Consider the following 240,766-nt stretch of genomic DNA (forward strand, 5'->3'; position numbering starts at 1 on the left):
TTTTAGTGACACATAAGGTAACAATAATGGGAGCATGATCAGAAGTCAATTCCTGTTTAACTTCGAGTGTCATAGAGGTCTTCAGATTGAAAATGCAGCATGAAGGGTCTAGGGAGAATTCATCGTCTCTGTGTGCGGAGATCTTGAGCAAGGCAGCACCGACATCTGTCAAAAGGTAACGCAGGTGTCCTAAGTCGAGCTCAGCGAGGACAGAAACCTCTCGTAGAGTAAAAGGGCAAAAGCTGGCTTGATCTTGATTTTCAGTACGAATACAGACCGCGAAAGCGGGGCCTATCGATCCTTTTGATTTTACAAGTTTTATGCAAGAGGTGTCAACAACTGAAATAGATGCTGATTGAGGAATGGGCACACTTACCTCATGATCTGTTGGACAATCTGGGGCTGAGTATGGAGAGACGGTGCGAAGCAAGCATTGCAGTAAGGGAAGGGCATATCCCATACTAAGGAACATGTGCTTGTTGGTCTTCCTCTTGTACAGACAATCATGTGTAACAACACCTACGAGTCCAATAAAGCCTGTTTTTGTCTGATTTCATGCTGTATGCATTGTATTCATTTTTGCAGAAACTGTGCTTTCGTCATCGCTTAAACACAAAATGCTATTTCTCATTTCTTAAGTTTTGCACCTCCGAAATGAGAGATCAGCAGCTGCTTCACACTAACAGCAATGTACGGAGGAGCGCCATCTTGCATGAATATCGCGCGATCCACACACTGACGTTCCTGAAGTACCGGAAGGGCATGGTTATGCAAAAGTACATCATACCGCTTGCCAATAACGGCACAGGTAACGGGACCTGCAGGTGTGATCTACTCGAAGAGCGGACGGACAACAAACGCTGCCATTATTCCGCACTACACAGTGATCCTTTCAGATTGAATAGGTAATGGCTGTAGCCAGAACGGATTCTTTCTGCAATTTTGCGTATTTACAGAACCTTGCAAATGTTTTCCATTCTTGGCACACAGAAAGGGGCGCAAATTCTTAAGTTGTCCCCAGGCGCTGGAAACTCTAGCTACACCCCTGTATATTAGAAAAGGTTATAAATAAAATGTTTATTAAATATTTATTGTGTATAAAACGTTTGTGTGGTTTAAGCTACGCACCTGCGCGCACAAACGAACTTTTACATAGTTTAACATTTAATGTTTATACAACGACAATCATTTTAACTATAAAACCTATTATATAGTTTAAGTTTCAACAGAGAAGTTACATTTTATAACCTATAACCTTTTCTAATATATCAAAAATATTTCTTGAAAACACCTGGCATGTAGGAGGATGGGTCGCACGTTATATGGGCTGTCTATATGCTTACGCCAAAATTAAAATGCACAGACATATATGCAATTGTGGTTCCAACAGGAGTATCTAGAGTCAATGTATATTATGCAGCTCACCTTGCCTTTCCTTAATTTCATCTGCAATGTGCCCAGTTATTGCGATGATACTCTACCATGTATGGTATTTTTTTGCAGTGGTTCTTAGAGACACCTTCATAATGGCACCCAGATATGAAGGTGAACACACCGTATAAAGATCGATCGCTGTTCGAAAAAATAAAATTCTTCATAAGGGTGCCTTTGCATAAAGGCATGCGAACCTTACAAAAATCAGTCTCTAATTTTAAAAAATGAAACCTCTGTAAGAATACGGACACTTTAAGCCAGGACGCTTTATGCGAATGTGGTTTTCATTTGTATTGCATATTAATTAATGATGTAAGGGATGGAATTAATTTTCGGCACTTTTGTGAAAAACAAGATCTTTCTACGGAAACACGCGTCACACATTTCTGCAAAGGGTACATTTATACTAAGTCCAGTGAAGTGAATTTGCATAAAGGTGCCGAAGATTAATTTGATCTCCCGCTTAATTAATTAATCAGTAATGAAAACAAAAATTGAACTTACATAACGATGCACTTTTATGAAGAGTGCTTTTCTGAAGTTAGAAAATGTTACACATCAGGGACGTTCGTCTTCAAGGAGACGCATTCCTAACAAGGTTTCTTCAGGTAACCCAGGATCATCAGACAGCCACCGATTTGCACATGTGCGCAAGTATCTTTATGATGCAGGGCCGTTCCTAGTGAGGGTGGAGAGCGTAAAAGTGCGCGGGCTTCGAAAATCAGGGACGGCCCGTCTTCCGCGATATCTAAATATTTCAAATTCATTGTACATACTTGTCATATGTCAGTACTTGTTATACAATTTGTCATACATAAGTATTTAGTATGAAATATAAATTTTAGTAATCATTGAGCATTTTTTTTTAAACATTTTCGGGCGGCAATCTTATAAAAGTACTCGGGCATCCAATGGCCTAGGAACGGCCCTGTTATGATGTACTCCTTATCAAACCATCTTGATTCAAGGCAAACTAGATATCTAGTTGGCTTGCTTGATTCTTTTATCAGAGCATTTGTGATCTAGAATTTCGAAGCTGTATTTATGGATGAAGTGTCCATTCTTATAAAGAGGTCTTCGAGATCTCAGCGCAGACTATGGGTCCAGAAGAACTCACTGCTACTCAGTCACATGTTGCTTAACACCGCTTCGCCTTTTTTTTTAATATGTAAGTGGATGACTGTTTACTGAGCCTATACCTACTACTACCCAAAATGGGAGTGTAAGATTTTTGCAGGCCAGATTTCGCATGATTTCTGAAGATAATCCCATGACTCTGAGCCCCTGTTTATGTTTCCAATCCAAGTGGCTCCAGCCCATTACGTCATTCATGCATGCGAGTATTAAGTGGCATTTTGTTGGTTGGAACATGGTGAACCTGTGTCGAAGCTCTCATATTCACCTGAATTATTTAGCATGAATTTCTTTCTGGGGAAGACACAAAGCTGTATTTAGACTTGATAAAGCCTAAGATATTTGAAATATGGAGCACTTTATAAGTCTGTTATACTATATTTTAATATTAGAGGGGCGAAGAAATTTGACTGCCCTAAGCTATAGCTTGTGTAGCTTATACATAAATCCTGTACTTGGAAGACACTTGAGACCAATGTGCATTAAATGGTTGTTGTTTCTGATGTAGGGCTTGCTGCAATAACTGCAAAAGTGGCTAATACTAAGCTACGAAATCGAAGGTGCCTTCGAATATATTTGGCAATCCATGTGGAGTTAATGACGGGGATGCATTACTGAAAATTCGCTGAAATGTCAAACATTGCTTTTAAACCCTATTATGTGACTATAAGTTTTCTTAGCTGGTCTTCTTACATTTATTCAATCGGGCCAAGACTCTATTTATATTGTTATTAATGTTTGATAAGCCAGTGATAATATTTTATTCACTGTGATAATACTGATAAGTAAACTGGAACCATTCAAGCTAATAAATGAAGCTGTAAAAAAAGTTACATTTTCATTAAAAAAATGTTTCGAAATTAATTTTTTTTCCAAAAATGTTATTAAGAATTGCAAATAGGCAGACAGAAGAGCATTATGGATGATTAATAACTGTTCGGCGCTAAATTTTCAAATGCGAAAGGTACCTATCAGAGTCGTAGCTAGGGTTTTTAGCGCCCAGGGACAACTGAAGATTTCGCGCCCCCTACTGCTTGCCAAGGATGGAAAACATTTAATTCTAAAATGTCGTAACATCAGTTTGGCGCCCCTTGGATTCTGCGCCCGGGGACAGATGCCCCCCTCTAGCTACGCCCCTTGTACCTATCTACCTAACTATTAGTGCGCATTATGCGAAGTGCCCTGCGAAGTGAATATTATAATGCTACTGGGACACTTCACATAAGTAGAACCCAATGGGAAAGAGTACATTTAGTATAATTGTTTGCAGCGAAATAACCTATACCATATATTCTGTTTGAAATACTTTACTTCATTTTATTTTAATCAAATTAGAAAGCATTATTATTAATTATAAATTCTGAACTGTAAAAACAAGACTTTAAATATAATCAAATGTAGATTGTGAATAAATATAAGAGTATGAATATAAGAAAAATTATACCATATAACAATTTTATATTTGTTTATTGGCAATAAATAGCAGTTCTAATTTCAATAATTCTATTCACAAAAGCTTGCATGAACTTCTTAATAAATATCGGCCATAATAAATATCGATCTGAGTTCATCATTCACTGCAACCGTAACCGGTAACAGCAACTTTCGGCGCGTGTAATTATTATTTAATATATATTATGATAGAAATTAACGGTAAGGATATTTCACAAGTGCACATCAGCATAGCCACTGAGGGAGGGGTTTCGAAAATGAACCAATGACTCTTTTGTGACTCTAAATCTTCGTGCATGTGAGCGTATGTTGTTTACATTTTAATTTGCATTTGTTCCACAGTTATAAATATATGGGGTAATAGTAGAAAAATTTGTAGTGGTTTCGGTTTCTGAGTTTGATTAATCGCTGACATTTCACTTTCGCGATTTTCATCACGCATTAATATTAGGATTGATGTTCACGGCATATTATGTGGATTAAGACAATTCAAGTGTATATTTTTTTAAATTCAGCTGAGAATGACTGAAAGTGAAACACAAGATTCACTGTAGTGAATCTTGTGTTTTCTTATTTCAGTGCTTGCGTTCTTTAGATTTTAAAGTGTAATTCAGAATACATATGATCTGATTATATCCATTGTTAACATTAAAAATTATATGTGAATAAATTGAATATACTCTTTGTGAATACGATAAATTCACTTTGTTTGATGAGTATTTCTTGTGAGACACTACATTTAAAGAGTGAGCAGTTATTAAATGCGAAATTTAACACACTAAATGCATACGAATGCAATTAGTAAAGTTCACTTTGAATAAAATTGTGCAAAGGTTATTATTATAGAATATCCTTTTCATATAGACTGAAATAAAAAATGCGGACTTCTATATACATATATAATTGGTGTAAATATTTTGGCTAATCTTTGGAATATGTTAACAGGTAGTTTGGCAACATTTTGGTAAGGCGATAAAGGTTACTAGCTAGGACTTTAGCAGTGTACATGGATAAAGTCAAGAGTGTGCACAATGCCATTTTTATGCAATTCTGGGATGTTTTTTTAAGTGAAAATAGGTCGACGTGTACATGGATGATACCGTGTATGTGCAATTCTTAAAAACGTGGCAAGCAGTGGGCAATTCTGCACTTTCTCCCAATTTCGCACTTAATCTTCGTCATGATTAAGCACTTTTGTTTCATAAAAGTTCTAGCATAAGCGTACTTCGGCTAGCAAATTATTGGAAAAAATGTTGTGTTAAAAAAAAAAAAAATGAAACATACCTTTACTTCGTAAAAATAAAATGGCGTCAAAAAAAAAAAATAAAAAATAAATAAACCCAACTAGCAGGTTGCTGTAGCAGGATTGGTCGCCAAAAATCGCCAAGTTACCATAATCCAAAGATTAACCCAACATTTTTTTTCCAACAATCTGCTAGCCGAATTACGCGTATGTTAGAACCTTTATGGAACAAAAGTGCTTAATCATGACGAAGATTAGGTGCGAAATCGGGAGAAAGTGCAGAATCGCTCACTGCTTGCCGCGTTTTTAAGAATTGCACATACACGGTATAATCCATGTACACGTCGACCTATTTTCACTTAAAAAAACATCCCAGAATTGCACAAAAATGGCATTGCGCACACTCTTGACTTTATCCATGTACACTGCTAAAGTCCTAACTAGTAACCTTTATCGCCTTACCAAAATGTCGCCAAATTACCTGTTACCATATTCCAAAGATTAGCCAAATGTTGAGTTAAAAAAAATGCCTTTACTTCGTGAAAACAAAATGGCGTCCAAAAAAAAAAATAGCAGGTTGCTGTAGCAGAGTTGGTCGCCAAAAAATCGCCAAGTTACCATAATCCATAATAGATTAAACCAAGTTAAAATTTTTAGATTAGAGGTGTATTTATATATTAAAATATGGTGAAATCTAGGCTCATGAACTTAATTTGTTCCTGAATGTCGTTTGTCATCTAAAACGTTTAAGAAACAAAACTTTTTCCTTTCCACAACAATTAATCTGAATTGATCCGTTAATTTTGCAGTAGTACTTAGTGTACAAAGTTCTAACAGAAAATCGATACAAATAATTAAATTTAAGGCAAGAAAATGTAAACATAATGCTGACCCTTAAAAGATGGGTGAAATTATAATTTATATTTCACTCTTATGAATAAGAATGAGTAAAAGAGATGAAGATATGTTATTGTTTGGACAAGCAATCCCCTTCCATAACTATTTTTCAGGGCATTTGTCTCTTAGTACTACTTAACTTTGCTTGAAAGTCATTGGGTCTCCATTGTACTGAATGTATGTGAATTAATGAAAGAAAAAAGTGATTGGTTGTCTACTTTTAAAATTTTTAAATGAAATGTGGAATTGTCACTTAAAATACTTATGCTTTAGTATTCATAAGCATTTTCAGTGACTGGCTGGTGAAATTACTTTGTCAGGGTGAGAGCATTACAGTCAAAAGTCGTTAATCCAGACTCTTCGGGACTTCGGCGATTCCGGATTATCGATTTTTCCGGATTATAGATCATCAGTTTAAATCTCGTAAGATGGCATGCAGAAATTCTAAAATTAAAAATATGAAACCGTAATTTATGAAATAAAGAACAATTATGATCTAAAGGGTATCAAAATTAACAAAAAAAAAAAAAAAAAGCTTAATATTTATTTGTTTACTTTATTAAACATTTCTTTCAATGTAAGTTGTTTAAGTTGCTTCGTTTTATGTGATAATACTTTCTCTTTAATTCTATAAACAGACATAATTCCCTGTTCAGTTACAAAGTTCCGCTGTTCAAGCCCCGTAATTGCTGTGCCGAGAATACCGACTAACTTGTCAATCGAAATTTTTTCGTTTTCACTAACCTTTCTGACACATTCTTCATGTCTTTATCCATTTTTTGCAGCAATTCCACTTTTTGTTTGATGGACATCGAAACATACTTTCGTTTTGTACGTTCCTTTGGGAGCTCCAGAATCGGAAATTCTATTTGACATAATCGAAAGTTCAAGTTTACTTTTATAAAATTGCTCTTACAGTCTGCAAAAAATAATAAGCCGGGTCCAATTCGAAGATTAAGGAACAACGCAATCATCAACATTAATTGAAATAGATAATTAGATAATTTTAGCTTATACCGTCCGTTATATGTAAAACGCGCACGCGAAAACGTATACTGCGTTTGCGCACACGCAAAAATCTTACGCGCACACTTAAACGCCTATGCGCATGTGTCAACGCGGCGCATGCGCAGAAAGTTTTTAGCTTTGAGGTCCGGATAATAGATCATTCCGGATTATGGGTGTCCGAATTAACGACTTTTGACTGTATATGAAATTTTGTACTTTATCTCTCTTAATTCCTGAACTAAATTAATTTCTTCCTTGAAAGTTGTTGCTTCTGAACTTCTATTCTAGTTCTTTCTTATTAGTTTATTTTTAAAAATCATATATCATTCGTTCATGTCTGCATTGTTATATTTGAAGCCCATGGTTTTGCTTAGATTTGATATCATAGATAGCAAAAAGATTCTCTCTCTGCCTTCTACATAGTCTGACCATGATTTCCTGCAAGCTGAATTCATAGTGTTGTAAGTCAGTTCTTGCCTAGTTAGGTGTAAAAGAGAGCATGATTTGTATTTGTAGCAACTTGGAGGCATAGAGTTTGTTTTAATTTAAAAAAAGAAAAAAAAATCAGCACATTTGAAAGTTATCAGACCTGTATGTTTTCTTTAATCTGATTTAAGCCTTTAGATAAAATCTTTTTGTATAATATTAATATGTTGTAGGTTTCTTATCATAATTTGAAGATCCTGCGAATAAATGCAAAATTTCCTGGCTGTGTTCACGACGCATTCATTTGGAGACAGAGTGCAGTTCTTAGATTCTTGACACTGCACGGAGGGTCAAACTATGGGCTTATAGATATGTATCCAAAATCTATATAGGTATGTATCCAAAATCTTACAATAAAATCATTTTGTCAAACATATTACTATTTTGAAAAATTAAATGAAGAACAAATGAGCATTTTTCAGAACGGAAAGAAACTGAATGTCAGTTATCAATACTTATAATCATAAAATAAAATTATTCAGTGCTCTTCTGTTATCGAGACCAGATTCAGAATTGTATGTAAATATGCATGTATGTGTTCATGTATATGTGTGTACACATATATGTACATACATATAATTCCTTAATCCAGTCCTGATAGCAGAAGAGTACCGATTTTTCAATCTATTAATTAATCTAAACTATAGCAAGTTTTGATTAATTTAGTCTGAATTTAGAATGTATTTGATATTGTTATGATATTTTTCTTTCAAAATATTGATTATGGATGGATTATTTATTCTTATAGAAGTAATAAATAAATACAATTTTTTGTGTGCTAGTATTTTTATACAGAATAGTATACGAAGTCTTTGATTATCAGTATCTACATGTTAGTGATACATAACAAAGATTTTATATTTGTTATTATTTAAAGTATGATGGTAATTTTAGTTCTTTAATAGTTTATTATTTTACCCATATCCTCGTTTTTCAGTAAGTAATAATTAAAACATTATTGGAATGCGATAGAAATAGCTTTCTAAATTCTATTAAATATGTAATATATTTAACTTTATATGCGTTTGGATAAATATGCAAGTTCAGAAATTGTGTATTCTTTATAAATGCAGACAATAATTTCATAGATTAGTGAATTATCTTCCATGCATCAAATTGCTGTACTTAACAGTTATGCATTTTTTCCTTGGGATTTATGAGTTTAAAATGATTTTGCATTGTAATGAGTGATATATTTTTTCTTCTTGAGATTTGATATTAGATTTCCCCACCTATATCTGGAATTTTTGTTTTCATTTATTTAATCTTTATTATTTCAGGTGATAAAGGTTATCCATTGGAACCTTGGCTTTTAACGCCATTCATGAATCCCTCTTCACACATAGAGGAAAATTATAATAAAAAACATGCACTAATGAGGAACTGTGTGGAGAGATGTAATGGTGTCCTGAAGTCAAGGTTTTGATGCCTATACTAGCACAAAGTATTGACATGCAGCCCAACACGGGCACTGCACATCATCAATGCATGTGCAGTGCTTCATATTATGTGCATTGAAAAGGGAATTCCATGTGAAACTGATGAGTTTTGCAATGATGATGATCAGGAGGAGGATATTGTAACAACTTCTACTACTCTAGCAGGTTCTCGTGCACTAAGAAACAGAGTTGCCTCACCAATGATTTAATTTCTTGTTCTTCCCTTTTTTGAATAAATATTTTTTGCTTTTACAATTTGTTTTTATGTGGTTGATATCATTATAAGATTACTTGTTAAATGTTAAAATTGTATTGTTTATTAATCATTTAACAAAATTCTCAGCTTTTGCTTTAATAATACCAAACTTCCATGGTTGATGGTAAAATATGTTAGTACATATTTCTCTAGTACTCTTATAAAACATTAGAATAAATTAAATATTCAAGTTGTATTAAGTTTTTAAAAACTACATAACAGCCTTTTTAATTCAAATTTACCGTTCAATATAAAAGGGGAAAAAAGTCTCAGTTGTTCCAACCTATTAATTTATCATACACCCGTAGAAAACTATAACCATAATAATTAATTACAGTCATGAATTAAAAGAATAAGTATAATGAATTATAAAAAATATATACAGTCAAAAGTCGTTAATCCGGACTCGTCGGGACTTCGGCGATTCCGGATTATCGATTTTTCCGGATTATGGATCATCAGTTTAAATCTGGTAAAATGGCATGCAGAAATTATAAAATTTAAAATATGAAACCGTAATTTTCGAAATAAAGAACAATTATGATCTAAAGGGTATCAAAATTTACAAAAAAAAAGCTTAATATTTATTTGTTTACTGTATTAAACATTTCTTTCAATGTAAGTTGTTTAAGTTGCTTCGTTTTTTATGTGATAATACATTCTCTTTAATTCTATAAACAGACATAATTTCTTGTTCAGTTACAAAGTTCCGCTGTTCAAGCCCCGTAATTGCTGTGCCGAGAATACCGACTAACTTGTCAATCGAAATTTTTTCGTTTTCAATAACCTCTGTCACTTTCTTCGCTATCCGAAGCGAATTATAATGACGAGGCATTTGATTTAAATCATATCAAAGAGGTAGTACATCGAGATGAAATACTACATTGAGTAAGCAATTATAAGCCAAATAAAATAAAAACATCTGCCCTTAAGATAAGGATAGTGCTGACAGATCAACTTCCAATTCATTGCACGCCGCCGCGGCGTTAAAGATAAACAAAGTTTAGATAAACAAACGTTAAAGTTTAGATAAACAAATGTTAAAGTTTAGATAAACAAAGGATATGCCTTTATCCAATTTTTGCAGCAATTCCACTTTTTGTTTAATGGACTAAAGATACTTTCGTATATGTAAAGGATATACAAACTTTCGCTTTGTATATCCTTTACATACTTTCGCTTTGTATATCCTTTACATATTAGTAAATATATATCGGAAATTCTATTTGACATAATCGAAAGTTCAAGCTTACTTTTATAAAATTGCTCTAACAGTCTGCAAAAAATAATAATCCGGATCCAATTCGAAGATTAAGGAGCAGCGCAATCTGCAACATTAACTGAAATAGATAATTAGATAATTTTAGCTTAGCTTATCCTGTCCGTTATACATTAAACGCTCATTCGTAAACGTATTTTGCTCACGCGCACACGCAAGTTCGCAGCGGTAAAGGTCTTACGCGAATGCGTCAGCGCGACGCATGCGCAGAAAGTTTGTAGCTGTGAGATCTGGATTATAGATCATTCCGGATTATAGGTGTCCGAATTAACGACTTTTGACTGTACATAAAAAAGATGAAAATTAAAATCATTTTTGTAAATGTTGTAATATGTTATTCAGTATTTGTGTTTGTTTCTTGGTCTCTTTGCTTTGTTTGTCCACAGCAATGACCAAGAGTTTTTTTGTTTAGTTGCTCTTGAAATAAAGATTAAATGTCTTCTAAACTTGTCATCTGGGATCTTTTTCTTTTCCCTAGTAGAAGTTAGAATATTAGAAATTAAATAATGTAATATAGCATACCAAATACAAAACATTATAAGCAACAAATTATGAGAAAATTTGAATTAATTGTATGCCAACAGTTAGACCACAAAGTAATATTTAGTTGATAGTAGGTAATGATATTTTTCAAAGTTGAATTTATGTATTCCGCCAAAGTAGCATAAGCACATAATGATAACCTTTTAATTATTATAATTTAATGTTGTTTCAAAATTCATTCTTTTTAAACTACTACAGCCAAGAAGACTGAATGCATTAAATTCTGCTAATTTAAAAAGCAGTTTGTGGCTTGAAAATTTTAGATGAAAAGTTGATTCTAAAGCAAACACGTTGGTTACCCCTTTTGAGGTGAAATAATTAATTTTGTAATATGGTAGATTAAGTTACAATTTGAAACCTGAAGAAGTTTGTTTCGGTGTATCAGTCTGGGAACTAATGAAACTACTGTCTCCATCCTCTAAAATTGTCTCAGGACCATGAATCTGTGGTGGAATACAGGTAACTGAATTCGTTAGTTGTACTTCATCCATAGGAATCAATTCAGTCCCCTGTAAAACAAACAGAAAAATGTCACATCCTTTGTTAATTGATACATAAACCATTTAGCATCAAAGCTATTTCAATATAATCAGGAACATATATAGTAATATTTTTATTCATAAATATGAACCAAAAACATAATACGAAAATACTTAAAAGGGGGAATTAATGAAATACTTATAGTGCAAAGTCCTTCCAAGTGTTAACTTCAGATGTTGTTAATTGTGTGTAAGAGAGCACTCACAACTATGGAAATTACATTAGTTTAAGATCGTAAAAATAAACTATGGTAAAATTATCGCATTCATGAAAAGTTTTTTTCATGGGGAAAAAAAATAATAATAATTTGCACAGTATTTGACTTAAAGCACTTTTGTTAAATATGTAATACTGTCACTTGTAATGCTAAACTAATCACAGTTTTCATTTTATTATGTGTAAGGTTTTTGTTATAGTACATCACTTGGTATAATGAAAGAATATTGTTGTGAATCAATATCTCTCATCAATCACTTTAAGTGAAAATACAGTTTCAAGGAAGTAGCATATTTTTTACTTCAAGGAGGATGGCATTATTATCTGAAAAAAAGATATGTAACTAATTTTCTCTTAAATGCATATTTGTGATGTACCTTTTGATATGAATGTCTGATAATAGTCTTATGTATACTGTGAAAATCACAACTGTATACTAATAATAAAAAGAAACTACTTTAGGGGGTTTCTTCAACTTTTTCATATTTAAGTTAGAATTTATTTAATACAAATTACTTAAGCACGTAGGGTAAACATTTCTAAATCGAAACTTACGGGAGCGTTTTACCGCGTACTTCATAACATCAAGTCCAGAGTAGGGATCTTAAAGATGGGTGGTAGCCATCTTAAAGAAAGTTATTATGGTTCTTAATGAACAGATACTTTTGCAAAATATTTTCATAATTGAAGTATAATGAAAATAGCAATGCATATTCATGCACTTATAATTACTTCATTAGGTATTTAAATAAAAATTGTTTCAAGAAGTTTCTGATAAATTACTGTGTCAGGAAAGCCACCTTCAAGAATACCATCGTCACCTGTTACAGTGATCCATTCCTGCCACATTTAACAAACACTCTCTCTTGCAATTTCGTAAGCTTTTCATATTTTGGAGACCTCTACCTATTATCTTCCTATCTCTATTGATAGCTGCTGCTTTGCTTCGAATGTTGCATTTCTGGTCATTCCAGCACTTTGAAAGAAATTAAATACATACGGTAAAAAGTTATAATCAGAGGGTATAAAATATTAGTAATTTCTCCTAACAAGTTGGTGAGTGATTTAAAACAATAAAAATCTATGCAACTGTTTAATTTATTTTACTTCTGCACATTGAAATCTCATATTTGTAATTTAATGTTAAGGAATATTTTTTTAAGCTCTCGCATGCTTTTATAAAAGACATATTTTCTAATAGTTCTTATAAACATATTTCTTAGTGTCACCAGGAAAGGATCGCTCGCCATAGTCAAAGCTGTAGAACATTTCCATCACTATCTATACGACAGAAAATTCCTGCTCCGCACCGATCATGCATCATTGACCCGGCTTTTAAATTTCAAGAATCCTGAGGGTCAAATAGCCAGGTTGATAGAGAGACTCCAGGAATGTGACATCACTATCCGTTATCGTAAGGGATCATCACACGGAAACGCCGACGCCCTGTCTAGAAGACCTTGCTAAGAAAGGTGCCGATATTGTTCCAGGGTCGAAACGAAATACGAGCTGCTGAGTCCGGTCGGACAACAAATTACGACATCAACATCGGCTGATCCAGACCCGTGGAGTGATGATGAAGTCAGGAAAGACCAGCTGGAAGACCGTGACATTAAACCCATAATTGATTTGATAGAGTCATCAAACAGAAAACCTACATGGCAGGACATTTCTATCTATAGTCCTACAAAAAAAAAAAAAAAAAAAAAATTCTGGGCACTCTGGGATTCACTGCACATTCGAAACGGCGTCTTATACCGGAAATTCGAATCGGATGGCAACTGATACTTCCAAGATCCCGGATTCCCGATGTCCTTAAAGAACTACATAACAGCCCTACAGGAGGTCACTTTGGAATAAGGAAGACCTCGCAGGGAGTTCGTGAGCGCTTTTACTGGAATAATGCAAAGGATACGTGCAAAAGTGGTGCCGATCTTGCGATGCCTGTGCAGGTCGGAAAGGACAGAAGCAAGCTGCAACGTTGCAACGTAGGGGGCTCTGTTTGAACGTGTCGCCTTTGACATCATAGGACCTCTGCCACAAACTGCTGATGGCAACAAATACATACATCGTTGTCATTGATTACTTCACCAAGTGGCCTGAAGCGTACCCTATTCCTGATCAAGAGGCTGTGACAATAGCTGAGGTGATGGTACAGCACTGGCTTTCCTGGTTCTGAGTGCTTCTTCAGTTACATTCCGATCAGGGAAGGAATTTTACGTCGGCAGTAATCAAAGAACTCTGCAAACTACTCGGCATTGACAAAACTCAAACGACGCCATTGCATCCCCAGTCGGATGGCATGGTAGAGAGGTTCAATCGAACCATCCTTAATAACCTCTCATTAGTGGTTTCCAGAAACCAACAGGACTGGGACAAGAAATTACCACTCTTTTTACTGGCTTACCGCAGTGCTGTCCACGAGACTACCGGCTATTCTCCATCACGGATGCTCTTCGGTCGTGACCTTCATCTGCCTTGTGATCTATTGTTTGGCCGCCCTCCGGATGCTCCTTCATCGTCTGAGGAATATATTCAAGATCTCCATGCCCGGTTTGAAGTGATGCACAACTTTGCACGAGAGCGAGTCAACTTGGTGACGGAGAAGACGAAGACCCGATACGACACAAGAGCTACTGAACATCAATTCCTCGAAGGAGACAAGGTGTGGTTGTGGAATCCGACTCGACGGAAAGGACTTTGTCTGAAATTATAGTCGCCTTGGGATGGTCCGTACACAGTCCTAAACAGGCTGAATGACGTCGTGGTTCGGATTCGTAAGTCTTCGAACTCTAAACCTAAAGTCGTTCATTACGACAGGTTAGCTCATTACTATGGCCATAGTACGTAATGTAAAATAATTGTAAATAGTATAAGACCATGGTCCTTTTTGTTTTTAAATGTGTATTTAGTATTTGATTTGTATTTGATATGTTTTATTTATTGCATTTATTATTCATGTTGTTTATTATTCTACTGTAATGCTTAATATTGCATTTATGCCACAGTTATAAGTTTGGCTTCCTGTCCAGGGATTGTACTGCCCGGGACGTGCAGTCCTTGGGAAGGGGGCAGTGTTACGGATTTGGTATTTAAATGACTTATGTTAGTTGAATTGTAAATTAAATGGTTTTATTTCCCGCGCAGTGCAGCGCGTGACGAATATTAAAAGAAAGCTAAGCCGGAAAATTGAAAATACAAGAGCGCGTGCATGTAACATTTAATAAATATCTTGTTTTGATTTCGAGAAAGTACTAGAAAATTCTCGCGCGCGATTTTAAAATCTTATAAAAGAAGGAAAACCTCTCAGTTCGTAGTTGTTAGTTAGTTTGTTGTTGTTTAAGAGTGTGTTTAGAAGACTGCTCTTGTTGACTGTAGCGAATTCGCGGATTAGCTTTCTTTTAGCTGTTTTGAATTAAGTTTTTTTTTAACGTTTGAGTAGCTAAAAGATAACTACTGTGAGATATTGTAATACTGCGTGAATATTTTAGGAAATTTAAGCATATTTGTTGTGATAATAATAAATTTTTGTTCATTTTTCATCGGACTTGTGCATTCATCTCGTAACGAACCCGTACGCACGCAACAATACATTAATACAATTAATTACTATGTATACATTTTTCTTGCCTTGGATGAAGCAAATTTATGAATTACTTTATGAAAGTCTATTATTTCAAATTTTTCTCTTTCCACATTTAAAAATTCTAGATGACTTAGGGGATCTTGCCCCATCGTTGACTGTAAATATGTCGAAATTTATTTTAATTTGCTGAACGAACGTTCATAGCTAGCATTTGATAATGAAATAGTATCTTTTATTTATTAGTATTAGGAGTATTTGAAGTACTACTCTTTGGTTTGGAAAAACATTTTCTTCATAGATCTGTAATGGAGTTTTAGATTCAGTTTCTTTTCTACTGCGGAATAACATCTTGCAGATATTCACTGCTCAAAACAATTAGGGGACATAGAGAGTTCAGTATTAAATAACCATATAATCGACAACTTTTTTAACAAAAGGAAATAGAAAAGATTATAAAGGAAAATTATAACGTTTACAAAGTTGGGAAAAGGCAAATTTAGTCTGTGACGTCTGCGTTTTAGATAAGGAGTAAGGAGCGACCTGAAGCATTCCTTTTTAGTAGGAGACTAAAAACAACTGATACGCATTTAATGTTTTGTAGCAGTGAATATACGATGTCTCAGCAAGATGGCTTAGTTGAATCGGTAGCCAGGAAGGCCATCAGTGGTTTACAGGAGGGTCAAACGCAATCCATCGTAGCGGAAGGGTTAGGAATTTCCCAAAATGTCATTTTCAGACTATGGAATCGGTTTTCGGAAACTGGATGTGTTTGAGAAATTCGGGACAAGTTCGTGTTATCGTTTTAAAATAAAAAACGGGAGTTATACGTGCATTTCGTAAAAAATAAAACTATATCTCCGTTTTAGAAAAATAAAGCGGTCGGAAAGAACGTTTTGTATGCGGAGATATTTGGTTGATGTACTGCAAACATTTTATTACACATTTTTTCAGACAAATCAAGAAAATAAGTAATTAATTATATTACAGTAATTATTAATTTTAAATATATTTTCCAGAAATCGATCGAAATAAAAACGGAAATTTTCTGGAAAATCATGTTTGGAGACCATTTGGCGCCCCTCTGCGAGCGGTGCCCGGGGCATCATACACCCCTTGCCCCCCTTCGCTACGCCACTGTTCATGTACCACGTTCTGGATGTAAACAAAAGTGCTACACTACTTTGGACTATCAAATTATTTTTAAGAATTGCGTTTCTTGCTTGTCAATAGCTGAATTTGGTACTCAGTTGTAGGGATGTATACAGTCAAAAGTCGTTAATTCGGACACCTATAATCCGGACCTCAAAGCTAAAAACTTTCTGCGCATGCACCGCGTTGATACATGCGCATAGGCGTTTACGCGTGCGCGTAAGACCTTTACGACTGCGCATATGCGTGTGCGCAAGTGCAGAATTCGTTTTCGCGTGCGCGTTTAATGTATAACGGACGGTATAAGCTAAAATTATCTAATTATCTATTTCAGTTAATGTTGATGATTGCGTTGTTCCTTAATCTTCGAACTGGATCCGGCTTATTACTTTTTTCAGATTGTAAGAGCAATTTTATAAAAGTAAACTTGAACTTTCGATTATGTCAAATAGAATTTCCAATGCTGGATCTCCCAAAGGATCTGCAAAACGAAAGTATGTTTCGATGTCCATCAAACAAAAAGTGGAATTGCTGCAAAAAATGGTGCTACTTTGGTAGAAGGTTGCACGGATTTTTGGCGATTTACGTTGGCGCAATTGTTGGCGCGATTTCTACAAACGTCAGCCATCTTGAAAAACGCTGTTTTTACGCATAGTAAAGTATTCAAAACTTAAAAAAAAAATAAATATCGTTAGAAATAATGGATTAATTTCTTTGTTGAAAATGTCGTTTTTTAAGATGGCAGGAAAGTGTAAATAAATACATTTACTATGAGTATAAAATACTAAAGTAAGGTTATTATTACTTTCATATAGCAAAGAAGAGAATAAAAACACCGCTATAAAAACGTGCCTTCGTTTAATTAGATTAAAATATTACTGAAATTGAATATCGAAATAAGAAACATCATCCAACATTTAAAAGAATTAGAATATTATTAATTTTAAATACTTTAAAATACGTTATATAGAATATAATATATATATATATATATATATATTATATAGAATAAATACATTTACTACGAGTATAAAATACTAAAGAAAGGTTAAATTATTACTTTCATATAGCATAGAAATAGAATAAAAATACCACTATAAAAACATTGCGCCAACGTTTAATTGGATTAAAATATTACGTAAATTGAATATCGAATTAAAAACCATCATACCAACGTTTAAAAGAATTAAAATATTACTTAAATTAAATACTTTAAAATAAGTAAATAAGAACGCTTCGTATACTAGAGCTAAAATGACAGCAATTAGTTTATTGTCGGTAAAAAAGGAGGAATGTCTTGTAATTTTCTTACCGTTACAGCGGTTATTTCTTCCAACATGACCACACGGACAACTTCCAACACGGCCGTCTCAGAATCGGCTCTTCTAACGGTCTTCATCTGTGATCTACATTTTCGCACTTCATTGAAGAAACAATTAGCGACGTTTCCTCCAAAAATTTAAAATAAATTTCCTCTGACCCTTGTAAGAATTTTTAAATAAATCTTTGATTAGGAAATCCAGGCTGGCGAAAATAAGGTCTCAAAGGACAATTTTTTGATTCCGAAACCAAAAATTCTTGGTACTTATCAAAAACAACATTCATCTTTGAAGGAGACATTTTTGAAGGAATTCGAAGATATGAATTAAATTTTAAAATGGCGCGGTAATGCACAAATTTTCAGCAACCTATCAGGGAGTTGATTACAGCTCATTAATGCACAAATATTCTATAACCAATCAGAGAGCTGATTACATCACGCCTAGAATTAAAATTATTTAAATAATCATACATAATAAAATCATTTTAAAAACGAAATGCAAAATTAAATTGTATTTTAATATTTAACAGCCGTAAATAATGTTTAAAACATTAGATTAAATTTATAGATATTAAAACCAATTACTTTTAAAGTAAGGTGACGTCACTGATTACATCATCCACAGCATAAAATTTCATAAAATATGATAAAGAATAAAATTTTTATTTCAAATAAAAATGCAAAATTAAATTGATTTTTAATATTTAGAAGCCATAAATAATATTTAAAACACGGAATTTATGCATAATAACACGCATTATTTTTTAAATAAAATGTCAACAAAGTATCGGTTACCATAAATAACTTATCCAGCAATGGGTTTACCATAAGTCGTATTACTCGCCAAAAGAAAAATTGCCAAAAACTCGCCAAAATCCGTGCAACCGTCTACCAAAGTAGCACCCAAAAAATGGATAAAGACATGAAGAAGGTGACAGAGAGGTTAGTGAAAACGAAAAAATTTTGATTGACAAGTTAGTCGGTATTCTCGGCACAGCAATTACGTGACTTGAACAGCGGAACTTTGTAACTAAACAAGAAATTATGTCTGTTTATAGAATTAAAGAGAAAGAATTATCACATAAAACGAAGCAACTTAAACAACTTGCATTGAAAGAAATGTTTAATAAAGTAAACAAATAAATATTAAGCTTTTTTTTTTTTTTTAAATTTTGATACCCTTTAGATCATAATTGTTCTTTATTTCATAAATTACGGTTTCACATTTTTAATTTTAGAATTTCTGCATGCCATCTTACGAGATTTAAACTGATGATCTATAATCCGGAAAAATCGATAATCCGGAATCGCCGAAGTCCCGACGAGTACGAATTAACGACTTTTGACTGTATTTATTTTAACTAATAATTTAAAGTTTTGTTTGAAACTTTCCTATAAGTTTTCATTCCCTTAATTGTCAGTGCCATAATAGTTAAATGTTGTAGCGCGCGTGAATGAATGCAAATTTTCTTTTTGGCTCTAGCTGCCGTCTCTGCCACAGGGTACGTTTGTTTATTGCTGGTTCAAGTGGCTGAATTGCATTGCTTTGCTGCCACTAGTTTAGAAGGGGGTTGAAATTAAGGGATCTCGCTCAGCCATGTAGGCTAGTTTATCACTTGGTTAATATTTCACCTTTTAATTTCAATTATCTGACTTTCAGTTACCGCCCAAGTAGAGGGAAAATTTGTTAGGATCGAGTTGGCGCATTGTAAATTTTAAAGAGTTAATAAAGGGTACGTGAATCCATCTCCTTGTAGTTTCCTGTCATTCCAGTATACAGATAGAAGTAACCCACCTAGACTCTACACTGTAACAGAAAGATTAAGCATGAAAGTTTAATATCTTACACTTATTGAATGGCAGCGTACTGGTGCGTCGGAACAACAAGTATTCTATTTGAGGCGGTGGTAACAAATTACTTTCGAATAGCCGAATTTGTGGATTAGAATAGAAAGATTTTACACTTTTCGAATGGCGACAGTCTGGCACGCTGGAGATAAAAATATTTTTTTTTTCATTGTCTCACTTTCTGATTGTTGAGTTTGTTAAGCAAAAATTCATTAAATTTGTAAAAAATAGATTCGTTAAATTTGTAAATCAAAAACAGATTCAGAATTCAAAATTTCGGGCTTCGAAATGATTATGTTAGAGGGGAGGATTACGTGTATTAAAAATTCGTTTTTTCACTGTGGGAGGAACATAAATGCATAGATATATACAAATATTTCACTATTTATTTAAAAAAAAAAGTAATACATCGTGATAACATTTGCTGGCAACAATTTGAAAAGCGATTTGGAAAAAAAGTGCGTTTCGAGATCAATAGCACCTCTGGTGCTAAAACAATTCTAGCCTCATAGCTGCTTTTAGATAGAGCATTCAGACGCTATGCAGTTTGGGATCACTTCCTTAGCAAATACCGTATTTATGAAAGTAAAGGCCTCTTATTAGACCTCAGACTTCATAATGAGTGCCATTCGATCTCATCTCCGCCATTTGATTAGATTCGTGGCCGTTTTCTAAGTTTTTCTAATTGTTTCATGCGATTTTTAAAAGGTCGTTACGAATAAAATAAAGTAAAAAAAAAAAACTTGAACTATAGGAATTGTTTCAGTTCAGTTCTGTGATCTCTTCTTTAACAGAATCAGCCTCGTTTTGCTATCATAAGTCTAGAGCTAAGTTTTAACTTCTTTCCAAGCTTCGACGATGAAGTTATAGTTTTAAAAATTTTTAATTCCTTCCCCAAAATCTCTGCTCTCTTTTTTTTAAAGTCTAAAGGGATTTTGTCCCTGAAGGATTATTGTTTTCGTTTCGCGATTTTGTGTCGGAACACTATAAACGACGTATCACTTTTCCGATCGTTGCAACCAAATACTATCGCCCTGTGTTATAGTTGAAGAAATTAAATAATGAAGAATCTGCATAAATGTATGTATGTTTATCTCACTGGGATAAAACAATGGTACCTAGAGCTATCCAATTTTGAATGACGTAATCCTACTGCGAATATGGGTCTCTGAAAGCCCAAATTTGAAATTCGGAATTTGTTTTATTATCGATTTTGTATTTTGAAAACCTTTAACGATTTTTTGATTAATAAACTCAACGACTTAAAAGCGAGCAATGGCAACACTCCACGGGAGGGGAACTTTTCATTTCCAGGGCGCGGAACTGTGTATCGGAAATTTTAAAGATATGATTCTAAAGATTCATTTTAAAATTATTTTGCGACATTGTTGTTGAACTGAATTTTATGGTTAAGTGCAAAGAACATGATGTTTAATAAATAAATGTAACACACAAAACGTTAAAAAAACGCCCTTTTGGACGTAATTTAAAATTTGAAACCTTTCAGATTTTTTTATTGTATTTTTATGTTTCCTGACTACCCACTCAGAAGAAACCTATAACTTTGGCTTAAGAAAAAGTTCTACATAGCTTTTTTACTCTTTTGAATTGTTTATTTTACGAACAATTTCTCACGCAGTTTTTTGCATTTTACACGCAAAAAAAAGTTAATTTTCAACAAGTCAAAATTTTCTTTAATTATCTATTAAATAAAAGCAGAAAACCATATATTATTGCTATTATTATTATTATTTTTTTTTTATTTTCCGCAAATACGGGTACAGAAGTTTTGGCTGAATTTTTATAATGCAGCATATTTTACAATGACAAAGCACACTAGAATTTAAAAGGCATAGAAAGATTATGATAGTACCTACAGTGTTCACAATTTCCTATAATCCTATATGCAGATAATAATATTAAATTACAATTTATGAGTGATGTTTTCTTATTACAGAAACAGGTCAAAAATATGTAAACATGTAACAGAATTCACCTTCCTACTATATATTTAATAGCGTTAGCAAGTGAATACACTTTTACTTGATACGTTCTCTTTAACCTAATGAGCATCTGTTCAGAACTTAAATACGATATCTAATAAGTAAATATTTTTACTCCAGGATACCATAGCTTGTTCAGTTTACAAATGTTCTTAATATATCCCCCCCCATATTGCTAGTTGATGTGTATGCATATAATGTGTTACGTTTTTTGGGAGAACGATTACTACTACCTCATAACATCCTAGCTCAATGGTGGCGAATCTTTTTGGGGCCCCGTGCCCATAATCGTTTTTTTTTGGAGGGGGAGGGATGCCGCCTGCCCAAAATCTCTTTGATTAAATCCCCATCGGAGAGCGGTTTACCATGTTTTGCCAAGCACAGTGAAATTTGAAAGCGCTGGCCGTTGTTAGATGGTTTGTTTTAGAAAGATAATTGCAAAAACCAACTTCTGGTAATTATAATTCCTCAATTTCGTGAAAACGTTTACGGTTCAGCTTCACCAAGTTCGGCAACAATCTTGTGGTTGGTGTTAAAGTGCCGTCTGACACTAGATGTGCGACACACAACACTTTCCTCGCACAGAATGCTTTCCTATTGTGTTCAATAACTCCAAGTGATTATGTCCAGGTCTCTTGAAATTATCTTCCACTATCAATATTTAATTTTGCCTTTTTTGCTGAGTCATTTGTGAAAGTTCAAGACCTGAAGTCTAGAAAAGCACAAAATATAAAAATGAAGCAGTAAATATAAATCGATCATATACTAAAAACGGGTTGCTAAATTTCTAACTTTATATTTTATATGTTCCTTTTCGATTTTATTGGGCTTATTTTGGCTGAGCGCATGTGAATAAACTTGCTTTCCCTACTGAGCTTTCGTGTTTTGCCATATTATCAAATTGCATGATTTTACATTACATTTGTACATTCCGTTTAAGATATTAAATTAGAATTATTCATAAGTTACCTTAAAATGCTTAGATCTGAAAATTTAACAACGAAATTAGTAACAATGAAAGTATTAAAACTTACCTCGTTTAGCAAACATTGGCTGCTTCAACTTTGGCATATTCTTTGCCATGTAATAGTAATATGATTGGCCCAAACAATTGAAGCCTCATAAATTGGGAAAATAAATATGCATATCATTTCTATGGCGATATATGATAATCTTATATCTAGGCTTGGCCCCTATGCCAGTGGCATTATGCGATAAGTAAGTAAGTAAAACGTCCAAGAACAGACTGAAACATATTTGATACTGCGATATACTGTATTGTACTGGGTTTCTATTGCCGGAGCAATACTTCCCCGTCATGCAAGGAGTTCCATGAGGAATCTGGTATTAGAAAATTCCTGATTGAGTTTCCTCTGAGGGAAGAAATAACAAGGAGAAAAGGGGATTACGGCAGAATTTTTCGCCTGGGCTCAGGAGCTGACGCGAGCTATTTGCAACACTGGTGCAACCAAGAACAAGTAATTACTCCAAAGTCCGTAAGATGCTCGTAGCCTGCTGGCACTTCACTGTGATTGGTCGGAATCCTGATTGGAATCATTGTCAGAAGACGTGATGTGGAAAGATGCACACGGAGCGTCAGCACGGAGTACTGACGAGTAACACTTATTTATTGGCTTGCCTAATTGAGTGTGCAGCATAAGGTCGGATGAGCAAATCGTCCGGGATGATTTCATTGCTCAGAATATACTCAAAGTTAGCTGTACTGTTGGTCTTTGCTTTCCTGAAAAAGTTTCCATTTATCTTGGATAAGTAGTCTTTGATATAATAAATATGAAGGTTGCGATGTAAATCTTCATTTCTAATATAGTATGGGGCGTTCGTTATGGTTCTCAGGATCTTATTTTGCAGAACTTGCAGCCGGTGAATTTCACTTGCCTTAGCACTTGCCCAGGCCGAGGATGCATATGTGATAACAGGCCTGACAATTGCAGTGTAAAACCTTCTTTTGCGTACAAGCTTTAATCCAGAGTCCTTAGAAAGTAGTGGGTAAAGCTTTTTCACAATGCCGTATGCTTTTCCACACACACTGTTTAGGTGTGCATTCCAGGTAAACGATCGATTTAAAATGACTCCTAGGTATTTTGCCGTACTTACAGTAGGAACTGTTTTCCCGAAGAGCGTAGCATTACAGGTGAGGGGTCTGTGGTCTTGAATTTTCTGATAACTAAAACTTTTGACTTCTCCGGGTTGATCTCAATTTTCCATCTTTGACACCATGCTTCAATAGAAACATATTTAAATTGCATAGTATCATTTTATTGTGATTATTGATTAGGGGAAGTAATATTTTAGTCGCGTGCCGACTGTGGCACGCGTGCCATAGTTTCGCCATCACTGTCAAAGCCTAAAATCTTAGCCAATGCCATCTTAGCCAAAGATTCGCCATTAAAGGGCTCAGCGCATGCGCAAGAATTCTACAGGCAAAACCCAAGGAGGTTCTTTGCCAGTCGATTTTTCCGTGACGTCAAAATTTAAAAATATTGGGTTTGGAAATACGCAATACCGACTCTACCTAGACCAACTAACTACGACTATACTACGACATCTAAGTCAAAGAATCTCTAAGGTCTCCTTAACAGACTTTTTGTCTAAGTAGAGCTGGTGCATACGGAGAAGTAAGACAAGAGCATATTACTTCGGGCATAGAAGAAATACTATGATAAAAGCAGTTCCAAATAATTTTAGAAAATTCTTTCTCGAATAACTGGAAAATTTAGAGTTGAATTAATATTCCCTTTTATAACTCATTGAAATTATTAATGTATTCAATTAAGAAAAGATCTGAAGTTTTTGCTTATTTTGAGACTGGCAACCGTCGTTTTGGGTTATTACATGTGTTTTGGTTGCAATAAGTGATAATTATTTATCTCTCTTTTTTTTTTTTTTTAAAATATATAACATAAAAATGTCTTTTCTGATGCGCAAAAGAGTCTTTTTAAATCTGCACAAATGTAGAATTTTTATGAAAAATTTTAGGAATGAAAATTCATATCTTTTAAATCGCTGTTGTAGGAGAAATGTGGTTGTCTCTCAACAATTGTAATTTTTTTTTCCTTTTCCAGATGAATTTTATATATGTTTTCAGGAGAAAAGTTTTACTATGATATTATTTTATTAATTCCACGAGTTTAAAATATTTATTTTTTGTAATATGACAGGTGTTTAGCTACAGTTGCCCATCAGCATAAATTAAACGAAGATTTGCCGGCAATCAAAAGCGGGAATATCAACGATGCTTCTATTATAAAAGAAATTGATAAAGATCTATCAAATATAGATTGGACTATCAGACGTTCAGGTCGTATAAATAGAAGGACGGTAGAATCAGTGTTTTTAAAGATGAAAAATGCCGGTAAGATAAAGACATTTTTTTAAAGTTTTAATGTTGCTTTTTAAGAGTACAATATAGAACTGCATTTTGATACTCCTGATTTATGTATTTACGTTACTTGATGAAATAATTTCTTTGTATTAGTAAAATCCGAATTTTAGTTAGAAAATTTAATAAAGGTTGGAGCAGATATTTGATTATGCTTAAGCATTCAAGATCCTCAGGAAGAATAATTTTATTTAGAATTTTCTGAAGAAGTTTGGGCTTTCTGAAGAAGGCTCTAGTTTGGGGAAACTACATGAAACCATCATGTGTTAAGTGTTTATTTAATTATTAGGAATAGAACTCTGGGTGATATCTGCAGTTCCAGCTATTTATGTAAGATGGTTCTAAACCTGCTTATCATGTGCATGCAAACATATAAATTTTAAATATCCATTAGTGACAGTATTTACTTAGTGAATTAAACATGAAATTAATCATTTTAATGCATTTCGTGTGTCTGAAGTGATTTCATAAATACAACAAACGAGACAAATATATCCTTAAGGGTAGATTAGATTATTTAAATGCGTCAAAGCTCATGGGAATAATTAATTAATAATAACAGGAATTTTCAAAACCTTCATTTGCGTATATACACAATTTGCTTAAAAGAGCTCAATGACTTCTGTGAATTTGTTGAAATCAGTTATCAAAAACTTTCCCCCGGTAGGATGACTAGCTTTGGGTAACTTTATTTCCAGCAGTTGAAGAAGTTATTATATTATTTCCTGCTCTGAAGACTCATTTCTGTGTCGACCTACAAAATCAAAATTTGTTTCTATTTTGTTAAGATTATTTGTTTTGCTAACGAAGTGTCAAAACTATAGGTAGCTTCTCATTTTAACAAGCATGTTTGACATAATAAAATTTGTGCCACAGCTGGAAAAAATTCTATTTTAAAAGTCAGTAGCCTGCTAGTTTCAGCACTGAACTCTCTGAAAACCATTTAGGGATTAAAATTTTGGCCCTATAACATTCAGTAGAAAAAAGGAAGAAATCACTTGATTTTTGATTAACAAACTCAATGATTTAAAAGCAAGCAATGGCAACACTGTATGGGGGAAAAGAAAAATGGGTAAAAGTAATATTTTAAAGTACCCCTTAGCGATTTTTGGCGGTGCATGGATATCAAGTTTGTGCAATTCTTTGACTTGTTATTTTGGTTTGCGTAGGCACCAAAAATCGCCGCTACACAAAGCCAAAATAACAAGACAAAGAATTGCACAAACTTGGTATCCATATACACATCGACCTATTTTCACTTAAAAAAATCCTAGAATTGCAGAAAAAGGGAATTTTGCACTGCCTTGACTTTATCCATGTACACATCAACCTATTTTCACTTAAAAAAACGTCAGAGAATTGCAGAAACTAGGCTTTGCGCACTCCCTTGACTTTGTTCATGTACACATCAAACTATATTCATTTAAAAGGTCAAAGGAGCAGCCAACAAAAAATATATAATTTAAATAAACTACATTTTAAATCAAAGAATGAAATAGCATAAAAAAGGAAATTCATCTTAGCACTACACAAAGGAAATATCCACTTACCTTATTTATGAATTTACACATCTTCAGTCAAATAAAATTTCTTAACAGCATCCCAACACTTCCTAAAATTATTTGAACTAAATCTGTATACTGGTGTCACCACATAAATTCACAAAAATAATAGTAAAAAATATTCCCGTGTGAAAATTTCCGATATTCAACCATATGCATTTCCTTCCTCCAAACAGGATACTTAATAATGGCTACTAAGTAAACCTTAATTTACACACCAGTCAATTAATGCCTTTTTTCCCTTTCGTTGCAAATCCTACAGAAACTTCAAATTAATCTTATCACATTCAGCCAATTTATCATGTAAACCACAAATAACAACGTACTTATCTAACATACACAAGCCCTTACCCAAAATCCGACACGCACTTCCAAAATTTTTTCCCATGATTCAAATTCACCGTAACCAATTATGTTATGATGGGGTTTCCATAGCATTCAACTACTTAGGTTGTCGTAAATGAGACAACAATTTGGCGATAAATGAAACAACTTCCCAATAATACAAGGTGTACCCTAAAGTCAACTCTAACCAAACATTTTTATCTCCAGCGTGAGACTGTATATTGGAAATTCTAAAGATATGCTCATTTAAAAATTATTTTGTGATATTGCTGTTGAACTGAATTTTATGGTTTAACTGCGAAGAACATGATATTTAATAAATAAAGGTATCACACAAAATGTTAAAAAAAGCCCCTTTGGGCATAATGTAAAATCTGAAAGCTTTTAGATTTTTATAGTTATTTTTTATTATTTATTTTATTTATTTTCCTGTTTCTTCATGACTGCCTTCCACAGGGCACCGGCACTTCTGATTTTAGAAATTAAGCCCTGATTATAATGAGATATAATATGAAACGGTTGATCTTTACATTATGGTAACTTGGCGATTTTTTGGCGAAAATTTGCTGACCAACTCTCCTACAGCAACCCTCATTTTTTTTTCCCCGCCGCCATTTTGTCTTCACGAAATAAACACATGTTTCTTTTCTTTTTATCTCCTGAACACTTCTTCCAACAATCTATTAGCCGAATTACACTTATGCTAGAAATTTTATCAAACAAAACTGCTTAATCATGACAAATATTCACTGCAAATTTAGGAAAAACTGCACAATACCATTCTGCTTACACATTTTTCAAAATAACACATACACATAAACCATGTACACGCCGACTTATTTTTACTTAAAAAAACATCCCAGAATTGCACAAAAATGGCATTGCGCACACTCTTCACTATATCCATGTACACTGCTTTTTTCTCATAAATTACAAAAATTTCACGAAAATACATGACAATTTTCTCAATCTTTAAACCCGGTAAAAAGAACATATATGAAATTACCTGATCGCGAAAAAGTATTTACCCTTTACAAATATGAACATTTCCACATATAAAATAAATAAAATATCCAAAAACTTTTACCTCTAAATCATCTATTACATTATACACGTCACCAACGAATTCATACCGCAAGCATTACAAATACTTAGTATCAAATATTTAAATTATTTCCATGCACGTTTATTTCAACTTAAACGTATACCAAATTCCTACAAGCATAAAATTCACAAAATAACTATCATTTCATTAAAATATCACTAAACCATGTACACGTCGACTTATTTTTACTTAAAAAAACATCCCAGAATTGCACAAAAATGGCATTGCGCACACTCTTCACTATATCCATGTACACTGCTTTTTTCTCATAAATTAAAAAAATTTCACGAAAATACATGACAATTTTCTCAAGCTTTAAACCCGGTAAAAAGAACATATATGAAATTACATGATCGCGAAAAAGTATTTACCCTTTACAAATATCAACATTTCCACATATAAAATAAATAGAATATCCAAAAAGTTTTACCTCTAAATCATCTATTACATTATACACGTCACCAACGAATTCATACCTCAAGCATTACAAATACTTAATATCAAATATTTAAATTATTTCCATGCACGTTTATTTCAACTTAAACGTATACCAAATTCCTACAAACATAAAATTCACAAAATAACTATCATTTCATTATCATAATGAAATTCAAAAACACTACTTAAAATATAAATGAGCACATACATTAAATTAATAAAAATTACCTTACAATCCTAATTACTTTAAACTAAATCATTGCTAATAACAATTTTCCCAATAATACCAAATTCCTTTCCACCTTACATTTACAACAATGCATAAAAATAATATCCTCAAATAATTAAAAATACTAACTTACCTAATCTTCTTCAGAATCTTGATTACGTGGCGGATACACTTTTCTTACTTCTGTTTCAGAATCTTTAAAATCATACTTATCTTTCAAAGCAAGATACCAGGTAAAATAAATAACATAATAAAACATCTTTATTTCTCTCTCGCACAACCTTAAAAAACATTTATTACTATCCTTTTCAATACCACTAAATACCCATTTCGAATTCACTTTAGTTACGGCCATGGGATCCAAAAATTCACAAACACTATTTCACACAACACAGAATAAAGCCAAATACAAAATTGCCAGATTTTTTCCCGATTAAAGAACAGTAATTCGACCATTAATATCTCATAACATATCCCATGATCTCTCATTTCCCTCACACAAAATAATGCGTAATCAGAACTGAATACTACTCACATTCTTAACAAAGTCTAACTAACCTAATCTTCTTCCGAATCTTCCTTACATGGTGGATACACTTTTATTATGGATTCAATAAAATTACTGAACGATTTTTTTTCCGAATTTGATAGAATTTAATAAAAAAAAATTTCTCTTTATCACATCTACAATTCACTTTAGACAGCACCATACAATCCCAAAATTATTCAACCCTACTTCACACAACACACAATGAAGCTTAATACAAAATAATATACATCCACAGATACTTGTCCAAATTCCCCCCCTTTTCCGATTAAAAAACCATAATTCGTCCATTAATATCACATGACATATCCCATGATCTCTCATTTCCCCCACACAAAATAATGCGTAATCGGAACTGAGTACTGCTCACATTATTACCAAAGTCCCAGGTAGTAACCTTTATCGCCTCCAAAATGTCGCCAAACTACCAGTTACCATATTGTAAAGATCAACCTATGAAACATATAACAAGTGAAGAATTTTAGAAATAGTCGTTGCAGAAACATAATGCTGTTTTTCTGTAAGGAATTGTTGCTACTATAAACAAGTATCATTCTTCCAGTCTAGTAAAAAACATGCATTCATCACTAGCCCAATTATAACTTAGCTGTTTTAAAAATTCAATAGTAAATAGGGTCTTTCTTTTTTATGAAAAGAAGAATCAATCTTCATCACTAGCTCAATTGTAATGTAAGCTATTTTAAAAATTTAAAAGTAAATAGGGTCTTTCTTTTTTATGAAAAGTCCATTTGAAAGACTGTTTTGTGCTTTATCTGCCTAAGGGAAAAAATGCTTGGTGAAAGCATTGGTAAAAGTAATTTATGGGTACCTCTTGGTGAAACTTAGCGATTTTTAGCAGTACATGGATACCGAGTTTGTGCAATACTTTGCTTTATTATTTTGGCTTGTGTAGCGGCGATTTCTGTGGCAAAAATCGCTGCTACACAAAGCCAAAATAACAAGACAAAGAATTGCACAAACTCGGTATCCATGTACACATTAACCTATTTTCACTTAAAAAAAATCTGAGAATTGCACAAAAATGGCATTGGGCATTCTCTTGACTATGGACCTATTTTCAGTTAAAAAAACATCAGAGAATTGCACAAAACCCTTGGTCTTTGCACACTCCCTTGACTTTGTCCATGTACACATTAAACTGTATATACTTAAAAAGTCAAAGGAGCTGCCAACAAAAAAATATATAATCTGAATAAACTACATTTTAAATGAAACAATGAAATAACAAAAAAGAAAGTTCATCTTTGCACTACACAAAGGAAATATCCACTTACTTTATTTACGAATTAACACGTCTTGAGTCAAAGAAAATTCCTTAACATCATCCAAAAACTTCCTAAAATTGTCTGAACAAGAATCTGTATACTGGCGTCGCCACATAAATTCACAAAATAAGAGTAAAAAATATTCTCCGTAACGTCATTTCAACCATATGCATTTCCTTCCTACAAACAGGACACCTAATAATGGCTATTAAGTAAACCTCCATTTACACACCAGTCAAGTAATGCTCTTTTCCCTTTTCTTTCCAAATCCTACAGAAACTTCAAATTTATCTTATCACATTTGGCCATTTTACTGTCTAAACCACAAAACAAGCAATATACTTCCTAACCAACTAGGCGATAAATAAAACAACAACTTCGTGATAATATAAGGGGTACCCTTCTCTCTAATCTAACCAAATGCTTTTGTGGATTATTTTCTAAGGTAAATTAGATCATATTCACATTACACATGGGGAAAATATGAGAACTAATCATGCAGTCGTGTCAGTTTATTTGTACTGAAGTCCAGATGTAATTACCAATATTCATCAATCTTAAAAGCTCACCAACTGGTGAGGCATATCTGTGAAGGAATCATTGCAGCTTGGAACAGGACCTGCATTAGGAATTTTGTTGCTCATTGCAATCTCAGTGAGTCCTAAAATTCTGCTGCCTTGGTAAATTCTAAAAATTTTGCCATTCCTAAGTTATGTTGTTTGCTGCTTCACTAAAATTCTGAAAATTTGCCGCTTTAAACTTCTGCCACCTGTTACAGCTCAAATGTTTCCTTAATGCACTAATGTATCTTTAATAGATTTTATATGCTACATTAATAGCTATATTAAATTGTAAATAACCACAGAAGTATACAAAGGTGGGAGTTCGTTCCAAGGTCCCTTTCCAGAAGATACTGTTTTGATCACTTGTAAAAATAGAGAACAAAATGGAAATTATTATGAAGCAGGATACAGTAAAATCTTGACGAATATCGACTTGTGGAACAAGATTTTGTGTATATGTATTATCTTAATTGTCTCCATTTAATTTGTGTATCACGAGATCCTCAATTATATGAGATATGCTGCTGAACATCGCCCTCATTGTGATGATTCTCTTTTAATGACTGGTTTCAAAATTAATTCTGTAACTCTCTAATCATGATGGACATAAAGTTATATGTGGAAGGATGGTTTTTCAATTCATTACACATGAAAATTTTTGCCAGATTCTAATGCATCCAATTTTCAATTGGATGTGTGTTGGAAGAAAAAGAGTCAAGGTACGAAGTTAAAGGGATGATTTTAAATTATAATCAAGAAAATACTATTTATTCATGACATTTTGGGAAACTTTGAAACTTCTGAGATAACTCATAATTCTGAAAGGGTCAAAGAAATCAGATAATGTTTAGAACAGCAAAACCTGAGCTTTAAAGTTGTCCTAATTCTCCAGGATATGGAGCTAAGTCCTCACAACTTTGCATTCAAATGTAGAGTTTTTACTACTTCTACTGAACATCACTTTCTTAATCCAACCAGTGGATCAAAGAATGAAAAATATTCCAAATTTGTTATGTCAGAATATTTACATCTCTACGAAAAAAGTGCTAGATGAAGGAAAGTACATCATACTAATAACATTTTGGAAGCAATTCAACGTAAGACACTGCTTGCAAATGATTAAATTTGTGTGGGAATAGTGAATTCATCAACAATAAATACTTGCTGGCATCAGCTCTGGTCAGAAGCTGTCAACTATTTTAAAGGATTTCAATTGATTGAAAATAAAGCCACTTAAATCATACAAATTGCAAAAGCAATAGGCTGTGAAAGATTTCCAGGTGTGGAAGCAGTGGAGTAGTGAGCATAACTGACGCTCGGGGGGCAAAATACCTTTTTGGTGCCCCCCTTCACCAAAAAAAGAAACACAGTTATATGATGAAAATCTTGTTTAGAAAACATTTGGCACCCCTCTGCGACAAAACATTAGCATATGGTGAATGCAGCAATTGTGAAGAAGATGAAGATCCTTTAACATACAAGGAGTTTAACAAATTATTAAAAAAAAGGTACAGGAACTGACTGATTTTGTAATGGAGATTGACCTCAATAAAAAAAGAAGAGGACACTTTTTGAGATGCATTCAAAAGTTTGAACTCCTTACTGAAAAACGTTAATGAGTTGCATCATACATTCTCTCAAGCAAACGTCACCAGCTCTTTAAAAATAATCTTATTATGTACCTATTTATTAAGCAGTAATAGAAATCCTTTTCAGTAACATTTGTTGTATTTTTGCCTTTAATTACAATAATATTTAGATTTGATAAATTATACATGCTTTCTTAATTATACCTACCCCTTTTTCCATAGAGAATTAATTGTGTGGAACATGATTTTACCTTATGCGCAATGTGTTAATGACGTAACCCCTGTGTTAGCTAAGGTTTAGAGCAGTGATTCTCAACCTTTTTTTTGTCGTGGCACACTTTTAACGATTTCAAAATTTGGCAGCACACAAAGTAAAAGATAAGTTGTTTACTTTCCTATAATACACTGTGTAAAATAGTTTATGATAGTAATTTTGAATATAAAATAAAATAATATGCACTACAAAAACAGCAGTATGTTTATTAAGGGATCAATTACAAGTTAACAATAATAATACTTTTAATGAGAAATTTGAGCTTGATGTTTTTGATAATTTCATTTTTATTTGGTCATAAAAATGACAATGCTACTTTCATATCATTTTTTACATTTAACAGTCTTGACCTTTTTTTCATTTTTGTGTTGGTTAATATTAAAAATCCGAATTCCCACAAATAAGGTGTAGAAAACTAATAATATTTTTAAAGCTGTTTTGGTCATCATGGGATAATCGCATCTAATGTTGATCCAAAATGAATTAATTTATTCTACCGAATATTTTAAAATTAAATCTTGATTATTATAAAGCGAAATTAGTTCTTCCTCTTCGTTCAAAGTTAATTTAAATGCAGAAGTCGTCGACCCCAAAATCGGCTTGGATACCACAACTGGCACGCTTATTGATGTCTTAAAAAACGAATTTCACCAATCCTCATGTGTACCATATACTAGGATTAAACCCATTATAATTTTTACACTATACATTTCTAAAATTTGACGGCACACTTTAAGAATTTGGCGGTACACAAAAGTGCTACGGCACAGTGGTTGAGAATCACTGGTTTAGTGTATATAACTTTTAAAAGCAAAGCGAAAACAAGTGATGAAACTAGCTGTGGAGCAAAGAGGCAAATCACAGCAAAAATGTTCAGGTGCACTTGCTTTTCTTTAATTCCTTCGAAGATAAAGCATAATAGCTTGTCTATATAATTTCAGTAAAAGTGCAGTTTTTGAAAAATTTTTAATTTATGATTTTATAATTTGTCATTTACGTATCTTTAAACGTATTCCATATAAGAATGGCAAAATAAAAAGATATGAATTCCATTACATTTAGAAAATCCTGCATAGAGACATTCTTGGTCCTAAAGAATGCATGTGGTCTGTTTCTTTAAAATAGGGTTTTCAAAATTGTAATGACTTTCCTCTCATTTATGATTGTAACATGCTATCATCACGCAAAAGGGGTTGAGAGATTTTAGCAAATTAGAGGGCTTGACGGTCTTGTGCAGTAGTTGTTACTATAGTTACGAGGCAAATCAGAGAGATAAATTATCTTGAAATGCTTATTCTAAATAGTATGCTTTGTCACACACACATGTAATTTCAAATTAGATTCATTAATTTTTGGGTCTGTTTGCCGTATAAAGTGCACCCTTCTTTTTACGAAGAAACCTGAAAAATACATGTGTGATGCACTTATCTTTTGATGTCATTCATTCGAAGATTTTTTTCAGGCTTTCGAACAATGGTATACTGAATTGGCAAGCGATAAAGGAAACAACAGTGTAAGGGGAAATGTTTGAGGAAGAAAATAATTCTGCAAAGGGGTTGAGTTGTATTCAGTGAGGTGTACACAAGAATGTTATTCTAGGGTTTTGAGAAAAGGGAGTCAAATTTGGGGTAAGAATACTCTTCTGACCTAAATAAATTTGTGGAATTAGAAGTCAGATATCTTTCTGTAGTCATTTGAAGCCATGATTTTGAAGTGAAAGACCTTAAGGTAAAAGTATATTTTAGGGTACCCCTTGGCTAACCTTGGCAATTTTTGGCGGTACATGGGATGCCGAGTTTATGCAATTCTTTGACTTGTTAGTTTGGCCTGCGTAGTGGCGATTTTTGGCACAAAAATTGCCGCTATGCAAGGCAAAATAAGTCAAAAAAATACACAAACTCGGTATCCATGTACACATCTACTTATTTTCACTTAAAAAAATTCCCCGAATTGCACAAAAATGGTATTGTGCACTCCCTTGATTTTATCCATGTACACATCGACCTATTTTCGCTTAAAAAACATCAGAGAATTGCACAAACTATGCTTTATGCACTCCCTTGAGTTTGTCCATGTACACACTATTTTCACTTAAAAAGTCAAAGGAGCACCCCATTCTACAGTAGAGGCAAACAAAAAATACATAATCTCAATAAGTTACATTTTAAACCAAACAATAAAATAACACAAAAAAAGGAAAAAACTGTTATGTATTTTAGCACTACACAAAGCAAATATTCCCTTATCTTATTTAGAAATTCGTTCGTCTTCAGTCTTTGGCAAACAAAATTCCTTAACAGCATCCAAAAACTTGGATGCTGAACTACAATCCGTATATTGGTGTCGCCACAGAAATTCACAAAAATAAGACTAAAAAATATACTACGTAGTTCCAGACTGTGTCTACTAAGTAAATCTTTATTTACACACCAGTCAATTAATGCACTTTTCCCCTTTCATTCCATATCGTACAGAAACTTAAAATTAATCCCACTACATTCAGCCATTGTACCATCTAAGCTGTGAAACAAGCAATGTACTTCCTAAGCAACACACCACAAAAGCCCTTGCAAAACATCCCATGATTGAAAATTTCCCAGAATAATGCAAACGATTACATCATAATAGGGTTTCCGTAACATTCAACTACTCAGGTTACCATAAATGATACAACAACTTGACGGTAAATGAAACGGCAACTTGGCGATAATACAAGGGGTACCTTAAAGTCAACTATAACCGGCCTCATTAAATTGAATTTGCTTTAGTTGAAATACAGTTGATCTAGTGTTCCTTTGAGGAGTAAATATGGCTCTTGCCAAACGAAACAACACGGTACTGCTTTCAAAGGCAAAGTTAATTAGTTTGCGAAAAAAAAAGGAAATCAGGCTGTAGCGGATGTTTAGTGTTGGTGAAAGATGAAAGATATTATAATTATTTGTTTATGAATCAAAGTAAAAATGATAGTAATGGTGAAAAAGAATTTGATGATATGCATGAAGATATAACAGAAGACAAATGTGACGAACTTTTTATGTTATCCGATAATGAAAGTATTTAAGTTCATAAGGTATGTCATTTCTTGTACAGTCAAAAGTCGTTAATCCGGACTCGTCGGGACTTCGGCGATTCCGGATTATCGATTTTTCCGGATTATAGATCATCAGTTTAAATCTCGTAAGATGGCATGCAGAAATTCTAAAATTAAAAATATGAAACCGTAATTAATGAAATAAAGAACAATTATGATTTAAAGGGTATCAAAATTTACAAAAAAAAAAAAAAAAAAAAAAAAAGCTTAATATTTATTTGTTTACTTTATTAAACATTTCTTTCAATGTAAGTTGTTTAAGTTGCTTCATTTTATGTGATAATACTTTGTCTTTAATTCTATAAACAGACATAATTTCTTGTTCAGTTACAAAGTCCCGCAGTTCAAGTCCCGTTAATTGCTGTGCCGAGAATACCGACTAACTTGTCAATCGAAATTTTTTCGTTTTCACTAACCTCTCTGTCACATTCTTCATGTCTTTATCCATTTTTTGCAGCAATTCTACTTTTTGTTTGTTGGACATCGAAACATACTTTCGTTTTGTAGATCCTTTGGAAGTTCCAGCATCGGAAATTCTATTTGACATAATCGAAAGTTCAAGTTTACTTTTATAAAATTGCTCTTACAGTCTGCAAAAAATAATCAGCGGGATCCAATTCGAAGATTAAGGAACAACGCAATCATTAACATTAACTGAAATAGATAATTAGATAATTTTAGCTTACACCTTCCGTTATACATTAAACGCGCAGGCGAAAACGTATTCTGCACTTGCGCACACGCATATGCGCAGTAGTCAAGGTCTTACACGCACGCGTAAAATACCTGTGCGCATGTGCCAACGCGGCGCATGCGCAGAAAGTTTTTAGCTTTGAGGTCCGGATTATAGATCATTCCGGATTATGGGTGTCCGAATTAACGACTTTTGACTGTATATAAACAGCATTTAGGTACGTGTAAAAAATCTAATTTTTTGCTTATTTGTAATGTATAATTTTTATATCTGGCATATGATGAGCACCCATAAATTTCTATCTTATTTTTTGTGCTAGGTCGGATTATAGATCATTTCGGATAATGGACATCCAGATTACAGACTTTGTACTGTACAATAGTAAATAACTACTTAAGATTGATGTTTTAATTTAGATGTGAAAGGTTAATTTCATATAATACTTTCTTCTTATTATAATTTATATAATAAAGGCTAAACAGGACTGAATGGAAGCATAGGATTAAATAACTATTTTAAATCAATATTATAATTTATATAAAAATTGCGGTAAAAGTATAGTTTAGGGTAGCCCTTGGCGAAACTTGGCGGTAAAACCCAAATTGCAAAAAAATGGTAATGCGCACTCCTTTGACTTTATCCATGTACACGTTGACCTATTTTCAATTAAAAAAAATCCCCGAATTGCACAAAAATGGCATTGCGCACTCTTTTAACTGTATCCATTTACATGCGGACCTATTTTCACTTAAAAAAAAAAATCCCAGAATTGCACAAACTTGCATTGCGCAGTCCCTTTACTTTGTCCATGTACACATCGATATATTTTCACTTAAAAAGTCAAAGGAGCATCAAATTCTACAATATAGGTAAACAAAAAATACATAATCTCAATAAAATACATTTTAAACTAAACAATAGAATAACATAAAAAAGGAAAAACATGTTATACATTTAAGCATTACCAAAAGCAAATATTCACTTACCATGATTTTCGAGTTCACTTCTTACACCCAGAGCCACGTAAAAATCAAAATATCATTCATACTCAAATGACTTTTTTCAAACCATGACTAGATGCATATCCTTCCTACATACAAGACACTTATAATGACTACTAAGTAAACCTTCATTTACACACCAGTCAATTAAAGCTCTTTTCCCCTTTCGCTCCAAATCGTACAGAAACTTCAAATTAATCTTACTACATTTGGCCATTCTATCGTCTAAAGAACCAACACACACCACAAAAACGCTTACAAAACATCCCATGATACAAAATTTCCCAGAATCATGCACCTGATTATGTCACAATGGGGTTTTCATAACATTCAACTACTCAGGCTACCATAAATGAAACTACAACTTGGCGATAAATCAAACAACAACTTTGCCATAATACAAGGGGTACCTTAAAGTCTACTCTACTCAAAATTGCTAAACATAACTGAATGGATGCCTGAATTGCTATTTCGCTACCGAGTTCGCTAAACATAATTTCATCTTGTTGATTGATCAAACATAATTTTCTATAATGAATGATGCCTTTTCTTTCAAAAAAAATTCTCAGGAAAGTACAGAATCGTCCACTTATTTGTTTGCCGCTTTTTACAAGGGTAAAAACAATTGGATTTTTGTCAATTTTCTTTTACTCTTTAAGTGAAAATAGGTCGATGTGTATGTAGATGGTCAAGGGTGTGTGCAGTGCAATTTTTGTGCAAGTCAATGTGTACATGGATATTGAGTACGTGCAATTCTTGAAAACGCGTCAAGCAGTGGATGATTCTGCACTTTACCCAATATTCTATTACAGGTTTTTCATCATGGGCAATTCCCAAATTGTTTAATCTGTAGGATATCAAAAAAGGATTTAAAAATTAAACTAATATTTCAATGACATCGTAAGAAATATAGAACTATATAAACTTACGCAATCTGAAATCAGCACATATGCTAGATTTGGTGCTCTGTTAAATGGGCGCGTTTGCCAGATTTGGCACATTTGCGCATACATTTTCGATGCAATTTTTTTATGGTCTTCAAAGCGGAATAGTACTGCATTTTTTTATGATAAATTGATACAAAAAAAAAAAAAAAAAAGATATTAGTAGCAATAATGACGTCAATCTCCTTGAAAAAGCTTATAGAAAATAAAGGCGCCATGCCGTGAATGATTAAAGTGAAGTAATGCAAGATGACACATATGAAGTGAGGAATGAGAATGCATTACAGCTTGATATAATCAAGATCTGTATAAGCTTTTTATAACCATCTCTTCATCCTCATAGGAAAATATTATAAAAATGTTATAAAGGATTTTTGGTACTCTTCAGTTATAGAAACCGGATACAGAAATGTATGTATCAATGTAACATATGTATCTGAATCCGGTCCCGATAGCAGAAGGGTACTGGATTTTTTTTGCAACAAAATGATTGCTTTAACGAATAATTGTTACAATGAGTATTAATAATGCAATTAAACCTTGCTTAATGTTCGAAAACTACAAAAACATGATCATAGATGGATTAATTTTTAATGTAAGAACAAATAAATATTTTAACTTGTATTTTACTAATGAGTTGGAGATTTCATTTAGGCTGTAGACCATAGTTTTCCCACCTTTTTTTTAATCTCATTGTTCCTTTTCTGAGATTTATTTTGCTCATCATCTCCCTGCCTTTGCGATATCTTTTAGGGCCAGCATCAGAGCTGGTTCTGGTGTATTTTAAAACTGTATTTTGTACCTGCCGTGTAGCCTTAAACAAACGTTCTATTGTTCCTGTTCTATTGCTGTAATTTATTTATAAAAATATGTCTTTTAGAATTATCGTCTCATTCTGCAACACATGGTCTGTATCTTCTAAGATGTTGTGGACGGATTCTTGAAGAAGCACCTTCAAAAAGAATTGAATTAGCTAATGAAATATGGAATACTTTGATAAAATTAGGTAAGAAAATAAATTTTTTTTGCGATGGAAAAGTATGTTGCATGATAATATTTTTTCAAAGGAAGATTTACACGTTTGCCTAAGTAAGATTTACATATTTGTGTGTGTGATTTTTAAAAATTCAAAATAGTAGTCATAATAAACTTATATTTTAAATCTTGCTGTCACTGTTTTTTGAAAATGTTAAAAGATGTAATTATTTTAAGTGGCATTCAAATTTACCTTTGGGATAGAAGTGTTTTGATGTTTTATCTTTGGTTGAGGTGAAATTGAGAACTTTTTGACAAAAATTAGGCAATTGACTATATCTCACCAAAAAATTCTTTTATTCCATGTTGTTATTTCATAATATTTCAACTGAAAATTTGAAAAAGTTACATTCAAAAAATATTTTTTCATGTAAATTGCTAAAATATAAGCCTAGAAAACATCCAAACAGAAGTGCTTTTTTTATGTTTTCAATATGTACACATCAGTAAGAGTTTATAAACTTAATATTGATTGATTTTTAATAGATAAGAGCTACATTCAGCTGTTAACAGTTCGACAGATAGCCTGTAAGATAGAGCTACGTTCAGCTGTTGACAGTTCGACAGATTATGCTTAGCTTAATGTGTGGGCTGTGGTGCTTCATTGCAAATCTGAGCTTGTCATTATATTTTATGTACATAACATTTTAAATCAAAGGTAAAATTTATTGAAATATGTTGTAGCAAAAATTAGAAGAGGTAAACAGTTACTGATTAATGGTGAACTATCCACAAAATAAAATACTTTAGAATATCCTATAACAGGTAGTAAACAAAGTGCTAATTGTTAAAAAAAGTCAAACCTAACTAATTTTCCTTTGAAAAGTATTCTCATTGTTTGAAAAGTATTGTGAAGTATTGTCATTCAAACATCCTTATATGATCTTTTCTTGTACATCATTTCATACCCTTCTCGATTTCAGATGTTTTTACATTTTAAACCAGACTGTTTAATTACCAGATGGATATTCATGGATAAAATAAATTGATAAAATATTGTTATCAGCTGTCATACTCAAGGTAGTAGACTGAAAAAGTTCCCCCCCCTTGCAAATTCAAAAGTTATCCTTTTGTTTTTCATCAAAAATTCTACTTAGAATTAAGAAGGTTGAATTGTCCATAAATATCTCGCAAGAAATGAAACAACCAGTCCTCATAACATGTTTAAATGATAAATTTTAACTGTCTTCAAAATTCATATTTATTGGTCATCATTGTGAATAAACTAGCATTAAATCTAAAAAATTAGTTCATGAAATTAGGAGTAGCCAGTATTTTTGTTCTTTTTGTATTTAGGTTAAAAATTATGTTATTTATTTTTTACCTTATGTTATTGTGTTTAGTAGAAAATTATTATGGGCAACAGGATCCTAATATCGAGTTACGTTTAGTGCAAGAGTGCTGTTGTGTGCGTGGAAGCAGTATTGAGCCTAATTTGTGATGAATAAGTAATTCCAGCAGAAAGACCTATGTGTAGTACTGAAAATATTAGAGATATAGCTATTTTGTCCGTTTTTCTATTTAAAACACTTTTGTGCTAATTTTATTTTGCAATTTAGACAGGAAAGCATTTTTAAGTGTAATTTATTTGTTAATCAAAAGTCTTTAAAATGGCAAAAATTGCATGAAAATATTAATGAGCTGGCACCGTATCATGATTTTCACCACTGTGTATTTTAATACAGAGGGTGTTCACAGATTTTTTTAATGCTTTCGATAAAGGATTAAAAAAAAAGACCAGTGTGTTATTGGAATAAAAATTTCTGGCAGCAGCTTGTTGTTTGAAGTGAGAAATTTTGTCAGTTACTTTTAAATTAATTCTTCTTTCAAAATATTATATATAAACAAGCTGGGGTTGAAGGATATGTTTTTTATGCTTTCCAAAGAAAAATATTCCTATTCCATAATTTAAAATTCTTGTGAAATGTATGGTATTAAAATTTCTAAGGGCAAAATGAGCAGCATTTATAAATCCAGAAGGGGGAAACTGTCTATCATTACTATTTTAAATACTGTCTATCATTACTATTTTTACTATTAAACTGTCTATTCTACATGGAAAGAAAACTCTAAACAAATATCCGAAAAAAAATACGTACTGGTTCTAATGTTTTTAAATTAAAACTTTTGGTAATAAGAGAAAATTCTGCTGGTATAGAAATCAGTTGCAAAGTCTTTAAATACATATGTCGCAACAATGAATAACATAACAAACTAAGGTTTACGATTTAAAAAATCTAAAAAACATAATGTTCACCTACTTTTTGGTAAGGCTCAATGCAGAACAGTTAGTAGAGCCCTCTATGAAAACTATGAAAATTTGTAGAACCCTGTATGAAAACCATAGAAGTACATTGTGACCTTGATGAAGCATGGGTGTAACTAAATAACTAACAAATAAAGATCTATTTTTTATTGAAAACGAAGAGAAAAAATGTACAAACCTGGTTCCATACAAAGAAAGTTTGTGTCAGGAGTTAAAGATTATCTTACAGTGGAAAAATGAAAAATAAAATGAGTGGAGGAAAAAGTTAAATTCAAATCAAAATACTATCAACAGAAAGTTTTATAACTGATATTTAAAGAAATTCCATTTCTTTATTTCAAAGGCTCTCTGTATAATCCACAAGTTAGTCAGTTAAAAGTTATAAAATATGAAAAATGATGATTTTTCTTCATTTTTTAAGGGCATAAAATTAGGTAATATACTCAAAGTTGAATGCGTTGCAAAAATGCAGTCACATATTTCATGTTACATATATTCACAATAAAATGGTAGCTGAAGGAATTTAAATTTCAAGAAATGTTAGTATTTGCATTTTTTAAATAGACTGGTGACTGGATCATATAAATGATCTTTAAACATGGTTATAAGGGTCTTTAAACATGGTATAATGGTCTTTAAACATGGGTAGACTTTAATTGAAGAATTGTTGAAGCAAGTGTGGAATGAGAATGGAAGAAGGAGGGGGAAAAAAAAAAAGAATTAAAAAATTCTCAAAGCTTTTTTATTCTTGTGACATTTCTTGAAATTCCTGCATAATGCTTTTACTTAAGCTAAATTGTTTTGGATATGCGTCCAAGGTCTGTGTACTTTAGATTACAGAGATAATTTTTTTTTTCTTTTTTAGCCTTCTGGATTGTAATTCATAAAGTGTATTTTTCAAGTAAATTCTGTTTTGCAATAATAACAAACTAAGTAAAAATTTTAAAGGAAAACATTTTTCTAAATTTACATTCCATTTTTCTATTTTTTTACGTACCGTATTTGATGGCATATAAGATGAACTTATTTTCCTAAATTTGTTCTCAAAAAAGTTACCTGCGTCTTATATGTGAAGGACACAGGTGAACTTTCAATACTGATTGCTATTTTTAGCCCGGATAAAGGTCTAAACACACATAACATTTTCTACATCTGCCATAATTATTTTGTGCATGCGTGAAATATCTGTCGCCAAAAAGCGCCAAAGCTGGAAGCTGATGTCGAAGCTCGAACAGGTTTGACGGTCACATTACGTCTATGGAGCCTTTTCTTCTTTACATAGACTTTCTTTGACTCCGCCGACACATGTGTCAGTATTGGTGCTTAAAAACTATTTGTTTAAAAAGAATACCCTGGAAAATATGACTACAGGAAACAAGAAATTAAGCTATACAATTCAGTATAAACTGAGAGTGTTAAACTATGCCGAAGTGCATGGAAACAGAACAGCAGCAAAGCATTTCAGTCCACCACCTACCGAAAAAATGATACGTACTTGGCAACTGCAGGAAGATCAACTGAAGACTGCTAAGAAACAAAAACATAACCTTCGATGCCCAGCTCCATCTTGGCCTGAACTTGAAAATGCCGTAAAAATGTGGGTGATAGGTAAGAGGAAATCTGGGATAAGTGTTTCAACCAAAATGATAATCAATAAGGCCAAAAGATATGCAGAAAAACATGAGAATCAGAACTTTTCAGGGTATGAGGGCTGGTGGTACAGGTTCATGAAAAGGCAAGGCTTATCAATGCGCACAAAAACAACTATTGCACTGAAAATGCCAGCAGATTATGAAGAAAAAATACTAGCATTTCATAGGTTTGTTATAAATGCACGCAAGAAAACTTCTTTTGAGCTCGGTCAAATAGGAAATATGAATGAAATTCCACTCACATTTGATGTACCATCCAACAAGACTGTGAGTATTAAAGGGTCTAAATCAATAACCATAAAAACGAAGGGTCATGAAAAAACCCGATATACGGTAGTTCTAACATGTTGTGCTGATGGCACAAAACTACCGCCGTTTTTCATATTCAAAAGAAAAACTCATCCGAAAGAAAAACTTCCAACGGGTGTAATTGTTCATGTTCATCCGAAAGGCTGGATGAACGAAGCTGGAATGAAACTGTGGTTACAGAACGTATGGGCAAGGTGACCTGGTGGACTCTTAAAAAAACTCTCTCTTTTGGTTTTGGATCAGTTTAGGGCCTATAGAACTGAAATCATAAAGAATAAAGCGAGAGAATTAAAAACCCAGATAGCTGTCATTCCTGGTGGACTGACTAGCCAATTACAGCCTTTATGTGTATCGGTGAATAAGCCATTTAAGGAAAAAGTGCGAGAACAATGGAACAAATGGATAGGAGAGCCACATCACTCCCTCACACCCTCAGGTAGAATGAAGTGGCCCTCTATTTCACAAGTGTGCGAGTGGGTAAAAAGATCTTATGAGAACGTAAAGGCTGAAGTAATTGTTAAGTCCTTTAAGAAGTGCGGAATTAGCAATGCTCTTGACGGAACAGAAGAAGAAGGTGATACTAGCGATGATGGAAACACTAGTGATGACGATATTCTCATTTTTGATGATGATGATAGTGAAAAGGATTTTTACGGTTTTGAAAGTGATTAAATTCTAATTTCATGATAGGCAACGCTTCCCTTAAATCTGCGTTTTTTGTTGTTTCTGCTTTATTTTGTATTATGCTTGACTGCTTGCCGTTCATTCATTTATTCGTTATTGAAATTTACATATGTTCAAAATAGCTTGCCGTTTGTTAATTTTCCTTAATAAAAATATGTTTGGTAATTGAATTCAATGATTGTTTATTTGGCTTTTACGAAACGTGAGAACTAAAAGAAACCACATTTTAAGTTATTGTGGTACTGCGCTGTAGCGCGGACTATTGAAACTTTTTTTTCCTTGTGTGTGGTTTTTCTAAATAAGGGTGCGTCTTATATGCTGTCAAATATGGTAATTTCTTTTGGCAATTTAACCATTTATCTCAATGAACATTGAGTTTGTAGATACTCTTTTCACGCAGTTCTGCTGATGATGATAACCTCTTTCATTTCTCTATCATGTGTAAATTTGAACAACTTGCAAATCTCTTTATTTGTGGGAATGTGGGTCTGTACTGCCTGCATCAAACTGTCAGTAATTGCAGACAGCTGACCAGAGTTCAGTTCACCATAGATTTTTTGCAAACCTTGTTCGAAGAATGTTACCTAGTTTTGTACTTTGTTTTTACTATTATTACATTTTTACTGTATACTTCACATATCTGGCAATGAATATCTGCTGCTTTCATGTTTCTTGATATTAAGAAATAAATGATTGGTTCCATTTCACAGTCGGCAGAATGCTTAATTATCTTAAAGATTTTTAACCTCACACTATGAAACATATTGATTTAACATTGAGTACAAGTGATATTAGATTTTATGGGAAATGCTGAGTGCACTCATTTTCAGCATGCTTGAAACATCAAATGGTATTCACATATGGACCTCATTTAAAAAATAAAATTTGGTATAAATATTTTCGTTTCTAGTATATTCTTTTTTTAAAATGAGTTCTTGATTTTTAATGATGATCTTTGCACTGATTGTAATTTTTATTTCATAAATAGGTTGTTCTTTTGACATAAGACATTATAATTCTCTTTTGAGAATTTACTTAGACAACAATCATCATTTTTCTCCTACTGACTTTTTATCAAAGTTGGATGCAGATCAAATTCAGCCTGATAAGGTAATTTTTATGTTCTCAGTATTTTTCTATCCTCAGTAATTCCAATAACAGAAATTTTAATTATTTAGTTTTTAAAACCAATTTATAATAGATAAACGTAATTTAATTTTTTAATGTATAATGCAAGCACTTATTTTATTTCATTTGGGATTGAATAAGAGTATTGGCATCTTGCCTTGACATTTTCAGCTGACCAATGGAGAGATTCAGCTCTTCATTCATTAGAATTGTAGGCAGGTCATCCAGTTAGCATCAGCTTGGAAGAACTACCTCTTAAATATTTTTAATTTAGTGATCCTGTTATAAAAATTGAATTGTTCTAGTCATTTGGGCAGTTTATTGCAAAAACTGGATATTTTCTGCCACAGTGCAGCATACGGCAAAGAATTTTGTTTAGAAAAATATATATACCAACTTGATACTTCCAATGATAATGTCATCACCTCAAATAAATTGATGTAAAAATTTTCTAAACACAAGCAATATACTTTCTCTTAGGTTAGTTATTTCAGTGAACAAAAAATGAAATAGAATTACGTACTTGAAAAATTGGTACTATTCGGTTTTGAGGGCAGTAAAAAAATTGAAGTGAAAATGTAAGCGCCAAATCTAGCAAACGCGCCCATTTAACAGCGCGCCAAATCTACCATACGCAGTGATTTCAGATTGCGTAAGTTTATATAGTTCTATATTTCTTAAGACGCCATTGAAATACTAGTTTAATTTTTAAATCCTTTTTTTGATTTTAAATCCTTTTTTGATATCCTATGGATTTAACAATTTGGAAATTACCCATGACGAAAAGTCTGCAATAGAATTTTGGGTAAAGTGCAGAATCACCTATTGCTTGATGCGTTTTTAAGAATTGCACATATTCGGTGTCATGTACACATCGACCTATTTTCACTTAAAAAAAATCGCAGAATTGCAGAAAAATGGCACTGCGCACACCCTTGCTTTTATCTATGTACACATCGACCTATTTTCACTTAAAAAGTAAATGAAAATTGACAAAAATCCAATTTTTTTTTTTTACCCTTGTAAAAAGCGGCAAACAAATAAGTGGGCATTTTTGCACTTTACCGATAATTTTTTCAAAGAAAAGCCATCATTCATTATAGAAAATTATGTTTGAGCCACCAACGAGATGAAATTATGCTTTAGTGATAACTCGGTAGCGAAATAATAGCGATGCAGGAATCCATTCAGTTATGTTTAGCCTTTTTTTTAATATAAATTATAATAAAGGTCTGAAATAGTTATTTACTCTTATGCTTCCATTCAGTCATGTTTAATATTTTTATATAAATTATAATAATAAAAAAGTGTTACATGAAATTAACCTTTCATCTAAATTAAAACATCAATCTTAGATAGTTATTTACTATTATACTTCCTTTCTTGCGTTAGGGTTGCTGCAATTATTTTTGGCAGCGCTGGCATCAACAATAGTTTGGCGATTTTTTACGACCCTCAAAACCGAATAGTACTGAAAAATTTTTATTGACGAATCATACTTTGTAAACAAGAAGATTGTAAGAAATAAGAACTACACATTTAATTAAATGATGGGCAATAAGTAACACTGGGCATATATCTTTCTGTTGAAAATTATTTGGTACATGTTGTTCTTGGAAATATACAATGAATGCCTAAAAAAAGATGCTGAAAGCAGCTGGTTGGATAAAACTGTCAATATCTTTTAGAGTTTGGTTCTGGCAAAAGAAAATTGAAAAAGACTGTCCATTAAAGACCGTGTACTTTATCATATGTCAGACTTTATCAACTCACTGTTTTCAGACTTTATCACTCAACTTTTAGTTTTATAATTTATCAGACTTTATCAACTCAGATAACTGATAAAACTAGAATTTTTTCATGATACTCTTATTATTTACCAGATAGTAAGTGGAAAAAAAAAAGGATGGCATTGAAAATCTATTTATATTACATAACACTTTATGTAGGAAACGGTAAAAAATGTTATTATATTTAATATTCCTATTGCTGTTCAAAAAATCTGATGTGTACACCACATTTTCCGAGACGAGAAAATATGTATGTATAGTACTGTAGTGTATTTTTCTGTATCGTAAACAAAGGTCGTCCATCAATAAAATGAAATGTTTAAAATTGATTGATGAATTTTTCAATGTTTTTATTCAATGTTTTTATTCTGAAAACATCAGTCTGTTCCATAGGTAAACAAGGCATTCTTGTAATTTCAAAAATAAAAGTTCTGACATTGCGTAGAATAATGAATATTTTTATTAATGGCAATTTGTTAGGCAGCATGGATGATCGATGTAGTTGTTCTGTAAAGCAAAACGAAGCGAAAAATGTAAAAACTTGCTGACAACAGTTTCAAATACGGCATTTGTTGCATTTATATATTACTGTACATATTTCATGCTTATCTTAAACGGACGATGCATACAATATAAACAAAAAAATCTGATGTGTACACCACATGACTTCCTTGTACGGAATATTAAATTATACGCATTTTTTCTTGCATTTCATTTAAACTTATTGGACTGAATTAAATCTACTTCCCCGACAGCGTATAAACCACAATAGAATAAATGCATTCTTTAAAATTCACTCTATTTGTTTACCATAGCGACACTCTGGCGCTAGGTTCACTTAACAGTATTATATTTTGTTCATATTATAACTCAGAATGCATAAAATTTATATCATTTAAAGAATTATCTAATCGTTTCCACATGTTCTATTCAAATACTATAATAAAGCTAGAACAATGTATAAAAGAAATTAAGCAAACAAAACAAAAAAGAAACAGTTTTTCACAGACGAGTGAGTATTTCTCATTCAATTAATTCAGTTTTGACTTCACGACAAGGCAAAAATACATAAAAACTCAAAATATCTGTATTAAAAGTTACGAAATAAATCTTAAACACTTATTTCCTCGAAAAAATTCTAGAAAGGATCAAGCATGATTTAATTCGCAATAATAAATGAAGGCATTATCTTTGTTGTTGCGAAGCTAAGTTTCTCTAGATTGGCAACAAATCCGCTATTCTGCTGTTTCAAATGTAAACAAGCAATGGCCACCATCAAAAAAATTATTAGGCTTAGTGGCACTTAAACAACTTTAAAATTGTTGATAATTCTAAAAATCTTGCATACAGATTTACTAAAGGCATAAAAACCTTAACCGGAAGATAAGAACAACATAATTCAATTGTTTTTAAAGCAAAAAATGTACAATTTGCAAACATATGAGAGTAAAGAAACTGAGATCACTGAGCCGGGTAACAGAGTGGATATATATATAAATATATTTATATATGTTTGGTGCGGCCGATTGCAACCAAAATACGAGGTGCAGATCTACATGTTATAGATGTCCTATATACAAAATTTCAACATTTTGAGGCTACTCGTTTTTGAGTTATGCGAGGTATGTGCGTATGTACATACGTTCGTACAGACGCCACGGAAAATTTTCTTCAGAATTCATTGTAAAGCAGTTTTATAATTTTTTTGGAGGAAAAGAGTCTTTTAATCTGTTCTTACGTACAGATATCACGTAAAAACATCGTTAAATTGTATTTGATAGCGGTCAAAATGGATATTTTCGTTGACATATACTGCCTGAAACTTTTCGTGATTACAATACTTCCTTTTTACTTTGTACAAGGAAGTAATAAAAAATATAAAATAAAATATATCGGATATTTTATTTAAATAATAACTTTTTTTTATTTTAACTAACCTCTCTGAAAATTTGCATTAAACCCCAGGGTTCCATTGAACATAATTTGAAGACAGCTGCAGTAAAACATTTAGTATGACTTTTGTAATTATATTGAATATCTTCCAAAACTTTTGTAATTGCAATGCATATTTCCCAAGGTACATGTATGTGAAAACTACTGCAAGATCTAGTATATTAATTTATATATATGCATATAAATTAATTATATATATATATATATATATATATATATATATGTAATGTTGTATGATCTTAAATCCATTTAGTGCGAATAGTCCCCTTTCAAACATTATTAACATTTTGCTTTCAAATTACTTCAAAACATCTTTCAAAATATAACTTACCAGTATGGATGCACACTTTTAAAATAATTCTACTTTAATTAAACTTAGGAGATAATATAATCAATTAATCAATACTGTTTAGGAAATAAATTATATATATATATATATATTATTTAATACTTAGTCACTAATGATTTGAACTAATTGTTAAAATAGCCTATTTGATTTTTAATTCCAGTGGTCTGCAAAGTAATGCTATTTTTTGTTGTTTTGTTAGCTAGGTTTTCAGAATATTATTTAAATTTCCACATTATTAAAACTTCATCTGTGGCACTTTTGAAGCTGAGCACATTACTGACCTTTTTGCACATTTTTTTTTTTTTTTTCCATAACTTTGCTAAGAGCTTAGCCGTCTTGCTTTTTCCACATTTATGATAAAAACAGACAATTTGAATTTCCTGACCCATGCTTTAATGAATTCAGTATTGTAGTGCATAATAACATCATGTGAACTGTTTACAAAAATTTATTAATTACACTGTATAAGATTGTACTTGAATATGTTTGTTGTTAAGCTCTACCAGTGGCTGAATGATTAGGACTGTTGAATGTTGGTAAATCAACCTGTTTGGATACAAATGTAGGCAAATGGCTGATTGCATAGTTGCTTTTCACGTTTTTTTTTCTATGTGTACCATGAATTGCTGTTTCCGTCAGAAAGTCCTCCATGAAGACATCCCCCTTCCCAATAGGCACATAATCCTTGTAGGTTTGCCATATTCAATTAACCTAACCAGTATTTTGTTAAATGTTTCCTTTATTCTAGCCTGAAAATAAATTTGATATTTCTAAGTATTTTACAGTTATATGCATTCTTCAAAGTAAAATATTCTTTTCTATAAATTCAGAAATTTATTTAAAGTTTATGTGTTTATAAAATTCATTAAGGCTTATCTGTACAATACTATGATTATTGCTGTTTCATAGGTGACATATTTGTATCTTATGGAGAAGTACTGCAATGATGGAAATCTTACTGGGGCAAGGTAACTAATATATTGCTTACAGTTAAATTACTTAATTTTTTTTATGTGAGTATTAGTTTGTTAATATTATTTTGCATAATGATGGTGTAAGGAATATATCATGAGCAGTCACAAATCTGAATATGCTCTATAACTGAGGGTATAGGATTTATCTAATGTATGTTTTTAATTTCAGTATTTATCTGAAACTCATAAAACTTTTATTACACTTTTATAAAAAATTTTTGGTACTTGAAATGCTTTTATGATTTATTTCAGAGAAATATTTTTTAAATCTCTAAGCGGCAAGGCCGTATATATATGGCCTAGAATATCTTTTGTGATATTTGTAAGAATGTATGTATACGTGCATATTAAAATATGTCGAAGAAATTAAAGCAATATATAAAAAGAAAACAAATTCAGGTAGTATGAAATACCAGAAGAGTTTTTACATTAAAAATCAAAAAAATAATTTGTTCTCATAGTAGTTTTGGGAAATTTGTGCTTTCTTAGCGAAAACAGTGGCCACTCAGAGGGTTAAGTATTTGAGTAATGTCAGTAAAAACAAAAGTAATTGTTCTTGCTATAATTGTAAATTTACTGTAGACTACAATACCACTTGTTTGTTCTTTTTGCTCTTATGTATACTTGTTTACATTTCTGTTTAGCTATTTGTAAGTAAAAAATGTTTGAGTCATGCAAAATACACATCTTACTAATGACATACTTATTTTGCTCCTCCATATAGTTTTTATATTTATTTAGTTATGTAACCAATCCCTTAACATAAACTCTTGGACTAACTGTAACAACAAGGCTGCCCTCTGGTGAGTAGCCAGAGAAGTACTTCAGTAAAAGCCAAGGCTCCCACTTAATAGGTTGTACCAAACTTTTGCTCTGTAATTTTTCTTGAAGTTAAATGTAATGTGCATGTGTAACTTAAACCTGTTAATAAATACTTGTTACACTATACAGGACTCTTCTGTGATCCTATTTAAAATGACCCCTTCACAAAGTGGCGCCCAACGTTAATGTTTAGCTTTAAGAATTTTCCGTGGCTTTGTCTCACTTTCTTTTTCAGAAACTGTACTTGCAGCCACACCCGCTGGATCTAACTCCTAATATTAAGGATTAATTAGTAATTAGTAATATTACTTGTTACACTATACAGGACTCTTCTATGACCCTATCTAAAACGACCCCTTCACAGTTGTTCATAAGTAAACATGTTTTCTCTTGAGTAATGCAAAACACCTTATAAGGAGAAGAAAGATATATTAATGTCTATCTACAGCATTTTAATTTCAGTAGTTTTTGCTGCCCAAAAATATGTTGAAAGTGTCTTACAGAAAATTTGTATTTATTATTGTGCATCTGATTGCAGTATATGCCGTACAGTTTATTGAGCATGGATTGAGATATCGTAATTGATACTTTGGCAGATCTCTTTGTCATGCAGTAAGAATTCCTGTAAGATAAATGTTTGTATAGGGTTTAATTTACAAACATATAGGATGCTAGAACAACCTTCTTACAGCTATTATCTTCATTCTTTAATTTCTACATACTATTTGATGTCTTTGATTGTCCTCCTTTGATTGTCATATACAGTGGCGTAACTAGAACTATAGGGCCCCTATGCAAAAAAATTTTCGAGCTACCTATTAAATTTACAGTACTCTCCCCCCCCCACAAAAATGATGATTCCAGGAGCCAAAATTTTAATGATGATTTTGATGATGATCAGAAAATAATTAAAAAATCTTATATGGACACCACATAACTTAAATCAAATTATACACATTTTCTACTGCGCTTCATTGAAACTTACTTCCTTGAATGAAGGTAATTTAATGAACTGATCTCTGAAGGCAAGAAGAAAATGACATGAAAAATTTTAAATTTTGAACTAAATATCCCAGTCAGTTTCTGTTGCACAGAAGTCAAACTTCTTGTAATTTTTTTTTTTTTTCCATGAGTGTAACATTTTCCCAAATATTAGACCTGAGGAAAATTTAAATTTGGTTATATGTCGACAATTATGTTTCTTTTCTTTCTTTTCTTTTCTTTTTTTTTTTAATTCGACATTGCCAAAACATTTTTCTCCCTGGGAGACTTCTGAATGGAAAGCTATGGCTACGACCAATGACTGCGAAAATAAAGGTCGGGTAAGAGGGTGAAAACATATTCTGCCAACTGCAATAAAAAGTGAAATGCACAACTAGCTATTATAGCACTCCCATATACGAAATTTCAACACTCTACGGCTAATCGTCTTTGAGTTATGCGAGATATATATATCTATCTCTCTGTATACTCGTGACGTATGTACGTATATGCGAACGTACAGATGTCATGAGGAAAATCCCTTTTGAATCCATTTTAAACCTATTTTATAATCCTTTTCTTTTTTTAAAGGAAGAGCCCTTTATTTTATCCATATGTACAGACGTCACGAAAAAAGACCGTTCAAATGGATTTGGGAACGGTCAAAATGGATATTTCCGTTGAAATATGATACCCGACATTTTGGTATGTGTCGGGTATGAATTCAACTTTTATGGGGGTACCTTGCCCTTGGTCTTAGTATTTATAAAAGAATGCATCTTCTTTTAAGTTTAATCATGTGAATGTAGTTCAGCAGAACATTCAAGGCCCCCTAAGCCTTCGGGCCCCTATGCGACGGCATTCTTTGTATACCCTTATTTACACCACTGGTCATATACTATTTGATGTCCAATTTTCTGAGTATCTTTAAGAAGCTATAATAACTTCTGTATGGATCAGATACTCACATATCCCTGATTATCCTCAATCATCCTGATTGATGACACACACATATCCCATATTATTTTCTGTATGGATCAGATACTTACACATCCCTGATTTTATAAATAAATTGTTTGAATTATGAATGTAAATATTTGCTTATCGTCATGCCATGATCTTATTTATTGGCATAAAAGAAATGTTGTCTTTAGCACCTGTTCTTGGAGGATGCTTATACTCCGGTTTCGGACTTGCCTACAAACTAGAGTTCCTTAGTTTGATCTAACAGACAGAAACTACAGGGTTTTCATTTTTCATTGGCAGTTCATGCTACTATTGCAACAACCATGAAAATGTACACAGTAATCACTTCAGTTTTGTGGCATCAGTTGTAATGCAAATTACTGCTGTGAAGCTACTCTTTCTGTAAATGTTTCAATACACGACTTATTAATATGTTCATCAGTGCTTGAGACTTATGACAGCTTGCACATAGGCAAAAAATGCGCAGGCTGTCAGTGTTATTATCTTGTCTCTCAATGCAATAGACTGATTGGTATACAGCTGCACTTTCAAAATGTAATGCTGCACATTGAGGGGGAAGGGAAGTAGCAGTTTTATTTGCTGGAAGAAAAGATACAGTATTTTTAGTCTCATACTCAGAGCAGGCTTTTAGTCCGGTTGCTAAGGTGTGCTTGAATTAAAAGGTCTATCATTCAATGCTATTAATTGTAACTATGGTGCTTCCATCTTTCATCCAATTAATGGTACCCTGTAAATATCATGAAAATATAAGTAACAAATGTTTTAATCATGTTGCCTTTTTGGTCTGCTGTCATGTTAACAATTGTTATAATCATACATGTAGTCAGATAATGCATTTATAATTGATAAATATTACATATTGGCATTTTATGTTGGTTCACTATAAAAGTCTGGATCACTTTTCAAATTGTTGCCACCAAATATTAGAGCCCTGCATTATATTTAAAGAAATTAAATAATGAAGAGTCTCCATTAATGTATTTATGTAATGTTTGTCATATTGTGAAAAAACAATGGCACCTAGGGACATCAGATTTTAAATAATGTGGTCCTTCCACTCGAATTTGGGCATCTGGAAGCCCAAATTTGGAATCTGAAATTTGTTTTATTATTCGTTTAATATTTTTTAAAACTTGAGAACGAATTTTTGATTAACAAATTCAATGATTTCAAAGTATTTCATTGACATTAACATCGCATGCATCTTATTTTATGCACGTGATTTCTTTTTCATGATATTGTTGTTAAATTGAATTTTATGGTTTAAGTGCGAAGAACATGATATTTAATAAAAAAAAAAGGTAACACAAAAAACGTTAAAAAAGGTAGCTTTCAGATTTTTTTTATTATTATTTAATTGGAATTTTTTAATTTTTTTTATTGTCTTTAATTTTGATTTTTTTGTCTTTAATTAATTAATAGAAAAATTATTCTGTGTATTAGAAACATTATTCAGTTACAGTAGAAGAAAAGATTGTAATATCATCACAAAGATCTCAAAATCAATTAGCCAATTAGTAAAATTGCATGTTTTAATGTACTCAGATGTGTATTTTTAACTTGCCAACCCTCTTGGATGCATATGAGTACTTTGGGAAAGTCTCAATGAGGTTTCATTATACGTGATTAGACAATAGCATTTTGCTTAGATTATAAATCATATTTTAATTAGTTGTTTAAATTGAATTGTAGTTTGTAAGTATTGTTTTAAAATGATTAGCACAATTTTTATGTCGTCTTATACAACATGAACATATTTATATCTTCTTATACATCTGGATTCTGAAAATCACTTGAAATTTTTAAATTTATTTTGTACAGTACAAAGTCTGAGATCTGGAATTATCAGGACTTTGGCAATTCCAGATTTTGGAAATTTTCAAATTTTAGATCGATTTAAATCTAGTTAGGTTACATGAAAGCATCATAAACCTAAAAATATGGAAGCTTATCAGTGAAATAATAAAGCATTTGTGATTTTTTTAAAAATTTTACTCCCTTCAAAAAAAAAAAAAAAAAAAAAAAAAAAACTTAATATTAATATTTGTTTTGCTTCATTAAGTTTTGTTTTCCAATGTTAAGTTAATAACTCATGAAACTATTAATACTTTCTCTTTAATTTTATAGAAAGATATTTTTTTGTTTAGTTATAAAATTTCATAGTTTAAGTGACCATAATTGTTTAATTCAAGTGCTGATAATTAATGCCCATTATGTGTTGAGTCAAGAATTCCCATTAAATAATCAGTTGACATCTTTTCACTCTGAATAACCTCTTTACCACTTTCTTCACAACTGGTCGTAATATTTTCTGGATTTAAAACCATATTACAATAGAGTCTTGCAAATTTAACCTAAGTAGACTGAAAATGTTATGAATTAGTGAAAATGTTGCATTACATGGAAGAAATGGAGTTACTTACACCTCATAATATTTCATCTAACACCTAAATCCATGCCAATTTCATTAATATTTTCTTTTTCAAAGGCATGCATTTTCATGCCATTAAGGGCATCATTTACTAAAATGTATAATAATTTAGTAACTTTTTTTGAAGAGGGAACAGTTAAAAAATTGGATATTTAAGTTAAACTCACTTCATTGAAAAGAATAAAAACTAATTTAAGTGAAATTGATGAGTGAATTTTCGAATCTTTGCTAGCCGATGAAACAAAAAGTGATGCATAATAATGAGTATGAAACAGTTGAACAGTGTAATGAAAAATATGATGATGCAAGAGTATGTGCAAATTCTGTTTTACAAAATGTAATTTCTTATCAGGAATCTGTAATTTCAAATGTTGAGAAACTGAAACTCAAACTTTCCAAGACTGATGAAATTTGGCGGAGATGTTAAAGATTGGTTGTCCTTCTGAAGCCAATTCAGCTGAATTTACAAGGATAAATATATTTAGTCGGAGGATAAATTCCAATATTTGATTCAGTGTATGGAACAAGGGCCAAAGAAATAATTGATAGTTATCCCCCACTGCCGAGAATTATTTTAAAGCAGTAGAGAGTTTGCAGAACAGATTCATTGGTGAAGAACTGTTAATAGAGTTTTATGTTATAGAGTTATTGGGATTAGTAGTAAATAACACTATTAATATAAGTTTCTTTTCCTTCTTTTCTTCTCATTTGACATTTTTTTACTTGCACAGACAACACAATCCAGCAATTGTAAGCATGGAAATAAACTAAAAATCTCTGAACTGAGAATCAGACTCAGCTGAGAGTTTAGATTATAATAGGGTCTATCCATAAACCTTTAGACAAGCGTGCTGATGGCTAGAAATGAGTGGTAATCAATAGTGGCTACTTGGTTTTCTTCAGCCACTTTATTAATGACAGGAAGAATGCGGTAAATTGGAATTTCCATTAAAGGAACAAAACTTGTCATCAAATTCATTATGCAGGTTGCAAGAAACAGTACCACAATGAGAAAGAGACAAACATTGTAAATTTGAATACCATTAAAAGTCTTTGAACAGAACTAGAAAATATGTTAATGTTCATTTGCATAAATGTGTATTGTAATAAGAATGTTACAGTAATTAAATGTACTTATAATGTTAATGAAAATGCACTTAATTTGTTTGCATCACATAAGCAATGTTAGAAACTATTACATTCTATTAATATAACATCACATTATTTCAAAGATAATCTGCTTGACCAACAGAAATCATTTAATAATTAAACAAGAAAAGAGTTATACAAAATGTCATATAATTGGGAGTCGGACATTGCCAAGACAGCCTTCTTCCCTGCTACGTCATCAGAACTGAATCAGTATGTACAACATTCCATTCCGAGCAAACATTGGTCTTTGGAGTTCACTTATTGTGTACAGAAATCCTACCCCCAGCAATACATTCTAGAATTGAAAATTAAAATCTGTTTTACTAGCCGGCATGTGTTTGAAACTGAAACAATATGCAGGATGATTCAAAAGGGGATAATTAAAAAAAAAAAAAAATATGAGAGGTCCAGATAGTAGATCATTTTGGTTATTGGAGGCCTTTGTACTATATGGTCACATTTGTATATAATTATATCACTGTATATTTATAATAAGTGTGCAATATCTTGTGTATGAATTTTCTATTTAATCAGATTAAATACAGTCAGCTTCCAATTTACTGGGAGTGGATTAACAAGGTTGTGGCTTAACTAGGGCCCAACTAAAAAAAAAAAAAAAAAAAAAAAAAAAAAAAAAAAAAAAAAAAAGGTGCTCTAGTGGAAATATTGCAAGAATCGCCAGTAGATACACCAGTGAGAGAGAGCAGACACCACAATGAGAAATAGTACTAGTATATAATAGTGTATGAGACTAGTTGATGATTTTTCATGCTTATTCCTTCTTCTGCCTATCTGCTTTCCAATACGTTTTTAACAAAATGACTGCAGTTACAAATCCCTTCTTATGTCTTGTCCCCCTCCTTACTTAGCTCTCCTTACAGCTGATAATAGATGCACACTTAACTTGGTGATACAGTTATTGAAGAAGTTCTGTTAGTGACTAGTTTTTGTACTTTCGCTGTAACAGAAATTCCTATTATTAGAACTCGCTCAGACGCTTCCAGGAAAAGCTTAGATTTTACTTTTTCATTGACAAGTGGTTGTGAATTATTGTAATCAGTATTGCTTGCAAAATGCCAGAAAGAAAATGGAAGTGTGTTGAATAGTCAGAATTATAAAGTATTTTTTTGCATATTTTACTGTGCTGTAATTTTTGTTTGTTGATGAAATTGATTTGGAACTTTATTAAACTACAGTTCCTGAAAATACTGTACAGGGAAATTGCCTTGTAGCATTTTTCTTAGCACTATAATATATACAAATAGTTTAGTTTGTCATTTTTTTACTGGCTCTGGATTAACTGTGATTTTGAGTTAACCATGCGTATCCTCCACCGTATTACCCTGGCAAAACAGGAGTTGACTTTAATATTAACCAAGAACAATTTTGTATGAATCATTGTTATGCAAATGCCATAAATTGTATTTATATACCAACTAATCTGAATTTACTTATTAGTAGTATATTTTTCTAGTGAAATATTGGAGTTCATGAAAGAAAAGAAGCTTCCAGTAAATGAAGCAGTATTTAATTCACTTATAAAGGGCCATGTAAAAACGCAGTAAGCATTATCTTATATTTTGTCTTAACACTATTAATCTAAAAATCTGTATTTAAAAAAATACATATCGGTGGGCTTTTATTTAATTGTATGTGAATTACATTTGCATGAGTATAAACGAGTGTGTCTATTAAAATATTCTATCGAATGTTTTTGATGATATTGAATGTATGTTTATTGTAGTATATGTTTACCACCTTGGTAATTTGAATTGTGCTTGAAATAATAATGCTTTTATATTTTTGTTGTCATTTTTGTGTATGCGCAGCAAATTTAAAAGAACCTAGTAGATTTATATATATTGTTTGGAATGAGTAACCTTAGTTATATCCTTAATATAAAAACAGAATAATCTTATTTGAAACTGACAATACAGGAAATATTTAATCAAATAAAAAATAGTCATGCTGAATACTTTACATACTGCAGCATTTTTTAAGTATTTTTTCGCATGATTGTTGACATTTTTAAAATTTAAAAAGTACCATAACATGAATATTTGTGGCATTTAAAATATTTTTTAACTTAATCTATGCAGCCAGTGACAGTGAAATAAATGCTGTATATGACATGCTGTATAAATAATTCAGCTTTGATTAAATAGTAGGTATTACCTTAGGATTCTTTTGTTTATTCTTTTTATATCCTTTGTTATTATTATAATGCTTTGTTCAATATCATTTTTTTATTTATACAATCATTTTACAATGTAGTATAGATTTAATTTTCTCTTCTGAGCAAGTTTATACTGAAATCATATCCTTAATATAAAAGCAGAATAATCTTAGTTGAAACTGACAATACAGGAAATATTTAATCAAATAAAAAATTAGTCATGCTGAATATTTTACTTACTGCAGCACTTTTAAAGTATTTTTTGACATAATTGTTGACATTTTTCAGGGACTTTTCTGGAGCCATGAATATTCTTGATGTCATGAGGTATTATGTACTTAAATTTTTTTCTCATTTGTATAAAAACTTGCGCAAAAGTGTATTCAGAATATAATTGAACTCGATTATCCTAGACAGCATGAACTCATATTACCTTTGATAACTGAAAATTTGGATAAAATGATAGAGTGCAGCCATTTTTAATTAAGAATAATGGACAGAAAGCCAAAAATGTTTGCAAAAATCCTAAATTTTGCAATTAAATATCTTGACATATACAGAAGACATGGTTTTTGTGTTTTATTTTTTATTATATAAATATACTATCTGACTAAATATAAGGATCAGAAGACTAAAAAAAAAAATGCATTTCAGAATTTTTACAAATTAAATTTTTGAAATTTAAAAATACCATAACATGAATATTTGTGGCATTTAAAACATTTTTGTTACATAATGTATGCAACCAATGACAGTGAAATGAATGCTGTATAAATAATTCAGCTTTGATTAAATAGGTATTACCTTAGGATCCTTTTGTTTATTCTATTTATATCCTTTGTTATTATACTGCATTGTTCAATTTCATTTTTTATTTATCTGATCATTTTGCAATGTAGTATAGATGTAATTTTCTCTTCTGAACAAGTTTATACTGAAATTGTTTTAATTTTACAACACATGTACACATGCATAATTATAAATAATTTTTATTTCAGAGCTTCAAATTTATCACCTACAGCAGACTCGTATACTGCCATAGCTTGTGGGTATGCTAGTAAAGGAGATATCGATGAAATGAAATCAGTATTAATAAGGGCTAAGAATAATGGAGTAACAATTTCACAAAGGCACTATTTTCAGTTGATTAATGCTGCTGCAACAGGCGATCATGTTCATGAGGTAGAAAGATATTTCATATTTTTTATTTGTATTTGAATTTTTCTATTTTACAGCTGTTATTATTTGTTCAGTTTGTTGCATTTTCTTTGAGTGAAACATGACACTAGAGTACATTAGCTGATTTTAATTTGGCTTATTTTCAGAAATTAAATTACTCACATAATGTTTCTCCTATCAGTTTTTGTATGATAAAATCAGTATAAAATGAGACAAAGTGTGTGAGTAAATGCAATATATATATATATATATAATAATTATAACATTATTACAAGGGGAAAGTGAATGGAGAGGAAAGGGATGAATGATAGGGAAGTTTTCTGAAAAAGTGAAAATCTTGTGTTTTAAAAACGCTTCAAAAGTATTGCAGGTAATGAAACTGCCATTGAAATTAGTCTCAAGGTAAATTTTATGCTCTTACAAAAGCTTAATCAATAAGGTTTTTCCTTAACCTTCCAGCATGCATGTATGCGCAAAATTTACGACAGATTCAGTTTTGCATTGCGTTTTCATCTCACTAACATAAGAACTGTAAAATAACGGATGTCGTAAAAAATACGATGCGCACGTGCTCATGTAAAATTGCCAAGCGTGCATGCTGGAAGGTTAAATTGAATCCTGTGCGTGTACAATCCTGTATATTCTGGGCATGTGCACTTGGATTAAAACATTATGAGCAATCATCAAAATATATGTTAGAGTCTGCAAAATCTGCATCAAAATTTTAGGTATTGAGTTGATTGGTGGCTTTGTTGATACCATTGGGCAGCAGTGTGAGAAAAGAGATTGATACTGGATTAAATTAATAAATTGCTGGATCAAATTACCAACCTTAACTGGTTTGGAGTAACTTTATGTAGAATTAGTATTTTGTTTTGCACCATCATAAACTGTAAACTGAATGTAATGAGTGCTGACAAGCAATTAAAGGAATGCTGTGTAAAACTCTTGCTACCTTCTGATTGGTAAATACATAAAGTAGTACAGTCAAAAGTCTTTAATCCAGACTCATCGGAACTTCGGCGATTCCAGATTATCGGTTTTTCCAGATTATAGGTCATGAGTTTAAATCTGTTAAGATGGCATGCAGAAATTATAAAATTAAAAATATGAAACCATAATTTATGAAATAAAGAGCAGTTATGATCTAAAGGATATCAAAATTTACAAAAAAAAAAGCTTAATATTTATCTGTTTACTTTATTAAACATTTCTTTCAGTGAGCGCTTGCGTAAAGCATACATTACACATAGTCGAAATTAGAAAATTACAACCAGAAAACTATTTGATGTGTATTCGTGAAATTTATAATGGTGAGAAATTTGATTTAAATCATATCAAAGAGGAGTACATTGGGATGAAATACTACATTTAGTAAGGAATTATAAGCCGAATAAAATAAAAACATCTGCCTTGAAGATAAGGATAGTGCTGACAGATGAACTTTGCGCGCCGCGACGTCCCCTTCCCCGCAGAGCATTGTGAAACTGATAAACAGATTTCAGAATGGTTAAAGAAACAAATCACGTCTCTGTCACTTTCTTCATGCCTTTATCCATTTTTTTCAGCAAATTTAATTTTTGTTTAATGGACATTGAAACATGCTTTCGCTTTGTAGATCCTTTAGCAGCTCCAGAATTAGAAATTCTTTGTGACATAATCGAAAGTTCAAGCTTACTTCTATAAAATTGCTCTAACAGTTTGCAAAAAATAATAAGCCAGATCCAATTAGAAGATTAAGGAACAATGCAATCTGTAACATTAACTGAAATAGATAATTAGATAATTTTAGCTTAGCTTATACCATCCATTGTACATTAAACGTGCATGTGTAAGCGCATATGCGCATGTATAAGCGCATTATGCGTAACGCATGCGCAGAAAGTTTGTAGCTTTGAGGTCCGGATTATAGATCATTCCGGATTATGGACGTGCGGATTAAAGACTTTTGACTGTATCATACAGTGATGCTTTGATTTTGAGATACTGAAAATGATCACACAAAGCTAGCTAACAAAATACAAGCAGGAGTTGTGGTTAAAAATGCTTGAATGCTGAGAGCCTGATGTCAAAAGGCAATATCATGAATGCTGACGGTTTGATGATGATAAATGATGATTTGAAAATGAAATCCACTTCTCTCTTTGGTGTTTTGCCTACTTTAGCTAATGCAACGTAATAATTGGGCATTCACGTTAAGATCCATATTTAAAGAAATACTGTATGTTGCCCTTTTCTTTTTAAATGCCATATATATATAGCCTTAGTTATGATTTATCAGGAAAAAATGTCTTTAGATAATTTATAACAAATCTTGAGGATCCAATACTTTTCTTGCAAATGAGACATCACCATAGAAGTACCAGCATGCAGCAGCTTATTATGTGAATTCATTATCAGTAATTTCACTACTGCATGATCACATGGCAAAATGACGGGAAACTTAAAGTCATCAGTATCATAGCGATAAGAAATGTTGGTTTTAGCTCTGATCAAACCATCACGATCAACTATAGATCTGACGTCTTTATTTTTGTCATTGTACACACCCTTAAATGATTCTCTTGGAATCAATAACATACAAGTTATCTCAGTTCTTTCAATTTTCGAAACTGACAAAATTTTGGAGGTTTCGTTTGTAACTCTTCGTAATTAAAAGTAAAACCTAAGAATCCAACCTAACATGCGTACAATTTTCTTTATGGATGGAAAGTACCTGCAATACCAGTTGTCAGGGTTAGAATCTTTGTTAAGAGTTGTCAATACTGATTTATGCTTTTGTGAAATTTATGAACTCTTCATCTGGCAAATCGGTGCCTCCCACCATTTCGAGAGCAAAAACTGTTTAACTGAACAGCCTCTAGAAGGTAGATTGGCTGCATTCAGCTTCAAAGAGATGTGATGCCAATCTTCTATTTTTGAATGTGTTCTGTTTCTTGGGCACGATTCCAAACGAAAGTTCCCCATCATACATCTCGCTGTATCCAGCACAAAGCAGTTGTTGAGTCAGTCCGGAAGAATGTTCTTAAATTTGGCATTGTAGATGTAGATTGTAGATGTCAAGTCTGCAAAGACCACATGTCCCAAGTGGGCTCTGATTAAGCAGGATAATAATTCCAAACAAGGGGTGAATGTACTCTTTAAAGGCGCAACTCTAGTGCATGCTTGCACAAAACTTAGATAAACCTTATTTTCGGTCTTCACTCTTAAGAAAATACAGGTAGCATATGCATGCTTGCTGGCGTCAGTGAAAATATGAAGACTCACAGCTTCATTAATAGATCTGTCAATATTAAGCTATCTAGGAATTTTGACATCTGACAGCAGTTCCAGTTCTTTTACCCATTTCATGGACTTCTTTTCTAAATGTTCAGGCAATTTTTTATCCCAGTTTAATCGTAATTTCCATCACTCTTGCAATATCAACTTTGGGAACAGGGTAACGGGAAAAAGGAAGCCTATTGGGTCAAATAACTTAAGTGCGCAAGAAAGGAGTGTTCGTTTACTCATGAAAATCTCTTCTTTATTTAGTGTTCCAGTTTTACAGGAAAGAGCATCATCCTTCAAATCCCAATTTAACCCTAAAACGCAAACGGATATATCTAATTATTTAGGTTTCACAATTTGACTGCCATCCTCTAAGATTAAACTTTGCCAGTGACAATAACATTCTCGATTCTAGTACAAATCTATTCAATTCTTCAACATTCTTAAAACCAGTCAGGCAATTATCAACATAGAAGGACTCTTTCAAAATATTGGCTTTAGCTGCGAACTGATCTGAGGAATGATTTAAATGATAGTTCAACATAGCGGCTAACAAAAACAGACTACAGTTAAGCCCAAAAACCACACGACAATGTCTGTAAATTTTCGTATTCTTTCCTTCGGCACCTTTCCACAAGAAACATAAATAATCTGTATCTTCTTTTTTATACCAGTCTGCAAAAGACTTTCTCAATGTCTGAAATTACTGCAATAGGATATTTCCGAAAACGATTCAACAGTGTTGGAATTATTTCTATTAGGTTGGGACCTTTCTCAAGACAGTCATTTAAAGACGGTTCTCCTTTGGCGTGTGCCAAAGCATCAAAAATCGGCCTTACTCGCGTAGTTTCGCTAGATTCTTTAAAAACAGGCCTATGAGGCAAATAGTGCTCTCTATCTACTTTGCATTCTGTTACCTCTTCAATAATTCGTTCCTTCAACCAAGTATCTATCAAATACTTCCTGATAAACTTTAATTTGGTTCGAATCTAATAATTTCCTTCACATGTTAGTCAGGTGTTTTTCTGCCAACGTTTTATTACTAGACAATCGAGAGGGGTCCGGTACCCAAGGTAATGCAATTTCATATCTCTCATCTGAATCCAAATTCAAATTTTCCTCAAAATACTGCATGGTCTCCTCATACATGTCAGCTTTCTTTTTAAACTCAACTGGGTCACTTATACCAATAACATCTAACTTCCACAAGGTTTTTGCTGATCTTTTGTTTAGCAATAAAGAAGCACATGCAAGAGAATCATTTATACCCGAAGATTCTTTCGACATTAAAATCCATCCCAAACATGTTTCCATAGCGACCGGACCACTTTGTAAACATTTCATATTTCCGATAAATAATTTTCCAGCAATATCAGAACCTATCAACAATTTAATGTCACTTTCGTTTTCGAGAGTATTACCCTCTATGTCTGACACCTGAATATTTAATTTACAAAGTTTTTTTAACCAAGGACCTTTAGGTATTTTCTTTACATCAGAACAGATAACAGATTCACTTAAACAATGCACACTACATACATATTTATTATCAAGGCTACTCAAATGAACTAGATATTTAGAATGCAATTTTTCTTTTGTTTCTACACCTCCAAATAATTTGAACTAATTTCACTTCACCAAGACTGTTACATTTCAAAGAATCTGTAATATCTTTTGTTAAAAAACTCCTCTCGCAACCCATGTCTATAATCCCTCTCACTTTCCCTGGTGCCATTTTTTACTCTTACGATTTTAGAGTTTGTAATAACACATCAGAGCTCGCGGATCTGCTAGCCAGCCAAAACATTGACCTCATTTTTCGCCATGAGCTCTATTTGTTTAGTCTTTTTCAGTTGAGAAGGAACTTGCTGACACATTATTGTCAAATGCCTTTTCTGGCAGATTAAACACTTAACCTTAGACTTACAGTTACGAGAAATGTGATTTTTCTTCAAACATAATAAACATGCACGATTCTTAAATGTTAAATCTTTTTTATCCTGATATGTAAGCATGCTAGCTTTAAAACATTTTGCTATTAAGTGTGGTTTATCGCAAAATCAACAAGATTCCCCGACTTTCTTAATAGGAGCATTTTCTTTAAATTTGTCTCCTGTATACAAATCATTACAAGTAGGAATATTAGACTCATCATTAATGCAACTTTTAGATTTTCTACTTTTATCAAAAGAAAACCGTGCTGATTTAATTCTCTCTTCAGATATCACTTCACTTTTTTTTTCAAAAACAGAAGAATACATTCAAGATCGCTCTTACCTTGTTGTGACGAGCTCTCCTGTTCCCTCTCCCACACACATAACATATCGGGGGGGGGGGGGGGAGGCAAGATTCAACTAACGAAAAAATAACACTAGTGTATTTATCCTCAGTCACACCAAGGGATTCCAGAGCATGAAGTTTGGTTTCCAAACTGTCGTACAACAATGATAGAGTGAAGTCTTTTTTTTTTTTTTCCCACTATTAGCTATCAACACAAGATTGAATAAATTCCGAAAGTACACTTGTATAAGAATATCTTCACGTCCAAAACGATTCTTTAAATGTTCGATGACTTTTAGATAATTTTCTTTAGTTGTCGGGAAGCTCTGTACTATTTCTCGTACTTTCAATTTGGCACCAATAGCCTGGATCAGATATACGGATTTCAAATGATCATCTAGAACTGGATCATCGTGTATCCTACTAAAAGTATTCCAGAAATTCAACCATTGTCATGGATCACCTGTAAATTCAATCAAATTTATTTTCAGAAGCTTTAAATTCATTGCCGTTGGTCTTGAATCAATAGTTCTGGTTTCATTTACAGATGCACGGGTCCGCAAATTTTTCTCTTATTTTCACAGTGACTTGCTTCACTTTCATCCTGACTGCTATTAATTTCTCCTTGTAAGTCTCACATGACTCAAATTCTTTTGTATATTCTTCTTGCGAGACTTCTTTCGATTTCTATAGGAGATTCGATATTTCTTCATCCAACTGTTGTAGTCGAATTCTTTTATCTTCCAGAATTTCCAGGGTTGATGACTTAGCATCACCTTTCAATTCTGACTCATTCAAATGTTCATGTAAGCTATTATATGCTTTCGTAAAGGCTGCACGCAGTGGTATTCTTCTTATTTTCAAGGCTTCCATTTCTGCTGTTAAACCATCAAAAGTGCCCTTTACCTAACTAATGCGTCCTGTCAGAACGGATGCCACTTTTTATTGTGGTGATCCACGTTTTGAAAATGGATTTTGAATCATTTGAGATTCGTGCCCTAACCTAGCGTTTCACATTAGACAGTAAAGAACATCTGTGCTACAAAAATATACTTTTATTTACACAGCAACTTTCTGAATAAAAAGCTCGTTCTCTTCTAAAACATACTTTCTTCTACACTCAGGTTGCACATGCGCATTGACAATTACCAGAGTAACTTGGCAGATACTGCCATCTGTTGGATAAACTATTTGTCACAAGTGTTCTGAATAACTTCTCTGAGTAACATTATGTTTAAATTAAAAATTTTTATATGTCCTTGTTGAAGGTGTGTTGGGCATATCATTTGAGAAGCATTGATAAAATGCTACACATAAATTAATTTGAATTAAACATTTTAATTTTCTTTTTCAGGTCATGGACATGATGGAAAACTTAAAAGGATATACGCAAGATTGTATCAACTTAGCCTTGAATCTAATTCACAGAGGTATTGATGATGTAGCATATCGATTAATTGTGAAGTCCTCTGATCCTCAGCTTAACTTTGGAACTAACATTTTTACTAAACAGTTAATTAAAGCTGGTGTGGTATGTATAATATTACTATGACCTTTATTTAAATGTAGACTTTTAGACATTTTCACTCAGTCTCCTGTTTTATATTCTGTTGCGAAATTTTTTGAACTGTAGAGCTATCTAAAAAGAAATGTTTTTAAGGCTTTAGAAGTATTTAAAATATATACAAATAATTAATTCCGTGTACGTGTGTAGAGTTCAAATTAAAGTGATGATACCAAAATAATGCTTTTTCTCTAAAAAAACAGTTTCTGTGACCTCAGCTACTGATTTTGAATTATTGACACATTTCTTACTCTTCCCAATGCAAACTGACAATCCATATTGAGAAAAAATATAATGTGAAGTTTATTCAGAGATACTATGTGTAAAGACTATCACGGGTGTTTTTGAAGCAACTATACATACATGATGCTCCTGAAGGGCTAAATTGCTATCCTAGGAAATTAAAACTATACAGCATTTAACCCTTTGTGGATGAGAAAAACATTCTGGTACCTAATGTATTGTCATGTCGACAAGCAGTACGATGTAATGCCAGTTATGAAGAACCGTTGCAGAACAACACACTTATGACATCTGCTCTTTCGTTTGATGTAACCTCGTTTAATTCTTGATAAGTCAACTTGTATTTATGAACAAGGATATAGATGAACTGGTACTGTTTAATTTTTTTTTCCTTGCATGTTGAAAAATAAAATAAAATTCCGTCTGCCTTCTGCAGAAAAACAAGCAGTTCATTATTTTCAAAGTTATATGATTCCATCATAAAAAAAAAAAAAAAGAAAAAATTATTAATTGAAGCAATATAGTCATCTGAATATGGTGACACAATAACAGTGGATTGGAACAATGGTCTGCAGAGTTTCCAATGGATATTCCAAGTGGAAGGGACTAACAAAGCAGTAGAAATTGATGAAAGTCTTTTTAAAATGCAAAAACAAAGTATGTTGAATAGTAATTGGGAGTTAAAGAGGGATCAGTTTTTTTCAGAATTCTGTAGGAATGACTGGTGCGATGCCAGTTTTCATGATTTGATGATAACCAACATTCATGTTTGGGTGGATAATACATAATTATTGAAGTTCCATTTCTATGAGGACTATTGGGTATGGTCTGCTGTGTATATGTGGTGTGTATAACTGCTGTGTATAACTACAATAGTGTTTCCAGTTCTTGTTATAGTTTCAAACTCATTTCTATATTTATTTGCTTTTTATGGCTTAGGCATTGCCTCACATTATTCCCCTGTAACATCATACAAGTTTCTTCCAGCCCAGTAATTCACTACTGCAAAAGAAGTGAATTTTGCCTTGTGTCAGAATGTAGTAAACTATGACAGTTGACAGTGTTTGGAGACATGTTCCTGGCAAGAAAAAGTGAGATAGAACAGTCAGCAACATTGAATAAGTTGAAAGCACATTTCTCATGTGGGCAAGCTGCCTTGTTAATGAAGAGAAGAAAATAAATAAATACAGCAGTAATAATAATAATAATTAAAAAAAAAAGCAACTCCAGCTGAAAAATAATCAATATTGCATATTTAGTTATTTTGGCAAATAATCTTAATTTTGACTCTTTTAAATTCTACTTTTTTTGAAATAATGTATTCCATATTTAGAAAAGTTACATCGTCAAAGCTTGTTAAATTCTTAAATTTGAAAAACAAAAATTTTAAGGAATTTCAGTTCTGTTTCTATAATGTATGCTTTAGAAGATCTATGCTGATAATCATTAAGAAGGTAAAAAATAAATTTTATTAATAATTATAAATTAACTTGGGAATACGAGTGGAATCTGATCTGATCATCTTATCTGATGAAACTGTTAATTATTTCTATACTTAATATTTCTTCAATGATTATAAAATTTTTTAGTTTCTTTTTAATGGAAGTTAGCCTTTATTTTATTTTGATAAAAGTCTTGAAATTATCATTTAAATTATTTTACACAAGCAGGCAGGTCAACATTTGGTGCTTGTTTGTTGGAGTTTTCAGCACTCTGCACTTCTTAGATTTTCTTGATGAAGTTGTATAGGTTTCTGTAGTGAATACATTGTGTGTTAAAATACATCTGAATGTAAATGTGTTCTGAAGTATGATTTGTTTTTGATTAAAGCATGTATCTAAAAAGAATTAACATTAAAAATTAGAATTTGCCATTATAAATGTTTTTTAAATCTTAAACTTGCTCAAAGTCTTGAGCATTTGTTTCTCAGGCATTCAAAAAATTTAATAAATTTCAATGTATATTATGCAGTTATATGATTCTTCTTCTTCCCTTCCCCCACCCCCCAATAATTAAAACATTTTCCTTTCACATGTGTGTTTAGTTCCTTTATAATATGTTTTTTGTTTGTTTATTTCCAGGAGACTGACAAAATTATCCATTATTGTAATAATATTTTTGAACAAGGCTTGAATCACATGATATATCTTAATACTGCAAAGGCAGCAGCCGATTGTGAAAACTTTGGTAAGTTTAAAATGTATATAAAAATATTTAAAAGAATAAATTAAAAAATTGCTATTGTTTTTAAAAGCTGAATTATTCTAGTAAATTTTGCACATCAGTTCATCAATTTGTTATAGTACTTCTTGATATTTAATGTGTGTTGTTTGTATCGCAAAGTTAAAAAATCTGATGTGTACACCACGACTTCCTTGTACGGAATATTAAATTATATGCATTTTTTCTTGCATTTCATTTAACTTATTGAACTGAATTAAATCTACTTCGTTGATAGTGCATAAACCATAATAGAATAAATACGCTCTTTAAAATTCACTATATTTATTTACCATAGCAGCATTCTGGCGTTAGGTTCATTTAACAGCATTATATCTCATTCATTTTATAAGTCAGAATGCAAAAAAGTTTCATCATATAAAGAATTATACAATTGTTGCCACATGTTCTATTCAAATACTATAATAATCTAAAATGATGTAGAGGACAGACTGGTGACAGTATTTGTCACTAATATAAAGCACTTATTTCCTCGAATTTCATTAGAGATATATTTCTCATTCAGTTAATTCAGTTCTCACTTCGTGGCAAGGCAAAAATGCATAAAAACTCAAAGAATTTTCATTAAAAATTTAAAGATATAGAAAAACATAAAACCCAAGTACATTTAAAACAATTAAAAACAGTTTTTACAATTAAAATTGCAATTTCTGTGCAAAAATGAGCAATTCGGCCAGCAAGCAAAATAACAGATTTTTTGGTGCACAAAACTGACAGTTTATTTCTGGTCTCACTTGGCAAAAGGACACTGAAAGCATAGAAACTGACTTAATTTATTGTGGACACTATGCTGAGTCAATATATAGGATAATTTCATGACTTAAATGATAATCCTAGAATGGATTAAGTATGATTTAATTCGCAGTAATAAAAGAAGGCATTATCTTTCTTGTTGCAAAGCTCAATTTCTCTAGATTGGCCACAAATCCACTACTTTGTTAAGTTTCAAATGTAAGAAACTATGAGAGGTATGGTAAAAATAATTAGGCTTAGCCGTACTTAAACAACTTTTAAATTGTTGATTATTCTACAAATATTGCATGCAGATTTACTAAAGGCATAAAAACCTTAACTGGAAGGTAAGAACAACATAATTCAATCATTTTTAAAGTAAAAAATGGCCAAATTACCAACATATGAGAATAAAAATACTGAGCTCACTGAGCCAAGTAACATTGTGGGTGTATATATATATATAACCAACATATGAGAATAAAAATACTGAGCTCACTGAGCCAAGTAACATTGTGGGTGTATATATATATATATATATATACTTTTGGTGCAGCTGATGGCAACCAAAATAGGAGGTGCACATCTACATGTTATAGCAGTCCTATATACAAAATTTCAACATTCTGTGGCTACTCGTTTTTGAGTTATTCAAGATACGTACATACATACAACATGAAAGAAACCTCTTCTGAATCCATTTTAAATCAGTTATAATTTGTTTGGGGAAATAGAGTCCTTTATTCTGCCCTGACATACAGATGTCATGCAAAAACGTCATTAAATTGCATTGGATAGCGGTTAAAATGGATGTTTTCTTTGAAATATGGTACCCAGAATTTTTCGTGATTACAATACTTTGTTTACTGTGTACAAGGAAGTAAAAACATGATAAAATATTCTAGGTTGATACACAGAAACCATGTTAAAACATAAATGATAGTAGAACTTTCGTATACGATTCTTCAGCTGCATCTGGAATTAATGGATTTTATTGCTTTCTGCAGGTTTTCTGTACTCAACATTGATGTCCATGTATATGGAAGATTCAAAGGAAATGTCCATGTATATGGAACAACATTGATGTCTATGTATATGGAAGATTAAAAAAAAATTCATTCCAACACAGATTGGTAGTAACTTCAAGCATTATTTAATTTTGAAATTGGTCTTATGCCAGGGTTTGGTAATGGTTTTTGGCCTTGTCGCATCCAGTTAAAGGTAGTTGGAGGAGTATTTAATCAAAGACGTGCTGTTTTCATTGATGACTTAGCTGCCAGAGAGTTTATAGATATCTTTTTATGCTTAGCAGTTTTTAGTGGTAGTTTTTCCAGGTGTTGAACCAATATATCAGATTCCTGTATTTTTATCTTTATTGCAGATCAGGTTAGCATATAGCGCAGGCTTTGTCAAGTGCTTACTTCGCAAGTACTGGGTGCATTAAAAAATGTCCTTTTATAGGACATCGACTGATGTTAGTGAGGATGAGATGGGTGAGAAGGACTTGCTAAACTCTTCTATCTCAACAAAATCGCATCCACTTCCATATCGAAAAGATTTCCTAGCTATGGAGGCTGCAAAGAATCCAGTGAAGAAAAAGGCTAAGCAAGTTCTGGATCCTGTACTGCTAAAAAAGGACCTGCTACTTCTACTCAGAAAATTTTACGAAGGAACAACTGCGAGTGCTGTTATCTAAAATGGAGCCAAATAGATTCAAAGAACTTTTTGGAGTAAATTTGCCCGTTTAAAAGCAGAATCAGATTGACCGGCGAGGTGCGGAGCTTCCTGAAAATGGTGGCGATGAGAAGAAAAAGCTGAAGCCTGATGGAGAACCTACAAATGAAACCTGGTAACTTTGACATGGAATGGAAGCAGCCCAAAATTCCAGCCAAGCAGCCTGAAATTCCTGAACCCATGGAAGTAACGCAATCAAACATATTTGATACGTTAGTAGCAGGAGTTCCCGAAAGCGGCGTAGGAGGAGCAAGTGCAGTAGAAACGCCCCCTCCCCTAGTTTTTCTAAGCGAAGTGACTGATTGTCTGCTACTAGATGAGCTGCTGCAGAAGTGCTGTACAGAGGCATACGATTCCAGTGTTAAGAACAGGAGCATTCATGTCCATGTAAACAACTTGACAGATTACAAGAATGCTTTGAAAGTGTTATGTGTCAAATCCATACCCTTTCACACATACCTACTCCAGAGCGAAAGGAACATTCATCCAATTTTAAAGAACTTACCGTCCTGTGTGAAGGAAGAGGCAATCCACAGTGATCTTGTGGGCAGGAAATTTCCTGTTGTTAAGGTGAAACAGTTTGTTAGGTCCAGAAGAGTGGTGCAGGAGAAGCTGCCCATTTTCTTTCTTAAATTGAAGAGAAACGCAGAAAGTAATCAGATATGTCACGTGAATGATATATTTAATTTCGAAGAACGCGTGGAAAAATACAATCCCAAGAAATAACCATTGCAATGTTTTCATTGCCAGGCGTATAGACACTTTTAACACCTGTGTAATAATTCAGAAAGATGTGTCAAGTGTGGTGGTCCGCATCCCAGTAATGCATGTTCAAAGAAACTAGAAGATATCCCCCACTGCAATTTTTGCAGTGGGGAACATGTTAGTAGCTTTCGTGGTTTTTGCAGTTTGCAAAGTGAGATAAGAGTAGAAGAGGCAGAAGGCGCAGCGACATTAGATTCCTGAAAAATCAATTGCTAATTTCCCAGAACTTGTAAAGGTGGACGATCAGCCGGCGCAGAATTCAGGAAGAGCCCGCTACAGTGATAGCGCTAAGGGTAAGCCCAGAGCCACCACCAGTGCCTTAGAGGAGATAATTTCATGAATCTTCGGTTCTAAATTTCAGGAACTTTTCAAAACTCTGTTAAAAATTTTCAGGTTTTTTCAGAGCACCAACTTTCTTAAAAAAGTGAGTTCCAGCCTACAAGCTGTCCAGAAACTTATGGATTCTGCCGCAAGATATTAAACTCCGGAGGTAATGACAGTTAATTTCATCACTCACCAGCTCCACGGCATTCAGGTTAACAGCTTTTCGTTCTTCTAATAACCCTACTATTCAGAATTTTTCTCTTTAACATTAAAGCTGCTACTAATCTCCCTTAAAATTGTTCCTAAAGTCAAAATTCACTGAGTTATTTAAAACATATTGTTAAAGATGTCAGCAAGTTACTTTGTTTTTATAATTCGCAATAGCAAATTTTTGTTCTACACAGGGTAGTGCATACAGCACAGGCACCCGGGTGTCTTAAACACCGTTTCACTGAAGATAGCATACATACCTGAAATATCTGTAGTGTTAATGTCCAATTTATAGGATCTTAACAACAGTTTCCAGATGGGTGGGGCTGAGGTAGTGGCAAGTTTACAACCAAATCTTTTGAAAAAGCAGGACTGATGATATGGTATTAAGAAAATATTCAAATTTACTGTAAATTTAATGTTATTTGATTCTTGCCTCAATAACAACTTTGCTTTTTGAGAAATAACTGCAGAAGCTTGTCTTCTTTTGTGGGGGGCTGTCATAAAATTAGGAGGATATCTATTGTTTTCTGGGATTTATTTGTAGTAGACATTTATATTCATTTTTCTTAAGTTTGTGTAGAACAGAAATCTTATCCTTATTTTAAGTAAAAATAAAAAGTAGCTGTTTTATACAGATGGAACGGAAAGTAGTTATACAAACTTATTGCTGGGTTGCCAATTGATTCGTGATAGATTGTAGTCTGAAGAATATCTCCATTTCACAAAATTAAGAACTGAAATTAAATGCTATTGTTGACTACTCTTTTAATTGTAAAATGCAGGTTGAGGAAGTTTTCTAAAATAAATTAAAACAGAGCTTTAACTTCATTTTCTGAATGTTTCCATAGGGCAAATATACTATTCACACATACCTCTTTCAAAAAGTAGACTTTTGAAGAACAAAATTTTGCACATGTTGCATATAAATTTCAGACAACATAAGTGACATCGATGCTCCAATAAAGAGGCCTTTTTATTGTTTGCAGGTGAGCCCTCTTCTTCTAAATAGTGTAAAAGTATGACTGAAATGAAAGGGTTAATTTCATAGATGTTGGTAATGAATTTAGATGTGATTAGTTTTTTAATCAAGTTTTACATAAAGTCATATGGGATTCAAATAAAGGGATGATTGGAAACAAGGATTTGGTGTCGATAATCAATAGTAATGTTGAAACTCATTACTTTTGAATTTGTGCATGAAATTCGTTTGTAAAATGTACACAAATTCATTACCAACATACACGAATATTTACATTTCATCCATAATTGTATACTGTTTAGAGGCAGTGTGTAAACCTGTAAACGGTAAAATCTCTAAGGAGCATCAGTGTCACCTATGTTGGCTGAAATTTATAGCTTTTTTCATGCACATGAAAGGAGAAGCCATTGTAAATTTGTCTTAACCCTTTAACTGTCAAGTTATTTTGATGATTTGGGTACACAAATTGTCATATTTTTTTATTGAAAAAATCAAATGTTTAGTGCAAAATAAAATATACTTAAGTAGTTGAAAATTGATATTTTGAAGTACATGGGTAAAATTTTTAAAGACTTGTAGCCACTGCATATTTGCTTGAGGTGGCTGCCACTCAACATGGCAGTTGTAAAATTCGCTTCTAGTGGAGCATTTTTTTCTAAAAATGAAAGAAATTAACTATTTTCTAAAAAATAAATAAATGAAAAAAAAAATAAATAAATAAAAGTGAATACCTATTACTAGTTCAGTAATTCAATCTTGTGTGGTACAACTGGAAACACTTTTCCAAGCACAAACCAACTCCACAATCACTACACCAGAATCATGTTTCCTTCCTTATCTTTTTCCAATTTTTATCCTTTTTCGAACAACACACTTTGTACTGTCTTGCAGGCTCACGTTTCGCTAGAATAGGAGGAATATGGGAAATAAAATGTCGTTCAGTAAGACAGGCAGGGTTATCTATTGTAGGTGGTCTGCTAACATTCTTTTGTCCAGAAGCTGCATCATCATATTTATGTAAAAGCTCTTCTACAACTTGGATTAAAAATTCTAAAAATGTAATACGTTTCCCAACTACATTTTTATAGAGCAAATATGAGTTCCAGAGTACCTTGTCTAGTAAATGTAAAAATATCTTTTTATAATATTTTTTCTGACGTTTTCGGATTGTTAGATGAAAGGATATTTCCTGATGACAGTGATCTGCACCACCCATAGTTAGACTGTAGTCAGAAACAATCTTCCGCTTGAGTATATCTCCATTTTTTTTTTTTTTATTTTTGAGGCTGACCATAGAAGTATCATGAATACTGCTCATCAAACACACATCCTTCATCTTCGGTTGAAGAATCTAAATCATCTATATAACGTTTCAAAGAACTGGACGCCATTTTACAACAAAAAGATCCCGTGCACATTGAACTAAAGAACTTATAACTTCTAACCTTTGAAATCTTCAGTAAAGTGCTGTCATCTATTGAATTGAGCGCACATTAACTTTTCCCGAGATACATTTGGGTTTGACAAAGAGATGAAGTCAAAATAAACGTCTCCCGATATATATTTGGGTATAACAATACGATGCACTCAAAAAAAAATTTTCTTGAGTAATACTCGGGCGTGACATTTTCAAACATCAGTGCCGTGCCCGATATATATTTGGGTATAACAATACGATGCACTCAAAAAAAAATTTCCTTGAGTAATACTCGGGCGTGACATTTTCAAACATCAGTGCCGTGCCCGAGATTATCTGGGGCATGACAGTTAAAAGGTTAATAATCATATATTATTTTGCATGTATATTTGAAAAGTAATGTAAGTGTCTATATTCCTCATTTTCATTAATTTTGCATAACAAAATATGTGAGTAAAAATAATACAAGACCACTGAGTTCGTGAAGAGGAAATTTTTTATGGGACAGGAGCATAAAATTAAATTTCAGACTAAAATTTGAAAATTCACATGTAAGACATATTTTTTAATTAACCTACAAGGTATTTTCTCCCTCTTTCAAACATGGCTTCTTGGTGTAACAGTTAGCACACTCGATGCACATTTGAAGATCCAGGTTTGAGTCCCAGGAAGGGCATTGCACCTTTTTCATCTACTCCTGCTTTAAAAAAATGACTCTACAGTGGCACCCAAACTAAGAAAAGATGGTGGATGATGACTTTTTGCCACCAGGATTTAGCCATTCGGTTCCCTAATTACCAGTAGCCCTTTAAAAGGTACATATTTAGCCATTGGTTTCCCTAATTACCAGTAGCCCTTTAAAAGGAATATACAAGGTATTTTCTTTCTTTCTGCATGCCTATGGGGTATAACAGTAGTGCACTTGGCACATATTCGAAAGGTCTGGGTTCGAGTGCTGGCAAGGATATTGCTCATTCTTTGTCTCCAGCATCAAAATAACCTAATGACTGTACAGAGGTGCCCGAGCTAAAAGGTGGTGGATGATGATTTTGCACCCCCAGGATTTGGCAGTTGGGTCCCCTAATCCCTTTAGAAGGGGGAGTATATAAGGTATTTTCTCCCTCTTTCAAGCATGCCTTCGTGGTGTAATGGTTAGCACACTCGGCACATATTTGAGAGGTCCAGGTTTGAGTCCCGGCAAGGGCATTGCACATTTGTCATCGTGTCATGCTGTAAAAAACGTAATAACTCTACAAATCATTTATTAATTTTTAAGTAACATTTTTTTTTTTTTTTTTTTTTTTTAATTTCTTTGGGTTTTACAGTACAATTTATTTATGCTTTTGAGAAAACACATGCCGTTTACAGTCCACTGTGCACAACTAAGAAGTCTTTGTTGCATACAATGTAATGAGTTTGATTTACAGAAATTTCAGATGTTTTAATGCATGAAAATTCTGTAAAATATGAATCTTTTAATTTCTGGTTTGTAATTTTAGCTTCTTAGTATAAGGCAGCATAATTCACAAAAAAAACTTCCAGCTGAATCACAATTTACAAGATACTTGTGCTACATTCTCACTGTAATCTAAGCGAATGAAGCCAAAGCAAGGTAATGAAGTCCGTCACTGCAGAGAACTAGATTGCTGAGATTAATGATCAGAGTTTACTGATTTGCGATTGGCTACTCTTCAAAACCAGCAATGCATTCAACACGTGATGCAGGTAATGGAAGATGGGGACATCAGTACTTTGATCATATTAAACAGTTAGACAGGTGGAGTCCCATGTTTCCCACTGTGGTTTGGCAAGGAATGCAAAGGAGTTTTAGTATGAGTAATGTTAGAAAAAAAAAAAAAAAACTGCACATTGCTATAGGGAAGTACTGTGCAACTGTGAAAACATGATGTCACGAACATTCAGCCAGTCACCAGATGAATTAGTTGATGATTCCATCATGCATACTATTTTCCCCGCCCTCTTTCTGTGAAATCTGTAGTTTTTTCCATATTTTCTATATCTCATAGATTTATAAGAATTTCCATAGAAATTACAGAGAAAACATCATGATATCTGATTGACCATAATCTCACATTTTTACATAAGGCAGTAATTAATTTTTATAATTATAAGATATACCTTTTCCTATATAAATATCTTCACAAAATATATGTTTCTTATAATCTGTAACATTGTATGATTTAAGAAAAACTGTATTTTGAAATGCTCATTTGATTCTAAGCAATCATTTTAACACTATGTGATTTAATTATGAAATAAGAAACATATGGTATTGTTTATTGCTCTTCTTTATTATTTGAATGAAATTTCAGTATTCTTTGAATAATGTGGTAATGCTTTTTAAAGCAATTAATGTAATGCTTTTTAAAGCATTACATTAATTGTAATTATTCTGAATAAAATTGTAGGCTGTGCTTCTGCTATTTTTCAAGCAATGGTGAAGAAGGTAAATTATTCAAAATAATTCTCTCTTTTATGCTAGTATTTTAATTTTTATGCATGCAGTTATGTCAAGTTTTTTTTTTTTTTCTTGTTTTACTTTTGTAAGTAAGAATATTTAATGTGTTTTAAACGATTCTGCCTCTTAACTATCTGCTATAAATTCTAACTTTTCACATGTAAATAATTTCTTTTCTGTAGTTCATTTTTATTCTTATAAATACTCTTTACAGAGATATCCTTTTTGCATTTAATATTAAATAAAAATTTTCATTATTTATTGAGAATTTTGGATTTTTTTTTTTTTTTTTTACATGTTTTTAAAGAAATTGGTTTTAATGTTCACACTCAGTTATTACCATGTGGTTTTTATTTCAAAGGGAGTTCCTGTTCGACTTCATTATTTTTTACCTATACTTTACTACTACTGTGAAAAAAAATCTGTTGCAGGTAAATGGAATTTTTTTTGTGTTTGAAATCAGCTTTAGTATTATATTTCTCATTATACTTATTTTTAAAGGATGAGTTTGATTAAATTCTTGGTTGAACAAAATTTTAAACATTGACATCTACTTAGACTCATGCTATCAATCATGAGACATCTACTTAGAAATATTAAATATTTTAATGGAATTACACTAGCTGAATTCATTAAAATCATGCTAACTGTTTCAGACAGTTGGCCACACTAGTGATTGCTATTTTAAAGAAATAATATAGCGAATATAAAAAAAAAAAAAAAAAAAAAATTCCACTCTTAATACTCTTATCTGGTATTCTAATAATATGCTGCTTTTAAAAAATTTGTATATTTACTGTTGAATTTTATTTGGCATAAGTGCAAAGAATGTTTAATAATAAAGACAACAAAAGTTTGTTAGAGCAAGAACAAATTCGTAAACTGCAAACTAGGAGAGAGCATAAAAAAACTTTAACAAACCCTCTGGTGTGAAGTTAAAATTTGAATCGTTTTAGATTCTCTTTCCCCATGAGTATGTGTGTGTGTCGCAGAACAGAATGGTATTAAAGCTGCTTAAAGATAAATCTAGATTTTGAATCAAATCATTTTTTAATCATATTTTATAAGAATCAAAATATTTTGATTGAATGATTGAAGTAATGTGAACCTGCCATATGGTTTTTGTTACTTTTAGAATTCATGGAATGATCTAAAAATTTATTGTGATTATAGCTAAGAATTTACGTTAAATAAAAAATGGGATTGTTTCTCCAATTCACATCTGTAAAAATATGAATGTTCATTCAGAGATAAAAAGAGAAAGTAAATTTTGAACCTTTTTAATCCCAAATTTTTTAACTTTTCTGAATGAAAAGTAAGGAATTTAGCAAAAATTTTTGTTGGTTATGTTTGTGTAAATAATTATGAATTTTGTATGCAAATACAAAATTTCTTTGGATAATACCCATGCAGTGGAGAAAAATTCCTAGAAACTCTTCACCATGGATTGTCAACTGGATTCTTTTCTTATTAATTTTCAGCTGTGAAAGAAGTCTGTTTGGATATAAATGCAGTTCTTTTTGTTAAAAAAATTCTTAACTAAGAGTCTCTTTTTTTTTTTTTTTTTTTTTTTGGACATGTACAAATAAAAGTGAATCAGATTTGTATCTTCAAATCTTTGAATTAGATTTATATCTCATTGTAAATTAATTAGCTCAATCTTACAGGTTTTCTGTAATAATATTCATTTTTAATGGTAATAAAAATAATGTTAACTCGAACTTCAAATGGCTGGAATCTTGAAGGCTTCAAATGACTGGAATCTTCATAACACGGTATTTTCAACAAATAAATAATTGAAATGTGTTTGCGAAAAATTGCTTTGGAGGAAGCATGTAGCTTGCAGGCCACCAGTTTGAGACTGCTGTTATGTATCATTGTTGTTCTGTATAATTCATAATGGCTATAAATGTTATATATATGCTACTTAATATGCTATACATAAATTTTGTATAATAGATTTCTGGTATATTTTTAAGACTAAAAATGACGAAATAAAATATTTGTCTGCAATCGCGTATTCATAAATATATTATAATTTTCCTCCTTTCATTTCTTTCTTCCCTTTTTCCTCCCCTTCAAGTAAAGCCTTCTGGGGTTTATCTGTAAGTTTTCCAGATTTTTACAAATTTAACCTCAAAATAAAAAAAAGCATATAAATGGAGTGCCACAGTTCAAATATATTGCTCAAGGATCAATTCCATTTAATATTGGAAATTTGTTTTCATTTTATTTGAACAGAGTTGAAAAATAATATTCTGAAGATCAGTGCTTATGTGCACATGGGATAGAGATTACGTGTAGAAGTCTTAGACACACTGAATGTGATGATTTTCCTTCTGTGTGTGTGTTCCATTATTTTGGTTATGTAGTTTCTGTATTGCAGATATTTCTTGTGCGTAGTTACCCAAGATGCCTTAAAAGTCAATACTGAATGAAATTTCTTATAGGAATAGTTGAAAATTCCAATAAGAGTTCCAGCAATGATGGATGGTTGAGTGCTCAGTAACTAATTCTTACAACCAATAGGGTTACAGTTATGCCTTACCTCTCCTCTGCGGCCATGGACTCCCATGGAAGGTCTAAAGTTACAAATCTCCCATTTTTGTATTTACTTATTCATTCTATAATTCTTAATACATCCTTGATAAACTCATAAAAAAAATCAAATCTGAGTTTATCTTTGCCTATATGATAGAAAATTATTCTGTTCACATATAATACCTATCTATTCGCATAGCTATCATCTGTGATAATACATAACATATGTCCTGTGATATATATGTAACATATGACATATGTTCTTGATAATAGATGTGGGCATATTTTTAACAATCTAATGTTATAGGTATTTATGTATTAATAGTATTTGATATTATTAGCTTTGTGTTACTTTTTGTTCATAGCTATAGTTGTTGTTTATTATCAAATTTGTTTAGTTATCAAACTTCTTAAAATTTTGGAATTTTTATTTTATTTTAACTGCAGTCTTTAAATCAAAATATTTTTTATTATTGCATGCATCTATATAGTAATAATAATTTTGTGTATATATTGTGTTTTAGGTATTTACTGGGTACTAAAGAATATGTTTAAAGTTGGTGTTTGTGCAGATTTTTTGCTATATGCTCGATATGTTGTCCCGTGTGTTGGAGTGTCACATCATCCAGATGATATAATTTCTAGTATTCAGGTAATTTTAGTAAAAACATGAAGCTACAGAGGGTGTTCACACATTTTTAGAATAATTTTGGGGCCATTTAATTAATGTTTAAAATCTAAAGAATATTTTTTTAACTGTTCAGTCTGATAGCTTTTTTCCCCTCTATTCTATAAATCTGCTTTATGATTTTTATGATAGAAGGGCATTTCATAAAATTTTCAGAGGTATTATTTCTATTCGTTTTCCACTACTTTTCAGAGTTTATTAATCGTAGTGGGTTTGCACTTAAGAATAGCTCTTTTCAAGAGACTAAAGGCACAATAGTCCATAATTCCCTTTAGGGACTGTTAGGAGACCTTGTAGGGGAATTTTTAGGAGCCTTTCTAGGAAGATGTTGAAAAGGTATATATGCAATACTTGTACCATTCTTAATTTTTTTAAGGAAATGAGTGGTACTTTTTTGACGTATGACTTGTATCTTTGTCTTGATGAAGTTCTACTCTGTAAAAGTCATTGGGTTTAAAAAAAAAAAAAAAAAAAATTCTTCTGTAAACATGAGTTGTAAAACTTTCTCTTGATAGTATTTTTAGTTAATTTTAAGACTTTTTTCCCCCCCCATTCTTCCTATTTTCAATTTTTCTAGGTAACGAAATCCTGTGACAACCATAAACCCCTTACTGAAACTTTCTTTGCTTTGTTGGAATCATGTTCGTAAATTTTTTGTTCATTTTCAACGATAAATTGACCATTTTTTGTTGCAGTCATTTAGGTAAACCCATGCTTCATCAAAGGTCACAATGTATTTCCATTTATTCTGTGCTAAATAATTTTCATACAGGGTTCTATATATTGCTGTGCATATTAAGTCACATGCTTTGGAAAAAGCTGATGAATATTATGTTTTTTTTTTTTTTTTTTTTTTTTTATTATTATTTTTTATTTTTTAAGTTGTAAATTTTAGTTTATTATTCTATTTATTGTTGCTACAGATGAATTTAAAGACTTTGCAATTGATTTCTGCATCAGTGAAATTTCTCTTGTTGCCAATGATTTAACTTTAGAAACATTAGAAAGAGAATGTACTTTTTTCAGGTATTCGTTTGGGATCTTGTTTCGATATAGAAATAATGATTGATGGTTTTTCCCTTTTTGATTAATAATGTTGCTTATTTGCTTTGCTTATGTACTTCGAAAATTGTAATACCATGCATTTCACAATGTTGTCGAATTTTGGAATACGAATATTTCTCTTCACATATTGCAAAAACATATCCATAGCTTGTTTATGTGCAGCATTTTGAAAGAATAAAAGTAGCAGATGTTATTTCTCATTTCAGGTAATAAGCTATTGCCAATTTTTTTTTTTTTTTTTTTTTTTTAAATCTTTCTCAGAACAGTTCTAAAAATGTGTAAACACTGTCAGTATTTGTAGTACTCTTATTGCATTGAAATCTATCAAATATCTTTGTTTATTGAAAAAAATTAGTACTTAGGTATTAAACACATGTGCTCACATATAATCAACAGTATTTTGACATCATTTTAGGGGTGAAATATATTTTCTGAATCAGCAGATTGATTAAACAGTTTTTTTTTTAATTATTTTTTTTATTTTATTTCCAGTGAATATTATTTGGCAGTTGCATTTAAAATCACATCAAACAGACTTTTTATTCTGCATAATTTGTTTTTCTTTTAATATAACAAATAAACTTTGCAAATTAAAATGAAAGTGACTTCCCTTGAATCAGTTCATGGATCTTATGCTAAGACTTTATGTGATAGTTGTTGCCTTTATGTGTTATATTTCCATCATACTGTCCCTGTTATGCATAATTTCATTTTGTGAGAATTTGAACATTCACAATTTTTTTGGTAAAATATCCTATGCTTGGTACAGTATATTACTTCTGCTTCATTTCTCAGCAGATCTAGTAAATGCATGATCCAAAATACTGTAAATTTGTGAGATGAAGGAACACTCTTCTGAGAAACTTTCATAGGAAAAGGTTAACCATTAAAAGATGAAATATGGTCAGCACTTGCTCTAGTTTGTCTGAAATTGGGATTGAAATTAAAAAATAAGCTACCCCCATCATCCATAGTGAATGAGGAGAGCAGCTAAATATTCTTTGCTTGTATGTTTTATTTTCATTCCTATTTTTGCTATTGGGAGAAAAACTACTTTGAGCAAATATGAATGTAACAAGTTGAAGAGCAGCTATGGTAACAAAATGAAGAGCAACTGATTCGAAGAACCAATTCACTTTATTTATGAATTTATTCTCATACCAGGAAGTGGTGTTGTAACCTTTTTTTACAGTTCAGGAAAGCTTTTGTTGGAAGCATGCCAGGAATAGAGATTGTTATTCATTCACAAACTGAGTTATTTGCATGAAAGCATGCCAGTAAAGTTTGATTTCCATTTTAGGGAGAAAAGAATGTTTATCATACCATGTTAAAAATGAGTTTAATTTTAATCATTTCCCAAGATTTTGAAAATTTTATATTCTAGAATTTTATTGTTAGTTCTGTGTAGAAAGGAGATTTTAGGGAATCTCAGAACTACAGTTGGAAGAAATCAGTTCAGAGAGATTAGCATTTGATTGAGTCAACTTTAATAAAATGTCTCAATCATTTCTTTTCACTCTACATTCCAGCCTTGCTAACTAGCCCTCTTCCCGCTACTTATTCTTTCCACTCTTCGCTCTATCCTTGCTTTGTATTCATTATTCCAGATTTTTTTTTTATCAAGGGTATTGTTAATAAGCAGTGAGTCATTAAAAAGAACTGACTGATTTCAATGAGTGAGCCATTCTGATCCATTCCCATAAAAGAGTAGTTTTGCCCTGCTCTAGAAAATAAGTGTAATAATTTGAAATTTCCTATGTCATACTGTTGGGTATTTTCTCAAAATTTTTATTATGTAGCCAGTATTCATGCTTTAATTTTATTGACTGGCTACTTGCGTGGTCAGTACCTGAAATAGTTGTAATATATTAATGAGTCCAGGTAGTGGGATTTCATAAAGCTATTTAATAATTATAATAATAAACTACAAGTAGTACTTTTTTATTACACTAATTTAACTAATCATTCCTATCCAAATAATTCTAAATTTTAGGTACAGTTGAGATTATATAATTAGCGGTGCTGAATGCTATATGATTTGTGTTACTACTATTTTAAAATTTAGTTCATTTCGAGTCAAGTATGAAGTTATTACTAACAAGAAATCCAAAATTTGTTTTACTCTAATTAAAAAAAATATGCATATTTTTAAATTTTTCTTAATTTTTGCTAATTATAGTTTTATTTCAAAAATAATAAATATTATTTGCTATCTGACTAGACTGTGAATAAGTAGATGGATTAAAAAGTTTTTTTTTTTTAAATTTCAGGAGACTGGACAGCCAGTGTCGACTGCTGTTGACGCCTTATTTGAGTTTTACTGCTATCAGGGAAAATTGGATTATGCTGTACATCTAAGTAATATTTAAATATATGTAGATTTTTATTTTTAATTGCATTATATTTGCTAACATAATTATAGACTTTGTAGCAGCTCAGTTTGATTTAGAATTTAAAAAAAATTGATTAATTTTATTTTTGATGTTAATGATATTAATTTTTTTTCATTTATCAAATCCGTACATAACAAAGCATAATTGCATTCCTTTCTTTTTTTTTTTTTTTTGGTGGCAGATATGTTTAGCATTATGTGGATATGTTTTAGCAGTAGTTTTTTTATAATTGTGCAACTAATAGATTCCCCCCATATGTTTTTCTTGATTGTTCAGGTAATCTAGATTTTTGCTTTTATTCAAGAAAAATAGTTTTCATTTGGAAACTCCTTTAATTGAATCATGAGATGAAATAGTGAGAATCTTGTTGGGATCATTTGGGCAGTCAACTTAATAGTGCATATTATTTGAATTATCAGCTAATGTAGAAAATTCAATAAAATATTTATGAAAATGTCTTGTAGCAGATAATTTTTATTATTATTTATTGGTCAGATCACCTTGTAACTAATGCCATCTTTTTATATGGGACTTGTTAAACACATTCTAATGTATTTAAACAAGTGATTTTCACAGAAGCGTTTTCTAATTATAAGGACTTATTTGAAGTATTGCTCTCATTTTAGCCCCTATATGGGGCTATCTGAGGTTTGTAGAATGTATAGCAAAAGCTGTGAAATGCTTGCATAAAAACAGTTGCATTAAAGTTTCATTCATATAAATTCTGCCTTGCAAGTATCCTGATACTAATTTATTTCTTTAACACCTCTTCATGAAAATGGCAGTGATAGAAAAACTCATTAGACACATCATGCTTCAAGTATAAAATGCAATAATGCAAACAAATTTTGTAAAATGTATGGAGAAAGTAATAACACTACTTACAAAATAATTTGATATTTATTAGCTTATTATGTCTTCACTAGCATAAAAATATCTTTTTTATTTCTCCTTAAAATTTTTTTCTTCACTGCTCTATTCTAAATATAAGACATTATTTTCCTTAAATTTTTTTTTCTGTAGTCTATCTGACATGTAAAGTTTAATTCTTAGAAACATTTGATCATTATACCCTTTCTGTAGCTGTTATATTTACCCTTTTACTATAGCTTTTTATATTTAAGACATATTTACTGATTTTAGCTTAATTTTACTTATACAAACATATTTTCTGCAACTTTATTTTTTCAATTTAAAGTGGGATAGATGTAAAATTACTTCAAAGGTTGCATGTTGTCATTTGAAACTCCTTTCTTATGATAAATTATATCTTGTTTCATTGTATGCACTTCAAACTGACTAAAATTTTAAATCCAAATTTCAGAAGCAGAAAAATAACTTTTCTCCCTTATTTGTTTCTTCATACAAACTTTGTTGGGGATAAGTAAACAAAGAAATGTGTAATTGAATGTTATAGCTGAACACTATTTTTACTATCATTCATTCATATTAGATATTGCAACAATGTATTTTCATTATTTTATTGGATATAGTTTAAAAACTTCACAGAGAAATTATTTTTTAAAAAACAATTACTGCATATTGACACAAATCATGCATCACTTTACAGAGTCTTCTTTCTGAATCATTTTGTGTTGCCTTCAGAGTATTATACAAAAATTTCAGGTTTTGGACATTTATCCGTTTTTTAAATTTGGGAAATTTCTTTTTAGTATGACTGATCAGGGTGTCTTAGTTTTGCCAGTTCATAAATTGAACATTTTTTTCTGAAATGGTATTGCTCAGTATTGCATGACATAAGTGATAAACATGCTTTTCTCCATGCTAAATGTGTTATTAATATGCATCTAAAAACTACATTTATAGAATCTATGGTTTATAAGTCACTTTATGAATTGTAATAATAATAAAAAAAAAAAATACAATTTGAAATGACTGCTTGTGAGAAATGTTTAGAAAGAGAAATATGTGATGGAAATCGGGGAAAATTTATGTCATTTTATTTAAAATAATTTAGGGTAGAATTTAATCGTTTAAAAAGGCCAATATAATGTTTGTGTCTTTTCCAGTTATTTGAAAAATCTGTAAAACCCAGCCAATGTTAAATTTACTTCCCAATCTTAATTGTGTTATTTATCATGAGTTTTTTTGTTGATCTAAATAGTTGCTCTATTTAAATAATCTTCAATTGATCTGACTGAGAAAATGCCATCCTATAAAGATGTGAAATCACTGTCATGCAAATTGCTAGTGCATGCAGATATGCCAATTATTGAAATTTCCAGCTAATCAAATGTACCATGTGAGTGCTATAATTAGAAGTGTCATAATGCTATAAGCAGACAACTACTATTCAAGACATTATCACAGTTTCCAAAAGGGCAGGATTTGTTATCACTGTATTTAGAGAATGAGTACAGAGTGTTGATGCCTTTAAGACTGGAGTTTCATCAAACAATTATGCTGACTAAAGATTTCAACTCAGGTCTTCTTACCATTGTTTGATTCTTGTACCTTATTGTGGAAGAAAAGAAATAATGATGCTGCAGGTATTATATAAATCTGAAGACAGTAATCCCAGGAAGGAAATTGGCACCATCATAATGAAAAGCAGTTTCCAAGAATAAACATTCAAAACACATTAAATTTATCAAATAATAACAATAATAAAATGAAAATAACAAAAATATAAGTTTAATATTATATAATAAAAAGAGTCAAAGCAAAGTAACCTGTATTTTTTTTTTATAATTACACATCGAATTATTCTTGAATCTAACCATACATATTATTATAAATCATTTTGGCGGCCAAAAATCTTGACAGCTTTAAAGTGCAAACAAACAAGTCAGTGCACTCTCTGCAACATAAATTCGTTTAAATATGAATTCAAGTGTTTTTGGGTAGTTTCATGGTGTTTTTTGTTTCTCCATTTTGCCAAACCCTACAATCATTCTATATTTTGTGTATGTGCACCAGTTTCAGGATCCAAAAAATTATATCGGTGATTCACTTTAAAGTGTTGGAATCCCACTGCTTCCAGTTCGTCAGTTTTGTAACTTTTCCATGAGTCTGAGAAACCTGTAGTTTCTTCTGCAATGTTGCTCCTAATTATAGCCATTAGAGTTATTTTCGATTACATTCTGATTGGGAACCTTTACGACGAAACATCTCCAGAGTCCCCCAAATATCCATTGTTCTGGAAGAATACAACCGATTTGGTTTTTGCACTTTGTAAAAAAGCTCTCATCTATCTCTACAATTTTGTTCGGACCTTCTATTTGTTTTGAATCATGTTGTAGAAGGCTGTGAGTGCACACTTGCCTCATATAGTTGTTCCAATCAACAACTGTCTTTCTTGTTAAATCCAGATCTTTTTCTTCACATTCAATTGATACTTATTCTTGTGACCAGCAGTAAATAAACCGAAGGGCAGTCAGAAATGGGAGTTTTGAGCCCTCCAACTACGTGCCTCTTTGAATAGCTACTCTTTTATCACACCCCTTTACGTTGCACCACCATTGCTTATCAGTTTTGATATATAATGCAATATCATGGCCATTAATGCACATTTTCTTAATAGAAATGATTCCATGCTCTTGAAAATATGCCACTGCACTCTTTTCGGTGCTAGGCAAATCCCAAATTCAAATCATTTTGCAGTATAGTAAAGAAAGCAGTATATTTCAACAAGCTAAAGAAAACTAACTCACATTGTCAAGGATTACACAGTTATTTGCGGTTATTGGTGCAGAAGCTACTTTTTAACAATAATATTGTGTTTGGTGAAAAGAATTGATGGGATAATCCCAAAGTACCAAGTGAGTTCTGATTCTTTTTAAATAGCAATATGGAGATAACGTGAAACTTTATTTCACCCAAAAAACATCATGGAAAGACATCATTTTCCTTGAAAGGGAGTCGGTCATGATGCGAGTAGTGAAAATGCTGAATGGCCACACAGACCTCCACATTGACACATAATACATTTACATCTAAAAGATACAAAGATGAAGTCCTTGAGCCTTATGTTCACCTGTTTCGAGGTGCTGTTGGTTCTGGATTCATATTCACTTGCACTCCTTGTCACTGTGCAATCCTGTTCGACAACTTCCTTGAAAATGAAATTATCCAACACATGCAGTGGTTCGCTCACTCTCCTGATCTTAATCCCATTAAGCATGTGTATGATGTGCTCAGGAGACAAACTACAGGCCTTTCGTGCCCACCAAATTCCGTTCCAGAACTGAAAAGAGCTCTCCTTAATGCTTGGAACTATTCCAGACCACAACTCTTCCACATTCTCATAGCACATATGAGCAATCATTGTGCAGCATGTGTGCCTACCAGAGGTGACCACACACCTTATTAAACTGCTGAATAACCTTTTTGTTTAAACTTTTTTTACTAAAGTATAAATTATTTGTTTGTGCTGTTTTCTATCAAACTGTTTCTTTGGATAATAAAAGTAATTAATATCTTTCTTTTGCATTGTTTTCTTACGTTGTAACTGCATTACACTCGCATGTCATATTTCCTGCCTTTCTGACCTAGATTTCCTTAAATATTCACATAAACATCAATTATGCTTAACTTTTGGACATCAGTGTAGATGCACAATTTTTTTTAATAACATCAGAATTTTTAATTATATTTGGAAAGATGTATAGAAAATGCTTGAAGAAAAAATTAATTACATAAAGCAAAGGAAATTTTTCTTCACATGGATGTTTATGGAACTATTAACAAATTAACTGTGCAGCATTATATTTGCATTCAAAATTGCAAATACAATGCTGATTTTTGTTTTTTGATGTCTAAATTAAATTCACAGTGGTTCAAAAACTAGTGAGAACATTGATTCGTTTGTTGGAGTAAATGAACCTAGAAAAATAAATAGAGGCAAGGAAACAAATAAGCACAAATATCCAGAAAATTTTAAGTTAAAATTTCATAAATATTTTGTAATTTTATAAATATGTTGAATCTTTTAATATACAGTTATTCTCATATCTTTTTAAAACCTACGTAATAAATTATACATGAAATTGTCTGTTACTCTAAACTACAAATGCTATTTGATTGAGATTTCAGTAGTGATGTTTTTAACAAATATTTTTTGATTTTGTAACTAAGAAACTAAAATTTGCTCAAGATCTTTATTTTGTCATACTTGATATATCTTCAAAATACAAAGTAGCCTATATCTGCAAAAAATAATTATAAACATTATAAATATAATGTAAAGTGAAGTAGGAAGAGTTGGTATTACAACTTCAGGTATAAGTGGGAAGAAAAAAAATTATTCATAAGTTGTCTGGTATGGTCACTCTTAAAAATGAACAGCTACTTTCTTTGCTTACTTTCTTAACTTCTTTTCATTACAGCTACTTTCTTTGCTGTGTGTTAGCTTATCCATTAGTTCTTGTGGTAACAAAATTATTGAACTATGCCTTGAAATTCCAAGAGAATGCTAGATGTAGGCTGCAGTAATGCAAGTCGGCATCCTAGTGTTATATATGTTCCTAGTGCATAGTGTTATATATGTTCCTAGTGCATATATGTTTTGTCAGGTTTAAATCTGGAGAATATACAGGGTGCTCCATCTACTGGATTCCTTTGCTGTCATGCTAGTTGATCTTTTGTGCAACATGATTTGCATGAGTATTATCATTCATTAGGAGGAAATCATTATTGATTATACCTCTGAACAATTTGAGATAAGGACCATGAATCTCGTGTTTGTATATTTTAACATTAACTGGCACTGCTAAAAATGTGTAGGCCAATGTGACTATTCAGAATGGTACCTGGTTACACCATGATTCCACCGCTTTTGTATTTATGCTTTTTGCAATTGTTTACAGGCTTATTACGTGTATTCTACTGCCTTCATATTCTAACATGTCTGCAATCACGTTTCAAACAGAAATGAGAGTCATCTGTAAACAGACTTCGGCTCCAGTCACAATGATCTCTGCACCACTGCAACTGGCATGTTTTACAGCATGCTTTAGTGGTACATCGGTTATAAATTTTTTGCATACAGTCCTCTTTTCCACAACTTGTCACTCTTGTTTTATTTGTTAATAGAGTTTCTATAGCTGCACTGAACTGTCTTGCTATCTGGGTTGATGTCATCTGTGTATTTCATTATGAATCGATGCCAAATAATTTTCTTAAGCGGCCAGCCTGTAGTGGCACATTTTTTGGCCCTGACCTGTTTGTTTGCATACATCACCACAGTTTTAAACAATTTTCGAATTTCTGATATGATGCTTTTCGCTACTTCAAGTCCATACAGAGCTGTGCCAGTTTCTGTCATTCTTCCATATGTGTCATACTCTCTCAATCGTATGCATAACCTCACAGTTCATCAGATACTTTCTCATTGATTTTCTTAACATGAAAATTTTTCCCATCTACCTTAACTTTTTGTGAAATTAGAATCTGAAGTATCTCCTTGAAATTCTTTATACACGTACTGAAAGAACAGGTGCAAAACCTTTCCCTATTTCAGTGTAATGAAGGTGAATCCCGCTATTGATCTTGAGGTACAACCAACCACTTTTCATTACATTTCATGTAATATAATTAACATAAACTTTTTTTAATAGCTCCTTTAATTTTCCCCACCTGCTTTATTGATAAGGATAAAATATAAATGTTTCAAAAATGTGTGTTTCTAATTTAATGTTAACTACTTGAAAATTTTTAGGGAGTTGATTTTATACTTAAACTTGTTTTTATTAAATCTGTTTTAAGTTAAATATTAGATTGTGTTTAATAATTATGATGCATAGTACATAGTTATGTTTTATTCTTAAAATAATATTGCAAGGGAGTTGCATAGATATTTGTTTTAATTTATTCAGTTCTATTTGGTGATAAAACACTTCCCTTTTTTTTCACACATTTAAATTTTTATTTAAAATTCAATCAAACAGAAATTTGCTTAAATTTTTCCCTTTAAAAGTTCTTAATTTCCAATTAAAGAAATGTATATGAATCTGCATATCACATTAATGTGTTGAAAATGCAAATTTTCAAAAAGTTAATGCCCAGCCACATACAACTCATATCAGCTGAAATGCTTCTCAAGGGTGTACAGATGCTTTTCTGGTCAGCCAGACCACTTGATCTCTCATTAATCAAGAATTAGTGGACATGATTGGCCATTAGTTGAATATCCTCCCATCCTCTTTATATGGAACTCAACAACATGGTTCATGACATTCCAAGAAATTATATGGCCATTTAATGAACTAATGCTGTGTCAATTATATTGATGAATGTATTTTAATCTTAAGCAAAAAATCTATATGGTTCTATAATTAAATGGGTGTAGTAATTCTGTGTGAAATATTATGAAGCATAATGTCATTTATAATTTAACCTTTCAGACAACCATGCAATATATCTTCTGGGGAGGGGAATTAAAGAATAAGGATTTTTTTCTTTGTTCTTTAAAATTTGATTTTTTATTATGTTTTAGACAATTTTGTGTATTTTGTAGTTGAAAAGCACTCTATTGGTATTAGGACCACCTTCAGTATCCGGCAGTATTTATCACACTTCAACGATCTTAGAGAAAAACAATATTCTCAGTACTTTCAGGTATGCTTTTTAGATTATTTTCAAATTTCAAATTTCTTCTTAGAAACTTCTTTTTTTTTATAACATTTGTAGCATAAATTTTAAGATAAGAGAAATATTTTAGAATGTCTGCAGTTTTTTAACTTCATGCGAAAACAGAAGATTAATCTTTCAAAACATGGTGACTCCTTGTTTTGTATATATTAAATTGCATTATTTTTCATAATGCCTGTCTACCTTCAGTAGCTTATTTTTAAATTGCATTATTTTTCATAATGCCTGTCTACCTTCAGTAGCTTATTTTTTATTTTAGTAAAACACACATCATAGAATTATAAATATATCACAGTTTTTAACATTTTATTGATTCCAAAGAGTTTCACAACTGAAATCTTGCGAAAGAAGAATGCCATCAGTGTCATAAGAGCATAATTTTGATGCGAAGCCTGATTGGCAGAAATATATCTGAAGTATTTTTTACAATATTGTTATGAATTTTGTATTTATGTAAATAATTTTAGTCAAACTATTAGTAAAATTGTAGTATCTTTTGTACAACATTAACATGAAATGCTTCAAGAGACGAAGCTCTGCCAAAAAATAAGATTACAGGGGCAAGTCTATTTAACATTGAAGTAAATGGCTATTTATCTAAATTAACAAGATCTTGCCAAGCTGGCGATGGTTTTGGTGACTAATTCTTGTCAGCAAATTTATCGAAAAATTGCTAAAAGTCGCCAGACTTGGTGACATTTTGTCCAGTCCCTGTATAACTGTAATTAGTACTGTAGTTGGATAACTGTAATTGATCCCTTAAGGTTGCCCTTATATGTAATTTCTGGTATCTTGTATAACTGCACTTATTGTAATTTCTGGTTTCAGTATCTGGTCCTTATATGCAATTATAGGCCCTTATAATCATGTATGTCTTCCAGTAATTTTGAAAAATAGAAAGTACTCGAAATTTCCCAGTGGCCAAGGGAAAACTGTGTAAGACTGAAGAGAACTTCAATTCTCAATTTTTCAGTTTGGAGTATTGAGAGATCTCTGTGTGAGCTTTGCTCTTGGGATGTTCTTTGCATTGCATTGTGTTTAATGTTCTTAATTATTTGCAGTGTTAATTACTGACCGTTTGTACATTAAGAATAGTGTACAAATATTTATATTGAAAGTTTCAGAACAGTAAATTGTTTCTTTTGGAAAAATAAATTTTATCAAGCTATTATGGGTTTTGTGTGCATTCAATCCATTACAAACCCATTCACTATTAATGTTTGATATTTTTATGACAACCTCAAAAGATTCTGAAAAATGAATAGTCATTTGTCCCGCATGTAATAAACCAGCAGTATTCAAACTATGGGTCGTGATCGGGTTGAAAGGTGGATAAAAGTCCCCATAAGCTTAGCTGATGATGTATAACTAAAGTTGACACTTGGGTCACGAAATGTTTTTGGATTTGCACTGCCTTTGAACATCATAGAATTTGCTGCTGATTTTGCTGTGTTTGATTAGATGAAATATTTCACTTCTCATGTAATACCGTTTTTCTTTGATTGTGTATTTGTTTTCAAGAATTAAACAAAAATTTTGCGATACCAAACGTAATAGTGAGATCAAAGATGTAAACATCACTTTTATATTTGACTATTCTTTTTTTAAATCTTTATCATAATTCTGGTCATTTTTGTTTTTCTTATGCTGGTGTCATTATTCTTCTTTGGTCCATGGTGTTTCATTTAATTATTTATATATATGTATACATATGCATGTGCAAAAAGTGCTGAAAACACGATGAAATTAAAGAGATATCACTGTGAATTTGAGCAGAGATGTGCATGGAACAAAAGCTATATAGCAGTTCACTCTTATTCGCTGATATTCCTAGTTTGTCATCTCACATAGTTTGTGCATAGACTAATACAAAATTTAATGTGTCTAACTTTGCAGTAATATTATCTTTTAATTTTGTCCTGTCTCGGTTACTGCATGACTGTGCGGTCCAGCTAGCATTTAGAAGTTCCGGAGTTCAAGTTCTAGTGAGAGCAATGCAGATACTTTATATTTCCTATCCTAGAAATTTTAATGACTGCAACCATGTATATATAGTTCACCTATCAAGTGACCTTCTTTTGTGTTTTGTGGTATAGTTTTGCTATTAGCTTAAGTGTTCATTGCCCAAGATGTCATTTCTCACCCAAAATGTTTTTTATTTCGTAAGTTTGTTTGTGAATCAATTTGTTCATGATGAGAAACATTTGAAGCATGAGATTCCACTTCATTTTTATTCTCAGAATTCATGATTTCATATGTGTATTCTGGTTGGGGATTTTTGAATTTTTTCTCATTTTACAAATTTTTCAACACTATCTGCATATATCTAAGCTATCTGCAGTAGCTACACATGAACCGTACTATCTTTACATCTATGTAACTTTAATAAAGATAAATGTTCTTGCTTTTTTTTAAAATTATTGAATTCCTTGTTTTAAAATAGATAATACTGAAATAAATAAAATATATAATATTAAGTTTTAGCTGAAAATTGCAGATGCATAATAAATTTGAAATGTGAAGCTGTGTAAAATGTTTATTACTAATTGCATGTGTTAAAAAAGCAAAAATTAGAGAGATATTTTATGTGAAATAAGCTTATTACTCATACTTACATATGTGCAAAAAGCCAGCATTACAACTGTAATTGTAATTTTTATCTGTCTTTATATATTATTTCTTGTTGCGTGTGTATGGGTTCATAATAGATTGAATGCACAAGTGCAATAAAAGGTTAAAATTTATTCTTAGCAAAAGAAATATAATAGAACAGTGGACTTTTTCTCAGAAATATTTGTACAAATGTTCACAATATCATGCAGCAATAATCAGTAGTTATACTTTAAATTACTAAAAACATTAAATAGAATGCAAAGGGCAGCACAGAGAAAGCTAATCTGATAAACATTAGCAGCAGCTAACTAAACAACTGGGCTGAGATGTCTCTCTCTGACTTTTTAAAGCTTTCAATTGGTTGCGAGAGAGTTCTAGTAATTTCTGCTGGAAAGCAATAAGAGGATGTAATTACAGTTACAGCTAACACAGTGTTCAATGACATTTATTCAGTTTAAGTATAAATTACCAAGATAAATTTTTAAAGAAATTTTCTCATTTTAGAAATTTTTCAACACTATCTGCATATATCTAAGCTATCTGCAGTAGCTACACATGAACGTACTATCTTTACATCTATGTAACTTTAATAAAGATAAATGTTCTTGCTTTTTTTAAAATTATTGAATTCCTTGGTTTAAAATAGATAATACTGAAATAAATAAAATATATAATATTAAGTTTTAGCTAAAAATTTGTTATGTTAAATGCACATGCTCTTGCATTTTTACTTTTTTGGCAGAGCTTTCTCTTAAATTTCGTCTCGCGCTGCATTGCATGGGGAAATACAATTTCAATTATAATTCTGCTAAAAATATCTAACAAAAAACAAAATTTGTAATGATATTGTTACGGATTTGGTATTTAAATAGCTAATGTTAGTTGAATTGTAAATGAAATGGTTTTATTTCCCGTGCAGTGCAGCGCGTGACGAATATTAAAAGAAAGCTAAGCCGGAAAATTCAAAATAGAAGAGCACGTGCATGTAACATTAATAAATATCTCTTTTTGATTTCGAGAAATTTCCACAAAGTTCTCGCGCGTGATTTAAAAAATCTTATAAAAAAGTGGAAAACCTCTCAATTCAGTTAGTCAGTGATTATTAGTTAGTTTGTTGTTGTTTTAAGAAAACTGCTCTTGTTGACTGTAGCGAATTCACAGATTAGCTTTCTTTAGCTGTTTTAAGTTCTCTTAAACGTTTGAGTAGTTAGAAGATAACTACTATGATATATTGTGATACTGCACTATTATTTGAGGACATTTAATCATGTTTGTTGTGATAATAATAAATTTTCTTCATTTTTCATCAGACTTGTGCATTCATTTCGTAACGAACCCGTACGCACGCAATAATTTTGGATGTCAGGAGTGGGGGTTTTAATGCCAATTACAAGAGCGATGGAAGAACAATTCAGGCAAATTATGACTGCATTTGCTGCTTTCCAAGAAAAGATGGAAGAGGCTGTCAACTCCGTTAAAGAAGAAATGAAACTACTCAGGAAAAGATTGAAGCAGGACAACAAAAGATTAAAGTAGGACAACAAAAGATTGAAACAGGTCAAGAAGAAATAAAAAGAGAAATTACCTTCATAATAGAAAATAAATTTGAAGCTATGGAAGGCAGAATTGACACAGTTGAAAATAAAGTTGGGCAAATTGAAGAAAACGTTTCTTCCGTAAAAGATCAAATTGAAGAAAGAGTTCCTTCAGTGAAAGAAGAAATAGAAAAAAGCATTTCTTCTGTAACAGAACATATAGAAAGGAGAGTTTCTGCTGTGGAAGAACGAATTGAAGGAAGAGTTTGTGCCATCCAACACCAAATCGAACAACAAATTGATGATAGGGTTTCTGCAGTAGCAAAAAAAGTGGATATTTTAAAGAAATTCGTAGCGACGGCAGGGAACAATAGTGATGGTTTTAAATTTTTGCCCATGCCTGCTCGTCCCTCTCTGAAGTTATCTACATATGATGGGAAGACTTCTTAGCAAGTGTATAAAACACAATTTTCTATAGTGGCGGAAGCGAATGGATGGGATTCCCAAGCTAAGGCCTGTCACCTCGCCGCTTCTTTGAAAACAGACACAGTGAATATCCTTTAGACTCTTCCCTAAAACAAAAGGTTAGATTTCGAAGCTCTGTCCGGCGCGTTGGAGCTGCGCTTTAGGGAGAAGTGTTTAAAAGACTACAGCAGGCTTCAGTTAAAATCCCGCCAACAGAAAAACACGGAAACACTCCAGGAATATGACATCACTATCCGTCATCGTAAGTGATCATCACACAGAAACACCGACGCCCTGTCTAGAAGACCTTGCCAAGAAAGCTGCCGATATTGTTCCAGGGTCGAAGGGAAATACGAGCTGCTGAGTCCGGTAGCTCGCCAAATTACAACATCAACATCGGCTGATCCAGACCCGTGAAGTGATAATGAAGTCAGGAAAGACCAGCTGGAAGACCGTGACATTAAACCCATAATTGATTTGATGGAGTCATCAAACAGAAAACCTACATGGCAGGACATCTCTATCTATAGTCCTAAAAAAAAAAAAAAAAATACTGGGCGCTCTGGAATTCACTTCACATTCGAAACGGCGTCTTATACCGAAAATTCGAATCGAATGATGGGAAGACATTCCAATGGCAACTGATACTTCTAAGATCCCAGTTTCCTGATGTCCTTAAAGAACTACATAACAGCCCTACAGGAGGTCACTTTGGAATAATGAAGACCTTCCAGAGAGTTCGTGAGCGCTTTTACTGGAATAATGCAAAGGATGGCATGCAAAAGTGGTGCCAATCTTGCGATGCCTGTGCAGGTCGGAAAGAACTGAAGAGACGCAGCCGAGGCAAGCTGCAACGTTGCAACGTAGGGGCACCTTTTGAACGTATCGCCTTCGACATCTTGGGATCTCTGCCACGAACTGCTGATTGCAACAAATACACACTCATTGTCATTGATTACTTCACCAAGTGGCCCGAAGCGTACCCTATTCCTGATCAAGAGGCTGTCACAATAGCTGAGGTGATGGTACAGCACTGGATTTCCAGGTTCGGAGTGCCTCTTTAGTTACAATCCGATCAGGGAAGGAATTTTATGTCGGCGGTAATCAAAGATTTCTGCAAACTACTCAGCATTGACAAAACTCAAACGATGCCATTACATCCCCAGTCGGATGGCATGGTAGAGAGGTTCAATCGAACCATCCTTAATAACCTCTCATTAATGGTTTCCAGAAACCAACAGGATTGGGACAAGAAATTACCACTGGTTTTACTGGCTTACCGCAGTGCTGTCCACGAGACTACCGGCTATTCCCCATCACAGATGCTCTTCGGTCGTGACCTTCGTCTGCCTTGTGATCTCTTGTTTGATCGCCCTCTAGGTGCTCCTTCATGGCCTGAGGAATATATTTAAGATCTCCAGGTCCGGTTTGAAGGGATGCACAACTTTGCACGAGAGCGAGTCAATTTGGCGACGGAGAAGATGAAGACCGGCTACGCACGAGAGCTACTGAACATTAATTCCACGAAGGAGACAAGGTGTGGTTATGGAATCCGACTCAACGGAACGGACTTTGTCCGGAATTGCAGTCACCTTGGGATGGTCCGTACACGGTCCTAAACAGGCTGAATGACATTGTGGTTCGGATCCGTAAGTCTTCAAACTCTAAGCCTAAAGTCGTTCATTACGACAGGTCAGCTCATTACTATGGCCATAGTACGTAATGTAAATAATTGTAAATAGTGTAAGACCATGGTCCTTTTTGTTTCTAAATGTATATTTAGTATTTGATTTGTATTTGATAGCATTTGATTTGTTTTATTTATTGCATTTATTGTTCATGTTGTTTATTATTGTAATGTAATGCTTATTATTGCATTTATGCCACAGTTGTAAGTTTGGCTTCCGTTTGAGTAGTTAGAAGATAACTACTGTGATATATTGTGATACTGCACGATTATTTGAGGACATTTAATCATTTATTGTGATAATAATAAATTTTCTTCATTTTTCATCGGACTTGTGCATTCATTTCGTAACGAACCCGTGCGCACACAACAATATATATATACGTGTGTGTAAGCTAGAAAATGTGTGAATCTCAAAATTCTAATTTATATCAGCAACAGTCATTAATTTTGCCCTTTGTTCTAAAAATAATAATAACTTTTCTGGACTGCATTATTTCTAGATCAATCTCTGACATTCTAATGACATAGATTGTCATGATCAACCTTGCGTAACACTGACGATGTCGTTTATTTAGAACCTGAACTCAAAATTTTGAGAACTGAAACCTTTTTTTTTTTCAATAAGCTACCATATTAGATAATTGTGCACTTCTATGGATCTTCCCGTTAAGATACTACAGTCAAAAGTCTTTAATCCGGACTCGTTGAAACTTCGGCAATTCCAGATTATCGCTTTTTCCGGATTATAGATCATCAGCTTAAATCTGGTAAGATGGCATGCAAAAATTATAAAATTAAAAATATGAAACCGTAATTTATGAAATAAAGAGCAATTATGATCTAAAGGGTATCAAAATTTACAAAAAAAAAAAAAAAAAAAAGCTTAATATTTATTTATTTACTTTATTAAACATTTCTTTCAACGCGTGCAAGCGTAAAGCATACATTACGCATAGTCGAAATTAAAAAATTGCAAGGAGGAAACTAATGTCTATTTGTGATATTTATAATGACGAGGAATTTGATTTAAATCATATCAAAGACGGAGTACTTCGAGATGAAATACTACATTTAGTAAGGAATTATAAGCCGAATAAAATAAAAACATCTGCCCTGAAGGTAAGGATAGTGTTGACAGATCAACTTCCAGTTTATTGCATGCTGCGTATCCCCCGCTTGCAGAGAAGCGTGAAATTGATAAACATATTTCGGAATAGTTAGAGAATCAAAGGTTATGCCTTTATCCATTTTTTGCAGCAGTTCTACTTTTTTTTTTTTCCACTTTTTGTTGAACAAAGCGAAAGCATGTTTCGCTTTGTTTTGATACAAAGCCAAACATTATTTTGCTTCCTTTGGTAGCTCCAGAATCAGAAATTCTTTGTGACGTAATCGAAAGTTCAAGCTTACTTTTATAAAATTGCTCTAACAGTCTGCAAAAAGTAATAAGCCAGATTCAATTAGAAGATTAAGGAACAACGCAATCTGCAACATTACTGAAATAGATAATTTTAGCTTAGCTTATACCGTCCGTTATACATTAAACGCACCTGCGTAAACGTATTATGTGCATCTGTAGATGCATATGAGCATGCGTAAAGATATTATGCGTTGACGCACGCGCACAAAGTTTGTAGCTTTGAGGTCCGGATTATGGACGTCCGACTTTTGACTGTATTTCACTTTACTTTCTTCCTATTGCAGCTGTGTCAAAAATGTAAATGTTCTTGAATAGGTATGATTAGAAAATTGTAGCTGCGAATGTCAATTGAAATTAAGTTGAATATTTAATCTTATTTTTCTGAATATTTAATCTTACTTTAGTGCCAAGTTTACTCTTCGGTATGGATCTAGATTCTATGCCATCAACATTAATACATCATTTTCTATTACATACACTCACGTATAAAATTTATTTTTGATATAATTTCTTCTAAATATATATCACGTATATAATTTCTTCTAAAAATGCAGTTTTCTGTCATATTTTCTGAGAAAAGAATAGCCAATCTCAGGCTGGTTTTCTAAAATCCATAGAGTTGAGAAATGGTTTTAAAAAAATGAGGAGGAGTAGAGATTCTTATTGATTTTATAAATTAAAAAGAAAAAAATGCGACATTATGCTATATATTCATGCTGTATTTATTGGAATTAAATTCAGATGGGAAAAATTGCTTAAAATGGGGCTGTTTGAATCATGGTAGATGAAAATCGGCCATGCAAAAACAGAATTACCCTCTCCTCCACCCCAAACTTTGTTAAATTAGAATTGTATGGAAAAGAAGTATTTTCATAAAAAGAAGGTTAAGTATATTTATCAAAAGTTTTCAGCTAACATTTGACAAAACTACTGAGTTTTTCTTTTATTTAAAACAAATATATAAAAGTATAATGAAATTTGTACTGTAGATTGTGCTAAATGAAATAAAGTTGTTATATGTTATGTCTTACTTCATTATTTCTTTTTTTAATAGGTTTTAAATTATATTATGAAAAATGTTGGATTAACTGAAAAAGATTCTAAAGGTTTTGTATGATTTTTTTTAATCTTTCATCAGAGTTCTTTTTTGGTTGTGTTTGTCATGGTCTTTCAATTTTGTATATTTTTCAACAAGTATTTTCTGATATCTTGATATTTAGTTATTGTGATAAGCATAAGATCTTTAGATGCATTATGGTGTTTGAATATGTATCATTAACAAATAGGACGTTAACAAAATATAACATTGCCAAAATTTAACAAGGTACCAATATGCAAAAACATGCATGATCAAAAAATTGTTGTTAGTCATTTTTTTTTTTGGCCCCAGTTTTCATGAAATTTTGAAATGCAAGAATGTGAATACTGATGATTAGATAACTGATTTATAAGCAATTACAGATCAGTCTTCAGTATATGCAAACCATAAATAATAAGAAACAATATAAACTATATAAATTAGTAAATTTTGTTCTTTAGTGACACATTAAATGCCAAGTCAGTTTCTCTTGATGAAGTCAGTTTTCCATTTTTGCACACTATAACTGAAGATCATCAGTAGAAAATCTACGAAGTATTATTTTGATATTAAAATTTCATTTTAAAAACTGCTGTGTCGAAATTAAATTAAAATTATGAAGAAAGAAGTATTGTTGAAGTTTTCTACTCTCATTTTTATCTTTTTTTTTAATATAATATATTCTAATAACATTGAATCATTTTAATGGAATTAGTTAGTATATGCCTAGGAGAGGTTAAGATTTTTACTACAATTATTATAAAATGTTATTGCTTTTATACCAGGTTTTACTCTGTTGGCTGCCAGTCATTTTGAATTATGTCTTTAGCATTAATTGCTAAAATGTTTGACCAGAGACATTTTCCTTAAAATTTTTGTTTATATTTTTTGACATTTATATTATCAATATAACCCTCTGTTCATTTTGCCATTGTATAAATTGAACAACTAGTTATTTTCAAAATGCTTAACAGTTTTACATAAAATTTGTCATCTATAGTATTATCGTATCACCTTGTAATGTGTGTCATTAACAGAAAAATTAGTAATGTAATTAAGCACTTAAAGCATTTGTTGGTGCTTCAGTTTTTAATATAGAATGTGAATAAGGTGAATGAAAATGTTTATACTTTGAACTGAAAAATCAAATATTGCTGCCTGCTGCCACTAAGATTTGGGAAAATTTTGGAATTCTCTCAAAATTTGAGAGTGAAATTATGCATGCCCCTTTTTTCATGCTTTTTCTTTCTGACTGTTTCAGCAATTTTTTTTTTTTTTTTTTTTTTTTTTAATGTAGCATAAAATAAATCTTGTAAAAACAAATTTTATGTTTTAAAATATACAGTACAAAGTTCAAGATGTTGACTTGTCGGGACTTCAGCTATTCCAGATTTTAGATCATCAGTTTAAATCAAAGAAGATAACAACCAAAAAAAAAAAAAAAAAAAAAAAAAAAAAAAAAAAAAAAAACAAAAAAAAAAAACCACAAAACTAACAATGTGAAATAGTCGTTTATGAAGTAATGAAACATTTATAACCTCAAGAAAGTCAAAATTTCACAAAAAATCTGAATATTTATTTGTTTGTTTTATTAACAAATTTCTCTTAATGTAGCTGTTTAAGCTTCTTCATTTTATTTTTTTTTTTGGGGGGGGGGCTAATACTTTCCTTTCATTCCCTTTAATTTTATACATAATTTCACATACATAATTTTATACATAATACATAATTTTATACATAGACATAATTTCTTGTTTAATTCCAAAGTTCCACTGTTCAAGTACTGAAACTGTCATGTCTATAATTCCTATTAAATTTAAATTGAAGCTTTTTCTTCTCAATAACCTCTTTGTCACTCTCGGTAGTGATATTTCCTGGAGTTAAAACCATACAACGTATTTCTCTGTATGTTAGTTGATTGTTGATTTGGGCATTATCATCCCAGTGGAAAACTTCAGATATTAATATATAGTGGATAACTATATATGGTGGATATATAGTGTATAACTTCAAAACTTCTTTAATTATTATCAATTCTCCACATTTTTTCACTAATTCCAGTAATTGGGAAATTTTGCCAACGAAAAGGTTATTGTTTTGCCTAGTTTTGAAATCTCACTTTCTTTAGCCCAAATTTCTTCAAGGCTTCTTCAAGCAAGTACTGAATATGCATTTGTTTATCAGATCCTGCTACAATTTCAACATTAGAAACTCTTTTCGATGTATTCGAACTTTAATTTTGGTAAGATAGCTGTGGTAATTATAGCCTGTAAAAAGAAAAAAACTTGATCATAAGTCGAGGAAAAGCACAATTTGCTATGTGAACTGAAGTTGTGTTCTTTGGAATGTAATTTCTTTTCCCTACTAGTCTGCCAAAAAAAGAAAACCTGTATAAGTTACACCCATCTTCATACAAATATGTTTTGGTACATGCTGTTTAGCTTGAAATGATTGAGATCACTTATGCAGGCACCTGGGCTGGAAAGGCATATCGTGTGTGGAATGGCATGAAACAACTAACATAGCATTAATATATGACAAAGTCCATGGCAGGGAATTACAATTCCCGGTGATGAAAACAATGCAAAAGAGGCAACTTTGTAGGTGCGATGTGAAGATGCATGGAGAGTGATCAGCAGCTATTGATTGGCTGGAGAAAGCAGGAGAATAGATATTGACAAATATATTTACAATGCGCAAAAAAGAAAAAAGGCACAGTTCTATATCTCCCAATCTACTGGGCCACTTGACGAAATTCAAATTGCATTTTTCTTGTCTCAAAAGTGCGACTTAAGATGTGCATTAGATTTATATATGTAGCACTGTTCTAATATAGGTATTTTGACACAAAATCGGACTTTTTCTGAATTTTTTCCCATATTTCGATTCTATGATTCAAATTATGCCTAAATATTAAGTTTTGTAAAATTTGGTGTGAAATGCATGGAGAAATTAAAAAATTTATCTTGGTGCAATTTTTTTCAGTTTAATTTTTTGTAGGTATACTTAGAAATACATCTACTTTAAGATGATGGTAAAAATTTTATAGTTTGTAATTCCAAATTTTTTCAAAAAATTTTAAAATTTATTTTAAAATACAAATTTTAAAAATAAATCATAAAAAACAGGTGAATTTTATTTGGAATGAACCAAAATTTCGAATTCTGGAAGAAGGAATCAAGTAAGTGTAATAAATAATGAATTATTAATAAATATATCAAATTCAATTAGCATTGAGGAGCTAAAATTTGTAAGGCTAATTGTTTTAAAACTACTCATGCAATTTTTACAAAACTTGGCAGTTTGGCATAATTTGAGTCGTAGAATTGAAATATGAAAAAAATTTGGCATGTCATTTCAGAAAAGTCCGATTCTGTGTCAAAATACTTATATTAGAAAGTGCTATACATAAATCTAATACATATTCCAAGTCACACTTTTGAGACATGAAAAATGCAAGTTGAATTTCGTCAACTGGCCCAGTAGAACGGGAGACATAGACCTTCCCACTTTTTCTTTGTGCCATAAACTGTGTTTACTTATGTAATAGTCGCCTTCGCATAATAGTTGCACCCCTGTTTGTAAGCAGAAAAAATCATCAAAAGTGTACAATAATATGTAGCAGATTTCCATGCATAATAGTCACACCTAGATTTTCACAATGAAAAGTTGGCCAAAAAAGTGCAACTATTACGGGAGTAAACATAATATGTATACACAGTACAAAGTCTGAAATTCGGAGATCGTCAGGACTTGGGCGATTCAGGATTTGGGGTTTTTCCGTTATTAGAATATCAGTTTAAATCTAGTAAGATGGCAAGTAGAAATTATAAAAATAAAAATATGAAATCGTGATTTATGAAATAATGAAGTATTTATGATCTAAATGGTATCAAAATTTACAAAAAAAAAGCTTAATATTTATTTGTTTAACTTATTATACATTTCTTTCAATGTAAGTTGCATCGTTTTTTGTGTTAATACTTTCTCTTTAATTTTGTAGACAGACATAATCTCTTGTTCAATTACATTGTTGAAGTCCTGTAACTGTGTCGAGAATTCCAACTAACTTGTCAATCGAAATCTTTTCATTTTCAGTAACTTCTCTGTGACTTTCTTCCTATCGGTAGCGGTATTTCCTAGATCTAGAACCATACTACAGATTTCACCATTCATTCATTGATTGGTGATTGAGAAGCATTATCATCACAATCATTGACTGATGATTGAGAAGCATTATCATCACAATCATTGACTGATGATTGAGAAGCATTGTCATCGCAATAAAAAACTTCTTTTATATCATCTTCATTTATTACCGCTTCTCCACATTTCTTTACAAAATCTGTTAATTGGAAAATTTCACCTTTGTTTTGTGATATCCGAAAACCTTTAAAAATCACGTCTATCAACATCAAATTTAGCTAACCTTCACTCTACATATTTGGGTATTCATCATGAGCTTGGTGAGTAACAAGTTGTTCCCTTAAATTTTATCTCGCTTCTATCGTGCACTTAGACAATTAAACCTGAATTGTATTAGTTATTTATTATACTTGCACATGCTCTATTTCTTGCACATGCTTAAGGCTTATCAGAGTTCTGAATAAATAAATTCCCACATATGCTTAAGCCTAATTGAGGGCAGGCACTAGATATCTTACCGTCTGATTGCAGTCTCTGTGGGTCCTAAATTCTTAATCCGGTGCGGCCATATGAGCCCTGGAGCTGGTTCTGGTTTTATGTAAATAACAAATCAGTTATTCTTAATTCAAATTGCCCTAAATGTAATCTTTGGGTCTATGAGTATCATCAACAAATCTATTTTTTACATATGGAAATAAATTTTTGTTAAATTTTTCATCGTGAAAATTTTTTAGCGAATTTAATTTAAATCTGTACGCCAAGTGTAATGTCAACATAAAAGGTTACCATACTCCTTTATTATTCAATTACTAACATAAAAAAATATGTTTAGCTATCACTACTTGAGCCATTACTCAAGTTGTCATGTGTTGATAAACATGCAGTGATAAAAGGAAAGTATAATAAATAATGATTCGCCGTGTTGGCGTCAGATCAACTATGTATCTGTGTGGAATGTTTTGGTTTGAGATGTGTGTCAAGCAGATATGCAGCAACAGAGCCAAATTACTGATCATATAAATTTATGCTAAAATGATTGTTTCTTCAATAATAAGGTATTTTATTTAGTGTTGAAGTGAAATAAAAAATCGGGACTCTCCAGATGTTTTATTATGCATGGAGGGGGGCATCAAATGCGATGCGTAAAGCCTATGCGAAAAACGTTGGTGGTTTTGAGGTCTGGATTTTAGATTATTCCGGATATTGGACGTCCGGATTTTGGATTTTGTACTGTATATATATAAACAGGAATCTGTTCACAGCCATAATCATAGATGGAAAACTACTTGGCTAGTAGAACTAAAAGTGATATATGAAAAATAGGTTAATTAGTGGTCTGTTCAAGCAGGTTGTATATCATAATGAAGTTTTTAGTATTGCTACTTGTGTTTTTGTTTGGGTTATGTTTTTTGTTGATCAAGTTGAGAAATTTGGAAATGCTAATATCAGTGAAAATTTTGAAGTTAATTTTTTAATGGCTGATGCATAACTTTTGTTGGATCTAACAGTAGAGCTGCATGCAAATTTGCAGTATTTTTTAAACTGTAGAAATCCATGATAAGAGCTTTGCGTGATTACCTGGATGGTTTTCAGATTTTGTGACAAAGTTTAACAGGATCGTAACTGAATTGTAACTTCATTGATGTTCTGAGCTGTCAGCACATGAACTTTTAAGGTAAGAAGCAGAGTTTTATTTTTGAAATGTCTGAGTAGTGGAACTTTAAGAACTTTGAAATTTAAAGGAGTTAATTAAGAGGAAATTTCCTCAACTGAGCAACTAACTGGGAGTCTTTTAATGACAACTTTGGTGAGTCTATCTGATTTATGCTTAACCGTGTAATATTCTGTAGAATTTCTGTCTAAATAATTAGTGATGATGTTGGAGTCGTTCTTCATTTCTGGAATCACTGTAAGGGCTTCTGCATGAGATTTTCCTGTGAAGTTAACTGTTGTGTTAATGCCCAAGTTACTAAGGATGTTATGATGTTCAGCTGCAGTTTCGATTAAGGTGTGTAGCATAGTATTAGACTTATTGTCACTAGGGTTAACAGAGCCATATTTTTTACTGTTGTCATGAGTTTGGTCAAGGTTTTCAACATCATCTATAGTAGTTAATCTATTGCTAATAAGTATTTGCAGAGGATTTTAAGGTTTTGGTCATTTAGCAGCTCTCTTACTGGAGGTAAACTCTTCCAAAGAAAGAACAAGTCACATTTTCAGAGATATTATGGAGCAAGTTTTCTCGCAGAGAATTTCTAAGAGTCAAAACGAAATGTTTATGATTAAACATGGATGTTCAAGAGCACAAGACCTACTTCACTACATGCACAAGGTTGAATGTCCCTTGTTTAGGCCAGAAACAAAAATGTTCCCCATCCTCTCCACAATCACTCGAGCTAGAAGTGCAGTCATGGCTGACTTCTGTCATATTGTTATTCCTAAGGAAGCCAAAATGAAAGCTACTGAATAAGTGGCATTATCTAATGACTTTGTGTATTGAAAGTAAACGAGTAATTATTTTAATACTGGATTTACTAAGTTGGACTCAACATCTTACTGTCTCACATGTTTTCCTCAATCTGTGCTGCTGCTTACTATACAGAGCATTGACCATTGTAGACCATTGATCATGATGGGTTGATCAAGCATATAACCATTGTAGTTTTAAAATGTAGATGAAAATGGTCTTGTCTATTAACAGTTAAGCACATCATGTTGCCAATAAAAGGTGAGAGATCTAAAGGCTTTTGGTTGCTTCCTGAAATCATATACCCATTGCTGTTTTTACAATGCAGGGAGGTGAAAATGCCTCTTTTTTTCTTTTACAGATTATCTTAGAAGACTACCCTTGAGGAATTTTTAATCTGTTATGCCCCCTTCACAGGATCAACTGAGACAACTGAAAAGAGCCACTAAGAATTAGCAGCTAAGAATATGAGTTTTAATTCATGTATCTGCCAATCAATGCAGTGCCTTTAAAGTGACATATAGGAATCTCAGCGAGTCAGGAGAAGAATAGCTTTTATTGCAACCCCCCTTTTTTTACTATTATCATTTCTTAGATTTTTAGTTTTTTTAGATTAGATTTTTTTCTTAGATTTCTTAGATTTTGTTAAAAAAAAAATTCTGGTTGTCAAAAGTCTGGATATTAGATCATTCCAGATATTGGATGTTTGGATTTCGGACTTTGTACTGTATGTATTTTTTTTTTTTTTAAAATAGAACATTAAGGAAATTATTTCATTTGATTTTATTGTAGGATTTTTTAACTGATGTTATAATGTCTGTAACTATTATTTTTTTTTTACAGAAGTGCGTGGAAAATTCCTTGCTGAAATACTTCTAACAAACCAGAGGGCCTTCGATCAATTTTTAAGGCATAGAGATAATGAAGTAATTGTTGAAATCTGTTTATGTTGTTTTATAGATCAAATTATGCTTACTGCTCTGTTTTTCTGAATTTCATTTAATTCACATAAACATTTTAAAGTATAGATTTTTTTCATCTTTGTATATATTTACATAAATATTGATTTATATCAGTGTTTCCCAACCTTATTTGTGCTATGCCCCACCTAATCTTCTCTAAAATTATTAAGTTTCCCTTAGCCAGGGTTGCCACGCTACCTGGAAAACCGGGAGAACCGGGAAAAGTCAGGGAATTCAAAAATTGACCAAAAAATTCAGGGAAAAGTCAGGGAATTTAAGTATTTTTGTCAAAATCTGGAAAAGTCAGGGAAGTTCATACAATGATCCCGCCAAAAAAAGCGATTTTTGCGCCGACTTTGGAAGAGATAACTTTTTTGGCGAATTGCCTATCACGTGAGTGTCTGCTGGCATAGAGCCAATTTTCGCAGCTCCAATTTGATTGCCTTTTAGAAAGGCAAAGCAAGTTTCCCGCAACTTTTGGTTTCCAGTATTCTCGAGAATCGCATGTGCAGTGCATGAACTAAAGAAAGTACCTGTTCTTGTATAAAACAAAATGGGTTTAATCTTAGTATACGGTACCATGGAGGTTAGAATCAAAGAATATGTATTGTAAAGAAGGAAAACCTCTCTGCAACAGACGTGGCTCCGTTCCATCATAGAGGGAAACAGCTGTGCATGCGTGATATATCTGCCGCCAAAGCTGGAAACCGGTGTCGAAGTTCGAAGGTCACGTTATCAAGAGTTCACTAAATGAATATCCTTTAAAATTTCTTTAACCACTTGCGCTAAAAAGACGTGCCGCGCACGTCGAGATGTTTTTGTATCAAACTGCGAGCGACGTGAACACCACGTCGATAAGCATTTATCGCAAAAATGAAAATAACATGGTGCATACGTCGCCTAACAACGAGATTGTTTATTTCTCGAGTTACAGCTCTGGATTGCACTCGCAGATGCGGAGCGGCGTAAATGAGACACTTTACCACTTGCTATATTGTAGCGCACGGCACCGCAACCGTGAAGTTTAGTCTTAGCGCAAGTAGTTAAACTCTAAATTAAAAGAAAATATTTTTTGGCGCAAGTAAATTAATTCATAGGTTAGTAATTTTCAGGGGGGGGAAACTACGAAAATCCGTTTTTAAAATTATTGCGAAAAATCCAAGAAGAAACGTCCTTTGATAAAACGTTTCTTCTTGGAGTTTTCGCAATAATTTAAAAACGGATTTTCGTAGCTTTCTTTTTGTCAAAGAACGTTTCTTCTTAACACGTTTCTCAATTTCCGGTACACATCGCGGAGAGGGAAATTCTGGCCGCCAGGTTCCGTCGCCAAATCCCTTGGCAAATTTTCCCTCCGCATTCTAGCGGCGTAATAGCATTTTACTTGTATGGAAAATTTTCTTCTTTACATAGACCAAAGAATTAGAGATTCTTTGCATAGACGTTTTTTGGTTAAAATAATCTCCATGTATGAATTGGGCGACATGATGATGTGCAGTAAACGGGTCATTTTGGTCTTGGCGACAATTTTCAAAATCGTGCCAAAGCCTTACCGTATACTAGAATTTTACCGCAAAATCTTTTTAAACTTTTCTTTTTAATAAATACCTTGCCATTTTGCAGTAAAATAAAAAATAGTAATCTGTCATCTAGGCTAACCATGTAATATAACTATATTCGCTAAAATATCGTTGATTATTCTAATTCAATTTTTAAGTAATTATCTTTATTTTTATGTTATTCGTATAATTTAATGATGCTTCTTCCCTCTAAATTTATTAATTATTAGTAAATAATATTTCTAAATTTCAGGAAATTTTCTCTGGCATAATCTTGAAATTAATTGTAGCAGTATGATGACATACCATCACGAAATTTAATGCATATATTTTTTTCTTATGTATGCTGCGAACTAAATATAAAATACCTCAATTTATTAAAATAGATTTCTTTGTTTCGTTTAGCTGCAGAATGTCTGCAAAAAAAGCCTTATTTTATTCCAGATTGGGAAGATTCTAATCTCAATCTTCAATGGAGAAAACAAGAACTATTATAATTATATTTGTGTTTTCAAGTGTTAAGGTGCTTTTTAAGAACATACCTCACACAAATTAAATTTACCTAAAATCTAACCTAACTATTTAGCATTGCGTTGTGATTTATAAGGACCGGATTAGCCTCGTGTTGAACTGGTGATGATCATGAGTAATAATTAAATAAAACATACATTTGTTATCCAATGTATATATCTTAAATTTTATTAAGTTTCTTAAGTGGAAAAGTAAACAAAATTATCAAACAAAGTATACCAAGAATAATTAAGAATAAATGTCCTCTGGGATTTATTGAATAATTAAGTGAATTTGCTACACAATACAAGTAATACCATAATTTACCTCTTAGCATAGCCAACGTACATTACGCGGATAGACTGGAATTTTCTTGAAACGTACCTGGAAAACCTGGAAAAGTCAGGGAATTTCATTCTCCTGTTTGAGTGGCAACCCTGCTTAGCATATACAAAATTTTTAATATTTAAAAATTGAAATGTTCACCAAAGAAACTTGAATGATAGATTTTAGGAAGAAATGACTATAAATTTTGTGAGCAAGTACAGTAAGTGAACTTTCAAAACATGGAAAACTGAAATTCAAGAACAAACTCATTTTAGTGAAAGTTTTTTAAATATTATTTTAAGTATTAGTAATTTGTATTATTTAAATTTAGCGAGTTCCTTGCGCTTGATATTTGCTGCAAAGAGATTTTATGTCAGGTTCCAATTTAGATAACTTGAGTCTTGTGATGCTTCTTTGGCGAAATGAAGCAACTCCAATGATGGAACACAGCAATAACTTTTATTTAACACTCAAAAAAAAAAAAAAAAAAAAAAAAAAAGGCGACATTCAAACAAGAAGAGAAAACATATTCTAACATTTAAAAATAAATTACATTCTTCGTGCAAGAGTCGCACGAGGCACTCAAGTCTGGTTTCAAATATTGCCATTCACAAATACCCTAATGTTCATCTATTTAAATTATTTAAACTACAAGATTTTAATATTATTTAAAGCTGTTACAGCCTCTCCCCCAACAAAGAGACTTTTGCCGAAGGGAAAAGTTCTGTAAATTTCAAAAGTTTATAAGCTCGGCTTGCTCAATTGCTTAAAGAGAAAAGATAACTTCTCTCATAAGTTTCCAAATTTTCAGGCCGAAAATTTTAAGTTTTAAACAAATATTTTTACACCACATTTAAATAGGAAGAAAATGGACAATGTTCAAATTAGTCTTTTTTTTTTTTTTTCTTGAGGGCGCCTAGATCTCTTCCATGGTGGACCAGTTCCTCGGCTATAATTCACAGCAAAGCCTTTCCTCAGTTCATCTGTGCCTTTCGGATAATATTCATTTGTCATTTGCTTTCGACAATTGTTTTCTTCGTCTATTAGTAGCGGCTTTGATATTAAATCAAAAGCCGAAAGATGATGATAACTCTGCATTGCAAAATGATTCTCAATATTAATTTCTTTATCGTTTTTCAAATTTTCGTGAACATCTTCCACGTTTAATACTGGTGATTTAACTTCTTCTTCAAATACATCTCTGGATGCTTTATTTTCTTCCTTCATCGGTTCAAAGATCTGCTCTTCAGCTATTTTTGTTTTCCTTTGAGCTCTAGTAGAAACGGCATTAAAATGGTATCACTAAGTTTACGTTCAAGTGATAAACTAATAAAATAAGGCAGTTCAGCGTTAACAGGAAATAATAACCTGATATCTCTAATATTACGTTCAGTGATGAACTAATAAAATAAGGCAATTCAATATTAACAGGAAGTAATAACCTGGTATCCCTAATATTATGTTCAGTGATGAACTAATAAAGTAAGACAATTCAATATCAACAGGAAGTTACGTTCAGTGATGAACTAATAAAATAAGGCAATTCAATATCAACAGGAAGTAATAACCTGGTATCACTAATATTGTGTTCAGTGATGAACTAATAAAATAAAGCAATTCAATATTAACAGAAAGTAATAATCTGGTATCGCTAATATTGCGTTCAGTGATGAACTAATAAAATAAAGCAATTCAATATTAACAGGAAGTAATAATCTGGTATCACTAATATTATGTTCAGTGATGAACTAATGAAATAAAAATACGCACGATTATTCGAACTCGCCGGTGCCTCCAAAATAATTAACACTGTGATGCTTCTTTGGCGAAATGAAGCGACTCCAATGATGGAACACAGCAATAACTTTTATTTAACACTCAAAAAAAAAAAAAAAAAAAAAAAAAAGGCGACATTCAAACAAGAAGAGACAACATATTCTAACATTTAAAAATAAATTACATTCTTCGTGCGAGAGTCGCACGAGGCACTCAAGTCTGGTTTCAAATATTGCCATTCACAAATACCCTAATGTTCATCTATTTAAATTATTTAAACTACAAGATTTTAATATTATTTAAAGCTGTTACAGCCTCTCCCCCAACAGAGACTTTTGCCGAAGGGAAAAGTTCTGTAAATTTCGAAAGTTTATAAGCTCGGCTTGCTCAATTGCTTAAAGAGAAAAGATAACTTCTCTCATAAGTTTGCAAATTTTCAGGCCGAAAATTTTAAGTTTTAAACAAATATTTTTACACCACATTTAAATAGGAAGAAAATGGACAATGTTCAAATTAGTCTTTTTTTTTTTTTTTTTCTTGAGGGCACCCAGATCTCTTCTATTCCAATATTATGTTCCGTGATGAACTAATAAAGTAAGACAATTCAATATCAACAGGAAGTTACGTTCAGTGATGAACTAATAAAATAAGGCAATTCAATATCAACAGGAAGTAATAACCGTAATCAACACGAAGTAATAACCTGGTATCACTAATATTGTGTTCAGTGATGAACTAATAAAATAAAGCAATTCAATATTAACAGAAAGTAATAATCTGGTATCGCGAATATTGCGTTCAGTGATGAACTAATAAAATAAAGCAATTCAATATTAACAGGAAGTAATAATCTGGTATCACTAATATTATGTTCAGTGATGAACTAATGAAATAAAAATACGCACGATTATTCGATCTCTCCGGTGCCTCCAAAATAATTAACACTGTCATGCTTCTTTGGCGAAATGAAGCAACTCCAATGATGGAACACAGCAATAACTTTTATTTAACACTCAAAAAAAAAAAAAAAAAAAAAAAAAAAAAAGGCGACATTCAAACAAGAAGAGACAACATATTCTAACATTTAAAAATAAATTACATTCTTCGTGCGAGAGTCGCACGAGGCACTCAAGTCTGGTTTCAAATATTGCCATTCACAAATACCCTAATGTTCATCTATTTAAATTATTTAAACTACAAGATTTTAATATTATTTAAAGCTGTTACAGCCTCTCCCCCAACAAAGAGACTTTTACCGAAGGGAAAAGTTCTGTAAATTTCGAAAGTTTATAAGCTCGGCTTGCTCAATTGCTTAAAGAGAAAAGATAACTTCTCTCATAAGTTTCCAAATTTTCAGGCCGAAAATTTTAACTTTTAAACAAATATTTTTACACCACATTTAAATAGGAAGAAAATGGACAATATTCAAATTAGTCTTTTTTTTTTTTTTTTTCTTGAGGGCACCTAGATCTCTTCCATGGTGGACCAGATCCTCGGCTATAATTCACAGCAAAGCCTTTCCTCAGTTCATCTGTGCCTTTCGGATAATATTCATTTGTCATTTGCTTTCGACAATTGTTTTCTTCGTCTATTAGTAGCGGCTTTGATATTAAATCAAAAGCCGAAAGATGATGATAACTCTGCATTGCAAAAGGATTCTCAATATTAATTTCTTTATCGTTTTTCAAATTTTCGTGAACATCTTCCACGTTTAATTCTGGTGATTTAACTTCTTCTTCAAATACATCTCTGGATGCTTTATTTTCTTCCTTCATCGGTTCAAAGATCTGCTCTTCAGCTATTTTTGTTTTCCTTTGAGCTCTAGTAGAAACGGCATTAAAATGGTATCACTAAGTTTACGTTCAAGTGATAAACTAATAAAATAAGGCAGTTCAGCGTTAACAGGAAATAATAACCTGATATCTCTAATATTACGTTCAGTGATGAACTAATAAAATAAGGCAATTCAATATTAACAGGAAGTAATAACCTGGTATCACTAATATTATGTTCAGTGATGAACTAATAAAGTAAGACAATTCAATATCAACAGGAAGTTACGTTCAGTGATGAACTAATAAAATATGGCAATTCAATATCAACAGGAAGTAATAACCGTAATCAACACGAAGTAATAACCTGGTATCACTAATATTGTGTTCAGTGATGAACTAATAAAATAAAGCAATTCAATATTAACAGGAAGTAATAATCTGGTATCACTAATATTATGTTCAGTGATGAACTAATGAAATAAAAATACGCACGATTATTCGATCTCGCCGGTGCCTCCAAAATAATTAACATTGTCATGCTTCTTTGGCGAAATGAAGCAACTCTAATGATGGAACACAGTAATAACTTTTATTTAACACTAAAAAAAAAAAAAAAAATGGCGACATTGAAACAAGAAGAGAAAACATATTCTAACATTTAAAAATAAATTACATTCTTCGTGCGAGAGTCGCACGAGGCACTCAAATCTGGTTTCAAATATTGCCATTCACAAATACCCTAATGTGCATCTATTTAAATTATTTAAACTACAAGATTTTAATATTATTTAAAGCTGTTACAGCCTCTTCCCCAACAAAGAGACTTTTGCCAAAGGGAAAAGTTCTGTAAATTTCGAAAGTTTATAAGCTCGGCTTGCTCAATTGCTTAAAGAGAAAAGATAACTTCTCTCATAAGTTTCCAAATTTTCAGGCCGAAAATTTTAAGTTTTAAACAAATATTTTTACACCACATTTAAATAGGAAGAAAATGGACAATGTTCAAATTAGTCTTTTTTTTTTTTTTTCTTGAGGGCACCCAGATCTCTTCCATGGTGGACCAGTTCCTCGGCTATAATTCACAGCAAAGCCTTTCCTCAGTTCATCTGTGCCTTTCGGATAATATTCATTTGTCATTTGCTTTCGACAATTGTTTTCTTCGTCTATTAGTAGCGGCTTTGATATTAAATCAAAAGCCGAAAGATGATGATAACTCTGCATTGCAAAATGATTCTCAATATTAATTTCTTTATCGTTTTTCAAATTTTCGTGAACATCTTCCACGTTTAATTCTGGTGATTTAACTTCTTCTTCAAATACATCTCTGGATGCTTTATTTTCTTCCTTCATCGGTTCAAAGATCTGCTCTACAGCTATTTTTGTTTTCCTTTGAGCTCTAGTAGAAACGGCATTAAAATGGTATCACTAAGTTTACGTTCAAGTGATAAACTAATAAAATAAGGCAGTTCAGCGTTAACAGGAAATAATAACCTGATATCTCTAATATTACGTTCAGTGATGAACTAATAAAATAAGGTAATTCAATATTAACAGGAAGTAATAACCTGGTATCACTAATGTTATGTTCAGTGATGAACTAATAAAGTAAGACAATTCAATATCAACAGGAAGTTACGTTCAGTGATGAACTAATAAAATAAGACAATTCAATATCAACAGGAAGTAATAACCTGGTATCACTAATATTGTGTTCAGTGATGAACTAATAAAATAAAGCAATTCAATATTAACAGAAAGTAATAATCTGGTATCGCGAATATTGCGTTCAGTGATGAACTAATAAAATAAAGCAATTCAATATTAACAGGAAGTAATAATCTGGTATCACTAATATTATGTTCAGTGATGAACTAATGAAATAAAAATACGCACGATTATTCGATCTCGCCGGTGCCTCCAAAATAATTAACACTGTCATGCTTCTTTGGCGAAATGAAGCAACTCCAATGATGGAACACAGCAATAACTTTTATTTAACACTCAAAAAAAAAAAAAAAAATGGCGACATTCAAACAAGAAGAGAAAACATATTCTAACATTTAAAAATAAATTACATTCTTCGTGCGAGAGTCGCACGCGGCACTCAAGTCTGGTTTCAAATATTGCCATTCACAAATACCCTAATGTTCATCTATTTAAATTATTTAAACTACAAGATTTTAATATTATTTAAAGCTGTTACAGCCTCTTCCCCAACAAAGAGACTTTTACCGAAGGGAAAAGTTCTGTAAATTTCGAAAGTTTATAAGCTCGGCTTGCTCAATTGCTTAAAGAGAAAAGATAACTTCTCTCATAAGTTTCCAAATTTTCAGGCCGAAAATTTTAACTTTTAAACAAATATTTTTACACCACATTTAAATAGGAAGAAAATGGACAATATTCAAATTAGTCTTTTTTTTTTTTTTTTTCTTGAGGGCACCTAGATCTCTTCCATGGTGGACCAGATCCTCGGCTATAATTCACAGCAAAGCCTTTCCTCAGTTCATCTGTGCCTTTCGGATAATATTCATTTGTCATTTGCTTTCGACAATTGTTTTCTTCGTCTATTAGTAGCGGCTTTGATATTAAATCAAAAGCCGAAAGATGATGATAACTCTGCATTGCAAAACGATTCTCAATATTAATTTCTTTATCGTTTTTCAAATTTTCGTGAACATCTTCCACGTTTAATTCTGGTGATTTAACTTCTTCTTCAAATACATCTCTGGATGCTTTATTTTCTTCCTTCATCGGTTCAAAGATCTGCTCTTCAGCTATTTTTGTTTTCCTTTGAGCTCTAGTAGAAACGGCATTAAAATGGTATCACTAAGTTTACGTTCAAGTGATAAACTAATAAAATAAGGCAGTTCAGCGTTAACAGGAAATAATAACCTGATATCTCTAATATTACGTTCAGTGATGAACTAATAAAATAAGGCAATTCAATATTAACAGGAAGTAATAACCTGGTATCACTAATATTATGTTCAGTGATGAACTAATAAAGTAAGACAATTCAATATCAACAGGAAGTTACGTTCAGTGATGAACTAATAAAATAAGGCAATTCAATATCAACAGGAAGTAATAACCGTAATCAACACGAAGTAATAACCTGGTATCACTAATATTGTGTTCAGTGATGAACTAATAAAATAAAGCAATTCAATATTAACAGAAAGTAATAATCTGGTATCGCGAATATTGCGTTCAGTGATGAACTAATAAAATAAAGCAATTCAATATTAACAGGAAATAATAATCTGGTATCACTAATATTATGTTCAGTGATGAACTAATGAAATAAAAATACGCACGATTATTCGATCTCGCCGGTGCCTCCAAAATAATTAACATTGTCATGCTTCTTTGGCGAAATGAAGCAACTCTAATGATGGAACACAGCAATAACTTTTATTTAACACTAAAAAAAAAAAAAAAAATGGCGACATTGAAACAAGAAGAGAAAACATATTCTAACATTTAAAAATAAATTACATTCTTCGTGCGAGAGTCGCACGAGGCACTCAAGTCTGGTTTCAAATATTGCCATTCACAAATACCCTAATGTTCATCTATTTAAATTATTTAAACTACAAGATTTTAATATTATTTAAAGCTGTTACAGTCTCAAGTCTCTCTGTTTCATTATATCCAACAGATTTTTTTTTTTTTTTTTTTTTTAGCAGCAAATCATTTATGGCACTAAATCCACATTCAGCAATATATGAAGATGGAAATGGTAACAATAGTTCTCTTGCAAATTTTGTTGCATTTGGATATCGGACTCTGGTTTCCTCACGAAGCTATGTCATCGCTCTTTTTATATTAAATAAAGATTTAATTGACTCATCATTTTGCATTTCTGCGAGTTCTTCTTTTTACTGCATATTTGAAATATCAGCCAAATCCACTAGCATTGACTGCATCATCCAACTTGGAAAATCAATTTTGTTTCAGTAACAAAATCTTTTAAATCAGCGATAAATTTTTCAGATGATCGACAATAACAAATATAGCGGTAGCCGTCACGTCACATTTTTAGAGCCGATGAAGCTTTTCAAAATTTTTGTAGTAAATAGTATATGCCTGACTTAATTCGACAAAGATAATGAAACCAAATATCTTCGCTTTTGCATCAACATAAGTTTTATTTGCTCCTTGAATTTGTTTATTTAATATATTCAATTTTTCAAAGATATCGGCTAAATAACTCACAAATGGCTTGTTATCATCCGTTAACGAATTTTTCATTTCAGGTTTGTCACTTAAAAAATAACTAAGAGTATCAAATAGTTCCGTAAATCTTTCCAAGCAGTTCCCTTTTGACAGCCTTCTTACTTCAGTGTGAAGTATAAGTGCCTTCATTTTGTTCTTCATAAAATAACTTGAAAAGACGTTCACATTTGGCCCTAGTTTTTATAGCATTGATACACTTTAACCAGGTTTTTATGAATAACACAATGCACAAGATGCATTTCTGGATTCTCATCTTTTATCAATTTTAAGCAACCTTTTTTCAAATTCCGTGATTTATTTTATTTTTCAACCATCATATTAGGAGCACCATCTGCAGTACAACATGTATTATATTTTTTATTGGTATATTTTTTATATCTAAGTAATTTTTTAGCTTACTGTATATATCTTTGGAGGTAGTGGTGCTTTCTAATGATTTACAGAAGAACGTTTCTTCAGCAAAATCCCCTTTATGAATATATCTTACGTAAGTAACAAGTACCGCCTCACTGTCTCTCGAAGCTGGTTCATCCATTTGCATCGAAAATTTACTTGTTTTCAGCTTTTCAACAAGTTGTATTTCAATATCCTCATTCATTCATCTTTGTATTGTTACTTATTGGCATAACTTTAACGTCATCTTTTTCTAGAACAGTTTTAAATGGTGATATTTATGGTTTGATTAAATTCTCCCTTATAGTACAGCTTTTCCCAGATTTAAGTGATGAGTAATGGAATTTGATAAATAACCTCAAGAGCACCATTAACAGTTGCATTATGAGCAGTAAGTAGAGACTTTAAGGAAAATTTTTGAAAAAAAGAGTAATATTAAAGTGTGAAAATAACTCAAATCTGAATTAATATCAGCATTGCGTTTCGCCTTCAAATGTGCCTCAAGATGACCTAGTTTCATTGATTCGTTTGTCAGGCATTATTAGCATAAAAGGTAAAAGGTGACCATTTATCGAACAGGTACGAAACCAAATTTTAAATATACCTCCGAATACTGACGAACTTTTTTTCTTGCTTGCACCCCTCATTTCACTAAGGGCTAAAAGAAATAAATGTAAGGTCAATATAAACAAAGCTGAAAGCAGCTGCTGTTGCCACTCAAGGAAAAAATAATATACCGATTGCCATTTCTACAGTAAAAAATAAAATAAATTCGTTGGCTGAAATGTGCGAAAAACGTCTGGAAAGCATAATGTGTCATTTATTTAAATGCCCTTTAAAAGTATTTAAATGTCCATGTCTACAGTGAAAATTCTTTATAAAATATTTAAAATGCACCACAATTTAAAAACTTTTTACGTATGCATATCACTTACATTTTTCTTTATTTTGGGGAATAAAAAATGAAATTTTGAAAAATTTTGACCTCCTTTGTCCCCTTAGACTTTGGAGAGTCCATTTTTGAATTGCCCCCCTTAACAATCGCATTGTTAGAAAATGCTGATTTATATTATTTAATATTTTATGGTTTTAGATTATGGCAAAATACAGCAGAGGCTATTTGCAGTGGCAATCAAATTGTATGGGGAAGGATGCTTTTATGGAAGATTTTTTTTAGGGAAATTTTCTTATATGTACATTGCACATAGGAACAAATAGGAAATCCTTATCAACATGTTCAATCATTATGTACAGAACATAGAATTCATTTCAAAGTATTAGTCTTTCATGGCTTTTATTATGAAGTCACCAGTTAATTTTTACTCGATTAATGCAAAAAATGTATCTCTCATTCTTTCATTTTTAATTCAAATTAACACTATTCGCCGTGGCACTGGCCCATTAATTTACAATTGGGTAAAACTTCTGAATATTTGTAGTTTGTCTGAATAATTGATTGGACTACCCGCATAAAGTTTTCATGTTTTTTCATATATATGCTCTGTTGCAAAAAAATATATGTACCTAGAAGAAATTGAGCCACATCTATGAAATGCAGCATGCAAATGTGGTTTGACAAGTTTTGTAAATGATTACACTTGCAGCACCAATCAGCATTGTGGTGTGATACAATGTGCATCAGAAGTACACAGCTGGTAGAATGTAAAAGGGCTGGTGCTGTGAGAGATGAGCATTTACAGCTGTGCAGTGGCTTGGATACATGACATTGTAACAAAAGATGTTCTTAAGGTGTACTCAACAGCATTATAAACATTTGTCAGACTTTGAGAGGAGTTGCATCATAGGGCTAAAAGAGGGCAGCTGTCAAACAGGCAGATTGGCTGGCATATTTGTCAAAGTGATGTGGTCATTGTCTATTGTTGGAACCATTGGCTCAGCAAAGCCATAGTTCAGCTGCCATAAGGGCTTGGGATGCCCTGGACCACCAGTTCATGAGTTATCATATTCCTGTAAAAATCTTCATGAGTTATCAATTCAAGAGCTGCCACGTCCGCACCAACAGTTACACTCTTATGGATTCAGTGCCATTTGCTAACTCATAGGGATCCCAGAATATCCAGGGATAGAATTCACTGAAGGCTAGATGAGGTTGGGTTCAAATGTTAATATCTATTATTAAGACGCTTGCCATCTTAAGCAATGTCGTCTTACATGATGTCGCTCTCACTCAAGCTGGATGGTGTCTGATTGGTCTTCAATGATAATCATGCTTCTCCCTCAGTGCTAATGACCACCATGTGTCTATAGATGAAGAGATGAGCAGTCTAATGTACCATTTATTACTGAGTGGTACACAGACAGAACACAGGGTGACAGTCTGAGTATTGATCAGCTGGGACCATTAGTCATGCTGCGAGGTATTCTGACTCCTCACAGGTATGTTGACGACAATTTGCAGCCAGCCATACTGTTTATGTTAGCAGGTCATCCAGGTTCTCTTTTCCAGCCGGGTAGTGCTTGGCCACATAGAGCATGACTTAATAATGTCTTTTATGTGTTATGCGTGTTCTCGAGAGGCCTGCCAGATCTCCAGATCTGTCGCTTATCAAGCACATTTGGGACATGCTGGGTAGGCAAATTCAGCTGTGCATAAGTACGTTCCAACTCACTGACCAGTTGCTTCATTTATGGCACAATCTACTACAGTGGGACATTGGCAACAACTCCATACCCAACTGAATATTAGCTTGTATAGCTGCCAGGGGTGTTTTTACCACCTACTGATTTTCACATTCTTTATATTGCTATTCGTGAAGAAAACGCTTTTTTCGCCCCAGTTTTTGATCATTTTTTTATCTGCTTGAACACTGTGTGTAGCCATGTTTCATAGCTTATGTCGCATTCATAGTAGACCCTACATAGAAAAGACTCATAGAGATTTCTTGTTATGTCTTGAAGAACAGATACTACAGAAGAAGATTTAAATAACCTTTTTATTTGAACTAACAACAAGATGCACACACCCGGTGCTCACAATTCACTACCACTTGTGGCTAAACTGAATTGAACAGAAAATAAAAATGTAAAATCGCAATAAATTAGGATGGCTAAACGACTTGCTGCTAGGCTGATTCTAGGCTCAGCCAAGCCTAGAATTCCAGGCCTAGAATAGCTGAGCTGATTCTCAGAATGCTGATCACTGAATATCAATATAATGTGAAGGGTGTCTAACACCAGCTAGAGAGCTATTTCAAACACACAGCATAAACTCAGAACTAACACTGCTACTGCTCCTCAAGAATTCTTGAACCACAGCTTAAATACTGCTTTTGAACACACTTAGATTTTGCATACTACATCATTAAAATTTACATTCCGTCAGGAAACTGAAATCAGGATGGGACGGAAAGTTGAACTAAAAATAATTGGTCAGAATAAAATAAGGTCTTTACAATTGTGGCTCAGTTCTTTCTGGATGTATAATTTTTTTTTTTTTTTTTTTTTTTTTTTTGCAATAGAGTGTATAACATAAATAAAAGCCACTTTTTCTTAGAAACAAGTTTTTTTTTTGGGGGGGTAGATAGCTTTTTACAATATATGAAATAATAATCAACCTTGGTTTACCACTGGTTTTATGAAAAAAACTGTTGATTTTAATTCTTCTGCAAGGTCAAAAGTTTTCTGACCTGGTGTTATATCTGATAAAGATTTGTGTCTACTTCTTATACAGACCTTATGTGACTACATTTGTGGTCAGGTGGGTGGGCTGCTTCCTACAAACAGACCTAAGTGTTCTGCTGTAATTTATTTTAATAATGTGGCATAGCCTTATTTATCTTTTCATCTGAGTCATAAGAACTGATAGAAAGTTGAAATATTAAATTTTATATATCAGTAAAAAAGTATTCTGTGAATTAACACTTTATAGGCCTGTATGTTGTTAAAATGTTGCTTCAGCTGATAAGATTTTTTGAGTTTTGGAGATAAATGTACCTGTTATGGAAATCAGTGTTTAAAAACGGGAGGGTGGAGCAGTTATATACTGATGTAAAATTTTTAATGGGAAAAAAAAGGTTATATTTTAGAGACATTAGGTATTTTTTGGAAGCAGGCAAGATGAAAAATTAGCAGTTGTCTTCGCTGAGAATCAAACCACCGACCTCTGGAATACCGGCCCAGCACGCAGAGTCACTACACCATGAAGGCACTCTAGGAAGGCGGGAGAAATACCTTTTATACTCCCCCTTTTAAAGGGATACTGGGGTTTTTAGGGGACCCAATCGCCAAATCCTGGGTGAGGAGAATCATCATCCAACACCCTTTTAGTTTGGGTGCCACTGTAAAGACATTAGGTATTTTTTGGAAGCAGGAAAGATAAAAAATTAACAATGCCTTCACTGGGAATCGAACCACGGATCTCTGGAATACCGGCCCAGTGTGCAGACCACCACATCATGAAGCCACGCTAGGATGGCGGGAGAAATACCTTAAAATATGACTTGCTATGTAATGAGCTGTTAACCTGTTAATAGTGATGCTGATCAAAATATTGCACAATCTTTTTAGAAAAATGAATGCTGTTAAAAAAAAAAAAAAAAAAAAAAGGAAAAAGGTTGCTGACGCTAAATGTTGAATTAAAGTAAAATCGGCATGATATCGTGTGTTTGATGATTATTAATTTGTTATGCAGTGAAGCTGATCAAAATATTATTAAATATTTTTAAAGATAATAAATAGATTTAAAATTCTGCTTTTACAAAATCTTAAGTGCAGAGATTTTTACAGGAATATGATAACTGTCCAATTGGTATAGCGCTTAGTGATGATGACTGCTGTGCTCTGGTTTGGATCCCGGGAGAATGTGTGTATGTTTGTAAATGTATAGTTTCTAAGCAGCAAGGGGACATTCAAAATACACCATGAGCTGAAAGTCCTCTTGCAAGGTTGGGATAGGAAAAGAGGTGAGAGAGATCCTTGGACACTCTCCAAGGTATTCTTCTTCAAAATTGGAGCAGAACTGCACAATGAGTACACCGGGTCCATACCTGTACAAGTAATAGTGAAATTCTAGTGTCTGCCCACTACTACGTGTACAGGAATAATATTTTTATTTTCCACCATTAAGTTTTAAATTGCTACACTTTGAGAAATTTGAACCAAGTTACTTGTACCTGTGCGGAGTGTCTAGTCCTGAGTGCTAGTACAGCTAAGAAATTATTAATCACAAATAGCTGTATTTAGTCTTATATATTTAATTTTACTGTTTACAAAATAATGAACTCAATATAACCAATGATTTACCAATTAAATTTTGGAACTAACTTTTATTGTCCTACAGAGCACCTATTTGCACAGTCTCCATTTCGTATTTTAAGAGATTAAATTTTATCAGTGTATCTAAAAACTGTTTTATAATTCTGGCTTTTTAAGTGCATTGAAACTACAGTGTTCAAACTAACTGAGATCACGAATATTCAAAAAGTTTGGATAATTCAGGTTCCTCCTATAGGCTGATTCTCATTTGCTGTAATACAAATCAGAATGTTTTTATATTTATTTATTGTTTTCCCTCTCTTATATTAATGAAGATTCTATGTTTAAAAAATAAGACATTTTTACTTCTATGAAAAATATAAAAAACACAGTTAAATAGAGAAATAATTTTTATTTATGCATATAAAAATAAAAAAATAATTGCAGTTACTATATATGACAAAAATCAGTGAAGAAGAATTGTTTCGTTTGGTCAAATATATAAAAAGGAGCTCTTAGTTTTTTTTGCCACAAGCAATCTTTTCACCATTGCTAGACGATCATACTTCCCTCCCTCCCTTCCAAAATTTGAAAAATGCACATACATATGTATGGATATACATATATATATATGAAATAATAGCAGCAAAAGGACTGGAGTAGTGTCGATGCATACGTAGATCCATATTGAAGAATTCTGATTGCATAGTTGCTAATGTAGACTTCATAGTATCTAAAACACTGGGCAGTCGAGGCAGTTTTAATTCCATTTTTATTTGCAGTTGATATTTGTTGCCACAGTTCACTTGGCACTTGAGTTGTGCCTATTCAAAAACATTTACATTTTTTATATTATTGCAATAGGAAGCAGCATAGCGAAATTACGTCCAAGCAGAGCAGAGACAGAAGCTGAAGTGCATAGTTATGCAAGATGGAAGCACGTAAAGAAAATTTTTGTTTGAGTTAAAAAGTTTAAGTTTCCAATTATTAGATCATCAGCATTGTGCAAGCCATGCAAAAAGGAAAGATCTAAAAATGGTGCAAGCCCAAGAAGTTATTACAATTTTTAGAGCAGAGAGGGAGAATTTACGTTAGTTTAAATTATAATTTTGATTTACATATTTTTATCTTGCATATATATAAATATATATATGTAAGATAAAAATGTATGAATCAGAATTATAATATAACTATATGTAAGATAAAAATGTATGAATCAGAATTATAATATAACTATAAACATTAATTCTTCCTCTCTATTCTAAAATCGTAATAACTTATCTGCATTGCGTCATTCAGATTAATCATGCGATCTTACGTAACCGTTAATACCAGATGCCTCTTGACAACCAATCGCTGAATTGTAAACCAAAACTTTTCTCTTCGCGTGCTTCCATCTTGCATAACTACGCACTTCAGCTTTTGCCCTCTACTCTGCTAAGATGTAATTTCGCTGGCTTGCTTTCCTTCTCAATTATATCAAAAATGTAATGTTCTTGAATAGGCATAACTAGAGTGCCAAGGTGATTGTGGTCACAAATATCAATTGGAAATAAAAATGGAATTAAAACTGCTTCGATTGCCAAGTTCTTTAGATATTAACAAGTTAGCATTACTAGCATACTGCACAATCAAAATCTTCTTCAATATGGGTCTAATCAAGCATCTACAGTGTTCCGTCCTTTCCTTTGCTTTTATTATTACAATTAATTGTTACAGTGTTCCGTCCTTTCCTTTGCTTTTATCATGACATATATATATATATATAAATTTAGATTATTTTTAATGTATTTTATAAATTAAACCTGAAAATACATAGCGAATGTTGATAAGTACCAAAACTTTAATAAATGTAGTTTTTTATATTCATTAACTAAAACTAATAACCTAAATGCTAATGAAAGCCGACTGCTATCCTTCCTAAAACCATAAAATTCTCTCCTAGAAGGAAATTCTCCTCTAGTATAGAGATTATGCTGAACGATGCAGGTGTTAGACATTTTATTGACCTGTATAATGTCTGAGGGTCTTAAATTCTGTTGCCTGGCAGCCCCCTAAATTAAAAAAATTTCATTGCCCTATTCCCTAAATTCTAAAAATTTTACTGTCCCTTATGTTTGCTGCTCATTACTTCTCCAAATAATAATAATAATAATAATAATAAAAAATAATTGCCATCTCGTGCGACTGCACCAGCTGTGATCCTGACCCTGATGTTAGGTAAGACTGCAGGCAAAACATAAGCTTGATGGTGGAAAAAGGTATGATTATATCTGTTTCCATGCCCACAGATAGCTCAGCACATATCAGCACCTACTGATAATAATGCTGGGCCCAACTTCAATGTCTGTCTGGTAAGTACTTCAAACAGAAACTACAGGCACTTAATGTTGCAATACATAATCACATCTATGAAATGCATGCAGTTCAGCCCTATAAACTTTCACATAACTACACTCCTGGAACCAAGCTAGCTAATCAACCTTTTTAATTAACAAAAATTAATGTTACTTTTATTATATATTTTATGATGTTGTACTGAAAAATTTTAAGTTCTGAGATAGAAATTCATTTTAATGTATTGTGACAAAACGATTAGGTGTTAAATTTAAGAAATTAAAATTTATGCTTAATTTGCATTGTTCTTGCAGGTCCACTTTGGTCAAAAAAGCCTTGATGTCTGTAAACAAATACTAAATAGATATTATCCTAATTCAGTGGTATGTCTTATAGATTTTTTATTAGATTTTTCTTTAAAAATTACCATTATTCTGAACATATTTGGTTTTTAATTATCATTGCTTTTGAAGAAATACATATATTTTCATGCATTATGAAAAGTGATTTTATGCAGCCAAATAACATTATGTTGTCCATTCAACAAATATCAGATAGATGTACATAAAGATACAGACGGATTTGCTAGTAATATTACAGTATGTAGAATTCAAATATTGTATATTTGCATGTTTTAAATTAGAATACTAATACTGTATATATGAATATACTTTTCATTGACTTTACTAAACATTTTAGATATATATTAAACTATATGGATATCTGATACTTTTCGGTTATGTACCTGCCACACTATATGGATATTTTAGCAGTACTATTGTAATAATACGTGTGCATTTAATTATTCTTGTTTACATACACATGCGCATGTAGTACCCAGATGATGCTGTCGTTGGGTCTTGACTGGTACTTGGCTTCTCTGTCACAGGTGCGGAAAAGCATGCCAGGTGTATAACATAAAAGTACAGAATATCTTATTCTAGTGAAGTTTAGTGTCAGGTTGTTCAAAGACAAGTCGATGATGTTCATATCCTTCTTGAAATTTTCACTCTGTTACAACTGAATTTTATAGTGATAATATTCATATAAACTTTTACAGCAGCAACAACCATGTGAAACATTAAGGGGGAGATAAAATATCAAATTTTATTGCAAATTAAGAAAACTAAAAAAAAAAAAAAAAAAAGATTTGTCATATGCGTATGTTTTCAGCGTTTCAAACAGGAAGATTGCATTGATGATGAAATGCAGAACCATCTTTTTTAGGCTGGAAAAGGTGTTAGATTTGACTGTCTGATGAACATGCATCAGTATTAATCTAAATATTTACTCTACCAAAATGAGATGAGGATACATATAAGCTATTGATCTCATTTTGGTGAGAGATCTGGGGAAATAAACCATTTCTTCTAAGATGTTCCAAAAATACAAAAGAATGCAGCATTCTAGAGATTTGCTTAGATTCACAGACTAGGCTGTATGTTGTTTCAAAGTTATCGTGACAGAAAAATTGTATTTCCAATATGTGCCATCAAAGTTTGTATATTAGAATTCAATTTTCAAAGATTCCCTTTTCAAGTCTAAGCTATATAACTGCAATTCCACTTCAGTGTAATGTTACCATTTTTTTTTATACTTATAATGGAATCATTAACAAAAGGTTTTTTTTTTTTTTTTTTTTTTTTTTTTTTTAAACAATTCTACTGATTCTGAATTATTTAATGTTCACAGGGTTTGTACAGTCTTTAAGAGTCCTTAGAATTTTTGGAATCGATTTTTGGTCCTTAAAAGTCCTTAATTTTGGCCAAACTCAGCAGAAGGTCCTTAATTTGAATCATCTGAAATTTCTGTCTGTTTTTATGACTGCTATTTTGAGTGTGAATTAGCATTTTGGAGGAACATTTTGGGCTATTCACTGACATATATGGTTATCTTTTGAATGGGTTCATGGGTTATAATTTGTTTCTATTTCATATATATAAATAATGGGATACTCGAGTTTCTAAGCAAGAAGTGAAACATAAGCATTTCAAAATTAATTTTTTCTAATAAAGAGCTTTTAAACAACTTTTCGCATTTGAAGATGTGAATTCTTTTATCTAAATTTGGCGACTTATCAACATTCTGGGGATTTTAAGATCAGTTTCTGCAGAAAAGTTTTAATTCCGAGATTTGAGAATTTTTCGACGATTTTTTTTAAAACATCGCAACATTGATAAATTTCATTAAAATAATTCTAATATATTGAAATTATATTTAAAAAATAACATTAAAATAAAACTTTTTTTCGCCATCATATTATAAAGTTTCATTTTGGCAACTTATTATACAATATTTTGAAGATGAAAAATAAGCAAGGTATAATGCTCTAAAGCAGAATTTATGAAACAGCCCTTAGCAAAAGCAAAACTAGCTATGTAAATAATTAAAAATGTCTTCTTTTTAATTTTTTCATATTAAGAGTTTTTCCCATGTAATTGTCTCAGAATATTCAAAATTCTAAGAATATGCTGTATAAAATTAATTTTACACTTTTTCCCTCCCTTTTTTTTCCCCAAAATATTTCTGGCTTTTTGCAGTTATATTATAGAATTGGTAAGGATAATTTTTCTTCAGGATTTTAGACATTGCAGCTTGGAAGGTTTAGAAGGATTTGAAGCCAAGATTTATATATCCACGATTCTAGAAGATTCAAGAAATACATGAAAAACTGTAAAATGTCCCCATGGTATCAACACATAATGGGTGTATTTTACAGAAAGTTTGCAGTGAATTTCTTACTTGTTGGAAAACGTCTGGAAGAACAATGAAAACATAATATTTGAATGTTTTTCTTCTGATACTAGAATCTTTTAATATGTTTATCTTCTCTTTATTTTCTCTACTTTTCATTAGATTCAAGCATAGAAAATATCAAAAATGTTTCTAATCTTATCACATGGGCAGGCATTATAGAAAGGAATTTTTTTTTATCAATAAAGAAATTGAAAACAATTTAAAAGATTCATCTAATATGTCTTAATGCATCATACACATAGCTAGCACTAGGCATTTTCCCACCTGATGCAATCTGTGTGGATTCTAAATTCTTCTTCCAACGCCTGCTCTAAAGTCTAGAAGTTTTGCCATGTTTAGATATTGTTGTTCGGTGTGTCACTAAATTCTAAAAATTCTGCCACATCAGCTCTGTAACTGGCCTTTATCATATATATTTCATATTTCTTCTAAATTTTCATATTACTAAAGAAATAAAATTAGCTGCTTTTTGTATACATTCTAAATGCATTTAGTGTTTTTTAGAAAACAGAAATCCTTAATTAAATCCGAAAATTCCGAAATGAAAAGGAAACGTGTTGAAGAAAGAAACTGAATACACAAAGAAAATTATTCTTCAAAGATATGTGCAGTTATTATTATTATGTAAATTACCCAATTGTTTATGATTTCAGCCTTTACTATAATTTCCCATTTCTATTTCCTCATATGATAGAGTTACTAAGCCAGATTAAATTAAAATTAAATTGTATAATCTTTGACCACTAGTTCACATTTTTAGTTTGAATTTGACTGTTCTTGTTTAATTACGTCCCCATGATTGATTTTGTTAGCATCAGAACATGCCTTTATGTTCGAAGTTCTTTTTAAATAAGAGGTTTATTTAAACCTTTGTCTGATATTGTAGTTACTTTCAGCCATAAAGATAATTTGCTTCTCGTCTGTCGGGGATTTTAGACTATTTAATTTTTACCGAATCAAGTAAACTGTTATAGGTACATTGTGGAGAGGTTGACAAGTTAGGAGATAAAGCATGCAGAAACTTGCGAGAGCAATAGTTTGCATATTGAAACAAATCTCTAATTGTTAGAAAAGATGTTTAAAGAGAAGGAAATCTATATAAACTAGCCAAAATGTTTGGGAAGGCTTCAAATTAAAATGATGGATAAGTATTTTGTTGAGTGTTGTTGATACAAAACATAAATGTTTTATACCTTTTAATATGTAATTATCCTAATATCGTTTAAGAATCAATGTCATAAATTGCATGTATTTTAAACTGTGAAACTTTATTAGATTTTGATTTTAATAGGGCTTTTTTAACAAATATTGTTAAAAAATAAAATTTAATAGTGGCCATGTAAATCCATAATGACTAAGGTTATCAAACTACCTAATTTAATTATTTATAACTAACTGCTTACCCTTAAAAATTATCTCTACATATTAAAGTAAGTTATTGCCTTTCATTAATACTCACTGTGGTCACAAAATAAAATACAAAAATGCAAAAATAAAGTAAAACTTATTCTTTACATCTAATGAGACTTGAAATAATACAAAATAACTTATCACCTCCATTGCTTTAATGGCTTATCGGAACCTTAAAGTATATTAACTGGGTTACAACCCCTGGAACTCTACACGAAACTACGACACTAACTGCATCAAACAGAGCCTAACTTTCAACACTTGCCAACCGTGCCTACATCAGGACTTTCAGGTTTGTTCCAATCAGCAGGCCTCTCTCTAAACAAGCAGCAGCGGTGACAACATTCAGTCTTTTGTTATGAATCATGCTGATTATGATCTTACTTCTCATTTTAACCTATGCCGTTTGACATAAAATCTACCTACTATTTACTAAACCTCCAGACTGCCCAAGTATGTGACAAAATGAGACAGAAAAAAATCAACATAAAGCTAACTATTAGTAAAATGTAAATGTCACTTATCTTCTTTCAAATATGTCCAACTATTATAAGTGTAAAATATTTAATGCTACTTGATAAATTGCTTAAAGTTTATTTTATCCTCAAACTTATTAATAATTGTGTGAATTAATTCATGTTTAGTAATAAGGCATATTACTTAGGGATCTATTTTATTTTTAGGATGGTATTACAAAAGGGAAATTTAGGTATAGATAATATTTTTAATTGAATTTATTCAGTTTGCATTTGCTCATAGGTCCTTAATTTTTTTCATTAATGGTCCTTAAAAGTCCTTAGAAGTACTTAATTTCTCTGTGGCGGATTGTGTACGAGCCCTGTGTTCAAGAATTCTTAAGTTCACCTACAAAATTTAGCATGAAGGTACATGGTTGTTCTACAGCTATTAATCGTGACTGTGTTTAGCTTCCCAAAAAATTGCATGTGCTATAACAGTCTTTATATTTAGGAGATTTGTCTCTCAACATTACTTCCTATTCATAAATTTAAGCTGGTATTGAAAGGGCCCATTTGGCTAATGAGAAAACTGTGAAACAGTCTCAAATTAATTTCTTAATGTTTCAGTTAAAGATGGCTTTCAAGAATGCTTTATGGGCTCTGAAATAAATTAATTCTCTTATGAGGAATATGTTTTGAATATATACTAAACACAAACGTGCAGCTTGTTTTCCATCAGATAAGTAGGTTATATCCCCTCCCCCATGTATTATAAGATTCAGGAGAATACATACTTTGTAAGTTCACTGGTAATTTGCATTTTGGTGGGAGCACGAAAAGTCATTGTTTTTGCAAATGATATCTAGAGACTAGTCAAAAGAATGTTATACTGAATAATCATTGTTTTAAATTAAAGAAGGGCTAGCAAAAAATGCCTCATGGGTCATTATACTGAAGGCTGTACTAAATAAATTTGACTGTATTTTGTCATTATTTCAATTGGATTCATTATCTTTGTTAGTTAATTGTCATTGTTTCACAAAATTAAGTTATTATTGATGAAACTTTTAAAAAAAGTGCATTTTATTTTTATCTCACTCTTTTTTTTTTTTTTTTTTTTTTTTTTTTTTTTTTTTTTTTTAAGCTTGGTAACTTAATTTGAAGATCTTAATTAATATTTTTAATTTATTTTTTTATGTTATTTTGACATGGTCTCATTTTAGGAGAAATAATAAAAAAATTCAGAATGTTAGACAGTCAGTGAAGTTTAAAGATGTAATTTACTGTTCTAAATTCGCTGATAGCTCTCATGATAATGAGAATTAGTATCCTAAAATAATTGAATGTTTTTTTTTTTTAATCCTCTGAATGGCCTGTGCTTTCATTTAGCTATGAAATTTATTGTTACTTATAGTATAAAAAAATTGTTCTTTAAAATATTTTACTGTACATTGTAAGCTAATGATCTAGAAATCATTCTAATTATATCAAATTTGTGAGGACAAACAGCCCTTCATTGTTCCTAAGAAGCATTAAAGCTGAGGGCTAAATTTCTGTTTTTGGTAATAAAATAAAGGATTAAAAGGATTATTTGTTTTAATTTTAAGAATTATAAGGAAGTTTTGCAATAGTTCTGCAATATTACATATGAAGCGCTTAATTTTGAACTTATATAAAGCTTTAAGTGTCTTAATGCTTCATAAAAGCGTGTCTGCATAAGGAGACATGTATTTGAACAAGTATCTCTTGACTTCTGTAATGGCTGGCTACACCAGTCTATCTACACGGGAAAATATATTACCGGCACATCAGATACATATTTTCAATACCTGCACCAGGAGTCATAATAATTAATTATGACAGAATACAAATGAAGTTGTATAGAAATCATGTGTCTGGAAAGGAATGGTGATTATTGAATTAGTGTTTTGCTTGCTAAATGACATATGCCTTGAACTGTTTGGTGTCTTTGTTGTTACCTTAAAAAAACTTATGAAACACTTATTTTAAATCATAACTTTTGACTGATGTCTTTGGAAATGGTAGAAATTTTTTTTTTTCACCTTTATACAAGTGATTTGTTATTGTCAACTATAAAGGAATGTATTTTTTTACCTCATTTGTGAACATTAACTAAATCTGTTAGAATATTTTTTCCTCGTTAAGAGGATTACTACTTTCTTATATTCTGAGACATCTGACAGACAGTAAAAGCCTAATTTATCGCCTGTATGCATTGATTTTCTTTCCGATTTCCTGTTTGTGATTTTTCAACCTTTTAATTAGAACCAGCTACTGAATGAATTGTTAGGCACATTTACTGAAATGCTGAATTTTTCATGGACCATAAGGTTATGAGTTTGAATACAACTGAGCTGTTTTCTTGAAAACAAAGGCTAAAAAGTTTTTTTTTTTTTTTTTTTTTTTTTTTTTTTTTTTTTTTTTTTGATTAGCAGAATTTTGTCAATATAAAAATTAATAAATTTTTTTAATGTAATGTATAATCATTTTACATTATTTTATTATTAAATATAAAATATAATTGTTATATTGATCAATTAATGGTTTTATTAATTAGTTATTAATTTTATATATTAATTAATTATTTAGTTTTATAGTATAAATATAATTATTAGATTTATAAAGTAATAAAATTAGTTTTTTTTTATGTGCTAAAAATCGATGCTTTATTATAAATCTAATTATCAGCAGTGTATGTTATATTTTATGCTGTACATGAAGTAAATGATGTATTATTTTCTTTTATGTAAATGAATGATTAAGTATGCATATATTTTCACAATTAATTGCTTTCCTTTCTTTCTTTATTAATTTTATTTTTAGCTCAAATGGGCTACTAATTTTGTTTAGGCATTTTGCGCTAGTTTACTATAAAAGTATGAATCACTTTTCAAATTGTTGCCACCAAATATTAGAGCCCTGCATTATATTTAAAGAAACTGAATAATAGAGAATATGCATGAATGTATGTATGCTTGTCACATAGTGAAATATTAATGGTATATAGGGACATCCAATTTTGAATAGCATAGTCCTCCACTCGAATATGACTTGAATACTCTGGAAGCCCAAATTTGGAATTGTTTTATTATCTATTTCCTATTTTGTAAATGAATTTTTGATTATAAACTCCCCGATTTCAGAGCGCCTTAACATTGACACTGTGTGCATCTTCGAGCACAGGTATTTTATGTGTGAGATTTCTGTACATTTCTTGCTGGTGTTATGTTGGTAGCATAGCAATGCAAAGATGTTACAATGTCTAATGGTGTTTTATGTCGAATGTTTTTATTATTCTGTTTAATTTATTTTTTGTATTTTGCGGTTTTATTGCCAATTTTAATCATCATTACTTTCTGTCTATTATTAAGCCTCCTGTTTATCATCATTATTATTTCTACTTATTTTTAAAATTAAGGCCTGAAAAATAAATGTTCTGAAAACTTTGCAAATTATTATGTTTTGTGTGAGATAGATTTAGGTCTCCTGTTGGATCCCAATCACTTCATCTGCTTTGATTTCTCTAATTGGCTCATTAGCTCAGGTCAATATAAAGACAAATTCAGTCTGCATAAATGATATGGTGTCAGGCAACACATTTATGAGAGAGAGTTTATTGCCATTGAACAATTTTAACTTTGTCTTGTGTAGAGGGTCCTTAAGAGAATAAAGTATTTTTAAGTTTTAAAAGTTTTAGTAGTTTAAAAAAGTTTTCATTATAGTATTTTCTTGTAATAAGATACTTTAAATTAGCATGTATGTTCATGCTAAACACCTTCCATATAAAAGAAATACAATATATAATTGTATAAATAATATTATTATTTCACAATGCTTATTATATGTATTAAAATTTCATAGTGCATAATAAATAATGTGAAATGTGTACTTTTTCTTTAAAAGAGGTGTTTAATTATAACATTATGTTTTGCTGCTTGGTGTACATTTTGTTTTATTTAGCTTTTATTATTATTATTATTATTTTATTATTATTATTATTATTATTATTATTATTTTGAAGTAGCAATCGACTCTGGAACATAATGGTTATATCAGTATAGAGATACAAGTAACTTTCATATAACATATTAATTAGGTATCAGGAAAATGCTATGCTGTACGAATTCATGTTTAAAGAGCCTAAGAACTAGTACAGTAAGTTGGGAGGGGGCTGTTATACATTTTATAATTAATAGAAATATGCTTATTAAAACAGTAACTGATAAAAGATATAAGGTATTAATATTACATGATGTTTTTTTTCATTTGATCACTATTAAACAAGGTGTCTTCCTTTAGCAAGATAGCCCTTAAATAAAAGGGGGACTGTTTTCAACAAAATATTTGTGTTGCGCTTTGCAAAGAATCTTTTATTGTTTGCTTTTAACTAAGAGATTAGCATTAATTTTGTTACATTTAGCTAAACACTTGCAAAGTTCTTTTAAATTCCGTACCTTTTTTTCAGTGGAAAGATTTTCATTTCAGAAATGTAACTCCATTTTTTGGGGCTAAGCTAGATGAAAAGCTTTTTCCCCCCTTTTTATTATTTCTTCTCTCTGGTCTCTGTAATTTTATTTTAGCAATAATATATTTTTTTTTCAATTATGTTGTAATTTAATGTGATGTGACTCTTGGGGTATTAGCAGCTGGTCTTAGGTGTTCAATACTGACTATTTTCTTGATCATGATCAAGCAGTGTGAGAACAAAATCTTGTTGGAGTGAGATAGTTATAGCTACATGTACATGCAGTTCTTTTTTCATGTGATATTTTATTAACAGAATCTATAATTTTAGAAGAATTTTTCTTAATGGAAAATTTTGTTACATTTTATTACATATTTACTATTGCAGCAGTTTTAGATATGATTTTAATAAAGTAATTATTTAAATCAACTGCATTTTTTAAATATTTGTTTAAGTAATAGTTGTTATGATATTACTGTTGATATAAATTTCCAAACATATGTATTACTAATTTTTTTTTTAGTTTAAAGATATTTAATGTTAATCTACTATTATGTTTTATCTTTTTTGCTGTTTTTAATGTTTTCTTTTCATTTGTTTCTTTCTTTTTTTAGTTGAATCTTAAAAAACTAGAAGACTCACATTCTGATTTTCCACCTAAGGTATTGTTCATTTAATTATTCTGTATTTTTATCTCTTAATTATCATTATTATTTTTCTCACATTTACATGATTTTATTAGATTTCTTAATAGCTTTCATTAATTAATTAATTATTTTCATTAATTAATTTACAATGTATTTCATTGTGGGACTTTTAAATCAAAATGTATTTGTATTTGCTAAAGAGCAGTAAATTACATATAAACATACACATTTCATTCTTGTGAACATATAAGAAGTGTGATTGGATGATTTAATGCTTAGATTTTTCTATCATTTCATTTATTTTATTAAACTATAGTATTTGCGTCGAGATTTAAATGAGTACATTGTCGTATTCTTGATTGCAATTAATTAACCCCTTAAATTTTCATTTATTTTTCTGGAATTTGATCAAAAAAGCCACATTTTAATTGTATTTTTTTATTTAGAATTTTAAATAGAAAAATGAAAAATGTTATTAAAATTAACATTCTTAATATTTGTAAGCATTTAGGATTTTTTTTTTTTTTTTTTTTACTTTAATAGTGTTTTTGTTGTAAATTGCCTTTTTTCCCTACTTCATAACAGGGAAGTTACATTTACAGTTGTAAATTCGGTACTATCTTGTTATTTGAATCTTCACTGAAAAGTTACAAACTCATTGCTGGCATTGCAGAGTGTTCACAAAATTGTTGCCAGCTTTGAAAATTAACATTTGTTTGGGTAGCTGTATGTTTATTTTATTTCAGCAAACATATCACTGTCACCTATTTTACATTCTTCTTTTCTTTTCTTTTCTTTCTTTCTTTCTTTCTTTTTTTTTTTTAAATATATATATATATATATATATATATATATATATATACAAGACTTAACACTTTTTGGTTTTTTGTGCTGCTTCTTCCCATGTATGCAGCAATCCCTTTCTGCTAAGAGAAAATCAGAGAATTGCACAAACTCGGTATCATGTACAGCCTCAGTACCAAAATGCTTAGATGGGAAATACACCTTTATGCAAGTCACATTACTTCCTATGCGTGCAGAATGAGCCTGAGATTTTGACAAAGATGACAAAATCTGCTGTGTGAGGTCCACCACTATGCTAAAATGATGAAATTCCCATAGGAGGGATCATAACTCACTCACTCCACTACCACTGGTGAAAATATCCAGAGAAATGAAAAGTTGTCTGTCACATGAGGGGGGGGATCCTATGCACATACATGAGTTGCTACATAAATACTTTCTTGGCAACATCGTGAGTTGCTAAATAAATACTTTTTGGTGACGTGATATGTTGCCTCTGTGGTGGTGTAAGTAATTGGTAAGTATCATTTCTCTTCAAATATATTCCACATGTATATGTTATACGCATTTGTTTTTTCATAAGATTTTAACTGTTTTTCATGCTTATGTTAATTTCATGTTTAGGCAGAGGTGACATTTGAAGAGGAAAATGAACTACTAAATAACTTGAAAGTAAGTGATAAAAATGCATATTGTTATTGCAGAGATGAATTAAGAAATATTTAATCAATGCAAAAAGTATATTGTATTTTTCGTGTTTTTGTTTGAAGATTTGTTATGTCTGAGTCACTTTCAGTCATCTAATAGGGTATTCTGTATTTACAAAGCAGTCATGTAAACCATTTTTAAAATACATCAATACTTGGGTATTGGCAGTACTTCAATACACAGCCATCAGTCTGTCAGTGCTCTTTGGCGAATAAAATATATTATATACATCAGCACAATGTTATTCTGCATATTTTGTCTCTGTCTCCATTGTAAGAAGGCAAATGGCTTTTTTCCAAACCAGTGTATGTTCTTATTTTAGTACTTTGTTGGCAGTTTTGTTGACATATTTTCATCATACGTATTTTGTTGTATAAATTTTCATTATGCTAGAATATTTGAGAGTTTTTCACAGACCAAGTAAATATATGATGTAAAATAGAATAAAATTAATATGAGATGAATAAATGTTATACCGAGAATTTTTCATGTGAACAGGGTTACCAAAAAATGATGCAGTACAAGTATACTTACTCAAATTGTACTGGAGTTGATTCTGAAGTATAAAAAGATGCCCAGCTCCCTTAACTCCCAGCTCTCCTTAACCTCCATAAAAAGAGTCCATTAAAAACAGTAAAAATAAATATAGAAAATAAAATATTGCAGCTTTTTAGAAGAATATGGACAGTGTGAAAGTGGCCACAATGCTCAAAGAAAACTTAATTGTGAGTTGTAATAATGCAGTGGACATTGAAACACAAAAAGAAGCATTCCTGACTTCTTTATCCCTTTGAAAAAGAATGCATTAAGAATAATAAAAATAAGTATGTAAAATAAAATATTGCACTTTTGCGGAAGAGTCTGGACAACTTCTGGAGTTGTCACAATGCTCACAGAAAGCAGAATTGTGGGTTGTAGCATTACAGGGTATTGACTGATATACAGGCATAAGTACTAATATTTCTACACAAATAGTTTTAAGACCTAGTTTAAAGTTCTTTCCTACCTTAGCTTTGGCTTAATAGGTTAGCTAACTAGCCCAACACTACAGCTGGTGAGTAACTTAAAATAACTTGTTTTTATAATATATAGAAGAAAATGATGTTTTCTTCATTAAAAAATAAAGTGAGATTTTCTTTGAGATCATTTTAAAAAATTATAAGTTTCATTATGAGATGGTCTCTCTATAAATTATTATCTATATTATTCTATTATTATCTATAGCTCTCTATATTACATTCATCATAATATAAAGTGGGCTTAGGAAAATTTTGGATTAGGTTTCACATTTTCATTTTTTCCTGCAAAGATATATTTTGTAATAAAGCTAGATCGCAAAACTGTAAAAATCATCTGCTGCTTCATTGCTGCAGTACTTTTAAAGGCATAATAGAGGCAACAAAATTTAAGTGTTGTTTAAATTTTTAATATGGCCAGTCTGTAAATTTTGGAAATCAACCTATTTTTATAAGAAATGAACAAGATAGGACACTTTTCTCCTCTTTCTCAACAATTTCCTTGTGTCTTCCTCATAGTCTTGTTTAAGGAGGACTTGCAATTCTTCATTGGTAATACAGTGTTAAAAACTATATTTACTTCTCCCCTTCTCTGCTGTTTATTTTTGTTTATGCTCAACTGTATTTAAAATTTTTTTTATATAATCCACTATCATATATTCATCTTGAGGTGGGTTCCAGATATATTTTATATGAACATGACGTGATATATGCATTTTCATATAGCATACATATGCTGCTCGACATTGAAAATGCAACACCAAGAAGGAGTGGTCAGAAAGTGATGAAATTTGGAAAAAAGACAGAGACAGCAAGCAGCAATAAGTGATCTTTATTTCAGAATGATAGAATACAGAGCGAGAACGGCGTCGGCTCAGTAGGATGTAGGACCACAGTGGACAGCTATGCACGAAGAAACACATATTGGCATAGAGTCAATAAGAGTGCGGATGGTGTCCTGAGGGATGGCTCTCTATTCCCTTTCAACCATTTGCCACAGTTTGTCTTCTGAACGAGGCAGGGGCAGAGTCTGAAAATGGCGTCCAATCACATCTCGCACATGTTCGATTTTTGACAGATCAAGAGAGTATGGTGGCCAGGGAAGCATATTGGCAGATGCAAGCACTGTGTGGTCGGGCGTTATCCTGCTGAAAAATTGCATTAGGCAGCCTCTGAAGGTAGGGGATTGTCACCGGCCGGAGTACATTATCGAAGTATCGTTGGGCCATCATAGTGCCCTCAATACGAACTAGAGGTGACTTGGAATCGTACGCAATAGCGCCCCAAACCATTATGCCACATTGTCGTGCAGTGGTGTGTTACACAGTTACTGCCGGATTAGATCTGTCTCCTGTGGCGACTGTCACTGGATAAACAGAAGCATGACTTATCTAAGAACACGATGTTTCGCCATTCTGTCATCCACATGGCTCCAGTCTGGCACCATTCTAAATGTTGTGGGGTCAATGGTAGTCTTCTAACGGATGCCGTGAGTGCAGGCCACATTCAACCAATCGACGGGAAATGGTTCTGGTCAACACGGGAACATTCAGGGTATCTTGCACATGCTGCAGAATTGCAGTACAAGTGACTTGCGGGACCGCCACAGTTTGTCGGCGGATGTGTTGATCCACGCGTCCTGACGTCACTCTGGTTGCACCTGCACCCTCCTTCTTACCACATTTCCTTGTTCCAACCATATTCGCCAAAGCCGATTCACCGTACTCGCATCCATGTGGGTATCAGCTGCGATTTGACGTAAGAACCAACCTGCACTTCTCAGTCCTTTCACCATACCCCTTGTAAAATCGTCTATCTGCTGGAAGTGCGTTCATTGACGGTGGCCTGGCATTCTCTCCTATTACACGTATCCTCCGGGACAAAAACCAACTTTCTTCGATAATTCGCCTGGCAGAAATAACAACACGAATATTGCCCATTCTGCAAGTTCCTCCCCTTATATCTTACTTCACGTGCATCGGAGAGCTGCGCATTTCACATCATTCGCATAACTCAGTGACATGCGTCTACTCTAAAATTTGCATAAATTTCTGACCACTCCTTCTTGGTGTTGCATTTTCAATGTCGAGCAGTGTATTAATAGGATGAACACTTTATTATAATGGAAACAAAAACAAATACAGTTTACATAAAGTTAAAACATAATATTCCAGTGGCGTACATCATGTAACATCCATTATCGTAACATTCTTTTCTATTCTATAATCTTGACTGTGTGTCATGTGAGAGAGAGGCAAAAACGTGCAGTTTGGCTAAAGTGTGCATGTACAGTGTTCATATAATCATCACACACCACCTATATAGAAATTAAAATACATTTAGTTCTACGTTTCACATAGTACTAATGTTATGGAAATATCTAGTTGTAGTACATAATGTGGGATATTTTTATGCATGCATTATAGGAATTGTATGAAGTTTTCACTATGAAATGCACCATTGTATCTAAAATCAAGAATCTGCACAACAGATACTTCTTCACTTTTAGGATCAAAACATGATATGAAATGAAATGTCTACAGTGTTTGGAGATGTGATATTTGCAGCTAGGACATTTGTCTTCTGTGATAGTATAGGGTCAGATCTGCTTACTATCTGTGATTGAATACACTGATGGACATATTGAGCATCTGCGTGAATAAAAGTTATATGAATGTATAAATATCTCATTTAAAGTGCCATCTGGTGTTAAAATTTACAGTAGCTTTGTATATACATGTTGAATCTGAACAAGGGGGCAAAACTTTATGGGGTGATTGAATGCAGCTTTAAAAGCAATATTGTTGAGAGATGTTTTTAATGGAACACTGAAGGGAAAAAATTTGGGTATTTGGTACCTTGTGATGTTTTAGGCAGCCTTCAAGTTTTTCGCTGCCATAAGTATTTTTCCTTGTCTTAGATATTCTGATATTCTTAGATATTGATATCTGCAGCAAATGATAGCTCAGAGTCTTCCTTAACTAAACCACTCATAACATCTGCTTATTTTTTTAATTTTAGGATCAACCATCAAGGCAACAGTACTTAGTGGATATTTTGCTTTATCATAGCAGAAGAAAGGTATTTAATGTTTTTTCTTTCTTTTTCCTCCTCACTGTAAAATATGTTTTTAGTTTATCAAACAGATATTGTAAACATTTTTGCTAATAAAAACACCAACTTTAATACCCTCATTTACTATGAATAGCCTACCAGTGGCCAAGTAGATGAGATTACTGAATATTGATAGTTCAGTCCAGATTTGCATCTTGGCAGACTACATGAATTTTTTCCTCACAAATTTCCTTTGACCTCTATGATGTCATCACATTCCTTGAAAAATATAGCTTTCATGTGATTTGCTGTAATCAGTTAGAGATACTGACAATGAGAATTAATAATTGTTAATTATATTGTAATTTTTCTAAAAGCCCTTTGTGAAAAATAAATAATTTTTAACAATTATTTAAAACAGGTATTTTAATAAACATGCAAATAAGAATATGATTATGAAAAGTGGTCTTTACAATTTGTAAATATATTGTTTTAATATACATGTCATTTCAAATACCTTCTTCAAAAATTTGAAATGCATGCAATTGTTGTATATTTTTGTTTCAACTAATTTACTGTAATAATAATAAAAAAAAAGTAAAAAGCATCTAATCAGTTTTTGATAGAAATTAAGATTAAGATGTGGTAAATTATATAAATACTTGCCTTGTTTATTGGTACTGTAGCTCTTATATAATATGCATAATAGCCACAATACAAATAAACAATGCAGATATTTATATGATTTACAACAGTATGCAAATAACATAGAATAACACAATATAAATATTGTATTGCTGTATTCTATTTTTTTTTTCCATTTTTTAGGTAATTGAATTTTTATTATGCATTAAAAAATCTTTGATTTGTGGCCCACCTAGCTTGTTATACGTTTAATTAGTCATTATTTCGCAGAGTTTAAATTCTGTTGTGATTTTGAATTATAAAATTAGCTTGAGAATTATAAATATGCTGTACTGCACTTACAGTGAAATTCTGGTAATTGTCATATTTCCTTCACTGTTTTCAAAATTTGCTGAAGCTTATCTTCTCTCTTAACCTGAATAAAATTAAACATTGAGAAAGAAAATAGTATATCTAAAAAATACTTATTGCATAATATATATTTATTAGGCTGAGGAAACAAAATCAATTTTAGGTTATCTTAATTAGCAGGAAAATAGGCTCTTATGAATACCCCCCTTCCCCGCTAATGTTTTTAATGAATTTGTTCTTTACACACTTTTCTAGAATTTATATTTTACTTATACGCAGTTCCACATATCTTATACATTCTAGGAGTCTCAGAATGATCCTGACATAATCCATCCGATCTTAACTGTTAGAATACATTTTTAATTATTTTCTATTTTATCTTTCCTTTTATTCTTCTATGATAGAACTGCCTTTTAAAGTCTTGATAATAATTTCATCCTATATATTTATAAACTTTCACATATATTTATATACTTATCACATATATTTATGTACTTAAAACATATATTCATATACATATTACTTTTTCCCATATATTTTCGCATCATGTTGTTAATGCACCATTGTTTCTGTTATAAATAAATGTTTTCTTTTTGTCCTTTTAATCAGAATGTAGATAGAGTTCGTCAACTGTTATCACAAGCAAGAGAATTTGACCCCACAGAAAATACATTAGTCTGTTCTCAATTAATCAGTTTATTTGCTGGGTTGAATGATATTGAAATGGCAAAAAAATATATGACAGTTTTGTAAGTGTCTTTTTTTTTTCCCTTGTAAATGCTATGCTAAGTGTCATAAATCAGACAATTTTTGGAAATTCAGAAATCGGACATTCTTTTGGTATCATGATACTTAAAATGGAATTTAAATTTATGCTATTGTTCAATGAATTTGTCAGACAAGGAGCTGTTCTTTTGTATTTAGAATAAAGTCAGTTTTTTAATTTTTCCCATCAGTAACCAAACAATAAAACTGCTGCATGTTGGTAGTTTTACCCATGTTCAGATGCTAGTGAATGGTTTGCCTGCATGAAAGTTTTCATGGTTTTCTCTATGTGTAATATGAATATGAGCCAGTTTCCATGGAAGAAACCTTCACAAAGGCCTCCTTTCCCTTAAGCAAATAGGCCTCATGTGCTAATGAATAATCTGATTCAGTTTTGTAACTTAATGTTTTTGAAATCTTGAAGTGCAGCTAAATTTGTGCTTTTAAAATAATGATGATGAGTGCTTTTTGATTATCTTTTCCTTATTTTTTAATGACATCTGCATAATAAAGTTTTTCAGTTCCTTTTTGAAATTTTCTTGCTTTTACTCCTTTAACTTGAGAGAACAACTGCTAAATATTAGATTAGAATATTCTAATATGGCTAAGTAGTCAGTGGCTATCTGGTTAAGGGGAGGGATGCTTTTGTAGTGGATTTTCTAAAGAAGACTGATTCATACTCACATTACACATGGGGAAAACCATAAAAAAAAACAACCATGCAGGACACTTGTTTGCCTGGGGATGAAACCAGTTTTAACTACCACTATTTAGCGGTCTTAACGATCTGACTACTAGTAAGTGTTAAAAGGTCATGTTGTGCTTGTTGTTCAGTCTTCAGTACATTAATATCTAATAGTAGAAATTGTTTATTTCCGTAAGGCACTTTTATATAAAAATATGTTAGATTTAAATTTCTAAGCTGTAGCTAAAGACTGACATTTAAATGAAAATGTAAATTTTTGTCATATTTGTTATGATTAATATTTAATTATTATTAAGATTATTTTTTCATTTGTAGGAAGGAAAAACATCCCACCTATAAATTGGATTCTGTGAAAGTTCTAGAATATGCGATACTGTTAATAAAATTTTCTAAACTTGAAGGTAAGAAAATTTATTTTATTCAAAGGGTTTTACATATAATATTATTTACTTTCAAGTATTATTACAGTTATTCATTGTGTTGCTAAAATAGATAAATTTAATGTGCATTGAAATAGCATATTTAAACCAAACTTCATATTATAACTTCATATAACCAGTTATTGAACTGTAATGAAAAAGCTAATTATAATTTGTGTAAACCTTTTGTGCATAACTTTTAACACTGTAAAATTTACTGTGACAAATTACATGCCATTATGCTTATATTAAGTGTTTTGATGACTTGCTTTATTATGATAGTGTAATTCATGGGAAGCATGTTGAAATTATTTTATCCTTTTGATTTATATGCATATTTTACATTTTCCCCAACTTTTTTAGGCACCTTTAATAAAAAAGTATATGAAAGATGCCTTAATAAAGAAATAATGCTTGGATATTTGAAATCTTTTTGTGTTACAGGGCAATAGGTGTCAAACAATTTTCTACAGAAAGTTTTTTCACCAAAGTTGCCTATTGGCCAATATTAAATCAAATGTGTTATTTATATCTGTTATAATAATGTTCTTTAATTAAAAATAAGTATTGTCAGTAAAAAAGTTTTTTTTTTTTTTTTTTTTTTTTTTTTTTTTTGGTTCTTTATTTATTGAAATACTAACTTAAGAGATGTAATTCTTACATTTAGGAAATTCTTGTGTTATTTGAAATGAGCTGATGGCAGAAATATGTTTTCTTATTGCAAATATCAAGTTGGCTCATACATCTTTTTAGAGAAAATTGTTTGGCATATGTTGTCTTAGACCATATATATACATGTACACTATTCTTTAAAATAAAGCTACAGAGCTACTTAAAATGACTTGATTTCACATGGCTTTATTTTTGAAATTTACAAGCACAATAACCAGTAATACATAAAATAAAGATGAAACTGTCCAGTTTTTCAATTTACAAGTGCTTTGTGGGATTTCATTTATTGCATGAAGTACTAAGATGAGCCATAAGGAATTAATTGTCATCCGAGTGTAAAAATTTATTCAAGAAGGGTGAGAGGTTGATTTCATTTTAAAGGATGTGATGCAATTAATGTTGTTACTGAATTAAAATATCATCAGTAATGTCAATATTGTTAGATAGGTACTGGTCAGTTACTGATACACTTTATCCTAAGAATACAGTAATGCATAAAATTTTGCATAATCTTTTTTTAAGTAGAGCTGTGCCATGTCTCTAAATAAATACATACTACCAGCATATATACAGACACTGATACAATTAAAATACAATGCTCATTCGAAAGTAGCAAATTATGCAAATACATTATGAATGAATTTACAGTACCTTTCTCGATAATGACACATTTTCTCAGTATCATTAAAACATAAGAACATAATGTAGAAACTGTACATTATGGAACTAGTAAGAGTATTAACACCAAATTTGAAAATACAAGCAAACCTTTTAACTCTTCAAGTGGCCAAGGGTGGGGGGGGGAACAATTATCATTACTAGAAAATTGAACGAGATTCTTGAATGAAGAGCATGTTGTCTAGTTTTTTCTGATTTTTGTTAACATCACACACAAAAGGCATATTAGACTGAAAAATCCAAAAACAGTAATTAATCTGAAAATAAATAAAAACTAGCCTAGTAAGCAAGAAAAATATGTTACACCCAAAGTCTAATTTTCATAAACATTTGCCACAAGGCCTTCTGAGAAAAGAATTCAGACGACTGTTAATCATGCCATCAGATCACATAATCGTTCTATTTTTAACAAAGGGTTTGGACCTGAAGCCCAAAAGTTCCCCAAAAGACCATGAGTAAGTGGTATTTTCTTCTTGAGATAAGTTTAGTAGAATTGTAGCAGAATGAAATAACTTGAAGCATTGAAAATTGAATTTAGAAAAAAAAATTTAATTCAAATTTTCTAAATTCAGTTTTTTATGCTTCAAGATACTTCATTCTACCACAGTTCTACTAACCTTATCTCAGGAGATAATATACTCAATAATCCATTAGTAAATAAATTATTATTTTATTACTTTGCAGCTATTGTGCATGTATAAGGAAATCTATTTTAATTCATTAATGTATTTAATTTAATTCAATATATATATATAATTTTAAAACACAAATACTTATGTATGCATTACAAAGTCCAAGATCTGGACTCGTTGTGACTTTGGCGATTCCAGACTTGGGGTTTTTCTAGATATTAGATTATCAGATTAAATCTAGTAAGATGGCATGTAGAAATTATAAAATTAAAAATATGAAATCTTGATTTATGAAATAATGAAACATTTATGATCTAAAGCAGCGGTTCTCGACCTTTTGACTAACGCATACCATCTAAACAAAAATTGAAAACTTTTAGTACCACCACCACTCTTGAACAAAGCTCAGATCTCATAAATTTACAAGTGTTAGAGAAAGAACTCAATCAGGATGTTGGGGTTTTAATTTTTTGAATTTAATACTTAAAAATACTTTTCTTCTTTACGTACCACCTATTTTTCTCTTGCATACCACCGGTAGAGAACCTCTGATCTAAAGGGTATCAAAATTTACAAAAAAAAGCTTGATATGTGTTTACTGTATTTATCATTTCTTTCAATGTAAGTTGTTCAAGTTGCTTTGTTTCTTGTACTAATACTTTCTCTTTAATTCTATAAACATACATAATTTCTTGTTCAGTTACAAAGTTCCATTGTTCAAATCCTGTAATTGCTGTGCCAAGAATTTTGACTAACTTGTCAATCGAAATTTTTTTGTTTTCAGTAACCTCTTTGTAACTTTCTACCTTCTGTAGGGGTATTTTCTTAATCTAGAACCATACTACAGATTTCACCGTCCATTAATTGAATGATGATTGACTCATTGTCATTGTAATGAAAATCTTCTGTTATATTTTCTTCATTTGTTACTGCTTCTTCACATTTCTTTACAAAATCCATTAATTGGAAAATTTCGTTTGGTTATCTGAACACCTTCAGATTCGCGTCTGTCATCTTCATCATCCTCACCCTGAAATATGGTAGCTGGTGCCATAAATTGTGCCATGCACGTTTTTAAAGTATCTGGAGACACATCTTCCAGTGATCTTGGGATGCTCCACACAGCAATTTTATGCTAAAATATTTCAAAAATTCTTGAATCGTTTTGCTATTATTCAAGAAATTGAATATGGTTCTTAAAAATGCTACTTTACATTTGCGTTTCAGTGCACGAACTATTCCTATCCCACATGCTAAATGATGGACATACAGTTTGGAGGAAAGAATGATATGGATACATTATCATTCACTAAAACTTTAAGAAGTATGAGCCAAAATGAATTAAAGTATGAAGTACAGTTTGAAGTATGAAGTATAATTGTACCAGGACAGTTTTTGCATCATCAGGTAAACCAACCGAATTCAAATGCTGCTGAGCCTCGGGTATGAAATGATTTTCAAACCAGTCATTCATTAACGGTTGTGTCATTCATGCTTTCGGTATTTGTATCATATATAATGGGGAAAATCATTATTCTTTTAAATCCTTAAGGTTGTGTATTTTTCCTATTATGAAAAGTTTACATTTGTCCATTCCTGCATTTGCGCATGCTAAAATTGTTAGTCTTGTTTTGAAATCTTTAACACCAGTTGGAGCCTTTTTTGTAGAGATTGCCAAGGTATTTCATGGTACATATTGATAGGAAATACTAGTTTCATCAGTGTTGTAAATTTGTTCTGGAGGTAAAGTTTCATTATTAATAAGTTCAGCGAATTTATCTGCAAATAATTTAGCAGCTTCAGTATTAGCTGAAGCTTTTTCACCTGAAATTTTCAATTACCTTATATCATAGCAATTTTTTAATTTGGTTAACCAACCCATTGAATATGTGCACTCAGTTTTAAAGTTCATTTCTTCATGAAATATTTTGGCTTGAGCCATCACCATTGGACCTGTCAATGGCATGCCCTCTCTGCGACACTGTCTAACCCTAGACTAGAAGAGAAACACGCTAATGTGACAATCAAAATCGTAAAAAACAACCTTATATTTAGCGTAGGTATAATGAAACACTCAATCGATTTCGAGGGCAGCTAAAGGTCCCTCCTCATCAGGAGAAAGAAATACATAGAAAGAAGAAAATAGGAATCACAGAAACACGTGGTGCTTATCAGCACTGCACGTGGTTATAACTAGATTTTTAATCAGAGTTGCACTGGCCGCCTACTTTTACTGAGCCAGGCTGTCTGATCAAGCATAAAGAAATATTAGCGAAGTTAAAATAGGGAGCGAGGGGCAAATGCACATTACGCTCAAAAAGGATTGGCTATGGGTAATCCTCTCAGTCCGGTACTTGCTGACATTTATATGCACTATTTTGAGATGAAATTATTTGATAAATTATCTTTTCGTCTTTGGATTCGGTATGTTGACGACACTTTCGCACTTTTTGACGGTTATAAAGAGGATTTATCCGAGATTCTATCTATTATGAATTCAATTGATCCAGCCATCCAATTCACTCTTGAAATTGAATCCAACAATTCCCTCCCCTTCCTCGATATTCTTATAATCCGCAATGAAACCGATTTTAGCACCACTGTGTACCGTAAACCCTTTGCAGTTTGTTTACCACCCCATGCCAAGTCATGCCACCCTGTTAAGCAAAAAATGGCTTCTTTTTACTATTCTGTTTTCCGCGCGCTAAAAGTTTGTTCCTCTGAATCTTTGCTTACCAATGAACTTAATTATTTGAGAGCAGTTGCGATTGACCGTGGATTTTCTCCCGTGATTATTGATAAAGCCGTCAAAAAATTTTCAGATTCCCATCAAAGAAGACATTCCACTGTTAGAAATAATATCAATGACCTTGTCGTGCTTCCATTTTATCCTTCTGTTAGCTATAAAATTGCACGGATTCTCCAGAAATTCAATTTTCAAGTCGGTTTCTCCCCTATTAATAAAATTCACCCTTCGATTCTAAAAGATTGCGTTTCTGTCTTGAATTCTTGGGGAATTTATAGTATATCATGTCAGTGTGGTTTAAGATGTATTGGCCAAACAAAAAGAGCGTTGAAGTTTCGTATCAAGGAACATGAATCTTATGTCAAAAAAGGGGAAATTAACAAGTCTTCAATAGCGTATCATAGCTGGACTTTTAACCATAATTTTGATTTTGGGTCTGCAAAAATCATCCAAAAGGCTTCTTCCATAGGCGAATTGGATTTTCTTGAGGCTTTTCACATTCACAAAGATTTAGAAAGTTTAGTTAATGATTTGAAGTCCAATCCAGTCCTTCCTAATGCTTTTAAAATTCTACTGTCTTAATTCAATTATTTTTGCCGATAGATGGCGTTACCTCCTCGCACTTGGTACTACCTGAGGGTATAAAAATCCGTTCAGTGGTTGCTTTCCATTATTTGAAGTTCAGATTTTGAGCGTAATGTGCATTTGCCCCTCGCTCCCTATTTTAACTTTGCTAATATTTCTTTATGCTTGATCAGACAGCCTGGCTCAGTAAAAGCAGGCGGCCAGTGCAACTCTGATTAAAAATCTAGTTATAACCACGTGCAGTGCTGATAAGCACCACGTGTTTCTGTGATTCCTATTTTCTTCTTTCTATGTATTTCTTTCTCCTGATGAGGAGGGACCTTTAGCTGCCCTCGAAATCGATTGGGTGTTTCATTATACCTACGCTAAATATAAGGTTGTTTTTTACGATTTTGACTGTCTAACCCATTCAATCATCACTTTGTCATGATTGTCACTTTTACCATTGCGAATAATTTTTCTGTTATTCATTGCAAATGGGTTGTCAGAATCCACAAAAAATTCAAAAAGTTCTTCTGTTTTCTTATGTCATATACAGTTGACTTTCCAAAGCCATACTCCTTGAATAATTTTGAGACATATATACCTTTATCCATTTTTTGCAGCAAGCAATCTCTTTTTGTTTAATGGACATTGAAACACGCTTTCACTTTGTAGATCCTGTTGCAGCTCCAGAATTTGAAACTCTTTTTGACATAATCGAAAGTTCAAACTTTAATTTTCATGAAATTGCTGTAATAATAACAGACAGCAAAAAATAATAAGCTGGATCAAATAAATAGCTGGATAAAGTTAAGGAACAGCCCAATCTGCTATATTAACTGAAATCCCTTGGAATCAGTAAAGTATAATTTTAGCCTAGCTTAGTAACGACAACTATAGATTATTGGCTATGCATCATGAGATTGGCGACAAAAGACAAGTTGTTCTGCTAAATTTTGTCTTGCTTATATTGTGCATTGAGACGATTAATCCTGAACTGCATTAGCTTAGTTATTTATTATTCTTGCATCTACACTGGTGTGCAAAAATTAAGGACGAGACGGTTTTTTCAATATAACTTTGTACAAAAGCTTTCCAAATCAACACATTTAATACCGTAAGATCCCCAATACGTAAGGACATGAGTAATGTAAGCAACACTTACTAAAAGAGAAATCGGAGGGATAAAAAGAAGCTTTATTGAAAAAGTAGCATGGAGCGCAATGGGACTGAAGGCCGAAACATCCATGTGATGGGTGTCCAGCAAGAAACATCCGGTCTTTAATAGGGGATATGGTCTCCCCTGACTGCTAGGCAGGTTTCACAGCGTCTGCCCATGCTGAGAATGAGGGTGTCATTGAGTTGTTGAGGCATTGCTGCCCATTCGTCTTGCAGCGCCAATCGAAGCTCCGGAATCGTTACTGCTATACGGCTATCGTGATTTTAACTGCTATATGGCGTGCAATCTCTTTGCCAGAAATACTGATCTTACACCGACAACATGCTTTATACTACTCAGACACTCCCCCATTACGTCTACCTGCATATCTGCGCATGTGCTACCGTACATCACCTTACTTAATCTCCTGATTGGTCTTTCTGTCCACTCTGCCTCTTCCTTCAGCTGATATGCTAATTTTTCGACTTCGTCCTTAATTTTTGCACATTAGTGTATTTCTTGCACATGCTTAAGGTTTATCTGAGTCGCGAATAAATAAATTTTCACATATACTTGAGGCTAGTTGAGGCATTAGATATCTTACTGCTTGATGCAGTCTCCTCGGGTCTTAAATTCTGCTATCGAGTTCCTCCTTAAGTTCTAAATTTTTGCTGCTCCTAAATTTTGGGTCCCAGTGCTTTCCCTAAATTCTAACAATTTTGTTATCCCTTAATTTTTTTGCTCAGTGTTTATAAATTCCAAAAATTTTGTCCTCCATAATTTCTGCCATCAGGTTCAGACGAGCTCTGGCACTGTTTCTTGGTTTATGTGAATAACCAATCAGTTATTCTTAAGCACAAAATATAATCTTTTGGCCTTATCATTAACAAAATCTGTTTTTAGCATGTGGAACGGCATTTTTGGTAAATTTTTCCTCATTAACATTTTTTAACGCATTTAACTTAAATTTGTAATTATCGCCAGGTGTAATATCAACATAAAATGTTACCGGACTCTATGTTATTCAATTAATAATATAAAAAAATGTTTAGGCGTCTCTACATTAATCATTGCTCATGTTGATGTGTTGATAAGCATGTAGTGAGGAAAGCAAAATATAATAAATAATGATTCACCAAATTGCCGTCAGGGATATAAAATATTAGTAGGTGTAAAATCAGCAATGCTTCTATGTATAATATTTTGGTTTGAGATGTATGCCAATCGGGTGTGCAGCTATGGAGCCAAATTATTGATCACAAAAATTTATGCATTTATTTATGCTGAAGTGATTATTATTTGTATTTATTTATACTAAAATGATTGTTTCTTTAATAATGTGATATTTTGTTTAGTTCCGAAGTGAAAGTGAAATTAAGAATCAGAACTCTCCACATAGGGGAGAGGAATTAGATGCACATGTGTAAAGCATACAAAACAAAAATTGCTTTCAAAAAATTCATGTCTTTGAGGTCCAGATTTTAGATCATTCCAGATATTGGATATCCAGATCTCAGACTTTGCACTATATATATATATATATATCGAAATAGAGAGGGAGACAAAAAGTAAGAAATTTAGAGCCAAATTCACAGACACAAAAGAAATGAAATTCAAAATTATTTTATTATTTATTCTTTAATTTTTTTTATTCAAATTTGTTTTAAAGTAAAATTTGTGATATTGTATGACAACTTTTCATGTAGTCGCATATAGACATACATATATATATGACTTGGCCATTTGTATGTTTAATGCTACTATGATGCAATATACACAAGAAGCAAAAAGCCACAAAAAATATCTGGTTGTAACAAAAGTTTTCCTCCAAGAAACATTCTTAATGTAGTTAGTGGGGGGAAAAAACATGAAAGCAATACTTTTAGCACGGGTAGTAAACACCACTCAGATCTATGATTTTCTCCCAACGCTTTGATAGTTTTTTAAAGCCGCAACTTCACAACTATTTTCTGTGTTAATGGACGGGGAGGGGAAGAAATTGCTGTGAAACTGGAAAAGTATTTTGGGCCGTTCGGGTATTTTGAGGATACAGCTTAGCGAAGGGTCTGGGTTTAAAAGAGTTAAAAATGAAGGGAAATGTAGGGATTAGTGATTAGGCTTTTAAATGCTTTTCTTCAATGAGGGAAAATTTATATAATACAAAGAAATAGACCCGTTGAAAGAGGTAAGTGGTTAAGACTCCAAGGATGTCAACTTTGACATTTCTTACCAATCTTTTAGCCTGGAAATGGGGGGGGACATGAAAATTCAAGTGGCCAACAGTAGCATCTCCATTCTGCGGGGCGTAGGCTTCGCATGCACAGTGATATGCTTCGCTAGCATAATAGGCTGGCATCTGCTATATACTATTGGCAATTAAAGACATGTTGTTCTGCTAAATATTGTCAGGCTATGAAGTTAACCCTGCTTAGCAGTTTACTTGTGCCTTATATTTAGTGTGATTATTAAGGAAGAATTTTTTTTTATGATTGGAATGTTCAAAGTCCTATTCATTCCGACGACATCTACGCGTATTATTAAGTTCCATCCTTCGAAATTAGAGGAATTAGCTCCTACATCCAGAACTGCTTGCAAATTTACATGTGATGATTGTGAGAAAGTTTAAAAAAAAAAAAACTGTTTCATGCACGCGAACGCACAGAACATGGCAAAAATGACGCACTTAAAAAATAAGTTTTTTATTTGAAGATAATAGAACTATTAATATCAATACAACTCTACAAGAATTTAAAAGTTTTTTGAAGGATATCTATCTTATACTGAGCTATGGGAAAACAGTTTTGGTGAGGTGGAATGTTTTATTTGAAAAGACAGCAGTAAATTAAGATGGTCTGAAATTGAAAATTCAAATGAAAAAATTAATTATACTGTTTCAAATTATGCAATAAAAATGGATCAAGTTTTTGATGAATGAATGATTTCAAAAGGTTTGGTCAGCTAATTATGAAATTTATTAAAAGAAAAATTGTGAAAAAAAAGGGGATAAAATATTTCAGTCATTTCAAAGGAAAAAACACATTTCATTGCACAGTGCCATTTAAATGATAGCATACACTTTCAAGCATGTGAGACACACTGGCAACAATCAAAAGACTATTTTCAATTATAATTCTCATAAAAAATGGTTTGAAGTAAGAGGTAAACTGGCTGAATCGACAGTAAAAGCTTTACTAAGCTGCAAAATTAATAGTCAACTAAATTGCAGTGAATTTTTTAATGCTGTTAAAAATAACAAAGAGTTTTTAAACAAAGTTCACACTAGTGTGAACACTAGACACTAATGATAAATACTAATGAATAATATATTAAGTTAATAAAAATTTGTTTTAACTCATTATTGTTTTTTTTTAATAACTTCGTTAATTAGCTTTTTCAATCCTTTTTTATTTTCCTTTTTTCTTTTGAGCAAAAATAAATAAATACCACCCTTGTGATATATGACTGTAAGACAGCTTCTCTTGTTCTCCACAAAGGCCTCCCTTCCTGCAGAGAGCCCTCATGTGCTTTTCCATATTCAGATGACCTTATAGAAAATGAGTTTTCACTGCAATTTAAGATGAAAGTTCAAGCTTCATTGTTGTTTGGGGTTTTTCCTTTTTCTTTAAATTCATTGTATATATGATAGAAAATTGTAATTTTCTGTAATAGTCCGTAAGCAGGATTTCAACTAACTGATGTTTTATGTGCCTCCAAATTTTAAATACTAGTTTAATGAACCAACATTAATATGTTTCTTAAATGTCCTTTATTTGATAGCATTCTAAGTACTTATGTAGTGGTGGCAAAATTATTTTCACTTTTCAAACATGAAACATATGCCAGGGTTAGAATACGTGCTAACAATTTAGGGGGCCTACAACAACTGCAGTTGTTGGGGGACTGAGCTTGAGAGGGGCCCCATCATGCATAAATATTAATAAAAATAGGCTAAATTTCTCACTGAAACAATATTTTTATACTTTAAATTTTGGAAATCTTGTATGGAGTAAAATTTAAAGTCAGCAATTAAAAAATATTTTGATATAACGATTTTAATTGTTTATGATACAATTTAGTATTTTTGTAAGTTTAATTTTTTTAATTTCTTTTCAATAGAAGCTATAGAAGTTGTCAAGACTGAATGTAAAGAACTAATCTACTTTGGTGGAAAAGAAATAGTATTGAAAACTATAAAAAGATTTTTGAATGCTGCAGTTGAAACTGCAGACATTGGATTTGTACAAAATGTCCAAAATCTCCTTCTACCTCATTCAAAGACCTTAGGTTCAATAAAGTCATTTTTGGAGCCTCTTGTTAAAATTCATTTGCACAAGTATGTTGTTTGCTGTTTATATTTTCATATTTTTTTTTAATGTTTTGAATACTAAATTGTTGGAATAACTTGCACAACAAAATGCAAATCAGTGCATTAGGCAATCTTTGTGATAGCATTAATGGAAAGTTGAGAATTTATTTGCATAGTTTTCCTTTGTTATTATCAGAACTCTTACTATGTTAATTTCAGTATTTTGTAGTGCTTTGGTTGTATTGCAACTTAATGATAAAATCGTTGATTAATCCAAAAATATCTAGTAAATGGTAATTCATTTGATGTACTTAGTAAATGTAACTACAGTGATGGAAAATCAGGTGAAACACGGAGGTCATCATCCCTTACAGTGATGGAAAATGAAATCCTATTACTAAACAGAAGTTTCATTCAATAAATAAATTTCGGGCATTAGTCTATATATTTTATTGTATGCAACTGATGTGTGCATTATCATGTTAAATTTAAAATTATTTTTACAAGATGTGTAATTACCAGTGTATTGATTGCAGACATGCAGATGTGTAAATATAAATTTCTCAGGGAACTGAGCAAGAATGATTATGGGGGAGCATGAAGTTAACTTTCAGCTATGTCTTGTACGTGCTCTGTGATTGGGAGAGAGATCTTTTTAGCCGAGACAGCATATTAGCATTTTAAAAAGCATGCTGTATTGCAGCTATGATGACCATTATTTTAATAAAACAAGTGTCCTTAAAACCACTGATGAGTTGCAATGCATTGATTTCATTCACTATTATAATTCACAAGAGAAGAATGCCATTAGTGTAAGAAATCCCTCCCTACAATCATGTCACAACTTGGTAACAAGTGTTCATCAGACCTCATTTTGATCCTTATATGCCCATAAATAGTATCTAGGTAGAAAGGATTTTCGTCTGCAATATATATCTCCATTCTGCCTTCCAGTGGGCTTTAATTTGACATCACTAAAATTGCATATAAGGATGATTGGTAAGTTAGTTGTAAATCCACCAAAGGGATCCTGCAGTGGGTTAGTTTATCAGTTAAGGGGACTGACCCTGTTTGCCTTGGCCACAAACTGGCCCTATGAAATGAATGCATCATCTTCAGCTTCAACCTAATGGGAACGGGGATAAATTATACACACATACACATCCTAAACCAGGACACCTATTGATAATCTATTTGGAGTGTATGTATTCCCTTATTTTTCTTGAAATTCTTTTTAATTTGTTAGGACTTCTTAAGATTAAATTAGTGTTAAAAATCATTATTTTCTTTAAAAGCTTTCAGGACGTCATTAAGACGTCTACAGGTCTCCATGAAAGCGTGATGTGAGCATTAATTTTCAGTAAGTGATTTGAGACAATTCATGTGGTTCTGCCATTTCTCACATATGCCATCTGTTTTGCTAGTGCCATCCTATAAATATATCAATCTTCTTCTTTGAGAGATGGACAAAATTAGGCTAGATTGAAATCACAAAATCAGGCTAGATTCCTTCATGGGATCACTACTGCCAACGGATAGTAAAAATATCTTGCCTTATTCTTTGCACTATCTCATAGTAAGAAAGTCAACCTTCTCAAAGGCTGCTTGAATTTTATCTTACCGAAATTGAGTCAAATGACTGCACTGATACTGCTGTCACCTTGCAGGCATTTTTCACTTTAAGCAAACACAGACCACTGATTTTCTAAGGCCATATCACATGTCCATTTGTTTCGGAAGAACAATTTTTCTGCTTTGTCACAACAGCCATTCACCACAGATTGCTTTGTGGTTAATACAGGGGAAACTGGTTCTCCATTACAAAAAAGCTGATAGCATTCGAAGTTGATAGCTGATTGGTTGAAAACGAACAACTTGTAGTTTTTTCCGAAAGGAAGGGGAAAAAATTGCGTGTCTTTCTTCCATTGCCGTTGCAAACCAGGCAGAAAAAATTGTCTTAAAACAGTTCATGTGAAACAAATGCCGTGTGATATGGGCTTAAGAAAAAGAACTCCCATAAAATACTTCATCCTGATATGCATATTCATTATAATGACATTAATGCCAGACCTATATTGTAATTTTCTGGTTTGCTTGGAATGTCATCTTTCAGTTGCATAAACATACTGTCAAAGTTTTATTTATCCAGTTCTACTTCTTAGTGTTGAAATTTCTCCCTTTTACTGGTGATCTTTTGAAATGCCCTCTCAGTAAGTTTATTTTTTCTGTGGAAACAAAGAACCAAAAAGTTTTTAATGCAGAATGCCTTTTCTCTGCCTTTTCTGGAGCATAATCCGCCACTGAATGCATCATATCATGCTACAGCTTTATTTACAAAGATGTTTTCCGATAGCAAAATCGCTAGGAAATGCTCAAGTGCAAGCACCAAAAGGCTGCAATTGTTAAAGAAATAGGAATGAAAAATAAATCTTCAGTTACAGATTGCATTAAAACAATTCCATTTTGCCTCTGTACGGATGGAAGCAGCAATACCGATTCAAAACTGTATCCAGTTGTTGTTTCTTTTTTTTTTTTTTAATCCAGTGTTTTCAGAAACTGAGTTTAGTTTACTTTCCCTCCCCACTTTAGAAAGGCTGCCATTCCTGAGGAAAGTTGCTTAGCATTTAATGCACCAGTAATGTAGGCTTGAAGACTGGTGTTGCAGGCATCTTAAAAATGAAAATTCAGATTTGCAAATTATGAGATGCACCTTAAATTTAGCAGCAGAAAAAGGGGCAATAAGTATGGATGAACACATTGTTGTACATTAGTATTTTAAAAGGAGTTGTAAAAGGAAGGGAAAATTAAAACAATTCCAACAGCTGCATGGTACTGAAATAAGAAAAATTTTGAAACATGCATGTACACACTGGCTAAAATGTTTATCTAGAATACTCAACCAACGGAACCCACATCTTGCATTTTTTAAAGAACTAATTGCTTCTAGAGTTAATATGAAAGACTCTATTTAAAGTTATAAAACACCTAAAGTAAATGGAGATTTACTTACTACTTCCACTGTTAAAAATAGGTTTTAGAAAAATAAAGTAATTTCTGCACCAGTGAGCAATTTTTTGAAGTTTTCAGATTCCATTCCAATGATTATTTTTTAATTTCTCAATAGAAATATTAAATTTAATATTTTGCCATTTGCACAACTTATTGTTTATTTCTATTAAATATGCACACATAAAAATATTAGATTAAAAATTGGTTACCATTTTAACTATCAAAATTTAAGTTACATTTTAATTTCAAATTTAGTGCAAAATTTGGGCCTGTTTAAGAGAGATCAATTTCTTTATGTCTGGTCTTCTTTCACTCACCTTTAACTGTTAATTAAGATCCACTTTTAATTTTGTTCTGTATTATATTTTTCAAATATAACATTCAAGATCTTTGTTCACATAAATAAGTTGGGCAAAAAGACAATAAAAATTTACTACCTTTATTTGAAATGCCTTTAAATTCTTTTTTTCAGTTCAGCCAAAAGTTATTTTGTGTTTCCTAGTGTGTTATTTTTTAAATCTTCAGTTAGAGTTCGATCACAAAAAATTTCTATCAATTGTTGTTCTTCCTCACGAGATACAATTTTAGGTACATTTGAACAAAATGGATTTCTAATCCAATTTCATTTTTCAAAATCCTTGGAAAAATACATGTTGAAATTATTTGTTAATGAAAAACAATGATTTTTATTGTTGGATGCTAATTCTTTTTTTTTATTTCCAAATTAAATTCTGGTATGAAAATTTTCTAAAAGTAGTAAAAAGCTTAAAATATTATTATCCAGGTCTTTAATTATTAGCTTGTGTTTTTTTATCATAGCATTTATTTTATCTTTAATGGTGAATAAGTTAATACTTTGTCCTTACAAAATTAAATTATGTTAAAAATTAAAACCAAGAATGATTCAAAATCATTTCTAATTTTGGGGGGGATTGTTTTGGCTACTTAAACTTCACGCTGAATGCAGCAGTGAGTAAATTAACAGACGGTTTCAAATGCGACTCTTTATTTTGAGAAATAACACTGGAATGTTTTCCTGTTAAAGCCTGAGCTCCATCACAGATCATCATCCATGTCTGAGAATGATATTCCTTGGAATAAGCATACGGCAATGCATTATTCCAAGGAATATCATTCTCAGACATAAAATATTCAGTTACTTTAAAAATTTCATTTCCAGTTCCTCTACCATGAAGAGATTAACAAAGTAAATACTTTTTGGCAGTTCGTTTATCTTCTTCGAAATGTATGTAAACAAACAATTGAACAAAGTCGTTGTATCAGTGTGCTTTCATCCAATTACAGTGCAAATAAGGGTCTCTTTTTTGGAATTTGTCATTTCATGAACTCGTCACCTTAACTGTATCATTTGATAACAAAATATTATTAAGTTCATTAGCCTATTTTTCACTGAATAATATTAACTTGGTATCTTTAGCTGCTGGTATTTTGACCATTTTAGGAATCTGGGTTTGCCATTGGGCTAAAGTGGCTATTAGGACTATGAACAGTGGTGGCAGTATATTGATAAGTGTTAATTCTTAGAGGTGGAATGGAATAAGAATTTTCATGAAGTCCTATTTTTCATGTACCATAATTACTTGTTTGCTATTTATGAACTCTGATAATTTCCTCTTAAAATATTCATCAGATTTATCCTTTAAATTTGCATGCTTTGATTCAAGATTAAGAAACGATGGTTCATACTTTGATTGGGTAATAGTTCACTGCAAACAGCACTTTGAGGTTGAGGTCCATTTCATCTCCGTGCCAAATAAACCCAAATGATAAATTACTTTCATTATATTTTCTGTAAACAATTTTGCTTTTCATTTGAATATTCCTAATGATAGTAAATTGTCCTGGACTCATCACCTATGAATCAATACTTTTCCGCTTAGTCAATCTTAGCCATTTTTTCATTTTGAAAATCTAGGTTTGTTTTGTAATCGTATAGAAAAGGAAGGAATACAAAGCGACAAGAAGCAAAATACCTGCTGTTAGAAACAGCAAATTGACTTAAAAAATTAATCTAATTGAAAATAGGGCAATATGAGCATGAAAATAGTGCCAACATAAAATGTAGACATGCTAAATCGATCGCAATATCCATTTCTGGTACACCTTTTAAAAACATCATTTGTGACAAATTATTTCTATAGCTAAAAGAATATTTGAAAATAAAGCCTGATTATTTTGCTAAAGTCTATGAGCGGCTGTTGACCTTAAACTGTTGACCTCAGATCGCATGAATTTACGCGTGTTAGGGAAAAAAACTTAATCAGGATGTTGGGGTATTTAATTTTGGAATTTAATAGTTAAAAATAGTTTGTTTCTTTGTATGTGTTTGTACGTGTACCACTGGTTGAGAATCGCCTGTCTCTATGATTATCTTTTTAATTTTTAAAAGGGAATCTATGCTGCATCTAACATTATATCTGTCGGAATATATGTATATCACTTCTGCTTTAACTATAATAGTAATTTTATTAGGGATTGTTTGATATGGTTGTGTTATAATGGCATCGGGAACATTAAAAAAAATTTTCTCACATGAATTAATGCTAATTTTCTTTATCATTTTACATTAGCTTGGCATATAAAATATTTCAGAGGAAGTGTTCAATTTGAAAATTAAAAATTTACATTATAGAGGCTAGATATGGTCATGGTATTTTGACCATTTTAGGAATCTGGGTTTGCCGTTGGGCTAAAGTGGCTGTTAGGACCATGAACAGTAGTGGCAGTATATTGATAAGTGTTAATTTTTAGAGGTGGAACGGAATAAGAATTTTTATGATGTCCTTTTTTTCATGTACCATAAATAGCAAACATTTTCTCATAGAAAGTCCTTCACTAATAATTATTGACTGCTTTATCGTAAATCAGGCTTTATTTAAACTGCTTTACCATTCCAGCCTTTACTCAAATGTTATGAAATGTAGGCTAACATTTCATGTTGTCAAAATATTTGTTTCTGCTATCTTTGGGCTCTGAATTGCTTTTTCACTGTATACTAGTACCATGAATTTTAAATGCAGTTTGGAATTTATGAGTTCTTTATATCTCGAAAACCTTTTCTCTTCTGAAGCTGAAGTTAGTCTTAATAAAAAATTATGCACCTTTCCATGGGTATATTATTTTTAATTCGAACATTTGTTAGTATCAATAGTATTTTTGCATTTATTGCTGTGTAAAAGTTTTAGGAAAATAATGGAAATGACTTCAGATAACTTTTGCAAGTACAGCACTAATAAATTGCTTTCGCAAACCTCTAACAGTTGTTTTATGTTATTGGAAAACAGCATATCATTTATGAATATGGTGATGCAAGCACATATAAAATATCTGCTATATAGCATTTATTGGAAGTATGTGTTTGTTTATTTATTTATTTATTTATTTTTTCCAGAATGGTGGGCACTTGCCCTTAACGGCATTGGCCACTACTAAGGCCAGAAGTGGTGGCCATTTTATTATGGAGGCACCCAATAGGCGATCACAGTTACCTCCTATGAAGGGACGGGCAATTTTACATCCATGCCTGCTCCGGGATTCGAACCCGGGCCCTTTGGTATCGCAATCAGGCTTCCCTAACCACTATACCGGCTTTGATTTTAATGACAGCATTTATTAGAAATAGGTGTTTGATTTTAATGACTTGATTGGTTTTTGCCATTAACATGAACAAAATAGATAATAATCGATAAAAGAGAATTAAAAGGAGCAATAATGTTCACTACCATATGTAGCTTAATATAGCATATGTGGCCCACAGTCATATGTGGCTCACATTACATGTGGTCACATATGAAAAGTGATGCATGTTTTCCTATAAGTATGGAAACTATAGTCTGAAGTATTTTAAGAGAAAGTTAGCTAAATAAGGATATGAATTCTTAAGTATTGAATAGAAGTAGTATTGAATAGAATATCCCAATTTTATAAAAGATTGTGCTGTAAGATTTCACATTACCATGTTGCAAACCATAAATTCTCTTGCTAATGAACATCATACTTTTAAAAATAAACATCATCAGGATAAGCATTAAAGACTGACAATGCGTCATTAAATAAAGATAAATTATTATCATGTGGTACAGTAAATTGTTAAAATTTGAGAATCATTGATGTTGTGCTATATCAAATAGTTGTAAAAATGACAGTTAACAATTTACCGTCTTAACTACATAATATCAGATACTGAAAAATATGGAATAAGGAAAGCATAGCATTTCACAGGCCTTTGTATACATGTGATAGACAGGAAGAAACTGAATGAGAATTGTGTTAATCTCTTCCACTAAGATGCCTTAAATGTTAAGATAAGAAAGATTCAAAAAGTAATAAGGTATAACTTATTGAAAAAACTCTGTATTAATATTTTTAAATTGAAATAGTAATAATAATAATAATAATAATAATTCTCTCTATTTTTAGGCATGATTTAGAAAGTGCAATAAATGAATATAGGAACTGTGCTGTGAATTACAAAGTTGCTCCTTGTTTGGGCTCATTGATGAAGATTTGCATTTCTAATGATGATCATTTCAATCTGCAAAAAAGTATAGTATATTTCAGAAAATTATCGTATATTTCAGAAAAGTAGGGTAGTTTCCAGAAAGAAAAGTATGGTAGAGAAATAAATATAAGTATTTTAAATAAATTCAGATTTAAAGTTATGGCTGAGAAAAAATAATTTAATTTACAACCTAGGTTAAAATAGAAGGTATATGGATATCTTTTAGTAGTGAAATGGAGTTTTGACTTGAGTAGATTGATTCTACAGATTGATTTCTGGCTGATATGATTTGATTTGGCAATCACATTCAGACTGGCATCAGATTGTTATTCTCTGTAATAGTTTCTGCCTTCATATGAACTCTGCTAAAATAAGAAGGCAATTAACTTCTCTCATACCACTTCCCAGTTATTACTCTAAGATTCTGTATGCAGTTATGTACACAGTAATTCTATTGTACACCTTGCAAAAAAAGGGGAGCACTTCTATATCTCCCATTCTACTGGACCTATTTAAATTTAATTTGTGTTTTCCATGTCTCAGAAGCATGACATAGGATATACATTACATTTATGTATAGCATTATTCCAACGTGTATTTTGACACAAAAATCGGACTTTTTTGAAATAGCATACCAATTTTTTCCCGTATTTCGATTCTGTGACTCAAAATATACTTAGATATTAAATTTTGTAATTTTTGGTGAGAAATTTATCTAGAAATTTAAAAATTTATCAGGGTGCATTTTTTCATATTGCACCAAGAATAATTCACTTGGTGAAATTCTTAATTTATAGCAACCTATTTTCCTTTCTCTTTTTTCATTGCACATGAGCAGAAAAAAGGCTGCATTGTTCGTACTTTCAAATAGTTTTAACAAAATGCGTAAACCATATTTAGAGTTTTATCAGTTATGACAAATACGGCAAATTTCAAAATGGGCTAATATATAAATTCACATATATCTTTGGAAATTTTGAATAAAAACTTCAAATTTTTTGCAGGTATACTTAGAAATACATCTACTTTAAGATGATGGTAAAAATTTTATAGGTTATAATTCAAAATTGTTTTCGAAGAATTTATAAAAATTTAAAAAATAAATCATTAAAAATGGGCAAATTTTATTTGGAATAAACCTAAATTTTGAAATGTGAAAGGAAAAACCAAGTAAGTTTAAAAAAAAGAGATATTAATATATATATATATATATATATAATTTATTTACTGAATAATATTGATTGTATTATCTCCTAAGATTAATTAGAGTAGAATGATCTGAAAAGAGTGAATCCATACTTAGTAAGTTCTATTTCGAAAGATGTTTTTAAGTAACTTGAATGTAAATTGTTAAAAATGTTTAACGGAGACTGGAATTAAATCATGAATAACAATTGTAAAAGGAATAAATTAAATGCAAGTAATCATTGTCATTGATCAGAAATTAGTTGACTTTTCAAGGGTAACAAACCAACTCCTGTTCAATGAACAATAATTAAGAAATAAATACAAAGGTGTTTCGTCCTTTACTCGAGCAATAAGGCAATGCCAAGCTGGCAATTCAAGTCAGGCCAAACATTTCCTTGATTAGAAGGGATTAAAAACCAATGCAGAGATCCAAAGAACTCATTGCGATTAAGTATTTTAGCTAATTTAATTTTGAGTGAAAAGCAATTTCTGCAGTAAATGTGATATCGCTCGAGTAAGCATTCCCAGACACCCTCGTGTTTATGCATTTGAGTTCAATATTATTTGTACAAATTAAACATTGGAAATTGTCATTAAGAAATATAATTCTAAGTAGTTGAAATAAACATTAGAAAATTATAAAATATAAGAAAATAATGCAATCTTTGTAAAAACAAATCAAAAAATAAAAATATATATAATAAGAAAAATTAATGTTGTACATGAAGATATAAAGGCCAGAAAAAGCATTAATTAGCTTACGTTCTTTCTAGTTGGGAGTGGGCAAAGTGTTCTCTTCACATCTGACTCAGAAGGGTTGTGTTCAGAAAATTCTTTAGCGGCAGCGGGGGCTTTGAATTATATCAGTCGGCAAGACTTGTGTGAAGTAATTTATGGTGTGGGAGGGACTAGGAGTTCTTGAGGGATGTAAGCTGTAGAGTTCTTATTTGAGTGAAACCGTCTGTTAAAATTTTTTTGAAAATACTAGTGAATGGAAGTTAATTAATTTCTGGCTAATTGTCGTGTCGTAACGATGAAGAATTTAAGAAAGGAAAAAAGGAATTTTCACTGTCAAAGAGCTGTTTGACAGACTAAAGATTATGAAATAGGCCCGTTTTTTTAGTAACAGCATAAGTCTGAAGATAATTAGCTTTTTAGATTATATACAGTTTAGTAATTTTACTATGTGCAAATCCTTCAACTGATAGTCATCCAACTTATACCGCCTTCTAAGGTTTAGGAACAAATTATCATATCTGTATCTGTTAAATTATTTAGAGTGAGTATTAACGCCTGCTCTTTTAAGGCAATGGTTAATAAATTGATTAGGTATTAGATTATTTTTGAGAATTTTAATAAGGAGCATAATTTTGTGCTGCAGATCTATCGTATCTGTGCAGATATTTTTAATTTGTTGTATTTGATTTATTATTGTATTGTTAATTACTCTTTTGGATATGTTGGAATTCCAATTCATTAATTTGTTAGTATTGAAGTTTCTTGTTTTGTCAAAAAGTAAAATTTTTTTATAGTTAATGATTTGAAGATCAAGACAGTCTATGCTATTTTGTGAATCATTAGTTTTATTAAGTGTAATCATTAGTTTTATTATTAGACCATTTGGATAAATCTCTGTGTGTTCAATTTTATTAAAATTATTAATCATAATAAGGTCATCAATATATCTGTAGGTGTGCTTGTAGTAATTTAACTCTTGTGGTTGTAGATTTTTTGGAAGTGAAATTCTTTGATGAATAAAAAGATATTACAGAGCGAGGTACTGGTATGTGAGTCCATTGGCAGACCTCTGACTTGTTTAAAAAGTTGATTTTGAAATTTGATGTAGTTGGGAAAAAGTGTGCATTTTAGGTAGGTTTTCCATTTGTTAAGATTTATAATTGTGAGCATTTATTTTCAATGATTGTAACACTAATCATAACTATTGCTGGATCATCCATAATAAGACTCCTGTCATTAATGCCATTCAAACAATTAACATACAAAGCATTAACTACTATGACTTTGAAAACTTATATACCTCACTTCCTCTAGAAGAAATCTATACTAGTCTACTAGATCTACCGAAACTCTTTCCTGATATGCTCACAATTATAAATCTTAACAAATGGAAAACCTACCTAAAATGCACACTTTTTCATAACTACATCAAATTTCAAAATCAACTTTTAAACAAGTCAGAGGTCTGCCAATGGGCTCACATTCCAGTACCTCGCTCTATAATATCTTTCTATTTATCAAAGAATTTCACTTCCAAAGAAGTCTACAACCACAAGAGTTAAATTACTACAAGCACACCTACAGATATATTGATGACCTTATTACGATTAATAATTTTAATAAAATTTAACACTCAGAGATTTATCCAAATTGTCTTACACTTAATAAAACTAATAATCTTTATATCTTCATATATATTCACTTTTCTTATTATATTTATTTTTATTTTTTGATTTGTTTTTACAAACATTGCATTATTTTCTTATATTTTATAATTTTCTAATGTTTATTTCAACTACTTAGAATTATATTTCATAAGACCATTTCCAATGTTTAATTTGTACAAATAATATTGAACTCAAATGCGTAAAAACGAGGGTGTCTGGGAATGCTTACTCGAGCGATATCACATTTACTGCAGAAATTGCTTTTCACTCAAAATTAAATTAGCTAAAATACTTAATCGCAATGAGTTCTTTGGATCTCTGCATTGGTTCTTAATCCCTTCTAATCACGAAATGTTTGGCCTGACTTGAATTGCCGGTTTGGCATCACCTTATTGCTCAAGTAAAGGACGAAACAATTTCGTATTTATTTCTTAATTATTTTTCATTGAACAGGAGTTGATTTAATTAAGACACAAGAACACGCCGAATAAATACTAATTCAGAAGTCAAACAACAAAAATCAGCGTTATACCTACAAAATTTTCACAGGACTAGTTTCGATGGTTTTACCGAACCGTCATAAAAACACCCTTGCAGTTAAATTCGAAAAACTTCTTTTACAGTCTTCCAGTTCAAGTAGTTCAAAAAATCTTCCCATTGTAAACATCAAGCCAATAGTTAATATTTCTAATGTTAGTATTTCTAATGTTTCTAAATTGCAAACTTGCCTTACTTCGGTCCGTGATAAGGGATACACGTCAACAATTGTCCAAAATTGAACATGAACTCTATAAGCTTCATCTGGAACTAGCTAAAACATATCCAAAATTCACTGCCCTTGAACAAAAGTCTTGGTCTAGAACGGAGAATGCAGTTAACCGTCATAAAAACACCCTTGCAGTTAAATTCGAAAAACTTCTTTTACAGTCTTCCAGTTCAAGTAGTTCAAAAAATCTTCCCATTGTAAACATCAAGCCAATAGTTAATATTTCTAATGTTAGTCTTTCAGAAGAACAAGAGAGAATTCTAAAATATAATTTAACTTCTCACAAACCTGTAAACCCTCGATTCCAAAGATTTTGGCTCCTATCGAAAAAGCTTTCAAGTTCAGTAAAGTTTCAGATTCACAGAAAGAAATGATTAGGCATCTTATCGCTCATAATGTGAAATTCAATAATAAACCTTTGAAACCAAATCTAACTGCGAGAGAAAGAGCTACAATGCGCGAAATTCATTCTAACCCGGATATTATCATTTCAAAGGCCGACAAAGGTGGCCAGATAGTCGTCATGGATAAGAACACTTACATCGATGGTGTCACTAAACTCTTAAACGAAGGACCATATAATCCGATCCCTAAAGATCCTTCACCTTCGGACGTATCCAAAATAAAAACTGCGATCAAATCTTCGCAAATTATTTCAAGCAACTTAAAACATTCGCTTATCCCATCTGTTGCGAATTGTGCCAGATTATATGCTCTTCCCAAAATTCATAAAAGTGGTATTCCTTTCCGCCCTATTGTATCAAATTTAGGTACTGCCTCGTATCCTTTAGCTAAATATTTAGTTTCTAGATTTTCCACTCTATTAGACAATAACATTTACACCATAAAAAATTCAATAGAGTTTGTAAAAAAGGTTAAAAACATTTCTCCTAGTAATTTACGCATGGTTTCTTTTGATGTAAAATCATTATTCACCAATGCCCCAGTGGAGGGTGCATTAAGATGTCTAGAAACCAGACTTCGCGAATTTCATTTCTCTTGCATCGAAATTGATGAGCTAATTTCTCTCACTCATCTCTGTTTGAAACAAACACATTTTGTTTTCCAAAATAAATATTACAAGCAAACTGAGGGATTAGCCATGGGGAGCCCCTCAGTCCCATCCTGGCTGATATCTACATGCATTATTATGAATCAAAATTGTTTGAAACTTTAAACTTCCCGGCATGGTTCCGCTACGTAGACAATACTTTTACCCTGTTTGAAGGTAATAAAGATGATTTAAATAAAGTTCTTTCAACAATGAATTCTATTGATCCTGCTATTCAGTTCACTTTTGAACTTGAGACTTGCAATTCTCTTCCGTTTCTCGACATTCTGGTCACACGTAACACATCCAACTTTAGTACTTCATTTTACCGTAAACCTTCATCGGTTTGCCTTCCACCACACTTTAAATCATGTCATCCGACTAAACAAAAGTTAGCTTCATTTTATTCCTATGTTTTCCGTGCTCTTCAAGTTTGCTCCTCCAAACTAGCCCTTGATGAAGAACTAAATTATTTAAAAGCAATAGCTATTGACAGGGGCTTTTCACCCAACATTATTAATCAAGCAGTTAAAAAATTCTCATCTCAACACACTAAAAGCCACACTCTTGTTTTAGGAGATTATAAAAATTCTGTTGTCATTCCCTTCTTTCCATCAATTAGCTATAAAGTTGCACATATTTTGCAGAAATTTAACTTTCGGGTTGTTTATTCTTCCATCAATAAAATTCCAACTTCTATACTCAAGGACCCCATTCCGGATATGAATTCCTGGGGTATTTATAGGATTCCTTGCCAGTGCGGTTTAATTTACATTGGCCAAACTAAGAGAGCCTTAAAATTTCGCGTCAAAGAACATGAGGCATATGTTAGAAAAAAGGAAACACAGAAGTCTTCTGTTGCTCAACATTGTTGGTCCGAAAATCACACTTTCAATTTTTCTGCTGCCAAAATTATTCAAAAAACATCTTCCATTGGAGAACTGGATTTTCTAGAGGCATTTCACATTCATAAAAATCTTTCTGTTCTAGTTAACGATGCTAATTCCAATCCAAATTTGCCTTCGGCTTTTAGAGAAATTATGTTTTAGTTCTGGTTTCGCCGACAGATGGCGCCACTTGCTTATTCTTGTCCAGGCTTTCTTATCTTATCTAATCATTATTTCCTATCTTGTTCATTTGCGGTTTTGCAGCTGAAGATGATGGTTCGGTAAAACCATCGAAACTAGTCCTGTGAAAATTTTGTAGGTATAACGCTGATTTTTGTTGTTTGACTTCTGAATTACGAGTTGATTTGTTCCCCTTGAAAAGTCAACTAATTTCTGATCAATGACAATGATTACTTGCATTTAATTTAATTCTTGCTTTTAATTCATTCCTTTTACAATTGTTATTCATGATTTAATTCCAGTCCCTGCTAAACATTTTTAACAGTTTGCATTCAAGTTACTTAAAAATACCTTTCGAAATAGAACTTTAAGTATGAATTCACTCTTCAGATCATTCTACTATAATTAATCTTAGGAGATAATATAATCAATATTATTTAGTAAATAAATTATTATTAACTTACTTTGCAGCAATTGCGCAACTAGTAGAATAACTTAATTTTGCACTAAATGAATTTAAGATCATACAACATTATATATATATATATATATATATATATGATGTCTCAGCTTTAGTCGTAGCTTAAATAATCAGACGATAAGTTTAAAAACCATTTATTATTGTTCAGGGGAAATAGCAGTTACAAATATCATATATAGGGAGTAAATAAAAAGAATTACTAATAACTTTTTGTATGAATTTTACTGCATCGTGACATTTAAGAAAAAGCCCCAATATTTCTTTTGCGAGTCCTTTTATAGCCTCTGGAAAGGCGGAGCTTCCAAGAAATGACGTCAGCCTCGTCAGCCAATCCAGTTCGCTTTAAATATTTCCAGAACATTCTATAACTGTATGTGTAGAAAATGCGGGAAAAAAAACTTGACTACGAAGCTGTGGATTTAATTCCACGTACTTTCAAATAAGAGAACGTCGCCATTAAAAATGAACAGAGCATACAGTTAGAATTTTAAGTGTGTTCTTGACTATGAAATTTTATTATTACATTTATATATATATACCAAATTCAATTAACACAGGGGAGCTAATCTAAAAAAAAATTTTTTTTAAACTACCTGTGTGATTAAGACACAATAACACGCCAAATAAATACTAATTCAGAAGTCAAACAACAAAAATCAGCGTTATATTTGTAAATATAACGCTGATTTTTGTTGTTTGACTTCTGAATTAGTACCTGTGTGATTTTTACAAAACTTAGCACTTTGGCATAATTTGAGTCGTAGAATCAAAATCTGGAAAAAAATTTATATGTTATTGGAGATAAAGACCGATTTTATGTCAGAATACCTATGTTGGAACAAATATATAAATCTAATATATATCCCAAGTTGCACTTTCGAGACATGAGAAACGCAAGTTAAATTTCTACAATCGGTCCAGGAGAACAAGAGATATAGAACTATTCCTATTTTTTTTTGTGCAAGGTGTACATCTGTTATCATGTACAGTTTTATTGTTTGAGAATTTTGCACACACATTTTATTGGAAAAATTTCACATGTCTAGAAATAATTGCTTCTAAAAAAAAAAAAAAAAAAAAGCCATCCTAATTCTGTATAAAGAGAGGGCAGATGTTAACAAATTAATAATAGCAATTTTTTCTAACTAGATCTAAAATGTGTTCTAGGTTGCCATGAGGTATTGGCCTTGTAAAAAAGGAGTTCTAGATAGTGGTATTGGCTGTTTATTTGCAAATGCTGGAAACACGTTGAGCGCCACGCATATTTCTTAGGCAATCCCATTTAGGCCATGCGTGCTGCATAAAAGCGCTGTTATTGTAGGGCCTGTGATTCTTAACGCAGTAGAAGATAGTTTACGTTTGGAATGTGATTCCTATAGGCACTCATTCAACACATTACGTGCCAAATCTGTTTTGTTTTCTTTAATATTTTGCCAATGGTAAAGTTATGACTAGATAAGATTTTATCAAATCGGTGTTCCCTTTACAACAAACCAGTTCATTGCAGTTCTTGGCCCCGTACAAACAAAAATTTTCTTTAGCCCTGAGAATCAAAATGTCAGTCCGAGAGTGTGAAAGCGATAGCAGCAATGAAATTATTCTTGCTAGGAAATGGCCCTGAATGGATGTATTTTTATCATCTGACAAGCAGGAGGAAATTGTTGGAGAAGGGCATGACCTGAGGGGTAATCAGCCAAAGATGGTGCCATTTACACGTTCTTCTGGATTTGTATGTGAACATTTGCATATAGTATCATATATAACTGTAGAAACCAGCTATCAATTATTTGTTCCGGATGAATTGATCGAGGAAATTGCCAAAGAGACAAACTTATGTGCATCACAGAAAGTAGAAGGTGGATACATGCAGCACTTGGCAAAGTATTCAGAGACAAGTAAATCTGAAATAGAGTTTTTTGGACTGATTATATGAATGGGATTAGTAAAATTACCCGCTATGCACCAATATTGGTCCAGTGATCGTGCTTATTCGCAAACATTTCTGAAAACAGTCATGTCAAGGAACGAATTTGAACTTTTACTAGGAATGCTACATTTTGTAGACAGCAAAAATAATAATGGTTCAAATCGTTTATTCAAAATACAACCAGTTTTAGAAACTTTGGAAACCAACTACCAAAAATATTACAAACTAACTGAGGACATACGCATTGACGAATCCTTGATTCCTTTTCGAGGCCACATTATATTTAGGCAATATCTAAAACAAAAATGCCACAAATATGGAATTAAAATATTTAAGTTATGCTGTGGATCAGGATGTACGTATGCTTTCCATGTATACACAGGGAAAACTTCAGAAAAAGAAAATACTATGCCTACTAACATTGTAATGTCTCTTTGCAAAGATTTATCCGATAATCTTTGCAAGGAAATGTCTCTTTGGTACACAAGGTAACATTTGGTACACAAGCTTAGAATTAGTGGAAAAATTAATTAATAAAAACATGTATTTAGTGAGAACATAATGTGCAAATCGATTAGGAAATTCACAGCAAGTGATATCAACAAAATTAAAACGAGGAGAAATCGTGGCAAAAGAAAATAACAAAGGAATAACCATTTTGAAATGGAGAGATAAGAAGGTCATCCTAGTTCTATCGACAAAGCACTCATTAGAAATGGTGAATGTTGAATGCCAATCTGGAAATAAGTGCAAGCCACAAATTATAGTAGACTACAATAGACAAAAGGCAACCGTCGACTTATCTGACCAAATGAATGCCTACACCACTCCATTACGTAGGACCATAAAATGGTATCGAAAACTAGCCTTCAAATTATTACTAAATACTACGGTTGTAAATAGTAACATACACAGATATTACGAAGCAGAAAATTAGCATTACTGAATTCCGGAAAGAATTAGCGCTATCCCTTACAAGTTGTGAAAAAAAGACATTCCATCGAACAAAAATGCAAGAATATCTAAAAAACGACAACATAAACTCCAAAGAAAACCAGGAAAAGGCCCTTGAAGTACGGAAATATTGTAAATTATGTTATGATAAAAATGCAACAGAAGGTGATAGAGTAATGACCAGAAAAAAGAATAAAAGAGTTGTCACATTTTGTAATATCTGCAAAGGAGAACTGTTTTTATGTTTACCATGTTTCAATGAAATCCATTAGTCCTGTAATGAATCAAAGTTAAGTAAATTTTAAATAAATTTTCTGTAATTCCATAAAAGTGTAAATTTTATAGTTATATATCATGTTACACACTGTCAGCCAGAGGTGGTCGATGCGGTTTAAACGGAAAGTCTAGTGTCAGCCACAGATGGCTGACGTGGCGCTGAATGTGTTAATATAGCAAGATATATAGCAAATGAGGTTATATAGCAAGATTTCTTCATCTGTTCTTTACAGACAAGGGAATTTCCTATTTATCTTATATAAACCGTAAATTGAAAGTGATATGCACTCTCGTATTTTCTGGGTCATTTATTGAATTATTCTAGCAAAGATACTTTTGCATTTATGAGTATTAAATTTTAATGTGAATTTAACAAAAATTGCAGTTTGTTTTTACAAATAAACTCCATTCTTTTATTTGGAATTTTCAAAAAGAAAAAAGCTATAGGTTTTTATATATTTATTCAATCTATATTGTAGAACAATTTCCTTACAAAATTGGAACTTCTCTAAAATACTATCTTCTGTTGCAGTATTTATGTTCACCTTTTTGTATAGTATTTCTGGTGTTTAAAGAAGAAAAAGGAGTTCTCAAATATTTGGGGAAATGTTTTTACTAATTTTCATTTAAAATTTTATTTATTAAATTCTTTTGTCAAATTCTATTAGAAAAAGCCAGACATTTACAGTTTATATTTAAATTATATTCTTTTATCATGTTTACAATATAGGAAATCTATTTGCTGTAAATTGTTTTTAAACAATTAATTATTTTTTTAAGAAATCAGAAAACAATATTTTCAAAGTACTGCTTTTGTTAAAGTATTTAATTCAATATATTCATGTAATATTTCCACTATTGGAGGAGGGGTAGAAGTGTTTCTAAATGCAAAAGAAACATTTTATTAACTTTCAGTATCACTTTAAAATTGATATATTCTGTCTAATGTTTTTTATAATATCATTTGCTATAATCACATTGCTTTAAGTCTTCAAAATGAATTTCTTAGACTAATGTATTAAAAAATAGTTTTCATTGTTATGCACAATAATTTCACATCTGGCTTTTGTTAAGTATATTTATATGCATATCTATGAGATTCGTAGCTGATTTTTAGGTATAATTTGCTAAAAATCTTGGTAACTCAAATTTTGCTTAATAAATTTTCCCCCCTTTCTTTAATTTTAGCTTATTTGACTTAAATACTCAAATGCCATTTGCTATGCAATTTTATTATTTTCATTTGTAAGATGTGTTGAAATTATCTGGTTTCATTTTTTTCAAAAAAAAAAAAAAAAGGGTGTTTACATCTAATGAATGAAACCAAAGAAGTTGCCCCCTTTTTTTAACTTATAGATTTAATATTGTGTTTTCTGTGTTGTTTTGGTTTGATGAATCTTCACCTTAATGCTGTAATTAATGTTTCTTGATTATAAACAAGACTCTTAAAAGTTATAATATACTTAACTCTCTAAGATTTGTTTTTCTCGAATAATTCTGTTAATCTTTCTATAATTGCATTTATTCAAATCTAAATTACATGTTTACAACTTCCTGTAATAAATTTTGCTTTTTTTAAAATAACTATTTTTTTATATAGTTATTGATTTGACCATTGCTAATGTTGGAAAAATGGTTGCTGTTAATCAACTGGCTGTAAGCTTCGTTGAAACTGGACGACTTCACCATGCCTTAAAAGTCATTAAGGTATGTATTTATATTTTATAAACATTTTCAAATTATTAGTTGTTTTACAGTTTAGTGCTACTATGCCTTATCTTTTGGTTTAATGATCTAAATCTGTAATTCAGTTATTCTTATTCTCTTCTTATTCTTCATAGCATGTATTGGCATTCCTATAATACAAGGAGTACAGGGTGCACTACATGCTGTAACAGATATAGGATGCAGGTGTGACAGGATAGTTCACAAATATGATACATACCAATTCATGTTATAATGTACAGGAATGCCTCAAGACTTACCACAAATAAATAATCTTTGAATAATAGTGAAGGCCATATGAAACAGGCTACTTTTATAATGTACTAAAAGAAATACAATCACATTTAATTTGTAAATTTTACATTGTAAAGCATTACCAGTCCTAAATAAAAAAACAAATAGTGAAGTATAATTATAAACTACAGTATAAAGTTCCAAATCCAGACCTTCACACCACCAAGGTTTTATTATTATTATTATTATTATTTATTTATGAATGAAGAATGCAATACTCCATAAAAATGAGTTTTTCATAAAAGCAATTTTCTTCCCAACTAGCAGAGATTTCTTATGTCAATTATAAATATTTACTATCCTGGGAATCACACCATCATGACAAAAGACTGTATATTGATTAATGTTAGCCATGACCATGCTTTCAGCCCCTGAATGATTGTGATGGTAGAGGGATAATATTTTACTATCTGACCTAAACAATAAGTGAAGCTCCTGTACATATTTGTTTGGAATTGGGTGTGGCTAATAGTGGTTTTCTTTTATTGGCATAATTAATGGCTGGAAGCAGGAAAGAATTAGATTTTGTAGTACAGTTTTAAATTCAGAAAATATAGCTATCAATAGTGACGAAAATGACAAAGAATTTTTTAAGAATGAAGAAATTTCGATTAATAGTTTATTAAAGGAAACAGTCAACCAGAGAGGAATTCCCCTCTGTGGGAAATTTCATTTTTCCAGAGAGAGAACATGTGGTCAGTTTTTTATTTACGTGTTAAGTTTTAGTATATGAATATAAAAAAAATTTAAAAAAATTATTCTAGTTTTAGTTTTTATCAACATTTTCTCTACTTTTTCCTCTTTGAAACACATTAAAAAATAATATAAATTTAAATAACCATATAGCATTAAGTGTTGAGGAAAAAATATCCTTCAAAACAGAAATGGAATTTGATTAATTTAATATAAATATAAATAGGCATTTTTAAGGCATCTTAATAAGGAAAATGCAGAAGTTTGTTTATGAACTATTCTTAATATCTTTTATGCAAAAGTTCATTTATTACATTTCTGAAAATTATTTGACCAATGCCCTTAATCTCATAGGCATTCCTCACTGGAAGAGAACTTGTTAATATTAAATTTAAAATTAGGCAAAAAGTAATTTGACGTAGATGTTTTCAGAAGCTATTTTATGCAAGGGGGGGGGGGAGGGAATTCAGCAAAAGTATTTTAGCTTTTGAAAAGGAGGATCCTGTTTGATCGCTGTCAAAACCTATAGGGTTACAGAAAATCTACATAAAACTAAGGTTATTTCTTTATGTAGTTTTAAATGATCAAACTAAAAAGCTGTTTGGCTTATTAATCCTGGCATTTTTCTGACACAAGGCAGTAACTAATTTTTATCTTACTCGGCAACTTTAATTCAATTTAAAAAAAATTACTTTTAATATTTTATTCATATTATCTGACTTTTTGATCCAAATAAGTGAAGTATTATCCATGTTTTTCTATGTAAATGGGTGGGACTTCAATAATTTGAAAACAATATTTAAATGATAACATTAATTGCTATCACATTAAGCAGCATCACTGTATATATATATTTCAAGTTTTGGAAAGAGGAGGGGTGAATAATTGTCTAATAGAGGTGAAAGGTGTGCATATAATAAAAGGTTTGAGAACCATTCATTTAGTGGGGGTGGTGGGCGGGGCCGTCGGACCCGAATTTTTTCTCTTTTAAACATGGCTTCAATTTTCATACTAAAAAAACCTGACCCAAACGAAATTAAACAAGATATAGAAATAATTGAGAAACCTATTAGTAAGAAAACCCGTACTGATGTAAATGCAAAGGAAACTACTGAAAATCCGCGCTTTCTAGTTGTCTCTTGTCCTTCTGGTGAACTGCAAAAGATGTCTCCTTTTCTAGTAAGCAAATACATTAACTCATGCATAGGTCAGCCAAAGAATATTAAGCGTCTCCGTTCTGGAGACCTGCTTATAGATACTGTTTCGCCAACACAATCTGCTTCCCTTTTGTCACAAACCAAACTTGGAAATGTAGCTATAACTGTGTCAGCGCATAAAACTCTGAATTTTTGTAGAGGTGTTATCTCGGAAATCGACCTTCTCTCTGTTTCAGAAGAAGAGTTCGTTTCCGAGTTAGCTGACCAAAATGTCTGTGGCGCTAGGCGGATCAAGATGCGTAAGGAAGGTCAGTTGATTGACACCAAACACGTGATCCTGACCTTCAAATCGCCTGATCTGCCTAAGAATATTAAGGCTGGATACCTCAATTGTCCTGTACGTCCATACATTCCAAACCCTATGCGATGTTTCCAGTGCCAGCGTTTTGGCCATTCCAAGATGTCCTGTCGTGGGACCCTGACGTGCGCTCGATGCTCGTCGGTTGGCCACGATAGCGAAAATTGCACCGCTGCAGCACTGTGTATAAATTGCAAGGGCAACCATCCAGCATTTTCTCGTTCCTGTCCGAAATGGAAATTAGAAAAGGATGTGCAGACCATAAAAGTTACCAGGAACATTTCGTATTCCGAAGCCAGAAGACAAGTTCAAAGCACACAGCCTATATCGAACAAATCATATGCCAATGCCGTGAAATCAACCCGCACAATAGCCACCCAAACTTCCATAAGTACACAGACTCCACCAAATAAAAACCAGCAGCCTGCAAGCAAGAACAAAGAAAATCCAACACATACCATACAAAATAAAGAAATAGCAATCCCGAGCAAACCCAAAACTGTGCCTCCAATAATAGAAACCAAAAATAGAAGTCCCAGCAATAGTTCTGCAAATAAAATTATTTCTGAATCTGCAGATTCAGACAGTATGGAAGTGGAAGACGGTCTAGAAGTTCCCGATCATCTGCTTCCGCGCAAAACTAAAAAGGAACACAGGAACAACAAACATCAATCATAATGGCCACCCTCGTCTCATGGAACTGTCGCGGTTTCCACCGAAATTTGCTCGACATCAAAGCCATAATCAATGCTTATCATCCTGTATGCTTCGCAATACAGGAAACAAATCTAAAACCAGAACAACAGGCAAAACTTCGGAGGTTTTCTTTCGTCAGGAAAGATAACATTGCAGGTGAACGTGCCAGTGGAGGTGTAGGTCTCCTCACCTCACTGGATTATCCCTCAAATGTGCTTTCTTTGACGACACCCCTCCAAGTTGTCGCTACTCAAACAAATTTTGATATTGTTGTTACAGTCGTTTCTCTGTATTTGCCTCCAAATGAGCATATTGATCAGCAAGATTTAAATGGTCTTTTAGAGCAGCTGCCTGAGCCTTTCATCATAATAGGAGATTTTAACGGCCATAGTCTGCTCTGGGGTAGTAAAGATACAAATTGCCGAGGGAGACAAATTGAGCAGATGATCGAAGATCATAGCCTTTGTCTCCTGAATAATGGGCAGGATACTTACTTCCATGAGCCTACAAAGACATTCCATGCTCTCGACCTTGCCATCTGTTCACCATCTCTGTTGCCATTTTGCACTTTTAGTGTCGGAAATGACCTGTACAACAGCGATCATTATCCTATTTTTGTGTCTCTTGCACGAAGAGAAGCAAATCCCATGACGAGACTCCCTCGTTTTATCCTGGACAGGGCAGACTGGGAACTCTTCTCTTCCATTGCAGAGCTCACACATCAAATGGTAGAAGGTGTGCATATCGATGACGCTGTTGAAGCTGTTACTAATACTATTATTCAGGCAGCTATGCTCTCCATTCCTAGAACATCAGGAAAACTACTAAAATATTCGAAACCGTGGTGGAATCGCGACTGTCATGAAGCACTGAAAAAACAGAAAAAAGCATGGGGTATTTTTCGTAGATATCCTACTCTGCGAAACCTCATAGCTTTTAAAAGAGCCAGAGCAAATGCACGGAAAGTAAGAAGGCAGAGCCAGAGGGATTCCTGGATTTCATATGTGTCCTCAATAACATCCTCTACGCCTAGTAAGCGGGTTTGGGAAAGAGTTCGAAAAGCATGCGGAATGTATAAAGACCACTCACTTTCCTTTCTGGAAAAAGATGGCCGAGTGATTAGCTCCATAGAAGAAATTGCAAATACAATTGGTGAGACATTTGCTGCCGTTTCTTCCAGCCGAAATTACTCACCTGCATTTCTTTCTATCAAGCAACGCTCTGAAAAAAATCCCATCGCTTTCAACTCTTCCAACTTTGAGCCGTACAATAGAGACTTTACTATGGTTGAACTAAAGAGAGCTTTGTTGCAGACACATAGGTCTTGTCCGGGTCTGGATGGCGTGTATTATGAAATGCTAAAGCATCTGTCCTATAAGTCACTGAGTGCCCTTCTCACACTTTACAATAGAGTGTGGAAGGAGCGTACATTTCCCAGTGCATGGAGGAGAGCTATTGTCATTCCTATTGCGAAGCCAGGGAAAGACCCGAGGAATCCCTCGAACTATCGGCCAATTGCCCTTACCAGTTGTGTTTGCAAACTGTTTGAAAAGATGGTAAACAGCCGCCTAGTCTACTTCTTGGAAAAGAATAATATTATATCGCCTTATCAGAGCGGTTTTCGAAAGGGGAGAACGACCGTAGACAATATGCTTCTATTAGAGACATCTATTCGAAAAGCCTTTGTCAGAAGAAGTCACCTTGTCTCAATATTCTTCGACATTGAGAAAGCTTATGATAAGGCATGGAGATACGGTATACTCCGGGATCTTCACGAGAGTGGCTTGCGCGGCAACCTACCAATTTTCATACAGAATTTCTTGAACGCTAGAACTTTTCAAGTAAGGATTGGCTTTGTTTTTTCGGATGTTTTTCAACAGGAAGAGGGTGTGCCTCAAGGCTGTGTGCTTAGTGTAACCCTGTTTAGTTTAAAAATAAACTCTGTATTAAAAGAACTTCCTCCCACCATCTTGGGATCTCTATATGTTGATGATCTGCAGATTAGCTGTCGAGGAGCAGACATGAGATATGTAGAGCAGCAACTGCAGATGGCTCTGAATAAGATCCAAGAATGGTCAGACAAACAGGGATTTACATTTTCGAAACAGAAAACTGTGTGTGTTCACTTTTGTAGGAAGCGTGGTCTCCATCCTGAACCTGAGTTATATTTGAATGGTACAATTATTCCAGTTACGCCCGAAGTAAAATTTTTAGGAGTGACGTTCGACCGAAAATTGACTTTCCTTTCTCATGTTTTAAACCTGAGAAAGAAGTGTCTAAAAACACTAAATATTTTAAAAGTGTTGGCGAACACCTCCTGGGGTGCAGAGCGTTGCTCCATGCTTCGCATTTACAGAGCCCTTGTTCGCTCTAGACTGGACTATGGCTCAGTTGTTTATGGATCCGCTCGGTCATCAGTTTTGTTAAAACTCGATCCTGTTCACAATCAAGCTCTGCGGATTTGTTCAGGAGCTTTCAGGACTTCTCCTGTCCAGAGCCTGTATGTTGACTCTAACGAACCATCACTTTATCTGAGGCGTGAGCAATTGTCCCTTTTGCAATATTTTAATATTCTATCACAACCTGAACATCCCAATAAGCTATGCTTACTTGATAATGAGTGTAATATATTATTTGAAACACGTCCATCCTGTATTCCTATCTTTCCTTTAAGACTTCGCCCTATCATTGAGGAACATTCCCTCTCTGATATGCCCCCCCAAGCAGTACAGAACTTTGAAATCCCACCTTGGGAAAATTCACGTATTCAGCTGCTCGATGTTTTCAAACATCACGTGAAGGCAAGCACTAACGAGATCGTTTACAGACAATTCTTTGCTGAGCACAGGCAGAAATATAGCAGTTATTATCCGATATACACAGATGGATCGAAGTCAAATGATCATGTCGGGACGGCTTTTGTATTTGAAGATTACATTGAGGGCAAATGCCTGCATCATGCTTGCTCAGTCATAACATCTGAACTAACTGCAATATATTATGGTCTTTTGTACATATCAAAGCTCTGCCATAGAAAGTTCATAGTTTATACAGACTCGTATAGTGCTCTTAAATCCTTGGAAGCTTTTCCCAACAATCAGAATCCTGTGGTTGTGGATGTTCTAAAAATTCATATAAATTTAACGATTCGAGGTTATGAAGTCCTGTACTGCTGGGTTCCTGGACATGCTGGAATAAAGGGAAATGAGCTTGCAGATATCGCAGCCAAATCTGCTGTTGAACTGTCCAGTCGCCTTATCCCTTTTAGAGATATCTGCAGTGTCATCAGAGGAAAGGTCCGAAAAAAATGGCAGCAAATTTGGGATGTTCAGCATCACAACAAGTTGAAAAACGTCAAGCCTAGAATTGAGCATTGGGATTTTGCTGGAAATCGTAAGGAGGACGTTCTTTTGACTCGCCTCAGAATTGGTCACACTAGAGTCACACATAACTATCTTCTCAAAGCTGAAAATGAGCCTGTTTGTTTTAATTGTAATGTTTGTTTATCTGTTCATCATATTTTAATTGAGTGTCCATGTTTTAATAATCTTCGCCAGAAATATTTTAATAGCTGTGACTTACCTCTCGACCGTTTAATCGGAAGAGAGGTCAATTGTAATTTATTTTACTATTTAAAAGAGATTGGCTTTTATTACCTAATGTAATTTGTTTTGAAGACTGTGTCTTGAATTTTAATATGTGCTTTTAACTTGTTTTTATATGACTTCATCCTGTGGATTTGGTACATTTATCTACTTGTTTTTATTCATTGAATTTTAATGACTTCAATTGTAATCATCCCATCTTGTGTTTGGCGCGTCATAATCATCTCTGGTTTTTGCGCCATAATCACTCACTCACTCACTCACTCATTTAGTGGGAATTCTCAACAAGGCATTTGCAGGATTTGAACTTTGTAATTGAATAAGAAATTATGTCTATATAAAAAATTAAAGAGATAGAATTAGTGTTTAACAAAAAAAATAAAAAGTTTGAAAAACTTTTCAGTGAAAGGTATTTAATGAAACAAATAAATAAATATTGAACTTTTTTTGGGAGAAGGGGGAGTAAATTTTGATTCCTTGAAAGTCATAAATGTTTCATTATTTCACAAAAATTATTTTATAATCTCTGCATGTCATCTTTCTAGATTTAAACTCATCTAAAATTTTCTGAAATCCAGAATCGCTGAAGACCCAATGAGTCTTATCTCAGACTTTGTACTCTATAATACATTGTATACTGTACCGTTAAATAAAGTTATGCAAAATATGCTGTGCACTATTCTTTTATATGGAGAGAAGTTATGTAAATATGGTGGAGCATTATTCATAAGCATGCACACTGAGATATTAACAACACTAGATAAAGTAATAATAAAATGTACTTTATAATGATACTCATTTATATTGTACTTTCTGTCTTTCTCCGTGACAAAAGGTGAGCCAGATGATGATAGAAATAATTGTTACTAAGCACATAAGAAACTGAAAGTGCATGAAGTACAAATAAACCATTTTGAATAAATGAATATGAAATTATTTTGTGCTATCTCATCGAGGGGGAAGCATATGATGTACAATCAAATTCTAATCACATTTCCACTTGTGTTGCCTCTTCACTGATAGAGAGTGCATAATGTACCATTTCAAATTCATATATATTGTCACGTAGATGAAGGGATCCTACAAATGAACAGGCAAGTACTCAAGTCTAAACTCAAGACATTTTATTAACTCAAACGGAATGTAGAGATACTTATATATAGCTAGTGAACATGCTGTAACAATCCAAACTAGAAATGTTCTGAAAGAATAAGAAGGAAATTTACATAAATAAGATAACATTAACAGGAAAGAAATTTACATAAAAAACAATTATCAGGCATCTTGCCGTTGATGGATTTCGAATGCGGGACCTTCGGGTTTCGAATCCTGCGTCTTCTTCGCTAAGCGATGAGGAGGTCAGTCAAAAAGAGCAATTTTTGCTACAATATTTTTATAATTGTTTATTTTGATTTGTGCTTCATATATTTTCTGTTCTCTGTTTGCTTGATCAAGATTGCTTTTAATCTCAAATTATGCACATTTATTGTTTTTATAATGACTTACTGTTTTTAAATTTCGAATTATAGCATTCGTCTTTTTGCTTTATCAAGCATTCTTATTTCATTTTTCCTATATATAATGCAGATATATGAGTATACTGTCAGCTGTGAATTTTATTGTATCAGATTCTTTAATTTTAAAAAATTTGTATAATTTATTTTTCTTTGTTCATGGTTTAAACTGCTATACCACAGTTAAAAGAGTTATTGTCACATGATATAAATATTCTACTAACTTGTTCCAAGTGAAGAAAATACACATAATTTAAACAAAAGTTTGTTTCATAAATTCATATTTTTATAACCTTAATAATTTTAAGCCTCTTGAAAAAAATGTTGATCCAATTTTTTTTTATATTATGAATGTTAAATTTGTAGGGGTGTAGTATTGTTATATACCAGGGTTGGCCAAACTTCATGTCAGTAAGAGCCACACATTTGAATTCATATTTACATCATTATAGAAGTAGTGGAGGAGATTTTAAATAGAAAGAAATCCCTGATAATGTTGCAGAAAGAGTCTAAACTAATTAATTACTTTTTTTTGGACACTGAATAGTTTCAGTTTACTATATTTCATACATATATTTTATATGCGCGAGCTGCACAAATTGCCTGTGTGAGCCATATCAGACTCGCGAGCTGCACTTTGGCCACCCCTGTTATATATTATTATACTGCAATCTTGCCATAAAAGCTTGTGTTTTAAATCTCAGTTAAACTTTCAATGCAGAACAGAAGTATGTTCCTTTTATATTTTTAGAGTGTTGGAAAAGCAGCTGATATTTACTTGGAAGAACTGTGCTCTAAAATGTTTGATGAAAACAAAGTAAGTTTATACATTTGGGTGAACATATTGAATATATATAAACTAAATTTTTTTGTTTATTTGTTTGTTTGTTTATATATTTTGGATATGTATACTGAATATACTGCAAATCGGGTATTTTAACGTGACTTCGTTAACATCTGTGAAAATCTAGGATGTGTCTGTATGGTGTACATAAATTATTTAATGGGCCAAAATACTTTTATAGAAATTGCATTTTGGGATAGGGAAATAGTCATACTATTACATTGAATTAAACAGTTTTTCAGTGAACATTACTCTCCATATTACTAAACCTCTATAGGATACAATTCCATTATTATTGCCCCTTTCAAAAATCATCATAGATCTGTGTAGTTGGCATTTTTATCAGAAAGGAAACAAAGCAAGAACAGGGTTCGTAGCGGTCCTTATAAGTGCTTATAAGTCCTTATATTTGAAAATAAAATATAAAGGCCTTTATAGGTGCTTACTTTTTCTTTAAAAAGCCCATATTTTTTTGTTTTTATTGCATATTTTTTGCTTTTAGTGCTTTTTTTTAAATGAACGCGCAATTTTTCCCTGTACCAAAGCCGAAACTAAATAAACAACTTTTCTTCGTAGTAAGGAATGTCAGATGGGGAATCATACTCCCGGAAATACCTTTTCCCCCTTTCTCTGCATTAACATAACCTTTGCGCGGAGAGTACAGACAGGTGCCCGTCGTTCTGTTGGTCAAAGAATTGCGAAAGCAGTACAAAATTCTGGTACATTCGGCATTCTTTTCCTCCCACCCAAATACTACACACGTTTGAATTTCTATCAAGATCTTAATAATTTGCATTCTCGTTCCGCTTGGTCAGTTCATATTCGTGTTTATTATGATCGTTATGCTTATATTATGAGTATATGTATGATTGTTTATAATAACATAGTTGCAGTAACTGCTGAAGTATAGTAAACTTCCAAAAATGGTTGTGTTTTAACACAGATTAGCTTTCTAAGGAATAATATTCTGAATGGCTTAAATAAAGGGAAAGTAATCGAATAGTCAAAATTTCATTTTTGGGGCCAGTACATTATACAGTACGAAGGTTGGAAGGTTTTCCTCTTTCTCCACAAAATCTCGAATATTGAAACTGTTACAGTTCCCTGCAAAACAAGCAACGGACTTCTTTTTTCTTTTTGTTTTTGTCACTGTCTAATGTGGATTGAATAGGACTAAAAGTTCTGTGGTCTACCAACCCAAGCAAAGAATGATTCTATTCCGGAAATTTAACGCAGTCTGTTGAAAATTAGAATGAAAAACACCCCAGATTGGTAAGTCTCTTTCTTTTCCTTTATTTAGTTCTTTATTCTCCCAATACCGGCAGCTGTTGAATCCGATTGCGCAATATCATGTAGGGAAGAATTACGCTGCACGTATTGCGCAATCACGTTTGCAATATTCCCCTGAGATAATTAATTTTGATGTCTGAGATTTGTTTATAAACACTTAAAAGAGTTTTACTGTGCTTCCAAAGCAGAATATTTTTCTGTTCCGTTGGTTTGTTTTTATATGACGCACATATCGAAATGTCAAAAGCATTTATTTAGCGGAAAAATCTAAATAACGGCTACAGTCTATCCCCCCCTCCGCTCCTCTATATCAAGTTAAGCTCGACTGTTCGAATATTCGCCAATTTTCAAGTATGTGGGTATTAAGCTTTTACTGTTAAAGGATGACTGCATGAAGCAAATTTCTGTCTTCTGATTTCAGAAATGTTCCTCTTTTTTACTTAAATTACTTTGCTTGCAATATCTGTTAAGGAAAAACTGATATACGATGAAAATTTAGAAAATGTTCAGAATTTAGATTTAAATTAGTTAAATATCAATATGAGTGGAAAAATAAATTGTATTTATTATTAAGTTCCAAGCGAATAGAATAAATATGCCTTATTATTATTTGTTTCCTCTATTTTGAACTGAAATTTCATCATTAAATCTTGTAATGTAGTTTAATTCTGCATAGTTTTTTTTTTTTTTTTTTTTTTCTCTCATTGTAAACTAGTTCTGTAAATTGAACTGTTATTTAAAATTTTAAAAAAAGTAATTATTTTCCATGGTTGAGGTAATGCTTATTCTCTCTTAATAAATACTGCATTTCTCATATTTTAAATTACAAGTCTAATTTTTAAGGTTATGCAGTTGTGTATAATGTAATTAGACAGGTGCTTATTTTTTTCTTAAAATGTGCTTGAAAAGTGCTTATAGGTGCTTATTTTTTTAACTAAAATGTGGCTATGAACCCTGAAGAAATAGACAAGAGAATTATGTTGATATGATTGAATGGTATCCTTTCTGTCAATTAAAAATAATACAGCCAAATGTAGTTTTTCACTTTGAATTATTATTTGACTGTAGGATTATTGTATGAGACTAGTTTAGGATCAAAAAGGCTATAGCTTCAGTCACAAGAGACATAACTGCATTGCATAGAGAGAATTCTTCAATAGATATAAAGCTGCCTTATAGATTTATTGGTAAAAAAAACAATGTGCATTGAAAACTGTTTGAGTCAGTAAATATGACTGCATGGATTTTTTTAGCATATTCTAGAATAAACATATTTTGAACTGAGGCTATTTGGTATTTTAAATGAAATGTCTTGTATAATTTGAAAACATTGCTTTTGAGTTATGATGTAAACATGCATTATTCACAACCCATATTTTAGAAATAAAAAACACACAACTATATTTTCAGAAGTGAGAATAATAAAGATTTCATTCCTAACAGTATGAAAGCCTTAGTGGTATCATAATCATTTAGAAATGAAGTGCTTGGGTATTTTGGAAAACATAGGTTTTGAAGTATGATCCTTTTATAAAATTTCAAGTGACATTATCTGTCATTGTGATCTGTGTGTTATGGGAGCTATCTTATTAAAATGATATTCTTTTAATGCCCACATATTGTCCCAATTTTCTGGTTTAAATCAAATATATGTTTAATGAACTATTATAATATTTTTGTAATGGTATTCTTAATAAAAAAAGTTGTAACAAAGTGCCAGTTCTCTTTTTTTTAGGCAATGAATTATTGATTTGGGGTCATATTTTTGCTATTTTGATTTAAAACATATTTCTCCTGTCTTTGTATTGTCCTTAAATTTTTGTACAGTTTTTGATTAACTTCGCTTAATGTTTTCTTCCCAAAAGGGTATTTCTAGTATATTAAATTGCTTGTGTTTTTCTATAAAAGTATATATAAATATATACTACAAAAGTGTTGAAAACACTAGATACTGCCCTGATTTTGTGGAACAAATTACCAGGAAAATCTGTAGACTAGCTTCAGCAGTTATTTCTCAAGTAAAATTCTTACTCATTTAAGAATCAAATAAAAGTAAGTTTATTGGAACTTTCCCCTATGAACTGATCTCCCACATATCACTTCCATTTTCAAAAGATCTGTTTATAAACTTGCCATTATCCCAGCCCATCCATCTGGAAATTGATATATATGATCATATTAACTGGACATTGCCAAAGTTGCCAAAATAGATACTTTAGATGTATGTACTGCCTCTATCCAAAATGAAGATACATATATAGAAGCTCAGTGCTCCAGTTCAAAATCTAGAAATATCTATGAACTTTCTGCCAACTAGATAAAACAACAATAAAAAGATCATATCTTTGATTAAATATTCTTTCAAGGGCCCAGTAATTGAATGGGATGAGGCCAAAATCATAGTGAAACCCTAGCATAAAATGAGCCTCAAAATTAAAGAAGCAGTTAATCATCACCCAACTGTGCTACAACAGAGATCTTCCTTCATCCTTCCATACATCTGAACCTCAATTTTGAGTGCAGCAATAGAAGAAAGCAATAGAAAAAAATAAACTTAAGCAGACTATCCATTCCAGCTCCAGATGACGAAGCAGATGAGTCATCTGCAAAAGCCCCTATTTCTTATATTTAAGTGCAGTTTCAGCATGTCAATGTAGAATAATTTATCTCTTTTTTAACTGATATTATTCCTATAGTGAAAGGTAGAAATATTAAAGATATATTTTCATATTAAAATATTTTTGTACTATTTTCATTTAAGGATCAGTAACTGCACTTTCGGATATCCATTAGTGTGAATACTGCTTGAATTTAGTTAATTGTTTGAAAAGTTATTTTTGAGTGTTTATAACTTCTTTATCTTCTTCTTCCCCCCTTTTTTTGAGGGGGGTTGTTGCTAAGAAAGTGTTCTTAATTTAACAAATAACCCCTGTTTTTCGTGTAGTCATTTGGCATCTCTGATATTCTGAAACTGAGAGTGGTTAGGCAGAGTGTTGTAACGCATGCACTAATGAATACTAATCAGTAATTAAAATATAAAGAAACTGATTTGAAATTTTATCATAACTATAGATAACAAATTTATAGAATTTACCTATCATGCAACTTGGCGGGTTCCCAGATGCTTTGATAAATGATTTGGAATTTCCCTTTTCAATTTGTTCATTACTACTGTGTACAATGATTCCAGTAGCATCTTGATAGCGCTGCTCGATAGTTATAGTATAACTATAAATAAGGGCTTTGCTCCAAGCAGAGACTACACTTAGTAGACACTCAGGATTTAGATTTTTTCTGGGAATTAGCTTAGTTTCTTTCTCAAGGGACAACTAAGGAAAGGTATATTTTGCTATAACTTATTAAAACACTTAATTTATACAGGATGCCAAATTATACCAATTATCTGACTAGCAATTTTAGAGTTGGGATTGCTCTGAGAAGCAATAGCAATAATGTTTAGCTTGAAAATGGCTGACTGCTAAAAATTATTTATTTTTTAAAACTATCAATTGTTTAGCAGACACTTTAAAAAAAATAGCAGCACATACTAATCTCATTTCCAGCTATTATTCCAAAGTCAGCTTGCTTAAACACGGTAGGTTGCACACTACTATTGTGCTTTTACAGAATGATCCAAAAGTCATGCAAATGAAAATTTCAAAATATGTTTCGCTGTGCATTCATATGGAAAAGTTTTTGAAGTGTTTTAAGAGACCTTCCTGAATGTTGATGAACCTAATAAGACAATGATTTTTGTCTAGGTAATCTAATTTGAGAAACTGGAACCATAAAAAACAAAGTGGCTGTCCATCTCTTTTGAGTTCAAACAATGGGCATAGTAAGAATAAAATGTTGCAATAATCAATTAAGAATGGGAGAAAATTGGCATCACAATGAAATTTTATGTCTTTAATGCTCAGTCATAAAATTTGGTTTGCTTGAATAAAACTCATCTCCATCTTGCACCCAACAAGTGGTTTTTATAGCTAACTGCATAAACTACAACTGTAACAATATAGGGATGATATCAATCAAAACAATTCACCACTAATGTCCATTCTGGAAATTTCATAGTTTTCAAAGTTTGATGTGTGCAGCTTTTGGATTACCCTGTATTTTATATGCGTGCATAGATTGCTGTAGAGAGAATCTGTGGGTTATGGGATCTATAAGTATGATATTCTATAAATCTGTGAATCGCTTAGCTTTCGCTTTGTGACACCCATCACCCCCCTTCCCACTTCCGACCTCCTGTTACTCAGTCCGGACATTTCTATGTTATGTTTCCCTTGTGGCTTACTTGTCGTAGAGCCGGCAACGTCTCGTCAAAAACAGCGACAGTCCGGCATAAAAGATATTAATTGATTGATCTGTGGGTCTGTGATGTAGGTCATGAGCTTTATAAAAAATAAGAAAATGAACTTGATAAATAATTACTCTATTAGAAAGTAAAGCATATTTGCTCAGAAGTTGAAGAGTAAAATTTTAACAAATAATCAGAAATGTAAATGGATGACCAGAAACTCCATAACTGGACTTCACTATAAAATGAAATTTTATATTGAAAAATGTTTTTTAAAAAACACAGGTATACATTTTTTTAAAACTTGTTTATTACTTGTAAACTTGTAAAAGAATTGATGTTTTAATCAAGCTTCGAACTTTATTTAAACTTTAATGACTTTATTTAAAAAAGGGAGCATCAAGAAGGCCCTTTCAGAGATCCAATAACCCATTAAAAATAAATTTCAGGCCCCTATAATTTGTATCGGCTCTTTCCCCCTTCTACTTCACTGCATACATGGACAGTTGCAGCTACCGTAATTTAGCTCAAGAATCAATTGTTTAATTTTATTAATGAATAATTAAAATTGCAGTAGAATTCTTCTTAAATTATATTATGTCTCTGAAAATAATTTGTTGCTGTAATTATTTAAAGTAGATTGCTGAAAATAATAAGGTTGAAATTTTCTGATGTATTTTTTCAGGTTAAACAATTAGAGCAACTTCTTTTAATTTCAAAGGAGCTTCAGCAAGTGAACAGGGAGAAAATATATTATTACCTTATGAAACTCTATGGTATGTTGCATTTTATAACTTAAGGTGGTGTATCGCACTTTTGAAAAATTAATGTTGGTCACATTGATTATTACATTGCTCCCATATGAATAATTAATAAATTCCAATTATAGCATATGCAACGATATATTGTTTTTAGCACTTTTTGCAAGTATTGCAGATGACAAGTTCAACACAAAAGGGTTAATAGCTAAACTGTAATAATTTCTAACATTGGCTATACAATATGAACAATGTAAGTGCATCTTCACATCTTGTTATAGTGGAATAGTTTTCATTTGGTCTATAGAATTACCTGGACCTTTTCATGTGCTGTTAGTATTCATAATCAAAAGAAGCATTTTCTTTATGTACAGAAAAGGAAATAATGCTAAAAATACTGCAAATGAGATTTGCACTTATGGGAATGATGCTATAAGTTTTCAAGCAGTTTGCATGTGATGTAACAGTTTCTTTTCAGTAATTTTAACCCTGAAGATGAAGGACGTTGTGACTGTGCATCCAGCACAGACACTCAAGAACATGGTTAAAGTTAATCCATGGTGTATTATTCTTGAACTAGCAGAGGTTTTTAAACATTCAATCAACAAGTGTACTCTATCAGTAGAAAAGATAAAATACCAGAATGCTTATTTACAGATGAAATAAAAGAACAGCCTAATACCATTTTGGAACAGAAGTACCAACAATTAAATGCAATATTCTCAGAAATGTTTTATACAATACTACAGCTATCTTGCATAGGTGCCATTGAACATGTTGATCTAAACTGCATTTTTCATCATTTTAGACAACAATTTAATTTTAATTTTGTTATCTAAGTGCCAATGTACACGATGACTAGAGCAGCAATTTTATTACAGGAGGAAAAATGAAGCAAAACTCATGGGCAATCTCAGAATACATATTTAAAATTTGGAAAAAGTTTCAGGGCCTGGGATTAAGATTAACAATCTAATGAAAAAATTTCATAGTACAAGATTTATATTAACGTTTTTCAGGAAAAATTTATACCAGAAATGAAGCAACAGCACAAATAACTAGTACATAATTAGAATAAAAACTGTAGTATACATTTTTTAGTTGACATCTTCCTTCATAAAACAATCAAATTTTGATATATATTGCACTGTATGAAAATAGTCAGATAAGTTGCTCCACCAAATTCAGGTAGCAGAAATAATGTACATCCAGTAAGGTGCAGCATTCCAAACATGTGACAGTGTCTCACTACTCAGATTGTGATATTACTTGTTGAAATCTGTCCTGAATATTTCTTCTTACCTGAAGCTAGTGGAGTTCTCCTGTCTATTCTTTCCTCTGATTTCTCTTCTGTAGATATTTATGTGATCCAGAATTTATTATAAAACAAAGTTTAAGAGCGAGATACATTAATATCCAGGGAACACTGCGCTTCGGTCAATATACCCAGCAACAGATTTATCATTTTCAGCCTTTAAATGTGTTTTAAACACATGTTTTAAACTTTTAAATAACACATTAAAGAATAAATCACTTTGGCTTCATTATTATTTCTCACTCATAGGGAATGGAAGTTGATTTCATATAATGTCAAGAAATCACATGCTAGAGGTCTAGCAGACCTTAATGTAGTCCAGATTTCAATCTTCTAGTTTGCATATTTTGGAATAGGAATATTCTGCAATGTTATTCTTATAAGAATTCTAGTTGAAAGCAGGGGGAAAATATTTAAACATAAAAATATTCAAAAAATGATTATAGAAATTTTAAAGTAATGGAAAAAAATTCAAAATTCATGCATTTATTCCACATTTGAGAAAAAGGTCTGATATTCCCAAAATCTTAAAAAAATATCCTAAAATTTGCAAAAGTGATCATATAAATTTGCATCGTTATAAAATGCAGCACAGACGTTCCTCTAGTTGATGACAGATAGTATAGTACCTGTGGTGAATCATGAGTACTGTGTTAAAAATAAATAATAATGAAATAATAATTCTTTGTAATCCTTACTTCAAAAATAGAGCTGTTTTATATATCCCTTTCCTTCAAAGGAACATATTCACATGTTTAAATTCTGATTTTTGTTTTGTTCAGATTTTTCAATTTTCATCTCAGAAGACAATTTTCTAATTTATCTATAAGTTTTGAGATGAATTTGGGAAATTCTACTAATTTTATAAGTTAAAATTAAAAACTATTAAAGTTGCTTTTGGGAAATTCTTAGTACTCTTTGAAGCTATGAAACTCTGCAATCAGATAAAACTGAGTTCCAGTGTTTAAATGCATTTGTCAAACATACATATTGAAACTGTTTGAATTTTTAGTATTTTTTATCTTGGATTATTATGTTTTCAAATCTTCTGTCTTGAATTTTCATATTTCTAAAGTAAAATATATGCTTGTACTATTAGTGCCAGAATTTTACTATCATATATCATTGTGTAGTTAAAATGAAATATACGCTGCATTTTATTTTAAGGAATATGATTCACTGTTTTGATCAACATTTAGTTATATTTAGAAGTTTCACAAGCATTTGTGAAACACATAATGTTTTAAGAAAATCTGTTTCTAACTACAGTCAAAAGTCTTTAATCCGGACTCGTCGGGATTTGGCGATTCCGGATTATAGATCATCAATTTAAATCTGGTAAGATGGCATGCAGAAATTATAAAATTAAAAATATGAAACCGTAATTTATGGAATAAAGAGCATTTAGGATCTAAAGGGTATCAAAATTTACAAAAAAAAAAAAAAAGCTTAATATTTATTTGTTTACTTTATTTACATTTCTTTCAATGTGCGCATGCGTAAAACATACATTAAGCATAGTCGAAATTAGAAAATTGCAACCAGAAAACTATTTGATATGTATTAGTGATATTTATAATGACGAGGAATTTGATTTAAATCATATCAAAGACGGAGTACATCGAGATGAAATACTACATTTAGTAAGGAATTATAAGCCGAATAAAATAAAAACATCTGCCCTGAAGATAAGGATAGTGCTGACAAATCAACTTCCAGTTCAATGCATGCCGCGACGTTCCCCCCCCCCCATCCCGCAGAGCAGCGTGAAATTGATAAACAGATTTCGGAATGGTTAGAGAAACAAAGGATATGCCTTTATCCATTTTTTCCAGCAATTCCACTTTTTGTTTGATGGACATCGAAACATGCTTTCACTTTGTAGATCCTTTGGCTGCTCCAGAATTGGAAATTCTTTTTGACATAATCGAAAGTTCAAGCTTGCTTTTATAAAATTGCTTTAACAGTCTGCAAAAAATAATAAGCCGGATCCAATTTGAAGATTAAGGAACGACGCAATCTGCAACATTAACTGAAATAGATAACTAGATAATTTTAGCTTAGCTTATACCGTCCATTATGCATTAAACGTGCATGCATAAACTCATTATGTGTTTACGCATGCACAGAAAGCTTATAGCTTTGCGGTCCGGATTATAGATCATTCCGGATTATGGATGCCCGGATTAAAGACTTTTGACTGTATTTGCATTTTAATTAATTAATATCTATTTATAGATATTAATTAATTAAAGTGATTATTATATTAATTAATTATATAATACTATATTACAAGAAACGTTCTGAAGACATCTTTCTTAATATTTTTCATAACACTCAACAGTTCTGGTCTATGCATATCTTTTCAGTCTTCTTAAATAAATTGTTTGCAGATAAACATCTGAGCAATTACTTGTATATACTTTATACTTACCTCTGTAGAAAAGTCTTGAAAAATAAGTGTTTTTGCAATGAACATGTAAACTGTTTGACATACTATTTGTACTTATTTTTTAGATAATAGAAATGATTATGAAAAGGCTTTAGATGTATGGAAGCATTTGCAAGAAGATGGTATTGCACCAAATGAGCAAACTAAAAAATTATATGATAGTTTACTGAAAAGAAATATGAAACATGCTCCTTTGACTCATTCTGCAGAGGAAGCAAGTTTCTCAACTGAAAGTTCTGCACATTTGGCCAAAGCAGAATTTCTAAATAGTTTACGCAAAGAAGATATTGATACTGCTCTCTCTGAACTACAAAAGTGAGACATATTTTTTGCATTCTTATTCATACTTATATTAATCCATAGGTAACTTTCTTCGTATCATTATAAGTCAGCTTCATCAAACTGATTTATTATTGTCAATAAATATCAAAAACAATAAAATTATCATTAAATACTTATAAATAGCATGAAAAAGTAATAGAACTTTATCTCGCTTTAATAACTTTTTTAATTGTTTTCTTTTCTGAAAACAAGTGTAATTGTTGAAACTTGCTTACAAAATGAACTGATTGAACTCATGCATCAAATTTAAATTTCTATTGAAAAGTATAAATCTGAAATGCATGTATTTGGTCAATGTGTATTGTAACGTCTGAACACCTGTGTTGGATGAAAGAAAAAGAGCAGTTGTCTTTTAAATATTTATTTTAAAACTTAATAAGAATTTCTTGAATACGACTAAGTAAAATAATCAAAACATTACAGTCATAATACAAAACAATGGTTGCTGGATGCGGCAACGAGGCAGGTTGCATCTTCTCTCAAGTCTTTCACTGCATAAAAAACTCACACAAAAGCCCCTCGCTTTCTTGTTCTTAACGTCTTTTTTGAAAATGCCTTAGGATGTGATAATTTACTGTTCCTTGTGTACGGAAACCTCACCAGGGGATTTCCGCAACACCTTTCCTCAAAGTTTTAATTGACAATTAATCTCTGGACAAAACAGGAAGCTCTTCTCATTAAGCAAATGTTTGTCAGAGATGTGCATATTGTCTTAGTATTCTAGTTTCTAACATTTATTTAACAATGAATCCTTTTGTTTTAATTGCATTTTTAATGTTAAGGATAATATCTTGATAAATATCTTAAATTGTATGCTGAATCCTTTTTTACTTTTATCATTTTGTACTTTTATCTTGTTATCTTTTTCCTGATGTAATATATGGGCTGTTTCTGTAATTATCCTGAAGTGTATTAATGATGATTAGTTTTTTGTGCTGCTGACTTTTGATGTAATGTATGTATTGTCTTATTAAATATTCTAAAATTTGTCATAGTTATGAATCATTTAGATTGTACTAATTAGTGTCCTAAAGTTCATATAATAATATATCATTTACTTCTGATGTGTATATGTTTTTGTAAATATCTTAAAAGTTTATATAATATTAAATCTTCTTTTTTTCTTCTTTCTTATTTTTTTCTTTGTCCCCCCCTTTTTTTATCATTATGTTTTCATATTGCTGAAGTTGGATTTATGCATGTCGATTTGAACTCAACCCCAGACTGGCACCAGTTAAGTAGAAAAACACTATGTAAAGTAACTTACACCTTGTCTCTGTTCTTCAAGAAATGAAAATATTCAGTGCCATGAGATTGGAATATTTCATTTAGCTAGGAGAAATAAATAATGAAAAAGGAAGCAACATTATCCTTCGAGAAAAATTGAAATAAATGGATTAAATTTATTAGAGTATTTTTTTTTAATCATTTTGGAAAAACTTGATTGGAATTTAAAGGTGATAGATTTTAGTAAGTGTGGTGAGCTTAAAAAATCAAACCCATTTAAAAAACAAAACATTGATAATTTTTTGAATAAATTGTAATAAATTTACTTCAATCCCCCCCCCCCCGAAAAAAAAGCAATTAAGTATGGCAGAGGAAACTTGTAGTTCATTCTCCTCCTTATTTGAAATGGTATTGTCTAGCTATTCATGTAGTGAAATAAATAAATTGTAGGATTTGGTGCACAATTATTACTGGTACCCTGTTAACTGAAAGTATCTAAATTTTTAATGGATTTGCTGTCTTTTGTGTATCATGTAAATTTTATGCTAATAAAACAAAGAAACAAGTTGAATGTAGAAGAAAGTGAAATACTCAAAAGTCAACAACAAATTTTAGTGTCATTCCTAAAGTCGTAAACAACATTCTTCCAGGTAACATTGTTACATCAAACAATGATGAAGTGATTAATTATGCAAACTAGTTTAAATAATTTATTATAATTTGTTTATTCTAAAGGAGCTAACAAAAGATCATGTACTGCAATATTTAACTTTTTATTAAAAAAGAAGGAAATTTTTAATATTAAAATTTCATTTAATGTAACTTTTGTGACATTATAAATATTTACTCTAAATTTATTACGTTTTTCTATTTTATTAGGATGAAGAAAGGTTATATTCGTTTGCTAAGTTTTGAAGAACTATCTCAATTTATTGATTTACTTGTGCAAAATAGGCGTGTTAAAGGTAAACATTCTCTGCCTAATTAATTTTAGTTTGATATATGCAGTTGTTTTACTTTCAGTGATTTTATTTGTTTATTTGTTTAGCTATTACTCCAAATGTTCAAGTAATGAGTTACATCATTGAATACCCTACTGAGATTTTAAAGCCATTATTGGAAAAATATTGTGAAAATGGGGATGTAGACTCAGTAAATGAAGTAATTACTAATTTGCCTGCTTTTACTCAGAGGAAGGTACAATCTCAACATTTTTATTACAAAACATTAATTTTTAGGTATGTAATTAATTTATCTATACCTTTCTATTATAGTTTTTAATGCATCTTTTTTTTTTTTTTTTTTTTTACTAAAGTGACTTGCATTCCCTGAGCAGTTAGCCTAGCTGCTACGGAAAGCAAAAACATTTTTAAATATCCCCAAGAACTTATTCTGTGAGTCTCCTCGCGTATTTTCATTGCAGTTTTAGAATTTAATCACATAATTATATAATTTGTACCTCATTTATCAATACTTTTGAATTGAATATAATTGTGTGAAATGTGTCTAATAAAGATTTCATATTTTTTTTTTCAAAGTTTTATCAAATGGTTTTGTTTTTGATAGTATGAATGACATAGCAAACCCATTGCATGTAATTTCATAGCATTGTAGAAAATAACTTTATTTGATAATAAGTTTTAATTTTCTTTTATAATAAGTTTTATTTAATGTGGTATGAAGATAAATATTTCTTCTGGGTATATAAGTTGTTGAAATACTTTGTAGTAATTATTGCATAAATCACAAAGAGGCAGTTGTAAAAATGAAAAAGAAAGAATCAAACCATAAATCTCTTTTTTGTAAAAATTCTCAGTGAATTAGGGCAAGTAAACATTTGTCATTGTAACCATAAATACTTTGTCCAAAAGCAATACTCTATGTCTTGAGATTACAGTATTAACTATAATGCTAGCTTTTAAAATTAGAACTCGAGGAAAATTGCATCCACCTGAATGATATGTATGCCATAGGAGGGCATATAAATGATTAAAAGCACATCATACTTGCAAATCATAGAGCAAACATGCTTCCTAGAACTAGAATTAGAATGGACATTGAAAAGTGACTATTAAATATGCTTGCTTATAATAATTTTCATAACTGTGTGAAGTAATGCTTTTTCAAAGAATATGGCAACAGATAGTTCTTTCATCTGCAACCAACATAGAACCAACAGTTTTCCAGTTTTGACTGTGGAAAAATTGGGATGCATTGTTCCATTGATATAAGATGTCACTTTGTCAGAGTCATAATATATGTCTGTGGTAAACTCAAGGAATTAATAAACATGTTGGATTTATTGGGCTTAGTAATGTATATGTAGTAATTTAAATAGAGTAAGGAAAATGCAGACTTAAGGAGGGATAAACTCACCATTATGAAGGATCCTAACACCTACACACCACTGAGAGGCAAATGAGAGTTGTTATATGCATGCCTATTACATATCATACAACCAGCCTCAAATTCTAACTTGAAAAATCAGAAGTATTGTATCAATCTCTTTTTATATGCTTCAGTGTTCTTTGCAGCATTGATGAATTACTATTTTTAACTGTGCACAGCAGACATTAACATTTTTTGCTGTCATAATACCTGGAATGTTACAGATGAAAGGACAAATGCCATGACATCATTCTTTTAATCTTTTCATATGGGCTTGAAAAATGGCCGAGTGTCTTGTCTTGGAGCTTTTTATGCTGTGGTTAAAGAAAGAGGTGAAGAAATGATCGTATAGAATCTTGAAAAGGAGTTGATTAGTGCCTTTTTATTGGTAGGCAGCAAAACGAGAAGTCTTGCATTTCCATTCATTTCCAGAGCCCCAAGTATTAGAATCTTGGAAATGTTTAATTGAAATGTTTTCACTTTGCAGTTAGATCACTGCAGTTTTCTCACTAAAGGCTAGATATAATTTCATCTTCAAATAAAATGTATGCTTCTGCTAGAGAATATTGTTCAAAAGAAAGCATTTTGTTTTATATATTAATACAGTCAAATACTGAAAATCTGCCAACCTGAAATTCGCGTTGCCTCTCAAAACATAAACATTCAGTTTATTGGTTCCGGAAAGCGCAACATTGAGTACGAAATATTGAAGAAAAATATTTACCGAATAATGACGTCATAATTACCAAATAATAACGAGTCATAATGGAAATACCAAATCATTGACATTATGATAAAAGTTTTTCCCCTCTAATCTGCATTGAGGTAAAAAAGCAGACGATTCACTCAGCTTTTCTTTCAAGTTCACGAATCACATTGTTGTATCTTCTGAGCTTTGTTATTTCACGAGATTATTTAGTGCTGCCTTTTATTTATTGGAATATTTTGTGGATAAATTAAGAATATTTTAAATTTCAACCCTTTTTAATGCAATTACAGATAAGAAACACACTCATGATTTTACTGCTTGCAACGTTGAAAAACGTTAACACGTTGCATTGACGGTAATGCAAAAAGCGCAAATTCTGCTAAAGATGGAGAAAGGTGCTACTCCTCAGTTTATAACAGAATCGTATGGAATTGCGACACGCTTGTGTATGATATACAGAAAAATAAAGAAAAGCTGTTGAAATTTTACAGCAACAGTGGTTCTAACACCAGAATCCAAAACCAGAAATCTTTGCATAGGGCGAAATCGGCAAACCTCAATGCTGTGTATATATAATGCAATGACTAATATAATCAATTTATATATGTAATAATAATTTAATGCATATAATAAGTTATTGCAATAATGTATATAATAATTTAATTAAATGTATCTTATATGCCTTATTTATTTTGCATTTTTAGTCTGAAAATTATGATTTATCTTTTCTGTCCTGAAATCCGCACAACCTCTGTCCCAAGCTTGGCGGATTTCTGGACTTTACTGTATATATATACTTAAATCTTGGACATAGATTATATCCTGGAAAGTAAATGGAACAATTAGAGTAAAATATACTGATACATGGCAGTTCAGACAATTCTAAATACATTGATTTACAGTATGCAAATCTTTCATTTAAACAGTGTATCCTTTTTTATAATTTTAAATACTACAGTTGTTCTGATTTTGTAGAGCACTTTGATTATCTTCATATATTACAAGTATTACAGAATTGAAGTTTCAGTTCGGACTTCACAGCAAAATCATGTATGATTACTTTTTCTACAGCAGAAAAATTATTGCATATTTTTTTCCCATGGAAATTCCATGTCATACTAATTTGCGACTGAACATAGTAAACCAGTTTGGTTAGATAACCAGTTGGAACATTTAGGAATTTCTGTTTCATTTCTTGAAGTAGGAGTTGAACATTAAAGTTTTAGTTTTGTAGTTCCTAGATCTGTTGAAGCAGAAAACTGTGTTTCACTGTTATTGTTAAAACTTTCTTCACAGCAATTAGAATTTCATCCACAAATACCTCATTGAGTTCATTGTACTGTACAGTAGTATCTGAAATTTCCTGTTTGGTTGAATACCTTTTCCATGTAGCCATTATTTCATTCTGGGATGAAAATATGATGAATATACTAGTAAAAAGGATTAATATATTTGCAACAAACATAAGTTAAAACAAAAATAAGATCTTAAAAAGCAGTTATGTGAGAATAAAGTAAGAAAATATTCCTTAATGAAACATTTTCTGGAAGATATCAAATTCATATATATTTCATGTGGGTTCAAAAGACAGGTAATTTCTGCTTCCCTACTAGCAGCCACAACAAAACAGTGCACTCTGTGGATTGTTATAAAATAGTCTTAACCTCAGGTCTCCTCACAATACCAATTCCTGTGATGCATGAGAAAGTATCTCAAGACTTCAGTGGACTTGCATATCACCCCGAATATATATGTCCCAGTCTCCAAAAATTTAAACAAATTCTACTTCTGTTTTCAGCATTCTTATAGTCTTATCCGCATGTGGTAGCAATATGGTGACAAGAGTGAGTGAATTTTGCATTATGCATTGCCATGTTAATATAGTATTTGATTATGGTATGTGGTGCCTAAGTAGTCAGAATTGTGCTTGTGTTTAGAACAAATTTTTGGTATGTTCAGCAATTACCATTGCTGTTCAGAAGATAGGAATGGTCTCTTACTTTAAACACCTTGCCTAAGACCAGTCATGAATCAGATAGCATGTAATTACACTATTCAATGTAGATACAGCAATTTATGTCAATGTTTAACAATGGGCTAACAATGGCAATTTCTAAATGGGCCCGTGTTTGATTTTTTTCTGCGACTGACAAGTTTACTGAATTTGTCACCTACTAAACATATCTTGTCCATAGGTTCCATATTAGGTTTGACAAACCACAAATTATCTGCACCTGCAATAGATAAAAATTGGCAGCTTTTCAGAACTACATGAACTGACATTCTTCAAACATACATTCAGTATCAGTTGGTCTATGTAACATTTGTTGCCTGTAATTGCTTATTATGAGTTATTACATGTATTATAATTAATTTATTTTTGAAAACTGAATTGAACTGTCATTGTTGCCATTTTTCCTGTACACTTGCATTGTACTTAACTCTGTAATAAATATGTGTTTGCCTTCATGGTGGTCCACTCTTAATGGAGACGAATGTATTATAAAGTAATAAACCATTAAATCATATTAGCTTTGCTATTAATGATAAATTACATTTTGTATCTATTACTGCAATGATGCATGCTAATGAATCTTATTAAGAGGGCTAAGGAGTACACAATCTTCACTTACTGATATTCATTCAACTCTACACAATTTACAAGGTATCTTAAAAACTATGTTGTTGCTAAAGCCTAGTACATACCTGCCAGGAATAAATAAGGAAATAAAATCCCTAAATTTTTAGTGACTTCTGTATAACTTAAATTCTTCTGCTTATTAAATCCTTTAGTGGTTTAACTCTTTCATGACTAAAATGAATTTATATTGATAATAAAATGATATTTTACATTCATTTCACCACGGCCGCCCCCTGAGTTTGTGGTTCGGTTCTTTACACTTTTTCTAGCTTCATTTAATTTTGTTTTGAAATTTATTGATAATGAAAAGTTATATCTCTGAAGAAATGATTTAAAAATTAGGACAATGTGAAAATTTTAAGAAGAGTATAAATTTTAATATATTTTGCCCTAATTTGTTGTATTTTATAAAATCTTTTGTGCAACTGATTTAAGATCTTGAAATATTCAATATTGAAATATAAGTATAAATATATTGGCATTATGCACATTAACCCCTTAAGGACCAGCGCATGGAGAACGAAGTGTAGTCACGGGACCGGACCCGTCACTGCACATTTTCAGCAGTTAAGCCTAATTTTACAATATATATATATATATATAAATGACTTCAATTTTTGAAGTTGTGTATTTAATGTACTTGTTTTTAATGTAAATTAATATAAAAAATATCACATTAATAGAAATAAATTAAACAGGCAGGATACTAAAATCATAACTATACACACAGAAATAAATACTATAAAAATGAAAAAAAATTACAAATACAAAATAAAAAAATTAAAAAAAAAAAAAAAAAAAACTAAACAAGAATTACCTGTAGGTAATTAAATTCAATTTAAAAAATTCTGCTGTGTGTGAAATATTTCAAAACAAGTGAAACTATGTTTGTTTTACAATTTGTGGTTTTAGTGGGAAACATGAAGATGTAATATGTGACTTTGAAAAGTCTGCTGAACATCCGGAGGGGAAAAAGGCATTCTCTTCGTATGCATTTTTTGAATTACTAAAAGTGCCTGATTTAAGAGAAAGAGGTAGGTATTTTTATTTAATAATATTCAGTTCTATGATAATTTTTCTTAATTTTTGCATGTTTTTTACTGAAATATTTGGTATTTCAGCTATCAAAGTTGCAGAAAAGCATTGTGAAGGAAAGTTTTATCTGTCAAGCATTCTTGTGGGAATTCATTATTTTATAAATGAAAACTATGACAAGGCTCGTGAACTGTTACAGGTATCCTGTGCTTTATGTTGGCATAAAATTTTATTTATTGTAAGTTTATGAACTGACATAATTGAAAGTGTAGTGAAATATAATAATGGCAAATGTATATACAGTCAAAAGTCGTTGATTTGGACACCCGTAATCTGGAATGATCTATAATCCGGACCTCAAAGCTACAAACTTTCTGCGCATGCGTCGCATTGACGCACCTTTACGGCTGCGAATATGCGTGTGCGCAAAATACGTTTACGAATGCGCGTTTAATGTATAACGGACGGTATAAGCTAAGCTGAAATTATTTAATTCAGTTAATGTTGCAGATTGCGTTTTTCCTTAATCTTTGAATTGGATTCAGCTTATTATTTTTTGCAGACTGTTAGAGCAATTTTATAAAAATAAGCTTGAACTTTCGATTTTGTCAAATAGAATTTCTGATATATATTTACTAATATGTAAAGGATCTACAAAGCGAAAGTATGTTTCGAAGTCCATTAAACAAAAAGTGGAATTGCATAATAAAAATGGATAAAGGCATATCCTTTTTTTATCTAAACTTTGTTTATCTTTAACACTGCGGCTCGCAATGAATTGAATTTATTTTATTTGGCTTATAATTCGATACTAAATGTAGTATTTCATCTCGATGTACTCCATCTTTGATATGATTTAAATCAAATTCCTCGTCATTATAATTCGCTTCCGATAGCGAAGAAAGTGACAGAGGTTATTGAAAAGAAAAAATTTTGATTGACAAATTAGTCGGTATTCTCGACACAGCAATTATAGGACTTGAACAGCGGAACTTTGTAACTGAACACGAAATTATGTTTGTTTATATAATTAAAGAGAATGTATTATCACATAAAAAACGAAGCAACTTAAACAACTTACATTGAAAGAAATGTTTAATAAAGTAAACAAATAAATATTAAGTTTTTTTTTTTTTTTTTTTTTTTTTTTTTTTGTAAATTTTGATACCCTTTAGATCATAATTGTTCTTTATTTCATAAATTACGGTTTCATATTTTTAATTTTATAATTTCTGCATGCCATCTTACCAGATTTAAACTGGTGATCTATAATCCGGAAAAATCGATAATCCGGAATCGCCAAAGTCCCGACAAGTCCGGATTAACGACTTTTGACTGTATTTGAAGGAATAAATGAAATGTATACATTTGAAGTTGTAAAAGCTCTTAAATATATCTATTGTAGTTTTATTTACTTATAAGTGTGTGTAATATCCTAATAGGAGAATTTAAAAGTAACTGGAGATAGCTGTTTTATTCTAATACAGTATATAAAATATGTTGCCTTATAATTAGTATCCTATAGGCAATATTGTTTTCACTTTGCAAAAATGCATTTGAAGAAGTTGCATTCTGTGAGTAGCGTTGTCAACCTATGCATCATAATTTCTATCACGGGTATTAAAAATTAATAGAACTAGCCATTTGCCTCTTTGGTTCGAGTAATATCCATTATTTTTTGTTTAATTGAGCTATGTTCACTTTAGTTTGCTTTCAGTTACTGATTTTGTGTAAATTAAGTGTTTTTATGAATATCAAAGTATTCATTATTAACATTTTGAATTATATAAAATAGAGATTTTTTTTAATGGCCACAATTTTAGCAAAATTCCACTCTTCTGCAAATTTATAGAAGCAAATATTATAGGTAAACAGTAAAATAAATCTTATCCATGAAATTGAGCTTCATATGTTATAATAGTAATAACAAACTTGAAATCATCTTGGGTAACACATAAGTGCTAAAATGATTAAGAGCATATTTAATTAACTTCACAATGCCATAACTGAAACCCAAAGAGCATAATTAAATATTTTCTTCAAAATATTTGTATGGTTTTTGATGGCTTATCAGCAAACTTTGTTATATAGATTGCATTGGCACCTGGTACATATTAGCTTATAATTTATTACACAAAAAGGGATTGCTGTCATGTCCTTCTTTGGTAAACCATTCAGTAAGCCATTTTTATGTATATATTTTTCACCCACAAGGTTACAAAAACTCTTAGGAATTCACATAATTCCCCCCTTCCTCAAAATGTTCAGAAAAGGAGCACTCCTAAAGTTTAAAGCAGAATAGTCCACATAGTGATTGTTTTCATCTTACTGATTGATTTATTCATGGAATTTGGATTCATGGGATCTAAATGATAAAACAATAACACTGAAGAGCTTCAAGAAAACTAAGTTTATTTAATGTTCTTGATAACTTTGAAGATCATTGTGCATGGTAAGATATCCTGAATGGGAACAGAGATGAAAACTGCAATGATGACAATAGCCCCATTGACAAGAGCAGTTTCGACCGGTAGCAAAAACTAGTTCTTCCAGTGTGTCCCATTCATATGGCGACAAGCATTAACTGCTTCTTCGAATTGGAGGTAGAATTTGGTAGAACGTTCCTACCTCTCGCGAGCAGGGCAAATGGGGAGATTTCCCATACTGCACTGCGCGATCGCATGGTTAACTTAATTTTAACAAATAACATGGCTGACGTACAACTGACTGCTTGCTAGACTGTCACGAAACAATCGCGTTGGTAGATATCTGAATGTGCGATGTCATCCAAAAAAAAATTTCATAGAACCGTACGAAATATGGAAATTTGTAAACAAGTATGGACAAGGTTATCTGATACTGGGTATTCCAGAAATGCCGTTCAAATTAAAACTAAAGACGTGCATATAAGCTTCAACTCGATAAGGGGACTTGGTACCTTTTGAACAATTTTTTTTTATTTAAAAACTTTTATATACTTTTATGAATGTTATTAAATGGTTTTGTAAGACAATAATTTTAAGCTGTGAAAAAATTTTTTGCCAGTAATTTTTGTTTTTTTCATTATTAATTAAATTGTCATTTTTCTCCTACAATTTTCAATGATTTTCCCCCATATTTTCTTATTATATTTATTAGAAAGCTCTTAATAACTTTAAGGATCAATTTTGCGATTAATGATTAGTTTCTGAGAAAAAATAAAAACTCATTTTTATGCAAAAACTTTGACAAATATGATCTCAATCACATTTGCACTTCAAATAATTCTTTTTCAATATTTTGCAAAACCCATTCTTGTTTCTGTAAAGTATATAATTTTCATTAAGTGGTAAAAATATTAAATAATTTAGGCCACATCTATATAAGTTTTAGGACTTTAAATAAAAATATTTATTAAAAAAAATGCAAAATGAGAAAACGCAGTTTCAAGAATATAAGCTGTCTATATGGTCATTAAATCATTTCAAATTTCTTAAAAGTTTTATTACTGAATTTCATTACATCTATATATAAAGTATAAAATAAAACCTAGTGCTATTCATTTGGTTAATATAAACATAAATTACAAGCTTTTATTTAAAATCTTCATAAAACACATTCAAAACTATTTTAACAGATGAATTAATTATAATATATTTTCTAAAATGTTTATAATCAGTATTAAAGCATTTATAATCAATATTAATGCTATTAATTTGTCATTTTATTCATTTTTTCAAAAAGCAAAGTTTGAAATTTTAGCAGCCACAAAACATTTTATTTTAAACTGCTCAGCAGCATATGTGATTTATTTTCTTCTTTTAATCATTTGGTCTGGTATATAAATTGCATTTTTAATTGTTAATTAAAAAGTTAAATTCCGATAGCATTCTATAGCGATAGTAAACGATGTAAGTAAACGTTTGAAATCTACCAATCTGTTTCCCGTTTGTGACATCATTCATTGCTCATAGTGGCTTATGGGTTAAGGAATGGAAGACGATGTGCATCTGAACCAGTCCTGAAGGCGAAACTGCTTCATATCCCCTTTTCTCCCTAATACAAACTGGCTGTGTGAAAGAGCATTGCAAGTGAATGGGGCTAATGACTTGCAAGTTGTAGCAGCCAACACAGGCAGTGCTTCCAGCTGCATTAAATGATTTGAGGCTAGGGATTAGCAGTGGACAACTATAAGAATGGCTGAGATTTGAGGTATAGAGAAGTAGAAATGAAGATATCATACTTGATAGTGTAATGTTTCTAGGTATTCTTATTGTAATGTAGGTTTCTTTTAAGTAAATGATGTTGTAGTAGTTGCCAGTAGTTTATTCTTTGAATGCTTTTAATTTATTTTGTTCTTACTGTAACAGTGACCTTTGAAAATTAAGTTATTTGCATAATTTTTTCTTCTCAAGTTTTATACAGTAAAATTAGTAGCAGGGAGAGGGTGCATGAGTAAATATGGTAACAAATTCAACTCAAATATAAATAAGAAGAGGATGAAAAGCTGTGAAAAGGTCGTTCTAACCTTGTATGTGTTCTCAGGTTAGCTTGTCACGAAGTATAGTTCCCAATTTTCAAGAATCAGTATGCACAAAGAACAAATAACAATAACAAAGAACTTGCATATATTTGAGAACAGGTGATAATCAAAATAATGCAGTTTTAATGTATCCTAAATCTGAACAATCTGATGCAGAGAAATTAGCAAAATATTTCTTTTATATCAAAATATGGCTTTTGATGGCTATTATATCAGTAAACTTGTATAGATTGCACTGCTTAACTCTTTGAGTGGCATGATCAGCTTCATCTGGTCATGTGATTTATGTCACCTGGTAACATATTACCTTATAATTTAAGATATTTTGCTTTCTTACTTTCTTTAATAATGTAAATGTCATCTTAATAAATGTAAGTTTATGAGAATAAAGACTAAAATAAATAATCCTACAAATTTAGCTAATAAATGCTGTTTAAATACAGGTTATTGTGAGAGATTCAAAAACCCTCACCACTCAGAGGTTAATTAGACTAAGGACATGAAGATTTTCTGCCTTTCTGTATTTCAGGTTTGATTGAGAGTAAATACAGGAGAATGAAATCCAAGAATCTCATTTTTATCTTCCCCTCTATCAACTTTTGAGAAGAATTTTGGATTAATGAATTTGAAATGATTCTATATCTAAGACATTGCATCTGCAGTGCCTGTGCATTGTGGAAAATTTAAACTCAGTCCAGTCAACTTGGTTGTTAAACTCTCCATTTATCATTCTAATTATCGTGATTTGTTTTGTAGAATATGAGTTATTTTTGACACTGTAGGCAATCAGTACAATTGACTAGCAGCCTGTGTAAATTCAGTCTGTTAATATTTCAGACCATTAATATATTTTTGTAGTGAGTTAAATATTTTAATATATGTCATTCATAAATTCAAGCTATTTCAAAACTACTAGTTTTATTAGCTTAGAAAATATTTTTTTCTCGATTTATTGAACCTTTGTGGAGATATTCGTATCTGAATTGTTGCTTCTTCCTTCAAATTAAAATGGTTTTGAAAATGGGCACCAAATTATATGCTTTTAATTCTACTGCCTCTGTACTAAGGAATTTTTCTTAACTTCCAAAAGGTGGATTGATTCTAAGAGATTAAATGAAAATCAGATTGGCAGCCTCGAATTGACATAGTACTTATGTTTTAATATTTTTCTCTGTTGCTGCATGAGGGCATTGTTGCTTCTGAGAACAACTTGACTGATACTTTCCAAAAATTGGCACTCGAGATAAATGTCTAAGTTGCCTAATTTGGAGCTGCTTAGCTAACAAAAATAGATGCTTTTGAGCTATTGGACTTTATTGCCTATTCTCATTTGGTACCTCTCTTTTATTATTTGTAGAGCTTTTTTTTTTTTTTTTTTTTTTTTTTTTTTTTTTTTTTTAGTTTTCAAAACTGTGTGAACTAAATTTAGTTAATTTACAATATATATATATATATATTGTAAATTATGTATATATTGTAAATATATCTATATACACACACACACACCAAAAAAAAAAAAAAAAAAAAAAAAACAGCAACACTGATCGGACATTCCGCAAAATAAATTTACTCTTTCTTTATATTATCAGAAGGGAAAACCTGTTCTATGTATGCATTTTTTTCAGTTTAAAGATTTTTTATTATAGCAAGAGAGAAATATTCCACATGAAGGAAATATTTGTTGTAAGTCTTGTCTGCAAGTCATCCGGTAAAGTAAATGTACAGCTATGTCTTCACTAATTCTTTTTCTATTTAAAAAATCCATAAATTTCTTCCTCGTGTTAATATACAGTGATATAGTGAGACTTCTTAAAGTTGTAGTCATAGCATACTGGTTTACTCAAAATTGTTTCAGCTGTTAAAATTAAAATCGGCATACCAAGATTAGATTAATCTTATGATTTTTATATGTTTCAATTAAAAAATGATTAAAAAATCTTTAAAACTGTAGTGGTAAACTTTTTAAAATAACAGATTGTAATCTTAAGTGTCAGACTGCATCTGTATATTTCTTTGTGTTATTGACTGAATTATGTTGTTTTCATTATTTATTTAGTTACATCCAGCTTCTCTTGATAAAGTAGATGCACTGATTTTACGAAGTGTGAAGGAGACAGAAAATGTAAGTCCCATATTTTTTTTTCAAGATTTGCTCTTTATTTTATTTAATTATAACAAGATGTTAATTAATGTTAATATGTCAACCATTAGGTAACCTTGGGTATGCAGTATGTGAAATTAGTAAATGAGCTGACTGCAGTGAAAAATAGAACCAAAATGAGGGCCTTTGGAAATCTTCTAGAAATATTAGGTAAGAATTTTATTTAGAGCAGGATTTTGTTTAGGTATTAAAGCTAATAGCATGCCATTAAAATAATCAAATATATTGTTGCAAGAAATGGAAGAAATTTACTCTTTATTGAAATAAGTAGCAACTTATTGAAAAATAAACAGTTATAAAATAGCTCTAGCAGAACAGCAGAGGTAAAGCTAAATCTCCTTAAGGATATCATGAATCACTAGTCTCCCTCCAGAGTAAACTCTAAAGCAGTAATCACTGAGGAAATGTTCAATACAGTTGTACATTTTTGACCCGACTAGCTCTGCTCACTAAAAATTAATTGGTCCTTGGCTTTAGTATGTATGTAGAATTGCTCAGTATTTCAGATGCTTTAAAAATAAATGTTGTAAAGTTTTGAAAATGCATTTTTTGAAAACTTTTCACAATAATGCAAACTTTATGACAAAAACTATTGTCAAGACCTGTGAAGAGAGTTGAGCTTTTAAGCTTCGTAATTTAATGTTAATTGTAACATTATAAAAATACACATTTAAAAAATTAAAATATATTGTACTCCTGATTATCTGGACTAACCCGAGAAAGCAAGTCACATATAATTGAAAAACTCAGATAATTCAAACTGTCAATTTCATACATATTATATGTGCTTATTTCTTAAAAAAATCAGTAATTTTACTCTGTTTTTGAGAACATTTAAATATTTGTCTGATTTCAGCACATATTTTTCAAAGTGGTATTTTATTTCTGTATTCAAATCCCCTTTTTTTAATAAAGTTCCATAGAGTTTCAACATAAGTCATCGGTGTGTTGCTAGCAGAATTTGAAATAAAGTTTAGAAATTTTCACAAATATGATTTCATTTGAATCTTGTGGTGGAACAGAAAGATGTAATGACAGTTTTTATAAAAATAACTAAACATAAGAAAACAGGGTTCGCATTGCTTTATGTTGCATGGCATGCAGATCATACTTAGTATCTCTTGAAGCAGAAGAAAATTTCCAAATGACATATTAATATGCACTCATTTTGAAGGTTGGATGGAGATGGACAGCATCTTGGAATAGCTGCAGAAAGTAAACAAGAGGAATAGAGCTGTCTTTTAATAAACCATTACTGTATTGTGGGTTTCATTTCAAACCAAAAAAAGTGAAGAAATGATAGCAGGAAATAAAGTCATGGAGTTGTGATTTTTTGGCTACTTTATATCTGTCCAGTTGATGCTTTACATAGTAAGCTTTCTGAAGAATCTTTTAGGAAAATGGATGGAATAGATAATATCAACAGTCAAAGCAATCCTGAAAGATTGGCAGTCTTAAATGCATGAATAGGTTATCGATCATGAAGTGGGAAAAACAATGTGGTCAAAGATTTGACCTGAAATGATCTAGCTTTTCAAAAAACTGTTCCCCCTCACCCCCCACCATGTGCCATATTAAGGATGGAACTGAAGATGAGATTATCTACAAGGTCTATAAAAGTGTTAATTTTGAATGGAAGATAATGACTTTCCATTCAGATTAGCTTTTAGCAGACTTAAAAGAATTGCGAGAAAATTCCAAGGTAGCTAGAGGTATTGAGAAATTTTAATTAGTATTAAATAAAACAATATTTTTCATTTACCATAAAATATGATTTTTATGGTTGAATTATTTGTAAATCATTTTGAACCCATATATAAACTGACTTCAGTAGCAAAACAAATTGCTTAAAATTTCTCACTTTTAAATATATAGTAATTTTTATTCTATGAAATTGGTGAATATTAGTATATAATTTAGCTTCAGTTCCATAAAAATTACCTCGCTAAATTTAACCAAGATTTATGTGCATATTAAGTTTATTGTATATAAAAGCATTTAGAAAAGCTTTTCTATGCTATTTAGATTTTCATGAGTATAAACACTTTTAAAAATTTACAGAGTTGAATAAAATTAGCCAAATTATGTAATGAAGTAATGATGATGTAATTTAATCATCTTAATTATGAATTCTAAAGTGAATTAAATCAAGTTTGAAAATTTGAAGTTCTTTTGAAATTGTGTTGCCATACAATGCATGCACTTTTTGGGGTGGGGTGTTTTTGGCAGCTATGCCTATGTAAAGGGAAAATGAATCTTTAACTACCATACAGCATGAATACTTCTTCTGTAGACATTTTATTAATAGTCAACCTGTATTTTGTCAATAATATTAATTTTTTTTATTAGGAAAAAATATTGAATTTCGGCAGAGAGAGTAGAGAAAATCTGCTGTTGTCTAAGGAATGAATTCTTTTGAGTTTTCCTTTATTTTTCATTGCCTAGTATTTTTTGGGGGAGGGGGGTAAGGTAAGGCAGATTTGAATGGCTAATTTACATTAAAGCACGGCTGAAAGCTAACTCCTCAAGCCCACTTCTTTTGATCAGAGTTTTATCCTGGAAGACTGGATATGAGGGTCTTATAATCTTGCAAATGCAAAAATGTTGAGAATGTAGGAAATTTTAGTGGATACAATCCTGAACTGAATTCGAAAACCAATGCTGCAAATGGAATTTCCTAAAAATACTTTTAGCACAAATGAGCTGTTAATTTTGAAATATGATTTTGCGCCGTCTGCAGAAAATGTGTTGTTTCTGTTTTCATTAATTTGTTCAATTAATGTGTTGTTTCTGTTCTGTTTCATTAATTTGTTCAATTAATGTGTTGTTTCTGTTCTGTTTCATTAATTTGTTCAATTAATGTGTTGTTTCTGTTCTGTTTCATTAATTGTTGTGTAATTAACATATTAAGCTTGTTAAAAAGCAATAGATATAGTTCCTCTTATTTCTTTCACTTTAGATCTGTTTGATTTAAACAAAAATGCATTTAATTCATGATATATGTAATTAAAAACAGTAAATACTTTTACAGAATTGCATTATGTATTTTTTCGCTTTTCAAATATATATTTATTTAGTATCTGATAAAATGTTTTCGTATTCCACCTGAGCATTTGCAATGATAATCTCTACTGATAAACTATATTAAACTTTAAAAAAACCTTTTTGGGAAACCATTAAAATTGGAACTTTTTCAGATTTTTATTTATTTATTTTCTTGCAGATGACTATAATTTTCTTTATGCATGCATTTCATATTTATCAGGTAGATCAGACTTTTGTACTTGTTTATTGCATTTCAGTGGTGTACTGAAATGGCTCTTACAATCTCTTACCTTAACGATCTTCCCCTCATTTATGATCATAATGTTTGTCTGTATCACCACACAGAGGAAGTTAAAGGATTCATCCTTTTTTCATGTCAATTTGGAGACAAGAAATGGCCTTGAAGTGCCTCCTTTTCTAAAGTAACGGACTGTAGTGTTTTTCTATTTAGCTGTCATTTAGCCCAAAATCATCGAGTGCAATCTAGTAAAAATGTTGATTTTCTAATGTATGTGCAGTCGCATAACTGTATTCATCCTGCATATTTTTGTAATAAGTTTTTTAATTGAAAAATTAAGAAGTTTACTTTTGTATTATTAACAAGATTTTCTGTGTATGCAAATTTGCACATTACATAAGAACAGTTTACGTTCATAGGTTTTCCCTGCAGTTCTTTCCTGTTTATTGAATAATTTTTATTTCCTCCTTTATTGTAATTTCTATGCTATCAGGTTTGAAATGCATGAGCTTTCATGTTTTTATTTTTCTTTAATATTCTCACAGTTCAAAAGGAAATGTATGATGAAGCGGTTGGTTTAATAAAGAAGGCTGAGGAACATCAAGTTCCTTTTCATAAATATTATCAAAATACGTTAATGTCATTGAAAACTGCATTGGAGAATCAGAATAAACCTGTTCCATTTAATGTCCCATCTGAAATAAAGGTGAGTGGTTTTAATTCCTTGCTATTAAAAATTTGTTGAAAATTACTCAGTGATTGTGCATTCTTACATGTTCAGTTAAAAAACTACTTGTTTGAAGGGCACATAATGGATCATCAGTGTAGTTCCATTAAGAGAGCTTCTTAACCATCTGAAAAATTCATTTAGAAAGAAGTGAAACTTTCCTCAGGTTTGGGTTATTTTACAGTAATGTTTTTGTTGTGTTATTACAATCCATTCACAAGAAATACAGTTATTTTGAAATTTTCCTTTTTGTTTGAGTTGTAATAATTAATCTTAACAGTTACATTGTGGTGCATGAAATGGCATATCCTTTTCGTTTTGTTTATTGCACATTTATTTATAATTAAAATATTATAAAATGAATGTGTAGTTATGTATTTTTTTCGTTCTATGCCTGAAAAGTGAGTTGTTTCCAAAATGTGTTCAACATGTCCACCATTTAGTTTCACGATCTCTTGCAAGTGAATCTACCTTTACATTTGTCACAACCCTCCAGCATGTTTTCAAAAACTGCACTGCTCAGCTGCACAATGACATGCTTTTAGTAGAATGCATTTCCAGGCTTCCTTATGAATTTTTCTTTCAAAAATCTCATAAAAAGAAATTGCATGAAATCATATCTAGGTTATGCAGGGGTTGTTATCTCCCACCTTTCTAATATTCAGGAAACCATTGTGACATTACTTTTGTAATAGACATCTCATACAAGAAATAAGTACAACATTTGTAGTATTTGGGTAGGCTCTGTCTTGCATGAACCCACTGAATATGTAAAAGGATACCTGTTGCTATCTTTAGGTATTCAGACACTTGATAAATACCTTTTATTCTTTTCAAACATGTAGCCAGTGTCTTCCAATTGCTGATACAGTCTGTGAGTTGTCTGTTTGCAAGAAGTCCATCTTATACCAGAATGTGCACAGAAAGGTCTTTATGTCAACAGCAAACTCTTCATTTCTTCAAGAAACATAACATCTTACTCTTTCTCTTCAATATTCAACTGAGAATTATCTGCCATCTTGCAAGCTGCTGTTTCATAGCATATTACAGAGTTGCCAACTCTCCCGATTTTCGACCGCTCTCCCGCTTTACAATATATTTCTCACGATTTTTATGGAACTTGGCTTAATACTTCGTTATATGAACAAAAAAAAAAAAAAAAAAAAAAGTGATTTTGGACATCTGAAAGCAACTGAATTTTCTCTAGATTATATCTAAAATAAAACCTTACGAATCAGATGAGAATTTCTGCTTTGTGAGTGACAGCATACGTATCCAGAAACGTCATTCTCCAGTTCTCCAATGGGCATCGAGCTCCACTGTGTGTCATCTGGCATATATTAGCCAATGAGCACAAAGCAAGCTCAAGGCCGTTGGCCGTTATTTGGATGTTCTTTTGTTATTTCGTTCATCTTGTCCTGAGTTGTGTGAGTACACGTGCCTTTGGGAAATAGTTTTAGAAATTATCGTCTTTTGTTATGTCTGCGAGAAAGGTGAAATACTCGTGCACGTTTCAAAAACTGTACACAGTTGACTTTCCTTCCATTATTTCTTCAAAGAAATGTAATAAATTTGCGATGTGTACCATCTGTCGTTGCGATTTTTCGATTTCGCATGTTGGAAGGGCAGATGTTCTCAAACATGTGCGTACACAAAAACACAAGGACAACATGAGTTGTTTTGAAAAAAAAAAACGAAAAATTATATTTTTCTTCGGAAAAAAAAGACCAAAAAGTGATTAATGCAGAATGTCTGTTCTCTGCCTTTTTACTGGAGCACAACCTGCCACTGAATGCATTGGATCACGCTGCAGCTTTATTTAGAAAAATGTTTCCCGATAGTGAAATCGCTAAGAAATACTCAAGTGCAAGGACCAAAACAGGTGCAATTGTGAAAGAAATGGGTTTGAAAAATAAATCTTCAGTTATTGATTGCATTAAAACAGCTCCGTTCTGCCTCTCTATGGATGGAAGCAATAATATCGATTCAAAACTGTATCCAATTGTTGTTTAAAAGAAAATGCAGTCCCTCTGGATAATTGCTTAGCACTTGGTGCCGATAATGCACCAGTAATGGTAGGCTTGAAGACTGGTGTTGCAGGCATCTTAAGAAAGGCAAATTCAGATTTGCAGATTATGAGGTGCACCTGTCACCTCTTAAATTTAGCATCTGAAAAAGGGGCAGCTTCTTTACCATTAAATGTGAATGAACACATTGTTGATATTTATTATTATCTTGAAAGAAGCTCTAAAAGAAAGGAAAAATTGAAACAGTTCCAACAGCTGCATAATATTGAAATAAGAAAAATTTTGAAACGTGTGTACACGCTGGCTGTCTTTAAAGAAATGCTTATCTAGAATCCTCAATCAATGGAACCCACTTCTTGCATTTTTTAAAGAAGAAGTAAATGCTTCGAGAGTTAAGATAAAAGGCTCTATTAAAAGTTATAAAGTACCTAAAGTAAATGGAGATGTAGTTACTACTTGCATTGTTAAAAATAGGTTTGAGAAAAATAAAGTAATTTCTGCATTATTCAGCAATTCAACTGGCAGTTCTCAAAATAATACTGCAAAATATAAGCATAAATCTGATACAAATTTCTCTCAAAATAAAAAAAATTGCTCAACACACGAAACATTTTCCGATTACTGTAAGTTTATCTTGTGAAGAACGAATATTTATGTTTCTTTCTTCGGACCTTAACAAAGCTTTTTACTTTTTTTTACAATTCATTTTGCCATCATTCGATGTTCTTAACGCAATTCTACAAAGCAGAATTCGATTAATTCATGTTTTGCAATCAATGATTTATGATCTGTTTAAAGACATTTTATCAAAGTTTGTAAAACCAGTCTGTGTTTTGTCTTGTAATTCTATATATGATGTGATTTATGGTGAAACAGAAAATCAGAAGAAAGATGAAGATTTGGTAATAGGAGTTGCAACTACAAAAGTAGTGGAAGAACTTTCAGAAGAAGACAAAAATAAGTTTTATCTTCATGTTAGGAGTTACTTCTGTCGAGTATGTGATTACATACTACATAAATTTCCATTCAACGATTAAGTGATTTTGCATGCTAAAGTTGCTGATATTTCTGCTCTAGCAAATGCATCTTTTTCTGATATAAGGTACTTTTTGAACAGATTTCCTGTGTTACTTCGTTTAGTCATGAAAGATGACGATATTGATGTTGCTACTGATATACTGCAGTCGCAATTTTGCAGTTTACAATTAGAAAACTTGGATGAAGTTATAAAATCAGCTAGGATTAACACCTAGTGGAGTTTAATTGGAAAATTGAAAAGTGATGATGGAATTTTAAAATATAGTGAACTCTCTAGAATTATGTTGGCCATCTTGACAGTTCCCCATATTAATGCGGAGTGTGAGAGGATTTTCAGTGTTGTTGCGAAAACGAGAACTAAATTTAGATCTGATATTAGTGATGACACATTAGAAAAATTTTTATTAGCGAAAGCAGGCGTACGTGGCAATTGCTATGAACAAAATTATGAAGTTTCTTTCTTAACGAAAGCAAAATCTGCCACTGTCCATAACATTTGTATAAAAACTGATTAAAGTGTCTTTTTTTTTTTTTTTTTTTTTTTTTTACGATGCAAGTAATAAAAATGTATTTTATGTCTAAGGTATTTTTGTTTTGCTTGCATTTAAGACTTAGTAACTATTTAAAGTTAATTAATCATTAAAAACTATATTTTTATCATTTAAAAAGTATTTTTAACATTGTGAAAAATCTCCTGATTTTTGAGTGTCGTAGGTTGGCAAGTATGATATTAGAGTCCAATACTAACTTCTCCTGAGATTTACCAGGATTTCTATGAACAAAAGTATTTGAATAAACATTTTTAATGTTAAATATGTAATATTAAAAATTTTATGGGGTGACTGAATGGTATGACATTTTGTCCACCACCCTTATTCCTCCAGCATATACAATCATTTGAATTTAATTTGTACAGACAGTTTGTTAAAATTATCTATATTTTTAGTCTTTTGTAATTGTAAGCAAACAAGTATGCTTTGTGGCTTTTGTTTTCTGGGCTGTATTTTATACAAATAGTTAATACATTAATACTTTGTAAATTATAAGTCACAAATTGTTTAACGGTTCTGCAGTAATTCAAAAGCCAAATATTCAAGCTTTTGTTGAAAATTTATATATTTAGCAGCAATGTATTTTCTATAACTTTCCTAATGCTTTTACGATTTAAAATTAAGCAAAAATGAAGTCATTTATCAGCAATTGTATTGAATAAAATATGTTGGTTTTGAGAACTTCAGTTTCAGAGTTCTTTTGCTTCTTAAGAATAAGAACTTTGTCTCAGAGCTCTCAAGATTAATCGAATTTTATTCAGAATCTACACTTATCTAAGTTTGCTTTTTTATCTAATTTTAAAATTTACATATATATATTTCTCTTTCATTTAATTTTTCGATTTTTTTATTCTTTTCCTATGTAAAAAATGTGCAGTACAAGATCCAACATCCTGAATAGTTTGGGTGTTTGCCATTTCAGATTTCAGAGGTTTTTAAATGTTAGGTTATCGGTTTAATTCTCATGAGATGACATGTAGAAATTATAAAATAAAAAATACGAAGTGGTTGTTTAGAAATAGTTAAACAGTTATGACAGTAAGGAAATATTAAAAAATAACTGTTTGTGTTATTAATTATTTCTTTCATTTTAAGTTGTTTAAGCTGTTTTCCCCTTTCTTTTTTTTTCTTCTTTTTCTTTTCTCTCTCTTCCCCCCCCCTTTTTTTGGTGTGTGTGTGTGTGTGCGTGCATGCCTGCATGCATGTTTGTGTGTCTGCACTAATGGTTTAGACCTAATTTTTTGTTGATTAAAAAGTTCTGTTGTTTAAGTCTTGTAATTGTCATACTGAGAGTTCCCACTAAACTGTCAGTCATATTTCTATATATATATTGCAAATACATACATAAGCCTATATATATTGCAAATACATAAAAACTCAAAATATCTATATTAAAAGTTACGAAATAAATCTTAAACACTTATTTTCTTAAATCAATTCCAGAATGGATTAAGTATGATTTAATTCGCAATAATAAAAGAAGGCATTATCTTTGTTGTTGTGAAGCTTAGTTTCGCTAGTTTGACAACAAATCCACTATTCTACCAAGTTTCAAATGTAAACAAACATGGTCACCATGGCAAAAATATGTAGGCTTAGCCACACTTGAACAACTTTTAAATTGTTGATAATTCTACAAATATTGCATGCAGATTTCATTCTCAGCAAGCTCTTTGTCAGTTTCTTCATTATTGGTAGAAGCATTTTCTGGATTTAAAACCTTACTACAGATTTCACTGTCCAATAATTGATTGATGATTGGGGCATTGTCGTCATTATGAAAAGTTCACTTGTTACCCCTTCGTCTTCACAAATTCTCTAAGATGAAAATTTTCATCTTTTGTTTTTGATATTCAAAAACTTTTAAATTTATGGCTGATATCATCATGATCACCACCACTGCCATGGACCAAACAAATATGTTTTGGGGTTTCACTTATTCTTTAAGTCAGACAGAATAATTCCAGAATGGATTAAGCATGATTCGCAATTACTATACTTAAATACCTTACAACCATTTAAGGGCTAGAAGTGCGGTCATGACTGATGTCAGCCAATGAATTGTTATTGGCCATAATTTGATTTCCTCGCCAGTAGGTGTTTAACATCAATGTTGGATAAGCATTAAGCAAAATAAGCATATACTTAAGCCATCAAAGAAAACGCCACAAAATTTCCTGTTACCAGCCTTACCACAGGGGTTAGCGGTTCATTACCAGTTTTACCATGTGTGGTGCAAACTCTCTGAAAGAAGAAATTTAGAAAAAGCAGGCATAAATATATATGTAGGGGCACCAAAATAATCATTATGAAAGTAATAGTAATAATAATCTTTTAAGTGCTTATGGCCTCTAAAAGAAAAAGAAAAATTCTGATGTGTACACCACATGACTTCCTTGTACGGAATATTAAATTATATGTGTCATATGCTTCTTTTTCTTGGGCGTGTAGCTTCTGGATATGTATTTACTTCCTACCGTAGACGTATCGTATTGTGTGTGTTGCATAAAACAGCCATTTTAACGGCACAAAACTTTATTAACACACAAATAAAAATAATAAGTACAAACGATGAACACACAAGTATCACTTCGTTTCTTGCATCTAAGCTGACATACAACACATTTCCTTCGTTACTTCGCTACTACCTACTAACTACTCTTCTCTAATAAGTCTCATGAGAGAGAGGCGTTGCAGGCCATTCGGCTAAACTGCGCATGCGTGGTCATCACGTCATGACACCTCCCCTCGAAAAGATTTGATTGCGTCTTTCAATGACCTGTCAAATCCACATATATAAACATTTCTTGAAACAAAATAAAATAACATCCATGAAATTTTCGAACTTAATTAACCAATTCTTACCATTTTAAATTAAAATTACTTCAACATAAATTCAGTAATCCTATTCATTTAAAAAGATGTAACATTCAATTAGCATTTCAAACTTAAATCTTCACATAATCATAATCATATAAGCAGTTATCATATAAACAAGACAATACAAATCAAACATTAACATTACACATAATACTTTAGCAAACCCTAGCTAAATCTTTAAACCTATTACATAACGTTAGAAAAAAAATTTAGCATTTTAGCTAAAAAAAAAATCAAACTAAACAGTCAAAATGTCTTATAGTTCATAGTTCATAACATCAGTCATGCTTCACTCACTGGGAAATATAATCATGTCATTTTAAGTCACGTCATCAATAAATTCAGCATAGTCTTTTAGTCTACACATAATGTTACTGTTCCATTTTGTTGACGCATAAATTACTGGATGCACATATTCACTTTCTGATTCAATGATTAGCTTTAGCTGTAAAAGCTTATCTATTTAACGATCAGCTTCATTTCTTAGAACTTCAGGTATTCGATACGGTTTCTGCTTTCCTGGCATACTTCCAGGTTTCAGTTTGATGCTGTGTTCTCTCACATTGGCGATTTTCGGAATACCAGTTCTTAGGTTCTTATGCCTTCTTAAAATTTCCTTAAGTTCTTTCTTCTTATGCGGTTCAAGGTATGTAAAATCACATTCCTCATTAGAATAGTGTTCTTTTGCTTTCCATGGAACAATTCTTGGAACGTTTTCAACTTCGCCGAAATCAATATCTGTATCATATATCACAGCGGTATTGAACTCTCGTGTCTTGTTTGCGTGAACGTGTTTCGATGAATTGTCAGGCATTTGTACTATGTAACTATAATCAGTATGCTTTTTGATGATCGTAGCAGGTCCCGTCCATCTGGCATAAACTTTGTTTTGGCTATCAGGGATTAAAACTATAACCCTGTCACCTTCCTTTAATTCTTTATGACGAGTCTTTCGGTTACGGTAGAATGCATAAGCTTGTTGCTTTCCAACATCTGTAAGTCCTGCGTATTCAGCAGCTTTTTCCAATTTCGTCTTCAAATCATTCAGATAATCGGTAACTGAACTTAACTGTCCATGAGCAACAGGAGTTTCATTAGTCCATGACGATTTCAAAATAGACAACGGGCCATTAGGACGTCTTCCATAAAGCATTTGGAACGGACTAACACCAGTCGTAGCATTAGGAACTTCTCGGTAAGCCCAAAGTAAATACGGTAGATGTTTCTCCCAATCTTTCGAATGTTCTCTAATGGTATGATGTATCATTCCCTTTAAAACAGCATTGAATCTTTCTACCAGGCCATTTGAACTTGGATGATAAGGAGTCGAGATCCTTGGGGACGATTTGATCCTTTTCAAAAACTCTTGGGTCAACGAAGCAGTAAAATTAGTTCCTTGGTCTGAAGCAACAATTTGAGGAATTCCTGTGCGTGAAAAGATTTGCAACAATGCATCGCATGTTGCTTTGGCATTCAAATTCTTCAGTGGCACCGCTTCGGGCCACCTTGTACATTGATCAACAGCACACAAAGCATATTTGTAACCTCTACAGCTTGGCTCTACAGGTCCTAGGTTATCCACATTAATTACCTGGAATGGTTCTTTAGAACGTGTTACTGGCGTAATCGGAACTTCATCAAAGGGATGCTTTTTCGCTTGAAGTTGACAAGAAGTACAAGCACTGCAGTATTCATTTACATCTTTCTTGATTTTAGGCCAATAGAATGAATATCTCAAACGTTCGGCTGTCTTCTTGGTTCGCAGGTGGCTTCCCCACAAGCTAGAATGAGCTAAGTCCAAAATTTGTTTTCTTCTTTCTTTAGGAACGACTAACTGGTAAACTCTTTCTCCTAGAACTTTATGATACAAAAAGTTGTCAATAACAGTAAAGTTATTACTTCCGTTCTTAACATTTTGCCAGCATGTTTTTAAAGATGGGTCATTCATTTGTTGCACTCGAAACAGTTCTGAATCCGAAGCACATTGATTGTGTCCCGTGCTACCTTTGGAATTATCCTTACCTGTACCTTCATATACAAGCGCACAACATTCTATTATCTTCTTAACAGTTTCATTACATTTTTCATTAATTAGGTTTTCCCTATTATGGTTAAGTATTTCGTCAAAATTTTCAGTTTCATGAAAAGGCATTTCACCGAAACTATCAGTAGCAATGTTTACATTTTTACATTCAAAATTAAACTTTCTTTTATCATCTCCCCTTAACTCATTAAAAGAGCTTAACGACAAGAGTAAATCATTACATAACTTATCCACCATTGCACATGTTATAAAAATAGGTGACCTAAATTTATCATTTTCAGAATATATTGCTAAAGGTAGCTTAATGAGAGGAGCTTTTAAAGCTTGCCCGAAAGCTGACGTGAGGATAACACTTCCATGTGGCGTACGGTATTTTTCTGGTACAATGTCGGCCTTGACAACGGTCAATTGCGTGCCTGTATCTGCTATTGCATTAATTAATTTACCATCACATATAAGTTTAACGGTTGGAAAGTCATCTATTAATTCTTTAACCTCTTGATTCGCAGTAAAATATTTAGAAGAAATCTTTGCAGTTACGGCGTTAGAATTATTCTTAATTTCTTCTTTAACAACCCTTTCCTTATCTTCATGCAACAATATATTATGATACTTAGAATTACATTTTGAACATCTTAATTGAGAAGGGCAATTTTTTATTCTACAATTCCTTTCGAAACAAAGAAAGCATCGATTAGAAGCCCTTAAACTCTTTTTCCTTTCTTCCGGAGACATAACGCATTTTTCCGAAGCATGATTTTCGCTTTCGCAAAATAAGCAAGGGAAAGTTCAAACAACTGCAATTTTGCTTACATTAGGGGAATAGCTGGCGCCAAATTTGTTGGCGTTAAATGAATTCCGAGTGTGGAAGTTGTTTCGCTTTTCATTTGGTTGTGAATGCCTTCCAAGAGAATTAGCGTGACTCTTAGAATAAAATAGATTTAATGAAGTTCGTTCGCGACTTTCAATTTCTCGTTTTAGAAATTTCATGAGGTTGTCGACATTAAAAGTTTCCTCATCTGCGTTTTGACGAGCAAAATCAAGCGTTATATCCTGAGGTATGCATTTCATTAACAAAGGGTATAGTAACTTTCCATACGATTCGGTCTTGACCCCTATCGAATTTAGTGACCTTACTTGTACGTTGCAGGTATCATATAATTCCCTCAAGGAATTAATGTCATTAGAACTTCGGACAGGCCGTAAATTTAAAAGTTTATGCATGTAAGAATTAATAAGGAGATCTTTTCGCCCATACTTCTCTTTGAGAATTTTAAAAGCTTCATCGTAGTTTTCTGGAGATAAAGAAAAGCCTTCTATTGTTTTTAAAGCTGCACCGCCTAACAGGCTAACCAAGTAATTAAACTTATCTACTTTAGATAGTTTTTCGTTTTGATTTATTGCCGTGTCAAAAGAATTGTAAAATATCTGCCACATTTCAGCATTCCCATAAAATTTATCAATCATAATCTTCGGCAATTTAACATTATAATCAGAACTTTTATCGACACCAGAAATAGATACATTGTTACTATCATTGGAAGAACCATTAGAAACTAGCGAACTATTGCTATTTCTTTTTTCTTTCAATAATTTTGTGCCTCTAAAGCTCCATTTTGCAATTTTCGTATTCCAAGGCACTTTCGATTTCGGTTTCAATGTCATTAACATCAGTCAAAGTTTTAATTTTTTCGTCTCAAAGAAATAGCTTTTACTTTTAAACTTTCCAGTGATTCTTCAAGGTCTTCAAGGTTACCGGCTGCAATTAATGATTCAATAGCATTTGTTACTTTAGTAATGGCTGAACGCATAACTTTCCGTTCTTTCTTAGATTTCGTTAGCTCTTCAGCCATTTTTGTAACCTTGAATTCCACTTTACCACAAAATAAATTCAACAAATTTCTTACCTTTCTGAAGACTCACTTACGCATTTATCCGTGAACTTTGCAGAATGACATATCCTCCTGTTCTGATACCACTGACATATGCTTCTTTTTCTTGGGCGTGTAGCTTCTGGATATGTATTTACTTCCTACCGTAGACGTATCGTATTGTGTGCGTTGCATAAAACAGCCATTTTAACGGCACAAAACTTTATTAACACACAAATAAAAATAATAAGTACAAACGATGAACACACAAGTATCACTTCGTATCTCGCATCTAAGCTGACATACAACACATTTCCTTCGTTACTTCGCTACTACCTACTAACTACTCTTCTCTAGTAAGTCTCATGAGAGAGAGACGTTGCAGGCCATTCGGCTAAACTGCACATGCGTGGTCATCACGTCATGACAATATGCATTTTTCCTTGCATTTTATTTAAACTTATTGGATTGAATTAAATCTACTTCATCGATAACGCATAAACCACACTAGAATAAATGCACTCTTTAAAATTTACTATATTTGTTTACCATAGTGACACTCTGGCACTAAATTCCCTTAACAGTGTTGCATTCCATTCACTTTGTAACTCAGAATGCACAAAATTTATGTCATCTAAAGAATTATCTAATTGTTGTCACATGTTCTATTCAAATATTATAATAAATCTAAAATTATGTATAAAAGAAATTTAGAAAAAAAAAAGGAGGAGAGAGAGAGAAAAAGAAGTACTTTTTCTCAGACGATTCAGTATTTCTCATTCAATTAATTCAGTCCTCACTTCGCTACAAGGTATATATAAGGTAAGCCTATATATATTGCAAATACATAAAAACTCAAAATATCTATATTAAAAGTTACGAAATAAATCTTAAACACTTATTTTCTTGAATCAATTCCAGAATGGATTAAGTATGATTTAATTCGCAATAATAAAAGAAGGCATTATCTTTGTTGTTGTGAAGCTTAGTTTCTCTAGTTTGACAACAAATCCACTATTCTACCAAGTTTCAAATGTAAACAAACATGGCCACCATGGCAAAAATATGTAGGCTTAGCCACACTTGAACAACTTTTAAATTGTTGATAATTCTACAAATATTGCATGCAGATTTACTAAAGGCATAAAAACCGTAACTGGAGGGGGGGAAAAAAAAACCCACATAATTCAGTCATTTTTAAAACAAAAAATGCACAATTTACAAACATATAAGAATAAAGAAACAGATCATTGAGCCAAGTAACAGAGTGTATGTATATATATATATATATATACTTTTGGTGTGGCCAATTGCAACCAAAATACAAGGTGCACATCTACATGTTATAGCAGTCCTATATACAAATCTTCAATGTTCTGAGGCTACTTGTTTTTGAGTTCTGCGAGATATGTACGCACAGACACCATGAAAAATTCTCTTCAGAATTCATTTTAAATCAGTTTTGTAATTTTTGGGGAGGAAAAGAGACCTTCATTCTGTCCTTATGTACAGATGTCATGCAAAAACATTGTTAAATTGCATTCGATAGCAGTGAAAATGGATATTTTTGTTGAAATATGATGCCTGAAATTTTTCGCAATTACTATACTTCCTTTTTACTTCATACAAGGAAGTAAAAAAGAAATCCAGTCCTGTGTGACTTGCAGGAATCATGCTTAGTCCAGTAAAAAATTGCTTTTATGGCACACCTGTTTCTTTTTTTAATATTATATTCTGCATTCCTAGACTTTGTAACGAAAAACAAAATTTGCTTTTAGTGTGGAGCTGTGGATATTAGATATTTTTGGATACTGCGCATCAAGATTTTGGATTTTATATGTATATTTACTTTCTCAAAGTATTTATGTCCCATACTTCTGTGAGAAAACTTTCAGACTTTTTAAATGTCATTTCATAAAGATGCCTCTCAGGTGAGAGACAAATCTAGCTTACAGATAAGGAATAATTAATCTTTTTCAAAATTATTGCTTTAGTAATGTAACTCAATAAAATTTCATTAATAATTTTATTTATTAATTTTTAAAATCTTGAATTTATGGATTTTATTTTATTAAATAAAATGTTTTGCAATATTTTAACAATATTCTTTGCTTTCTGCATTTTAGGATTTCGACCGTGAAAACTTTGACTCTGAATAATATTTAGGATATATTTTTATTCGCTTCATTTCATTAGTTGAAATGGTTTTTCCATTTTCAGCAGTTTCACTTCTTCATATGAAAGTAGAATTTGTATAATAAGAATGTCTTTTCTGAGAAAATGTAAAATAAATTTTTGTCTTCTATGAATTTGTTTTTGTAATTTATTTATTGATATAAGTGAAAAAGAAACTTGACATTTAAACACCTAGTCAAGTTAATGTAGTGATTGTTAGTCCACTCTCCCATGTTAACTCCACAAAGTTTAAATGGTCTCATTACATACCATAATAAATCTTTGATTATCCCATATTAACATGCATAATTTTTTATTTTAATTTATCTCTTAAAAGTCAACAGGAGAAAATGTGTATATGTTTTACCTGAACCCTTGCACGTATTTATTAAGTGTATCTTGGCAAACAGTTTAGGCCAGGAGTGGAAAATCATATTCTGTATTTTTCTGTATTTTCGTAAAAAAATAAGTAAGTAATCTGCTTTTTGTTTTTCTGTATATTTAAAAAAAAAAAAAAAAACTTTAGTTCAGAAGGGATATTTTCATTATTTTTCAAAATCAGGGCTGTATGATTTCAGACTATTCAGAGCAATATGGTTTTAGAGTTTCTGTATTTCTCCATAAGAACTGAATGTTGCTAGTTAGATAATAAAAAGTACATGTCTTCCACATGCTGTTATTGACTTTTTACGTAGATTGTAATCTTCGCAATTCTCTCCTCCTCTAATAAAATTGATTAACAGACTGTTTCTTTACTTTAAGGAAATTATGCTTTGAATAAAAACATTCATGTAAAAACATACATTAGATACGAATCCTCTTTGCACTAACAAGATTTGAAATATTTAAGAAAGAAAATATGATTTTTTTAAATTGTGAGTCATTCATTCTTAAAACTATATAAGTTTTCATGCTGAATGCTAGAAACTATATCCTTCAGTAGCTTACATGAGATGATTTTATTCTTTTAAAAGCAATTGATTATGAAAGAAGAAATACTTCTTTGAGGCAGTACACAGTAATTATTCCGTTTTAACGTGTGAAATGTATGACAATCAAAATAACTGTCATTAATTATTTATCGTAATCAAAATACTGATACTTATGTTTGTAACAGTTGTGAATTAGAAATATTCCATTGTTCAAGAAGTTTATGGAAAATGCTTGTGAAACATTTCTGCTTGAGGTGTAAAATATTATTACCTATTTATCTTCCAAGTAACATTAATAAAAAAACACAAACTTGTTCCAGTGCTTTTTGACATTCCTAGAAGTATTGGTAGAATACCTGTATCGGTATCTTTCATAGATTATATATCACATTATTTTGGATAGCCTTAACTATCTGAAAACATTGACCTCATGGCAGTATCTTTATAAGAAAGAACAGCAGGATCAGAGGTTGAGAAAGCTGTCAAGTAAGATGGTTTTGGAATGACAGATATGTGTTTCTAATATAAAAAAACTAAGCCTCTTTGCTCAAAAATGCATCATCTTGCTGAAGGATCAAAAGATGCTTTAACTCTGCTGTATAAGATGAACTATGCTGTGCAAAGTGATGTCACTTCATCTATTTCGTCTGTAGAAGCATATACCTTCTTAGTCAAATTCAGTTATTTCAAGTTTCACATTTGTGACATGACTTTGTTGTGATCATTTTGAAGAGAAATATTTAGTTAGAGCTATTATTGAATATTTAAGGCTCATCCAAGAAATGGCAATGTTGTAACTGTTAGATTTACTCATGTTTGAATGTGACTCTCGGAGCTTTAAGGGACCACCAGCGGCCGAGCGGTAAAGTCGCTGAACACTGGTAGTTTGGTCCGAGGCTCGAATCCCGTGAACGGGCTGGCTGCATGGGTGTTTTCGTGGTTTTCCCCATGTGTAACGTGTATACGAGCCAGTTTCCCGTAGAAAATCCTCCACGAAGACATCTCTCCCCTTAGGCAGATAACCCTAGTGTGCTTTGCCATAATTAAATGCACCATGCCACCTCGGAGCTTTAAAATTTGTGTGACAAAAGGTAGATGACTTTTTAAAACTTTTAATCTAATTCAGGAGGTCATCTGTAAAATGATTTTTATAAATTTAGGAAGCCTGCTAAGCTTTTTCTGTGCAAAAATCTAGTTTACAGGCATTGTCAAATCAAGAAGTAGTCAAATTTTAATTATGTTATTAAAAAAAAGGAACTATTATAGGCTATTTCATGAGAAAAAGATGAGCATTAATAGGGTAAAAACTAAAATATAAAAATTTGAGTAGTTAAGAAGTGTATATGTTATTTTAAAACACGTTAAATATATATGTTACTTTAAAAGATGTTAATTTTTATTAAGTTGTATTTGAACTCAAAATAGTAATTGCAAAAAATTAAATGATGATGCTTATGCGAACTGGCATTTTGCAAGTTACATAGATAATAAATGAAACATCTTACATCTTGTAAAATGCCAATACTTGTGAGGGTATTTAAAGATAAATGCCATTATATCGTAATAAAATGATGTGGTGTAAAAAAAAAAAAAGAAAGAAAGAAAGAAAGGACTGATGCTTGGGCATTTTAGTATCAATAATAATAATCTGTTATTAAATATCTGTATGTATATTCCTTGCATTATGTAGCCATTAAATTTTGAACACCTATACACCTCCGTCCGAACATGTGCACCTCAAACCAGAAATTTTGAATCTTTTCCCCCCTTAAATTTAATTTATATTTTGTGTGAATTTGAAGAGTTCGTCATAATGAATTCAGCAACTTATAAGCAACATCTGACCACTCTGGAAAGCATACAATATTTGTGCTTCAAATTTAGTTGGAAAACTCAGCAATTTAAATTGCCACTTAAAAGTCATAAGATACTTGTCTTCCAAATTATATAAAAAAGGCCTCATCAGTTTGAAAGATGTTGCCACTGCCGAAAATAAAATATTTTTATCTTTCTTGTGCCATTTAGTGAAGCGTAAGATATTTAATCTTTCTTTCAAATTTATTCTGTAATTTAATTTAACTATTCATTAATAAACTAAATGGTTTAAAAGCAATAATTGCAGTTCTTTATTATTAATAATTGCTAGCTGGACTTGTGAAATTACACTAACTGGACTAATTAAAATTATTACATACTTTTTTCTTTTTTGCAGTAATAATTTTATCTTAATCATTAAAAAGAAGGAAAAAAGCTTGCAATCTGATCTTTGTATTCATACGTCAGTACAACTTCTGAAAGGAAAAAAAAAAAATTGGATTTACAATTCACAAACCCTCAGTATACTGGGATGTACAAGCTAGTGTACACAAACCCTTAGTACATTGGCTTCTAAAAGCCAGTGTACCAGTATGCAATTCAAATTAGTAAATTTTAAAAGCTTATTTAAATTTGAAAGGCTGAAAATAACTATGGATGCAGTGCCAGTATGCAAATATCATATGTTTCAGCCAGTCTCAAGGCCTACCAGTGGTCGAGCGGTAAAAAGCAGCTGAACACTTTGATCCGGGTGAACGGATTGAGTGCATGAGCATTTTCATAGTTTTTCCAAGTGTAACATAGATATGAGTCAATTTCCCTTTAAAAGTCATTCATGGGGCATCCATCCCTTTCCATGTAGTGCCCAATGGCAGAGAATGTAATAAAATAAAAAAAATACAGCCCATCTCAACTGACTGTCTGACACTACGTGGCATTTGACGACTGTATGCGACTGTCTTACGTGCATATGTACGACAGACATATATATGCTATTTAGGTTGTCGCTGAAGATGCCAGCATTCTGAAGGGTTTATGGAGGTTCATTTAAATGCCTATACGGTGGGTTTATAACTTTCAGAGTATAATTTTTCATGAAATTCATGTTTCTGTGGCTGAAAAAAATGAATGGCAGATAGTGAGCCCTCACGTACTGGCACTCATGATATTCAGTAAAAGATGTTGCTGTTTTCTTTTGCAGTGATTATTTCGTAATTTCTCAAATGTGGAAGCCATTCCAAACAAGTCAAACAGTTTTCTAGATATCTGTATTCGGTTGATCAACGGTTAGCATCCCTTCTGAAGATCGGTATATTGATAAAGTAGTCAAGCTGAGTCGATAAGAGATTTCTGCAATTGGTGCATCGATGATTAGAACTTTACTTGGTAAGACAAAATCTGCCAGTACTATGCCCCAAAGGTCTCACATGAAGAAAATGCATATGTTTTTAAGTATTACTGTTACACTGACCACTCAATTGAGAGGGGCAAGTTTAAAGTGTTGTCATCAATATTTTAATAAAACTGTTTTTCATTTGCACAACAATGTATTCACGGATGGGTCCAGATTTGGCCTGCAATTAGATAATAAGCATTTAAGGGTCTGGGCAGAACGAGGCACATGGAATCAGGTCCAAATTATCACACATAGATAAGTGACAGCATCATGGTGTGGGCTGAAATTTCAATGGGATATTTCATCCAACTGCACTTCTGGTTCTGTATTAGCTGCACAGTATTGGGAGGAACTCTTACACCCCATTATGGGACTACACTGAAGCAGTTTGTTCTGATTTCCACAGAAGAATCAAAAACTTTGCTCAGCAGAGTTCGGATTTATTAAGTTAAATAATTTGGGATATACGATATTGTTATGCATTTAAGAACATGATGTTTAAGAAGAGGTGCTATTAAAAAGTATCATAATATTAGCATAGCACAGAACTACAGTGCAAGGTATAGTAGTTGGCAGAAGAAAACTTTCCAATTTGTTTGTTGCAGAATATTTCTCAAACACTTGCTTTATTAAAAGGAAGGGGAAGTAAGTGGGGTTAAAACACAAAGTTCGTAAAAAATTTGTGAAGTGCACCAAAATACAGATTGGGGGTTACATTAAAAATCGTAATTAAATGTGTAATTTTAAAGGGATACTCATTTCCCATTTATCACATTAGTTATTTTTAAGAATTCAAAAGCATTGTCTAATCAAATAAAGAACGTATGATGCACTTAAACAAAAGACAAACATCATTTAATATAAAATTGCGGAGGCCTCGTTAAATGCTTGCTAGTTCATGATCGTGCATGGCTTAATCTAAGAATTTAAAGTTCATTCATTTCCTAATTAACTATGTCTTCTTATATATATCAAATAATACAATAAAATATATGTTCATTCCAAATGCAGCGACATATTTGTTTCTAAAAATTTAATATGGAAAGAAAATGAATCTACTATGTTTTCTTTTGAGTATTTTTAATTAACTAATTTTTCATTTAAATACATTAACCCTATGAAAGTTCGAATTCTAGAAAATATTATAAGTAATTTTTTTAACAGTGTTGGAAACTGCTGTTTAAGAGTTTTGGCATAGCTTTTATTTCACTCTTTTCTGAAAGTAAAATAATTAAAAATTATTTCGTCAGTTTACGAAAATGTGTTTTCCACTCTTCAAATGGTTCAACAAGTCCTCGACATATGCTGTATCCACGATAAAACACTATTTAAATCGTGTAGCTCATACGTATACAGGTATTCTCGAAGATGAGGGTTCTATTTCGCTGCCCATCCAGCAATGTAATTTAAATCTTCAGGTCTTATTAGTGTCCATTTTATGTTTTGAATTTTTTGGTGAGTAATCCATATTTTTTTCATTATTACTATTTTCTAAATATGTACAATTAATATTTTGTTTATCGTTCATGTTACATTGCGTGTAATGATTAGCCTGCATTGTGTTGAATGCCTGTAAAACTATTTCACTGCTGAGCAATTAGGTGCCAGGTGAAAACATCATTTCACGTTTTTCTTCCTCCCTTATCTGCTTTTCATTTTACCTGAGAATCATTTTCTTTGCAACGTTCTTGCCATAGCAAAGCAGTTATTTTCAACCCCCTAGCCATCTTGAAGCAGATTTTTCGCCTTTGAATAAACACAGTATCAATTCTCTCCGCATGGCGTCAAGAGGTGTCTCGCCAGTTCATCCTCCTGCCAGGTGTGAGAGCTCGGCTCGGAACTGCCCACAGAAGCTACCTTTCTCAAATGTAGAGTATCAGGATTGTAGCTTTCCTTCCAGAATTGCAAAAGTGCATTTCTTACTGGACAATAATATTATCTACATTCGAGAGCATACAGGGCGTTGCAAACTTAATTAAACGTGCTGTCTATTCACTGTCTTTTGATTTTATAACACATTTAACTTCCACTTAGTTTTGTTTATGCGAGTCTACATACAGTATTAATACTGTAATACAATTTATGGGGCAAAAATAAATCGTGTGCTGTTTTCATAGCAAACAAAGCTAGATGCCATTGGACTGGAGTAAGGTAGAACAGTGAAGAAAATATTGCACAATTTTAAGTGTTGCTGAAATAACTATGACAGACTGAAATAACAGAAAATTAATGAAAAAGTGGGTATTGTAGAGATCTTCGAAAGCGATAGACAAAACTACGTAAACGTTTGACACAGAATACAAGATTCAGCATGGACATTTTATAGTCTCTGTTTAGTTACATTCGTTGGTAACTGCATTCAGGTAATCATGTTTGTACTATTTATATTACAAGAACACTACTACAGGAGGACAACAATGAGGAGGCATTGTAGCCTGCTCTTTTGAAATATAAACGGCATTCTCTTTTTTCATGCTCTCCAAATAGAGAGCATGACCGCATTTAATTAGACAACAGAAAATTTTAGCCAGAACAATAGACAAAGTTAAGATTTACAAAATGGGTACTTTTCCGTTTTGCCGGTGCAAACGATAAAGTCACCAATAATGATACAACTGATGCCAAACGGAATATCGTCGCTGGTAAACTTTTACGCCTCATTTTCAAAACAAGTTGCAGCCATTTCTTACCAGATTGATTGTTTTTTTTCAATACTGGCATACAATTACATAGAATATTTACAAAGATAATTAAATTTTATGCCCTAAGACCATTCGCGGTAATTAAATCGATTAGGATGCAATCACACCGCTCACCCGAAGGCGAAAATATAGAAAAGGCAAAATCAAGGGTTAAATTCATCAGTTCTAATGAGAACGCACTAGCGAAGTCGAGCACTGCGGTTTTACATAATTTCTGAGTAAACTATCCGTACGAATTGAAATAATTCTTGCATTTAAACTTGTATTCCAAATTAAGATTTAACTTGAAATTAATGTAGATAATTTTGAGAGAATTATATTTTTGTAGCGTAGTTTACGTGAGATGAGATCACTTGGGGTCACGTGATACGAACCGACGAATCCTTGATGTTGAACTATGATAGCATAGTAAATTCTTAATGTCTTTTTACAAATTTATTGTCTTTATTTATTGGCTTTTTACAAAATTTTTAAACCATATTAAAATATTTATGCCTTCAAAATAAAAAATTCTTAGAACTAATATTTTTTAGGTGTATGCTGTGTATTGTCGCTAACAAAGTCTGCTTGGCGAGATTTGCGCCGGCGAAACGGGAAAGTACCACAAAATGTTATTTAATGCATTAAATTAAAATTTTGAAGTTTTGTGAAATAAAACATCAGAACTTGAATAAAATATTCAGTATCAATTTTCATAAGTTAGTGAACTTATTACCACAAATAACCGATCATAGGAAGATAAAAGATTAAACATTATGATCTAGTATTTAATAAAATATCGGGTTTTAACGAAAATGTCCCGCCACCGCAAATATCGTCTGCACAAACAGTTGACGTTGGCGTGCTCAGTCATATTTTGTCAAACAATTTTTGGCATTTGAAAGAAAGAAACTTGCTTTAGAACACTGTGTTGTGAAATTTGTAAAAAACTATCTTTATCATTAAGGTGTCTAAAATAGAACTATCACGCTACCATATTAGAATCGTCATTTATTTCCAGTTCTGTTGCAAAACCTCTGTGCAAAATGTCACCAAATCATGCGTACAGATTTAAGCACTAATGTTGCATCGTATGACACTGTGAAGGTTTGGTACCGAAAGTGCAAAAATAAGAACTAAGGCATTCAAGAAGCAGAGCGCTCTGGCCGGACAATTGATGTTGATGAGATCCGCCTGCGAGAACTTGTGGCGGAAGATCAGTATGCAATCACTCGAGAGCTTGCTAAGAACTTAAACGTTAGTGCCATGTCCATTAGTCGCGCTATGCATTGCATAAACTTGACGTACAAGTGACGACAGTGAGGTGTACAGCAAGATGCTAGTTCGTATTGACGCTGCTGTTAGGGAAATACGTCGAACTGAGTTTCGGAGCAAAAAGGTAATGTTCTGTCAAGATAATGCAAGACTACATGTGTCTGCATTCACCGGCTGGACCCTTTACGGACTCGAATGGGATCTTTTGCCTCCTTCGGACTTCTGCCTTCTTTCACACCAGCATTTTGCTGGTGCTATCTTCCATTCTGCACAGGATGTCCGAAATGAGGTTGATCTGTTTTTGGACTCGGGGCCACCAAGTTTCTGGGCCGAAGGTTTTGAAATACCACCAAAATGTTGGCAGAAAATCATAGATTTGGGTGGTGATTACTACCCGCGCTAAAAGTACTGCTTTCATGTTTATTTTCTAACTTTATGAAGAACGAGTTTTAACGGAAAACTTTTGTTACAACCAAGATAATTTTTAAAAAAATTGGGCTAAATCGCAGAATAGGCTGCATCAGTCGATGCTGTGTTTACTTCTTATTCTTGGACACGCCTTTTTATGACGTAATATTGATTACGCCTCTCCTTAAAAACAAGTTATAAGTACGCTATAGCTTCGTATTTAAAGTAAACTTAAATGAACTTTTAACTGAGTTGAAATGGTAGGTTTATAATGTTCTGCGCGAGATTTTTTTAATTATAAATCTACTTTTGTGTGGTGTCGTTGCGTTAAATGCTGCGTTATTCGTTGCGTTAAATGCTGTGGTAGTGTTAGCATTTAACGCAACGAATTATCTCTGACAAATATATTATTAAGATACCAAACGATTGAAAACGATCATTACCAAACGATTGAAAACGATCATTACCAAACGATTGAAAATATTGAATGCATGAGTTAAAAATTATAATCGTAACTTCTGAAAATACAGAAAAGAATTCTGCAGAATGTTTTGATTATTGATGAGTGTGTCAAAATCAGTGCTTACTGCAGAATGGATGAGTATCTGAATCTGGATTTTTTTAATCAATTGGAGCGAAGAGGCAAAAAGCGCGTTATTGAGTGGTGTATGGAGAAAAGTTTGATTGCAATATCGTATAAGTGCCCAATTTATGGAACAAATATGAAACTAGTAGAGAGACGGTTTTGGGACGTATAGACGATTTTGAGTGTTGCGCAATGCCGAGTTTGTGCAACTCTGAGATGTTTTTTTAAATGAAAATTGATCGATGTGCACATGGGCAAAGCCAATGCTGTGCGCGATGCCGAGTTTGTGCAATTCTGGGATGTTTTTTGAAGTGAAAATAGATCGATGTGCACAGGGGCAAGCCAATGTGGTGCGCAATGCCGAGATTGTGCGCGATGCCGAGTTTGTGCAATTCTGGGATGTTTTTTAAGTGAAAATTGATCGATGTGCACATGGGCAAAGCCAATGCTGTGCGCGATGCCGAGTTTGTGCAATTCTGGGATTTTTTTTAAGTGAAAATAGATCGATGTTCACATGGGCAAAGCCAGTGTGGTGCGCAATGCCGAGTTTGTGCAATTCTGGGATTTTTTAAGTGAAAATAGATCGATGTGTACATGGGCAAAGCCAATGTGGTGCGCAATGCCGAGGTTGTGCGCGATGCCGAGTTTGTGCAATTCTGGGATGTTTTTTTAAGTGAAAATAGATCGATGTGCACATGGGCAAAGTCAATGTGGTGCGCAATGCCGAGTTTGAGCAAATCTCTGATTTTTCTTTAAGTGAAAATAGATGGATGAGCACATGGACACCGAGTTTGTAGAATTCTTTGATGTTTTTCGAGCGAATACTGATTGTTGTGTAGAAGAGAAAACGAGGTTGTGTGTGATGCCCAGCAGTAATGTAACTTTATTTATGTGCAATGTTTAACATATCGTTAGTGTATTTTAAGTTTGTATTGTTGTTTTAATTGTGAATTATATTTAAAACGTCATTTTTCATTTAAATTGTATTTTTAATTTTTTGGCTTTGATATGTTTATAACGCTTTCCGACTTACGACATATATCGATAGTCCGACGATCTACTCAACAGTAGCAAAATTGTTAACTTTAACTCTTGAAGTAACGTTTACCTCATATTTTAATAGTATGTAGTGTTTGGTATCGTAATTGCACTTGATAATATGAGTTCATTGATAATATGTGTGTGTGTGTGCGTATGTGAAGCATTGCTTAGTGTTCGAAGTTTGTAGTATTTATTTTATTATATTATTTTCTTCCATTCTGAGAAATTAGATTTTTTTATTTATTAATGCGTAGAATTCTAGCATGCTTACACAGAATATGGCGTGATTTTAGAAATTGATATGATAGGAATTTTAGAAACTGATATGAAAGCTGTGTAATGATTTTCATATGCAATAAAAAATATTCTTCTTTTTTCATTAATGTAAAGTTTAAAATTTTTAGAAATAATGAAAATTGTCTAATTATTGGTATGTAAAGGATTATGTCGTTATGTAGCAAGAAAGTAATTTGTAAAAATGATAAAATTGAAATGTTCCACAATATGAATTTAAATTAAAAAAAATTATTTTATTTGTATAAGTAAAAAAAATTAATAAAAAAAAATAATAATTTAATAAAAATCTTTGAAAATATTGAAGCTCTACAAGTATTAGAGACTGGGACGTTGTTTATCGTTTTAATAATTGGTAGAATTCGCTCACTGTATCATGGTAATTTTAAGTATAAACAATTTATTATACTTATTATCAGTAACGTCTAAGCTTAAATGTTATAAATGTAAATTAAAAGTAAAGAATTTGATATTAATTTACAATAATAAACAATTTATTATTGTTATTTTTAAGAGAAAATAGAAAGTACACGTAGTGTAAATGCGAGACTACATTGTGACGTCATAAGCTTAGTCCCACCCATTTATTTACGTCACACAGCTCCTCCTACTCAACTTTGTTGATGCAGCCTATTCTGCGCTTTTACCAAAAATTGAAACAACAGAAAATAGGTAAAGCCAATAAAATAACAACTAAATTTTTATGTTTAAGTCATATAAATAAATGCAGATTCGCAGAAAGTAAAGGAGCAGGCAAAATAGTTTTTTAAAGAAAAAGAATTCGATTGAAACAACGGATATAGATTTTAATTTATTAACTAAAGATATGATCATTTAAGAATACAAAGAAATCAATAATTACCGTTCAATTAAAAAATAAATATTTAAATCAAATGGCTATATCATTGAAACAATAAAAATTGAGTAATTGTTTACACAATATAAGCTGTAAGGGATTAATAAAGTCTGAAATAATAATAGAATTTCGATATGAAGTTAATTAGAATTCATTTATTAATACGCAAACGAAGACTATATTATCCCACAGCATTATTTTGTTTATCTAATAACAACCGAACGACAAACTACTATTGCCACATATATGCAACTAAATATTTCTTTTTTTGGGCGGCGGAGTGTTCTGACGATACAAAACAGACGTGAGCCTTATATAGCAAATATTTCATAGCAAACGACATGCAAAGCTAAATCAAATAAAAGACAATGAATGGAAAAGATAATCATGTCAATAAGGTATTATCAAATCTATTAATACGACGGCTTAAACGTTATTTATTTAAGGGTTAGTTACATGAATCACCGAAGCCAGCGAGGAATATCAAGATCTTGAATTACCATACGAATATAAATTTTGAAGAAAAATAATTTTTAGGCTAAATAATATATTGGCACAAATCACTGCGAGATTACGCTTTCATCGAACTTTTGAATGAAAAATACGAATATCAACTAAATTATGATAACGATGGCATTAATAAGGAAGAATTCTTCGTTAATAGAGAATTGTTAAAAAAGTTTTATTTCTGTTACTGCTAAGGAAATAGGAATGTAGAAGAGTTGTACTTTTGAACTTTTGCAATTTTTTTTGAAATCCAGACTCCAAAGTAGATATTTAGCATATTTTCTCCCTTATTTTCCTCATAGTTACTCCTCTTCCGCCACAGCTCGAGAGTTATTAGTAGTTTACTCATAAATATTTTCATAAGTAAACTAAAAAAATTTTTAAAAAATTTTTAAAAATTTTAAAAAAAAAACTGAAAGGTTCCAGATTTTAAATTACGTCCAAAGGGGGTGTTTTTTTAACATTCTGTGTGTTACCTTAATTTATTAAATATAATGTTCTTCGCATTCAAACCATAAAATTCAGTTCAACAGCAATATTGCAAAATAATTTTTAAACGAGCACATCTTTAGATTTACACAGCCTCGCGCGTTGGAGATTAATTTTTTTACGGTACTATTGCGAACGATTTTTAAAATTGCTACATGTGTTGCTAATTGTGAGAACAATTTTCTGAATAAATAATGGCACACAACTGTATCTTTTGCATCTAAGAAATCTTTCTGCTCTTAAATAAAATTTTTACAGAAGCTGATAGAGCTTTATAAAAATTCTTGTAGAAGTTTTTAAGTAATCCTATATAGAAATGCTTCTCTATAAAATGCTATAGAAATTTTGTACAAAAACTATTCTATACAAAAACTGCTTCGTGGAATCATATAGAAATTTTAAAAAGTCTTTATAGATTGATTTTCTATGGAAATATACAAATCTTTCAAGCTTTACTCAAAGCAATTTTTTAATTTTCTTATATGTTATAATTTAGGATACAAAACAGCAAAAATAAACACTTTTTATTAATAATTGCTGAACTATTTTTGAAAATAGAATTTTTCACTTTCCCCTCTAGTTTAATATTTTCAACTTTTAAATTTAAGTAATGTTTTGTACATTTTTTGCACAGTATTTCATATAGTATAATACAAAAATCAAGTCTTTTAAAGTCAAGAAATAAATTTAAATCAGTAATTTAATTAAAACGTTAAATTGATGCCGATGATTATAAGATTTAAATTCCTGACATTAATTCTTTTAATTATTGTCTGTATATCTATGGAAAGGGAAAGAGTATCTAATTTTAATTAAATTTGACTATTATTTAATTTTTTTAATTTTTTATTATTTATTTATTTATTTTTATGGTTAAATTACTTGCATTCCAAGTGTCCTCTTACCATGTCTGAGATCACTGAAAATTTAGCCAATATTAAAAAATTCCATTAAAAAAGGAAAATTTAATTCATTTTTTTAGTACGAAAAGAAAATTTTGATAATTTCGTAACGTTTTTAGATGACCAAAAACTCCTATATCATCTTTTGTAGAAAATTGTAGTGTAGAATTTTCTAGAAAAGCAAGGAAACTTGTTTAGGGTTCTTTAGACATATATCCCAATTTTCTATAACTAAATCTAATATTTTTTTTGTAGAATTCTATTAGTTGATTCGATATACATTATATAAGATCCTATATTCGGGAATATTAAAAACTTTGTACAAATGTTTAATGTGTAAAAGTTTCTGCAGATACTTTCTTAAATTCTCTATGCATATCTAAATAGAATCTCTGCATATTACTCTATGAAAGTTATATATAAAATTTTCAAAATTCTATAGAAGATCTATGATTTGGTTTATTGAAAATTGGGTTATAATTCTAAAGGATTCTAAAGACGTTTAGCATAGGATCTTTATATAT

The 240,766-nt window shown here is 31.7% G+C and overlaps 1 protein-coding gene across 1 annotated transcript; it reads left to right on the top strand.

Moving 5' to 3' along the window:
* Positions 1-24,688: 24,688 nt before the first annotated feature.
* On the top strand, positions 24,689-227,194 carry LOC118186010 (leucine-rich PPR motif-containing protein, mitochondrial-like). The gene is made up of 37 exons (XM_085827326.1): positions 24,689-24,894; positions 25,014-25,207; positions 39,783-39,908; positions 45,837-45,958; positions 50,978-51,036; positions 58,890-58,976; positions 59,880-59,918; positions 60,590-60,773; positions 67,672-67,848; positions 70,206-70,311; positions 78,959-78,996; positions 79,370-79,439; positions 82,074-82,201; positions 85,573-85,660; positions 93,173-93,273; positions 102,081-102,132; positions 109,561-109,643; positions 128,118-128,186; positions 137,529-137,576; positions 138,990-139,037; positions 143,111-143,170; positions 144,749-144,888; positions 145,926-146,011; positions 156,600-156,816; positions 164,239-164,363; positions 176,036-176,142; positions 185,229-185,294; positions 191,600-191,690; positions 195,505-195,754; positions 197,888-197,973; positions 198,057-198,246; positions 203,659-203,780; positions 203,868-203,980; positions 210,360-210,425; positions 210,515-210,614; positions 214,293-214,453; positions 227,012-227,194. Exons 1-37 carry the CDS (start codon positions 24,761-24,763, stop codon positions 227,042-227,044), a joined length of 3,966 nt encoding a protein of 1,321 aa, XP_085683452.1. The 5' UTR covers positions 24,689-24,760; the 3' UTR covers positions 227,045-227,194.
* The last annotated feature ends 13,572 nt before the right edge of the window (positions 227,195-240,766 follow it).

Source organism: Stegodyphus dumicola, chromosome 11 (genome assembly GCF_044657685.1).
Source record: "Stegodyphus dumicola isolate Sdum_Otavi_A_Nest chromosome 11, ASM4465768v1".
NCBI lineage: Eukaryota > Metazoa > Arthropoda > Arachnida > Araneae > Eresidae > Stegodyphus > Stegodyphus dumicola.

Bases quoted from the DNA above. Each gene is read 5' to 3' on its own strand.
- LOC118186010 (XM_085827326.1), top strand. From the start codon at position 24,761: ATGTCTTTTCTGATGCGCAAAAGAGTCTTTTTAAATCTGCACAAATGT. The intron at 109,644-128,117 runs GTAATTGTTGAA...TTGTTCTTGCAG, and splicing joins TAAGGCATAGAGATAATGAA to GTCCACTTTGGTCAAAAAAG. The intron at 176,143-185,228 runs GTATGTATTTAT...TTATATTTTTAG, and splicing joins ATGCCTTAAAAGTCATTAAG to AGTGTTGGAAAAGCAGCTGA.